Source organism: Symphalangus syndactylus, chromosome 21 (assembly GCF_028878055.3).
Source record: "Symphalangus syndactylus isolate Jambi chromosome 21, NHGRI_mSymSyn1-v2.1_pri, whole genome shotgun sequence".
Classification (NCBI taxonomy): domain Eukaryota; kingdom Metazoa; phylum Chordata; class Mammalia; order Primates; family Hylobatidae; genus Symphalangus; species Symphalangus syndactylus.
This window is the reverse complement of record NC_072443.2, coordinates 34,918,114-35,206,471: the sequence shown is the minus strand read 5'-3', so window position 1 is coordinate 35,206,471 and position 288,358 is coordinate 34,918,114. Positions and strand designations below refer to the sequence as shown.

General features: G+C 37.2%; 1 protein-coding gene across 13 annotated transcripts; it reads right to left on the bottom strand.

Annotated features, from left to right (window-relative positions):
* Positions 1-88,163: 88,163 nt before the first annotated feature.
* Positions 88,164-217,969, bottom strand: NECTIN3 (nectin cell adhesion molecule 3). Of its 13 annotated transcripts, XR_008653480.2 has the most exons (12): positions 217,718-217,969; positions 175,161-175,522; positions 168,617-168,913; positions 165,351-165,468; positions 161,226-161,377; positions 142,542-142,680; positions 139,820-139,901; positions 98,656-98,718; positions 97,396-97,569; positions 96,386-96,561; positions 96,264-96,282; positions 89,347-94,262 (listed from the first exon to the last, which is right to left on the bottom strand). XR_008653480.2 is itself a non-coding variant. In XM_063630649.1 (10 exons), exons 1-10 carry the CDS (start codon positions 217,909-217,911, stop codon positions 88,285-88,287), a joined length of 1,629 nt encoding a protein of 542 aa, XP_063486719.1. In that variant the 5' UTR covers positions 217,912-217,969; the 3' UTR covers positions 88,164-88,284. The 13 variants fall into 13 exon arrangements, 9 of the variants coding, with proteins under 9 accessions (XP_063486719.1, XP_055115294.1, XP_055115299.1 ...); XR_010118631.1 differs by having other exon boundaries at positions 89,347-93,641; positions 94,195-96,561; XR_008653479.2 differs by having other exon boundaries at positions 89,347-93,217; positions 94,195-96,561.
* Positions 217,970-288,358: the final 70,389 nt, after the last annotated feature.

Here is a 288,358-nt window from a genome sequence, read left to right as displayed (position 1 = left end):
TTCTTGAGGATATTTCAAGATGAGGGGACAACTATAACATAAAATAACATGTTTAGCAAACACAATGAAACTGGCTTATACAAATTTTTTTTCACCCCTAAGTACTCATTCAGTAAAAATATACATAATATATCCTAATACACAGCCATCTCATAAAATATTTTCAAACATCTTTTTTGGAAATTGCTATAAAAAGCCTATGAAACATTCTTTTGAATGTCATCAAAAGATTTCATAGATTTTCCTTAAAGATTGATTTGGTTATTAGAAATAGGCAAAAGTCACTCAGCTAATTGGAAAAGACAAGCTAAGCAAAATTTTATTTTGGTTTAAAAAGTTGTACACAGAAAATGACACCAATTTTCTGAGTTATTTTGAAGACATTTACAAAAACATCATTTCAAAAATAATCTAAGGAATGACAGTGTCATTGGAATAAGAATACAATCTCTGCAGGTGATTAAATCAGAGTCAACTTCCATTTATTCAAGTAAGTTTTGGTATTGTGATTCAAAGACCAGCCATAAGTATGACACGTTTCCACAATGAAATACATGCTGTCATTTATGCAAATGTTTGAAAAGATTTTAATTGCTTAGAAAATATTGTTTTTATAATGTTAAATTTTAAAAAGCAAGATATGAGGAGGAAGAGGTGGAGCAAAATGACCAAATAGAAGCCTAAAGCAACTGGCTCCACCAGAGAAACATCAAACTGAACAACTATTCACACAAAAATCACCTTTATACAAGCCAACAATTAAGTGAGTGATCACAGCACCTGGTTGTAACACCATATTAAAGAAAGAAGCACTAAAGAGGTAGGAAATACAGACTTGAATCACCTTCACCACCCTTCCCCCATCCTTTGGTAGCAGCCATGTGATGCTTAGATAGAATTTGTGCACTTAGGGGAAGGAGAGCACAGTGTGGGACTTTGCATTGAAACTCGGTGATGCCCTGTCAGAGCAGAAAGCAACATAGGGCTGAAATGTACCAGTGCCCACTGAGGGAGCATTTAGTGCAGCCCTAGCCAGAGAAAAATCATCCATCCTAGAGGCTGGAACCTAAGCCCCTGAAGCCTCACCACAGTGGGCTAAAGTATTCTGGGGTCCTATATAAATGTTAATGGCAGTCTAAGCCACAAGGACTGCAATTCCTGGGGAGATACTCCTTCTGCTTGAGGAAAAGAGAGGGAAGAATAAAGAAGACTTTGTCTTGCAGCTTGGGTACCAGCTTTGCCACAGTGGGCTAGAGCACCAAGCAGGCTCCTGGGGTCCCCAGTTTCAGGCCTTGGCTCCCAGATGGCAATTCTGGACCCACCCTGGGCCAGAAGAGAGCGAGGCCTGGCAGCACTCATCATAAACTGAATGAAGAAACTTTGGGTCTTGAGTGAACATGGGTGATAACCAGGCAGTACCCACTGTGGGCCTGGGTCAGTGGTAGCCACATAGAGGGATTCCTCTGCTTGAGAGAAGAGGAGGAAAGAATGGGAAGGGCTTTTTGTCTTGCAGCTTGGATACCAGTTCAGCCTCAGTAGAATAGAGTACCAGGTAGATTACAAAGTTTCCTGAGTTTCTAAGCCCTGGCTTCTGAATGGCATCTCTGGACCCAGCTGGGGCTAGGAGGGACTTGCCACCCTGAAGGGAAGGACAAAAGCCTGGCTGGATTCAGCACCTGCAGATTATAGATTCTGTGGGCCTTAACTAACCATGGGCAGCAACCACATGGTAGGCAACATGGGACTTGAGTGATGCCCAGTGCTATACTAGCTTCAGGTCTGAACCAGTGCAATTCCTGTGGTGACCACAGAGGTGCTTGCATCATCCCTCCCTCAGCTCCAGATGGCTCAGTACAGAGAGAAAGAGATTCTACTTGTTTGAGGGAAAGTAAGGGAAGAGAAAAAGAAAATTCTCCTGAATCTTATCCAAGACCACCTAGGTGATACTTCTGTGAGTCTGCAAGAGCTACAGTGTTAATGGGCTTAGCCTGCCTCCTAATGGATGTACAGCTGCAGTGACAAAGACTTAGATCACAACACCCACGTTCTTACAAATACTTGGAAAGCCTTCCCAAGAAGGACAGGTACAAATCAGCCCAGACTGCAAAGACTACAATAAATACCTAACTCTTCAATGCCTAGACACTGATGAACATCCACAGCATCAAGGCCATCTGGGAATACATGATCTCACAAAACAAACTAAATAAGTCACCAGGGACCAATCCTGGAGAGACAGAGATATGTGAACTTTCAGAGAGAGAATTCAAAATAGTTGTTTTGAGGAAGCTCTGTGAAATTCAAGATAACACAGACAAGGAATTCAAAATCCTATCAGATAAATTTAACAAACAGATTGAAATAAATAAAAATAATCCAGCAGAAATTCTAGAGCTAAAAAAATGCAATTGTCATATGCAAGAATACATCAGAGTCTCTTAACAGTGGAATTAATAAAGCAGAATAAAGTGCTAGTGAGCTTGAAGAAAGACTCCTCGAAAATACACAGTCACAGGAGACAAAAGAAAAAAATAAAAAAGAATGAAGCATACCTACAAGATCTAGAAATTAGCCCCAGAAGGGCAAATTTAAGAGTTATTGACCTTAAAGAGGAGGTAGAGAGAGAGAGATCAGGCTAGAAAGTTTATCCAAAGTATAACAACAGAGAACTTCCCAAACCCAGAGAAAGATAGCAATATTAAAGTACAAAAAGATTGTAGAACACCAAGCAGAGTTAACCCAAATTGGATGGCCAAAGGTCAAGGACAAATAAATTGTCCTAAAAGCAGCAAGAGAAAAGAAACAAATAACATACAAAGAGGTGCTCCACTTTGTCTGGCAGCAGACTTCTCAGTGGAAACCTTATGGGCCAGAAGAGAGTGGCATAATGTATTTAAAGTGCTGAAGAAAAAAAAACTTTCATCCTAGAATAATATATCCAGTGTAAAAATCCTTCAAATATGGAAGATAAATAAAGACTTTCCCAGACAAATAAAAGCAGAGAAATTTCATCAACACCAGATCTGTTCTATAAGGAATGCTAAAAGGAGTTCTTCAACCTGAAAAAAAAAAAAGACATTAATGAGGAATAAGAAGTCATCTGAAAATGCAAAACTCACTAGTAATAGTGAGTACATAGAAAAACATATAATATGTAACACTGTAATTGTGGTATGTCAACTATTCATATCTGGATTGGAAAGACTGAAAGATGAGCCTCTCAAAAATAACTACAGTTTTTCAAGACATAAACAACATAATAAGATGTAAAGAGAAACAAGAAAAAGTTAAAAATGATGGAATAAAGTTAAACTATACAGTTTTGATTAGTTTCCTCTTTGCTTGTTTGTTGGATTGTTTCTTTATGCAATCACTACTAATTTGTCATGCATTTAAATTAATGGGGTATAAGATATTATTTGCATTCTTATGGTCACCTCAAACCAAAATCATACAACAGACACACAGAAAATCAAAAGCAAAAAATGAAAACGTGCTATCAGAGAAAATCACCTTCACTGAAAAGAAGACAAAAAGGAAGGAAAGAAGAAAGAGAAGACCACAAAACAGCCAAAAAACAAATAACAAAATGGCCGGAGTAAGTACCTATTTATCAGCACTAACACTGAATGTTAATAGACTAAATTCTCCAATCAAAAGAAACAGAGTGTCTGAATGGATTAAAAAACAAGACCCAATGATCCATTGACTACAAGAAACACACTTCACCTATAAAAACACACATAGACTGAAGATAAAGAGATAGAAAAAGATATCCCATGTGAATGGAAACCAAAAAATAGCAGGAGCAGCTTTACTTACATCAGACAAAATAGATTTCAAGACAAAAACTATAAAAAGAGACAAATAAGTTTATTATGTAATGATGAAGAGGCCAATACCACAAGAAGTTGTAATAATTGTAAATATATATGTGCACTGGAGCACTCCAATATGTATCACACAGATTGTTAGAGCTAAAGAGAGAGATAGACTCCAATACAATAATACCTGGTGACTTCAATACCTCACTTTCATCATTGGACATATCTTCCAGACCAAAAATCAACAGAGAAACATCAGATTTTAGTCTGCACTATACATCAAATGGACCTAATAGATGTTACAGAGTATTCCATCCAATGGCTACAGAATACACACCCTTCTTCTCAGCACATGGATTATTCTCAAAGATAAACCATATGTTAGGCCATAAAACAAATCTTTAAAAATTCAGAGAAATTGAAATTATATCAAGTATCTTCTTTGATCATAATGGGACAAAACCAGAAGTCAATAACAAGAAGAATTTTGGAAACTTTAGAAATACATGAAAATTAAACAATATGGTCCTGAATGACCATTGGGTCAATAAAGAACTTAAAAAGAAAATTTTAAAATGTCTTAAAACAAACAACAATGGAAACACAACATGCCAAAATCTATGGGATACAGTAAAAGCAATACTAAGAAGAGAGTTTATAGCAATGAGTACCTACATCAAAAAAGTAGAAATACTTCAAATAAATAACCTAACAAATGTTCTAATACCTAAAGTATTAGAAAAAACTGAACTCAAAATTAGTAGAAAAAATTCATAAAGATAGAGCAAAAAGAAATGAAATTGAAACTAAAAAAGACAAAAGATCAACAGAATGAAAAATTGTTTTTTTGATAAGATTAGCAAAATCCGCAAACCTTTAGCCAGATTAAATAAGAAAAAGGAGAGAAGATAAAAATAAGTAAAACCAGCAATGAAGTAGGGGACATTACAACCAATATTGCAGAAATTGAAATTATCATTAGAGACTACTATGAGCAACTATATGACAATAAATTGGAAAACTTAGAAGAAATGGATAAATTTCTAGACACATACAATCTACCAAGATTAAGCCAGGAAGAAATCCAAAACCTAAACACACCAATAAGTAGTGAATTTGAAGTTATAATAAAAAATTTCCCAGCAAAGAAAAGCTATGGCTTCACTGCTGAATTTGACTAAACATTTAAAGAAGAACAAATATCAATCCTACTCAAACTATTCCAAAAAATAGAGGAGGAGGAATTACTTCCAAACCCATTCTATGAGGCCAGTATTACTGTGATGCCAAAACCAGACAAAGACACATCAAAAAAGAAAAGCTATAGGCCAATATTCCTGATAAACATTGATGCAAAAATCCTCAACAAAATTGTAGCAAATTAAATTCAACAACACATTAAAAAGATCATTCATCATGACCAAGTGGTTTTTATCCCTGGGATGCAAATCAATCATTGTAATACATCAAATCAATAGAACTAAGGATAAAAACCATATGATCATTTCCATTGATGCTGTAAAAGCATTTGATAAAATTCAACATCCCTTCCTGATACAACCCCTCAGAAAACTGGGTATAGAAGGAACATTACTCAACATAATAAAAGCCACATATGATAGACCTACAGCTAGCATCATATTAAATGAGGGAAAACTGAAAGCATTTTCTCTAGGATCTGGAACACAACAAGGATGCCCACTTACTCCATTGTTATTCAACAATGCCTGAAGTCCTAGCTAGAGCAATCATAAACGAGAAAGAAATAAAGGGCATCCAAATTGGAAAGGAAGAAGTCAATTTATCCTTGTTTGCAGATGATATCATCTTCTATTTTGAAAAACCCAAAGACTCCACAAAAAAAACTATTAGACAAATTTAGTAAAGTTGCAAAATATCAAACCAACATACAAAAATCAGTAGCATTTCTGTATGCCAACAGCTAACAATCTGAAAATGAAATCAAGAAAATAATCTCATTTACAATAGCTACAAAATAATAATAATTAATAATAATAATAAGATACCTAGGAATAAACCTAACCAAAAAAGTGAAAGATCTCTACAATGAAACTATAAAACATTGATGCAAGAAATTGAAGAGGACACACACAAAAAATGGAAAGATATTCCATGTTCATGGATTGAAAGAATCAATATCGTTAAATTGTCCATACTGCCCAAAGCAATTGGAGATTCAATGCAAAATACCAATGACATTTTTCACAGAAACATAAAAAATCCTAAAACTTATATGGAAGTACAAAAGACTCAGAATAACCAAAGCTACCCTTTGAGCAAGGAGAACAAAACTGGAGAAATCACATTACCTGATTTCAAATTATACTAAAAAGCTATAGCAACTAAAACAGCATTGTACTGGCATAAAAACAGACACATTAGCCAATGGAAGAGAATAGATAACCCAAAAATAAATTCATACATTTGCAGTAAATTCATTTTCACTAAAGGAGCCAAGAACGTACATTTGGGAAAGGACATTCACTTCAATAAATGATGCTGGGAAAACTGGATATCTGTATGTAGAGAAATAAAACTAGATCCCTATCTCTCACCATATACAAAAATCAAGTAAAATGGATTAAAGACTTCAGTATAAGACTTCAAACTAGATAGAATTAATACTCAGGATATATAAAGAGCTCATACAACTCAATAAAAAAATCTCATAATTTGATTAAAAATGGGCAAAAGATCTGAATAGACATTTCTCAAAAGAGGACATACAAATGGCAAACAGGTATGTGAAAAGGTGCTCAACATCACTGATCATCAGATAAATGCAAATCAAAACTATAGAGATATCATCTCACCCCAGTTAAACTGGCTCTTATCCAAAAGACACACAATAACTAATGCAGGCGAGGATGTGCAGAAAAGGGAACCTTCGTACAATGTTGGTGGGAATGTAAATCAGTACAACTACTATGCAGTACAGTTTGGAGGTTCCTCAAAGAACCAAAAATGAAACTACTATATGATCCAACTACCTTACTACTGGGCAAAAACATCACTAGGGTATACCAAGTGAAAGCAAATCAGCATATTGAAGAGATATCTGCCTTTCCATGTTTTTTGCAGCACAAGGCACAATAGCCAAGATTTGGAAGCAACCTAAGTGTCCATCAGCAGATGAATGGATAAAGAAAATGTGATACGTATGCACAATGGCGTACAATTCAGCCATAAAAAAAGAATGAAGTCGTGTTATTTGCAACAATACAGATGGAACTGAAGGACATTCTGTCAAGTAAATAAGCTAGGCACAGAAAAACAAACTTCTCATGTTCTCACTTATTTGTGGGAGCTAAAAATTAAAACAATTGAACTCATGGAAATAGAGAATAGTGTGATGGTTACCCAAGGCTGAGAAGGGTGATAGTGGGGAGGGGGATGTGGGGATGGTGAATGGACACAAAAATATAGTTATATAGAATGAATAAGATCTAGTGTTTCTTAACACAATGGGGTAACTACAGACAATAATAATTTACTGTATACCTCAAAACAACTAAAAGAGAATAATTGGATTGTTTGTAACGCAAAGAAAAGATAAATATTTGTGTGATGGATACCCCATTTACTCTCACATGGTTATTATGCATTGTATGGTTACATTGAAATATCTCATGTTCATCATAAATATATACAACTAATATGTACCCACAAAATTTTTTAAAAAGCAATATAGAAAATTGTATATGAAAGGTTATCACAATTACATAAAAATAGGCATAAATAATATTGGAGGAATAGAGGCCGAAATGCTGAAAGTGATAGTATTTGGATAGTGAAACAGCAGGTTATTACATTTCTACTTTTTGGTGTTTTCTAAATTTTTTCTAATGAACAGATATAATCTATAAAATGAGAAAATCATTTGTTTCTTTTAAAAAATTATTATATATGTGCATTTCCTCATAACCAGTAAGAGAATTGCTTATATTGGCTTCAAACCGTGATCACTTCCCTGCACCATACTTCATCTGTAACATAAAGTGGTTGGGTAATTATCGTCACTCTAAAGACTTTGAAAAAGGCCAACATGCAGCAACCAAAGATCCTAAGATTAAAAACCTAGAAAAGTCACAGCACAATAAAATGGTATGATTTGCTTCTATTAAAGTTGTATTTTGTTAACATGAATAACTTATACCACAATTAGACTAAATTTTTAACCATATATTCATTTTAGAACAATGTAGCCATATATATATATTAAAAAGCTTAATCACAGGGGGAGAAAAAGGGTGGATAGCAGGCGGGACTAACTTGCAGCTCCCACTCAGACAGACAGAGCAGCATGTGGAGACTCACATCGTGAACTTTTGCTCCAAGAACCAAGCAACATACCAGGGAAGCTGAGAGAATCCACAGACCCTTTGAAGGAAGCAGATTTCTGTTGCTGGCTCCAGGAGGCAGCCAAAAAAATGTGAGTGCGCAAAGTGTGAAAGTATGAAAGGGGGATCATCTGCCCCTGAGCATACATCCTTACTGGAGAACCTGAGGGTCCAGATCATGGAAGAAGAACTTGACCTTACCTGGAGCTGAAACAAATTTAGAGAGCCAAGTGAAATACAGGGGTAGAGGAAGCAGCAGGAAGAGCCCTGCATCCACTCTCAGTCCTCAGGGAAGCCATTTCTGTCTTTGTCTCGCAGGTGTCCTTAGGGAGGGCTGCCGGTGGAGTTGGGGAAAGATCACAGGGAGAAGGAAAACTCCTGCTGAACTCCGTAACAATTTCAATTTTATGCGAAGTTTCCTGGACAGAATCTAGGGGAGAGGGTGAACCAGGGGTGTAGACACAGCACAGAAGTTGCAGCAGATGGGGAGTCACAAAACCTGAAAGCCCTGCTTGCTTTCCCAGCAGGCACGCCTGCAGCCTGGGACAAGTACTCAACCCTGTTCACCTGCTGCCTGGAAATAAATTTGGTGCTGTTGGGGGGCATGGTGAAAGTGAGACTGGCCTTTCAGGTTGCATGGAAGCTGGCTGAGGCCTGTAACTGCCAGCTTTCCCCCACTTCCCTGGTTACTTCCATGAGGCAGAAGAGGCAGCCATAATCCCCCTGGGAGCATAACTCCACTGGCCTAAAAACCACACCTCCATCCCACACAGCAGCTGCAGCAAGCTCTGCCCAAGGAGAGTCTGAACTCAGACATACCTAACCCTGCCTCCACATGATGGTCTTTCTGTATCTGCCCTGGTAGCTGAAGACAAAGGACATAATCTCTTGGGAGCCCTATGGCTCCACCCTGCCTGAGAAACTCATAACAGGAGACCCTAGGGCAAGCTTGTATCCTCCATATACTACTGCAGCTGATACTCTCTTGAAAGCACCACCTCCTGGCTGGAGGCCAACCAATACAAAACTAGTGCAATAAACAAAAACACAACCAAGGACCCTCACAGAGTCCACTTGACTCCTCTGCCTCCTCCACTGGAGCAGGTGCTGGTATCCAGGGCTGAGAGACCTAAGATGGATCATGTCACAAACAATCCCATCAAAAAGTGGGCTAAGGACATGAATAGACAATTCTCAAAAGAAAATATACAAGTGGGCAACAAACATGAAAAAATTCTTAACATCACTAATGGTCAGGAAATGCAAATCAAAACCACAATGCCATACCACCTTACTCCTGCAAGAATGGCCATAATCAAAAAAAAAAAAAAGATGTTGGCATAGATGTGGTGAAAAGGGAACACTTTTACACTGCTGGTGGGAATGTAAACTAATACAATCACTATGAAAAACAGTGTAGAGATTCCTAAAAGAGCTAAAATTAGATCTACCATTTTATCCAGCAATCCCACTTCTAGGTATCCACCCAGAGGAAAATAAGACATTATATGAAAAAGATACTTGCACACAGATGTTTGAAGCAGCACAATTTGCAATTGCAAAAATATAGAACCAGCCCAAATGCCCATCAATCAATTAGTAGATGAAAAAAGTATATATATATATATATATATATATATATAAAAAGTATACACACACACACATATATATACATACACACACACACACACACACACACACCATGGAATACTACTCAGACATAAAAAGGAACTAAATAATGGCATTCATAGCAACCTGGATGGAATTGGAGAACATTATTCTAGGTAAAGTAGAATAATGTAACTCAGGAATAGAAAACCAAACATCGTATGTTCTCACTCATAAGTGGGAGCTGAATTTTGAGGATGCAAAGGCATGACAATGATACAATGGAATTTGGGGACTCAGGGGAAAGGGTGGAAGGTGGGTGAGGCATAAAATACTATACACTGGGTACAGTGTACACTGCTCAGGTGATGAGTGCACCAAAATCTAGAAATGATCACTGAAGAACTTATTCATGTACCCAAACACCACCTGTTCCCCCAAAAACTACTGAAATTAAAATAAAATGTGTATTCAGTGCCAAAAAAAAAAAAGACAGAACATGGGATTGAAAAAGGAAAAGCTTAATCATAAGCACACAGAAACAGAGCTATACATTACCTGAAGACATGGTGGTCTTTAACCAAATAATCAGTTGGCGTACTGTTTATTAATTCCTTCAGTAGTCATTTATCAAGTACCAGAAATTAACCAGCACTCCATATGCAGCTGAATGAGCAACTGTATCTGACATATTTATGGCAGTTTCCATGTTCACAAAATATGCTGACTTATGTTACTTCATTTGATTTCTACAAAATTCTATATTTACATTACAGCTATTATTAGTGTTAATCATAATGACTTAAGAATAGTTTTATTAGGGACAGTTTTAAGGCCAGGTTGTTAACTCCTTGAGAGTAGGGAACTTGCTTTATTTATCTTAACTATCAATAGGTTTGCCAAGTTGAATTCCCATTGTACAGATTGAGAAACTGAGGCTTTAGGACTTGTTCATGGTCATAAAGTCAATGGGTGGCTCAAGACAACCAACTTCTATGCCTTTTCTTTTATAATACCTGTACTTTGACATGTCTAGGATCCTTTAGCTGTGGCTAACAAGAAAATTATTTCAATATTTGAGTATATAAATTCCCAGAAGAGATAAAATTGATAATTAAGAGATTGATTCTTTATTTAAAAAGCCCTATAGTTATCATATAAACAATTAAGAATGACTAAATATATTTATAGCTAGGCAATTACAAACAAAAAGTGCTATCAGAATATAAATAATAATGAACCAAGCAAACTGAGTTTATTCTTACTGGGAAAGGTAAGACCTTGAACTGTGACCTAATAGAAGTTCTTAAAATTCTAAACAAAATCAATAGAGTTTGAGAGAGATAAATCATCCACATGGGTGATGCACTAACAAAATTGCCTAGAGACCACGATCTGAGAATAAGAAATGAGAACACAAAGGATTTGGGACAGCAAATCCTTTTTTCTCACAAAGAGCAATAAACAGAGGCTCCCTGGTTTCAATCAGGCATCAGCTCAAATACTACCCCTTTCTTCCTTAATCTACCTAAAACAGAGCCCCCTTCCCAGTGTTGTGCTGGTACACGTTCACAACTGGGTATCTGGAGGAAAAATATTGCATGTGTATACGTACTTAGGTCTATTATAAATTTTACTGATATAAAAGTTGTATATCACACAATTTACAAATAATAACATGTATCATTTATTTTAGTAAATTTTACACAGTCAGCGAATTCTCACAGAATGCTTTTGTTAATTTTTACCATACTTTTGTATCCACAGCCCACATATGGTTGCAATTGAACAGCTATAGACTCATCCATGTCATTGAATGCAGACTTGGAAAGAGATGTACAGTATTTCTATAATACTATTCAGATATAATAGATGTAAATAACCACAACAGCCTATATAACAGCAACATGTAGTAAAATGAGAAAGTGTTGTTTTGAGTAGGCATTACCTTTTTTCCTAATGTGATTTATTTGTTTTTAAACATATACAATTTAATTTTTCAATATTTGCTCTGTTTAGCAACTGGGTTGCAAAATTCCTGTGGATTTAATAATTGATCTTTATGAGCCAGCCTGAGACAGCTACAGCACACCACCACCCTACCCTACCCCTATCATTCTCTAATTTCTTACCCTGGTTTATTTTTCTAATGGGCTTTTATCACCACTCAACATGTATTTATATGTTTATTTCTTGTCTCTCTTACTAGAATATAAACTCAATGAGGGCAAGCATTTTGTCTGTCCGGATCATTACTGCCATGGTGTCTGACACACGGTAGACAGGAGTACGAGGAGCCCAGGCTCGTCTGAGTGGGCATGGAGAGCTGAGGTCAACTAATCCGTGCTATGTCATCATGTGCTCAGTAAGCAGACACTGACTTGGAGATTCGAGTGAAGGAGTTCATTAGGAAGTGATCTTATTATCAACACCAGTGGAGGAAGGGGAAGGAAGACAAGCTGGTAGAGGAAGAAGCTGAGCTGTGACAAAGTCCTAACCAAGAGGTCAACTTATTTCACAGGGCCTCTGGAGCTGGCACAGCCCATCAGAGTTTCCTTGAGTTGGGCAAAGGGTGAGCCTTTATACCCTCACATTGGTCGTTGGCTATAGGCTAACCCTAAAGGGAAAGTGACCTTGAATGAGACAGTTCTCTTCAGCTGAGGCAATCCCTGAAGGAGTTTGATAACTAAGGATTGTCTGTCAGAAGCACTCCAGCAGCTGGGGCAACATACTCTACACAGGGTTAGATTCAGGGCAGGGTGCCAGTGCCAGCAGGAAATTGGAGTGCAATTAGCAAACGAAGAGAGGAACCAGTCATAGGAATCATAGGCAGGGAGCACATCTGTTGGGGATTGGGAGAAAGACTGCAGCTTGGAAGGCATTCAGTTCCTAGGGCTTGCCCCAGGATTATTGGTTTCTGGTGTCAGGAAGCAACAGTAGAATAAGCAGGAGAATGCACTGCCTGCCTTCTAAATTACCTAGGCACATACACTCCATAAACCCTCATACAGACCCCAGCTCGTTAGGATCTACCCAGGATCTTTACAAAACACAGGTCACTCAAAAACATTTATTGAATATCTATGAAGTGTCAGTCCCTGTGCTACACTTTAGAAACACAAGAGTGAATAAAATAGACGTAGTCCATGGCCTAAATAAGCTTACATCTAGTGTCGTGGCTCTTAACCCTGACTGTGCACTAAAATCACCTGAAGAACTACTTTTAAATGCTGGAGCTTCTGATGGAATTGCCATGAAAGACAGCCTTTGCATTCATATTTTCTAACGGATTTTTATATGTGGTCAGGGCTGAGAACCACTGCTTTAAGCCACTGATGAAAAGATAGTAAACAGGTGCACACATCCAGTGTTCTGAAATTCAAACTAACAAAATGTACATGCTGAACACAAAGAAACAAAATTCTAAACAATGGCTGATATGATTTCACCTTAGCCTCTGAACCCTAGTCTGAATCAACATTCATGACCAGATTAACTCATTGATACCATATCTCTGGAATGAATGCTAAATCTTTTTGCCGATCTCTGGGGATTGCCAGCTGTATCCCCTGTGTTGTGTTTGATGGCACAACCAGAAGTTCTTTGCATACATCAATAGACATCAAGGCAACCCAAAGATGATGTAAATTGCTCCTGCTGTAAACTGGCAGCACCTTGGGCTTTTGGCTCCTAATACGGTTGACATTAAGTCAGCCTTTCTCTCTGAATTCCTGACTGTGGTGCCCAGACACAGCATTTAATTAGTGTTTCAATTATCATTTAAATGTTTGCACATCAAGTTCAATGAGATCAAGGAGATGAATTTTGGGACAAGTGGTTGTATCATCAATGATTTCCCCAGAGATAGATTATTTGAAGGTTAACAATTCAAGCAGAGGGCCTTAAAAAGTGGTTAATTGCTGTAAATACTTTTTCAGCTGCAGAACTCAGCACTGTGAACAAGAGACTAGCTCCTTTGATCTTAATGAAGTAAGATGTTTTTCACGCATCACAGCAGCTTGCTGGGTCCTAAGCTGCAGTTACCAAGAGCACAGAGGTCATCTCCTTCTGAACAATCTTTTGTATTGGCTAAATTGTAATTACCCTGTATATAATTAGCCCTTGACTCACTAGAACAGCTTTATGGCCTAGAATGTTTCTTTAAAAAATCATGCAAATAATAACATTTGCATGGGCTATGTTTTAGAGTGGAGAAGCCAGCCATTATATCACTATCAAAAATGAAAGAGAAGTGGAGGACACCTGTGATCCGATTGGCTATTAATATTACCTTACCTATTTTTGTGCTTAAAGGATAATAACATTGCCTGTGATCAAAAAAAAATGTAGAAGAGAAAAGGGAAAGGGAGGAGAATGAAAAATTAAATGAGATACCTGTTCACAGCACATCATCAGGACTGAAACAACTTTAAATGCTATGAAGATTAAGCATATGTCTCTACCTCTGCCCATATTTTTAGGGAATACAGCTAGATTTTCATTTAATTTCAAGTTTTTCCTACCTACAGCCCTTAATAGTTTTTTGGTTTGTTTTCAACTCAGGTTCAGTATGAAGAAGGGAATGTTTAATAACCCACTTCAAAATGAGGTGAAAGGACTCCAGGAAGTGGAATATTCTAGAACTAAGGCAGATTACCTGGAAATCTCTCAAAATGGAATTTGTTGTATTTTTGCACGGTTTTGGGCTTTGTTTTCTGAGCATCCATTTTTATCTTTATTTTTATTCTTTTTTAAGCAACAGGGTCTCACTATGTTGCCCTGGCTGGCCTTGAACTCCTGGCCTCAAGTGATCCTTTCTCCACAGCCTCCTGAGTAGGTAGGATTACAGGCATGAGCCGCTGTGCCTGGCTAGCATCCAGTGACTAAGGAAAGAAGCCACATAACGTGTTTTAATCCCCAAAGTCATTTCCCCCAAATTAAGATTTACCCGTCTGTTTTCTAGATGTACCAACAGCCAATATTTTATAAATCTTTCCAGGATTCTTCTAAGACTTGAATACTCAGTTGTTGTTGCTGGATTTCCCTCCTCTTCTCAAAGAAATTTGCCTGCTCTCTAAGGCTGCCTTTTCCAAGGACAGGGACCTTATATCCTTAGTCTTTTGGATTGTGTCACCTCTTTATACTCCAACCTTCAGAAGACAATGTTGGACAGGATCTTGAAGTTGGAAGCGACCTTATGAATCAAGGCCATTTTCTTCATTTTGTACACTGAGGCTCAAAGCGGTTGATTGACTCTCTGAAGGCCCAGTACTCTGGGCAAGCAGTGATTAAGAGCTCCACCTCCAGAGTCCGACCCCCTGGCTTAGACACCAGCACCAACACCTGTAAGTTGTGGGATCTTGGGCAAGCTCCTTTACCTCTCTGAGCCTCTGTTTCTGCGTTTGTTAAAAGACTAATAAGAATAGTACCCTTCTCTTGGAAAAGTGATAAGGATCAATGAAATAATGCATGAAAAGCACTTTGTCAAATGTCTGACACAATGAGAACTTGACGAACAGTGAGTGTTATAGTTAGGGACAGAATCCAGACTAGAACAAAAGACTGGCTTTCAGCCCAAACTTTATTCCTTTTTGTCATATTAATCATCTTTTTCAGTTGTTAGAGCTCTACCATCAAAAATCAGTGTGTACTGCTGGGGTGATGGGTGCACCAAAATCTCACAAATCACAACTAATGTACTTACTCATGTAATCAAATACCACCTGTTCCCCAAAAACCTATGAAAATTAAAAATTAAACAACAACAACAACAACAAAAACTCTAGGCTTTCTTGCTCTAGAAAGAAATATGTTTCTTCCTTCTGTATTTGAAGATGGATGCCAAACTCCCTTGAAGAAGTGAGTTAAGACATGATTGTATCTTTAAGTTGGTTCTTCCAAAATGTCCCAGCAAAGGCAAAGAGTGAAGTGTGGTGCCACGTTGGTATAACGTTCCTTCTCTAATTTCTTATCTATTTTCTTCTTAACTATACAGTTAGCCACAGTTTGTACCTCTGCTCCCTAGGTGCCAGTTAGGGGACATACATTATTATGCTGCCTGAAAAGGCAACTGGCACCTAGGGTGCAGAAAGCTACAACAACATAAAGTGGGAAGGCCATTCTGCCTCTGAAAAATGACATTGCTATTCCAAAAGTTTACTTTGGGGATCATTCATTTGGAAAATGTGACAACATCTTTATAATAAAGAAAGCAAAACAAAACACTAAGCCTACCACTAACCTTGATTATGTTGTCAGAAAGAACAGCTCCTGAAGTGTGTCAAACATGAAAAGCAGTTAAGGTGGGACATTTTCAATTTTCAGCCCTGGTTCATACAAATTGAGTTTTCCTCATCTGATCTGCATTACTGTGAGTAACAGGGGCTGTGCTGCCACTTCTGACTGACTGATCAGTGTGATGGGCCTTGGGAAGGCAGTTCACAGAACATCAGCGGGTTCAGCTGTCACATTTTCAGGGAAACTCCATGGTTGCGTTACTATGGAAAACGTCGGGGGAGCCTGCTCACACCACTGTCAATGATCAGATAAAAAGACAGGCAGGTCCTGAGAAAACCCCATTCCCAACTCTGTCAATTTGGAAGGAAAAAGACATAACATAAAACTCAAACTGAACCTTTGAGACCCTTGTATCTTGGAATCTCCCTGATTCCCCACTGAATGAGCTTTAAAATTACACCTTTAGGGGTTGAATCAGAACTAAAAGAAACTTTAGAAGCCACGTAATAATCTATGTGTTCTCTTTCACCTTGGACTTCTCTCACTTCTGCTCCGTCTTTTAATTGTTTATCACATTTTGCTGACCTTCCTCTTCCACATTTCTCAGATCTGTGAAACCTGTTCCTCTCACATCCACCTCTGCTGTCATAGGCAAAATTCGTCAACATTCACACGTCAATTATTGTAATAGTCTCTTAGTTGGTCTTCTTCGCAATCAATTACTTTATGACTCAAACCACCTTGCATTGTTCTGTGGGATTAATCTTCCCTAAGTGGTAATTTTCATTATATCACCTGCCTGTTTGCAAACTCACAATGGTTCCTATATCATGTCAGTATTCATGTCCTTCCATCTTTGGGTGCACATAGCTGCACTTCCATTGCACATGCAGCTTGCCATGTCTTGCATTTGCCTCCTTCTTTCTTTCAGACATTTGTAAAATTTCTGACACAAAATTACCTCTCCTCTTCTTTTTACCCAAACATGACGGTTCTTTACTTTTGGAGGCTGCTTCAGTGGGAAAGTAACTTCAGCCACTTTAGTATTCATCACTTTATCTTTTCCCTCAGCTACTTCTCTGGAATTTTTTCTTCTCTACAAGTTTCTCACATTTTTTTTCATTTTAACCCTTGGTAACTCCATCCCTGCTTCTCCTCTAGGATGCATAAGATCTCTAGACGTTTTCTTTCTTTCCCCATTGCTTTGTTCCTAAGCACAACCAACCTGCTAACATAGCATGAACATAAACCTGAGTGGAATACTGGGAAAAGCACATGACAAACAGTCCAAAGAGCTTTCTGTTTTTAGCAATATTTTTAGGTATCTAGAACATCAAAGTTCAGGGTAGTACATAAAAACCATTTTTTTTTTTAATGCATGGCTGAGTTGGCTGGAAAGTAAGAGATACCCTCAGAGGTTAGAATAAAAGAGAACCCTCAAATCCATAAATGGGATATTAGAATTTGTCATCCAGAAGTAATAAATTAGCATTTGTTCTCTACCAATCCTAATGGCCTAGAACTTCGCTTTAGCAGACCAAGAGGAGACCACCTGATCCTAGGAGTTCAGATCAGGAACATCTGCCTCAAGCCAGGCCCCTGGAAGTATCTGTGGGTAAAGTAGGAAAAATCCTGCCTCACAGAGTGAGGTAGTAGGGATATTTATCTGTCTTGTCTCTGGCATAAGAAAAAAAATAATTCTCCTGAAATCTTAAACGCAGTTTTATTCTGACACATATTTGGGGCTAGAATTCTCTCTGATTGTAATACCTCCAAAATACCACACACTAAAAATTTTGTTTAAAACAGGAGTTGACAAATTATGGCCAACAGGCCAAATCCAGTTTGCCATCTGCTTTTGTACAGTCCATGAGCTAAAACGGTTTTCACATGTTGAAATGGTTGAAATAAAATAAAAAGAAGAAAATATTTTGTGACATATGAAAATGATATGAAATTCAAATTTCAGTGTCAAAAATTAAGTTCCATTGGAACATAGCCATGCTTATTTCTTTACATATTGTCTGTGGATCCTTTTGCACTATAACGACAGGGTTGAGCAGTTTTATCAGGTACAGTATGGCTCACAAAACCTAAAATATTCACTTTCTGGTCCTTTATAGAGAAAGGTTTCTGACCCATGGTAATGTGGTTCTGATTAGCAGAAGTAAACACAAAAGCTCTCTGGTAAGCAAACTTTATACACAAATTTTACAAAGCTTCACAAAGTTTTAAGGAATCTCATTTAACAATAAATTTAAAATTTTAAATTTTAAAACTTTGAAAATTTAAAATCAGTGCACTAAACACTCAAAAATAAGAGAGCATGGGTAACAACAGAAATAACTAAGTTGAGAATCAGATCTAAAAGAAGGCTGATGCTCACATTATCAGACATAGGATATAAAATAAGTATGTTTTATTACATTTACCTAAGTGCTTCTGGGGGTCTCTATCCAGGCATAGTATGTACGTATTTGTTTGTTCACTCATCCATTTATTTTTATTTGCTCTGTGCTTTCTTCATAAAGGGTAACTGGTGGTGGGTTTTTTCCCCAACAGGCATCATAAATGCCACTCTTTTATAGAGCATAATTTTAAGGTTTAATTTTAAACTTTGTTTAAAATAAACTCTGGGGGCACTTTAGCCCCTAGGTATAGTTTCAACACACACACTTCATCTGCTCAGAATTCAACTACCCATAATAGAATTGGAAGATTCTGGTCTACTGGGCTACTTAGCACTAAGAAACATTAGAATCCACAGTGATCCCTAACCAGAACAAGTTCAAACTTGTGCTCAATAAGTACTCATTAAATTTAGAATGTAGCGTAAGTAGAAATCTTATATGTACTTGGCCCTTAAATAGGTCTGCCACCTTCAGACACCAAGCTATGCTAGCCGATGTTGCAGCTCATACTCTTCGCTAGAACTCCATGTTTCATTCAGGAATCAACTGAAACGCCATCTCTTAAGAGAGGCTTTCCTGAGAACTCTTTAAAGAATACATATAGTGCCCTTCACAGTACCTTATTTAATTGTCTTCAGGGAGTTCACATTACATTTCATTTATTTTCACCACAGGAAACCCAGTAGAAAGAGTTTTATAAATTTTCAGGTTCAATTGCTCTTTAAGAGCAAACTCAATCCTTTCAATATGTACTCTCCAGTTGGGTGTTCAGAAAAACAACAAATAAGTGGCCATTCCCAGGACCATGAAACAGCTGCAACTAAATTTACAAATGGTGATGAACAAGTAACACAGCCTCTCCCATGGCCAAGTGGTGAGCTCCTTCTCTCAGTGAGGTCAGCATTCACCAGCATGCATCCCCAGAGATTCTATCCTTATTGGAGTTAAACTGTCCTGACTCTTAGTACTTATTTCTCTGGCTGGCAGAATAGAGATAGGATATAATTGTTATCTGATTATCACACAGGTGAGTTTATTCCAGTAATTATTGCTGTGTAACAATCTATTCAAAAGGAATGATTTCAAACACAACCATTTTATCATATGCATGGATTAATAAGTACAATAGCAGCTGGCACAGCAAGGATGGCTTGTCTCTGTTTCCTGATGTCTGGCACATCATCTAAGAAGACGTAAAGATGGTGGTGATGATGGCTGGTAGTAGAGCCTTCTGGAGGCTCCTTCACGCATGTCTGGCCTTCCTAGTCTGGGTCTGTCCATGTGATCTTCCTTACACTATGGGGGCCTCACTTCTCACATGGTGGTACAAGGCTCCAAATTTAAGTGTTTCAGTGAACAAGGCAGAGATTCCTCACTTTTTTAAGCCCACCTCAGTAGTCTCACAGCATCATCACCACCACATTCTAATGGTCAAAGGGTCAAAAGTCCTTCTACACTCATGGGAGGGTACATAGACCTTACCTCAGCTCTCAACGGGAGTAGTGTCAAAGAGTTTGTAGCCAATTTTTAAAACTTCTACATTCTCTTTTCCTCTAAAATTCACTCCTCTTTCAATGTAGCCTAGTGTATCTAGTGTTCAGGTTAAAAAATTAAACCGAACCTCTATAATTTACTACCTAGGTAAGTTTGAATATCTCATCTTGTGTTACTTTATCTACAAAATAAAGGGCCTAAACTTGGTGATTTCTGTTCCTTAATTCCAGCCTTTATATCCTATGATTCTACTATTATAGAATGTTCAATAGTGTTACCCCAAAATTGATTTCAACTCAGAACCTAAGAATGTGATCTTATTTGGAAATAGGATCTTTGTAGATGTAGTTAGTTAAGAAGCCCAAGATTAAATCACCCTACATTCAGAATAGGCCCTAAATACAGTCACCAAAGTGAAAAAGCTCACTCCTCACCTGCTTCACAGCAATGAGTTACTTTATGAGCACAGCAACTAGAAATTAAAATAAAAGAAGAGAGACACTGGGGGAATATGCTCATAATCCAAACCTTCGTGCACCCACATAACTTTTTAAATGCTTTGCTGTGGTGGTGGTTGTTTTTATTTACCTTGAGTATTAGCAAAAAGTGAGGCTAATGAAGTTCTGGTGTGTGGAAGAACCACGGATGTGCTCTAAATCAGGCTCTAAAGGATGGATGAAGGGAGGCTGTTTACTATAAACATCTACCCCTTGAGAGGAGAAACTCAGCATGACAACTGCTACGTCAAAGTGCAACTATTCGTACTCTCAAGACATAGAAAACAGAAAAGGTAGACTAAGCAGGAAGATAAAGCCAAATAAATTTAAACACTTTTTTAAAATTGCCTTAGAAGATGGAGAAAGAAAAAATAAAAAGAAATAAGTGTAATCAGCTCATAAATAATCTACAAGTAAGTCCTAAAACTGCAAATGATTCAATAGTTCACATTTTGACTTCTTAAGACTTTGCAAACTACCAAAGACTGTCTGCTTCTTCTTGAAGAATGCTTTTGTTTCTTTATCTTAACTCAGGCAGCTTTCTCCTGGTCCCCATGACTGCTGAGTCCAGAAATGTGAAACATTCTCACAGGAGAGCTCCCCCTCCTGTCTTTCGTCTTTCACATCTCGTTTAAATTTCTAATTCCTAAGCAAAAAGAGAAATGCCTTAAGACAAGCTGAACTGGGAAAGTCAAAGTGAATCGTAATAAGGGTTTCAATTACAGCCCATGCATTCTCCTTATCTAGGTGACAAACACACTCACATAATTTGAATTCCTACTCTCGTTTTACTTTGAAAGCGATTAGAAAGCCTTAATATATTTTGAAAGAAAGCAACTTCTCTACTGTATTCTACATAAATTGCATGCTAAGCTAGCCTGAAAGGAGAAATTTTATTTCAAAAGAAGATTAGAAAGTGCCTTTTTTAAAGCTATCAAAGCTGATACCAAGATGCAAGAGGTACAACTAATCAGATACTTAGGATATAGAGCCTTGCACCATTAAAAGGGTACTTTTTTGTGCAAATCATTTTTTGGTAGATTGTGAGGAAAAGGAATGTATGTAATAAGGACATTAATTTTCACTTTACAAGGCAGAAGATCACAAGGGGAACAGCAAATGAGCTGAGCTGATTATCTTGGGGTTTCAACTGAAGAAGAGCAAAATGAGCTAGCTAGCATAGCAGACACATCTATGTCTACTGAGGCAATGCTCAGAGCACTTTGGAAGCTGCAGAAATTAAGCCTTTTTGTTCTTGTGTTGTGGCCTGGTTGACTTTGCACCAGGTCGAAGCAATGATCTATATAATTGCAAACCCTCCCCTATTACCAGAGCTTGTCACTTCAGAAAGTGATGTCTGGGCTCCAAGCCAGATTTTGGTTTCACCTTAGTTTCCAAGATACTCCATATTGATTAAAGGAAATATATTATGGTCTATAAAGGACAGAGGAAGCAGACTGTGAGAGGGAGAGAGAGGGAGGGAGTGAAGGCAGGAGAAAGAGAGTAGAAGAGAGGAAGAGATAGGGAGAAAAACAGAATGAAAACTGGGAGGAAGATTGAGCAAGAAGGTGAAATCACCTTAAAGACTAGCACACCTGTATTTGTTTGTTTGGGGAAAAGCAGTAAGAGGAGGTGATAAGAAGGAAAAGCAGATTTTCTTCGAACCAAAGTTTCACTTCCCTATGTTTTCCACCAAAACTTCTGCTCAGCTCTCCCAAATTGGAAGGAGTCTCTCACTCAGTACAAGTAAATCTCCTTGAGAAACCATGGAATACTGGTTCTGGTGTGGACCCTGGTGAATATCCAGCAGATTAGAGGAAAAACTTTGCAGGGGAGTCCAGTCACCTGCTTGAAATAGGCTCTTCAGAAATCCATGAATGAAAGAAAAAGGTTCCTGCATGGAGCAGAGCTGGGCATATGGTAGCGTTTAACAAATATTTGTTGAATACACTGAGTTTAGACAAAATATATGCTCTGTGCAGCAAGAATACATAATTTAAATTTAAAAGTATTAAAATAAGGCATAATCTTGAAATTAACTTTTATTCAATAGTTTGGGATTTTTTTTTAATCCCAGAAATACATCTTAAAGCTGAATCCCTTCATTTATTTTTCTCTTGTGTCCACATAGAACAACTCTCCTGGATTATCATGGCTCTTTTAAGGTTTCATGACTTTAGGTGGTCCTTGAGGGTTACAAATTAAAGAATGAAGTTGTGATTCAGAAAAAAATATATAAAATACAAAAAATCAGCAAGAAGAAAAATAGCAAGAAAAGAACACTGCTCTCTTGGTATGCTCTGCTATGCTTGTTCTTGCGAATAATGATCACCACTATTCTTGAGATTTGTATTCAAAGAATAATTGTCATCTTAAATCATGCATCATTTATTATTTAAGTTGCAAAGTGCATGGAAAACATTGTAGCATGGGAAGGTGCAATTTAGCCTTGGTGGAGGAAGGGGATATAAAATTACAATGTGGTGGGATGTGATCACAACTTCACTGTCATTCTGTGGAACTAATTTCTTCTGAGAAGTATTTATAAGCTATAAAAGTCTCTGAAAAATAGAAAAAATAGCACATCATTTTTAGAAGCTCAGATCTTCTTATAGGTTGCTGCCATCTTTTTCCTTTGAGAACTATTGATCCATCTTCCTCTTAACGTGTTTTTGTCCCAGGGTTATAGTAAGTCCACAATGGATGACAGTAAAAATCAGGTGATCAATACTGGATAGTTGGTAGTAATGGAGAATTTTCTCACAGACACAGGAATGGGGAAGAAATAATAATGCAATTGCCCTTCTCACTGGCGAGTGAACAACTCAGACAGTGGCACACCAAACTCCATCATATTCTGCCTTTTTACCCAAGAAGAGAGCAACACTGCACCCTCACAACCTTTCAACACTTGAGTGGATAAGGTCTCCACTCTGTATTCTCCTTTGAATCTCCAAGGTACATGCTTCGCACCCCTTTAATACCTTCTTTTTCATTCCCAAAGCACTTTCACTTATGTTAGCCCATTTGGTCTTCTATCCATTTTGCTCTCTCTAGGTGAAGAAAGTCACAGAGATAATTAGTGGCTTGCTCAAAATTTTATGTCTAGTAAGGAGGTGGTCTGGACCAGGAATCCAGGTTTCTTCACATTATACCGCTGGTTGAACTAGACCCACCAAGCTGCTCTGAATACAGCATTTTGAGCTGGACAATAGGTAATATTAATAAATGTTCATCTAGAAAAAACAATTAGGAAATGTAGTTGTGAGCCTGTCTCCTGGCCATGGGTAATAAACCCAAACAAAGAACGATGAGATTGTGGATTATTACCAGCAGAATAATTCTCTGCTTATTCAAAAAGACTTGGTACCCATGTGTTTAAATTGATTGAGGAAATAACAGAAGTTATGACAAATCACCTTGTCTCACAAATGAAGTTAACTAGTGCATACTTTAGTGGCTGAAATTTCCTTAAAGCTGTGGAAAACATGCTCGTGTTTTCTAAGTCATGCCTACCATAATTAAAACATGATTGTGCAGTTATGCCTGATAAATGGGGAAGAAAGCAGTTGTAACATTTTATGTTGCATTCCTATGGTATATTAAAATTAGATAATTAATAGCTTTCTGCAAGAGCCTACTCCTAGCTGGAACTTTTTCCTGCTCATCTAAGCAAACCTCTTCACCATTACTTTTCTTTTTCTGTATCCATTCAAAATCACTGCTTCATCTTATTTTGCTTCTGTTGCAAACTGAAATCTGCCTTTTCATCAGTACTTCAGTCAACATACTTAGCACAATATTAATTGTGAGTATATCATGTCCCAGGATGTATGTCAGGCAACAAGGGTACAATAGTGGTCAAGGCATCAGCCAGGCATGGTGGCTCATGCCTGTAATCCCAGCACTTTAGGAGGCCGAGGTGGGTGGATCACCTGAGGTCAGGAGTTTGAGACCAGCTTGGCCAATATGGTGAAACCCCATCTCTACTAAAAATACAAAAATTAACCAGGCATGGTGGCAGGCACCTGTAATCCCAGCTACTTGGGAGGCTGAGGCAGGATAATCGCTTGAACCCTGGAAGCGGAGGTTGCAGTGAGCTGAGATTGTGCCACTGCACTCCAGCCTGGGTGACAGAGCGAGACTCTGTCTCAAAAAAAAAAGGAAAAAAAAAAAGACAATGATCAAGGCATCAATAGTAATCATTTCCTAATAAGTAGGAAGGAAAACGTACATATTCTTTATAAAGTCACTACTATTATTGAACATTGTATAGTTTTTTGGAGGCTGGATTTTGTTTTCTTTTATCCATCTGAAAATGGTTATCCTCTAGGGTCAATATAAGAGGATATGGTGACTCTGTCTAAATTCTCCACCCCTCAATCCCCAGATAGAGGGGTCAATGCTTAAAGTATAAAACCTGGCAAGACTAAACCTGTGATAATCTTAATCATAAATACATAATAGAGTATGTGGAATACAAATCTCAAACTATAATAAAGTAGGTATTTACTCTGGTTGGCAACTTTAGCCTTCTTCGCAATGCACCACAGATTGCATTTTAAAGTTAGTTTTCACTGTTGTCAATAGATATTTTTTATCAATGATTAATAAATATGCTAGTCTGTTAGGGAAGGTGGGGTTAGGTCAGACTCATAGAAGCACCCACAATTCAAATATCAAGGTCTCTCTGAAATGTTTTATAATATTAATTGATTTGATAGTGTATTTGGTTCGGAAGCTGTCTTCTTCATTCCTCTAATTTTTTAATCTATATTGTATCTGCTTCTAAAATAAATATTGTATGATTTAAATTCATATATCGAAAGTCAAGGTAAAAAAATTAGAGAAGAGTCTCTACTAAAAATACAAAAAATAGCCAGGCATGGTGGCAGGCGCCTGTAGTCCCAGCTATTCAGGAGGATGAGGCAGGAGAATGGTGTGAACTGGGGAGGTGGAGCTTGCTGTGAGCCGAGATAGTGCCACTGCACTCCAGCCTGGGCAACAGAGCGAGACCCCATCTCAAAAAAAAAATTACAGAAGAAAGAATAATCCACATCCAGATATCCACATCCAGAAGGAGACCGTTACTACAATTAAATACTTATTTTAGCTCACAACTTCCAAGTGACCAAGGCAAAAGTTAAACACAGCATTGAATAATGACGTTAAAAAGATACCCAGTTTTGCCTGAGGAGACATTTTCTTGGTACCAAATTCCTGAACAATAGTTTTCCATTTTCCATTATATAGGAAACAGTAAGCAGTAGAGTAGGCACAATGAAAAATAACAGCTTTTGTAGATGTCACTGCCATTTTTTTCAAATAGTGCTTTCTATATCAAAATTTAAGAAAAATCCACAGCATGAAGTTAAAGTTTGACATGAAGGCAGTTTTCTGGGAAGTTAAGATAGCAGTCCCTGTCCATACTATACTGATCATCTTATTTTATACAAGAATAAGGTTTAAAGAACCTGGATAAATGAATAAATACCTCTTAGCCTGTCTTTTTTTTTTTTTTTACCATCATTTGTCAGCTATACTTTGCATAGATACTTTATAGGGACCACTTTAAGACTGAGCTCTTTCAAACTTGTCTAAGATGCTATGTTTGGGTTGATGATAGTCCTGAGTTTTGATGTGGACATGAAATAGGTTTTTATTAAGCAAAATATAGGTGAGATTCTCTAATGTTTATTACAGGATGCTAACCTTGACATCATCTGCCCATCTGGTATCACAATCGGAATGAGCTGTCCTGTTCAAGAGAGTGATGTAGCTTACCTACTACATTGGACCCTATCAAGAAAAAAAAACGCACAATTGTAGCTTTAGCTGTGTATGTGTGATGCATTAAGTATTTGTCAATAGTTCATTCGTTTTGGTACACCAGTTAGCTCCAGTGTATAGTCAGAGAAATGGAATATTAAAATTGGGAGATATTCTTTTAATACTGAAATGATTAAACATCTCCAGTGACTGACAACTTACTACTAAATGAGATAGCCTCTCAAACTTTTAAAGCACTCTAAGTGGAAGAATGTTCTATTTAATGTTTTCTGTCAATTACTTCTGCCTAACTTCTAACTAAAAATCCCTCTTTTTGCCCTCTGTCACAACAGAATATGCATAATAGATAGAAAACATCAATTTCAAACTGGTACTACACTGAAATTTTAATTATGCCACGGGCCAAAAGTTTGGTTTTGCTCCCAGTGATGTATAGCATCACTGTGTCATTTCAACACAGAAAACTCGTAACACTGGAGTGGGCCCTTCATATTCATGGGTTCTGCATGTCTAGACTCAACCAAACACAAATTGAGACTATCTTAAAAATTTAAAATAATACAAATTTTAATATGCAATATAACAACTATTTATATAGCATTTACATTGTATTTGTTATTAAAGGTAATCTAGAAATGACTTAAAATATAGAGGAGGAAGTGCATAGGTTAGATGCAAATACTATTTCATTTTATATAAAGGACTTGAGGATCTGCAGACGACGGTATCCACTGAGGGTCCTGGAACCAATCCACGTGGACACCAAGGGATGATTGTACTGCTTTTTGTGATGTCGATAGTATGATTACAGTATTTTTCTCCATTACTTAACCCATCTTCGCTTCCCACTGAGGTGGAAAGTTGGTTCATATATTTTATGGGCTGCCCCCAACACCCACAGCTTCTAAATGGTTAGATTAGGGAATATCTTAGCAATTTAGTGGGGGGCACTTGGAAGCTGGTGAGTAAAATAAATGAATATTTAAAGAAAGGAGAATAGAGAGTACATGCACAGGAGATCTGAGCTGGTAGATCACCAGGCCCCAAAGAATGGAGAAAGCAGCTTTCATTTCTGGTGACTTCAATAACATCTAGTTACTGTCATTCAAGTCCTTATATATCCCATGTGTTCTGTATCCTACAATATCCTCCCACGTTTATTTGATCTTCTGATTTGATTGGGTCTCTGTTTCTTAAAAATTGGATAGCCCTGCCTGAAGAGGAATGAAGTACATACCTCCTAAGTTTATAGATAGAGAATCTAAGCTAAAGAATTATATTTGAAGTAACTTAAGAACACTGTTGGCCAGGTGCGGTAGCTCACACCTGTAATCCCAGCATTTTGAGAGGCCAAGGGGGGGGTGGATCACCTGAGGTCGGGAGTTCAAGACCACCCTGACCAACATGGAGAAACCCCGTTTCTACTAAAAATACAAAATTAGCTGGGTATGGTGGTGTATGCCTGTAATCCCAGCTACTCGGGAGGCTGAGGCAGGAGAATCACTTGAACCCTGGAGGCGGAGGTTGGGGTGAGCCAAGATTGTGCCACTGCACTCCAGCCTGGGCAAGAAGAGTGAAACTCCATCTAAAAAACAAAAAACAAACAAAACAAACAAACAAAAAAACGCACAAACAAAAACGCTGTTAGCACATTAGCAACTAAAATCCTCCCAGCTAAGTTCAATATTATATGTGCTAAATTCAATGACACACACTGTTTTATATACCTTTACATACAAAAAATAATGGCAGATATCTGATTAGAAGAAATTAACCATGACTCCAGTCAGCTTTTATGGCTCATAGTGTAGGTATATGCATATAAATAATTAAGTGCACCTACTGCCATAGATAATCACCTGGAATTTGGTTCTGTTTCATGGTACAATGCTGGTCCAACATGCTAACTTCTCCCAGTTTCATACTCCTGAAAACCAGGGGCTCACACTGACCTGAGACCCCACTTCAGAGAAGATCACAGATTTCTTTTTGAAATATATTTGGGGACTCTTCTTCACACACCTTGTATCTTTGAATGTGTTATAATTCTAGGAAGATAGATTGCATCTGGTCGAGGGACAGTGAGGGCAAATGAGGGACAGAGGAGGTCATGATGGCTGTAAGGGGAAGATACGGATAACATTTGAGAATGGCTAGTCTGAAACATGATTCATAGTACTTTCCAGAAGAGAGTTAGTACCTCATAGTGCACAATTTTACACCGTGCTGCTGCATTCATTTTCAAGCTTCTTCTCCATTCTATTAGAGACTTTCATGAGCCATCTTGACACATGTTGTATTGTTCTGGACACCAATTATTTTGAAGATTGTATGGAATAAAATGCTCTCTCATCACTTCATACTCCTGGAGCTATTGGTAATTTCATTTGGTTTGTAATATTTCTTTTTGGAGGGCTTGTAAACTAAAGCCTCAAGGTAATCATGAATGAAATAAAAACAGTAAAGAGCAAAAATTTACCCCACAAAATTTCCATTTTCTTTATGCTAAAGGGAGGTTTTCTACTGAGAATTAGAGTGGGAAGTAAAAAAAGGGGGGAAAGACAAGGACCTCACAGTTAAAGTAATTTTTAGTAGGCATGGAGGGGAAAAAGACATAAATTACATTCAATAAAACCAAAGCAAAAAGGCAGAGTGAAATGAATCAGAGAAATAATGTCTGTTCAGAATCTGGAAATTAAAATAACTGTTCTGAATAGACAAGATATGATTCCCAATTGAACAATGAGCTGAAATTCAGGAAGCTTTCAAAAATAAATAAAAGGTAATTACAGTGAAGAATAAAGATGAGTGTACCTTCTCATTTACATAAGCGGACAGTAGTTCTGCAGCTCCTTGCTTATTAAAATGGATTGTTAACCAGACTGCAAGAAGCAAAATGGAATGGATCATAAAGTTGTTCATTTTAATATTACGTTCTCTCAATGAAAATGTATTTTTAAATTAATATATAATATGCAAGATGAAATCTCAACAACATTTGAATGATCATAGAGCTGGGAGAGATTTTGAATTGGCCAACAATTTATTGTTCGGTTCAATGTAAGTTTTTCTCTCAGTGACCCATCATTATAATTCAAGGGCTTGTTAGGAGGCCCCTGTATATCCCTCCCTCATAGACAATCCCTGACTTTCTGTTAAGTGGTCTCATCTTTGCCAGGTAACCGTAGCTCTGCCTTCATTTCTGCAGAGTAACTGAAATAGCCAGGAGGTTATTCATCTAAACATATGGGACATAAGCCTTGTTCTCAGTGAGTTTTCATACCTGTGAGACAGTTATTTGTTGGTGCTTAAAAAACTATTCTGAAACTTAGTGACTTAAAATAAAAATTTGTTGGCTCATAATTCTCCAGTTTTGGCTGGACTGATCAGTTCTACAGCTCATCTTACCTAAGATCACTCATGGCAGCATGACTAGGTGGATGGTCCAAGATGGCTTACATAACTAGATCTGCCAACTGGGGCACATTGGTTCTCTTCCGCATGGCTTTTCCACATTTCTTACATTGAGGCAGCTGCTTTTGAAGAGGACACACTTCAATATGTAAGTGCTTATTAAGTCTCTGCTTACATCATATTTGGTGATTTTATTGGGCCATTCTTGTGTTGCTATAAAGAAATATCTGAGACTGGGTAATTTATAAGAAAAGAGGTTTAATTGGCTCAAGGTTCTACAAGCAGTACAGGAGGTATAATGGTGGCATCTGCTCCTGGTGTGGCCTCAGAAAGCTTACAATCATGGCATAAGGCGAAGGGGGATGCAGGCATTTCACATGGTGGCAGCGGAAGCAAGCAAGACGGGGAAAGTGCCACACACTTTTAAACAACCAGATCTCATGAGAACTCATTCACTATCATGAGGGCAATACCAAGGGGATGGTACTAAAACTCTCATGAGAAATCTGCCTCCATGATCAAATCACGTTCTACCAGACCACATTTCCAACATTGGGAATTACATCTCAGCATGAGATTTGGGCAGGGACACATTCCAAACTATATCACTGATGTTCCATTGGCCAAAGTCACACAACACAACAGGTCACATGGCCAAACCCAGAGTCAATGTGGAAAAGAAACCACACAAGTATATGGTATACCAGAAGTCATGATTCATTCAGGTTAGTAATGTAACAATCTACTGAAACTTTCACTTAAGGTTGACCATAAATTACAGATGTTTAAGCCTGGCATTCCTAACTCTATATTCTGCTTCCAAGTCCCCTTTCCTTTTGATGTCCCACTGAGTCCCACAGAAATGTTACAGTAGCAAAAACAGCCACATGATTCAACTTGAAGATATATTTGCATGCTATGACCAAAATTCTGTCCTTTTTCGCGGGGAGGGGTGGGGTCTTGTTCCTGAACTGCACTCTTATGACTAGCTCCTTCCACTTACCCAGAACTCTGATCATCCTTCAGGGCCTGGGTCCTAAGTTAACTCTTCTATGAACTCTTCTATTATTGTCCAATAAATGGGCATTTTCCCATTCTCTGAACTTAATATGAAGCTGACACAGTGTAGTAGAAACCAGGCTTTGGAATGAGATAGAGTTAGTTTCAAAACTGAATCCTTCCTACTCTTAGCTATATAATGATGGCCACACTACTTCAACTTCCTTAGCTATAAAATAGGTGAAATAATACCTATCTTTTAGGGTTGTTAGGGGGAAGGATTAGGAGAGATAACATGGCAAAGCATCAAGTAGCATATGATAGTGTGTGGGTCTACCTAGTACTATGAGACAGAGCCCTTACATTTATGACCTTGAGGTTTTGCTTTTTATCCTTTTATTTTGTGAATTATTGTCCATCATAAAATGTGAATCTTTAAAGATGATAGAAATAAGTGTTTTACCCCATTTTATTGCCCAGGGGTTTCTCTCTACCACTCCAGTATCTAGTGCTTGATCAGTGTTAGTTGAAGTAGAAAAAAGGAAAAAGGAAAGAGGCAAGAAGTATAGTTCCTCTATTTATGAAGGGGAAATTAATAATTACTGCTTGGTAATTAGGAGGTTGTTGTAACTGCTAAGCTGCTAAGACATACTAAGTATCATTATAGGAAAACATATTTTAAGCCGTAGTATGTTTCTATTTGATTAATAATAATATCATGGATTTATATGCTGAGAAATTGTTTAGCCAACCTTCTCTCTTCATACAGAATTGCATCCAGTTCATCATGACAAAACGGAAACTGCCTTAGCACTAGAGAAAGAGAGATTCTTTTTTCTGAGAGAAAGCATGGCAAGCCCAAAACCTGGATGGATTCTCATTGCTGAGGTGCTATTAGGAAGATATTGATGGTGGACATGTGACCTCTATCAGCCATTGTTAAAACCACTCATATTTTCCCTCCAATCACAGGGATTTCTCTACCAGCCTGATTTGCAGCAGTGCCAAGGGGCAATTGGGGAGATAGTGGGAGGCAATTAAGCTAACAGACAGGGAAACTTAAGACAATATGATTTGAGTTGGGAAAAGGGGAGCTTGGGTAAATGGGTTTAAAAGTTGTCAATAGAAGGAAGCTGTCAAAAGAAAATTTTCATTTCTGTATAGACTTCTAAGTGTCTTTGTTTTGCACAGAACCATATAAAAATTTCTAAACCTATAATTTTACATAATAATGAAAACTACATTCCTTCCCCAAATTAGAACAAGGCAAGGATACTTAATCTCACAAATATTATTCAACATTACTGGAAATTGTAGCCACTGCAGTAAGACAATAAAAATGCACACGGGTTGGAAAGTAAGGATTAAAACTATCCCCACTTACATATTTCATTCTTATCTGTATATAAATAAATAAAAATTAATTAATTAATTAACAAACCATCAAACCCTAGAACTAATAAGTGAGTTCAGTAAGATCAGAGGATACAAGACCAATACATAAACAATGAATTGTATTTCTATATGCACACAATGAATTTGTGGAAACTGAAATTAAAACTATGCTATTATTCACAATTGCTCCAAGGAAAACAAAATAGATAAAACATGTACAGAACTTTTATGCAAAAATTACAACATAATAAGGGAAATAAAAAAACTAAATAAATGGAGAGACATGCCATGCGTATGGATTCAAAGGCTCAACATAATAAAGATGTCATTCTTTCCTAATTGATCTATAAGTTTAATAAAATTACTATTAAAATCTCAGCAAGAATTTTTGTCAACATAGATAAGCTTACTCTAAAATTTACATGAAAAGGCACTGGCCCCAAATAGCTAAAACAATAATAATAAAAAATAAGTGAAAAGAGTCTCTCTACCCTATAAGAGGGAGGCTTACTCTATAGCTATAGAACTTAAGACAATATGAGATTGGTAGAGAGAGACACACATTAAGATAAGGAACAGAATAGAAAAACCATAAATAAAGTCACACAAATATGTCAGCTGATTTTTTTTACCATTGTAACCATTTTTAAGTGTATGATCCAGTAATGTTGACTATATTCACATTGTCACAAAACAGATCTCTAGAAAATTTTTATCATGCAAAACTAAAACTATACGTATTGAATAATTCCCCATTTCTCCATCCCAACAGCCCATGACAACAATGTTCTACTTTCTGTTTCTATGAGTTTGATTACTTTAGATACCTAATATAAGCAGAATTATACAGTGTCCTTTTTGTGACTGACTTTTTTTACTTAGCAAAATGCCTTCAAGATTCATCCATATGGTAGCAAGTGACAGGATTTCTTTCTTTCATAAGGCTGAACAATATTCCTTTGTATGTATACACCTCATTTTCTTTGTCCATATAGCCATCAGTGTACATTTGGGTTGCTTCTATTTCTTGGCTATTGTGAAGCTAATCCATTTTGAGTTAGTTTTCATATATGATGGCACGCAATGGTCCCACTTCATTCTTTTCCATGTGAATATCCAGTTTTCTCAACACCATTTGTTGAAGAGGCTGTTCATTCCCTAATGTGTAATCTTGAAATATTTGCCCAAGATTATCTAACTACATGTGTGAAGGTTTACTTCTAACCTTTCTATTCTGCTCCATTGATCTATATGTATATCTTTATGCCACTATTACACTACTTTAATTACCGTAGCTTTATAATAGATTTTAAAATCGGGAAGTATGATGCTTACAACTTTTTTTTTCTTTTTCAAGATTATTTTGGCTATTTGGTATTCGTTGAAATTCTATTTGAATTGTAGCATAATTTTTTCTATTTCTTCAAAAAATGCTACTGGGATTTTTATAGGAAATACATTGAATCTGCAGTATTCACTTTGGGTAGTATGGACATTTTAGCTGTATTGAGTCTTCTAATCTTTAAGCACAGAATGCCTTTCCATTTATTTGTGTCTCCTTTAATTTTGTTCAGCAATGTTTTGTAGTTTTCAGTGTACAAGTTTTTCAACTTCTTAAGTTTATTTCTAAGTATTTTTGGATATTATTGTAAATAGGGTTGTTATTTTAATTTTCTTTTCAGATTGTTCATTGTTAATGTATTAAAATGCAACTGATTTTTGTATGTTAATTTTGTGTCCTTTGCTGAATTTATTAATTCTAATATGATTTTTCCCAGAATCTTTAGGATTTTCTGCATATAAAATCATGTCATCTACAGGCAGAGATCATTTTAATACTTTTGCAGTTTAGATATTCTTTATTTCTTTTTATCATCAAATTGCTTTGGCTAGAACTTTGAATACTACATTGATTAGTAGTGGTAAGAGTGGGCATCCTTACTTAGATCCTTATGTTAGAGAAAAAGCTTTCAGTTTTTTGTCATTGAATATGATGCTAGCTACAGGGTTTCATACATGGCTTTTGCAATGTTGAGGTGGTTTTCTTATATTCCTAGTTTGCTGCGTGTTTTTTTTTTTATCATACAATGATGTTGAATTTTGTCAAATGCTTTTTCTGCATCAGTTGAGATGATCATATGGTTTTTGGTCCTTCATTCTGTTAATGTTGTCTCTTATGTTGATTGATTTTTATATGTTGAACCACCCTTGCATTCTAAGAGTAAATCCTATTTGGTCGTTGTACATAATTCTTTTAATGTGCTATTGAATTTTGGTAGGGTATTTGCATCATTATTCATCAGAGATATTGGTCTGCAGTTTTATTTTCTTGTAGTATCTTTGTCAGGCTTTGGTACCAGGATCAGGGTAGTACTGGTCTCATAAAATGAAATTGGAAGTGTTCCCTCCTTTCAAATTTTTGGAAGAGTTTGAGGAGAATTAGTGTTAATCCTTCTTTAAATGTTTGGTAGAATTCTCTAGTGAAGCTGTCTGATTCTGGGCTTTTTGTTGTTCAGAGGTTTTTGATTATGGTTCAGTTACCTTGCTAGGTCTGTTTATATTTTTATTTCTTCATGAGTCAGTCTTGGTAAGTTATACATTTCTAGAAATTTATTCATTTCTTCAAAGCTATCCAATTTGTTGGCATATCATTGTTCATTGCACTCTCTTAGGATCCTTTTAATATTTGTGTCATCAGTTTTAATGTCTCCTTTTTCACTTCTTACTTTAGGTATTTAAGTACTGTTTCTTTCTTATTGCGGCTAAAAAATTGTCAATTTTGTTTATCTTTCAGAAAAAAAGAAAACTCTTACTGCTGTTGATTTTTTTCTGTCGTTTTTCTATATTTTATTTTGTTCACTTCCGATCTAATTTTTGATATTCTCTTCCTTCTGCTAACTTTGGGTTTATTTAGTTCTTTTTCCAGGTCATTGAGATGTAAAGTTAGGCAGTTGATTTTAAATCTTTCTGTTTTCTTAATATAAGCATTTGCCACTATAAACTTAACATTTGGTATGGCTTTCATTGCATCCCATGAGTTTTGTTTTGTATGTTGTGACTTCATTTTCATTTGTCTCAAGATATTTTCAAATATTCCTTGCAATTTCTTCTTTACTGATAGGTTCCTTATGAATATGTTTTTTTAATTTTCATATATTTGTAAATTTTCAATTTCCCTTCTGCTATTGATTTTTAGATTCATTGTTGTTAGAAAATATACTTGGTGTTATTTCAATCTTCTTGAATTTGTGAAGACTTTTTTGTGTCCTAATGTGTGTTCTATCTTATAGAATATTTCATGTGCACATGAAAAGAATCTGTATTTTGCTTTGTTGAGTAGAGTGATCTGCGTATATCTATCAGTTCTAGAGAGTGAGGTATTGAAGCCTCCTACCACTGTGTTACCATCTATTCTGTTAGTGTTCACTTCATGTATTTAGGAGCTCTAATGTTAGGTGCATATTTATTTATAATTGTTATATCTTCCTAATAAATTGACCTTTTATCATTATGTAAGGTCCTTCTTTGTCTTTTGTGATAGTTTTTACTTAAAATCTATTTTGTCTCATGTAAGTGTAGCCACCCCTGTTCTCTTTTGATTAACATTTGCATGCAATACTTTTATCCATTTTTTCACTTTCAGCCTATGTTTGTCCTTAAATCTAAAGTGGGCTTCTTAAAGACACGCTATAGATGGATCTTATTGTTGTTGGTTTTTAAGCCATTCACCCTATCTATGTCTTTTGATTGGAGAATTTAATTCATTTACACTTAAAGTAATTGCTAATCAGGAAAGATTTACTATTGACAGAGTATTTTTAGTTGCATTTCTTACAGCTATTTTTCTTTCTTTTCCTCTCTTGTGGCCTTTCTTTGTGTTGCATTGATTTTTTTTATTGTTTTTTTTGTTACATGATTCTATTCCTTTCTCAATTTCCTTTGTGTATCTTCTATAGGTATTTTTTCTGGGCTTATCATGGGGGTGATATAAAACATCTTAAAGTTATGACTATTTATTTTAAACTGAGAATAACTCAATTTTAATTGAATCAACAAACTCTGCTCTTTTGCTTGGTACCCCTTATACTTTACATTATTGTTGCAAGTTGCATTTATTTATATTGTATATTTATTAACACAGATCTACAGTTATTTTTCATGTCTGTCTTTTAAATTCTATGTCAGAATTTAAACTAATTTATGATCAACATTACAATAATACAGGATTCTAGATTTGTCGAAAAATTTACCTTTACCAGAGAGCTTTGTATTTTTATGTTTATGTGCTTTCATATTTTTGTCTAAAATTCTTCCATTTCAACTTGAAGAACTTTTTTTCGTATTTTTTATAAGGCAAGTCAGGTGGTAATGAGTTCTCTTAGCTTTTGTTTATCTAGGAAAGTTTTCATTTTTCCATAATTTTTAAAGTACAGTTTTGTTAGATTCAACATTCTTAATTGGCAGGTTTTTTCTTTCAGAACTTTGGATCTATTATCCTATTCCTTGTGGCCCACAAGGTTTCTACTGATAAATTTGTGATACTATTATGGAAACTCCCTTGTACATGATGAGTCACTTTTCTCTGACTTCTTTCAAGATTCTCTCTTCTAATCATCAAGGAAATGCAAATTAAAACCACAATGAGATATTATCTCACTCATGTTAGGAAGACTATTATCGAAAAGACAAAAGATAAAACATTTTGGTGAAGTGAAGATGTGGGGAAAAGGGAACGCTTGTACACTGTTGGAAGGAATGTAAATTAATACAGCAATTATAGAAAACAGTATAGAAAGTTCCTCAAAAAATTAAAATTAGAACTATCATATAATCCAGAAATCCCACTATAGGGGATATGTATTTAAAAGATATGGAATCAGTATATTGAAGAGATATCTGTACTCCCATGTTCATTGCAGCATTATTTACAATAGCCAAGATATGGAATCAACCTGTCTTTTTCAATGGATGAGCAAATAAAGAAAATGTGGTATATATTCACTACGGAATGCTGTTAAGTTTTCAAAATAAAGAAATTCTGTCATTTTCAACTGAGTAAACCTAGGGAACATTATGTTGAGTGAAATAAGCTAGGTGCAGACAAACAAATACTTTATTGTCTCACTTATATGGGGAATCATAGAAACAGAGTGAAGTGATGGTTACCAGAAACTGTGAATTGGAGAGATGTTGGTCAAATCACATAAAGTTTCAGTTAGACAGAAAGAATATGTTCAAGAGATCTACTGTACATCACAGGACTTAAAGCCCATAACAATATATCATACACTGAAAAATTGCTAAGAGAGTAGATTTTAAGTGTTCTCACCACACACACACACAAAAGTATGTGATGTAACGCATATGTCAACTAACTTGATTAGCCATTCCACAAGGCATATATATGAAAACATCATGTTGTACATCATAAATATACACAATTTTCACTTGTCAGTTACATAAACAAATAAGTAAGATTCTTTCTGTCTGACTTTTGACAATTTTGTTATATCTTGCTGTTGGCATATTTGAGTTTATTTTATTTGAAATTTGTTGAGATACTTAAATTTTATGCCCATTTTCTTCCTCAAATTTGAAACTTTTGGGCTATTACTTTTTCAAATAGGCTTTCTGCTGATTTTTCTCTCTCTTCTTCTGAGATTGCCATAATGTATATGTTGGTCCACTTGATGGTGTCTCATAAGTTCCTCAGGCTCTTTTCACCTTTCTTCATTCTTTTTTTCTTCTTTATTATCTGCCTCAATAATTTTAAATGATCTATCTTCAAGTTCACTGATTTTTTTCTTCTGATTTATTAAATCTTCTATTGAACATCTTTAGTGAATTTATCAATTCATTTATCCTATTCTTCACTCCAGAATTTCAGCTTGGTTCTCTTTTACACTTTTTATCTCTTTGTTAATATTCCCATTTTGTTCATGCATCATTTTTTCTGATTTGGGTAATTGTTTCTATGTGTTATCTTTTACTTCATTAAATATCCTTAAGACAGTTATTTTGAATTATTTGTCAAGTAATACTAGATGTCCATTTCTTCATGGCCAGTTTCTGAAGATCTAATTTGCTCCTTTAGTTGGGGTCTCATTTCTTGCTTCTTTGTATGCTTTGTGACCTTTTTTTAAATTATGGGTATTTTTTAAAAAAAGACCACCTTTCCCAGACATTACTGACTCACTTCATTCAGGGAAGGCTTTCAACAGTCAGGGCAGATGGAGATTCTGGGGACTTCTCAAACCTTTTCTGGAGGTATGTCCTATCTGGGCCTATGAATGTAACTTCCCAGTTAAAAAGGTTTTTCTCCATTTTTTTCCAGGAGTTCAACATCTGTTGCTCCCTGTGATGTCTTTGCATAGTAACATTGTCTCTCCAATGCTTCAAAAAGCTGATTCACTCACCTTTGTGAACTTAGCAGCCCTAAGTCATCCAAACTCTGCCAGCTCTAATCAGGACTTTTTATCAGCTGAGACAGAAAGCAGCCCCTCAGATAGCCCCCCAAAAGTCAGAACATTGAATGCACAATTTTATTCTTCCTTTTCATTTCTAAGGGAGAAGCCACAAGTTGAGAGTTTTCTTCCAGCCAGGGAGAGGGAATATAACAAGTAAATGTAACAAACTTTGTTACCTGCTTGGATGTAGTTTTTATTGGCTTTGTACCCACCTGGGGTCTGCAATCTATTGAATGGTTTCTGGAGTTCTCAAAAAAGCAATTGGGTTCACATATTATTGTTTAGTCAGTGTCTCGAGGTAGGAAAGAGAGACTAGAGCTTTCTACCATCACTCTAGTCAACTTGGTCAAAATTTTAGCTCACTTCGGCTTAGGCTTTATCTCACTGATTGTTGTCTCTAAACTTCCGCCCAAATAACTTTTGACAGAGGTTAAAGAGCAACTTAATGGAGTTTTCAACAAATATTCCTACAACAATTAAACATCTTTAGGGGAAAAAGAAGCCTTGCCCTAAACTTTACACTTGATTTAAAAATTAACAAGAATGAATCATGGAGCTAAATGTAAAACTCCACAAAACTTTTAGAAAAAGAAAAAAAAAAAACAAAATCTTCAGGATCTGGGCCTAGGCAAAGAGCTCTTAGACTTGATATCAAAAGCACAAATAATTGATAAATTAGACCGCCTCAAAATTGTGCTCTGCAAAAGATCCCATAAAAGGGAAAAAAAGAAGCTACAGGTTGGAAGTATTTGCAAACTACATATCCTACATAACTAATATATAGAATACGTAAATAACTCTCAATACTCAACAGTTAAAAACAAAAGACATAAAGATACATTTAACTGAAGAGAATATACAGATGGTAAAAAGGCACATGAAAAGATGTTCAACATCATTAACCATTAGAGAAATGCAAATTAAAACCTGAATGAGGTATCACTACATAACTATTAGAATGGCTAAAATAAAAAGTAGTGAAAACAACAAATACTGGTAAGGATGCAGAGAAACTAGACCACTCATACATTCCTGATGGGAGTAGAAAATGGTATAGCTACTCTGCAAAGTAATTTGGAAGTTTCTTATAAAATTCACATGCAGTTAACATACAACCCAGCAATTGCATGCTTGGTCATTTATTCCAAAGATATGAAAACTTGTTCACACAAAAACCTATACACAAATGTTTATGGCAGCTTATTTTTAACAGATAAAAACTAGAAACACCTAAATGTCTTTCAATGAATATATGGTTAAACAGTGTTACATTGTTATCCTGGAACACTACGCAGCAACAAAAAACAAACTATTGATATACACAATGGTCTGGGTGAATCTCGAGAGAATTATGCTGAGTTTAAAAATCCAGTCTCCAAAGGTTACATACTATATGATTACATTTATAAAACATTTTTGAAATGACAAAATAACAAATGTATTACAGATTAGTGGTTGCCAGGAGTTAGGAGGTTAGGAGTGAGTGTCATTATAAGAGGACAGAAAAAAAGATTCTTGCAATGGAACTGTTTTGTACTAATAACTGTATCAATGTTAATATTCTGGTTGTGATTTTGTACTCTAATTTGCAAGATATTATTATTGAATAAACTGTGCAAAATTTACGTAGGATCTTTCTGTATTATTTCTTACACTATATGTGGCTGTACCATTATTTCAAAATAAAAAGGTTAACTTTAAAAAATCACTAGGGAAGCAAGTATAGTAGTTGAGGGTTTCTATACACTGAATGCTTATGTCATCCCCAAATTCATTTATTGAAACCTAACTCCTAATGTAATTGTATTCAGAGATAGAGTCTTTGAAAGGTGATTTGGTCATGAATGCAGAGCCCTCATAAATCGAATTGGGCCATTATAAAAAAGACCCCAAAGAGTGCCCTGGTTTTTTCACCACACAAAGACACAGTCAGAGGATGGCCATCTATGAATCAGGAAGCGGGTCTTTATGAGATATGGAATATGCCAGTGTCTTGATCTTGGATTTCCCAGCCTCTAGAACAATTTGAATTAAACTTTTGTTTTTTATACACCACCAGTATTTTGTTTATAGCAGCCTGAATGAACTAAGACAAGCGTAGAGAGTTTGTTGTCAGACTAGACAAATTTGCAGTCTCAGTTGCATCATTAATAGCTGTTTCACTTTGGGCAATGTCTTAACTTCCCTGAAACTCTAATCCCTTTTCTATCAAATGGGGTTAATAACAGCATCTATCCCACAAGTGTATGGCAAGCACTCAATGAATTAAGGCATAGGAAGCCTTATCTCAGAGCTGGTCACATGGTAAGTACTCCATAGAACACCAGTCCTAATTGTTATCACACAGCTCCTGTCTGTCAATATGGTTCACAGTCAGCCAACATCATTTTAAGTTCACAGGAGAAATAACAAAAGACAAAAATTGGAAGACTGAGCTTTACATTGAAGCTGTGTAAAGATTTAGTGTAGAATATCTCAGATGCGTAAATTATAATGAGACACAAATGCATTTATAATTAAACTAAGCAACTTTATAAACTAGAAACAAAACCACTGCCCAGGTTTATGTATCTTTTTTTAATATGAAACAAAGTTCCAATCAAACAGCCTGAGTGAAAGCTTGAATGAGCATTAAACAGAAACATAAAAGTGACATGCAGCAGTTCATGTTTGTCAGTTCCAGTCTTTCTCAGAAGAAAAATGTCCTTACTAGTTTTCTCAATTGTTAATGATACTAAGCAAAATTAATTAAAGTACTTTTAAGATGGCCTTTTCTCTTGCTTGGAAAAAATTTTTGAGATATTCACACTTCTGTGAGAATTGAATTTTCCAGGTTTGTGTGTTGCTTTCATTTCGGGAGAAATCTTTTCAAAATCAAGAGAGGACGTAATGGCATGTAGACCATCTTTTCCAGAATAGTAGTGGAAAGAGATAAGGCAGGCAACTGAAGATTCTTTAAAAAATGTAAATCTGTTCTAGCAATTATTTTTATCTTCTTTCCTACCAAGCAGCTAACCATCAACCAAATAGACTGATCAGCAGTTTGCATGTTTATTCTGCCCTGATTTATTTAATCAATATATCACCTATTGATAAAAGGAAGAGAAGAAACACTCTTAGTAAGGGTAAATTTAAAACTGTCTATAGTATCCAGATTATCTTGATAACATTTGTATTTTGAAGCATAATGAATTCAAGAATTTATGAAACGCAAATTAAACTATGAATTACAGAATAAAGAGCACCGCATAACATGGAGAATATTATTTGAATATAAGATTCTGCTATTAGTGTAGGTGAAGTTATTACCCTAGTGCAATGGAAAGAACATGGACATTAAAATTGACAAAATGTAGTCAAAACTCAAGCTGTCCCACTTACTAGCTGTGTGACTTAAGGTATTACCAACCTCTCTAACTTGCCTTTTTTTTTTTTCATTTGTGAAATTAGGGTTAAAGTGACTATCTTGCTGGTATGTGAATCAAGCGAGATCATGTGGATTATGTGACTACCTCAGTGCCTAGCTTATAGTAGCAGCTAAGGATAGTGGTAGATCCTTTCCTTCTTCACCCTTGTATCTTTTGATTCTCTTGTGTTGTGGCTCATTGTTATGCTCAAGTTATCCTCAGCTTTTGATAATGAAATTTCTTCTCAAAGACTGAACCCTGACATTTCATAGTAATACTTAAGGAACATGTGATGCCTATCAAGGATAGATACTCCATTTCCAGGTTATTGTTGACAAATAAATCCTTCTGAATTAAATGCAACTCACACATACCAAAGCTCACATAATGTTCATTCTTTGGAATATTAATAAATAGAGACGGATAGGTAAAGAAAATGGAGATTGGAAAAGTGCTTATAACCACTGACAAGAGGTACTTCATAGATCTGTGGGTTCATTCTCATAATCTTGTAAAGTAAATTATCTCCCCAATAACCTTAAGCAAAATTCCCTGCCTAATGAAGTGAAGCTCAAAAGTCTACTTTTAACCTAGTTTCAGCCACCAAAAAATTCAGAATAAAGGGAGCAGTAAAGTGGTTGTCTCCTTGAAAGAGAGAAGGGAAGTAGTAGCTATAGATAAAGAAGCAAAAATCTGGGTTTAAGCCAAGGTTGGAGGCTCTGCTGATTCCTTATCCATTTTGCCCTCACTTTTGTATTATTTTTATGATTGGATAGAAGCAAAATATCATTTTAGGATGTATTCTGATAGATGACCAAACACTAATAATGTGCATGACACAGTACAGAGTCAGAAAACTCTAATCCATTTTTAAGTTTCTGGTTGTTTGTTCATCACGGTGCATATGGTCGATTTGTTACAATAATGACTTCCAATGAATGACACCTCTCTATGTCCCCACCTCTTTGCAATGTGACTTGCCATTCCTCCCATCAAGAGTTAGTCTTTCCCCATTATTTGAAACCGAGCTGGCCTTGTGACTTGCTTTGACCAATAGAAAGTGGTGAAATTATTGTTTGTGACTTCCAGGGCCAAGCTTAAAGATGCTTTCCAGCTTCTGCTTTGACTTTCTTGGAACACTTTTGCTATCATATAAAGATGTTGTTTCATACGGAAAATGAAATATGCACATTGACTATGATTCTCAGCATTATGTTTGACAAAACTGAAAACATTTGGAAATCTCTTAAGGGGTCTTAATATCAAGAGATTTCCTACCTGACTGAAATTTTGCATATTAGACTCCACTCAAAGTATTTTGCATCTTCACTGAGTAAAGCAAAAAGTGGGAGAATACTATTCTTATTGCAAACTCAAAGATACCAGATGAATATAAAATTCAAGTATTAAATACTCACATATAACTTGCTGCTTAAATACCTTTTTGTGATCCTCACTTAAGTATTCAAGGATGCTTCTGCCAGTTCCAAATATGAATTTACATGTAGCTCTGGGCTTCAAAGAATGAAATAAAACAATAATTTCAATTTTATAAGTCCTTGGAGTGAAAACAACTGAGATGTAGCTTTTCTTTGGCTGTTGTGTGTTCCAACCCCTGCAGGCCAATTAAGCTCTTTCAAAGCCCCAGCAAGGGCTTGAAGGTTAATTAAAATGTGTGATTTTTTAAAAAGAAGAAAAACCAAACTGAGAATAATATATAGTGCACATATTCCACAAGCTGCCTTGGAATCAACATTTAATTAACCAGCAGTGAGCCGCAGCACCTGTTTTTTTCTCCATTTCTGTACAAACACTGCGGGTGCAACCACCAAAGTCTCTGTGGCCGATGTTTGCAAAGACTCCTCTTAGTCTATTTCCTCCCCTTAGACAGGACCCTGCTTTTTGGTGACTTTATCATTGCACCATCCTAATACTCTCTCCCATAAATAGATTCTTCCCCGCTGTCCCTCCTCCAAAACTCCAAAGAAAATTTTTTCTTTTACCTCCTATCAACCCTCCACACACAACTTACCCATATATGCTCTGCTTTTCATGGTTGCAGCTACTTGGTTAATTACCGAATGGCCTGTGATATGCTAACCCTCTCTGGAAACACTGCATTTTAACTGAAGGTCCCATAGGATTGTAAAGTCCACCAATGGCAAATGTGGTAGCCAGCCTTAAAGATGACCCCATTGACTTCTGCTTTCTGACATTCACACCTTCGTAAAATCCCTTCCTGCATTTTTTGAGGGTTTATCTGGGTGACCGATAACATGACAGAAATAATGGTGTATCCCTTCCAAGATTAGGTTATTATTTTAAATTCCATTTGATCCCCCTTCCCCTACCCCCGACACCCCCTTGTTGCTTGATACTTGCTCTAGGGAAAACCATACTCCTGGTAGGTCTATGGAGAAGACTGCATAGCAAGGAACTAAAATACAAGGGCATGATCTTGGAAGTAGTTCCTTCAGTTCATTAAGGCTTCAGAGACTGCAGACTTGATCAGTTCCTTGGCTGCAGCTTCATGAGAGATCCTAATCCAGAACTACCCAGCTAACTCCCTCCCAGATTCCTAACCTACAGAAACTGTGAAATAAACATTTTGTTGTTTTAAGCCACTAAATTTTGAGGTAACTTGTTATACAGCAATAGATAACTAATATAGAAAGTTTGGGTCTTTCCCACATGATGGAGCCATTTAGCAGCACACTGAGGTGACCTGATGCAGTAGAGCAAGCTGTGCCCTCTTTTCTGGGTGATTCTAGTAAGAAAAGAGAAGGAAAGGAGGCATTTAAGGAAATGTACCACGTGGTGTGTGGGGACCAACAGGAAAGTGTTGCTGGGCAGACTCAGCTAGGACTGGAGAAGGGAGAGGAACGTTGAATGTTCAGGGGTCCAGGGATTTTCCCTTGTCAGGTTTGACTTTGAAGCCTCCTCTTTTCCACCCTTTCTCTCTTTCTTCCTCAAGCCTCAGCCACTCTCAGGCTATAGATAGACCAAGTGTTGCTGTCAATCTGTTTAAGATGGCCAGTCTCATATAATCTCTGTTAAGGCGTGCGTCTCTTTTCTTTCTCTGAAAGTATTCTTAAAGGGCCAACAAGATAACAAATAAACCCTGTGGTGCTCTTGGACTTGGTCAAGCCCACAGTAGACGCCCTAGTGTTTGTATTTGAGAAACAATTTGCTACAGTTTGAAAAGCATGCTTTGGCACCAGATGCCTCTGAGTCCAAATGTAGCCTCTGCAACTTAATAGCGGTGTTAGGTGGGTTCCTCTGAGACTTAGTTTACTCATCTATAAAATGGGAATAATATCTAGCTCATTAGCTTGTTAAGTTCATTAAGTGATATAATATACATATATCTCCAAAGACCATTTCTGGATTCCAGAAGAAGCTCACCAAATACCAGTATACTTTCCTTCTATTCTCCCATCTGAATTATTCAAAGCAATGCTAATGATTCACAGAGATTTAGATCAAGGTTGGCTGGGTGCGGTGGCTCACGCTTGTAATCCCAGCACTTTGGGAGGCCGAGACGGGTGGATCACCTGAGGTCAGAAGTTTGAGACCAGCCTGACCAACATGGAGAAACCCCATCTCTACTAAAAATACAAAATTAGCCAGGTGTGGTGGCGCATGCCTGTAATCCCAGCCACTCGGGGGGTTGAGGCAGGAGAATCACTTGAACCTGGGAGGCAGAGGTTGCGGTGAGCCGATATCGTGCCATTGTACTCCAGCCTGGGCAACAAGAGCAAAACTCCATCTCAAAAAAAAAAAAAACTTCAACGTTTACTGTGTGATTCAAGAGGGAGTAAGGGTATGTTACGACCCATTTGGATGTGCAGTAACTTGCAAAGAAAGAGGAAATCAATTTTATGCCCTAACTTGTATGTTACTTGTGCTCTACCACCAGATAGTACTTAAAATATGCATGATTCGAATAAGTCTTTACAAGGTATGTAAATCACAGATGAAGCACGGATGAATTTTTAACTGTTACTTTTGTAATAAGAATAATCTCTATTAAAAAGAGTTGGAGGTGAAAGGCAACTCAAAATCTTGACCACCTTTTAGAGACAGATGGTAAAGAAATGCCTAGATTCAAATCCCTGCTCTGCCCCTAATTAGCTATCTGACCTTGGGCAACAAACTCTCTGAGCCTCAGTCCCTTTACCTCTAAAATGGGAATAATGCTCATACCTGACTTCAAGAGTTGTTGTGAGAATTAGATAGATAGATAGATAGATAGATAGATAGATAGATATAGATGGATAGATGGATAGATAGATAGACAGATATGTAAAATGCTTATACCAATGCCTGAGAATGACTAAATGTAAGGAGTCACTTTTAAGTGTCCCTTAGAGCTCTAGGTTGAAATTTTAGAGACAGGGAATTCAAGGCCCTAAAAGACAGACCTTTCATTGTTGGACAGTGCCAGTATCTGCCCTGTGGGTCAAAATAAAGCAAGGCTACTCTTTATTCAGCAAGGCAGATCTCCTGATCATCAGGGGCAGCTAGATCCTTTCTGTCTTGTGCCTCTTATGGTGAAGGGTTTCTAGATCCTCCATTCTCTGGCTGCTGTCCTCTAATTGCTCCCAGTTTGTCAATGATCTTTCTGGTGTGTTGCATGCAGAATTAATGCAGTACCCCAGATGTGACAGGGTAAAATGGGACTAGGGTTTCCACTAACAAAGAATAACTTGTACTTTAGTAACAGCATCTCAATGTGTTCATTTTTTTGTTGTTGTCTTGTTTGTTTATATATAATGTTATAAGATTAAGCTTATTTTGTACTGAATTTAGGTGTTTCTCTCTTGAGTTTTACCTTATTGGTTTGATTTCAGCCTTCTGCCCATTCTATCTTACTAACAGCCATTTGAATTCTATTTTTCCCAATTTTGTGTCAGCCACAAATCTACAAATGAGACAAGAAGTTTTCAGTGAAGTCATGGGGAAAATAATATTTTCTTAAATTGCTGATAGTGGCCGGGAGTGCGGGGGAGGCAGGAATTGCTCTATCTCAGTAGATTGAAGAGAATGAGGGTATTGGGCATTTTTGAACCCAACTATCCATGTATGATGTGGCCCATACTGGCATAATCTCTATAAGCCAAGAAAAACCCTTGATCAATAGCAAAATGAATGAATGAATGAATAAATTGTTAGGAAGTCACTTGGAGGAAGAAATACTCAGGCTAAAATTTACACAGAGCTAGGAATTACCAACATCAGATTCTCCTTGAGAAACGTTTTAAGGGAAGAAGGTGACTTGATTCCTTCACAGGGCAGGGGAGAAAAATCATACAAAACAAGATAACTGGAAACATTCAATAGAAACTTTAGTTATTTCACAATTCACTGGGCTCTACTAATATAAGCAAGACTTTTCTAGAAACCTTGGAAGCTTTTTATTATTATTATTATTATTATTTTATTTTTTATTTTTTATATTTTTTCTTGAGACAGAGTCTTGCTCTATCGCCCAGGCTGGAGTGCAGTGGCATGATCTCAGCTCACTGCAAGCTCTGCCTCCCAGGTTCATGCCACTCTCCTGCCTCAGCCTCCTCAGTAGCTGGGTCTATAGGCGCCCGCCACCACACCTGGCTAATTTTTTTGCATTTTTATAGGAGACGGGGTTTCACCATGTTAGCCAGGATGGTCTCAATCTTCTGACCTCATGATCCGCCCGCCTCACCCTCCCAAAGTGCTGGGATTACAGGCGTGGACCACCACGCCCGGCCAGGCTTTTAAAAAAATTTCGTAATAGATATAGACTTTAGGTCACATAATTTAGGTCTTCTGTATATGCAGATAACTATGTTGATATAAAATGCATAGATTTTTTCCTTGAGGAATTTGCTTTAGAATTAAAGAGAGGGAATGAATACATGTAAGTAGAAGACAGGAATATTAAACACAAGAAGAAGCTATAGGAGACAAAAAGAAAGAAAAATGGAAAGAAAACCAAAATATTATTGAGAGTGTATTGTGTACTGAGTACTTTCAATACATGATACATTTCATTCTTCTGCAAGATTTTTCAGTGTAAATAACCCATTTTTTATAGAGGCAAAAACTGATGCTCAGTGACTTTAAATAATTTTCTCAAGGCACACAGGTAATAAGAAGCTGAATATGACTCAAACCAAGTTTGTTTGTCTCCAAATCCTACACTCCCTTAATGCAACACATTGTCTCTTTGGTTTATAGTCTATTTGGGGAGAATAGATATATATGTAAATTGAACAAAACAAATTATACCAGAGAAAATTGAATTGACAAATTGATGATTGATAATATTGATAATCTCATAATATAGATTGGAAATAGTTTTAGAGTTCAAAAGCAAAGAAAACCGAAGAAGTCTAGAGATGTCAGAGAAGGTAGCTTTGCAGAAAAATTGACCATGTTTTGTTAAGCCTTGAAGGATGGGGATGGAATTTGACTGGGGGTCAGGGGCTAAGAAAGTATAGGCCATTTTAGGAAGAAAAGAATAGTAATTTCTTAAGAAAATTTGTTAAGACCTAATATGAAGCATGATACGGAATGTAAAGGATAAAGAAGTATAATGGTGTAACCACTGGAAAGGGTCAAAGGAAATAAGAGAGAAAGATGCTTTTAGGTGAAAGACAATAAATTATTATTTTTTTAATTATTGAATCTAGGGTAAAAGTGAATTGTACAAACTAAAGTATTAGTAAAATAAACAAAATAAAATTGATGAGAAAATAGGGCTTGGGGTAGTGACCTGAGAGGTACTTCAACATTGAGATACTAATTGAATTTAAGCATCTTATTGATAAAGATAGGAGCATAGGACAAGAGACAGAGTATTGCTGAAAATCCAGTTTCATAATTAGAGGATCTAATGAAAGGTCACCAGAAACCTAGGAAGAGACTCAGAAGGACGCAGAGACACAAAAGCCAAAGTAGGAGAGTGTGTCAGACATGACAGACTGAAGGAATGGCTTCAACTCTCCACCACTACCTACATCTACACTTTTACCTTGGCAATGGTTGTAGTGCTCTGACCTTAAACTTTGGGTTTATCCATGTGACTTGTTTTGGCCAATGTCGTGTGTAAAGAAGTGATTGTGCTAGCTCCATGCCTAGCCTTGTAAGGCTTTACATGTTTCCACTCAGCTTTTGTATCTCTACCATTTCCACGAGAAGAACATGCCCCAGCTTGCTTGTTGGTCATAAAAAGAGGATGTGCAGAAGAGCCTCCCCGGATGGCATTAACATAAAGCAAAGCCACCCCAGCAGCCATGAGCTGAAGCAAGAGCCACCACAGAAATTTATCCTATATCAACCAAATCCCAAGCAACCTACAAAAAGAGTGAGCAGTAATATGTGGTTGCTGTTTCATGTCACTGAGTTGAAGGTTGGTATGATATACAGTTACACTAAGCCTCAGGATAGTCGACTTTGGCAAATATGTCAGAAATGATATACAGAAAAGCCTATTAAGTTTGTAAACAGGATAGTCACTATAGAGCTTAGAGAATGAATGATGATGTTTTCGGAAAGTAGCGAGTGCAAAAACTAGATTTCAAGGAATTAAGCATAGCAGAAGTGTCCAAGAAATAAAGTCATAAAAAGAGATCACATAGTTGAGGAATCTTGAGGTTAAAATAAACAAGAACATTTATATGTTAGTATCACATACTATTGGAAGTGTCCTAATGTAGAGGGAAGGAGTCTTTGTGAGGGGGTGAACGGCTTAGGGAGGCTAATGATGGTTTAGCAAAGAAGGGTTCTCAGAAATCAAATAGGAAGAGAATACAACACAGAGAATAAAATCAGTGACTTCTGCAATCATCAAGGCGATATAATAAAGGAACTGAAGTCAGGCAGGGTCAATAGGCCTCATTTCATGAAGGAGGTATTTTTTTTCAGGAAAAGTATCCAACTCTGTTGATTGTCAATTACAAAGTGTAAAAGAGTATCATATGCTTGTCTCTGAAATTTCTGTTGTCCTTACATTAAATAGGACCCTGAAAAATCAAATTTGTAATCAAGACATGCATTCAAAGAGTCATAATAAAGTTTTTGTGATGAGATAAGGAAATTGACATGCTCTATAAAATTCAACTCCATTGCTTTGATTTTAGGATATTTCTAAGTGAGTAATCATAATTTCAAATGGGAAAGTGAAAGATCAAGTTGGTCACTATGTGAGGAAAGACACATGTTGTGCTGGTATGTTGGGAGGAAGTATGGCGCACAGAGGTTGTTTCCTGTTGCTGGGCCTCCAGGCTAACTAGAGTGCTGCAAACTTAATGTTTCTATTACCTGGAAGTTCAAGAGATTTTCTTTTGTTGAACTGACGCACAATCTCCAGTCAAATATATGGGCAGTATCTGTCTGGAAGCCCTTTAACATGACATAGTAGGACTATGGAAAATGCCTATAAGCAATTTATAGATGAGGCTGGTTCTATTTTTGAACACTGGTTTCCAATGATGTGCCTCAAATATATTACAGCCGTCTGTGCAAAATGGAATGGGAGCCGCCTTCCTAAGATGTATTCTCAGCAGGGCCCCTGCTGACTCACCAGGAGAGAGAGTGAGCCCCACATCAACCATGCCATCATTGGCAAGTTCTTCTGCCTCATTTCCTCTCTAATAGCAAGTCAGGATAATATTTACTTTGTCTGCTCTGGTCCCAGTGGGGTGCTATGAAACCTGCCCCATGGTGCAGCACCCCTTCCTGCCTACATACCTCAGGCTGTTTCTAGATCATCGGTGAAAATTGGAGACTCAGATGTATGGTGCCACTGGCCCACTGGCTTCAGCCACACCTGTAAGCAACTGAAACCTGGGTTAATGTATCCCCAGAGCATGGTCAGGTGGGAAAAGCATCCTTGTTAGGGAACGGGAGAGAGTGTGGGAGAATGAAGGAATCATCTCTCAGGAGTTCCAGTAAAGAAAATACAAATACATTCTGCAATTGAAACAGATGAGAATTCAGCAATCTTGCATACTTCTAGACGGTCATTTCTCGAGGCATATTTGGAAGTATTACTTGGGGCAGGAGAGAGGAGTGCAGGATGGATCTTATGATGTTAGGTAGAATAACCCTAGGTCCCCCAGGATGAGATTTAAAATTTTTCCTTTGCAGATGTCAGATAGCTGATGACTGGCATGAATAAACTATATAAATCATAAAATGAGAGTAGTTTCCTAATCAATGAAAAAAATATCTGTGCTGGATATTGTCTATTAAAAATCAGAACCACTCCATCCTTCTAAGCTCTGCTCTATAGTGCAGAGTTGAGAAGCTCAAAAACTACAATTCCCATACTCCTTTGGGAATCTAACTGTAGAGCCCAGTGAGATTTGGCCAATGAGAAGCACCTGTTTGAGATTTTGGGGATCGAAAATAAGAGCTTTGTTCCCTAAGCTGTAGATCAGTGTGTAGATATCAGCAGATGGCAGGTGTGGCAGGGATTTTACCTGAGGCCTTTAGGCATTCTCCTGAGGACCACCCAATTCTCCATACAGGAGTCAGCTGAGACCACTGATGACAGCTTCCTAAAGCCTGTTCTTCCAGGTTTGCTGGAAGCAACCTTTCTTACCTTTCCTTCCCCAGCCTCTCAACGTAAATCTCCAATAGTGCTGGACTTTGATTTCCTTGATTAAACTTCTTCTTACTTTAAATACCTAGAGTAACTTCTGTTTTACTGACCAAGCTCCGACTGATAATCTACATGCTTCTGATTTTAAAATGTTTATAAATGTTAGAATATCCTGGTTCTTCACCCAAACTAAGTACAAGCAAGCCACATACTCATCTGGGTTGAAAAAGCACAGTTCATGCTCATGAATTCATGAGTACTATGCCTTCATTCATGCAAATAATATTTATTGTATGCCTCCTAGTACCAGTGCTGTTTTAGCAGTAGAAGGAGCTTACATTCTAGTGAGAGAAGAAAGATCATAAACAAGTAAAAATACGATGCATCAGATGGTGATGTGTGCTATGGTTCAAAAGGGGAAGCAAAGGGGACATGGTGCTGTGGGGAGGGGGTTATTTAATATGTGGCAGTTGAGAAAGGCCTCATTGATAAGGTGATATGTGAGCAGAGATCTGAAAGAAATGAGATAGTCATGGAACTGTCCGGAAGAGGAGTTTTCTTTCAGTGTAAAGTCTTTGAGGCACGAACATGCATAGCCTAAGTGAGGAAACAATATAACTGGAGAAGAGTGAGCAATAGGGAGAAGAGAAAGAGATTGGGTCAGAAAGGTGATAAAGTCTTATAGACCATGAGAAGGATTCTGGCTTTTACACCAAGTTAGATGGGAAACTGCTTCACTGCATGGTTTCAAGTATGTATTGCTTTTATATGAAGAAGACAACAAACTAAAAGACACTTTTATTTTAGAAAAATAGAGGTTGAGAAAACACAGATACTCCATTCTACCCTCAAAACTACACTGCACCATGGTACCCACTGGTCAACAACTCCTGAAACATAATCCCATCAGCTTCTTGGTTTTTATTTGAAATTCCCAGTTTTTTCCATCCTAACAATCTGGCTTTTTAAAGTGATTATAAAGGAATTCCCCATCTAACCTTTTCCATAATTTTCTGCAAACTGCAAAATAAAGGCTGAGTTCCTTGGAGGGATACAAGATAATGTTGGATTTAAGGAGAGACAGGAGGCTGAAAAATAATAATAACTTAAAGCTAATAGAGAAACACATGTAATTTAGCTGAGACGACTTCCCTGGGAAGAGTGCCCACTTGATATTACAGTGTCTCACTGGAGGGAGCTGCAGCACAAGTAGCACCATGAAAGTTTTTCATAGCTGCACTCCACATTCCACTGTGCTGAAGAAGACATCAAGAGGCACTCCTCCCTTGGAAGAGTTCATTTCAGTTCTTAAGGGCTAACCACAAATACTGCACTAAGACTTGTCCAAGCTCAGGGACTCCAAGAAAACCTGAAACAAGCAGCTGAAAGCCAAATGGGTATTGGAAGAAAATGATGGAGGCATCTGGGGAGGAAGAAGAGGGGAGGGGAGGAGAAGAAGAGAAGAAAAAGAAACAGAATGTTTCCTGTCCGAGGCAATACTCAGCATCTATTGTGAGGGGATGAAGCGAATCCCTCAGCAAAACACTGGGAGACAAAGAGGGAAAAATAGCTCAGTTTAATTAACTGAGCTTAGCTAGTAACACAAAGAGGAATTCTAGTTTGGCTTTAGAAACATTTTTAACTCAAAGAATGGAAGAGGTTATTAGAGCTCCTATTTGCTGTTTGGTTCAGTCAAGCCCTTTCCCTCATAAACTCCTCATCTAAAGCCTCATTTGGGAAAATAACATATATCCAATAAAAAATAAAAACATCCAGCTCTATGTAGACATGAGAATATCTTAAAATATCAATTGTACAGCCAGAATTCAGAAGGTTGTTAACATACAAATAACCATATTTTTAATAAAGGCACTCCTGTCTCTAATAGCTCACCACAAGACCCTCCTCCCAATCCCCAGCCTTTCTCCTCCCACCCTACACACACACACACACAATGCACACCACACTTTTTCACTCCACTATCCACTTTGGGATATTTACACATCCATACACACAAGGTTGTCTCTCTCTCATCTACTTCAGTACTGGACACATGTCAAATGGGGATGCTCAACCTCAGGGCCATTATTCTGCTTCAGTTAGTTAATTCTGTTCCTGACATGTGTATTAGCCAGGTTCTCCAGAGAGACAGAACCAATAGGATAGACAGCTATACAGATGAATGGATAGGTGATAGATAGATAGATAGATAGATAGATAGATAGATAGATGATAATAATAATGATGGTGGTGTTGAAGATAGATGATAGATAGATGATAGATAGATAGATGATAGATAGATAGATAGATGATAGATAGATAGATAGATAGATAGATAGATAGATAGATAGATGGGATTTATCATGAGAACTGACTCACGAGATTATATAGAGGTTGAGAAGTCCCTTGATAGGCTGTCTGCAAGCTGGAGACCTTGGGATGCCAGTAATGTGGCTGAGATCAAGTCCAAAAGCCTCAAAACTGGGAAAGCTAAAGGCCTGAGAACTCGGGGGTCCAAGTCCCAGAGTCCAAACACATGAGGACCTGGATTTTCAATGTCCAAGTGATGGCAGTAGCTGCTTCAGATGGCCTGTTGCTGCCATCAGGCCAACTGCAGCAGAGAGATGCAGTGAGGCTGCATGCTCCCTGCAGCTGGCAGGAGCCAGGGACAAGTGGGAGCCCTGCCCCTTCCAAGTTGGGGTGGGAGCTCCCCAGGTGCCACTGCAACCACCCAAATCATGGCTGCAGACCTGGGTCTCCCACTCCTCGGAGCCCAGGAAAGAGAGGCTGCAGCTGCCCAAGTTGTGGCTGCAGAAATGAGCCTCCCTGTGCTCTTGGGGGGCCAGGAACAGGCAGGGGCTGCCCCCACCACCCACAGCTGCAGCCACTCAAACCATGGCATCCCTGCACTCTTGGGGGGCCTTGGAAGGCCCCCCTGCCCTCACAGGTTTTGAAGCACCTGCCCCCACTGCCTGACTTCCCCCTGCTGTCAGTGCCTGCTCCCATCTCCAGGTGAGGGGCACCATGAACAGCAGCAGGAGGTAGACAGATTCCTGGGTGGAAGGGGATGGGTCCCTGGTGAGACCCCACCTTCAGGCATAGGAGGGCATGAAGGCCGAGGGCCAGGCTGCCTGTCCAAGGGACCAGAGTGGGAACTTGTGGTGCCTTTTCCAGGCCCACCCATGGCCACCAATGGACCAATTGGCATGTTCCTCCTCCCCTCTGAGGCCCATAAAAGCCCCAGGATCAGCCAGAGAAGAGCAGATGATGGGCAGACCTGCTGCAGAGAGGAGCTACCCTGTCTGCTGATAGCAGGAGACATTAGGATGACCAACAGCAGAGAGGAGCTACAAGTCCAGGGCCTCTTCTCTGCTAGGAGCTGGGGAGACGATGAGATGGATGGGATGGCTTGCCTGCAAAGAGGAGAAAACCACCCCAGGACCTCCTCTCTGCTGAGAGCTTCAGAGACCACAGGACAACCTGCCTGCAGAGAGGAACTTCCCACTCCAGGATCTCCTCTGTGGAATCAGTATGCACAGAGGTGAGTTCTTGACCACATCCTCACTGTACAACTTTGGGCAAGTCTTGTTTCACTTTTCAGCCTATTTCCTTATCTGTGAAAAGGAAAACAATACCTCTTCTATGTATACCACAAAACTGCTGTGGAGATAAATGAATATAATATCGAGCAAGTAAATGATTATATATTATAAAATGCTGGGTATTGTCATTCTTGTATTCATTAAACCTAGGATACCCTCACATAATTATTGCTTAAGTACCAAGAACATAGATAATTATAAAAACTTCAAAATTTTATTTTTTTAATTTTTAAAAATATTTTAACTTTTATTTTAGGTTCAGGGGTACATGTGCATGTTTGTTATATACGTAAATTCATGACTCGGGGGTTTAGTATACAGATTATTTTGTCACTAAGTATAGTACCTAATAGTTTTTTTTTTCCCTGAACCTCTCCCTCCTCCACCCTCAAGTTGGCTCTAGTGTCATTGTTCCCCTCTTTCTGTCCACGTGTTCTCACTGTTTAGCTCCCACTTATAAATAAGAACATGGGTATTTTGTTTTCTGTTCCTGTGTTAGTTTGCTAAGGATAATGGCCTCTAGTTCCATCCATGTTCCTGAAAAAGACATGATCTAATTCTTTTTTGTGGCTGCATAGTATTCTATGGTGTATATATACCACATTTTCTTTATCCAGTCTACCATTGATGGGCATTTAGGTTGATTCTATGTCTTTGTTACTGTGAATAGTGCTGCAATAAACATACATGTGTATGTGTCTTTGTGGCAGAATGATTTATATTCCTTTAGGAATATACCACAAAAAACAAACAACCTCATTAAAAAGTGGGCAAAGGCCGTGAACATACGCTTTTCCAAAGAAGACATACATGTGGTCAACAAGCATATAAAAAATGCTCCATATCGCTAATCATTAGAGAAATGCAAATTAAAACCACAATGAGATACCATCTCACACCAGTCACAATGGCTATTATTCAAAAAGCCACAAACTAACAGATGCTGGCAAGGTTGTGGAGAAAAGGGAATGCTCATACACTGCTGGTGGGAGTGTAAATTATTTCAACCATTGTGGAAAGCAGTGTGGTGATTCCTCAAAATTTTAAATATGTTTCCTATTCATTATCTTCTCTAACCCAGAATCACTTCCAAGGTTTGGTGTGCTGGGCTGTGCTCTCAGATGTGATACCCACAAATGTCCTCTTTGCTGAAGAATGCATTGCTTTTGCAGGGAGTATGGGGAGAGTGACCCAAGCAAATTCAGGTTAGAATGATGTTAAGAACATGGGTTTGAGTCAGAAATAACCAGTTGTGGATGTTTGTCCTGTTATTTGCTCTCTGAGTTATTTTCCTTTTTGAACCCCAGTTCCCCATCTGTGAATAAAGCTACTGCCTGGCATTGTTATGAGGCTTACAGGAGAAAATCTAGTAAACACCTAGCACTGTACTTGGCCCATAGCGCACCCTCATTAATCTGTAACTGTTTCTATCATCATCTTGGCATACCAGATGCCTGACACATCATGTTGGGAGAGTGAGAAAGCTTTTGGTTCCAGAGTGGCCTGACCATTTACCTAATTTGTTTTTTTGTGTGTGTGCAGAGGCTGTTGGAAAATTTGTTTAGTGGGGACAGTCTCTCACTTGGCACTCAGCTTTATAACTTCTAGCCATTTAGTCACGTCCTGCTGGACGCTGGACACTCATTATTTCTGAAGAGCTAGAGAAGCAGCTCACAAGACTGACAGCTCCTTCCAGTCTGGTGCATTCTATGGGGTCTCTCTCACAGCATTTGGATTCTCAGGGAGAAACTTTCTCTTTGATAAGTTTGGGCAGATTGAGCCCTGCCTCACATGTTCTCATGTTTGCTATATGCACTCTGTGAGTTTATTTTAGCAATGATCATGATTCTGGGTGGATAGTTGTATGAAGTGCTTTAATCCCATCAGATCTCAAATGACTTTCCATAGCTCACCTATTGTGAGGGGCCTCTTCTAGGAATGATATTGTTCCAGAGGCAGACAGTGGGAGAACTGGAGGGAATGGCACAGGGCCAGAGCAATGACGTCTAGCAGATGTTTATCATTATGACCAACTGTGCCTTCAATGATAGAAGGTTGATCGATCTACCATCCCAGTTTGCCTGGCACTCAGGGGGTTGCTTGGGATGCAGGACTCTCATCAGAATATTGAGAAGCCCATCCTCAGGGTCAGTAGGGTACAGAGGTGCTTTCCAAACTTTAATGTGCATAAGAATCACCCGAGGACCTTGATAAAATGCAGATTCTGATGCAGAAGGTCTGAGGTGAGCCCTAAGATTATTCATGTCTAACAAGCTCCCAAAGTGAGCCATGCTTTGGACAGTGCTGGTTTAGTGGACCTACACGAGGCTTTGGAAAAACCTGGGTTGGCATCCTAGCTGCAGTTCTTCCCAGATATTATTATCACTTTCCTTATTTGCTCCATCCTCCTGCCCATGAGGATCCAATCACTTCTCACCAGGGCTCACTTCCAACATTGGGGATTATAATTTGACGAGATTTGGGTAGGGACACAGATTCCGACTATATCAGAAAGCCAAGAGTTTGGCCAAGCAAACATTTGCTAAGATTAGTATCGATAGAAGAAAGGCAGATGCTGTAATTCATCAGGACAATGGAAAAAAAGACACAGAAGGCATTTCTGAGAACTTTGTGGCTGCCACACCTATCACAGGCCCAGTGATCCAAGGTCTTGAGGACAGAATGGTTTCAAGGAGGAGCCCACATTGCTCCTGGGGCCTTGAGGCTCACTGCCCAGGGTCACCTGAAGTTTCTTCTCCACACATTTGGGAGGAGTTCCTTGGCCACCCCAACTATGGCTCATGTAGGCCAGGTTTAGCTCAGGCTGATCCTTTGAAGGCTCAAGCACTAAACTTTAGTGACATCTACACAGTGCCAGTTCTGCAGCTGTGCAGACTGCAAGAGCTGGGCAGGAATGGCCACCTCCACCTAGATTTCAAATTGATATCTCAGGGAGCCTAAGGGCATAGGCAGAGAACTGCTACAGGAGCAGGGCTGCCACAGAGAGCCCCCAGTAGAGAAATTCTTAATGGTGCCATGGGGGCAGGGCTGCTCTCAAGATCCCAGACCTGTAGACACAGCAGTGTGTAACTCCAGCCTGGGAGAGCCACAGGCACCAGACTCCAAAACCTGAGACCCGTGGCATAAGCTGTGTCCAGAAAAGCTGGCTGTCTAGGGTCTTGGGGGCCCAACTCTCACACCAGGGTGTCTAGAAGACAAGATATGGAGTCAAAGAAGATTATTCTCAAGACTTGAGGTTGCCCTTTTGGGTTTTGAATTTGGTCAGGATCCATCAATCCTTTCTTCTTTCCTATTTCTCCTTCCTGAAATGGAAATGTCTCTCCTAAGCCTGTCCAACTATTGTATTTTAGAAGCCTGTAACTTGTTTGATTTCACAGACTCACAGTTGAAGAGAAATTTGCCACTGTTCATATTTCTATCAACCTTTTGGTCAAAATACTTAAAAACTCTCTAAGAAGTTCCAAACTCTCTCTCATCTTCCTGTCTTCCTCTGAACCCTCCAAACTCATTCAACCTCTGCACCTTGCCCAGTTCCAAAGTTGCTTTCACATTTTCAGGTATCTTTATACCAATGCCCAACTTCTTGGTACCAGTTTTCTGTGTCAGTCTATTTGTGTTACAATAAAGGAAAACATAAGACTTGATTATTTGTAAAGAAAAGACGTTTATTTTGGCTCATGGTTCTTCAGGCTGTACAATCATGGCACCAACATTTGCTCATCTTCTGGTGAGGCCTCAGAAGCTTACAATCATAACAGAAGGCGAAGGAGGAGCAGGCATATCACATGGTGAGACAATAAGAGAGAGAGGGATGTGTCAGGTTCCTTTTCAAACAAGATCTCACATGACCTCACAGAGCAAGAGCTCACTCATTACCATGGGGAGAGCAGCAAGCCATTCGTGAAGGATCTGCCCCCATAACCCAAATACCTTCCACCAGGCTCTATCTCCAACATTGAAAATCACATTTCAACATAAGATTTGGAGGTGACAAATATTCAAACCATATTAATGACACATGTGAGAAGTTTTGTTACATATACATAATGCATAGTGATCAAGGCAGGTTATTTAGGGTGTCCGTCTCCTGAGTACAATACATTTTTGTTAAGTATAGTCACTCTGCTCTTCTATAAATCATTGAATTTATTTATTCTATCTTACTGTATGTTTGTACCCTTTAAGCCACTTCTTTTCATTCACACTTTCCTCCCACTCACTCTTCCCAGTCTCTATCTATCATTCTACTCTCTATCTACATGTAATCAAATATTTTAGCTCCCACATATAAATGAGAATAACATTTCTCTTTTTTTGTGCCTGGATTATTTCTGTTAAGATAATAACCCCCAGTTCCATACATGTTGCTGCAAATGAGATGATTTCTTTTTTATGGGTACATAGTATTCCATTGTGTGTATGTGTGTGTGTGTGTGTATATTTTCTTCATACATTCACCCATTGATGAACACTAAAGTTGATTCCATATTTTTGCTATTGTGAATAGTACTGCCGTAAACCAGTGAGTGCAGGTATGCATTTGATATACTGAGTTCTTTTACTTTGGGTGTATACCCAGTAGTGGGATTGCTGGATACTATAGTAGTTCTATTTTTGTTTTTTTGAGAACTCTTCATACTCTTTTCCATAGTGCTTGTACTACTTTACATTCTCATCCACAGTGTATAAGAGTTCCTTTTTCTCTACATTCTCACCAACAAGTATTATTTTTTGTCTTTTCAATAATAGCCATTCTGACTGGAGACTGGGGTAAGGTGATATCTCATTGTGGTTTTGATTTGCACTTTTCTGATGATTAGTGAGGTTGAGCATTTTTTCTAATACTTGTTGGCCATTTGTATGTCCTCTTGTGAGAAACGTCTGCTCATGTCCTTTGCACACATTTTACTGGGAATTTTTTTTTCCTGTTGAGTCATTTGAGTTCTTTGTGGTTTTGGTCCATTTGCGTCACCATAAGGAAAACAGTGCGATGCTGAAGCCATTTAGATCTCAGAAAGGGTGTGGGCCACAGCACAAGCTCCTTCCTTGGAGCAGTTCCATCCCATTCCAGAGTATCCCAGAATTGGGACTGCAAATCTGTTCTGTTTCCCAGAAGCTCCCTATGTTAGTAACAGGGGTAGGGAGAGTAAAGTGATTCTCTTGTGGCCCAGATCACATAACATCATAATGGGGATGTGAGCTGCTGGAAGTCTCTCATTCACCCTTTCTGCATGTTGGAAAGCCACCCCCAGCTCCCAGCCAATACTGGCCAAGCAGGCTACCTCTCTTCCTTCCCCTTTCCCACTTTTGATGTTCTTGTCACTTCTGTGTTAAATTCCAGTATTCTCTTGGATAATGTATTCAAAGTGTAACTGTCCATATACTATTTTGTTTCTTCCAAATGGAGGAAGTGGGCATGAAATACTTCTAGTCAGCCGTCTTGAAGCCCATCCCACAAAATACATTTTTAGGATAATATTTTAACCTCAACCTTTGACCCAGGTGAACCAGAATGTGAACAAGATAATCAGGCTTGCTTTCTTTCTCTTTCTTTCTGTTTCTTTTCTTTTCTTTTCTTTTGAACTTTTTCTCTCCCAATTCTGAGATTTCGGTCTTGGATTTTCTTTATGGGATGAGAAAACAAGAGGTCACTAAAGAATATTGTGGCATCACTGTCTTGCATATTATCAGGTGGGTACAATGGGCAACAATATGCATCTAGTTCTCATAAAGCTTCAATTTACTTAGATGCATTTGTTATTGAAAAATAGGCTCCTTTCCTCAAAATGGCCTCCACTTCTTTACATTTGCTAAAACCATTAACTAGATATGTTTATTTAAAAGATGTGTTCCAGACATAGTTGTACAGGCTGGAGGAAAATCTATCATGAGCTTTCACCTTTTTTAAAAAAGCCTTACACTCAGAAATTGCTTAATATGCATCCATTAGATACATAACCCATAGAAGGCAGAATAACTACTTGACAAAGGTGTCCAGATCCTAATCCCTAGAACCTGTGAAAATGTAACCTTACATGGCAAAAGGGACTTTGAAAATGAGATAGTTTCGGATATTGCAGGAGGGATATTATCCTGTATTTTGTGGAGGAATTCAATGTAATTTCAAGGGTTCTTATAAGCGAAAAATGGATTCAAGGTTAGAGTAAGAGAAGGTTTGAAGATGCTACCCTGCTAGCTTTGAAGATGAAGGAAGGGCCATGAGCCAAGTTGTGCAGTTTTTAGAGGCTGGAAGAACAAGGAAATAAATTTTCCCTTCAAGGCCCTGGAACAAATGCAGCTCGGCTGATGCCTTAATTTTGGCCCAGTAAGACCCATTTCAGACTTCTACAGAGCTGTAAGATTCTAAATTTGTGTTGTTTTAGGCCACTAAATTTGTGGTAATTTGTTACAGCAGCAATTGGAAACTACTACATGCTCCAATTGAAAAGAAATATTTGAGAATCACTTTTTAATATTCCTCACTCTTTTCTTTAAAGAGATGATTAAAAGATGGGAAAAGCAATCCCAGAGATTTCTGATATGGACTCTTCCACTAGACTCTTCCAAAAAAGCCATGCCCCTATGACCCACAAGAATGAGCACAAAGAACCACGTCCACCTTCACTTTGGCCAGTGTGCATTTCACCAAGCTATATGCAATCACAGCAATCAATTCTAAATTATAGAGTATTTTGCTCTGAAAATCAGCTCTCTGGCCTCCTTTTTAACTCCAGATTATAGCAAATTCAAATACCTCTGTAGCACATGAAACAAAGACATTGCCTAATGTGTAATTTGGGAGGGAATTTAATGATACATCTGTCTGTTTTGACAAAGCACAGCCTTGAAGTATCTATTTAAAATAAAATCAGCAGATTGGCAACAATTAAAAATGAAAGCCTATAAAAAGTTTAGGGAAAAAAGCATTAAAGTCTAATAGCTCTTGGTTTATGTGCCAGCACTATAGTAAATATTTCCAGCACCAAATTTCTCTACTGAAATCTTGGCATTAGCTACTGCAAAAAATACCACCATTAAACACACACACAAAATCCATGTTTTATAAAGAATAGGCAGTGAGTCCATCTGGGATCCAGTAAGACTGAGAATCCCTAATATTTCCAGATATTTTATTGGGTGTTGCTAAGCATTATCTTTCAAATCAGTAAGGTAGTAGAAACACGCTATTACTTTGTATAAAGTTCCTTGAAGCCTTTCTGATACTACACTAATGTTATTTTACCTGAGCAATTTACTAAGAAACTTTGGAAGTTTGTGAGTTTAGGATATTTTAAATGATCTTGGAAATATGCTATATAGCCATAAAATGTATCTATATCTTTTCTCAAAAGCTTTAGAATAATTACACCTTGAAACTATGCAATGACAAGAGACAGATACTGCAAAATGAACTTTTAAATAAAGTTGGTTATAAAATTGCAGAAATTGTCAGTGACTGAATGATACCTGTGAGAACTCTGGGGGCAAAAGTTACTGCCTATGCAACAGCAACAGCCCCAGCCCCAACACCTACTCTGCCGGCCTCTGAGACATGAATTATACCCCAATGGCAGACCTCTGTTCCCTCCTGACATTAATTCTTCTCTGCTCTCTGGCTCTGATCATACTCTGTGTCTCCTTAGGTCTTCTGCTTCCTTTTCTCAAATTAACTTACTAAATTAATTTACTAAAATTAACTTACTAAAATATATCTTATCTGGTGTCTACCCAGTGACGTAAATTCTCTTGGCTGGGCATGGCGGCTCATGCCTGTAATCCCACAGCACTTTAGGAGGCCGAAGCGGGCGGATCATGAGCTCAGGAGATGGAGACCATCCTGGCCATTATGGTGAAACCCCGTCTCTACTAAAATTACAAAAACTGGCTAGGCGTGGTGGCGTTCACTTGTAATCCCAGCTACTTGAGAGGCTGAGGCAGGAGAATTGCTTGAACCCGGGAGGTGGAGATTGCAGTGAAAGGAGATTGCGCCACTGCACTCCAGCCTGGTAACAGAGCGAGACACTGTCTCAAAAAAAAAAAAAAAAATTATCTGGCACAAGTTGCTTATGCTATGGTGAAGGCTTACATTCAGTGACTCTCCCAAGGATTACAAATGGGGAATTCCTAAGAATTCTGTAGTTTTATGGAGCTAATGAAGTGTGTAAGTGGCTAGAGATGATTTGTGGCATGGCATGGGACTGCAAATGTGGACATTTATTATCTCTATTATCATACCTACTTCCTAAAAATATAATTGTCCAGGCCTCTCCAAGAAGAAAGTAGAGGTAGAAGAGAAACTGATAAAGGAAATCATGTGTATTCATTTTTTCAGTCAATATTTATTGTATACCTACTAGGTTCCATGGCTTGTGCTGAGTATTGGAAATACAATGGAGGATAAGATGGACACAGTTGTGGCCCTTTTCTTCATGGTTAAAATAAATGATAGAGATCCAGCCATTATATATACATTCCAAGATGTAGAGAGGGATAAAAAAAAGTGCATGTCTCTTCCCTTTAAGGGAAGAGTTGTCTACACTTTCACTTAAATTCCATTGACCAAAATGGAATTTTCTTAGCTTTCTTGCAGGACAGTGTGAATATTATCACATATTTTAGCTGTTGGTCTATGTCCAGCTCAAAATTGGTAATTTTGTTTCTGTGAAAGAAGAAATAGATTCTGGAAGTTTACTAGCATACTCTGACACTCCATCTTTATTTCTTTTGTATTCAATAGCATGTAACCTAACTATAAGCACAGAAAATATTTTGTTTGTATAATACTCAAATGTGACAATGAAATATATTTTGTAATCTATAAAGTGTCATATAAGTGTAGAGTATTATTACTGAAGATAAAAATCTATTAGCTGTTAATTCAGAAAATTGGTACTTTCAACACCCATTGTCTGAAAGGTGTACAGTACAGAAGGACAAAGATCAATTACATTATAATTGACCTCTTCTCTGCTAAACTAGCAATTATTTCAATTTCAGATGTATTTGGTTGCTAATTTGTGTTATTTTTATTAACAAATTGTTTTTAAAATATTTAGTTAGTGTTTTCATGCAGAACATCTGTTCTCAGGAACTTCTGTCTAGAATGCACCACATATATTTCTTATTTGTTAAAATGATTCAGATATAAATTCGTTCATTCACTCATTCAACATATGTCTACTGAATGCCTATTTTGTGGCAGGTACTGTTTTAGATCCCAGATGATAGAGCATTCAATATTTTAAAAATGCAATGATGGTTAATTTTAGGTGCCAATTTGAATGGATTAAGAAATACCTAGAGAAGTGGTAAAGCATTAATTCTAGGTGTTTCCTGGAGGGTATTTCCAGGGTAGACTGGCATGTGAGTCAGTAGACTGAGTGAAGAAGATCTGCCTTCAGTGTGGGCAGGCAACATCCAACTGGCTGGGGGCCAGGATGAAACAAAGGCAGAGGAAAGGTTGTCCTCTCGCTCCTTGAGCTGAGACACACTCTTCTACTCCTGCTCTTGGACATCAGGACCCACAGCTCTTCAGCCTTGGGACTCCAGGACTTAACATCAGCAGTCCCAACTCCACCTAAGAAGGTTTTCAGGCCTTCAGCCTCAGACTGAGAGTTACACCTTGGTTTCCCTGGTTCTGAAGGTTTGGGACCTGGACTGAGCCACTTTACCAGCATCCCAGGGTCTCCAGTTTGCAGTTTGCAGAAGGCCTGTGGTGAGACTTGTCAGTCTCCATAATTGCATGAGCCAATTCCCCTAATAAATGCCTTCTTTTATCTATATCTATATCTATATCTATACCTATATCTACATCTATATCTATATATCTTACTGGTTCTGTCTTTCTAAAGAACCCTGACTAATACACATGCTTTTATATTTTAGTGGGGGAAGAGGGGGAAAAATTAGAAAAGATAATCTTTCTTTCTCTTGCTTTTCAATTTGTGTGGGTGATACGAAAACAAAGACACAAGCAAGACCACTTAATGCCTCTTCTATAATGACAAAACAAGGATAACAATGGTAAAATTAAAGGGGATACCCAGAGACAGGCAAATTTGGAGGATTGAATGAGCCAGTTGAACAAGTCACTACTTTATGGTAAGAACAGGAAAAACAATAGAACAAGAGAAAAAAGTTGATAAATGTTAATTAAAGAAATAAGCACGGTGAAACCCTGTCTCTACTAAAAATACAGAAAATTAGCCGGGCATGGTGGTGGGCACCTGTAGTCCCAGCTACTCGGAGAGGCTGAGGCAGGAGAATGGCGTGAACCCGGCAGGCGGAGCTTGCAGTGAGCTGAGATTGCGCCACTGCACTCCAGCCTGGGCGACAGAGCGAGACTCCGTCTCAAAAAAAAAAAAAAAGAAAGAAATAAGCCCCCCCCCCCACCCCAGCATCCCATTCCCAACAAATGGTAATAGTGCAGAATGTTTTGCTCATGTGGGCATGACTGTGGATGAGAACAGCTGGAAGAGCAATAGCTTGCTTTTATTGTCCTTTGATGTCCTACCCAATTAAAAAGCTTATGGGCTAAGTGAGCAGAGGCAGTACCACCCAATACAGGAAAGAGATGGCATCACCAAGTTGGATATGAATGGGAATTTATTTATCCATCTAGTCATTGTGCTACTAGGGCTAGAGATAAATAAAATAGACATAGTCCCTGTTCTCATGTAGTTTCTAGTCTAGAAAGATTATATACATTAAATAAGAACAAGTGTATACATATATACAATGTGTATATATATACACACATATATATACATATATACACACGTATATATATACACTTGTTCTTATATATAATATATATTCAGAGAATTATATAGTTATAGGTATATAGAATATATATCATAAATTATATACAGTTCTCTGAAAGAAAAGGCAGTGATAAGGAATTATAACGTGGTTCTGACTTTAATTGGGGATGGAGAGTGGTCAGTGGAAACTTTTCTAAGAAAGAGATATCTGAGCACAGATACAGATGAATAGATGTTAATGGGAGAAGAGTGGGCCACTTCTGGGAAAGCAATAAGCATTAGAGGTTATTGCTGAAAAAAATAGATTTTTGAGACCAAAGTCACTCAAAAACTCACAGTGTGTCCATATTACAGATGATTCATTTGAATTATATATTGTAGAGCATTTTCCATTAGTTCAGTTTAATATGTCCCTAGCACTGGCATGCTGGAGCCAGCTCGTACAGACTCACCAGAACCTATTCTAAGTGTTTTTTCCAAAACCTGCATTCAGTGGCATCAAAATGGTAACATGAAATTGGCCATAGCAGGAGTATTTACATTATGGAAATAATTGTAAAATTGGCAAAAGCTACAAATCAGGGCTTTTCTTTCGCCCTCCAGAAAGCTAGCAGTAAAACATTTATTCCAGAATGGCCAAGTGAGAATACCTGCAGAAAGGCAATAAAAAGCAGTAATTAAATTAAATAATTCTAATTAATAAGTTGATACAATATTTTTATATTTCCATACTGGTTTAACATCTTTATAGAGAAAGCATCAAGGTGATTTTTGGGAAGAAAATAGAATAGTCAGACATTCAATTTGCTGTATCTATTGTAAACTGATCAATAAAAATGATTCTAGAGTATACCAAGTCTGATAATATCACTTCTAAAGAGAAAGTTGGTAATTTTTTGAAAATGACAGTGTGTTTTATTGATTCACGTTGCCTTTTATCTATTCAACTCTAATCATTCAAAAACCATTTTCTAATTACTAATTAGTGTGCCAGGTTCTGTGAGGAAAATACCAAAGGAAAATAATCCTAGGGTGCACAGTTTTCAATTTAGTTGGAATGAGACTGTAAAATAAAAAATAATATTTAAATATTAGAAGGCCACAAATGTGAATGAATGGCTCAAATATTATGAAATATAAGATAGAACTGAGGACAGATAAAAGTAATGAGGGAAGGACAACCTCCCTGAGAACTTAAATTAAGCTGGGTTATCAAAGATCTGTGGAATTTCATTTTATTATTATAAAAACAATATAACAGATTGCTGGTAGAAATGTAAAATGGTGTAGCTATTCTGGAAAAGAGTATGGAAGCTTCTTACAAAACTAAATATGTGCTTATCATAAAACCTAGCAATTGTATCTTTGGGCATTTGTTACTGAGAAATGAAAATTGATGTTTACCCAAATATCTGTACACAATTGTTTATAGCAGCTTTATCCACAATAGTCCAAAGCTAGAAATAGCCATAGTTTGTTTAATCATTTACTCTTCAATGGAGTGAATGATTAAGCAAACTGTAATAGATCTATACCAAGGAATACAAGTTGGTTAGATCTCAAGGGAATTATGCTGAGTTTAAAAGCCTATCTCAAAAGATTACATATTATATGATTCCATTTATATAGCATTCAAAAAATGGCAAAACTATAGAGATGGAGAACAGATTAGTGGTTGTCAGGGGTTAGAGACTGGGGAGAAGGAGGGAAGTGGCTGCAGCTCTAGAAGGGTAGCCTGAGGAATCCATCTGAAGAATTGTATTTGACTGTGGTAGTGATCACAGGAATCTATGCATGTGATAAAACTGTATCAAACTAAATACATAAACACACAAGTGAATACAAGTAAAACTAGTGAAATCTGAATCAGGTCCATGAATTGTATGAATGTCAATTTTTTGTTTGTGATATTGTACTACAGTTTTTCAAGATGTTATCACTGGGGGAAAGGGGATAAAGGGTATATCTTCTATATTGTTTCCTCCAACTGCTTGTGAATCTATAGTTATTTCAAAATAAAATGTTTATTAGAATGCCATAACATAATAGTAAATAGAAAAGAGAAAATAGTTTCCATAATGCTATTCCATCACAGTATTATAAAAAATATGGCCATTCCTTTTATTCATATGGATAGTAGTCAGATAAACACAAAGAATGGTAGGGGGATTATTAGAATATGCAAATAATAATGTGTGATTCTAATAAGACAAAAAATTTCAGTCTTATTATGTACAAATATAGACTATGAAGAGAAAATAGTACAGAACTGCATTACTGACTCTGCTTTACTTCTTATTTGTCCTATCCCGCCTTTGATCAGTATGCCATACTACCTGCATCATCCTTGGCTCTCCTGAGGGATACAATTTCAAGATTCATAGCTAGAACATCTGATTACTATTTAGAGCAGAATGCTATACAAACTGTTAGCTTCCTTCCCTGCCTCCTCTTAATTTTTAAAGATTCAGTGACAATCAATACCCCTATAGTGAGTGAATCCCAAAGTCTTGGCCTGCTGTTGTGTTGGAATGTAAAATTTCAGGCTCAAAATGGCAGTGAACTATATTTTTTGTCAGATAACATACAAACCTATGCATTAATCTGTCCATTTAGTTGTAAATCAGAATCATGGGGATTGGATTTTTATATACAATACTCCCCTCCATGCTCTCCCAGCCACACATTCAAAACATGCATGTTTTATGTTCTTCTTCTAAATGAATATAGAAAATTATATAAAACTCACTGATAAAAACCAAGCCATAAATTTGACATTTGAATGCTTTCTCCTGTGTAGCCCCAGGTAACATCCAAAAGTCACAATTTAATTTTAGACCCAGAGTGAAAGATTTATGACTATGTTATTCAAACAAACACATGTTGCTGTGAAATACCACCCTGGCCGGGCCATCTGTTTATCTGGGCAATTTCATTTAGTACACAGATCTGACAGATAAATCAGCTGCTTTTTGGACTACCAGGAGACTATAGAGAAGCCCAAAGTCTGTAATTCAGCTTTGGCTCATCATTGGCCAAGTAAGAAGTTGTAACCAGAATCAGTGGCAAGTGGCTGATTTGAAACAGCAGGCATTATTTTTCTATTTCTGAAATCTCTATAGAAGATCCTTCAAGTTCAAGTTGACATAATAGTCATATGTGTGTCATATGTGTGATCCAACCAGGTATTATGTTGAGAATATTAATTATATTGTATGTCCCTTCAGTTATTTTTTATGTGATTGTTTTCAAAGCAAATATGTGTACGGTCTTAGGTTAGAAGAAAGTAGTTAGGGTTAACTGACTATTATTTTGTTGTTTAATGAAGATCTCACGGGTAAATTTAATAAATATATCCAGAAACTAGAAATATGGAAAGCAAAATAAATTCAGATATTATTCATTTGCATTTCTTAGTGTAGAATAGTGAAAGGAATATACATTTGAGCTCAGATAGACACATATTCAAATATCCACTCTCTTTCTTAACTAGCCATGTAGCCTTGGGCAAGTTACTTTACCTCTCTGAACATCACCTCTCTGAATCTGTTTCCTCACTTGTAAAACAGCAGTAAGGAAAACTACCCCTCAAAGTTTCATGAGAAGTGACTCAAATGAGTGTTCAATGAATGCTCACTGAAGTGTTTTCATTGAGATTTACTTGAGTAACATAAGTTTTTGGATTGTTGTAAGAATTGGCCTAATTAACTGGCACACCATAGGTGCTCAATAAATGCTTGAGATGATTTGAGATTTTTTGGAGTAACAGAGTGGAACCATTGAACAGGAACTACCATTCAATCCATGGTGTGTATGTATAGTGGTTAAGAGTGCAGATCCTGAAGCAAGACTGCTAAGCTGTAAATACCAGCTCTGCAACCTCTTATTTATAGGCTTGAATAAGTTATTTCATCTCTCTATTCATCAGTGCCCTCATCTGTAAAGTCTGGATAATAATATCCTACCTACCTCATAAGAATTAAGTGACTTAATATAAACACAAATGTAAAACACTCAGGACAATACTGGGTTTGTAGCAAACACTGGGTATTGATTCTCAGTATTATTATTACTGTATATTGTTTAAAATGTATATTTCATAGCTTATATCTATCACTAGTCAACTATTTTCAAAGACCTTATTTTGTTTCATTTCCTATCGATCATTTAATAAAACTACTTTTTTTCCTACTGATTTATATATATATATATTTTTTTATTATACTTTAGGTTTTAGGGTACATGTGCACAATGTGCAGGTTTGTTACATATGTATCCATGTGCCATGTTGATTTCCTGCACCCATTAACTCATCATTTAGCATTAGGTATATCTCCTAATGCTGTCACTCCCCCCTCCCCCCACCCCACAACAGTCCCCAGAGTGTGATGTTCCCCTTCCTGTGTCCATGAGTTCTCATTGTTCAATTCCCACCTATGAGTGAGGACATGCGGTGTTTGGTTTTTTGTCCTTGCGATAGTTTACTGAGAATGATGTTTTCCAGTTTCATCCATGTCCCTACAAGGGACACGAACTCATCATTTTTTATGGCTGCATAGTATTCCATGGTGTATACAGAATGGGAGAAAATGTTTGCAACCTACTCATCTGACAAAGGGCTAATATCCAGAATCTACAATGAACTCAAACAAATTTACAAGAAAAAAACAAACAACCCCATCAAAAAGTGGGCAAAGGACATGAACGGACACTTCTCAAAAGAAGACATTTATGCAGCCAAGAAACACATGAAGAAATGCTCATCATCACTGGCCATCAGAGAAATGCAAATCAAAACCACAGTGAGATACCATCTCACACCAGTTAGAATGGCCATCATTAAAAAAGCAGGAAACAACAGGTGCTGGAGAGGATGTGGAGAAATAGGAACACTTTTACACTGTTGGTGGGACTGTAAACTAGTTCAACCATTGTGGAAGTCAGTGTGGCGATTCCTCAGGGATCTAGAACTAGAAATACCATTTGACCCAGCCATCCCATTACTGGGTATATACCCAAAGGACTATAAATCATGCTGCTATAAAGACACATGCACACGTATGTTTATTGCGGCACTATTCACAATAGCAAAGACTTGGAACCAACCCAAATGTCCAACAACAATAGATTGGATTAAGAAAATGTGGCACTGATTTATATTTTTAAATGCTTGGGTAATTCTAGCCCTCTCCCTTCCTTTCCTGCTTCATCAAGTCTTCCTGGGTGATTACATTTCAAACGAGGGAATCAATGACCTTTATGAATCTCTCAGGAAGTAGAGCAGGCTCTAAGATTCTATTGAATGTCTGATTTTTTTTTTTTCCTGGTAAGCCTTAAGGCTTGACATCCTCTAGGGTTCCTTCCTGCATTAAAATTCTGTGGGGGAAATTCCTTTCCACTCTTGGAGATGATTAGGGAGAAGGAAACAAGTTTATCTAAATCTCCACGGGAAATAAATGATTAAAATGGAACTAAGACATTGTTTCTCCCTCCTCTTCTTTAATGGTGACTCTATTAATATACTTCAAGGCCATTCTGTCACAATGGATTTAAAAAGGAAAACCTTTTATTTGGCTTTCCATTTTATAAAACAGAATATTCAATGGTTTTAAATAAGAACTTCTAAAACCTAGCATCACAGCAACGTGCTCCTTTGCAGCAAAAAAGGTGCCACTGCTGTTCTCCAGCAGCAGGACAAGCATTTTGAGTGAAGTTACCTTGGGAGTTGGATTTGCACTTTTCCTGAACACTCTTGCGTTCTGTCTCTCTACGTTCTGTCTCTCTTTGGTTGCCTCAGGCTAGGAACGTGGGCTTTCTCCATAGCCAGGGCACAAGGCACAGCTGCCAGCCTACACCATCATCAAGCCCCTGAGTTGGTTGCGACAGTTCTGTACTTTATCGACCAGCTCAAAAACAGTATAAGCCAAAGGGAATGGGGCGACAGCTCATCTCAGTACTTTTGGCTGAGAGCATCTTCATCTTCTAAAGTAAGGGGACCAAGATAAGAAACTATCTTTAAAAGAACATCTTGAGACTTTTCTCTTTCTTCCCTAAGAAAAATTCCTGAATTCTCATTGTCTTTCAGATCCTGCGTCACATCACATCCATGAGATATTTGAATCTTCCTGGAATTCAAGAAAGAACAGTTCATATTTCGAAGATCAAGATCTTAGAGATAAAGGAGACGTTATAAAGAAGAGGGGGTACTTACCCACCCAGTGTGGTTCAAAAGGCTCTGGGAAGCCCCCTGAAGTTTCTCCCTCTCTGCCTACTCCATAGTTAGAATTGATTATTTAGATATTTTCTGCAAGTAATTTGTAATTTGAGATAAACTGTCTTTAGTTGACCTTTGAAAAAAATGAAACTACCACTGATAAATAGGAGAAGACAGATATAATTTTTAAAAATGGTCATCAAATATATAGAGTGTTTTAAAAGCTTAGAAGTGAAAACACTGAAGCTCCTTTAGGAGTAAGGTTAGAGATGGTTGAAAGCAGCCAGCCTGCTAGTCCATAGGTGGTAAAGTAATTATGTACAAAGTTATCCAGGAGCAAGGGCATCAGAGGAAAGACTGCTGCCAAATTTAGGTTGGAGTAATTCAGCTTGAGTTGAGAGGGAATTCTGGGCAAGACTTCATGGATTCTCCAGGGCTTTCTCAGGACAGTCAGCCGTAAGTACAGTGCTATAAGAAACAGATGTGCTGGGACAGCTTGATTTCATGCATTTTTTTTTTTTTTTTTACTCAGAAGAAGCATTTTACTAAATATAACTAAATATGATCTAATTTGTATATTTTAAAGACTTTTCCAAGACAAATTGAGGAAAAGTATACTTATTCCACATGTTCTGGTTTGAGGTTAGGAAAATATAGCCTTTATAGTAAAGAATGCATAATTCAGAGCTGAGCAACTCAGTGCCAAGGGAAAAGGACTGATGTTGGGCTACAAGCTGAGGTGAGTGTGGGAGTCCTGGGGGTAGAGGATGCCGCACCCAACTAGAATGTGGGAGAGAGGCAAGGAGCTCAAAGCTTGCCTGCAAGGTGTTCCAAATGGAGCAAGTCAGCTGCAACAGGGAGGAAGGGAGGATCCTGGAGCAGTGTTTTACACTATAGTTGCACTGTGGCTCAAAACACCAGACCACATGTGGGCCCAACCCTGAAGGCATCTGATGTTTGCCTCCTTTCTTACTTGAGGACCTGACTCCTCCATCCAAATATCCACTCTCTTACTCTTCACACAAAAGACTCCAGGGCAGTTTTTCTAGGATTTTACTTTAAAAAAGTTTGTTTCAGGGAAAATGAAATAACTTTAAAATAGTCAGAAGACACTTTTTGTTCTTAAGTTCAAAATTACTTTCCGTCTTCCTGTGTATGTCTTGAGTCCATCTGCACTTCCTTTAGTGAGAAGCTCCACAGTTTATGCCAACATTTTCATATCCAGAGAGGGAGGACCTGATATAGTGAGCCTACTCTGTACACTTTTCTCTGGAACTCTAGCAAGAATCATGAGGACACGATGGTCAAAGCTGGCTGTTCAGTTTAAATTCTAGCACTCCTATTGCATGGGTGTGTTAGTCTGTTCTCACACTACTGTAAAGACATACCTGAGACTAGGTAATTTACAAAGGAAAGAGGTTTAATTGACTCACATTTCTGCATGGCTAAGGAGGCCTCAGGAAACTTACAATCATGGCAGAAGGGAAAGCAAACACGTCCTTCTTCACATCATGGCAGAAGGAGAAGTGCTGAGCAAAAAGAGGAAAAGCCCCTTACAAAACCATCAGATCTCATGAGAACTCACTATCACAAGAACAGCAGCATGGGGGTTACAACCCCTGTGATTCAATTACTCCCACTGGATCCCTCTTATGACATGTGGGGATTATGAGATCTATAATTCAAGATGAGATTTGTGTGGGGACACAGCCAAACCATATCAATGGGTTCATCTCAACAAAGGCAATTTTATACACCATGATTGTCATACTGAATCCTTGATAGTTTCCCTTTAACATGAAAAAATAAGAGTTACATACATAAGCTAAGAAGTTGAAAGGTCGTAATAACCTCAAGCAATGTAATGAGAAAATTCACTGGGAGATGGACATTACTAATTTACTTGACTATTTCCCCTATCGACTGTTGGAGGATCCCTGACTCAACAGCTCCAGTAGCTAAAAATGCTTACACTGAATTCAAAGTCTAACTATCTATGTGTTTTTTATTCTATTTTTGAGGTTATAAATGTAATACATGTTTATTATAGAAAATCTGAGAAAACATAGAAACATAAAAATAAAATAAAAATCTATTCTGACCCCATAAAGGAGTGCTGTTAACATTTTAATGTAGTGACTTCAGCCTTATTTATAGAATATACACATACACAAACACATGAACACACTGTACCACTGTGACATAACCAACATCACGGAATATAGCATTTTGAATTTTACTGTTTTCACTTAATATTATTAACATTTCCCATGCTTTAAAATATTATTTGAAAACATTTCAATGGCTGCATAATGTTCCACAGTATAAATGTATCATTATATATTAACTTTTCCCTATTAATGAGTTTTTGTATTGTTTCTCGATATTTGCTATTTTAAATAATAATTTAATAAACATCTTGATACATGAATCTTTGACTGTTTTGCTATATCCTTAGGGTAGGTTGCTAAGTGGGAAATTATTGGGTCAGAGAGTATGGGCTTTTCAGAAAAATGTGTTAGTTTATATTCCTAGAAGCAGTGTATGAGAGTTTTTATTATCCCATTTTCAATACTGAATATTATAATTTAAAAATTCTTTATTACTACAAGGAGTGAAAAATGGACAATTCATTATTGTTTAAAGCTTCTTAGTTTTAAAGAGATTTCCTTTTCATAGAGGAAAGAGTATAATTGAGTGTATAGCATATTTTCTTCAAACCATGTATAGTAGGCCTACCCACAGGGCTTCCCTTAAATATCATAAATGGAACCATTTGGTAGTAACTATGATACTCTCAGTGCAAAGCACACCCTCAGAGTTTCAAGAGAAACTTACCAGACTCTGAGAGTGTGCTTTGCAGAATCAACACATCAGAACGTCAACTGCAAAAAAGAAGAAGATGGGGCAGTTCTCAAGCCCAGGGCATCACCATGGAAAGGCCAGACTGTAGTCAGAACTCCTGCTCTAGCAGGAGGACTTTGGGCACCGAGAAAGAAGATGCTGGAATATAGAAAGTAGTCTTAGAAGATGTGGAAGGAATTGAAACAAACACTGTTTAGTAGCTCCTTTTGCTGAAGATGTTCCTATTGAGAAGAAAGCTTACGAAGTTTGCTGAAGTAGGCGGAAATCATCAAACACTCATATAGCAGTGGATATCAGACTGAGATGCTTGCTGGTAATGAAACAGGTCAGACCTACTCATCTGGTGAGCCAGCCTCCTGTCAAGCAGCAGATGGTAGAAAGATGTCCATCGAGGAAGACACAGCATGCCATCTGAAGGATAAGGTGGCAGCTCTTACTCCAGCAGACAGCACTTAGCGGGGAGGAGTATCTTGAGTGATCCCTGATGGGTGTATATGACCCTAATAGGGCACGGAGAGCTAAATACACTGTCTGCCCAAATGTGAGTCTAGGTCCGGGTGTTTCAACATGCAAAAGCAGACCCTGAGCCCTTGTCTGTGGCTCAAGAGAAGGACCAGCAAGGGTAAGGGGGACACTGGATAACCTGAAGATCTAGACAAGTTTTCAGGTCAGGCCCTTGGGTCCAGGACATCCAAACAGTAGGCCAGTTACTAGCGTCCATGTCAAGCTACAGGCTGGCAGAGGATATCCTCAATACCTATGACATTGATTCAACACATTCTACTGCCAAGGCCTGAGATTGGGCCCAGAGCCTGCAAACGGGTGAGGGATGAGAGATCTCAGCTACGGTATCTGAGAAGACTGAGGTGGCAAGACTTAGGGCTGAGAAGACTGAATTGGCAGGGAGCCAGGAATGTCTTCAGAGAAAACAAGGAAGCTGCTATCAAGGACACCCCAGATGAAACTCAAAATATTGCACTTCATTGTCACCATTCGAGCTCCTGAAGAACTGCATACTTCAAATGATAAAATAAATTTATGTGTGAGGAAAAAAAATAGGCATATTAGAAGAGGTCCAGGAGAGATTGAACAAAAACTGCAACTGTTTAGTAGATGAAGAGGAATGAAATGACCAGCCAAAATGAAGTGTGCATTAATACCAGCAACGGGGGATTAAAAGCAGGAGATGGATTTGTAGGGACACATTATTTTAAAGCCTGCTAGTAAATCAAGAACATGAGATTAATGATGACTTTAAAATGGCTAAGGTATTGAACTGATTTCCTTAATCTGTCTTTAATAAGAGAAGTGGAACCAAACAGCCATTTCAGTTAGGTGGTAATGTAGAGTTTGCAAAAATGTCCACAGCTGGTAAGGAAACCTGGAGCCTGTATAAATATGCAGCTCAGCAGGTGTTGATGAGATTCATCCTTGAAAGTGATGCCTGCAAATAACCCACACAAGGCAGAAAAGGGGTAGCCAGAGTGGGAGAGAGCAGGAAGAATGGGGAAGGAATGAGAAAGGCAGCCAGCTATTTGGCACCTAGAGGAGTGCCATACAGGGTGCTGGCGGAGATAGGTATTATGTATGTGAAATCTATAAGATATCTTCATTACAGTCCTAGAAGGCAGGCATTAAAGTGTGTTACAATCCCAGGAAATACTCATTTGGAGAAGTAGTTCAGAACACAGGTAAGGAATTGTAGGTGGCAGTTAGCATCACCATGTTTTTCCATGTGTCTTTAATATATTCAATGGGTTGCCAGGTCACCATGACAAAGCTAAGTTTTGAACACTATATGTTAGATTTTGTGCTTTCTAGCAAACACTTGCCAAACACATATTACATGTCTCATCTGTGTGGAGTGGATAAAGAATGCAAAAGTATATATCCAGTCCCAGCCTTTGTGAGCTTATGAACTCATGGAAGCACTAAATAATAAATCAGCAAATAGTGCAAAATGATGTAAGCCAAACTGTGAGCATGTGAGGTGCAGGTTCACAGGGCCAAGCCAAAGAACGAAGGTGCTCACACTGGCTTTCAACATTAGAGAAGATATAGAGCAGGTGGCATTTGAAATAGGCTTTCAGGATGGAAAGATCTAGGCAAAAAAGAGAGGGTGAGCTTTTCTTGCAGAGGTTAGATTAGCAGGTAGTATGTGTCGGGGAGGGAGGAATAAAATAAATGGACTGGAATAGAGAGCTCATGCTGGGAAGTGGGAGGGGACCAAGTAGAGAGGAAGACTGCCAAGCTGCAAAAAGAGTACTAGAAAAAACAACAGAACATGATTTTGTCAGAAAGGAGTTATTTGGTGTCCTGGAGTAGGAAAGCAACATGAGCAAAGTGGATTTTTAGGAAGACTGAATCAGCCCTTGGGAGGCAGAAAGGATTAGAGCGTGGATTGTTAGGAGGGTATGCCTTCAAAGTAAACTCTTCCCTTTTCCTGCTGCCATTGTGATCTAAATTACCACAGTCTCAGCTAAATGCTTGAACTGGTCTCTTAACTGGACTCCCTGACGCTGTCAGTTACACCTTTGGTCAATTTCAACAGGGCAGCCTGAGTGATTCTGTTAAAGTATAAGTAGATTACATCACTCCTCTGTTAAGAACCCTCCAATAGCTCCTCTCGCACTCAAGGAGAAGCCCAAGTCCATACAATGCCCCTCAAAGGAGTACCTAATCCAGCTCCCATCTCCCATTCCTTCCCAGACCTCATCTTCTGTTATTTGTCCCCTCAGTCCTTGCCATTCTTCAAATATGGTGGGCGTAGCCCTGCTGCAGGACTTTTGCACTTGCTGCTCTGCTTAGATAATTCATAATTCTTCCCTCGGATGCATGACTCCTCCCCCTCTATCAGGTCTTCATTTAAAGATCAACTCATCAGTGAGGCCTGTCCTGACCGCCCACCCCTGGCCCCCATCTAAAACTGTTTCCCCTTCCCTTGTTTTTTGCACTTATTACTCACTAGCACCCTCCCATGAGTTTAAAAACTCCATAATCCATGGAATGACATATGCATGTGGTTACTCATATATATATGTTTTTTTATTAAAACTGTTTACTGTCTCTGTTAGGTAACAAGAGCACCCTAATGGCGCTGGTTCCGGGTTCTTCTTCCTCCCCAACACAGGCCCGCCAAAAGGAGCCAATCAGAGGTCATGCCTTCCCGCCTCAGCCTAGACCCAGCCCCTCAGCCAACCAGCGACCCCCCCGTAACGTCCCTAGGCATAAAAGACGGAGGCTGCAGAGCCCTCGCTCTCTTTCTTCTTCTTCTGCTTCGGCTCTCCCTCGGACTCCTCCAATAAAGATCTCTTGACTGCAACTGGTGTGGCGTGGTCTGAGTCTGAGCCTACAGAGTCATCCTTTCATTGGTGCCGTGACTCGGATTGGGACTCCCCATCTTTGGTGGAACCCCAATCCCTCTCAGGCTCAGACCAGGCCCCGGTCAGTCTTCGCCCATTTTCCTGTTCGTCACGCTCTTCGCCCACCACTGGCCTCATCTCGGTAAGTTTTCCCCTCCTGGGCCTACCTCTCAGGCAAATCGCCAGACCTTAGCCACTCCCGTGACAAATACATTTCATCCGATGCCCCTAGGGCAGTGGTAGGCCCCTATCATTCGCTTCCCCTCCTCGACCGGCAGGGAACGGAGTTTTCTCCCTCTCCTCCTCGCCCCTCCGGCCTGAGCCTCCGCCCCATGCCATACTGTTGGCTACATACAAAATCCTGGTACCAGGTGGCTCACGGTCCCTCAGCCATCCTGTTGGCCCTTCAGTCCCTTCGCCTTGGTGACGACCAACCGAAAGCTCTGAACCTGGCTACAGTGTTCGGCTAATTAGGGGACGCCCTCTTAGCCATCACTGCCCCTTCTCCCACTATGGGAGGCTCCGCATCCCTGCTGGCCGACTCTCCCCTAAAATGCCTTCTAGACAATCTGGCTACCCTAGGCCTTGCCGCCGACCTCAAACCTAAACGCTTAATCAAATTCACAACCCCTTAAACAACCAAAATAAATGACCCATTTATGGGCCTCTAAATATTGTAAACGAACAGGAGAACGGGAAGAGATCCCCTATGCCCACAGCCCCGTATAACCCTCAACATCGTATCGCTGCCCTCACCTTCCCCCAATCTTAACTCCATATCACCACCCTCAGCCCCACCCTCCGGCCGCCGCCCGGCCAGCGGCAGCCCCGCCCTTTACCACTTCCCCCAACCTCTCTCTCCTTTCCCCTTCCTCCACAACCCCTCCAGCTCCCTCCCCTCTGCCGCTCAGCCCTCCCACCTCTCGTTCCACATCACACCTTTCCATCCTCGCCCCTCTTACAGAAGTTACACGAACAAAATATATTGTTCCTGTCCATGTTCCCTTCTCTGTGACTGTCTTGTCAACGCTTAGGCTCATACACTTCTAACTCCACCTCTTACATCAGAATTTCTGTAACCCCCTCCTTCTCAGGAAGCACAGACCGGTCTAGGAGCAGGCCCGTACTTATGCAGATCAGGTTCACCAAACAACCCCAGCCTTACCCATCGGGGCACAAGCAGTCCCCGAACACGACCCTGGCTGGGACTATAACTCCCAGAACGGTGTCTTGGCCCGAGACCACTTCGCCACCTGTTTAATAACAGGTCTCCGCAAGGCAGCCCAAAAGGCAGTCAATTTTGGAAAACTTCACAAAATCATTCAGGAAAAACATGAAAACCCATCTGCCTTCCTCGCCCGCCTTACACAGGCACTCCAACAATACACCAACATAGACCCCGAAGCCCCCAACGGCAGGCAACTTCTCATGTCCCATTTCTTCACACAAAGCTTCCCATTCGGGCCAAACTAAAAAAGCTAGACAGAGGTCCCTTTACCCCACAGACCGAGATCCTCGCCACCGCATTCAAAGTCTACCACAACCGTGACGAGCAGGCAAGGAGGCAAAAGTGCCAGATGTTGGCTCAGGCCTTCAAGGCCTCAACCCAGCCTATCAGACGCCATGCCTCTATGTCCACCACTCACCGCCAACCCCCTGGACCCTGCTTTAAATGTGGGAACGAAGGTCATTGGGCTCCTGAGTGTCCTAATCCCAGGCCACCCAAAAGACCGTGCCCCAAGTGCCAACAATCCGGCCACTGGGCGACCGACTGCCCCAGCTTCCTCGGGGGAGCTGGGCCAGACCCCCATCCTGAAGCCGATCTCATTGGGGTTAGTGGCCTATGACTGACGGGGCCCTGGGACCTCTTCCCCGACACACATCATCACCACGCAGGAGCCCAGGGTGCCTCTTACAGTGGATGGGCGTCTCGTCATTTTCCTCCTGAACACCGGAGCTACTTTCTTGGTTCTGCAGGAGTATTGGGGCGCTGTCTCCACCTCTGGCCCTCCCATAGTCGGGGATCATCAGCTCAGGAATCCCAAGACACCTGTGAACAATTAGCGGACTTGCACTTCCTATTTCAGAAAGAAACATCTCAGACTAAAAGGCTCCTACCACTAATCCTGAGGAACGACTGCTTCCTCCAAAAAACACAGGTGAAAGAACTCATACTAGATAAAATGATCTCGTTTTCCAGAGCACCCTCTTTACCTTCCTATTTGCTTTTTGCCTATATATCCCTCCTACTTCCTTGGATACCTCATACAACCACCCCTCCCCTTCCACTAGCTCCTAATTACCTCTACAAGACTCTCAACTTAACTCACACTCTGTTAAACCAGTCCAATCCTTCCCTGGCAAATGACTGTTGGCTGTGTATCTCTCTATCAACCTCTGGCTATGTTGCCACTCCCATTCCCGCAAAAAACTAGCTCTTCACCAACTTGACCTACCACCCTCGTTATGAAGGAAAAGACCCTTTCCAACTTCTAAACATGCAGTCATTAGCCGACTTCCCCATCTCTGATATGACCAAAAATACCATTGCAGGACGTGCAACCCAACTTTTGCTTTCTTACATTTCCAACATCACCTGTTACACAAACAATAAAAAGCCCATACACGGCCCTGTAACCACAAATACTATTTTAACTTTCCAAGCCCCTTTATGCATACAACGCAACCTGTCATCTGGCCTGCCTCTAGGGCACCTACCACCACATCAGTGTAATTACACCTTACAACTTCAAGCCCCAATGCGATCATGCTAGCTTTCAAGTCACCCAAACAGCTCCATTCAACCAGCCTGTCCGCTTCTCTGGGCCCCCCAAAATCATCACCTCCTCCCTACTCAACAAACAGTCTGGGTTCTGTAATGGCAGACATACTCCCTGCATGACCATTCACCCCTGGACTCCCTGCAGCAGCGCCCCCACCACTAGTGAGTGCCTTCTCATCCCCTTTCAATTGCTTTCTCGAATGGCTCCTAGTAGATACAAAACGTTTTTTCCTCCAATGGGAAAATAAAACACAGGGAGCCACTCAGTTTACTCCCAACACCCCTTTCCAGCCGCTCACTACAGCCACCTTTGCAAGTACTCTAGGAGTATGGGAGAATGAAAACAACAAACTCACACACCTTTTTAACATACATAACGAGTTCTGTCTACCCAGCCAAGGCATATTCTTATGTGGAATGTCAACCTATATCTGCCTCCCCACTAACTGGACAGGCACCTGCACCTTAGTCTTTCTAAGCCCCCACATTGACATTGCCCCAGGGAATCAGACCTTATCAGTACCCCTCAAAGCTCAAGTCCGTCAGCGAAGAGCTGTGCAACTAATACCCCTACTTATAGGATTAGAAATAGCCACTGCCACAGGGACTGGAATAGCCGGCTTGTCCATGTCATTAGCCTACTACTACACCCTCTCAAAAGATTTCTCAGACAGTTTACAGGAAATAACAAAATCTATTCTTACTTTACAATCTCAAATAGACTCTTTAGCAGCAGTGACTCTCCAAAACCGCCGAGGCCTAGACCTCCTCACTGCTGAGAAAGGAGGACTCTGCATCTTCTTAGGGGAAGAGTGTTGTTTTTACACTAATCAGTCAGGGATAGTGCGAGATGCTGCCCAGCGTATACAGGACAAGGCTTCTGAGATCAGACAACGCAGCTCAGATTCTCGTTCCTTCTCCTGGGACACTCTAAAAACGCCTCTTTTAGCTTAGGTCCTGCCGTTTCTCGGCCCCCTCTTAGGCATAGCGGCCTTGTGTATTCTCCTCCCTTGCCTAATAAAGTTCATGCAACAACGAATCTCCTTCTTATCTAACCAGACTTTTAACCAGCTTCTCATTAGACACTACCAACTCCTAGCAACCGAAGACTACCAGGACTCCCGTACCCATGGCCTCCACCTCCAGAACCTGTAATTTCTTAGATTTCCTCCAGGCCCTCCAAGAAGATACGTGGCTCATAGCAGATCCTTCCCTGCCATACGGATGGCTCGCGTCCATAGATGACCTCTACTTACAAGGGACATTTTAGACTTCACACCCCGGGAAGTGTTCACCTTCAGCGCCGTCTTCTTTGGCCTCCTGCTGTTGCTCTGCCCCTACAGTCCTCCAATATCCCTTCCCCACGATGCCCCCGTTCAGCAGGAAGTAGCCAGACGAACAGGACGCCCACTTCCCCACTTCTTAAAAAACAAAAAAGGGAGGAATGTTAGGTAACAAGAGCACCCTAATGGTGCTGGTTCCGGGTTCTTCTTCCTCCCCAACACAGGCCCACCAAAAGGAGCCAATCAGAGGTCACGCCTTCCCGCCTCAGCCTAGACCCAGCCCCTCAGCCAACCAGCGACCCCCACGTAACGTCCCTAGGCATAAAAGACGGAGGCTGTAGAGCCCTCGCTCTCTTTCTTCTTCTTCTGCTTCGGCTCTCCCTCGGACTCCTCCAATAAAGATCTCTTGACTGCAACCAGTGTGGCGTAGTCTGAGCCTACAGAGTCACCCTTCCAGTCTCTTCCCTCCACCTTCCCCCTGAGGCAGAGATTTTTGTTTGTTCTTTGCTATATTCTCAGTACCTAGACAGGAACTTTGCAGGCACTTAATCACATTTATTGAATTGATGGATGAATGAATGCAGGAAAATCACAGTAAGGTGAGAATGGTTGCAGATATAAAGTGGATGAGAGCTGAAGAATGGAGGCAAGGGAGATAACTACAGGGGCTCTTTAGCTTTCAGTGCTAAAACTGAGGCAGTACTGGGCAAACTGGGGCTGTTGTTCACTCTACAATGCCTCTGAATTCTGTGAGCCTAGAGAAGTGGCCTATCCTCCCTACTTAAAGCTAGCATTTCCTTCTTGCTTAAAAACAATGCTGTCTCTTTCCTCCAAGACAGCACATACCCTGCTCTCAATATCCGCCCCCCGCCCCCACCTCTCCTCCTGCCTCCTAGGTGTATAAGTAGGATTAATTCATAATCAGCCCAGGACACGCTGAGCCTGATAAGGGAAGAAAGGCACTCTATTCCAAAGAAACTGCAAGTCCTAGCCAATATATACTGGCAGATGCCAGGGCAGTACCAGTGGGACTAGATTTTGAGGCTGCTTGACCAAGAGGAGCTGGAACATAAGATTGGAGAAGGGAAAGTTTATTGATTTGGGAACACTCTCCAGAGACACAGGATTTACACCTTGGCAAGGCCCCCAGGAAATGGTGTCACCTTGCTACTAGGATGGCTCCTAGCAGCATGGAAAAGGCAATGGTCCATACTAAGCAAAGATGGAGTGCCAGAATTTCCCTGGCAGATGGAAGAATGGCTTAAATGGCTCAGGGAAGTGGATATATTAGACTGGAAGTATTATATATTTATGTGAGGCCCAAATACCCTCCAAAGGACTATGTTTCACAGAAAGGCACAGAGGAAACACCATTTACTAAGGCCATGAGGAATACACAGGTGAGGGGGTTCAGCCTCACTAAAATGTTAAGCAGTGAGGAAAGGACCTCAAATGGATAACAGCAGTGATGATAGGACCCCAATATAAGAGGCCAGGTAATGATGTGTAACTGCCTGAAGCAAGGCAGGTGGATACAATTATCCTAATGAGTGGTAAGGTTGGAGTGGCAGCAAAAGGGGCCTCACGTGCAGTTATGATGATTACAGTGGTTCCAGGACCAGCAGCATCACCACCACCTGGGAACTACTTAGAAATGCAAATTCTCAGGATCCTCCCCAGGCCTATGGAATCAGAAACTCTGGGGCTAGGACCCAGCAATCTGTGGTTTAACAAGCTCTTCAGGTTATTCCAATGCAAGCTAGTTTGAGAACCACTGAATTAACAGAACATGGCCTCTCAAGGATTACAAAGGTAGACAGGTAACAGAATTTGTCATTTTGTATCATCAGAAGAAATTGAGGGATATTAAATAAGGAAGCTGGAAGCTGATAAATAAAAAGTCAAAAGGTTTTGCCATTTCTGAACTTGAGACAGTTTTCAGACCTATAATTTACTGAATGACCACAGGTCTCCACGAGGAAGGACCTTGCAGAACCACAGCAAGTATTCATGACAAGAATTTCCCGTTCTTGTCCAAAGAAACATATGGCTATTTATTTAGGCAGCTGTACACTGCGGACGCCAAACATTTCAAGGACTCTTGGGCCCAAGCTGACATTGATAGTTGGAGTCCCTAAGTGTCATTACACCCTCCCTTCATTAGAATGAGCACATACAGGAAGCTGGTAATCAATGCAGCCCTGAAGACCCACTTGATGGTCACTTCCCCAGTCAAAGGTATAGACACACCTGATAGTTGGCACAATATCCACATAGGTCCTTGGCCTGTGATTAAGAGTTAACATAATGAGGAAGTCAAAATGGAAGTCCCTAAAACTGCCTCCCTGCTGAGTCAAATAGTAGATATATAATAATATTGCCTCCCAGGAGAGATGGCAGAAATTGTGCTACACCTAAGGCTTTGAAGGATGATGGTTTTTATTATATTTCCGTCAAATTCACCAGTCCAGTCCTTGAAGAAACTAGATGGACCCTGGAGGATGACAGTAGACTCCCACGAACTCAAAGTAATATGCCCAATTATAGCCATTGTGCTAAATATGGTACCTTTACTAGAGCAGATTAATAAGGCGTATGTGGCATATGTGGCCGTGGATACAGCAAGTGTTATTTTCTATTCTGATCAAAAAAGAGGATCAAAAAGAGTTCACATCTATGTGGAATGGGTGACAATATACCTTCACAATTTTGACTCAGGACTGTATCAACTCTACTGCCTGTTTCATAATGTAGTCAAGAGAAACCTGGTATCATTGAACATCCCAGGGAATACTTCATTGATCCACCATATCGATAGTGGGATGGGCTTAGAATTGGCATGACACATGTACTCTGGGGGTGGGAGACAAATATTCCAGAGCCTGAAATGTCAGTAAAATATTCAGAAATCCAGTGACCAGAGATAGCTAGAATATTTCCTCTAAAGTGAAAAATAAATCATTGCCTCTTGCACCTTCCAGCATAAAAAAGCAAGTTCCAGGTGTGGGAGGCCTCTTCAGGTCCTGAAGGCAGCATATTTCACACCTGGGAATACTGCATCCAGCAGCTATAGGGAGTGGAATCCTCTGTGGCCAGAAGAATGGGAGGGCGGTGGATGTTTCTGTAAACCAACTGCAGGAGAAAATAAGATTGCCTGAAAACACACCAATGCCACAGGCCATGCCTTCATATTACACTAAATCAAAAATAGTGATTCTTTGGGTTAGGGTGTAGGGCACAGACCTTGGGTGTTGAACTCAGCATGGTGACAATCACTCTGACATGCTCCAGTATTTAGAGGGATAACAAGGCTGACTTTGGAAAGCAGGACTATGCCAGGAAATCCAGGACATCTGGCTGATTCACAGCAGGGCACATCTGTGCTAGAATGTCCTTTGCATTTTAGAAAAGACTGCTTTTTCTTTAGCCAAGAGAAGAACAGGATAGTTTGCAGATAAAGTCACAAATTGTTCAAGTCCCTTTGCCCTGCATATTCCTACTTGGGAATTTACAAATTTGGGAAATCAGTAATTGAGTTCTGATTAAATGATCAGCATATCTCTTGACAATAAATAGTTCTACCTCTTCTACACTGAACAAGATAAGGTAATACTGCTGCCCAGCAAAGCTGCTTCTATCTTTGCTTTAATTTGAATGGACAAATATAGGTGAAAGCATCAATCCTTCACTGAACTTTTGGCTTTAACACCAGTAGGAAGGGAAGTATTTAGAAAAGGTTGTGGGAGCCCCAAGAGATTGTGGATAAAAAGGACTGGTTATCCTTAAATACAGAACATGAATCTCCATTTAGAAACATATTAGACCAGAATTTCAAAGGGCTATTTAATTTTAATTTTTTAGAGACAGAGTCTCACTCTGTCACCCAGGCTGGGAGGCAGTGGAGAAATCACAGCTCACTGCAGCCTTGACCTCCTGGGCTCAAGTGATCCTTCCGAGTAGCTGGGACTACAGGTACATGCCCCCATACCTGGCTAATTTTTCTTTTTTTTTTTTTTAAAGGTGGGGTCTCACTATATTGCCCAGGCACACCTTGAACTTCTGGGCTCAAGTGATCCTCCTGTCTTGGCCTCCTAAATTGCTGGGATTACAGGTGTGAGCCACCTTGCCTGACTTCAAAGAGTTATTTAAAATATGAGATAAAAACTGTTTATTTTTTGGATAATTCACCCTCTAATCTCAAGAGTTTTCTTACAGCAATTTCAGAAGGTGTAGAACAATTTTTTCCATGCATATTGATGTTTTGGTAGAAACAGAAGTCTAAAGTTGAGGCTTTTCCTGGAACCTCTGGAAAAAAGAAACTCACAGGCAAAATGTCTGACTGCATATTGCATATCTAACTGCTCAGACAAATCTCCAACTTTTGACCCTTACTGTTGAACTCTTGCACAAACCATCCATATGTATGGAATGTCTGTTCTCTTGTTTGCATGGCCATTTCCCATCTATTCAACACCCAACTGCAGGGTAAATGCACATGAAAGCAATAACTTAGTGTACCCTGAGAATGACCCTGTATGGCATATGTAACTGAATGCGTTTTCCAAGCTAGAGAATCTAAGAGTGCAAGCTGGAGATTCGTTCCTTGTCTATGAGGAACATCTGAGCCCCTAACCCATCCTGTGGAACACCAGCCATAGAGGGGATTGAGGCCCTAAGTTTGGGTTGAATGAAGTTGACAGATGAAGGTCGTTAGGTAAAGGGGACTAAGTGAGAATGTTATATAAACACTTTTTGCAAGTGGTTGCAGTTCTTCTGCCCAGCCTGCCACTCTCTCCCCGGTAGGTAAGCCCCAGTGAAACCCCTTGTCTTGTTTGCTGGCTCCAAGCCTCTTCTTCAGCCTCTTGAATGTGGTGCCATCTCCATTACAGTCAACAGGGGTTTGGCACAACACCAAAATACATGTTCCAGGAAGTTTTCTGGATGGATCAGAACATGTTAACTTCTGTTGCTTTGCCTTTATTCCAGTGTGGTTTTTTGTTTTTTAAACACTTTTGGGAGGATGCACGTTTATATACTTATTTTACCTTGTGGAAATGTAGTTATGATTCCAGAGTAATGAAGGCTGAGAAAAAGCAAAAGGCTATCTGGGAGTTTCATAATACAATGAGAAGAGGTAAATATTCTCCCTCCCACTGGATGCTTGTAGGAATGGAGAAGACCAATGACAGCTTTGAAGATGTTAGCTATATTTAGTGATTACTATATGTCATGCAGTCAGAAGTGGTTACACCAATAATGTGCTAGAGTCAGCTGGGACCAGCTTGCAAGTGCTGATAGTGCACATCCCTTCTCAGCTTCAGGTTCAGTGGTGTCATGCTGGTAGCTTAAAATTGGCCCTGGTGATATCAGGTACACCATGGAAATCAGCAAATGACGCAACTCAAGGTTTTTGTTTGTTTTTTTGTTTTTGTTTTTAAACCCAGCAAGTCGATTTATCAGCACTCTACCTTGTACATTATTTTTAATCTTCCATATCTATCTTTAACAGGTTCATGCTTTCTTCTACATTTTTTAACATATAGAGTGTATTTATGACACCTATTTTAGTGTGTTTGTCTACTAATTCTATCCTGTAGGTCAGAGGTTGGTTAGCCATGGGCCAAATCCAGCCTACAGCCTGTTTTCATACAGTTTATATTTATAAGCTAAGAATGGCTTTATCTTCTTAACGGGTTGTAGAAAACAAACATCACTAGCCATCAGGAAAATTCAAATAAAAAACACAATGCAATACCACTTTCCACTTATTAGAATGGCTATAATAATAATAAAAGAGATAATAACACATGGTGAGAATGTGAAGAAAGTAGAGCCCCCATTCACAGTTGGTGGAAATATAAAATGGTGCAGCAGCTTTGGAAAACAGTTTGGCAGTTCCTCAAAAAGTTAAACCACAGAGTTGCCATATGATCCAGCAATTAGATACCTAGGTATAGATGCAAGAGAAATAAAATATGTGTTCACCCCAAAACTGGTACACAAATGTTCATAGTAGCATTATTCATAATTCATAATTATTTCCAAAAAGTGAATGACCCAAAAGTCCAAGTGATGAGTAGATAAAATGTGATATATATCCATACAATGGAATATTCTTCAGCAATATAAAGAAATGATACATACTACAACATGGATGAACTTTAGAAATATTATGTTAAGTAAAAGATGCCAGTCACAAAGAACTATATAGTATCTGATCCCATTTATATAACATGTCAAGAATAGGCAAATCCACAGAGATGGAAAGGAGATTGGTGGTTGCCAGGGACTTAAAGGAGAGGTGGATGACTGCTAATGTGCATGGGTTTCCTTCTGGAGTGATGAAAATATTTTAAAATTGATTGTGGTGATGGTTGTACAACTCTGTGAATATACCAAAACCACTGAATTTAACACTTTAAAAAGATGAATTCTATAGTATCTAAAAAGTTATTTTTAAAAAAGCAGTCCCTAGACTCTGGGATTTCTAAGACCAGTAAAGCATCCCCAAATCAAAGTTCAGGAATTTATTATTGATGCCAACTTTTCTTTTTTGGGGGTTGGAGTGGGGGAGGGGGACCAGTAAATGAGAACATTTAATGATCATTAAGCACTAATATAATTTTATAAAAGAAAAGACATTTTAACTCCTAAGGATTAATCAGGAATAAGCAATAATTATTTAAGTGGAATAAATGTAGCTTCACTAAAAAGGTATTAAGCAATTGTAAGTAATTACAATAATAAGTAACATCATATTAAAAAAAATTTCCAATACCCCTTGAAGCATAAAAGCATTTCTACTATTATTTTTTAAATCTTTTTAAAAAGGACTAAAGTATAGAAACTTAGTTGCCATAAAAGATGTTCTTTAAATCTTAAATTTAAATTTTATAGTCATGTAATTAGGTTAATTTTTACATGTATTTTAATTTATTGATAATAATGTAAATGAAAAATCTTAGTTGATAAAAACTTTATTTAAAACATGTAAAGAATCATATAGTTCAAAACTGCAAAAATAAAAGACAATTTCTTGTAACTTAAAAATAAAGTATATATCTAGAAACCACCACATTAACATCTACTATTTATAGTACAATCTCCAATTCAAAGCTAATCTTTGTTTCTGTATTTTGCAACTTTTGAGCTAGAATCTTCCTCCCTATGCAACTACACTGTTATGTAACCCCACTGTTTTAACATTTAACAATACAACTTGGGTATTATCTGACAAGCAAGAATATATACTATTGATCACTTCTATACACCAAAATAAAAACAGTTCAAATGACTAGAAACTAATTTTAAAAAGAAAAAAAAAAGTTAGTAAAACATTTCTTTTGAAAACAATGGGTGAATTAGTACTCTGAATTGAGCTAGAGCGCATTTTTGCGTGAAGACTCCATATTAGGCACTATGCATTTATATAGTACAGAACATTTGCAAAATGCTCTTCACCATTTATTAGGACTCACAACACCTGGGCGCTGGGGACTAGCCGGATTACCTCATTTTACACAGGGAGAACCAAGGCACACTGTGAGATCTTGCCAGGGCCAGAGTGAGACCTCATTAGCTTCTGACTTCTTGTAGGAAAAGCCAGATGTTTCTTTGTGGAGGACATTAATTTGTTTAATGATAGGAGTGAAAGTATGTGGGATTTGTTGTGGGAAAATTAGTTTGGGCTCCATAAATAAAAAGTTCAGAGGATGGATAAGGTAGAGAAACAAAAGGGTGAAAGGGTCAACGAGGAGAAGTTAAAACCAGATATAAGGCTCTTTTCAGACAGATCACTTTTCAGAAATAAAAATAGCAAAATGAGAATAGGAAAAAAAAACAGCTATAGAGTTTCTCATTTCTAACCCAAGGGGCTTTGATAAAATCACTTTAAAAGAAGGATCTCTCTCTTCAAACAACCCTTAAACATCTTATTTTTTCCCCTTCATAAAACCCCTGTGAGGTAGAGAGCACTTACTTACAGGGATGAAGCTAAGAAGTAAAGAAGTTAAGAGTTTAAAACCACATGGATAGTGAACAGGCTGGAGCAGATGTTATGTTTTAAACCATTGGCTTAGAAATAGAAACAGAAGGTAGAGAATAAACAGGAACTTTTAGGGATGGACAAGTGGAATAATCCAGGGATCTAGTAGCAACACTAGCTACTTAACATTTCTTTTAAAAAGGACTTGGAATTTCAAGTATGCAATGAGGCCTAAAATGACAAACACTTGTCTGGGTATTGAAATGCTCAGCTGAAGGGAATATATGTAATACGTTCTCATAAGACCATGTGGGAAAAAGCAGAGGCATAAAAGAGCTACAACCTGGACAAGTGCAAACTAATGCATTTAGGACAAACTGCTGTTACCTCTAGTTAAAATATAATGGGCACTGAGCCATAAATAAGGCTTGAGAGAGGAACTTAATTTAGCCTGATCAACATGCTAGGGTAGGTTTTTAAAAAATACCAGTCATTACTGGAAAGGGTATTTAAAACCAAAACAATGGCACCCATTCACTTGGAAAATCATGTACAACTCTGGTATTCATAGATCCACTGTGAGTTATTAGGGAAAATTAACTTCTGGAAGAGACATATAAAACATCTCTTCATGGCTGACAGACACATCTGTAGTAGGATAGGCCACAGTTCTAAGCCAGAATAGCACATCTGATGTTCTGGATCTCCAGGGAGGCTTTCCCTCAAGGTCTCTAATCAACTTTCACAGTCAAATTCCATACCATGATAATAAATACAACCAATTTAGGTCATGGTACCAAGGATCCTGCTGGGTCATAGGGCACCTGATTATAGGAACTTTATAAATTGTATTGCTGAGAAAAACCACAAGAGGACAACTGTTTGGTTTCCCATCTTTCGATGCAGCAAAAGAATGATATAGCTCACCTAGGTTTTGTTTATTAAAGATTGTGTGAGATGGCATTTATAATCTAATCATCTTAAGTCCATGAGTGTATCTCCTTGGGTCCAGCTGATATGCCTCTTCTATAAATCATGTGCTAGTGGCAGCTGTAAACACAGCTACAGAATGGGAGCATTTAGAGGACAGTACCCTGCCCATTTTCAACTCATGAAAATGTTGTTTTCAGTAAATATATATGGCATTAATATTCAAAACATCTATTCCTCTGAAATTATGGAAGTTAATCCTAAACCTCACAGCTTTAAGATACAGAACGTTAACTAGTACTTTTTGATGTAGGGAGGCATCTTGTTTAATATATATCATAACCTCAGCCCCCAAACACTGACTAGAATATTCTGGAGGAAGGATTAATGAGATGGATTTATTCATAACTAATGGAATGGAGAATATTTTGTCAATGGTAGTTCCTATCTCCTTGAGACCCAGAGGGAACTTATATGTCATTGTCCCAATTGAAAACATATGACAAAATTTTTTATGTTCTTCTGAATTGTTTATGTTCCCTTTTATCTTTAGTCTACTCTGCTTCAAACTTCTACAGTCAAATTAAAACTTGAGTAGAGAAGAATAACAAACTCGATAATAGAAAAAAACATAGAAGTAATCTAATGTTTCAAGTATTGAGAGAAGTTTGCAGGGGTGGGATTCTCTTGTACATGTGAACTGCAAAATGTTTTTTTGAGCTGCAAATTTTAAGTAGACATTTCTTTCTCTCTTACACACACACACACACACACACACACACACACAGCCCCTAAGAATGAACAGGCTGTCACTAAGGATAAATGCCAGTTCACCTCTGCGAAGCACGTTGTTGAGTTTAGAGCGGTAAAGAGCTCCACCCCACCCTAGTGTGAGGGTATAATAACCTGTGAAATCTTTAACAAGTTCTGTTATACTTGATATAATTTTTAAAAATTATTTTGGCATATGTTAATCAGTCATAATAGTTACTCTAGGGGTGCCTGCTTAACGTCTGACATATCCTAATTGGGAATACAACTTCAGGGCTGTTAGCATTTGAAAAAAACTCTAGGCACTTCAGACACTACCACAAAAGCTTTATGTGTAGCTTAGCACAAGAGACTTTGTTAATAAGTAAATATTTCCAGTGATTCATATTAATGGTGTTAAAGATATGTGGATTGGCCCAAATATTGTAGGGCACCCTAGACCTTCCACGAGCAGTGTATAAGAATCTGACAAGCCCAGCAGCTTGGGATTTCTAACTTATTCTTTTAGAAGTGAAACTAAGAATTGACTCGGCTGACTGAATCTGCTAGAATATTGCTGGATTCACTTCTAATAACTCTTCTAGGTAGGATAATGCTGGGTTGCACAGAAGGACAGAATTGGGACTTTTTCAAGCTTACAGGACAGGTTGCATGACTGTTCTGGTGCCTGCTTGCTCATAAACACACATGACGCGGCACTTGGTCTAAGACCTGATTTCAGTGTAAAGTACCACCTGGTGAGGTTGGCAGCCCTATAGCCCTCACACATTTCTATCTACTGAAGGCTACCAAAACAACCTAATAATTGTGAGTGCCCAAACTGGCAAAGGCCAGGTTATAATTTTCTCTAGTGGAGGAAACCCAATACTTTTATAGATATAACAATATTAATCCAGTCATAGTCTACAGTTGAAATAAGCTTGCAAATAGCAGCTTCTAGTTTAACGGGGATGAAAGTCCCTGGTCCTGCTATAAGGTCTGCAAATGCCTTCAAAATGAAGGATGGTCCTTGTCAGCCAAACACAGGAAGAAGAGAACCACAGAGCTGAGCCACGGGTGGGGACTGTGACATTTCTATTTGATGCTTTTCTGTCCTTCTGTCTTTTTGGCTTCTTTCCAGTTGTTCAGTATAGGAGTGTTGCCACTCCTGGGAGTTCAATAAAGGTGAAACAAACACAGCAATGAGCATATCGAACAACTAAGTTGAGGGAGAGATGTTAGAGAGAAGTTTGTGCCCACTAAAATTGAGCCAACTGAGATGGAGTGGTTATAATTATTTGGTTGGTTGTTTTTATAGCTATGGGTAATCTAATGAATATGAGAGTCTGAGCATTTGGATTACCCATAGTAAAGTAAAAAAAATGAGCATATGTACTTGCTTTTGTCTTAATAAACATTTCTTATGGTTTTATTCCATATACTCTCTTATATCTCTGCTTTAAAAATAATTTAAAAACTATATTCCCCACTCCCCAAAAGCAGATTTGAAAGAAGTAACAGCCAACTGATGCTCAGCATGCCCTATGATTGTACAGCAGTGGAGTATGAGCCTGTCTGTCCCACAGGAGCTCCTGGGAAGAGGGCAAAACAGGAGTCTGGTTCTATTCCTTGAGATGATTCATGTAAGGTACTTGCCCTAGAACCCAATCCATACTATGTACTCAATGATGTTACTTGTTATTAGTAGTAATTTTTAAAATAGGAGCAAATACTGGTAATAGTAACATGCATTTTCAATTCTAGCTAAAGCCTAAGCAGCTAAGATTCAGACAAAAAGCTTTTCACATGACAATTATTTGTTACAGTAAAAGGAACTTCTCTAACTTGCACTTGACTATACGTGAATAAGATCAAACTGAATTTTTCATTTTGCCACTTGGTAATCCCTAGGGAAACTACAGTACTCTAAATGCTGGCAAGGGCCCTAGATGTTTAGGTTCAATATGCAACAGTAACAGTCATAGGCATTTGTCAGTTTGAAGGAAAATTACAATTCTCCAATTTCCCATCCATTATCATCTTCTTTAACTCTCACCACAATTCTGAGAGGTTGCAAATGATACCCCAGACAGGTTAAGTGACTTGCCTGTTTGAATGGCTAGAAAGAGGTGAAGCTGGGAGTACCTGTTTTGATTCTTGGTAAATGGTCTATCTTCCAAACTCCAGGGAATGAGGCTTAAAGGAAGGCTCTACTGTATATAAAGAATAGCACCGGAAAACCAGCATAGTGCAGGAAAAGAATGAAAAATGGAAAAACAAATAGTGAATTTTAGACTACTGTGAAAGAGGTCTTAGGAAATCATTTGCAATAGCAGGATGAAGAAACTATCTTGCCCCTTTAAGTAAACAAGCCCATAGGAAGGTGATGGGGAAACCAGTTCATTGTAGTTTTCAGCACATTTCTTAAGTATCTATTATGCACATGTTACACAGAAGCCTAGCCCAGGTAAGAATTTTATATTACATGCCCCAAAGAGCATGGATTTCTTGTACCATTGCATGTGGTGTGCAAAGAACACGGTGATCTGCTACTGTAGCAACAATGCATACTCCTGGAGCTTGGGCTGCCTACAAAATAGGCAATAAAGGCTGTGCGTTTAAGGTAAGCATGCACACCCCACCCATAAATGCAGAGCTGCAACCATAAGTAGATTAGCACTCTGGGGATTTATTTCTGTTTCAGAGTGTTTTACTAAACAAGTTATGGAAAGAGTATCTAATATCAGCTATGGATTATTCCCTAAACCTCAATCGCTGACCTTTAAGAACCTAACTTCCAAATTTAAATGGCATCGTCAAGTAGTCTAGGCTCCAAATTTAGAGATCAACAGGCTACTTTTGGATGGCAATTTTTGGTAGAGAGGGCTGGTTGATCAAACCCTTTTAAAGCTGCTTTCTATTTAGCCCAGTTTTTAGAGAGAACAGATGGAAGGCACCAGGATAAGCTATTATAGAGCTTATATGACCTGTGTAAAGGGCCAAGAGCTATAACATCTACCAGTTTGTTAAAGAAGTATCATAGCTGACACAAAGGCAAAGAAGATATTGAACTCACTGGCTGCAGGAGAGGTGAGACTACATCCTGAAATTTCTTTTCCATAACTACACTGAGAATTTTAAAAGGTAGACAGTGGGTTCCTCAAGGTACGGAGGGTGCTGAAGACAGGCCACGGGGCTCCTGAGAACCAGTGTTTCCAGATCCCTTTCTCTGGTGCAAATGAAGACAGCTACTCCCCTGGGTCTATAGTATGCTTTTGTGAACTAATTCAACAATTTACTTCCCAGCAGGACCCTGGAAACCATCCCCAACATGTAAGACACTGACATTTTTAAAACTTTCTAAAGGAGCTGATGTACCCCCTTATTGCCTCCATAACATCCAGTGTTTATGAAACACTCCCCTGTCAAGCAGAGCTCTGATCACAGCCACCCTCCTATTGGAAAACAAATGCCAGGATTCCTACACTTTCAGTTATACTAACTCAGCGTTGGCCTTCCAAATAATAAAGTTGAATATTTTCTTTGCTACAAAGGGCAGTATACTCCTACTCTGAGGTAGCACAGTAGCAATGGGCATCCTTGAAATTCACCCTTTGATCCTTACAGCTACAGACTTTAAAACTGCTAATTATCTAGCTAAAGCATTGAGTTGAAATCTAAGCATCCTGTCTCCCAGAGTTGCTGGTCACTTGCGTAAATGGGGGAGAATATATTACTGCTATAGAACTACCTAAATAATTTGATAAAGCATGGCAACTAGAAAGAAGAAACAAACACACAAAGAAGAACTACAGCCAGCACGACATAAATCATAACGTATCTTTGGCATCTTATTAGAAATCTATGCTAACATTCTCCTCTACCCTTGAAGTCAGGTTGGAAATATACTTTATGTATTTTATTGCTTATGTCACTCTTTCCTAAACACTCTGTAGTATTTTCTATTCCTCTGACACACCTCTAACCTTCCAGAATACCAAGTAAGATGCTTTCCTTAAGATGTGAGGGAAGCGATGGACATTCATGTGAAACTACATTCCCTCCACCTCTGCTCTGTAATTACCTCACTGTAATTACTACTCTCAATCTCAGGGATGGAAAGCTGGCAAAGGGAGATAAGAAAACTCAAGACACATTTACAGACACTAAAGTGTTGCGGGATACCCTAGTAGATAAGTCATTATATTATTTACCTTTTAGCATCTCTTGACTCTTGGTGACCAGGTAAAATAGCGGAGAAGGGATAAAAAACATGTCAGTTTAACATACATGCCATATTGAAGTGCCTTTTCTTTTAAGTTTTCTAAATTTTCACCTGGCTTTTAAGAGCAGAAGTTATTTCATGGTGACTTTCCAGCAGGGTTTTCTGAGGTAGATAAAACATGGATGATAAGTAGTCTGAAGAATGCAGAAGGGGAGGTGAAGACTGTGTGGCTGGGATTAGTTTGAAAGAAATTTCAGAAGTGAAAGCTGAGCCTGTTATGTACAATACTAGAGAAAAGAGGAACAAGGTTAAAGGCTGTACACCATTTAAACAAGGTTTTTAGAATTTAATAGGTGCAAAATAGGCTAATCTAGCTAGTAAAGAATAGGACTGTAGGAACAGTGACAGAGCAAAAGAAGAGCCTTTGTTACATACAGCCAGTCAAAAGTAGGCAGAAAACAGCAAGAGATATGTATCCCTCAGGACTTCAGTGTTCAACAAGGAATATATATCATAATAACACGAAGGTTTAAAAGCAACCAACAGGCTTGAAGGTTTCAACTGCCTTTTGTTGCTGTTTGGATAAAGAGCAAATTTGCCTCTTTCCTCAGGCCTCTGTTTGTACACAGGTATTGTAATTGTATTAAGTATGTCAGGGAAATCCAAATCCCAGCTAAATAATTAGTGAAATAGATTCTGAACTCATTTTTATGCCCGTGTGAATTACAGATGAACAGGCTAGCATGCCTGAGACCCAATGAGGTTAATAGTACCAGCTGGGGCCTTTCTTTCTGGAGAATCACTGCAGTTATCACAGGCAGATGCCACACTGTTAAATGAAAATGCCATTGTAGGCCAAATGTTAGCAGTTGAACACCATCATCACAGAAACACACAAAGCTATAGTCAAGTTCACAAACACAGCTGGTGGTTAAGAAACCCTTAATGAAGAAAAGAAATTTGCTATTGGCTTTACATCATTGATTAAGACTTCCAATACCCTTAGAGTGGGACTGTTCTTATATGAGAGACAGTAAAATAACTATTGGCCTTAGTTTCTTTCCCCAGTCTAAGAATAAACATTTGTTAGAACACCCAATGGAAAAAGAGAAAAATCACACATAATGTTCTCGTGGGTCGATGTAGACTCTCTTAGGGTCGTTATTTTGATGATGTTTGCCAGGGCTCCAGTCTTGGTAGCACATCTGATTGTAAAGGGGGTACATCTGCTGAATGCCATCTTCCCCAACTGGATTCTCATCTTCACAGTCAAAACTCCTGCTATTTAGTCCATTCTAAAAATTCAAACATTGCTTACATTAGCAGAGCAGCTGTTTGCATTTTTCTAGCACTGGTAAAAACAGGCAAAGAATAGAATTCACTAGTTTAGTGTCCCTGATTCATTACGCCAAAAACTATTGAATGGCAAGGTAAAGTTCAACAACTTATATTTTCCAGTCATTTGTTGCTTACAATACCCTGAATAAGAATAGTAGGCCGGGCGCGGTGGCTCACGCTTGTAATCCCAGCACTTTGGGAGGCCGAGGTGGGCGGATCACGAGGTCAGGAGATCAAGACCACGGTGAAACCCTGTCTCTACTAAAAAATACAAAAAAAAAATTAGCCGGGCGTGGTGGCGGACGCCTGTAGTCCCAGCTGCTCGGAGAGGCTGAGGCAGGAGAATGGCGTGAACCCGGGAGGTGGAGCTTGCAGTGAGCCGAGATTGCGCCACTGCACTCCAGCCTGGGCGACAGAGCGAGACTCCGTCTCAAAAAAAAAAAAAAAAAAGAATAGTAGTAGCTCCTAAATACAAAATTGTGACTAATGGGGACTAGGATCAGTTTCACATTTTAAAATTTGGAGTTGCTATCAGTTAAGGTAAACTGGAGAAGAACGGGGTTATAAACCTCAGGAGTCTCTCAAGCAAGGCTCAAGCTTGAAATGAACATATGAGACATACAGAGAATTAAGCCAACCCAACAAAAGAAACCTCGACTTAGTTCTGGGGAACTGGGGAAAGGACACAGCAAAATGAACTGGCATTTGAACATATGCCTGATAAAACTGAAAAGAAATTCTGCCAAAAATATCCTCTTGTCTTGACCTTTCCTTCTGGCTTGACCTTGCCACAGCTAGCACTTACAAAATGAACCCCCAATGATGTTCTGTGGTGTCTCTGGGACAGACTCTTCTGCCCGTTATTGGTTTCATAAAACTTGATTACTTCTAAGAGTAAAATTCAAGGACTACCAGATCTTAGCAGAGACACTCAAATAGGGGAAAGATGAATAAAATGAACTTGTATACAATTAAATGATATTTTAATAAGCATGTTAGCTACCAGCTCCACCTGGGCTGATACCCACAACATAGTTACTTACAGAGTGCTGAAGATTGCCAACTTCTCTTTCTTTGAACTGAGTCTGCAAAGGCAAGTGTTCAGGCTGGAAGAAAACACAAAAAGACGTGCACTGTAAAACACATGGCAAAACATATCAACTACTAAGATTCTTATTTTTAAAAGAGCCAATCATGTCTTGTTATGTCTACAAACTAAGCAAAATGTTCCACATGAGAGTAAGAAAAGCAACCATATTTTTTTAAGAGTTTCACTCACTCTCTCCCGGCTCTTGACTTCTGGAAAGAAGAAAATATAGGGCTGGGCACAGTGGCTCTTGCCTGTAATCCTAGCACTTTGGGAGGCCAAGGCAGGTGGATAACTTGAGGCCAGAAGTTTGAGACCAGCCTGATCAACATGGTGAAACTCCGTCTCTACTAAAAATACAAAAATTAGCCGGGCGTGGTGGTGCACACCTGTAATCCCAGCTTTGGGAAGCTGAGGCAGGAGAATTGTTTGAATTGGGAAGCAGAGGTCACAGTGAGCCATGATCGTACCACTGTACTCCAGCCTGCGCTACAGAGCAACCGAGATTTGGTTTCAAAAAGAAAATAAAATATAGACAACATCTGCTGCAGAAGTTCTCATGCAAACTTGTTTACATCTTACATGAGGGTGAGCTCACGACAGACGGTCTCCTGTCTTTTCTCAGAAGAGTCTGATATTTTGAATCAGGTAAAAGTGGTTTGGGGTGGTAATGAGGCATTATTTCTTGTCTTTATACATAGATTTAAAGGATATATGATCATCCTTTTCTTGCTTGCTACTCTCCCATCCTTATCCCCACCCTCACCCCTACACAGATTATAAAGGGAGTTCATTTTCAAACCTCACCCTAAGAAGAATTTTTTTCAGTTTTCCTCGGCTTACAAACACGACTTACCCTTTAGACTTCAGTTCAAATATCACCTCTTTCATGAAGCCTTGCACAACACCCTCGAGCAAAGATGGCCACCCTTTTCTGTGCCTTCATAGCATTTATTATCACATTTATAAGTCTACTTGCTTTTCTCCTTTTCCAGATTGAGAGTGCTGGTTGAAGTGTTTCACAAACATTATCTCACCTAATCTTTATACGTACAATACTTCAACAAAACTAGTATCTTTATTTTACAGATGACTAAAACTGAGGCTTAGTTACGCAAGTTGTCTCCAGTCACACAACTGGTAAGTGGTAAATAGTGATTCAAATGTAGCTTTGTCTAATTCCAAATTCTGTATTTTCACATCCCTGCTTTCATTTTAGTGTCTGGAAAATAGATGTTCAGTCAATATAATAAAATAATGCCTGAATGTCTCCACATGCAGGCATATCTATCAACAAGCTCTGCATTTCACTATCTTTGCTCATACTGTCCCTTTTGGTTTGGAAGGATGAATCTCTGGGATTAGAAATTCAACTTATCCCACATGGCCTGACTGAAGTCATTCTTTTTTCACAAGGCTTGTCCACATTCCCTGTCAAAGTTAATCTCTTTACTCCTAGTTTTCCTATTGTTCTTGTTTTTATCTCTATTATAGCACACTCATCATGACTGTCTTGTTTTATAGTCCCTAATGTAACTTTCAACTCCAGTAAGTAGTAAGCCTTTCTTAGCCACTTGCTAATGGTCTGAATGTTTGTGTACTCCCAAAATTAATATGTTGAAACCTAATCACAATGTGATAGTACTAAAAGGTGGGGCCTTTGGGAGGTGAATAGGCTATAAGAGTGGAGCTGTCATAAATGGGATTAGTGCCCTTATAAGGGATTGAAGAGGTCAGAGTTCCCTCGCCAGACACTAAATCTGCTGATACATTCATCTTGGACTTCTCAGCCTCCAGAAGTATAGGAAACATATTTCTGTTGTTTGTTAGCTACCTAGTTTACGGTGTTTTGTTACAGAAGCCTGAACAGACTAACATAATCATCCTCCTCCATCCCTCTACCTTAATGTGGGTTTGTGCAATAAGAATAGTTCACTAATGAATTTATTGGAATCTAAACTATCATTAATTCTGGATATCTTATGTCAAGGTTATCTATATTATAAATTATGTGACATGTTCACTCCTCCTGTCAAAGTCAGCATAATTCTACAGTGCTTCCCATATGATCAGGTGATATTAACAGTACACACTGGTAAAAGTCCAAGGCAGGGCCAATCATGGATGTATGGCCAATCACACAGGGCCCCTGGGGTTTAATGCTTTTAATACTTTGCAGTTGCCATCTAAGATTTCTTAATAATTTCACTGATAATTTCTGTTGTAAGTGGTCTAATGAGACAAAAAAGCATGCTTCAGGGACTTGTAGGCTAGGCTCACAGGCATCCCTGCCTCCTGCTATCTGTGTGGTTCTTGGCCACTGCTACCCCATCTTGCTGCCCCAGGTCCTACCTGGCCTCCCCCTCCCTGTCCCCTCTCCAGTGACTGCTGCTGTCCTCGGCCCAGGCAGATGCCTGGGCATTGGTTCAGGAGCACATGCCTACAGTCATGGTGCATATGGCAGGTGCCTGCAGACCATGTCCCAGTGAAAATGAGACTCTCATTCACCCTCTATCTAGGTACCTAATAATGCCATCTTGACAGCCTTAATTTTTGAACATGGGGCCCAGCATTTTCATTTTGCACTGTGCCTCAGGAATTATGTAGCTGGTCCTGGTCAAAGGAAAATAGACTTGGGAAAAAATACCTTATATTAAAATCAGCATTTTCATTTGTTTCTTTGCCATTTATTATTCTCCATCCATTAGTACAGATAATTAAGAAATGATTTCACATCACTCACTGCTGCATCTAACTTGACAAGAGGTGTGTAATCAGAAGCTTCTCTGTAAAGGGGGTGGGTGTGAATTTCCTAAGCCATGAGAAGAGTTAATCCATTTTTTTAAAGTGGTATCTGGATATCTTTAAAAAATCAATTTACAATCTCATTTTCTCCCACTTCAAGTTTCCCTTTATTATAATAATAAAACCTAAATACATTTGTGTTGATTCTTAGGACAAGTCAGTAGAAGCCATCACAACCCACTACCTCTCTTACCAGCATCAAGGAACCTCTGACAGACATGCCACAGTCTGCTCATACCATTTTCTTCAGCAGTCCCTCATGTATAATAGTGTGACTTAATTTCTAAGTCTGACATTTCTAGAAGGAAAAGGCAATTTAGGTGATGTTCTAAGCAACCTTGGCTTCCAAGAAGTAAACAGTAGCTACCAAATGGAGGGCAATCAAAGATTTCTGGTGGTTGTTTCCATTCCTTAACAGTAGTACAATCATGTTGAAAAGTTAAAAAAGAAAAAAAAAAGGAAAAGAAATCTTTTTTTTTTTTTTTGAGAGGGAGTCTTGCTCTGTGGCCCAGGCTGGAGTGCAGTGGCGCAATCTCGGCTCACTGCAAGCTCTGCCTCCCGGGTTCATGCCATTCTCCTGCCTCAGCCTCTCCGAGTAGCTGGGACTACAGGCGCCCGCCACAACGCCCGGCTAATTTTTTGCATTTTTAGTAGAGATGGGGTTTCACTGTGGTCCCGATCTCCTGACCTCGTGATCTGCCCGCCTCGGCCTCCCAAAGTGCTGGGATTACAAGCGTGAGCCACAGCGCCCGGCAATAAATCTTGAACATAGCCTCTGGTAACAACATAGTCCTTGCCTATTCCTTGTGGCAGTGTGGGGGAAAGCAAAGGTACAGTCAACACTGAAAGGGAGCATATTCTAGGAACACAGTGTTTATGGCCTCAAGAGTTCAAGGGAAGATTTGGTTGGAAGATGTGCTGTTCTATGCTTATATTTAAAATTCCAAATGGTAAATCTAACATGACCGGAAAATAAATGATCATTCACACTTTGCTGAACACCCTAGGTTAAGAACTGTATTTGGTCATCACCTATTAAATGTGGTAACAACTTTCAAGTCTCTGGAAGTCAGTAATGCAGTGTCATAATTAACAATATAACAAGAATTAAGTTAATAGTATTTGGGAACTACAGAGATAAATAATCTGTCTATTCTGCTTCAATACAAACAGATTTTAAAGAGCCATAGCTTTATGAGCAATAATAACATTGCTGTCTTTTTCTCATGGTAGAAGACTTTTTTAAATAGCCAGAAGTGGTGCATTTGACAATAAAGGACAAGAAGAGAAAGTTCTCAGACCTGAAGAGGAAAAAATGGTGCCTGGACACTACAAACAATCTTCATGTGCACTGATTGGACAATAAGTGAATGGGTAAGTTTCTTTTCTCTATCCCATATTCTGAATCTTCATCATTAAATCATTGTAACTTTTGTAATATAATATTTAGTAAAATTGTGTATGCAGACAAGGACCCAACACACCCTAGAAAAGGCCCTGCATTACGGGACTGGGCTATGGAAAGCATTATGTATCTGTTTCTGCACTGTGTGGCTATCTAATCTCTGACAAGATTTTGTGACACTGGCTCAATACATAAGGAACTTAAATCTAATGGCAGATGAGTACATGCTCTTTCTGTCAATCCACAGACCACTTGAAATGTTGCATATACTAGCATCTCTTTTTATTTAATCAACTTTATTTTTTAGTGGTTTTAAGTTCACAGAAAAGTTCAGTGGAAAGTACAAATAATTCCCACATATTCCCTGCCCCCTTCCCACATATTCCCTGCCCCCATGCCACAACCTCCACAACTATGAACATACTTGCACCACAGTGGCACATTTGTTACCATTGATGCACCTTCTCATACGTCATCACCTAAAGTTTATAGTTTACATTAGAGTTCACTCTTGGTGTTGTAACAAACAGATTTTAACAAATGGATCATGACACGATCTACTCTTGTAGTATCACACAGAATAATTTAACTGGCCTGAAAATCTCCTGTGTTCCACCATCCTCCCTAGCCACCCAACCTATAGCAATAACTTATCTTTTTCCAGTCTCTATTGTTTTGCCTTTTCCACAGTATCATATAGTGGAAATCATTCAGTATGTAGCTTTTTCATATCTTTCACTCTGTAATATGCATTTAACGTTACCCCATGTCTTTTCATGGCTTGATGGCTTATTCCTTTTTAGCACTAAATAATATTCCATTGTCTGAATATACCAGTTCATTTATTCATTTGCATATTGGTTACTTCCAAGTTTTGGAAATTATGAATTGAGCTGCTATAAACATTCATGTGCAAGTTTTGTATGAATATAAGTTTTCACATCATAGGTTATATGGTAAGAGTATGCTTAATTGTTGTTTTTATGTAAAGATGGAGTCTTGCTCTGTCACCCAGGCTGGAGAGTAGTGGTACAATCATGGTTCACTGCAGTCTCAAACACCTGAGTTCAAGCGATCCTCTTCCCTCAGCCTCCTAAGTAGCTGGGACTACAGGCACACACCACCAGGCCTGGCTAATTTTTTCAATTTATTTTTTGTAGAGACAGGGTATTGCTATATTGCTCAGGCTTGTCTCAAACTCCTGATGTCAAATGATCCTCCCACAGTGTTGGGATTACAGGCATGAGGTATATGCTTAGTTTTTTAAGAAACTGCCAAACTGTCTCCCAAAGCATCTATACCATTTTGTATTCCCACCAGTAATGAATGAGAGTCTCAGCTGCTCCATGTCCTCAACAGGATTTGGTATTTTTTAAAAAAAATAATTAACAAAATATCTATATTTGAAAAGTGTCTTAAATAATACTGTACATATGTTTGGTGACTAATATATATGTACTGAATAAAACTATAATACTTTAACTAATGGATACACAGCATATATTATTCTATTATTCTTGTATCTTTTCCTAGAAAGCCTTGGGCTACTCTAAATCTGTAATACATGTTTCAACTTCTCTACTTACATGTACTATATTATAGCAATTTCTATTGAGTTATAATCCATATTCACTCTCCTGATTTGCTAAAGTCACAGAGGCTTTCATACCTAGTTTCTAAAGTGCTAATACTAGTTTTTACAGGCTTGTTTTTAACTTTTATTTTAAGTTCAGGGGTACATATGCAGGTTTGTTACATAGGTTAATTGTGTATCATGGGGATCTAACGTACAGATTATTTCATCACCCAGGTAACAGGCATAGTATCCAATAGGTAGGAGTTGATTTTTTGTATAACGTGTAAGGAAGGGGTCCGGCTTCGATTTTCTGTATATGGCTAGCCATTTACCCTAGCATCATTTACTGAATACAGAGTCCTTTCCTCATTGCTTGTTTTTTGTTGACTTTGTCAAAGATCAGATGATGTTAGCTGTACAGCTTTATTTTTGGGCTCTCCATTCTGTCGTATTGGTCTATTATCTGTTTCTGTACCAGTACAATGCTGTTTTGGTTACTGTAGCCTTTTAATACAGTTTGAAGTTGGGTTAACATGATGCCTCTAGCTTTGTTCTTTTTGTTTATGATTGCCTTGGCTATTCAAACTTTTTTGGTTCCATATGAATTTTAAAATAGTTTTTCCTAATTCTAATTCCTTCCCAATTCAAGCAGTTTCCCAGCTTCCCTATCACATTGTTGGGTAATTTCCCACTGCCACTCACCGCATACTAGACATAATTAAATATTTTAGTGCGCATTCACTGTTTTTTTATGGAGTACAGAGTATATGAAGAACGTATAAATAATGAATATGTTACTTAATTACTTTGATTCTGGTCTCGTGCCTTAGAAAAAAGGAACAAATTACTATATACTGCTCTCCTATGCCTGTCAAGAAACTCTGAATCCAAGTTATAATACTTCATTTTATAATTACTCTTTCCTTTTTAGTTCACTTCTATTTGTGCTTCTGCTATTCTCCCAATTCCACTGTTGACCAGGGAATTGTGTCTCTTTTCTTTACCTACCCACCAGAATTTGAGATTAATACCTAGGATTCTTGTTGAAATTATTTTTCATTCAACCCTAAACAAAGAGATTTCTGGAATTACTGGATCATAGAAAACCCAGTCATTTTCTCTGCTGAGTCTTTGTTCCATGACCTTCCTACTTCTTCCTTTCGTTTACTCTCTACAAGGTGCTCTGCATCTATCTGTTGGCATTTTCCCTCTCTTCTGCTTATAACTCCACAAGACATTGTAAAAGTTTCATTTGATTGATATATCTTGCCCTAATGCTTCTTCCTTATACTGACAAGTGATACATTTTTACTTCTGCTTCCAGCCATGATGGAGAACTAATACCAGACTAACCTTCCTGTCATAAACTAATAAAAAATTGGACAAAATATACAAAACAACAGTTTTCAGACAACGGACAACTGTGTTGTATACGACTGGGATCCCAGATCATGGAAAAATACATATACACAAAATACCCACACACACTCGCGCACACACATGCACATGTGTTATCTTTTGAAAACTCTTTTTTTTTTTTGGTGGCGTAAGAAGAGAAAAATTCAAGAAGAGCACAGGATCTTGCTGAACTGGGGAGATGGAGTTCGGCATTTAGGAAAGTTGAGGTGACTGAAATCTGTGGAACAGGGTCCTGAAGAAGAGAAAGACACACATAGAAAAAGCTCCAGAAATCTGCATGAGAGTTCCCTGGGCGGCATACTAGGCTGGACATGCACAGAGCAAAGAATAACTGTTGGAGAAAGAAAATTTGCTAGGGAGCTGTTATCTTAACAATTACCAGAACTTGATTAGAGTTGAGTGACACTTATTGATCCAACCAGCTGAAGTAGAAAATCCTCACTGAACATGTAAGACATCCAGCAGAGACCCAGGTTCACACCTTAGAAGGCTAAAGTAGCTCTAGAAGATAGGCTATTCTATAACCATTCTAACAAAACTTAAAAACAAACTTCCAGAAGGTCAGGTTCCAGAAGATCAGGTTGATCTTGAAGTAAATTAACTGACTTCCAGAAAATAACTGAATTCTTCTTAAGAAATAAGAGCAAAATTCAAACAACTGAAAACATAACATTCACAGCGTCCAGCATCCAATTAAAATGTACTGACCATGATAAAACAAAAAAGTGGGAAAAAATAAGTATATAGAAACTAAACCAGAAATAATACGTCTTAGTCTGTTTTGTGTTGCTATAACAGAATACCATGGACTGGGTAATCTGTAAATAATAGAAGTTTATTTGGCTCATGAAGGCTGGGAAGTTCAATATCAAGGTGCTAGCATCTGGCAAAGGCCTTCACGTTACATCATTCTACCGTGGAAAGCAGAAGGCCAGGCAAGCATACAAATGCAGAGAGAAAAGTGGGGCTGGAGTCTCCAGATAACTAACCCACTCCAAAGATAATGGTATTCATCTATTAACGAAGGTAGAAGGTGATTAGATCAACAGTATTATAATGGCAATTAAATTTCAATATGGCTTTTCAAAGCATAACATGACATATGATGAAATTAGCAGAGAAAAACTTTAAAATGGCTATTATAAATATGTTTAAGGCTATAAAGGAAAACATGAACACAACATGAGAGTTGACAACTATAAAAAAGACCAAAAATAACTTTAGAGCTAGAAAAAAAATACAATATCTGAAATGGAAAAAGTCACTGGACGGTCTTAGTAGCAGAGTAGACACTGCAGAAGAAAAAATCACTGTACTTAAAGGCAGAATCTATCAATACAAAAGAACAGAGGGAAAAAAGGCTGAAAAAATTGAATATAGCCTTAGTAATCTGTGAGATAATATCAAAAAATCTACTATTTGTATAACTGGAATCACACAAAGGAGGGGAAAACTATAATATTTGAAGAATTGCCAAAATTTTCCAAATTTTATGAAATATATAAACCTACAGTACTATGAAGCTCAATGAACCCCCAAAATAGTAAACATAAAGTCACTCTAATACCTTTCAAAATCTAATTGCTAAAAACTAACAATAAAGAGAAAATCAAAGATGTAGCTAAAGGGAAAAACAAGACATAGTTTAATCAGAGAAATAAAGCATTATCACTGGCTTCTCACTAGAAAAAAAAGGAGTACAGAAGACAATAAAACTATAATTTTGAAGTGCTAAATGAAAAAAAAAAACTAGAATTCTATATCCCATAAAATATTCAAAAATAGGCTGGGCATTGTGGCTCACGCCTGTAATCCCAGCACTTTGGGAGGCTCAGGCGGGCAGATCACTTCAGGTGAGGAGTTTGAGACCAGCCTGGTCAACATGGTAAAACCCTGACTCTAATAAAAATACACAAAAATTGGCCAGGTGTGGTGGCGGGTGCCTCTAATCCCAGCTACTTGGGAGGCTAAGGCAGGAGAATCACTTGAACCTGGGAGGCAGAGTTTGCAGTGAACTGAGACCGAGCCATTGCACTCCAGCCTGGGCAACAAGAATGAAACTTTGTTTCCAAAAAAAAAAAAAAATAGTGAAATAGAGAAAAAAATTGTTTTATCAGTAGATCTGTACCATAAGAAATGTTATGGAAAAGGTATTCAGGTTGAAGAAAACGGAGTTCAAACATAACTTTATCAGTTTGTAGTTTTAAAAAAGATACATTATGGTTTAAAACAAAAATAGTAATAATGTATTGTCAGGTTTATAATGCAGGGAGAAATAAAATGCACAAGATGATAAGAAAAGAAGGAAAGAAACTGAATGTATATTAAAATTCATCTAATATATATGAAGTAGTATTATGTAATATTAAGGTAGATAGTGATAAGTTAAAAATGTGTATGCTAAACTAGATAAATGACAATAACAGTAACAACAAAGTGGTACAGCTAATAATTCAATAGACTAAATAAATGTATTTAAATTAAAAAATACTAAAAATAGTAAATCACTCAGCTAATTTAAAAAAAGGCAGGAAAAGTGAAAAAAAGGACAAAGATCCAATGGGACAAACAGAAGACAAATAACAAGATGATGGACTTAAGCCCAACCACAGCAATAAATAAGTAAAAGTGGCAATAAACATAAACATAGCAATTTAAGGTAAGGATTTTCAGATTGGTAACAAGGCAATACCCAACTACATGTGACTAATAGGAAAATTATTGTAAATATGTTAAGACAGACTGGTTAAAAGCAAAGGGATGGAAAAACACACACTATACACAAATAATAATAATAAAAAAACGAGTTTGAAAACCAGAGTAGCTATAGTAATATCGGACAAAGTAACTTCAGGACAAAGAAAATTATCAGAAATCAAAAAGGATCTTTCATAAATGATAAAAGGATCAGTTTATCAAGACATAACAATCCTACATGTGTACATATCCAATAAGAGAACTACAAAAATACATGAATAACCGACAGAACTGAAAGGAGAAATGGATATATTCACAAATGTAGTAGAAAATAACACTCCCATCTTAGTTACTATAGAAATGAAAAAGGAAAATTAGTACATATTTATAAGACTTGAACAACACTATCAACCAACTTGACCTAAGTGACATTTATAAACTACCACATCCAACAACAGTGTAACATACATTAGTTTCAGTACACATAAAAACATTCACTAAGACAGACTATACACTGGGTTTTAAAAGAAGTCTCAATATACTTAAAAGATTGAAGTCAAACATATATTTTCTAACCATAAAAAATTAATGAAAAATCAATAAAAAACATTTGAAAATTTCAAAATGTTTGTAAAATACATATACTTCTAAATAACTCATTGAGCAAAGAAATAAAAGATAAACTAGAAAATATTTAACTGAATAACGATATCTTAAAAAACCAAAGTTTGCATAATTTCAAACAAAGAAGTGCTCAAAGGAAACTTTGTATTTTTAAATGCTTGTATTAGAAAAGAAGAAAGTCTCAAATTAATGATCTAAGCTTAAGAAACTGAAAAAAGAAGAACAAATTAAATCCACAGCAAGTAGAAAAAAAGAGTGAAAAATCAATAAACAAGCAAAACAAACACACAAACAATGGAGAGAATTAATAAAACCAAAAGCTGTTTCTTTGAAAATATTAATAAAATGGGAAAACCCCTAGCAAGAAAAAGAGAAAAGACAAATCAATATCAAAATGAAAAAGGTGACATTACTGCCGATCCCATATAAATTAAAAGGATAAAAAAGTGTATTATGAAAAATTTGATGTCAATTAACTTTGACAACCTAGATGAAACCAACAAATATACTGAAAGGCACAATTAAAATCCTTCCACAAAGAAACTCCAGGCCCAGATAATTTCACTAGTAAATTCTACCAAACATTTTAAAGAAGGAATAACACTGCTCTTAAAAATTATTTCAGCAAATGGAGAAAAAGAGAATACTTTGAAACTCCTTTTATGAGATTAACATCATCTGGATACTAAAACCAGAAAAATATGTTACAAAAAAAGGAAAAAGGTTTTTTTCTTCACAACATCCCAAAACTTTAAACCAAAATGGAAAAGTTCTTGCTTGGGGCAATGGTTACATCCATGTACACATTTGGCAAGGCTATCAAAACGTACACTTAAAATATGGCATGGTATTATGTAAACTCCAACTCAATAAAGTGTTTTTTTTAAATTTTATTATTATACTTTAGGTTTTAGGGCACATGTGCACAATGTGCAGGTTTGTTACATATGTATCCATGTGCCATGTTGGTTTGCTGCACCCATTAACTCGTCATTTAGCATTAGGTATATCTCCTCATGCTGTCCCTCCCCCTCCCCCCACCCCACAACAGTCCCTGAAGTGTGATGTTCCCCTTCCTGTGTCCATGAGTTCTCATTGTTCAATTCCCACCTATGAGTGAGAACATGCGGTGTTTGGTTTTTTGTCCTTGCGATAGTTTACTGAGAATGATGTTTTCCAGTTTCATCCATGTCCCTACAAAGGACATGAACTCATCATTTTTTATGGCTGCATAGTATTCCATGGTGTATATGTGCCACATTTTCTTAATCCAGACTATCGTTGTTGGACATTTGGGATGGTTCCAACTCTTTGCTGTTGTGAATAGTGCCACAATAAACATACGTGTGCATGTGTCTTTATAGCAGCATGATTTATAGTCCTTTGGGTATATACCCAGTAATGGGATGGCTGGGTCAAATGGTATTTCTAGTTCTAGATCCCTGAGGAATCGCCACACTGACTTCCACAATGGTTGAACTAGTTTACAGTCCCACCAACAGTGTAAATGTGTTCCTATTTCTCCACATCCTCTCCAGCACCTGTTGTTTCCTGACTTTTTAATGATGGCCATTCTAACTGGTGTGAGATGGTATCTCATTATGGTTTTGATTTGCATTTCTCTGATGGCCAGTGATGACGAGCATTTTTGCATGTGTTTTTTGGCTGCATAAATGTCTTCTTTTGAGAAGTGTCTGTTCATGTCCTTCGCCCACTTTTTGATGGGGTTGTTTGTTTTTTCTTGTAAATTTGTTTGAGTTCATTGTAGATTCTGGATATTAGCCCTTTGTCAGATGAGTAGGTTGCAAAAATTTTCTCCCATTCTGTAGGTTGCCTGTTCACTCTGATGGTAGTTTCTTTTGCTGTGCAGAAGCTCTTTAGTTTAATTAGATCCCATTTGTCAATTTTGGCTTTTGTTGCCATTAATAAAGTTTTTTTAAAAAAAAACCTCTAACTTGTCATTTTATTATAATTACTCCATTTTGGAGAAACATGGGTAGGGAGATTCAGTAAACTGAGAAGTCACTGACTTAGTCTGGAATCTGCTATTATAAAAGTATATATTAAATTCTTAATAAATACTTTACAACAGACTGTCCCTGATGCAGAAGTTTCTCCGTTAAAAAGTATCCAATTGCTTATTTGGATGACTGAGTTCCTAATCTAGAGAGATGATTTCTCCACACTAAAGGAGCAACACATAAAGAACTGGCCACCATATATAATTCACAAAATATGGATTCTTCAAGGCATATAGGATATTACACTCATATCTATTAAGTACCTCTCTAAAAGAATTAATATAATATTATTAAAACTGTGAACCAAAGATTGATTTCCCTTTCACTTTTTTAAATAGTTATGAGAGAGGTTGACTTTGTTTCAGGATCAGCAACTATAAAGATTGTATCCTAATCAGGCAAAATTTACAACAACATTAATTAGGCAGTTGTTTAATGAGATACACAATTGTTACTGTTCTCCAAGATAATTACACATACGGGTATGCTAGTCATACGAATGTCTCTTATTATTTTAGCAGACCCTTAGTATTCACAGATTTAACATTGCTGGTTCCAAGCATTCATGAGTAAGCTTAAAAGGTTTATGACCGTGCCCACTATCGTGCACCCATATAAACCCAAACCCCAGGCTCCAGAAGCTGACCAGCAGGCAAGAAGAGGAGGAGACAAGCAGATGGATGGCGGAACAATGTGGCAGAGAAATAGAGAAGAGGAGCAACATCTGAACACTGAGAGGAGTTTGGCTGGGGGTGGTGGAAGAGGAGTTTGGCCGCTGGATGGCCAGGCTCCAGGGGAAGATCATCTTCCTACTCCATCCCCGCTGCCAGCTCCCCATCCATCCCACTGAGAGCCACCTCCGCCACTCAATGAAATCCTACATTCATCCTTCAAGTCTGCGCTCATCCATTGAGTCTGTGTGTGACCCAATTCTACCGGGACACTGGACAAGAGCTCAGGATACAGAAAGTTGTCACACTGGCCTTCTGCCCTTGCAGAAAAGCAGAGGGTCCACTGAGCTGGTTAACACTCAAGCCGTCTACAGACAGCAGGGCTAAAAGGGCACACTGTAACACATGCACACTTGGGCCCTTGCACCTGTCTATCTGCATGCTCGCCCCACTCCCCATCCCCCAAACCTCAGTAGTTTGAGCAGCAGTGGCGATGGAACAGGCAAGCCACAACCCTGCTATATGTCCTGCAAGGGGGATCAAGGAACCCTCCCGTTTCAGTACCCAGCACACTGTAGACATGTAACTATCTGCTGACCTAATATTATTAAATGGCTAAATCACTACAAGTCCACAATCTCTCATCTGAAACTCTTAGGACCAGATGTGTTTTGGAATTCAGAATTTTTCTGATTTTAAAAAAGTGATAGGTACATATTCCATATATTTATAAAGCACCTCCCGCAGGATATGGTACAGAACCCCACGATCAAGTACATCAATATATCTGCAGTGGAAAATTGAATGTTCATATTGTGAGAAAAATGATTATAAATAACACTGTGAGAATCAGTAGTTCAGCTCAGATTTGAGTGCAAAATGGGTTAGGAAAAACTTGATTTGCTTAGAGATTTTCGAAATTGTAAATAACACACTGAAGACTTATAATACAGACTACAGAAATGACAGGGGTTCAGAGGCTAGGGCAATCAACATAAGCTATGAAGAGATAAAGGTTAACCAGTATTAGTGAGGACTCACACTTTATTGGTTGGATGGGAGAACTCACTTGAACATACTGGGAGTACTGGGTTAGGTATGGTGGAGTCAGATCACAGAGGGCTAGACTGAGAGTCCCAAGCCTCCAGAACCACCTAGATCCTAGGTAAAAGCAACACAGTGAGAGCAGGACTTGAGAAACATTAATCTGGATGATAATGATGATGATGATAATGATGATGATGATAGCTAGGTTCTCAAAGCCCAGAAGAATCCAGGATTTTACTATCAACAATAGGGAGTGAAGAAGGGGAAACAAAACCATGCAAAAAATACCAATGGACTGTAATCAAGTATGCAGAAGCTGCAGGTGTACAAAAAAAAAAAGAGAAGAAATAAGAATAAATGTAGGCTGTACACTTTACTAAACGCTCGTGAGACAAAAGGATATTATTTGTCTATGAAAGGATAGCAGTGTGGATAATAAAAGAGATTATTACCATACACTGAGTCTAAGAGTGAGGAGGATCATATTCTACCCAGGAAATCAGAACACAGATTTTTCAAAACAACAATAGAAGGAGAAAGGAATACCAGCTCAACTGAAGAAAGGAGTGTATTACAGGGGCTGACTACAGGGAGAAGTGATTGTTCTTCAAGAGAGGACAAAGACTGTAAATTCCCTGGGTGGTGAGTGAGCAGCTCATATTACAGACATTGAACCAATTGTGAGGTTCAGGGAGGTAGAGCAGAAGGTATAGGACTGCCACGAACTGAAACAGATGCGTAAGAGTTTATAAGCCCCTGCAGAGGATCTTGACTGAAAAAATCATGTATGATTACAGGTAAGAGATCCAGAAGAGGTGGAAGCTGTTCATGTCTTGATAATGAGATGTAAGAAAATGGGAGGGGCTAAATGTTATCACCTGGAGGGAAAGATCACTGGTCTTGTAAAGATGTGGAGCAGATGCAGGTTCAGAAATAGATCTTCTTTGTTCACAGAGATGAAGCATCTTGTATTAAAGGGGAGTGACATGCTCTTGGAATAGGAGTCATGTTTTCCTAACAGACCCAGAAAGGGTAACACATCAAAGAGAATATGCACCATCTGTGTATTAAAGAAAAAGGCACAATTGTTTACTTTTGATTGTAGCCCTGTTTCTAAATGAATGTGGCATTTGTATGAAAGTTGCTTGGAGGAAAAAATGGAAAGATCATACCGGATGTAAGTGACTTCAAAAGCTGTAAAAAATCTTCTATCACTTTTTTTCCAAAGCAGCTTGGAATGATTTGCTGCATTCTCATGTTTAGCTCAAACCTGAGGAAACTGGATAATATAGGGTAGAACACAAAGGTTCTTAGAACAACGTCTGCAGGATTTCACAAATAAGTCTAGGTGCTATAAAGTGTTAATAGAAAACTGAGGCCTCCAACCAATGTGCATGGTAAATGGCAGATCAAGGAAACAGGCCAATAGGAAAAATATCCACCTGATAACAATTTGTGGGTGGAGAATTATTCTATAATGAGTATTATGTCACCATTAAGAACGAAAGTTTAATTTGTTAGCACGTTCAATAATTCAACTTTAGGACCCACTTTCCTTTTCTTCCCTTCTATTAATAATATCATTTTTGAACACAATACCATCTTACATTTAGTAAGGTTTGAAGAAATATAAGCTTTTAAAAAATGAGCACATAATCTGAGTTAATCCAAAGTTCTGTAAAACAAAATCCAAGACAACTCTAGACACTTTAAATGTGTAAAAGTAGATGGAAACGATATTATTTTTATTTCTATCCTTCCTCATCCAAGATCTAAACATGTTTATGACACCTCATATGTATCTTAACATAGTATCATTAAGCCTTCTGCATCAAAGTGGCAAGTGCCCAGAATAATATATAATGTGTGGGTATGCTTGTGTGCACATGCATGAGTGTATGTGGAGCTGGAAGTAGGGGAGTGATGGTGATGAGAGGCACTAAAATGAGGAAGTTAGAAGGAAGAAAGAGCATCATGAAAGGAAGCAGCTGCTACAAACACAAGGGAAAACAACAAGCACTAAGATTACAGGGCTTAAAAAATCTACTTGTAGAACTCATGGAGAAAAGTCTCAAAATATGGCAAGTGTCCATAAGAAAAAGGAGTTGTGACAGTACAAAGTATCCAATTTCTTTATTTTAAAATATCATTTTAGTTGAATCTGCATAGCGTTCAAAACAAGAAGATGCAGAATATTTAGGTAACTCTTGTCAGTAAAAATGCCTCTGTTTATTTCATAAAATGTTGAAAATAATCTACTTCAAGTACTTGGCTACAAATCTGTTTAGCCGGGCAAGTTGGATAATGAAGTGAATTGTTCTAAGAAAATATGTGAACTTTACATTGTAACTTAACTTTTTTTTTTTAACTTACCAGGAGATGACATGTGTGTCTTTCAACTGTTTTGAAGTTTTTTTTTTTTTTTTTTTTTCCTTATGAGGTCCCACCCACATGTGCAGTAGGGTCATATAATACCTCTATAAATAGGTTTCAAATGTCAATATGCACTGGTGTATGGAGCTCTGTCCTACAAAGATGTAAATGCACCTAATGTGCTGGGAAATGATGGTATACTAAATTGCAGAAGGTGAGCATCTTCTGGGTACAATCCCAGAGGATGTGGAATAACATAACTACTAAAGTCTAAGGTTATCCTCAACAACTGATGAATGAGAAGTAGCACACTTGCTCAACCCCTTTCATTGATGAACCTAAAATGTTAGTGCAAGTAGTCCCTCAGGACTATGGAGAAACAAATGCCCTCCTTTTACATGAGGAAACAGAGCTGAGGTGAAAGTATTTCCCCCAAGGGTTCACTAAAGACGGAGCTGGAACACAAATCCAAATCCATGCTCCTTGACTGGTAGGCCAGTGATCTTTTCAGTACTTGAAACCCATTGTACACTCTTGAGCTAGACTGCATGGGTTCTAATTCTACCTCAAATAGATAGTGGCGCTACTGAAGTGATTAACTTTCTGAGCTTTAGCATGCTCATCTTAAAGGTGAAGATAATAATGGCATGTGCTTCACAACATCGTTATGAGAATTTCATGAGGTAATATGTACAAAGAACTTAGAACAATGCCATACATTTAGAAAATGCTAAATAAATATAAGCTCTAATTAGTATTGACATATGTTCTCTTGGTTGGTAGGCAGCAAGGAATAGAAGTTAAGAACCCAAATTCAGAAGCTGTATACTAAAGATGATCCTGGTAAAATTACTTAATCCTTGACAAAGATTCCTTGCTTGGCCCAACTTTACTCTTCTGAACCTTCTTCAAGGCCCGTCTGTCCACTTCCTCATAAAATCTGTGTTTTAGCAATCCCTGCTAAGTTAGTTTCGCAAGAATCTCCCACCCTCAATATATGATCATCCCAGATAGCTCATCAGGTGCTTCATCCTCCACTACCTCCCAGGTAATGTCTGATCACACTGCCCTGTCTTCAACAGGAATCCCGTTACGTTGGTTTAGCCAGAAGTTAGCCTTACTTCTGATGTTTCCTCTTAGTAATTTTTCATCCACTGACCCCCACTCTGCTCCTTTGCTATAAATGCCCACTTGCATATGCTGTATTCAGAATTAAGCCCAATCTTTCTCCCCTATTGCAAGACTCCCTATACCTATTTCTAAGGTCCTGAATAAAGTCTGCCTTACTATGCTTTAATCAAAGTATCACTGAATGTTTTTTTCGTTAATACCCCTCAAAGCCTCAGTTTCCTCACTGATAGAAGGGAGAAAACAGTAATTCCTACCTGAGGGGTTGACTGTAAGGATTAAATGAGACAGTTCATGTAAAGTGCTTGTAACAATGCCTGCCACGTAAGTAGCACTCAATAAATAATAGCTATTATTCACAATATAGTAATTCAATAAAAGCTTTAACTTTTTATCACCAACCTAATTCCATCCTACCCTCACTTACTGTCCCCCTCTACCTTTCACTTTTCTTCATCTTCATGCCTAATAAAGAAGAACAGAGCCAGAGATTTATGCTTCAACATTAAATATGGGAAGGAAGAATAAAAATTTAAAGAGGATTTCACTTAATATATAAACAGCCAAATTTATCCAATACATCAGTGGATAAGAGCTCACACTTTGGATAGAGACAAAGGGGGGCACACAAGAACATTTTCAACTGGCCAGTATATCACTTAGTAGCACAGTAATGGTTTTGTTAAATGCCAAGCTAGCTAATAACTAAAGAACATACTTTCCTCTCATATGCTATCAGTGGCAGTGTACATTGGTACAAAGTATAAATTCATTAGCAATAACCATCAAAATTAAAATCTATGTATCCATGAGTTTTCACTTCTGAGGGATTCATCTGATTGGTATGCTTCCATATGCATTAGTATTTATATTTGCAGTTTCATTACTGCAGCTGAATATAACACTGTTGCCCTAATTCTTAGTTTGAGATTTTAGGCATCTTTCCAGGAGTTAGGAGATAAATAGAATGTACTTGCTGCTGAGTACATTCAGCGACAGTAGATGTGAGAAAGGACATCTTCACATTAGACCATGGAAGTGAATAGGATAATCATCAACAACTTTAAAATGTGCTCTAGTAACTGTGCTTATAATCTATTAATTTTCTATGACAGTGCATTTTACTTATCCTTGAGCATAATTAAACAGGCAAACATATTTATTGACAATATCCCAATATCATGTTGTATTATGCTTGATGTCAAATTTTGATTTAAAACATCAAGCATCTTGAATATCCAACTGTGCTCTTTTTTTTTTTTTTTTTTAAGTTTGCGTTTGTAATCACAGCACTTTGGGAGGTTAAGACGGGCAGATCACAAGGTCAGGAGATCGAGACCATCCTGGCTAACACGGTGAAACCCCGCCTCTAATAAAAATTACAAAAAACTAGCCAAGCGTGGTAGTGGGCGCCTGTAGTCCCAGCTAATCGGGAGGCTGAGGCAGGAGAACGGTGTGAACCCGGGAGGCGGAGCTTGCAGTGAGCCGAGATTGCGCCACTGCACTCCAGCCTGGGCGACAGAGCGAGACTCCGTCTCAAAAAAAAAAGTTTGAATAGTCCTGATATACTAGTATAAGCTACATTTGTCCTAAGATTTCCTTTCTTTGTGAATAAAGTATATGTTTTCTTTTCCCTAATCATTATTCTAGTAATCTGAAAACTTACAGAGCCCAGTACAAGGTAATATAGGGAGGACTATAGAAATTTAGAGCTAAATGATATAGATTTTTAATAACTGCAGATCTAACCATCTATCCATCAATGTACTAAATGCCTAATGTGTGCCAGACATATGCTAAAAGGCAGCAGTAGAGGATTCAAATAATTAAGGCATGCTCCTATCCTCAATTGTGATTAGCTTTGAAAACCTATATTCTTTTGGTAGTCTCTGAACTTTCCTTTGCCCAGAATCTGCTTCTGCAAATTATCCTTATAGCAGCTTGTGAATTGTCCTTCCAAAGTATAAGATCATGTCACTGCCCTTCTCAAACACCTTTGATTGATTAATCCACTCAATAAATATTTGAGCACCAATCATTTGCCAGATACTTTTGTAGATGCTTAAGACAGGGCAGTGCTGACAAAAAAATCCCTGTCCTACTGTATTCTAATAGGATAGAAAAACATTTATATATATATATATATATGTGTGTGTATATATATATATGTGTGTGTGTATACATATATATATGCGTGCACACACACATATATGTTAGTAACAAGATATAAAAGGGAAAGGGGGGTAGGAAGTCTGTGTATGTATGTGTGTATGAACATATCTAGTTTATTCTTGTCTTCCTGCCTCTGCTCACCTATTTGCTCTTCATGGGAATGTCTTCTGCTTCTTCTCTGCCTACTAAAATTCTTCCTATTTTAAAAACCTACTTCAAATTACTCTCTCTCTTTGCAAAGCCTTCGCAGATTCCTAACTAGAATTAATGACTATCTTCTGCTCTGTATTACGACAGCTCTTTGTATTTCTAGCATGTTATTTTTTCCCCTTATCTGGCTTTCATCCAAGGTTACTACAAGTTAAGTATCACTAATCTGAATATCTGAAATGCTCCAAAATTCTAAACTTTTCGATCACTGATGTGACACTCAAAGAAAATGCTTTTTGGAGTGTTTCAGATTTTCAGATTAGGGATGCTCAACTGGTAAGCACAACACAAATATTCTGAAGTCTGAAATAAAAAATCTGAAATCCAAAACACTTCTAGTCCCAAGTGTTACCTGTATAGAGTGCCTAACACAGAAGCTGGTACATAATATCCCCCCCAAAAAAAAAAGTGAGTTGCCTAAGATTATAATGCTGTCCTAATCTTTTTGTTGTGAAAAGGGGGATTTTTCCCAATGACAAGTTACATACACTGATGTCTGTGGCCTCTCTGCTCACCCTGGAGCAGATGTGTATATAAAGTTTATATACAGGGAGACACAAAAATACCACCAGCAAAGGAGACCACTCACCTCCAAAGGTTCTAATGCCCATTTACCTACCAGCATAGTCTCTCATTATTTCCCATAACTCACAGAATTATTTTCACCATCTTCATCAACCTACTCTAAGTTGTATCTACAACGCACCAGCTTTTATACTCAATATAAAAAATTGAGCTTTTATTGTTTCTTTTTGTGATTATAACAACAAATATAAAGAATAGGTCAGTTTTTAAGAGGAACTCACTTCATCCTTCTATTTATGGCTAGCATAGGCCCTTTTACTCAGGAACAGCTAGTGTCTTACTACAACTCTTAATATTAGAATAAATTGCATGTTGTTTTAGATAGTAATTATGTACTTAAAAGAGGAAAGTCGGTTAGATAATGTGCTTTCTGAGGTCCCTTCCAGCTGAAAATGCTGATTCTAATGCCCTTCTTAAAATAGTACTAACCAACTAGTCTGCTAGTCTTTATTCTTGAACTATTTCCCAGCTGCAGAAATATCTCCAGATGTAGAGTTATCTCCTTAAATATCTTTTGACTCATTGCAAAAATTCACTGCTAATTGACGTTCAATTTTACAAAGTGAATGTGGCTACAAAATGCAAAAATCACTTAGCTCAGATGGGTGAATCACCTACATGTACATCTGGTTCAGTCACTTATGGGTTCAAATCTATCTACCTACCTATCTACCTATCTTTATTAAATATTATAAACATTATTTACTACTTATATATTATTCCTACATTACATGTATTCACATGTACATAGTATATATAATTTTAGTGATAAAAATTCTAAACAGAAAGATTACTAAGGCTTGTGATATAGCCAAAGAGAATAGACCCAAAGCTTTCGATCATTACTGTCAAGCGAATATCATTTCCCTCAAGACTATCAAAGCCAATATTTATACACATCTAAGAATCTATATTCATGCTGCACCCAGGAGTTCTGTCTCTTAAAGGCAGACCTTAATCTAGATTGATCCCAGGTCTCAAATTAGATAAACATCAAGTAGGCACAGAAAACAGGATAATATAAGAAAGTCATTTATCTTGGGCTGATTTCCTAGTCTTAACTATTTCCCTTAACTCACAGTCCTATCTGAGACTTCTGCAGGGTCTACAAAGGAATTAGGTAGATAATTATGAGTTTAGTTTGGGGATTATTCAATTTCCTTGCTGCCCCTTGTTTTCTTCGGTTGTGTATCATGTCACAAGAAAGTGGACAGGGATCAGGAAAGGAGCACGGTGGACATTAACATTGTTCACTGGTATGTTGTTCCCCTTTCTAGGTACTTGGGAGGATTATATAACCCATCCCCCTTGAAGTTATGTGATGTGCTTGAGCCAATAGAATGGGAGAAAGAGAGACAGCACTTGAAGCTTCAAGTATTTAATTGCTGGGGGTCAATTCTCCAGCCTTCCTTTGCCCATTCCAGTGACTGTGGAAGCATGTGTTGACATGAAACTGCAACTCTAAATTGGCAAATGGAAAGAAGCTACCCAGGAGCATCACCAAAACTTGCAGCAGACCTCGGGCATGTAGCAATCAACTTGTTGTTTTAAATCCCTGAAATTTGAGGATTGTTGGTTCTTGCAGCATAACCAAGCCTATCCTGATTGATACAAGAAGCACCTAATTTTGCCACATTTAGCAGCTCAGGAAAACTTTTTTGAAGAATGAGTTTAGGTTACTGGTTTCTGAATTACAGCTGGAATTCAGCTATCTCTCTTTTACTTATTTTATTCATATTTGGCTACAATTCAGACCAGGCAATTTCCCAAATATTGTTCTTGAAGTAGAGTATCTTAATAATTACTAATTCATTATTCTATAACTATAGCCTCCCACTGTGCAACTAATATAAGCTTATGGAATAGTGATGCTCATGCAAAGTAGCCAAGTTACTTATCTGTGATGGCTTTTTAAATTTTACAGGCAGGGTGAGCATCCAAGTTTGCCCTCTGGGAAAATCAGAACTAAAAAGACTTCCTTTGTGCTTTGTCAATGGCTAGTCTGTCAATTCCGTACTGTACTCAGGCAGTATGGGGCAGTTTCAATCTTCTCCTTACATTTCCTTAAAAGATTTTCTCTACTCATACATATTCTGGTTCTTTCAGAAAAGTCATTTTGAAGAAATCCATCTCATTCTCTAAGTAGTAAAGATCTAACATGTCATGTGAACAACTTTTGGCTGAAGAATTTCATCAGTTCAGGTACCACAATGTGGACAGCATAAAGAATGCTTTAAAAAAAAATCTGGCCAGGCACGGTGGCTCATGCCTGTAACATCAGCACTTTGGGAGGCCGAGGCGGGTGGATCACGAGGTCAGGAGATCGAGACCATCCTGGCTAACATAGTGAAACCCCATCTCTACTAAAAATACAAAAAATTAGCTGGGCGTGGTGGCAGGCGCCTATAGTCCCAGCTACTCCGGAGGCTGAGGCAGGAGAATGGTGTGAACCCGGGAGGCGGAGCTTGCAGTGAGCCGAGACCGAGTGGCACTCCAGCCTGGGCAACAGAGCGAGACTCTGTCTCAAAAATAAATAAATAAATAAAAAATAAAAAATAAAAAAATAAAAAAATCTGCATTCTGATTAAAGTTAAGCTTAGCTGTATTCAATAGCAAAATTTTGACAATAAAAGATGAAACAGGCATGAAATGTCTTGTCATTTAAACTTGCCTTTGGCATTAAGTCTAGTGCCTGAGTTACACGGTGGTGTGTGTTGAACTGTGTCCTCAAAAAAGTTATGTCTAAATTCTAATCCTGGGTACCTGTGAATGTGGCTTTATTTAGAAACAGGGAATTTTTGCCAATGTCATCAAGTTAAAATGAGGTCATGCTGATTCGGGTGGACCCTAGTCCAACGATTGGTGTTCTTGTAAGAAAAAGAAAATGTAGTTATAGAGAGGAAGAACACCATGTAAAGATTATAAGCCAGGGAATGCCAAGGATTCCCAGCAACCAACAGAAGCTAGAAGAGAGGCATGGAAAAGATTTCCCCTCAGGACCTCAGACACCTTGCCAACACCTTGATTTGGGATTTCTGCCTCCAGAATTGTGAGACAATAAATTTCCGTTGTGTTAAGTCACCCAGTTTTTGGTACTTTGTTAAGGCAGTGTGGAAATATATAACATGGTAATATATTTCAGTCACCAGTATTTGCTAATGGTAGTAATATGAGGAAAGAAACCCCCTCTGAAGGCTGACTATGCAAAACCAGGGCAGGACATGATAGTCTACAGTTGAGAGAAATAAAGTTGAAAGATTCCACATGGGAGACAGCTTCAACGCAAAGTGTCTAAATATTTAACAAATATAATTATATTTGAGGAAATTAAATATTTAAATTTGATATAAATGATATATCTTGGTAACCAGACTTTTAAAAGATGACAAATGGATACAAAGTAAAGATTTACAAAAACTGGCTCTTAAAACTATGGCATTTTGCTAACTTTCAAATCTTAATTCTAGTTAAAAATTTCACAAACATTTGATTGTCAATATATCAATTATGAAATATAAATACTTCGCACATTTGGTACTTTTCTTTTGTACTTAAGTTTCCTTTTGGTTTCACAAGTAGTAATTCTTGTTTCTTATTTGACTTTTTTTTTTTTCTTCAGATTTACTTTGATAGTATTCCCAGCTGTTATTTGTTTCACCTTGTCACTGGGAAATCTTTTCTTGATTCTGAATTCTGCATTTACTTTATAGATGTGATCTATCCATATATAAAAATTAGGAAATCCTCTTTCTCAAAATATTATTTATCCAAGTAACTGTAGTCATGACAATGCATAAAGAAAAAAAATGATTGTGACATAAAAAGATTAACATATTAACCACCTATAAAATGAATCTTCCCTCTCATAGCCTTCCCTAATTAATTCTTTCCTATTAGCATTAAAATTTTACTTTCAGTCTTTCATTGGTCAGTAGATGTTATGACCATCCAATGATGTATAACAATACAATGCAAATATAAGGTAAATGAATTATAAAGTGACATTACAAACCTCGCAAAGATTTACTGACCTCTACTGATATTTACCCTGCATTTTAGTTTTATATTTTCATGTTTCAAAACGTTCTGGATATATGACAACACACAGAGGACACAGATTGTATTTTCCAAAAACTGCTACAGCATTATTTCTAGTTACACAGACTTTCCAGAATACTGCCACTCCCCCATTAAGAACTGGAGTTTACATAACCTTGCCTTACGAGTGGGCCTTTGTAGTTGTTTCAAATATTAAAGTATGGTGGAAGTGATCTTATGGTAACACAGCTTTCACTTGCCTCTCTCTCTCTGGGAACATGCACCTCAGGGGTCCTGAGCTGCCATGTAAGAAGTCTAGCTACTAGGAAGCTACCATGCTGGAGAGACCATGTAGAAAGACTATAAAGAAAGAGATCCTTGGGCAGTGGGAGTGTAAACTGTTCCAGCCCCCATCTGTTTGTGTTTTGTTATCCCAGGAACCAAACAAGTGAGTGAGCATTCAGATGACTACAGCCCCAGCCACCATCTGACTGCAACTTTGTGAGAAACGCTAAGCTGCCCAGGGCTTCTCACAAAGCACCCTGTCAACTTCGGAATCATAAGAGAGAGTAATAAAATGGCTGCTGTTCATTTAAGCCACTAAATTTAGGTTGCTATACAGCAATAGAAAGCCAAAAGATTTTTACACCTGGAAGCAGAGTGCTGCTATAACAAAACCTAAAACATGTGGCAATAGCTTTAAGACCAGGCTACGGGCAGATGTTGGAAGGGCCTTAAAGAGACAGCTAACAGAAGAAGCTTGATGGCTTTCAAGGAGGCTGTTGGTAAAAGCTTAAAGGAAGATCAGGAAAATATTATTGGAAGCTGAGAGAAAGGGAATCCTTATTATATGGTAGAAGAAAGTTTAACAACACTGTTGGCTGTGGCTTTGTAAACAAAATTACATATATAATGAATTGGTGAATTTATCTGAGATTTCTAGACAGTTTGATTGCATTAGTCCGTTCTCACGCTGCTATAAAGGACTGCCTGAGACTGTGTAATTTATAAAGGAAAGAGGTTTAATTGACTCACAGTTCCACATGGCTGGTGAGGTCTCAAGAAACTTATAATCATGGCAGAAAGGGAAGCAAACACATCCTTCTTCACATTAGCAAAAGGGGGAAAAGCCCCTTATAACACCATCAGGTTTCATGAGAACTTACTACCACAGGAACAGCAGCATGGGGAAACCTGACCCCATGATTCAGTTACCTCCCACCAGGTCCTTCTCATGATGTGGGGATTATGGGAACTACAATTCAAGATGAGATTTGGGTGGGGACACTGCCAAACTATATCAATGATATAAGTGCCAACTATTTCCTTTTAACTATGACTGAGATTTTTTTTTTTTAAAGGCAGTGTTTAATTTTCAAGGTCTATGTAACCCAGAGGTTAAGTCACAAAGAGTGACTCACCCCCAAGAAAACCCTGCAAAGATATTGCCAAATTGGAGACAGAAACCTTAAGAATCTACAAGGAAAGAGATCCTAAGGGGTTGGCATCAGAACGGAAGGATTATAATGTTGACTTAAAATTTGTGTATACAGATCTGCTAAGTTGTGATTCTGATTCAATGTATTAGAGTGGCTGGTAGTGGCTGTAACAGGTTGGTTGGCTGACTGAAATCCAGGCCCAAAGGTGGACTACACTAAATGAAGGTGAAATTCTAGAACTTCCTTGATATACTGTAGAAGAAAGAATCCAAATGCTTAAGGAGATAAAATGTTAAGGTGGATTTCTCTTATGTAAGACCTGTTTAATCACCTGTTAACTTTGTCCCCCAGAACAGTAGTCACCAATCTTTTTGGAACGAGGGACGGCTTTCATGGAAGACGATTTTTTCCATGGATCAGGGTACAGGGGATGGTTTTGGGATGAAACTATTCCACAAGGAGTATGCAACCTAGATCCCTTGCATGCGCAGCTCACAGCAGTTTGCGCTCCTATGAGAATCTAATGCCACTGCTGATCTGACAGGAGGTGGAGCTCAGACGGTAATGCTGACTCCCCTGCTGCTCACCTGCTGCTGTGTGGCCTGGTTCCTAACAGTATTGGTCTGTGGCGTGGGGGTTGGGGACCCCTGCTCCAGAAGGTCTTGAGAACATTCCCTTTACCAGTTCTGTGTGAAATACATTCATGAGGGGAGATCTGGCATCCTTGAGAACTCACTGGTGGCTATTCTCTGTAGGCCCAAGCATGGCAGTAGGCTAAATTAAATAAATGGCACTTTGTGGTGACAAAGGCCAAGTGGCAGCATTCAACCACCAGAAATAAGGTGGATGTGGTGCCAGACTAACTCTGAGAGAGCAATTTCTGTTTGAAACTCTAATTACCTCATTAGTATAATATGCCTTATGTCTCCAGGTTGTGTTTGAAAAGCTTCAGAAGCTCACACATATCCAACATTTCTCCCTACTCTACTTTTACTCCATACCCTCACACTTATTCTTACTTTCAAGATTACTAGAGATATATTCATTCTCTAATTCTGTTCCCAAAACTCGTCTTCCCTAAACTCCATCCTTTTTTTTTTTTTTTTTTTTTTTTTTTTTTTTTTTTTTATTGAGACGGAGTCTCGCTCTGTCGTCCAGACTGGAGTGCAGTGGCGCAATCTCAGCTCACTGCAAGCTCTGCCTCCCGGCTTCATGCCATTCTCCTGCCTCAGCCTCCTGAGTAGCTGGGACTACAGGTGCCCACCACCACACCCGGCTAAGTTTTTGTATTTTTAGTAGAGACAGGGTTTCACCGTGTTAGCCAGGATGGTCTCCTGACCTCGTGATCCGCCTGCCTCAGCCTCCCAAAGTGCTGGGATTACAGGTGTTAGCCACCGCGCCCAGCCCCTAAACTCCATTCTATTTTATTCTCCCATTAGTTCCAATTTTTCCATCAGAAATAATTTTTAAAATTGGAAAATATATGATCATCACTTTCGTTGCAAAAAGAAAAAAAATCTATACAGTGCAAAAAATACATAAAGTTAAAAAATCATGTAAAAAAGAGTTGATGTGAAATATGGGTAAAAATAGCAAGATACTGTCTTATAACTGATTTTGATAATCCAATCCAACTGGGTTTGGCCATTTCCTTTTACTACTGTTTTGAGTCATCACTTTGGTTTCCCATTTTTCACATCAGTTCAGGGTACTAGAAAAATCAAAATTTATGAATCTTGACTGTAAAAAAAAAACTGGCAATAAAGGAACATTAATCTAAAAGAAAGGTTAAATTTAAGGGACAGAAACAATTGTGTTAACAAAATGAATGTATCTGTATGGAAGATGTCTGAATTGACAGGGATTTTAAGATATTAAGAAGGTAGCTAGCTGTGAAATATATATACGTACATGCAGAAATGGAAACAGATAATTTTAACAGAAGTACAGGGATTAGAAAAGAGAAGGTTATAAATTCATTTGGCACTTACCACCATGGAGTATTCTATTTTGTTCCAAACAACATATTTCATAAGGAATATTAGATTTCAATGAAATAGGGGGACCAGTGAGGGGAGATTAACTACATTATATAAGAAATGGTTAAAAACACTGGGAGTACTCAAGCTGGTTTAAAGAAAATAGTAAGAGCAAGTCAGAGAACTTTAAATATTTGAAAGGCTATCAAACAATTCCTGAAGGATTGTTGCAAGCATTTGAGGTATGTATAAAAAGTGGGTTAAAAATTTTATGTTCTTAATAAATGTAGCTTAAAATGCTTAAGAGATTTTTAAAAATTACAGAGATCATAATCAGGGCTAATTAAGTTGAAAGGAAGGTAGATTTCTAATTTGCTAGCAATATGGTCTACCAAAAAGAAATACAATGTCTTGTGAGGTAGTAAAATTGTTAATCGAAGTGTTTTAAGCTGAAAGCTAGATGATGACATTTTAGGAATGATGTTGGAGGAAATTTCACCTTGAGTAGAAGACTGAGCTTTGAGACCTCAAATGGTGTTTTCAACTTCAGGGCAATGACTCACACTTGCCATGTGCTGCCCTGACAACTCTCTCCCTTGTCAAGTTAGGTAACTCATAATATCACATTCCTCACTTAAAAAAAAAAAAAAGTACAGTGGATTGCTTAATTAGTTCCAGTTAATTCATTGTGGAAAATTACCATTAAGGATAGGATGACTCAGTTGTAGAGGACTTTAAAATAAAAACATAAACTTCAGTCACTTTTTGTGAGCCAAATATCATATTCATTATAAATCTCTGTGTACAAGAACTATAATGGGAGTGGAAGTGAAGGAATACTCCCTCAGAACAATATTGGTGTTTGGGCTTATAATTACATACAGTATTTTGGGACATAAGAATAGAAAACAATAAAATATAAACCTACTAGAGCAAAAATAGAAAATAATAAAGTACAAATTGTTATGTAAACTAAGCAAATATAAAAATAGACTTACAAAAGATAAACTGGAAGCTATTAATTATAAAATCAACAATTAATTCAGTCAGTCTTAATGTTAGCAAATCTAATGGATGTGCAGTGGAAATTCATTGTGGTTTAACTTATATTTATCTGTTAACTAGTAATGTTGAGTATCTTTCCATGTGCTTATTGGCCATTAGTACATTTTCTTTGACAAAAAGTCTAAATAAATCTGCTCATTTTAAAAAACTGGGTTGTCTTCCTATTGAGTTGTAAGACTTCTTCATATATTCTGGAAGCAAGTCTTTTGTCTGATACAGTTGTTGCAAATTTTGTTTGCGTCTGTGGTTTGCCTTTGTTTTCTTAATGGTGTCTTTCAAAGACCTAATGTTTTCAATTTTAATGAAGTCTGACTTATCACTTTATGTTTTATGTTTTTATGTTCTGGTACTAATTAATTTGTGTGTGAACAAGCACACATGGTTTAACAATTATACATGCAGTTCATATCTCAATGGGAAATAACCACAGTAAAATTATTCAACTTTGTAACTACCTTTTCTTAAGTATAGTCTGCAATTTCTCAGGTTCTACTTAAAAGTAAAGCTACTATTTTACATCATTTTTCTAAAAAGGTATTTGTGGTTTCCATGGGAACACATACATCAATAATAAGGCATCTGAAACGTTTCAAACAAATACATTTTTACATGCCGTTTCTTTTCATAAACAGGATTGATAGTCTAAAGAACTACTGCCCGCCAAACATCTGAAATTGAGATTATTACCTTCTGTAAAGTGCCAATGAATTTAAACTAGGAATCATCATAAAGCTAAGCATTTCCTTTTAAAGGCCTTTAACGAATCTCATTCTTCTAAAGTTACTTATGTACAAGAAATATTCCACCGATAGCAAGTTTTATATCTCATCTAATATTCATTGTGGTTAAAGCTACTGTAAAGATATCATTCAAAGTGCATTTTAAGCTTCTAATATCTATGTGAGCTGTCAGTCATAATTGTAAAGCAACCATAAGACAACGTTTAATTCACATTTTTAAGAAGGAAATCTTGTTCTTAAAAAAAGCAAAAAAAATTTGAAGTAATTTTTGTTTAGTAAACAAAAATGTTTTTTAAATTCAATGTTATGTGGATTGGCAACAGTTCTTAAAATGAAATTCGAAAACATCTACAGAATAGTGTTGGTTACTTCCACTGTGTGTGCTTTTATAATAACCCACTAGCTAACTAATCAACTGTATAGTTAAATGTTACACTAAGAATCACATGAAGATAGCTATGTAGAACATTGGTGTCAAGTAATACCAATGTTACTTTTCAATTTACTATCTATATTATTTTCCCAGGGGAAAAAAAGGAGTCAAGATGTAGAACTGGAAGGGGCCTTAAAACTTAACTTTATTCTCAATGCAGTAATGCTTCCTATAACCTACAACAACAGACAACAGCTGAGTCCAATACACAATGTCAGTATTACTTTGCAAGGTATCAGTCCCACTATGAGACAAACCTAATTACTGGAAACATCATCTTTATACTGAGTATTCTAGTCTATCTTCTTGTGACCTTCATCTTGTAGTTCAAGTTCTGTTTTTTAAAATTATAAAGAAAAACTACACTCCCCAATCAATGGAACAATAAGAAATCACCATGGAGTTTGGCTCTGTGGAAAAAACAGACAAATTATGTAGTCATAGAAATGTTAAATGAACTCAAGCTGGATCTCTTGAAAAACCAGAAGTAGGCCTAAAAGAACTTAATGTATTTTAAGTTCTAAGTTTTTTGTTTGGTTGTCATGGAAACTCATCATAAAGAATGATCCTGAATATGAATGTGTAACATATGTATTTTGCTATTAATCAAAGGTAAGGAAAGTAAGTTGTGACATGTTAGTAAATATGAAAATGACTTTAACAGGCCTAATGCATTTTGAAAAATATTTGTAAAGCAGTATCAATGACTGAAACTAAAGTACCACTCCAGATAGGTCCCCTCACCTAAAACAGTAGGTCTTACTAACTTTTCAATAGTAAAATGCTGTTTAGTCTGAATTTGAAGATCAACATTTTAATTTACATGCCCAAGAATAAACATATGTCATTGTGGGGCTTATTTCTCAGAATAAGATTCCCAAGTAGCAAGTGATATATATTTAAAAAGATGGAGTTACCAACTGGCTAACTGCTTGCCCTGAACACATTCCCAATTAACATATACCAATAAATCAAATAATGGGATGTTATTATACAAAAACCTAAGTGGATGAACATCTTGGCTTGAAAATGTTCTAAGAAATCAGCAAAATAAATTTGGAATCATGCCACAACCAGATTTAGCCAGTGGTGAAAACATGTCTGTGGGGAAAGAGAGAGGTAACTGTGTCTATTATCATGCCTAGGAACAGGAATTTGAACTATGGTAGCTTGGTAACTATGGAAACTTCTCTGACAGGTTGCCAAGGCAAACTAGGTTAAAGATTCCCATTCTCATAAAAGAAAATGGAATAATTTGGTGGCTGCAGATAAGGTCAACTTAACCAAGAATAAACTGTGGTCATGACTACTTTCCCCAAAACAAATCCTTTTGAATGTTTTTCCATTTATTCAATTATTTTTAAAAATTTCTTAATTTTTGGCATTTTAAATCTTTCTAAACCAAAATGTATGTTGAATTTAATCTAGTATTTCTGACTTATGTGAAAACTGTAGCACTTTAAAGAGTTATGGTCTATTTTTTTTTAACTAATGAACCATTTAAAAACATTTAAATTAATTCATTCTAACATGTCTTCAAACTTAAGATGTTTCTAAAAGAAAATTTTACTTTAACAAAAATTTTAATTCTAATTTCATTTTATTTAAGGCATCTGAATAGATTAAAAAACAAAAGTGTGCTAAGTGTTCAATAAATTTGTTCTAAGAGACTTTCAGAGTACTAGAGAAGTATCTTAGAGAGCTTTAAGCAACAGTGAAGGCTAGTGATTTGAGATAAAAGTCTAAAAGAAAAGTCATGTTTTCAGTGGAAACACTATCACAGGAGTTAATATAAAACCATGATTATTCAGCAACTCAAAGTCAGGCTACATGGACTTAAATACATACTGGCACTAGGACATAAATATGTGAAATCAGGACAATCCTGGACATTCTAGGATATAAGATTACTGTGCTAATATATAAGAAGGGTATCAATAGCCTGAGATAAGTCTCCCCATTGGTATTTTCATGTAAACAGGTAGTAACAGGTATTATTAATCTCTAATCTTGGGAAGTAAGGCAGGGACTGAGGGCTCACTGGCATTGCTCATGTCACAATATGAAGATACCTACCTTGGACAACTATCCATTTAGAGCAGCCTTAATTTAGCCTAATTTTTATTCTCTCAAAAGTCCATATATAGACCAATTTTCTATTTTTAACATATCAAAAGAACTTCAACAAAACCATCTGTCCAGAATAAAATCAACACTAAATGGCCAAATTCAAAGTTAAATTATATTGATACTGGCTATGTAAAATTTAATTCACACATACCATGTCCATTCTCTGACAACAATTTAGTTGCTTTGTTCTGAACATTTATAATAGTTCAGCTCTCTGTCCAGACTTCCTTGTATTTACAAACGAATTGCTCCCAATACATAAACATCGTGCTTTTATAAAGAAAGCTACCAGGTGCTCTGAAATTGGGAGGCAATTTCATTGTACTTGGCTTACCACATTAAACTTCAATGGTTCCTTATTTCTGTTTACTCATGAGTCAATCAAGTTTTGATTAAATAAAATGACAACTAAGAAAAATAGGTCCTCCACACCCCCATTCCAGAGATAAAAGCATGGCACTACATTGTTATCATATAATCTGAACATCATCAAAATTAAGATTTTCTCAAAAGTCACTGTTAGCTGCGCGTGGTGGCTCACGCCTGTAATCCCAGCACTTTGGGAGGCCGAGGCGGGCGGATCAGGAGGTCAAGAGATCAAGACTATCCTGGCCAACATGGTGAAACCCTGTCTCTCCTAAAAATACAAAAATTAGCTGGGCCTGGTGGTGTGCACCTGTAGTTCCAGCTACTTGGGAGGCTGAGGCAGGAGAATCTCTTGAACCTGGGAGTAGGAGGTTGCAGTGAGCCAAGATCACGCCACTGCACTTCAGTCTGGCAACAGAGCAAGACTTGTTTCAAAAAAAAAAAAAAAAGTCACTGTTAAAGAGAATGACAAGCAAAAGAATGGGAGAAAATATCTGCTAATTATATAGCTGACAAAGGACTTGTATCTAAAATATATAAAGAACTCTCAAAACTCATCAATAAGAAAATGATCCAATAAAAAATGAAAAATCTAACAGATATTTCACCAAAGAACATAAACTGATGACAAACCAGCAAATGAAAAAATGTTCTACATATTAGTAACTAGGAAAAATGCAAATTTAAACCTAAATAAAACACAACCACCAACTGTTAGAATATCTAATTTTTTTTTTTTTTTTTTTTCTGAGACAGAGTCTCGCTGTCGTCCAGGCTGGAGTGCAGTGGCGCGATCTTGGCTCACTGCAGGCTCTGCCCCCCGGGGTTCACGCCATTCTCCTGCCTCAGCCTCCCGAGTAGCTGGGACTACAGGCGCCCGCCACCTCGCCCAGCTAATTTTTTGTATTTTTAGTAGAGATGGGGTTTCACTATGTTAGCCAGGATGGTCTCGATCTCCTGACCTCGTGATCTGCCTGCCTCGGCCTCCCAAAGTGCTGGGATTACAGGCGTGAGCCACCGCGCCCGGCCATATCTAAAATTTTTAATGTCTGACCGTAAGTGTTGGTAAGGGTATGAAGCAACTCACATGGCTCATAGGAACATAAATGGTAAAACCATTTAGGATGACAGTTTGGCATTTTCTTAGAAAGTTAAACACAAACTTACCACATGATCCAGTCATTCTACTCCTAGGTGTTTACCCAAGAGAAATGAAAGCATATATTTACACAGAGACTTGTACATAAATATTCATAGCAACTTTGTTTGTAATAGTCCCAAACTGGAAACAAAATGTTCATCAACAGATAAATATATAAACAAAATGCAGTATATTATAGCTACGTAAAGGGAATGAACTACTGATCAACACAACATGAATGAACCTCAAAATCACTATGTAGAGTGAAAGAAGCAAGACCAAAAGAGAGAACATATTGTATAAAATTTGTGTAAAATTTGAGAATATGTAAACTAATACATGACAGAAAGCAGATCAGTGGTTAGTTTCCTAAGGATATGAAAGAGAAGCTGGTAAAGGACTAGAGGGGGGAGATTACAAAGGGACACTAGGACTTTTGGAAACGATGGATATGTACAATATTTTGATTGTGGTGATATTTGCCAGGTATATTTGAGTGTGTGCGCAGTATATGTAAAACATATCAAATTTACATTCTTAATATGTGCAGTTTAGTGTGTGCTAATTAATACTTTAATAAAGCTCTTCTTAAAAAAGGAAGAAAGCTGTCGTCATAGGTACTGTCCATTCACTAAAATGTAAGCTCCATAGACAATTTTTTTTCATCTTTTATTAACTACATATTCTCAGTGCTGGCACATATTAAATACTCAAGAAATATTTATTTGATAAATGAATGACAAAGAAAAAAACTAAACACTACCATGAATTAAAAAGTGTAGACTCCATATATTCTAGTTTCATTTCAAGCACTACTAAGCTTATAATAAAGGTATGGATATTTCTAAAAGAAACATATGCTAAGTTTAAATAAATCAAAGTAGCACCAGCCTTGTTTTTCTACTGAAATAATTTCACTGCTTAGCATCTTTAATATCTTTATCAAGAATTATACAGCTTCTTTTTAAATAACAATAACAGCAAATGCACAGTAATTACTGTGTGTCAGGCACTATTCTAAGGATGTAGGATATATTAGTTGATTAATCCCTATAAAACCTTATAAAACAAGCTTATCTTTTTCTCATTTATAAGACAGATAGCAAAAGCTTTGATATGATGAAGACGTCAATCTTTTATACTTCACATGTTACATCTGTATCTCCTTTAATTTTATGATTCTTGACAAATATTTTTAGATATCTGGATTTTTAATATATCTTTTTGCTTTGAAGGGCCCTCCCCAACTAAAATTAGTTTATAAATCATGATTTTATCCAAGCTTTGTTGATCACAAAATTTTTTTTCCACCTCAGAGCAGAATAAAACCCCACAATTCTTTCACTACTTGTCTCAATAATTGCCACTACTTACTAACGGAAGGCAATATAAAAGACGAAAACATTTTTCTACTCAAGGGGAAAATCATGCTAGAAATAATCCTTATTTGAATAATCCACTCAGTCATATACTTTCCTATAATTTGGAAAAAAATGTTAACTCTTCTATCATATTCCTCTCTCTCTTCCCTAATCCCAAAGATCATAACTACTGGTAGTGTCTGGAAACATGTTAAAATATTCAGATCCTGGGAGAAAATAAGACCATCAATGATTACTAACAAAAGCAGCCTACCTAAAAATTATTATTGGAAGATGGCAATGATGTACTAGAAAAATGACTTTTAAAAAGATATAATGATGGGTTCAAGAAAGGTTTAAATGAAATATGGCCTGATTGTAACTGAATACCTGGAGAGACTTATCTCTTGAACTTATATCCTTAAAACCACAAAGTTTAGCAACATTTGAACTCCAATCATAATTGTTTTGCTTTTCTAAATCTTCTTATAACATAAACCAGTGGAGATATATGATTCATCTTACTAAACTGTTTTTGCCACAGATTTGGATACCATGGAGCAATGCACATGAAATTCATGCTGGAATCAAAACAAAATATTTTCACATCTACTTATAAAACATTTAGAAGTTCATCACAATTTTGTCCAATAAATAAAAAGACAAAAGAATAACAATTTGCAGGAAAAAATGGCTTTTTAAACTTGAAAAGATGCAGAAACCCACTAAAAGATTGCAAAATTACAATTATATGTACCTGCCATTCCTATCAGATTAGCAATAATCAAGTGGAATACATACACATACTATTGGTGAGGTTGTGGAGAAACAGGTATTTTTATATATTATTGGTAGAAGTGCAAAATAGTACAATTCTTATAGAGGATTATTTGGCAATATCTATCAAAACTATAAATACATTTACTGTTTGATGTAGCAAGATCAAATTTAAAAATTTACCCTGCAGATTATACTTGCATACATACAAAAGAGCATATATACCAGGGAATTCATTATAGCATTATTGGTTTATTAAAATCATTTGACATTACAAACTATGTAATATACACACATTACAATACTATGTAGACATAAAAAAGATTGGGAATGCTCTCTGCATCTCAGTAATAAAAGATCTCCAGTATATTTTAGGAGAAAATGGCAAGATATGTAACAAGGTATATGTTTATATTACTTTTATAGAGGGAAGAAATAAATTAAAATGCACCTGAGTGTGTGTGTGTGTGTCTGTGTGTGTGTGTGTGTTTTCTTGTCTATGCTTAAAGAAACAGTGCCAAGACATAAATTAATAAAAGTGGTTATCTGTAGATGGGGGTAGGGTAAATAGGTATAGGAATGAGACCTTAGAAAACACCTCTTTATATTGTTTTGTATGCATTATCTATACACTTAAAAAAATATAAAAACATTCTTTCTCTACTAACACTGTCATGAATATTTACAAACATTTACTAAAGAATGCAATATACTATAGTAAATTATTGGAAAGAAATTCAGTGTTTTCAGATAGTTAACAGTGCTGACACTGCATAACCAGTATGACCAGCTTAACATTCCAGGCCAGTGACTCAGGTGTTCAATAGATCTCTATTTTCTTATGCTAAAAGGCTACTTACAGAGGTGGGGAAGGCACTGCAGAAAAAAACAGAAACTACAGAAAATATAACAAAAATAATATTCACTGAGAAGTCTATTACAAAGATAATTGCTAACATTTAAAAATATTTCTATAGTCTTTTTTTCTCTGTTCTTTTTCATACATTATATATTGATATCTCATACTTGATACAGTGATATTATAGACACTGACATTAAATATACTGAAATATAGTATCTGTGATATGGATATTATAAATGATGCAGAAATTTTCACAGATTATAAACTGAAGAGAATATTAAAAAGGGCTTGATTCCTTTACCTACTCATTCAAAACCTGTTTATTGGAATACGTAAGGTAATGCATAAGTTAATTTGCTTGATTTAGTTATTCTACATATATTAAAACATCACGCTGCATGTTGTATATCACAAAAATATATACAATTTTGATCTGTCAAATTAAAAAAAATTATCAGGTACTTACATGTGCCAAGCGCTGTGTTATACACTAAGAATATGGTACTAAACAACAGTGACATGACCCCTGCCTTCATACTGCTTACAGTTTACAACAGCAGTTCTCAAATTTTTGGCCCCAGGACCCCTTTATGAACTTTTACATTTTGAGGACCCCAAGCACTTTCATTTATAGGAATAATAGCTATCTATATTTACCATGTTATTCATTTAAACTAAGAGTTTTTAAAAATTTAATTCATTTAAAAAGAATAGGAAACCTATTACAGGTAAATATAAACAGTATTTCCTAAATTTTATAAATCTTTTAATATCTGGGTCAAAAGAGGAAAGTTTGATTTTCATATCTGCTACAGCATTCAGTCTACTGTAATATGTTGTTTAGTTGAAGTATATAAAGAAAAAAAGCTTCACGCAAATACATTAGTTGGAAAAGGGAGACTATTTCAATAGTCTTCAGATAATTAGAAAAATACTTCTGCAATACTAAACTAAAATGTTACAAGTGGTAGTTTCTTAAGGTTAGCTGCTATGTGGAATCTAAAAACATACCAATAAGCTTTTTATATTCTGTGTCATTCATACAAGTACTTTATGCATATATTACATTTCATCACATAGAAAATTTACACACACATACACAAATATACATATTTGTGTACATATAAACCAAATGTCTTAAGTCATGAAAACTGATACGTGTTATTATACATGACATACTGTTCATAAAACTGTTTTAGGATTGTTAAAAATTAAAAATTTACCAAAAATCATCTGACAGATAACTACTGTGAAAATAGGTATCAGGAGAGAAAATCTCTCGATAGTCAAGCGATTGAAAACCTTTTATTAACATGATATGTCAGCACTGTAAAAATAACTTCAAAAGCCTCATTCCCCATAATATTGCTGCTAGACTGAAATTCCTATTATCATTCTCAGTAGAGTCAAATAAATATCCATTTCACGGAATCTCCTGGTCATGATTTCTAAGATTGAATACTATTTTAGCTGAAACACAGAATATTCTAAAAGATTTACATTTTCATTCAGATTTTTCCATATCGGAAATCCAACTATATTCAAAATACTAGATATGTTTTCCTGAAAATGTTCCCTAGATCATTCTAGTTGGTTTGGAAAACAGTTTTCACAATGTTTTTAATTCTTCCAAATCAAGGCTAAAAAATAGCATCATTCATAGAATGCAGTGTTTTCAAAAATTTTAATGCAAGGAAATTCTATACTAGTCTTCAATTATTTCATATCAGATTTAAAACTGAATGACATAAGGAAGCCCCCCATATGTATTCCCCTGAAAAATCACAATATGCAAGGGATAAAAAGGAGAACTGTCATTTTCAGCAAATAGATTATATTCCTAAGAAATGTAAAAAAAAAATAAAATGAAAAACCATTAAAATGAATCAAAAATTTGATAAAAGAGGCTGCATTTAAGATTCATATTTTTAAACAGGCATTTCTATATGCTAATAGCCAATTTAAAAAGTTCACGGGAGGAGGGTGGAGAGAAATCCCAGTGACTATCAATAAATACTTAAAATGCCTAAAGTAAACCTAATAGGAATGTGGAAAGCACATACCAGAAAAGAGATTTTATTCCAGCATACATACATACACACACACACACACACACATACACACACACTACCTACCAGAATAGAGGCTTATCTGGTTTCTAGATGGGAAGAAATGACATTATTGTAAAGTTGTCAATTCTTACTAAATTAATTCAGGAGTTCAATAGAATTTTTATGGAATCTGGGAAGGTAATTCTGAAGTAGACACAGAAAAGAGAAGTCAAGAAAAATTTTGAAAGAAGAACAGAGATAAGGGAATTTACTGAATATCAAATCATATTATAAAACAATAGTAATTGAAATAGCAGTACCTTGGTTTAGGAAGAGAAAGACATAGCAATACAACAGAATTAAGAGTTCAGAAACAGACCTAATATGTATGATAATTTATTTTAGGATAAAAGTGCTCTCAAACCATGCAAAAGTATAGGTAATTCAAAAGTATTTGGACAACTGGTTATCCCATTGGGAAAAATGGGTCTCTACCTCTTTATCAAGTTTAATAAAGTTTCAGATTAAAATGAAACATAAACCATAAAACTATTAGTTTTCTAAGACTTTTTTCTATACTGTAGTTCAAGGAGAAGGAAATGTAAGGAAGCCATTTCAGACAATACAGAACTTCCAACAAATAGAAGGAAAGAGACAAACAGATTTTTACTATACAAAAATGTAAAATTTTCTATATGACACTATAAGGTTAAAAAATAAGAGGTGAATATAATACAAAAGATTACCATCCACATCAAAGAGTTCCTAAAAAACTAAGAAGCAAAGTTCAAAAAGTAACCAAAAATCTGAAAAATGATACAAAAAGATAATTTACAGAACTATTAATACCTATAGCCAATCGATTATGAAAAGCAGATCAACTTCATCTAGGATCGACAAAACGTTTTAATGAGCTACTTTTTCAGTTATCTAACTGGCAAAAAAACAAATCCAGACTAAAACCAAAACGAAAACAAAACAAAACAAAATACAACAACAGCTCCAGCTAAGAATTTTAAGACATTTCACACCACCTGTCAATTTCATTTATTTGCCAAGAGATGAGACTACACTCTTTATGTGAGAACAAAAGGTCTGAAAACATGGCACATCTTCACAATCAGGACACCTAACTGTGTAAGATGACAAAGCTAGTGCCCACTGACAGTGGGCTCACATGCCAGGGAATGCTCCTTCCTGCCCCATTCTTGGACAGCAGACTGACTATACGGTCAGCTGAGGAACAAAAGCTGAGAATATCTTGGCAGAAACATTCCTTTAGAATTTTTCCACCAAATTAAATCAATGAATTGATGGGCTAGTGATTTGCCTTATTCAGGCTGAAGATACAGGACATATTTTAGGAGGAAAGTATTATAGACTATGCCGCCAGAGGTTATACAACCCCAGTACAGCTTAGAGATCCGACATGTTGTATGGGTGATAGAGAAAAAGACAAAGCAAACATACAAATACAACCACTAAAGTTGAGAATCAAAGAATTCAAATATTCTGATAGTTTACAACTTTCCCAAATACCAAATACAGCACATTAATCCAGGTGTAGAATATAAGACAGAAGCACTGAATCAATACTTTCACATGAATTAATGTGAACTGATTCCAAAATAGAATAAAATATAGTACACTCCAAGGAAAAGACGCCCTTCATGCTACTCAGCAGATAATCATTTTCTACTCTATTTTACAGTAAATCTGTATGTCAATAAAACTGTATTAACAGTAAGTCTTCAACAAGTATTTAGTAAAAAGCCTAATATAATGTTGATTTGTCTTATCTATACTGGCCATAACTTCTTGTTTGTTGACAAAATTTGATCTCTTAAATGTTTCAGAGAAATGACTGAGCATGTTAAAACTTAGGTATTGCTATGTAACCTTTAATGCATAATGACTAAACAACATATTGAAAGAAATAATACAAATGGCTTAGTTTTTTTTTATTGTATCTTACATTATCTTAAGTGTACTCATGAACACATACCTGATATAGGTCTTTCTGAGGCAAAGGTGGGGATCGTTCTTCATACACAGGAGGTGGTTTATGTGTGGGTGGAAGGTCAATCCTGCATTGCAAAGGTTAAAACATGTGATTGTCACATTTAGAAAAAAAAAAGCAAAAGAAAATCAAGGTTCTCAGTTTTGAGAGTATTTTCCTCATATTATATAGATAATATTTACTCTAGCCTACCTGTTTAATTCAGTTCTTACATTGCCATTAATCTATCAAAGATCAAAAATAAAAGTAAACATTGGTGTTAAAGGTTGCCATATGGAGAACCAATCATGTTTAAAGAAGGAATTAAAATAGAAGAATCGAAATTAAGTAATCCAGTATATGACTTGACTTCAGTGCATGTTTTAATATTTGACTATGTCTACCAACATTTTAGAGTCTCACTACACTTTCCTCCAAAGTGTCATGAGAAATGTTTACACTGTATTTTAGAAATACTTCCAAAACTGATTTTCAAAAGCTCTAGTCACTCTTACAATATTCACCAATTAATATTTTCAACCTACAGACCATTATAAATCTTGCCATCTGAAATAAACAAAATAACCATTACATTTTTAGGGAACACATTTATTTTTTCCAAAGTTACATGAGCTATCAGAAAATCAACATTTTCATATATTTTAAATATTGTTTACTCATAACAAAGATAGGTTTTAATATACCTTATAGCTCTCTGCATTTTACAAAATTTTATAAATATAGTCTCATGCTTTTGAAGATCACAGATAACATTTTCAGTACTTGTGCTTAGAAAATCAAAAAGTTATCTATATTAAAGGATAAAGGGAATGAAAGCTACAGATCCTGAAGTAATAAATTCTCTGTGGTCTAATAATGTCTCAATGAGCATAAATTAGTATTTTAAATGATTAAAACTTAAATGATAAATAAAATGGTTACATTAATTTGTTAACCTACCAGTAAATTATGTTTTTGAAATTATAGAAAAGCCAAGATAATCTGGGAATTAAGTTAACCACATGCTAGTCACTCTTGAAAGACTGAAGCACTCCAGTCCCACAAGTATTATACTGAAAGAGCATTTTATCATCCTTTATTTAAAATAATTGTTTTTTCTTATCTAACAAAAATCACAGCAAATTTCTAGCTCCAAGGTGCCACAGGCCATTTAGGTGAGAAAAATGAGGCTCATTGAGATAAAGTACTTGTTCATGCTCATTGTACTAATTTGATCATGACAGAGCTGTAACTGACACACAAGTGTCTTTGATACAAAGACTAGTGCTATAATTGTGCCAAATTAGAGAAGCAAAGACATATACGAAGCATTTATGAAGACAGAAGAACTATATTCTTTGAAACCTGCACATTGTGCACATGTACCCTAAAACCTAAAGTGTAATTAAAAAAAAAAAATTTGCAAAAAAGAAAAAAAGAAAATGTGGCACATATACAACATGGAATACTATGCAGCCATAAAAAATGATGAGTTCATCTCCTTTGTAGGGACGTGGATGAAGCTGGAAACCAACATTTTCAAAAAGTATCGCAAGGACAAAAAGACAAGCACCGCGTGTTCTCACTCAGAGATGGGAATCGAACAATGAGAACACATGGACACAGGAAGGGGAACATCACACACCCCACCGGGGACTGTTGTGGGGTGGGGGAAGGGGGGAGGGATAGCATTAGGAGATATGCCTAATGCTAAATGACGAGTTAATGGGTGCAGCACAAAACATGGCACATGTATACGTATGTAACAAACCTGCATGTTGTGCACAAAAACTTAAAGTATAATAATAAAATAAAATAATAAATACATAATAATAAATAAATAACTTTATAATAAATAAATAAATAAAATCCAGAATTTCTGGGGTTTTCTCATTAAAAAAAAAGAAAGAAAAGAAATCTATCCAGTAAAAAAAAAAAAAAAAAAAGTCAACCTTATGTCCTAACATAAAAACATTAATAAACCACATAAGAAATAATGCCGTTTGTAAAGAGCTTCACAGTTTATAAAATATTATCTTATTCTACTATCATCTCAACCATGTGAGGTAAGTAGGAAGAGCATTATTCATATTTCTCAGATGAAGCAACAAAGCTGTTGATAGAATGAAGAGAACTGAGACACTGGTCATCTGATTCTACAGCAAGGTGCAATTTCTGCCTTACAACACTATCTCAATGACTAGGTCAAAAATATTGCTTATTCTTTAAATAAGAAGATGTATATTTTATAAGTCACCAAAAAAAAGCATTTTTCTTAAGAAAAAATTTTTAAAACTCAATGTATTTAATAACTTGATAGTTCAGTTATATCTATACATAAGACATGCATATACAATAAGAAGAAGCCATTAAAACTTCAAAGATATTTTTATATGTCTTTCGGTTACCACTTCATGAAAGGCCTACACGAAAGGCCTATTCAGAAGGCAGGACGATATAAAGTATTACTATGTTACTCTTTAGAAAGGTGTCTAATACGCTCTAGGTGAAACATGTAAAGCTGTTCTATACCTCTAGAAGCCCCTTGACAATGTTCATTTACCAAGATATAGTTTGAGATATTCTGATGAAACCAGGGTCATCTAACAAAGGCCTAACATTATCCTTACTTCTATCCTTTAAGTTCTTTATGAGGAGCTGTAAAGGTAAACACAAAGATTGACACATACTGATAATCACAGTTGAACAAAGGAAAAAAGTTACCTACACTTTGTCAAGATAGGATGGTCTCTTTTTTCGAGGAGTCAGCAGCACAGTCACAAAGATAGCAATGATGAAAAGGGCAAGAACAGCTCCAATTACTGCTCCAGCTACAGCTATGGAAGAGGTCTGCTTAAACGGAACATCTGTAAAGTAACAAAAATTAGGCTTTTCAAATAATCTTAAAAATAATTCTTGAAATTGCATACCTTTTCTACAATGTGCAAACTATTTGACTGAAGTATGTTATCCAAGAGCCAGGTTAGAGGACCCCAAATTTCATTCATTAGGTTTAGTGGCATTATGCTAAAACCCTTCGTTCTTTCTTATATTACTTTAATACCTCAGCTTAACTTTTAAAAAATTATGTAAATATCCCCAAACATCACCAAGAGAATATATTCTCGATATGTAAAGAGTATCTGGAGAAGAAGAGAGAGAAAAAGGTGAAAGTAATTTTAAGTTTGTACTCTAAAAGGTAATTTTAAAAATCAGTATTCTCTAATATAAATGACCAGTAATACAGACATTTAGCACTTTTATTCTATTAAAATAAAAAAATCTATTAACAAAATTGAAAAACTTCAGGCGAAAAACAGAAAATATCCCAGATCAAAAAAACATTGACATTGGACACTGTAAAATTTGAAAAATATTTTTAAATATTAATATTAAAACAAGACTTGCACAAAATTTCCCTTAATTCATGCACATTTAATACAAAGTGCACTAAAAATAGCTTCTCTACTACAACATTTAAATAGAAATTCTTCCTATCTCCTGGCCATAGACATATGTCATTTCTGAATACCAACTTCTCTTTCCAACACTGCACCACAATTTTTTAAGAAAGGATTTAAAAAACATATTTGGCTGTTAGCATTTCACATTTTTCCAAAAAATTCAATCACAATTTTATGAACTCCCAAATAAGGGAATGTACTAAAACTATTACAAGTACTACATATTTTCAAATGTTAAGTATTAAGGAATGTAACAAAACAATCTTTACGTGTATTACTTTGACAATTTCAGCTATATTAAATCCAGTAACTAAATTTTGTGGAATTTGTGAATTACAAAGTTCCTTCACACATCTGATTTTGTTTTTGTCTTTCTTACCAATAAAAAAAGATACTGAGATAACATTCTATAGATAAAGATATTGCAGTTCTGAAGTTAAATAATCTGCCAAGACCATTCAATCAATGAATAGTAGAGAACACAGAGAGAAATAAAGTTAGGTTGGAGCAGGGTAGAAGCCTCCACTATTACCCCTTGTTGGAAGAGAATGTTTTTGTTAACATATGTAATGCAGACTAATGAAGAGGTCTCAGTTTTACTTAAATTGACATAATCTTCACATATACTCTTAAATAACTGCAATAATTGTTGGGACCCAGACACGGCAAAGTTACAGAATTAGCACTATTGGTTTTGAAATATGTTTCACCTACTTACCATGATAGTATTCCCATATAAATACATATTTATAAGTATTTTGCAATTCTGTTTTTATTTAAATGTGGGTAACATGGTAGTTTAGATTGCCAAAAAGAATGTTTTACTTTCTTTCAAATTATAAAAATGTCTTTAGAATACTAACAATCCTGAGTTTATTAATAGCTCATTTTGTTTAGCTCATTTTGAAATAAAAATCTTACAACCAGTAAGTGCAAGTCACTCATTTCAATAACGTTTCCAATGAAGATTCCGAAACATTATAGCTCAGTCATTCATGGTGACCTTCATTTGCTAATACCAGCCTGGTTTATCTATTGTTGCTCAATTTTCTAATCTATCTCCATTTGAATATATACTAGATGAAAAAAAAAATTTGAAACTCAGTACAGCCAAATATCATTCTGCACTTGTAAATGTGAGATAGATTTGGGATGACTTATGGATAATCTGTATTATCATTTTCCCCACCATACAGATTATAGCTTTGACCACTGAACACAGCCATAAAGTAGATGGTCCTACTCAATCCTTAATAATAGGCCAGTTGAAACTATTAAGTTTATGCAATTTGACCAAGGTCATGCATCTCTAGTCAGTGGCACAAATAAAAAATACTAATTGTCAAGTATGTTATTTACTCCACACCAATTATTCTAAAGGTCTTCCTCTCTTGGAAATTTTTATTTTGCTGAAGATGACCTTTCATGTTTGCCCCACTGTACAGAATTTAAATTTTTCTTCTTATTTTGATGACAATGTTAATACTGTAAGGATTTTTTTTCAAAATTACTTTTGAAAGTTCATGTTACTCTTTGAGTGGGGCTAAATTAAGATTCTCAATCTAGAGATCATTATAAATTTTTTAACAAACTATACATCTCCTCTAAGAAAGCCTTTAACTTCAACAATAATCTGAGGTTTGGTAGTGCTCTGTAATAAAACCACATAATGTAGACTTTTAATCTCTTAATTTCCAACTTTAAATAGATACTATTTTGGTATCTGGAAGTAATGCTTGTCTAAATATATATTATTTCTTAAACATTTTAATTACAATCTATCCAATTTTGTCACACTAGTCTTATAATTTCTAGCTCTAGGATTCTATGAGAGTTGACTATATGTATATCACAACACTTCCTTCTATCTTAATTTGGACATCTTCATTTCACCTGGTTCCATTCATTCTTTATCATACGTATCCTCTTTCTCCCATACCTCTTTGTAGTATTAGAATAGGCTGGTAGCTGCTGAAATGAGCAAATGGAGGAAAAACTAGGTATGAATCTATTTCCCCACTAGATGACCTACTTTATGTAGGTCAATTGATTATGCTAAATATGCATGTGGGATATATTTCATGTTTTCTTTTCTGATTCTAATTGAGAAAAAAAGAGGTAAGTACTTAAGGGGTTAACAATTTAAGGGTATTAACAGTTGATGAAAACCAGTATGAAAGCAAAGGATGAGCTCGAATCTTTTGCATTCAAGTCAAGCATTTTGATGAAAATTGGTAATTTAGCCCCAACACCGTTTCGCACATATCCCAGCCCAAATAAACAAGTATTCTGACGAAAATTGAGAATTTAGCCTCAACCTGTTTCCCCTTTCCCAACCCAAATAAACACATACATACTACATAGACTCTATATCCCAATAAAGCCACTACAGAGGAAAAAAATTAAGTGACCAAATGTATAAACATGGCATTTTTAAACACTAAGGTAGTTTACTGAATGAATGACATGAAACATTACCATCGACCTAAGGAGATGTTCTACTAAGAGCAATATATGCTTACAAGAGGCAGAAAACAAGACAAAACTTATAAAATATTTACCACTAAAAGACTGGTGCATGCATTTCTAAAAAAAGACCAGCTTGCTGTTATCACAGTAGTAATGGTAACGCATATTCACTGGAAACTTACCTCCAAAAATAGAAAAAGAGCATTCTCCAACACAACAAGAGTATACTGCCACACCTAATTAAAAGATACCATGCACATGTCTTCTGGGGAAGAATGTCTAAAAATCTACTAATTACCAACCAATAAAAAAAAAAATATGGATATAAGAAATGACTTTCATTACTTTTTGGAAAAAAAGTGCAAAAATATTATAAATAATAAATTGAAGTATTTTTATCATTCAAAAACAAATAATTTTTAAAGTAAAGCTATTGAAACATATGTGTACACCTAATTCACATCTAAAACTGAGACATGCCCTATTTTTTCTCTTCAGGACCTTTGACAAAACTTAGTGATGACATCACAGGTTTTATGTGTTGGCCCCCTACAAAGTTATCTTCCCACCTTTGATTTGCTCCCATACTATGTATTATTGTATTACCAATTTTTCCCCATAAATAATCCCATTCTTCATTTGTAATAGCCCCTTTAATGTTTATTTTCTCAATATGACTTATTAGCTTTTATATCCATCTGAACATTTATGTCTCACTACTTTTTTATTAAAGTGCTCCATTTGGATCAGGTCAGTCTCCTCAGCCTCTCATTCAAAGAATTACCCCAGGCACCTAGTATGTGTCAGGCCTTGTGCTAAGTGCCAGGAATGCAGGGATAAATTTTACGTGGTAATAAAGAGCAAAATCCCCAAAGTAGAGTCAAAGAATCCATGAAATATATGTCATCCAGGAAGTATAGAAATATTACCACTTATCTTTAAAAAAGACATTTCATGGAAATAACTGTTTACTAGTATATAATACATGGATTGGCACTGGTTGCTCCCCTTGTCCAAGTATCAGGTGTTTTCCTGCCACACAGAGCACCCACTGTATCTATGGGGAGAGTGAAATGGGATAGTTCCAGAAGAAAATTAAGTAGAGAGCCCTTCACTTGGTTGTTCCTTCACATCTTGTGACACGATTTATGAGAGCTCAGCTGAGTGAACTAATAACTTATCTAGATTTAACCAGTAGTCAAAAATGTAAAGGAAGAATTGTATGAGTGTCGCATGTGACAGGTAAATAGCTAAGACACATGGACTCTGTGGAGATATCAGTGCTAATCCACATGTTATATACTAGTAAGCGTTTATTCGTAGTATCATTCCTGCAAATAATTGGCAAAAAAACCCACATAACACTAATAATACCAGTACTAATAACTGGCAATACAAATATCTTACTCTTAATACACAAATTTTATCAGCTACAGTATGAAGTAAAATTTGCATGGCAATCTAACCAGATATAACAAGTCAACCAAAAAAAAAGATCAAATGCATCAGCAGACCAGTTAAAATATATTTACATTTACTCATTAACAATAAACCTCACACTAAACCTGTAATGTGCTGAAACAGTAGCTAATGTGAAGGAGAAGTTATTGATTAGCAAGACATTGAACAACCAAATATCTAGAATATAAACTCTAAAAATAGTGGTTGGGATGAAAACTGTTAACATCCAAACAATCTACTTCTTCCATTTGAATTTTTGTTTTTGAGAGGTGGCATTTTAGTTATCACATCTAAAAACCAAGTATCAACATGCACTGACCATGATATCAGACCTTTCAATCACTGAATCAAAAAGTATAAAATTGAAAATAAAAAATGCATGAAGAACATTCAATCATGTAGTTTTACCAAAAATGTTTTAGTAATAAAAAAGTTAACTTTTAAAATGAAATGCAATCATATTGTTTCCCCAAGTCTTAGTTTTAGTGAGAAAAAATTAACATGTTAAATATACTATCAGATAGCTAAAATTTCCATTTTTGAATATTTTATAATGCATGTAGCCAACTGCTGTAGTAGCACATGTATAATGGGAGTACAGACTTAATTTTGAACTGGGAGGTACACCTAAAGGAGTTTTCACTGATCTGGAGAAAAGAAAAACCAGAAGAAGATGTGAGGTTATTGATAGATAAAGTTGATAGGAAGCAGCATGACAATTATTCAGACATCTAGGTATATGATGATATGGTAAAAGAACAGGGCTAATAGATCTAGGCATCGAGCACCAAATGGCAGCTAATATCACACACAAAAAAGTAGGCATTATATGCTTTCTGATGGAAACACATAGCACCACTTACATATGATGTAATCTTGCCCTCAAATTAAACCTCAATCTAACCAAGGCTCTAGATCTCACTACCAATTTACAGAAAATACAGAGGGATGTATGTGGGATGCAAATGGCAGAATTTAAACTGGAAAAATTTAGAACAAATGAAGCAGTTTCTTTAAGAAATAAATTACAAAGGAAAATGGGGTGGGGGGCAAACAGAGTAAAAGCTATTTCTAGCAATCACATGAATGGATCATATTTGGAAAACCTGATTAAAACTGCAAAATACATATGATTAGAAATTTGAATGCTCACTTGACAGAATGTTAGGGAATTATTATTAATTTTGGTGTAATAATGATACTGTGGTTACTTTTTAAAATGGTCTTTATTTTTCAGAGCTATATACTGATTTATTTACAGATGAAGTAATATCAAGAGGGATTATGTAGGTAGGGGTCTAAATGGAGTAAGACTGACCAGGAATTGATGATAACTGAAGCTAGTACATGGAGGTCCATTTCATTATTCTGTCCTATTTTTGTATAATTTTCCATAATAAGAAGTTTGTTGTTGTTGTTGTTGTTGTTTTAAGAAAGGCCAAGTCACCTAGATCCTACCTTTGGCTTTTAGATAGAACTGTCACTTTACAATCAGGTTTTCCCTGGGATATTTCTCATAATTGAGACTGTACAACTTGCATATCATGTCTATGTAGCAATATTATGCACATAAGGAAATGAGGCTCTAAAACTATTCTCATGTTTTGAAGATTACATTTTAAAGTTATTGCTCTAAAAGGTCATTACTCTAAAAGGTCACTTTCAATCAGCTTCATTAGCAACCAGCCAGAAAAAACAGCAGCTATTAAAAGGCAAATGAAACAAGATATATCCCAAAACTGAATCACATTTTATCCTTCTAAATTGAAATAAACATAACTGTCACGAAGGTTCAAGAAAATAAATGATACCTAAGGGAATACAAGGCAAAACTTTTGTAAACAATTTTGGTTTCAAGCTCTTGATAAAAACCTAACACTACTCAAGTCAAAGTGTCAAGTCAAAGTATATATGTACTTTACAAAAAAGCAGATGACTGGACTATAACAGAAAAAAAACCCAGAAATATATAAACAGAAAGCATTTTAAAAAACAGATGAAAGTTGGTTTACTGTGCAAACCCCTCAAAGACTGTTTCATGCATGAATTTTTATTATTGGGATACCAAGAAGGGAACAAAACAACCCAGTCTAACTGTGTATTATCAAAGAAAAACCCTGGTCAAAAATAGTTTAAAAAATACAATTTAAAAAGCCAGAAATGAGAAACAAAGTGATGCATCACAAGGTGATTATAAACAATTCAAAGCAATGGCATTTCTAATCAAAGTAGCTCACAAAAAGTAGTAAGTAAAAAACACTAAATGTCAACTTAAGAAATACCTTATGAAATGTGTTAATTCCAAATTGAAAGCCAATATATAAAATTTGGCTGATGCCAAAGTAATAGCAAAAACATCTAAAATGGGTTTTAACAGCTAGGGCTACAGAGATAAGATAATTTATAACTATGGAGAATGTTAATTCATGATTGGGAATTAAATGGTTAATTAAAAATCAAACATTATAGTTAATGCATGCTGGGCTTAATACCTAGGTGATAGGTTTGTGTAGTAAACCACCATGGCACATTACCTGTGTAACAAACCTGTACATGCACCCCTGAACTTAAAAGTGGAAGAAAAAAACCCCACCACGAAAAAAAAAAGGAAAAAATTTTATAGTAGCCAACATGCCAGCTATCCTCAATCTGATATTACAGTCTTGTTTTAGGAAGAGAAAACAGGTTTCTGATTCCCACAAATCATTAATTACATTTTGATAATTAAAATAAACTAGGATACACACACACTTTAGTAAATATGAAGACAAAGAAGGCAACACAGAGCAATGAACTTATTACAGAAATATGCCTCTGAAGAACTTTTTAAACTTTTATTTAAAGATTTCATGCATGGCTATTGGGGCTAACACCTAATACACAGGTTGGTTAAAAAAGAAAAAAAACAAAACAAAAAAAACACCAAACACAACAAAACTAAAACTTAGCGCTGGTACAAACTAAAACCCAAACCCAAACCCAATATACGAAAAATTTGAGAAAGGAGCTGTTTATGAAGGATGCATTTTCTAATTAACAAGTAAACAGGAAGGACAATTCAATCTACAACCTACTCCCCTATTAGAATTAAAAATTCAAAATGGGTACCATTTATTCCTTTCTTATATTTTACATTGATTACTTTCATACATAAACTTCTTACTTGTTCATATACTGTGTTTTAGCAGTATTTATCAAAAACAAACAAATCAGATGTTTTCACATATAAAATGACTATATTTCTCTCAATTTCTGTGCTTATACACTGTACTCCTACAGCTCCTTAATGCAAAATATTTAGCCGTGGGTTATCTTATAAGACTTTCCTGCATATGGCTATTAGAAGCAACACTTCCTACTGAAAAACCTTAATAGTTTCCTCAATATTAGAGTTAGCAAATAGAACCCTACTAGGCACATGGTAAAATACTAAATCTTTCAACTCTAAAGCACTTCTCAAATATCACTTTTAAAATTAACCCCTAGCCGACTTTAGTTTCAATGTATTTTAATAAAAAATGGCAGAAAAATAAGAGTTGCATTCATCTTCATTATATTATTGAAATATTTTAACCAGTATGAAAGAAAACTCTCAAGTGAATTTACAAAAATGCTAAAACAGTTCAAACCATATGAAAGAAATAAATATAAATATGGCCAAAAATAGTACAAATACTTTGTTTTTTTTATGATAGTAGAATTTTCATATATACCTGTCAAATAGCTATGAATATCACTGGTATTCAAAAACTAATTTAACAATATGTTTATTTAATTCATGTTTTCAAGTAAGTCTCTATGTACAGTAAATATACATAAAGTTCTAATAAACAACAGTGCAATGCTTCCCAAAGTCTTAAGCACTAGTATCAGATTCTTACAACACAGAAACCTTTTAGTTTTCCAAGTGATTGGATTAAGGATACAGAATATGTCAAATACTCACTTGTGGCTTTCCAGGTCACCCTCTCCCACCAAACAAACACAAAAGAAACAAACAAAAAAAAAACCCAACTGCTCACATAACCACAATATAAAAGGAAGTTCATAATCAGTATTTATATTTTTGAAATATATTTCTTAAAATACATTGCTAATTTCCTTCAGATTATACTCAGTTGAGATTTCTATAGAATCCTAAATGTGATTATTCTGTTCAGATCCATACAGTATTTCAAACCATTATTTTAAAGGATGAAATTTTGATTTAAAAAAAAGCCATAGTTTTACATCTTTCATGGGGAGAAATTTTAGACCCATCTTTCTTCTGGCCACCTCATCATTTAAATTAAAAATGAAGTCACATCAATCACAGTGTTTTATCAAAAAGTTTTCTTCCAAAAACTTGCACTAAAAAGTTGTAGTATTTGTATATAAGTGATTAATCATATTAAAACCCAGACATTTGTAAGAAGATACAAGTGAACTTTATTTAACTGTATCCTTAACCTGATACTACAGTCTTATAATAAGTATTAATTTTGGGAAGAGAAATAAAAGAGGTTTCTAATTTCCACAAAATAGTGCTAGTTAAAATGAAGAAAACTAGCTTATAATCCTTCAGAATAAAGCTTTCACTATTTGCAAGATACCATGAACATGTTAGAATTTTGCCCCCTAAATGTTTTAGATTTGATGAATATTGAGAAAGGGCTGGTTGGGAGGGTTTAAAAGGTACCTACTACTTTGCCTTTTTATTAACAAAGTAATACATTTAATTTATAATTCTCCTACTAACTTCCACTTCATTTCACTGGCAAAATAGTCACTTTTTCAAATGACTTAGCAATAGAAAAACTATCCTTTCGGCTTCAAAATAGTTGTCATAATAATTTTGTAAGCCTCCACTGTAGAAGCAATTTAATTACCTCACAAACGAAAAGCACATTTGAAGTTTAGGTAACATTTGTTTCTCAAAAGATAAATGATTCAGAAGGAATATATGTAATTATGTAAAAAACAAAAACAAAAAACCTCATGTTTCCAGTTTTAATTGTAAAAACAGAAATCTTAAAATACATACATACACTTAGGAGGAAAAAGGAGATGAATGCCAATATCCATTAGCAAGTGTTACAGACTAATTCTATAATCTAGATTTTTCTAGTTATATCCAATGTTTCCAAGTTTACTCTAAAATTTTCTTTCTGTACATTTTTACCCGTTTGAACAACATCAACATTAAATAACTAAAACAAGATGGTCCAGAAAATTCTTTCTATATTGTTGGCTGAAATGTCTCATTTCTAAAACTGGTACTTCAGTATTCTGAAATGCGCTCTCTGTGTCTTTTCATTTCTATTAGTATGTTTAGGACATAAAGCATTAAAATAAGGCTACTGCTAATGTACCAAAATCCATGTTCCAGAAAGGAAAAAAAAACTAATAATTATCATGTTTGAAAGGTATGTATTTTATTACTCTTGTAGGTATTTTGGACAAAAATATTGACCAGCTAATTATGCTCTTCCACACATGTTCACTGAGTTTACTACCACAGTTTTAGTGCAACAAAATATCTTTGAAAAGCCACTCTACAGTAATTATGGCAAGGCTCATTAATATGCAGAGGTAAAGATTTCATTTGTATAGAAACTTAGAAAATAATGTTTGAAAAGGAAAGCCATTCCATCAGGCTAAATATTTTTTGTATATTAAAAAATATATATAAATATTTCTTGAATTATTTTTATAGTCAATTTTGATGCAGTGTCATTGAGTGGTGATAAATTTTGAGAGGTATATGTTAAACAAACATCATACTTGAGATTATAGTCTTAGGTAAACATTTAATACACAATGTCAAGGTAGTTCCCTTTTTTAAAATTTTTGTACCAAATAAGTCATACATTTAATGTTGACATTTCTTCTTACCTGTGTGCCTCACACCAATAAAGTACTCTGCATTAAAATTTAAATCTTGAGACAGTAGTACAGCATTGAAAAAAAATTGTAAAGCAGCTTAGATACACTGAACTCAGATTTTACATTTTCATTTGTCAGATTAGAATATAAAAAGTAAGCTTGAAAATCAACTTGAAAAAGCTTATTCTTCCTCAAGAAAAAGTATGAACAATCTGAAAATGATCAACTAGTGTGAATGAACATTGTACATAGTTAAGTCACATTCAGTGGTTGCTAAACATACCACTCCCTCCTGGAAATTACGGAACCATCTACATGTGAAACTAAGTCATCTTCGTTTTCATCATAATGTTCATCACTGACGAACTTCATTCCCATTTTTAGATCTTCATAATAATCCATTGGTCTTTCAAACCTATTGAGATTTTCTACATTGTTCCACTGAGTTTTTTCAGGCTCTTCTAAATAGTCTTTACGTATTAGATTGTTCACTGGATTTTTGTTTTCTTTTTTTACACTGTCTGGATAAGAATCAAGCTCATCTTGTTGAAGAACATCTATTTGTGATTCTTTTTGCATATCTGATGGTGGAATGTAGTTCTTGGCAAAGTAGTCTCCACGAAACGTCCGTCTTCTCCTATAGCAGAATATTCCAGCCAAAACACTTACAAGTACTATGAAGAGAGCCCCACCCACTACACTAGCAATGATCGTGGCAATTGTGTCATCCTTAATTGTTGCCAAAGTTGACAATGGGAAGGGCAATTTTTTAGGTTCTGTTGCTAGATCCTCGATGTCAGCAGTTGAGGGATGCCACTGAATTGTAGGCTGAAGGGTGGTAGTAGTAGGAGGATCTAATGGAAACAGTAAAGATAGAGAAGACACAGAAAGGCAAAGAATGTCAATGCAGGCTGATTCAGCAGCAAGTTGACAAGACAGCACAGTTAATGAATATATATTCATAGTAACAATAGTTTTTCATTCTTAATTTGATTAAGATTAGAATGTAGTGGTACTTATCTATTTAAAAAGAAAACAACACTGACATTTAGTCAGTTACCAATAAAGAGAAAGGAATAAAACCTATGGTGTAAACCTATGTTGTAATTCTTCCATTCCAAGTTTATGAGTGATATTGTACTCCAGAAAAGAGGTCTTTATTTTTTTAATGAAGTGTATTACTTAAGTGTCCTATTACATAGCAAGCTTAATAATTACTATAACAAAAAAGTAAATCAAGTAATTCAAATGTACATTTTTAGCCAGTAGCTCAAGAAAATAAAAAGAATAAAAAAATTAAAGTTTTCCTTAATATCCATTTTACCCATTAATAATATGGTTTATTTTTATAAGAGCGAGCATATCTTTAAAAGAATGAAAAACTATAGACTCTTGTTAAGTGGGCATAGTATAAGCTGTTGGTTTAATAATTCTCTCAAAAATATTTTCTTTAAATAAAAAAGCTCAAAATTTTTGGGAGGAGATATATAGTAAATGCTATTATTTAGTAATTTAAAAAAATAAAAAAGCATATGTTTAAACTTATGTTAGCCTGATAGGCTATTACCAAAGGAAACTAATAGACGAAGTAAAAATATAAAGTAATAAAAATGTCATCACCATGTCTAACACCCTATGGGCAAGTTACCTAAACATTCAGAAATTTAAAAACTTCAACTATATCTGAAAAATTTAATGTCACTACTTTAGAATGGAGTCTCAAAAAGAACAGCTAATATTTTAGAGAGAACATTCTAATAATACTTAAATATTAGATGCAAATGAACCTCTGTATTGACATTAGATAACAGAGTAAATAGCCAGTAATATTAAAAAGCAACTAAACATAAATAGCAAACATTAAAGACTGGTTAATTATCAATTAAGTAGTATTTATAGGTCATGTAACACAAAACTGTAGAGTTTGAAGAAAGGATAAGTTTAAAAATATTGTTGCCTTCACAGTGAAAGAAATAAATGACCCAAATGGTAATCTCCTATAATTAATTTTTAAATGAGTGGTACTTATAGAGCTTTAAAAAATGATTGTTAGAAAAATACTAAATCTACATGGGGTAAGTTATTCTAATATTACAAGCTAAAGAAAAATACTTACTGAACAGGTTTCATCACGGAATGCCGTATGTATAGAATGTGGTAAAAATTTAGCAAGTACAGTATAAAATTTAGTAAGTACAATGTAACTAATTTTCTATGAGTTTAAATTTATAACAGGTAACCCTGTCAAGTACTTTGAGAAGAATATTAGTTATCAGAGTATATTTAAGTGAATCAAAGAAGTTTTAATTTATGAGAACATTCACTAATGGAACTAATTCAACCCCAAGAAAACAAGTGTAGAATTGAAGGATCATGTCTAGTATAAAAGTAGTAAAGTCTCACATAATTCAACTTCACAGCATTAGAACATTAAAAATATAGATTAAAAATTAAATAAGACAATTCATGTATTTTCTGAGGAAGCAGAAGTACCGGGAAAGTCAACTTTAATGTATTGAATGTCATCCTTATAGTGATTCGCAAAGAAAAAAATATTATAATAAACTGGCATCAGCATATTTAAAGTAAAAATCATCTAATTATTTATAATTTAAATACTTTTGTGCCAGTAGAGTTTTAAAGTTTTTCATCGTTCTTTATATGCTAGTTTTTTTCAGAACAGTGACTATATTTGAGCTCTCACCAAATAAGACACATTTTTACCAAGTATCCTAAATAATGAAACCCTGACATTTACTACTTCTACTTGCAAATTTCCTTATATGAACACAAATGGTCATCTATTGTCCATTTCACTCAGATTTAACAAAATATGGCTTTGAGAAAAATCTAACCAAAAGGATTACATTAAAATCTTATTTTTGTTGATGGTTCTAGAAATGTTTCAACCCACCATCCCACTCCTTAATCAGTGTTAAAAATAACTGAGCCTCACTAGTAATATCATTCCATGAAAGAGAGGCCATTTAATACTTCATTATTTTGCATTTTAAGCAATGGAAATATGACAATGCATGCAAAATATTTTTTCTCTTTTCTAATTTACGGTGACAGTCACAATTATTATAAGGCAGGACTATTTTTAATCACCATATCATGATTTTAAATCCTTCCCAAAAGTATTCCTCATTTTTCAGTTAGATATTATTTTTCATACTCTTTGCTGACTGTGTGATAAATGAGTATATAATGGATATAATGACTTTTACAGTTCTTCTCACTCAAATGAAGAACTTTAAGTTTCCTTTAATGAGTTCTGCCAAACCGTAAAACAGTCATGTAATGCCCCGTAAAAGGCATATTTTAGTCTTCTAGGGTATATTTTTAGTGTCATAAAAATTAATTGGCTTATTTTTCTTTTAGACTTCACATGGGTTGTTTAAATATATGAAATAATGCATTTTAATGTTTAAGGATTGCTAAGTAACCAAATTCTTGTTTGATACTACACTTGGATCCTAAAATCAATATGACCTGAAATTCAAGTTTTACACAGCAATAAGAGTTTTAGACATAGGGGAACTTATTCAACATATCAAAATTTGCTTTTCTAAATTTAAAGATAAGAAACAGGTATTAGTTAAGGGAAAAGTATACATCAAAAGCAAACCAGAAAAAAACAATTTCCAGTAGTCAGTAAGTACTAGTCAAAGAGCTACTATACCTCTTGAGAGTATTACTATTATATAATAGAGTACAATTTAATAACTGAGGTTGAATATTGCAGTCCTAAATCAAAAACCTGTTATCCAAAATCTTACATTTATCAATGTGGGAAAATGTGTAACAAAATTAAGAACAATTTCCCTCAGAGTTGCTTATTCTGTTCTAAGCAGAACTTTTCATCTCTAGTTCTAAGATGCATTTATTTTTCATATATTAAAAATAATTTCTCGAATTTTTAAATATCTATTTTAATACTGAGGTAACATTTTTTTCTAGAGGAAAATGGGTACATGTAACAATGAAAAAGATTAACTGGTCATTTATTTTGTGAATTATGGCTTCTCACTCTTGTAAAAGCCTACTAGGTTTTACTAGTCATTCTGGAAAGGCAGCATTATACCTAGGATACCTGACATACTCCAAGCAGTTGTTAAATGAGTTAACTAATCTCAGGATAGTATGCTGTATTACAGACTCTGGATAGAAAAGTAAAGTCTAACTACTGATTACCAAAAAAAAAAAAAAACATTTTCGGCCAGGTGCGGTGGCTCATGCCTGTAATCCCAGCACTTTGGGAGGCCGAGGCGGGTGGATCATGAGGTCAGGAGATCGAGACCATCCTGGCTAATATGGTGAAACCACATCTCTACTAAAAATGCAAAAAATTAGCCGGGCATGGTGGCAGCCGCCTATAGCCCCAGCTACTTGGGAGGCTGAGGCAGGAGAGTGGCGTGAACCCAGGAGGCGGAGCCTGCAGTGAGCCGAGATCGCTCCACTGCACTCAAGCCTGGGTGACACAGCAAGACTCTGTCTCAAAAAAAAAAAAAAAAAAAAAAAAAATTCTCTGCTGGGCATGGTGGCTCACACCTGTAATCCTAGCACACTGGGAGCCTGAGGCTGGTGGATTGTCTGAGCTCAGGAGTTCAATACCAGCCTGGGCAACAAGTGAAACCCTGTCTCTTCTAAAATACAAAAAATTAGCCGAGCATGGCAGCGTGTGCCTGTAGTCTCAGCTACTTGGGAGGCTGAGGCAGGAGAACTGCTTGAATCTGGGAGGCAGAGGTTGCAGTGAGCCAAGATAGCGCCACTGTACTCCAGCCTGGGCGACAGAGCAAGGCTCTGTCTCCAAAAAAAAAAAAAAAAAACCTTATCTCATATAACGCCACTTCTTTGAAACTGTGATTTTGTTCATATTTACTCAAAATTTGATTTCCCTTTTTAAAGAGTTAAGTTGCATAAAAGCAGATTCTGGATTTGTAAATTGATTCCTGATTGTTTTATTCTCAAATTCATTCATTCATGCAACAAAACTGTACTGAACGCCTATCATATGCTAAACATCATTGTAGATAATGGAAATATAGCAATAATTAAAGCAGGCTTTATGTTTAGACTTATGTTCTGAGGGTAAAAACAGACAAGCATATAAAAACAATAAAATATGTAAATATTTTACATATTTACATGGCAATACATGGGGTTACATGGCAATATGTGCTAAAGAGAAAAAGAAGGGGACCAATAGTAGCAAAGGGGTGAGAAGGGAGGGTATTTTATTTCAAATATAATCATGAAGGAAGACCTCACTGAAAAAGGTGAAGGTGAAGGCCTTAAGAAGTGAGGTAAAGAACTCTGATGATACCTGGTAAAAGCATTCCAGGCAGTGAAAACAGCAAATGCAAAAGACTCTGAGGTAGGAATGTGCCTGCTATGTTTGAAGAACAGCAAGGAGTCCACTAGTGACTCAGCCAACGAGCAAAACATGTAAGAAATGAAATTAGAGAGATCATCTGGAAGGAGGGCATGTACAGAGCCTTGTAAGTCATTGTAAGGATTTAGTTTTCATTGTGGGTAAAATGGGAAGCCCATGGAAGGTTTTGAGGAGAAGAGTGACATGAGCTGACATGTCCTTTAAAAGAACTACCCTAGCTGCTCATTTGCTGACCAACTGAGGGGGGTCACAGGAAAAGTAGGGAGATTAAATGGTTATTGTAATAGTGAAATAAGAGTGGCTTATGGCTTAGACTAGTGTAGTAGTAGTAGTAGAAGAGTTGAAGAACTGGTAAGATTCTATATTTAACATAATGGAAGAGCTGGCACTGATTTGTTAATGAATTAACTGGGGTGTGAGAGAAAAAGCAAAATCAAGAATAACTACCAAGGGTTGTATCCTGAACAAATGTAAGGAAAGAAGTACCAGTAACTGAAAGAAGGAAGATGAGTACAGAAATATGTTTGGTATCAAGGAGCAACAGAAAGATCAGGACCTCGGTTTTGAATACGTTAAGTTGTAAATACCTATTAGACTACTACATAGAGTTAATGATCATTAATAGGCAATTGGACACACAAGTCAAGAGTACTGAACACTGGACTCAGAATGACAAAAGAGTATAAATTTAGGATATTATCAATTAAATCAGTACATACAAGAGTGTCCAAAATGAGCCTTGATATTTATTTATTTTTAATTAATTTTTTTTTTGAGACAGTTTCACTCTGTCGTCCATGGCACGATCTGGGCTCACTGCAATCTCTGCCTCCCGGATTCAAGCGATTCTCCTGCCTTAGACTCCTGAGTAGCAGGGATCACAGGCGCATACCACCATGCCGGCTAATTTTTGTATTTTTAGTAGAGACAGGTTTTCACCATAGTGGCCAGGCTGATCTCAAGCTCCTGACCTCAGGTGATCCACCTACCTTGGCCTCCCAAAGTGCTGGGATTACAGGTGTGAGCCACCACGCCCAGCCAAGCCTTGATATTTAAATGATTACATAGATATATTGAGTCTAAGGTTTACAAATAATATCCCACACCAAATTGTACAACAGAAACAAAGTAAACAGTCCTTAAGTATATTTTAACTATGCATTTCCCTGGCTTATTCTCTAACTAAAGAGAGAGTAATATACTAACATGTAACCTCATTCAGATTTCCAGCCAGGCACAGTAGCTCACGCTTGTAATCCCAGCACCTTAGGAGATCGAGGTGGGCAGACCACTTGAGCTCAGAAGTTCAAGACCAACCTGGACAACAGAGAGAGACCACCCCCGTCTCTACAAAAAATACAAAAATTAGCTGGGCGTGGTGGTGCGTACCTGTAGTTTCAGCTACTGAAGGCTGAGGTGGGAGGATTGCTTGAGCCTGGGAGGCAGAGGTTGCAGTGAGCTGAAATCACACCACTGCACTCACTCCAGCCTGGGTGACACAGCGAGACCATGTCTCAAAAGAAAAAAAAAAATACAGATTTCCACCAAAGCACTGATACTGGCAGAAAGGGCTAGGGATGTATACAGCTCTAAGCTTCTTTCTAGAGTCACGCAAAAAAAAAAAAAGTTTGCACCTCTATCATGTGCCAGGCACAATGCTTACTGCTGAGTATACAGTCGTGAATAAAGCAAGCACAAATTGCTGAATTGTGAAGATAAATAATAAGCAAAGAAATGAGCATACAACTAAAAACTGTGGTGAGTGCTGTAAGACAATATAAAAAGTGGTACTTTTCTTTGATCACACAAGGACTGAGAATATAACACTTCAGCAAGCACAAAATTTCGCCAAAACCTCTAATTTATCTAGTTTTAGATCTGAACAAAGATAAAACCCTTAACTGTTTATTCCATAATTACCATACAAACCTGAGTTTCTTAGGTTCTCTTCCTTTTCCCTCTTAATTTTCCACTTGTTAGACAGGGAGATTGCTACATTCTTGTAATCAGTAAGGAGATACTCAAAATATTTTATTGAATTTTTATAAATAAGCATTCTATTGATAATTTATTACTTGCAGCCACAACCAGGAAAAGATGTATTTTTAGCTCTCTATTTTACGAATGCCAAAATTTATACTCAGCCAAATTAACAAAAATATTCAGTGAAACAAATAGAATGTCAAAAATCTAAGCTATTAGTAGTTTAAGGACAATAAAAAACATCATAAATTTTATTTCATTAACACATTTTCAGTAGCATTCCTATTTCACCTCTCGATAACACAATACGGTATAGTCCCATATTAAGTGGGAAACAATGCTATTTAAGAAGCCAAGTCATCAAATTTAATATTCCATTTTATTTACCAGACAACTGTGTACAAAGTGGTCATCAAAGCAAAAGAAAAAAATCACTATTTGTTCTTAGTGTAAAGATAAAAGAATCTAGAAAGTCATACTATGTATTAAAGAAATAGTACTGTTGAACTGAAAAATTAACTATATGTAAAGGCATCAAAACATAAATAAACTTATTGCACAGACACTCTGACATTTCAATAAAGGATGCCACATTACATACCTATCTCAGGATAGGATTATTTTATCATATTCCTTTCAGATTATTTGGAAAAACTTCACACTGAAGAATCTGTATCTTTACAAGTATAAATTATTGCTTAGGATCATATTGTTATTATGATTATTCAGAAATGTTTTAAATAACTCATTTTGCAAGCAGATAGTAACTTACCTGAAATGTAGATGACTTTTTGGTCACTTCTTTGACCAAGGGAATTGGTCACTTTACAGATATAAACACCAGAATAATTGAAAGTCAATGGATGGACAAAATGAAGAGTATTGTCTGAAGCCAATAAACCATCAGGCCATTGTCCATCCAACCTAGATTTTAAAATGCATAAAATTATTATAAATATCTTCAGACTATATTTATTGACAGCTAGTTAAAATGAGACATTATATGTTTGAGATGTTATGCAAACTAAAAAAGCATCTCTTAGACAAAATTCACTATGAAAGTATAAAAAAGTTAACAAATTTTCATTTTAATAAAGATGAACGAATAAAGGCCATTAAGAACACCCATTCTTCCAAAATAGCAGTCCATGTAAGAGTGGCTCTGCCAACATAATAAAATGGGAGAAAAGAAGAGAAAAAATATAATTAAAAAAATTTTATTCAGAAAACTGGAAGTTAGAAAAATATATTTGAAGACATACATACAGTATCAAATAAACTAAAATTCTCATTGAATCAGGGATCTATTCATGACATATCTACAATTTTCTTCATGCAAAGTCATCTCACTTAAATATGTAATGTTTTAGCACCCTCTATAACATATTTATAGAGCATCATTTAATGCTAATGCAAATAGACACTGTGCTCCATCCAAAGATAATTTCTAAAACAGCAAAATGGGTCTTCTTATAAAATAATTTCATTTGTAAGGTGGGCATCTGTGACAATAAAAGCCAAGATACTATTTGGTATCAATAATAACTATTTAAAACAGTATTTACGCTAATTTGGCTAAGAGGTCCTATACCTAGTATACATATTACTATAAACCATGTAGAGTCCGGCTATGAGAACTCTAAAGCCATTCACTGTAATGGAACTAAGCATACTGCTAAAAATCACTTTTCTAACCTGAGGGTAACAAAAAAAAAAAAAAACAATAAATAAGTATTTTTAAAGCTTACAGGTTTTTTTGGTTTGTTTTTGGTTTTTTTAAAGAGGATAAGGCTGGGCACAGTGGCTCACACCTGTAATCCCAGCACTTTGGGAGGCCAAGGCGGGCACACCACTTGAGGTCAGGAGTTAGAGACCAGCCTGGCCACCATGGAGAAACTCTGTCTCTACTTAAAAATACAAAAATTAGTTGGGCATGCTGGCAGGTGCCTGTAATCCCAGCTACTTGGGATGCTGAGGCAGGAGAATCACTTGAACCCAGGAAGGGGAGGTTGCAGTGAGATGAGATGGCACCACTGCACCCTAGCCTGGATGACAGGGTGAGACTCTGTCTCAAAAAAAAAAAAAAAAGAAAGAAAGAAAAGAAGATTAAAAAGTCAAGTAAACCTAGGTGCTCAACTACTACAGTTTAGGCTAAGTAGATTTTCAAAAAGTTTATTCACTTATTCCTTCATTCAATTACTAGGATCCCACTATTTGCCATACTCTGCTTTGCTGGTGGTGCTGAGATACAGAAGTAAATAAAATGTAGTCTCTATTTTCAATTATGTAAGTACATAGAAGATTGACAAATGCTTACACAGGGAATAAGAACAAACAATAATAAAAAGGTGGAAAGAATCAAATCAACACTGAAGAATAGATAGACTAATTTTGTTTTGCAATCTCAAGTATAGTGAGTGGTAAAATAACCTGTAAAATCTTTTGGAGTTGGTAGTACTTTAATTCAGCACTGAAGGGTAAAGATAACATGCTTACATGGTTTAAAAAACAAAAACAAAAGCACTCAACCTTTTTCTTTAGAAGGCTTTGGAAAGAAAATTTTTGCAAGTATCGGCTTTCAAAAGGTAAACTCTTTCTACAAGGATAACAATGAAAATAAACTATATATGTCTTAACAATTACCTTTGTACTTTGGGCTCAAGGTTTTAATCCCTTTAATTCTCTGAGAAATCGTAAAATGACTTAGAGTTAGAAATATCTAAATGTCACATTAAACCTACAACAAAAGCATCTTCTATGCCCTTGTGTCTATGTTACATGACTTATATTTATTGTCTGTACCTCACAAAAACTCTATGAAGTACTGTTACTGGCAAGGAAATTTAGGATTAGAGGGGTTAAATGACTTACTCAAAAAAGACATATAGAAGTTTAGACACTGGGATCAGAATCCAGAGTTGTATGGCTTTTAGAAACACTCTGTCAAATAAAAATCTTAACTAATGACTGCTTCCCATTTAAAAAAAAATGTAAATGAAAAAGGTTTTCTCTACCTTTAAAATAGTATCCATGCTTAAAGACAACTGATTGACCAGATATAGTGCTTCCTAACTCCCATAAAATCCCACCAGAAAGAGTACAGAAATTAAAAAGTTATTAAAAACCCTAGAGGAGAAAACAGGAGGCAGAATTCAACAGACAAGATGTTTCAACAAACTTTTAGAAGACAGAAAATAGATTTAAAAAACAATATATGCCTTAGGTCAGTGTTTCTCAACCCAGGGATGCTTCAAAACACCCTACAATTCACAGGACTGCCCACTACAAAAAATAATTATCGGCCTAAAATATCAATAGTGCCAAAGTTTAAAAGTTGTACTTCAGGGTGAAGGGTTGCTTATGAAAAAACACATGGATGAGAAAGCAGCAAATCTGGTCCAAAGAATCCAAAAAAAAATTTGGAGTTCAACTCACTGTACCTCAGAAAACTGGAAGGAGGCCAAGAGCAAGTTAAAAGATACACAACAAAACAACAGATTCCTCCTGTCTCTGTACAAATACCAGACATTTATCTCTCGGGCAAAAAAAATGCAGGTTAATTCTAGAAATAAACTGAATGGCCATGAAATAAAGACTTCCACTCTTCTATCAGTGATATCTGAAGCCTCCCCAGGAAAATAATCACATCTCTACCTGATTACTCTAAGTGGAATCTAATGAGCAATCCCCACTGCAGAGAGAGCATCCACTAAGCATTTTATTTTAATACTTCACCGTGAAACACTAAACAACCAACAAGATTAATAAATATCTACATAATGAAAGACCAAACCAAAAAATAAAAGAACTTGGAGGGAAAAGAGACAGTATGTAGAAAGCAGAAAAAAACTATCTGGGGAAGAAATAATTCTAGTATCCCTGGGAAGAAACAAGAAAGATACTACTACTCATAAAATAAGAAAAGGGTGCTATGAAAATAACATATTTTTATTGTTGGCCTATTTTCAGTTTATAAGAGCATCTTCTCATTCTCTAATGAATATTCAATGAGAAGATGCTCCATCTCATGAGAAGATGCTCTTAAAAACTGAAAATAGGCCCCCAAAATTTTTTATATCATTAAGTCAATGGAAAATTTAAAAAAAAAATCAAGAAAATCTTCTAGGAAGAATAAGACCATCTGAAAATATAGAAGAAATGATATTTATTATACAATAAACAGAAGTTCCAAAAAGAGTGAACAGGAATAAAAAAAGAGGGAAATGACCAAAAAATAAGAAAATTATTCAAGTTGATAGATACATCTGGAGATCAAAATAGGCCCTAAATACTGACAAAATATGAATAAAAACCTTGGTATAACAGTTTGAAATTTCAGAGAAAGAAAATTATGCACATGGTAACTACACAAGCAAAAAGAGGCAAATATTAGCCATTAGGAAAACAAATGGCTATAGGCAAGAGAAAACAGAAGTCTGGTATACTACTACTTAGCTCTTAGTAACATTTACCTGTCCTAGAGAAGCAAACAGTGATTACTGAGTTTAACTAAAAATAGCTAAAATTTCATTTGGACCATGAAAGGTAGGAATGTGTGAATATGGGTGTGTCTGTAAATGAAGGAGTAGACATAAAATTATAATTATTTATCTAAGAAGTCAATAGACAATGTTAAAAACTATTAAGTAGTAGCAGCTTAAGACCTCTGACTGTAACTAATCATAAGAAACTGCCAAAATTGCTAAAGTAGCCTCTAAAGATCAGAACTGAGGGGGTAGGAAGGTGGGGACAGGTGGGGCAGGATAAGACAGAAAATTTAATTAAAATTTTCTGCTATTACTATACTCATGTATTATATAGATAAAAACAATTTAGAATGGGGATTTAAGAAGGTTTCACTTTCAGATAATTTCTCTTTTGAAGTATATAACATTACCTGCTCCACACAGATTTGAAGGGTGGTGGATTTGCATCAGCATTGCATTTGAGATTAACACCTTTTCTTCCTACAAACCAATTTCCATCATACCCTGTTACCGAAACTTCAGGAGCATCTATAAAATAAATGCATGATAGGACAGGTTATCTTTTGTTAATGATAAATGCAATATATATGATAAAATATTAAGATGATAGATAAAGCCTTAGAAGAACAGGAATCATTTTTCCTTAGTCTCAACATGTATAATCAATATGGAAGACATTACTTCATAAGTATTGGCTGACTGAAAGAATAAAATGGAGAATGAGTACCCCCCCAAACAGGCAATTATATTACATACAGTTTAAGTAATTAGAAATGCTGAATGTTAAGGAATATTCATAAACCTATAATCACCAAAAGCAAAATGTAAGAATCCTATTATGTGAGATGTAGAGATACAGGAACAAAGCAAATACATTACAGTATTTAATTAAATAAGACATGGCATTTAAGTACCATGTAGTACCAAGTCACCATATAAAACAGTCTTTAAAGAGATATTTAACCTAAAAGGAAATATCTTCTAAGAGATATCAGGTCAATTACAGTGATTAGATTCCCTATGTTACAATTAATTAATATATTGGGGGCATGTAGAGATGTGACACAGGCTTTCCATGACTACGTACTTACAACTGAAGTAAATTAGCTAGGGCCTCGAATGTATCAAAACATAAACTTTCGTCCATTCCATGTACCCAAAAGTCTTTTAGCATATGAGCAACATAACTAGTTCAATGAGCAATTATCCATATCTACCAGCAATATAAATATATACTTCCAAACTACTAAGTCCAATACCTATCATTCATTCAACCATCATTCTGTTTAGCTCCTAATAAGTGCCAGGCATGGCACTTAGAAATAATACACTGTTTTGGCCTGGCGCAGTGGCTCATGCCTGTAATCCCAGCACTTTGGGAGGCCGAGGCCAGAGGATCATGAGGTCAGGAGATTGAGACCATCATGGCTAACAAGGTGAAACCCCATCTCTACTAAAAAATATATGAAAAAAAAATAGCCAGGCGTGATGGCGGGTGCCTGTAGTCCCAGCTACTCGGGAGGCTGAGGCAGGAGAATGGCATGAACCCAGGAGGCGGAGCTTGCAGTGAGCCTAGTTCGCGCCACTGCACTCCAGCCTGGGCGACAGAGCGAGACTCCGTCTCAAAAAAAAAAAAAAAAAAAAGAAATAATACACTGTTTTAGGTGTTTGGTATACACACAGACTTTATATACATAAAATTTACATTCTAATAGTAATCGGGAAAATGACATTTAAAAATACTTAACTAAAACTCCTTATGAGGGCCAAGAAGAAAAAGAGTAGGATGCTAAGAGAGAATATAAAAAGAAAGGCCTAATTTAAGTTGGGGATGGGGCTGCAGGTGATAAAAGGCTTCCCCAAGGAAGTGCTAGTTATGTATGATGCAGAGACTCTCTAGCTTTCTGTGAGCTACATAGAAAACTAAGTTAGCAGCACATGATCTGATGAGAAGCCAGAGAGAGAGAGACCAGATCGGTCTTTACCTCTGCCAGGGAAGACTGTCCTACCGGAAAGCAAAATTTACAAAAGAGTGGTAAAAATTTGAACTTTTAATAAGGTACAATTTTCTTATAAATTAAAAAAAAAAACAAAACCAAAGATTAACAAACATTTTTGTAACTTAAAAGTGGTACTAAAAAATGTTGCTGAAAGAACAGTCCAGATATCTGTGAGTTTAGGCATTAAAGTATCCCAAGAGGATATCTCTAAATATTGAGGTATAAATTTGTGCTATAAGACAATAAGTTTGTTTACATGTCTTATAGGTCTCCAATTTACAAAAGGAAAAATGTCATGACTATTCTAAGAACATTTTAGGAGTCAGCCAATAAATCAAAACCATATTATAAACACTTACATTAGAAGAAATATATCTAAGATTTCATTCAAGCAAACAAAAAAAATGAAAATATCAGTCATTATTAGACACTGGAAAGGTAAACATATGGATATGCAAAATACATTAACTTCCAACTGGGATCTGAATTTTATGAGAAAAAGAAAGAAGTTAACACTCTGTAAAAGCAAGGTAGGAAAAGGAAAAAGAAAAATTTTAACAGGATTCTCCAGAGAATTGAGAAAAGATGGTATTAGCATTTAAGAATGCAATGGTAGTAACATTTTTTAAACTATAGCTTTTCAAGTTAACCCTATAAAGATTGAAAAATATCCTGGGAATTAGCTTTAAAAACCATCACACCAAGTGTAATGAATATGTGTAATTTAAAACTCCATGCATGTCATATCAAAAAGCAAATAAGTAGCAACAATAAAGAATAGAACTCCCTCAAAAACACCTAGATTTATAATTTGCACATGGATAGAAGTAAAAGCAGAACCTAAATACTTTTTCTAATGTTCCTAATTTTCATTATCTTTGCTATAAGCTATCTGCAGCCATCACCTTTTCTACTACTTGAAATTTTTAAATGGTATACAAATCACAAAGAATGTATTAAACACTAAGAAACTTTTCAAACTAATTAATATGCATATAGGAAAGTCAAAGAAAATAAGGACACATGCAGTGGCTCATGCCTGTAATCCCAGCACTTTGGGAGACCAAGGCTGGGGGATCACAAGATCAGGAGATGGAGACCCTCCTGGCCAACATGGTGAAACCCCATCTGTACTAAAAATACAAAAATTAGCAGGGCGTGGTGGTGCATGCTTGTAATCCCAGCTACTTGGGAGGCTGAGGCAGGAGAATCACTTGAACCCTGGAGGCGGAAGTTGTAGTGAGCAGAGATCGTGCCACTACACTCCAGCCTGGCGGCAGAGCAAGATTCCATCTCAAAAACAACAACAAGGAAACAAGATGGGGAGCATTGGTGAAACTGAATAACAGCTCAATTAATTAGAATGTAGAAGTTGTTTGTCCTTCAGCATTGTATATTTTGAGGGACACGTTGCCATAACTCCCTAAGTCCAGCTTACTTTTAAGATCTTAAAAGGAAATGGTTATATAATTTTAAGTTGGAGAGCAACTTTAAAGTCATCTGTTCATCTTTACAAAAGTGATTAAAAATGTTTTGGTTAAATGAAATTTCTATGAAAACACAAAATTAAAAGAAAAACAAAAATAAACAAGGAAAAGCTATTAAACATTCAAACTAAAAAAGTTTGATAAACATGCTGACAAATATTTAAAAAGCAAATGCTACCATTTACTTACACTGTATGTCTAATAGGAAAGAGTATCGGATGTCCTTTTCCAAGGCTGGATGTTTTACAACACAAGTAATTCGCCTTCCTCTAGCAAATCTGGTTGGAAATAGCTTGTACTGGCTGACAATCGTAGCCGTTTCATTTGGAAAAGAAGTTGTAGTGGATTCCATTTCACCAAGATCACCTTCCCAGTCAATATGTGCAACAGGTTTCCCAGTGGCTGCGATGCAAATGGCGGCTACTGTTTCATTTCCTCCATCAATTAAAGAATCTGGCCCTTTTATCAGGCTCACAGTGGGTTCAACTGTTTAAATATTTTTTTAATAATTAGTTACATTCAAACAAGAATATGTTTATATCTTTCCAAGTCACATCTAAACATATTTCGCAGGCTTAAGGACAACTGCATATAAAATCTACACACACTTTTTAGGTAATGTCATCGTCAATTACATTCTTGGAAAAACAAAAGATCATAAGCTAGGACAAATGAGACCAAGAATTCATACCACCACTACAAAGATGGCTCTACCTGATAAAGATATACATTCCTTTAGAGAACGATGAATTCCTTCCAACTTAATATATACAAAAAATTTCTGTGAACGAGATCACAATTCCCTTTATGAGATTAAAGGTATTACTTCTCAGGAAGATAAGTTTTATATATATATATATATATATATATATATATATATATATATACATATATCTTCATTTTGCAGCAAAAAAATTTTAAAGCAAATACTTTAAAAAATAATTTATGATTATGACTTACTGTTAAAATGTTAAGAAATAAAAAAAGTTCCTCTGAACATACCCATTGGAGATGAAATGTTTTTCTTGGCCCGGTAAGTGACTCAATAATTTCATTTAAAACACTGCCTTTTGAACTTTCAACCTTTAACTACTCATATATCCAAAAGAACCAATTAGGGCTGCTGAATGTATTCAATTACTTTTATTTACAAAATATACTTTAAGCTCATCCTAACATGTACCATCACTAATAATTAAGTTTATTGGAATGTACATACCACCTATTTTCTTCCAATATAAGGAAGTTCCTCAGCAGGGTAAAGTAACAATGTTAGAACCTCTCAATCTACTCTGCCCCCAATATCACTTAGTTATCTTTTCACATTTTCCAGCAATTGTTATGTGCTTCTGTGTAAATTCCTCAGTACTGACTTCATAAATTTTGTGTCCAGTCTTTAGTTTACTGTGTGCATTGAGTTTTTATTTCAATGATCTTTTTTTCATTTCCAGGATTTCAAGTTGGTTCTTTCAATACCATCTGTTCTTGATGGTATTGAAAGAACTAATTTTTATTTCACATTTTACTTTGCAACCTATTTTTATTTCATATTTTACTCTCATGGATATGATTATTTTCCTTATGTAGTTCCTTTCATAAGATGCATTACTGTAAAATAACAAATGAAAAAGTACATGCAACACATGCAATGAACAATTTTATAGCAAACATCCATATAACCACCACACATCTTAACAAACATTATTACTGAAACCTCACAAGTCCCTCATATTCCTCTACAACATCTTAAAAACCTGCCTGCCTCAATGTGAAACTATTATATTGACTTTGGAGATCAATTGTTTATTTTTCATTATAGTTCTACAACCAACACATGCAAATCTAAACAACACAGTTTAGCCTGTTTCTGAACTTTTTAAGAATGGAATTGGACCACATGTATTTTTGTACTTTTTCTTTGACTCAACTTTGTGTTCTGGAGATCCATTCATGTTGGAACATTTAGCTTTAGCTTATTGTTTTTCGAATTCATTTTTTTACTCTTTTATTTTTAGATCATTTGGATTTACATACAATTGTAATATTATTAGTTTTAATTGCTTTATAGTTTATTATTGGACAATGGAGTTCCTGTTTCATCTGAACAATTTCACATGAAACATTTCCATTCATGTATCTTAGCATATTTGTGCAAAAGTATATCCCTAGAATTGCTACTAATTTTCAACTTTATCAGATAATTTCAAAAACCTTTCCACAGTACCAATTTACTCCCAATCTTAGAGCTCCTGCTGGTCCATATACTCACCAGCTGATATTGTCATCCAACTGATATTATCACAGACTTCTCAATGTTTGCAACCTGATAGGTATGTAATGGTATACCACTGAGATTTTATTTTTAATATCTCAGATTATGAATGAGGTTGAAGATCTTTTCATATGTTTATGAGTCATTTGGAATCTTTTCTTCTGCAAAATGCCTATTACAGCCAGGTGTCTATTTTTTTCTTACTGGTGAGTAAAAGTTCTACATAGATTTGGGAAAACAGTCATTTGTGATTATACGTGGTGTGAATACTACATTCCTTAAATTTGGTTCTGCTACTATCACTCCATTGAAACTCTAATGTCATCAAAGACCCCTCATCTAAAACTCAACACTTTCATGTCTAGTCTCTTTAACTTTATAGAATTTGATACTTCAGCACAGCTCTTCCCAATCAGTTGAAAAGAATTAAATCCTAATGTGTTAAAGTATTTGTTGCAAGTAATGAATTAATTCCTAGGCTATGGATTTAGAATGATACTAGCTAAGTACTGTCCTGAGGAGAAACTAAAAAATAGTCAAAACATTTTCTGTAGGGCTTACTTCTTACTGTGGAAATGGCTGCTACAGTAACATTTTCTTAAAAACTTTCACATCTTTTCTTGATATATTACTCTGCCTGAGTTCTTCTCTTAACTCTCTCTGAGAGCTCTTCCTATTTTTTCTAACCCCTTCCTTTAAATAAATAATCAGTCCTGAGCCTGCAATTACTTTTGTATCTCACTTAAAAACTTTTATCTGATAAACACTACTACCCAGATGATTCTGAACTTTCCCCAATTTTAATACAAGGCTTGATGCTTCAGCTTCTAACTACCTACACCTGGTTATTTCCACCTATAGCTCTCAAACTCAATAAACCTAACACCAAAATTATTTTATCCTCCCAATCACCAACACCTGTTTTTCATTCAGAGGTGCCCGTTTAACTAGCAATAACATAATTTAATCACAACTTTCAAAAGCTATTACTGTTCAAACTTTCCTTACTTCTTATATCCAGTTAGAAAATTCTGCTAATTATTCCTCTGTAATAGTTCTTGTCCTCATTCATGTGGCAGAAATTACAAAATTAATTGCAAGTGTTCATGGCCTCATGGCTGAGACATTATGATTTAAGAACCTCTTCATTTCAATTGATCAAAAACACCAGACCCATCTTCCTAATCACAATTGTCATCACATTACTCTCTAAATCAGGTCAGCCGTGAGTTAGGCATTCCTCTATGTGATGTGATCAAAGCAGTGTTTCTCAAACTTCACTGTGTATATAAGTCACTGGGGAATTTTGCTAAAATGCAGACTATCATTCAATAAGCCTAAGAGGGATCTGAAATTCTGTATTTCTAACAAGTTCCCAAGTGATGCCAATGCTGCTGGTCCACGAACTACATTTTAAACAGCAAGGGGCTGAGAATAGAAGACAGGTGAGAGGCAGCACAACTACTGAATACAAACATGAATTTCCAGTAATACAGAGCTCAAATTCCCTATCCTAGCATTTAAGTTACTTTAACGTGGTCCTACTCTATAATTCTAAACTTTAATTCTTCTACTTCATATAAATCCTTTGAACAATCAATAAATTACTTATTCAGTGTTCCACTAATGCAGGGCTCTCAACAGGGGGTGATTCCCCACTAACTCTTGCTCCCCTCTTGAGGACACTTGGCAGTGTCTGGAGACATTATGAGTTTAACAACTGAGGAATGCTATTGGCATTTACTGGCATAGTGTTTAGAGGCCACGGATGCTGTGTACAACGAATAGTACAGCTCACTATAACAAAGAATTCTGGCCCCAAATTTCAACAATACTGGGGTTAAGAAAACTTTCCCTTAATGTATAGTGGTCCCTTAGTATTCTGCGGTGGGGTGAGGGTTGGTTCCAGCATCCCTGAGTATACCCAAATCCGTGCATACTTAAGTCCTGCAGTTAGCCCTATGGAACCTGTGTACAGGAAAAGTCAGCCCTTCATATATGCAGGTTTCACATCCCACAAATACTTTATTCTCTATTTGCAGTTAGTTGAAAAAAAAATCCATGTATAAAGGGACCCACACAGCTCTAACTCATGATGTTCAAGGGTGAACTGCATATCATTTTCTGTTTTCCCTGCCTTGGTTGACATACTATCACAATCCTAGAATACCATTTTCATATTCTTTCATTTTTGCCTACCCAAAACCTACTCACACCACTGAAGACTGACTCAACTATTTCTCCTATGAAATATTTCTTGACTACCAAATTCACTAATCCATTCCTATATCCTACTCAAATAACACTGTAGGACTGCTATATACTGGAAACTCTTATTGGCTTTAGGGACAAATGCACAGTTACTCTCCATACATGGTTATAGTGGAGAAAACATTTATAATAGTGTGGTAACTGCTACAATAAAGATATGTTCAACATAACAATGACAGCCAAAAAAGCATCAGATTTGGGGAAAGGGGTCAAGAATGGCTACTAAAAGGATATGATTTGATGAGTAATAGTTACATGGAAGAAAGGCCAGAAAAAAAGGCAATCCAGGCAGAAAGAGAAACACCCATAAAAGCATAGGTTAAAAGAACTGCAAATAGTTTATGATGATGATACGACTTGGGTTTTTGAAAAAAGAGAAGCAAGGAGAATAGATGAAGCGAGAGAAGTCAGTGTGGACAAAATAACGGCTAATCTTGTAACAAACAGCCTGGATTTTAAGCCAGTAAGTATTGTATTAATTTAGAGGGAACTACTAAAATTTAAAGCAAAATAAAAAGTGATTTTATCCCCATGAGCTTGCTCTTTCACATGCAAAGTACTTGTTATTTATTTATTTATTTATTTTGAGACACAGTCTCATTCTGTTGCCTAGGGTGGAGTGCAGTGGTATAATCTCGGCTCACTGCAACTTCCGCCTCCCAGTTACAGGTGATTCTCAAGTCCCAGCCACCCGAGTAGCTGGGATTACAGGCATGCACTACCATGCCTGGCTAATTTTTGTATTTTTAGTAGAGATGGGGTTCTGCCATGTTGGCCAGGCTGGTCTTGTACTCCTGACCTCAAGTGATCCACCTGCCTCAGCCTCCCAAAGTGCTGGGATTACAGGAGTGAGCCATACAGTACTTTGTGTTACCTTTTTTACTGATGTCCTCCATGTGAGTTTTCAGATATTCACGCCTTCCTTCTAATCAGAAAATTTCTCAAAAACATCAATCTCTTAAATGTAAGTTATATTTCCCCATAGCTCTTAAGGCAGTGTCTTAAATATACTAAGCCTCGAATATCTAATTAAAAGAATATCTCTCAACATGAAAAATATATAATAAATTTGGACAAAACTGCTGTCCTATACTTCGGAGACTCTAATATTACGTCCTTAAACATTAGGAGCTTTTAACTTGTTTGGTTCTCTAGGAAGCAGACACTGTGATGTGAGAAGTATAAAAGGTTTACCAGGGAGTGACAACTGGGAGAAAAGGGAGAGGGAAGAATGAATTGAGTAAGGGGAGCTATCAGTACCCTGACAGTCTCCATTCAGGCCAATGGGCATATTCCATTAAAGAAGTCCACTTTGGGTAAAAATCTGCACACCACTATCTTGTTCAATCACTGGCCCCAAGAAGAGCTTACCCTTGGCTACCACTGCCTCATTTAGTCACTGGCCTGAGGTCACTCACAAAAGGAATAGCCCTGAAAATGGAAGTAATCTTAAAGGGCCTAACAGCTGGAAGCTGTCGGCTACCCACACTACCAGTAGCTGTTTGAGTAAGAACCTAAGCAGTAGATCTTCATGCGAGCAGCCACCAGTTACTATTGCTCCTCAATCTTCATTTCTATCATTTCAAAAGTACTTATCAGCATTTCCAAATTGGTTTACATTTCACTGCAAGTAGCTTAAAGTTAACGAGCTTTTTCAACATTTTACCATAAACTTTAACAGGTATCATAGGAAATAGTGGAATATCACTATTATGAGCAAAAGCACAATATTCAGATAGCTATGCAAATCTAAAATAGCAGGAATAAAATGTGATATGAAAAATTAAAACAGGAGGTGTCAGTGGCTCCTAGATGCAAAACTCAATTTTTTAAAAATGAAAAAACTTAAGATGATAATTAAAGGCTGAAAATTTGAGGGGAGGTAATGGAAAATAAAGATGTCACAGAAACTCAGAACTCAGTATATAATTAAAACTCATCACTATCTTTCATAAAGAAACTAGCTAAAACTATGTAGCGTTACATAGATAAGTAGGTATATATAGACAAGATTTTATTTAAAGGGAATCTAGGATCATAAATTTTAAGAAGGATCTTGAAAAATCATATTTGAATTATTTTACTTTAAACCTAAAGTTAAATCAAATTTCAACCATTTTAATTTCTTAAAAATATTTTTATTATAATCTTCACCACTATCACCAAAATACGTAATTCAAGCATACCTACCTAACACAGTTACAGTTGTAGAGGACTGGGCATTTCCAAGCGGGAATGTAACAGCTTTGCAGATGTATTTTCCAGAATCAGAGAATCCTATGTTATGCAGAGTAATTGTTGCATCATTAAGTGAGTAATTTTTAAACAAGACTCTTCCCTGATATTCTCCTTGAACAGAGAATCCATATTGGGGATGGTGAACTGCAACAGTCTGTGAACTTTTGCCATGGATCTTCTCCCATGAAATCTGCGTTATGGTTTCATTTACTTCAATTAAACACTTTAATGAAACATTCTTTCCCCATACTGCTGTGACATGTGGCTCCACAATAATTGGTCCAGCTAAGGCACCTATGGAGGAAAAAAAAGTACTACAATTTTTAAAATAGAAAAAAGTGGTCAATGCTCTCCTCCCTTCCTGACTCCCTGTGTCATTATCTCTAGCTACACACACACACACACACACATGCACTCACACGCAGCACACACAAAACGTACAATTGAGTAACAAAAAGAAATGAACTAGGTGTTTTCTGGGCTTGATATGAGATCCAAATGTGACTGTCAAATAAATTAACAATATGCCAATATGTGTTGCAGTGAAAAAAGCACTAGATTACGACCAAGTTGACTTGGAAGTACGATCCTTCCTCAATCAAGCCTTCACATGAGTTCCCAGCTCTGGCTGACACTTTGCAGCCTTGTGAGAAAGACTGAGGTAGAAGATTCAGTTACGTCATGCCTGGATTCCTGGCACACAGAAACTGAGAGATAATAAATGGATATTGTTTTAAAGCCATTATGTTTTGGGGTAAATTTTTTACATGGCAATAGATAACTTATGCATGTAGGATCTCCCAAACCAAATACAATACTATCTTCTTTTGGAGGGTCCCTATGTCAAGTATCTCTACTGTAAAGTCATTAAAGACAGATCAGTTGCCAGAAAATATTAATGAAGAAATGCTTATATAAATGTAAAATAATTTTGTTTTTCCATTTCAGGGTTAAGAAAAAAAATTTCACAAGCAAAAGTTAAAATGACATCAAACTTCTTCCATATAATACGTATTTCCTTCCTAAAAGCAGTTGAGCAAAACTTACAATGTTTTGAGGGATATAAAACTAACATTCATGACTACTATAGTCAAGCAAGATGCTGCTCATTGACAAGTATATCAGAATATGTATAACAAGTCCTTGGAGGTCTACAACTCACATATGTTCTCTAACAAAATAAATGAACAAATATACAAACCAAGAAGTAAACCAAAATAAGCACTCAAAATTGGAAATCTTATAAACAATACCTTTAAAAGTTACATCTAATTAATATTTTTAAATGAATACAGAAATGCAGAAGGGTGTCACCAGATAATCAAGAAAAATGCATTTAAACATGTTCAAACACATCCAAATATGTTGAAAAAAACTTTATGCAATATTATTTCCCTGAATCTTTTTTAGAGGAAAAAACAAAAACAAAAAAGTAAATTAGAAGGCAAATTTTATCATCTAAGAGATGACTGAGGATATTACAAAAAGGGACTGACAATTCACACTGACTACACTTAACAGCTACGAATTTAAGTTTCAGTTTTTTAACCATTGCTTCAAAAAAGTATCAGGCCCTGAAAATTTACTATCATGTTCTATAATGCTAGAGTACAGATAATTACTAAGCTTTTAAAATTACTCCAAGATATACGAAATGTGAAAGTATTCTAACGTATTTTAGCAACCTATCACAAGCTTGGTACTTTATAAACAAATTAAAAAGTCTCATGAATATTAATAAAAAATTTCATTTATTATGAAATAATAGCTCTGTATTTAAGAAAACTACACAGCACTATTCTAAGAACAAAAGGATATTTTTAGACTACTCATCACATTAAAAGCTCACACGACTTTCTTATTTGATGTTAAAAAGGTATTTAATAAAACTTAACATTTACTATCTGATTTAAAAAGAAAATCTAACTAAGAAAAGGATTCTTAATAAAGTAGATTCTTCTCAAATCAGTGGCCATTATCAACCCTAAACAGAAAGAGGCATGGCTATTAAAAAAAGATCAAGACAAGATGGTGCACTATCATTGTTCAACTGAGACTGGAAATTCAATCCAGTGTAATAAGAAAAAGGAAAGGATAAATATTAGGAAGGAACAGAAAGAATTATTATTTGAAAAATCTATTAGCTGAAAAACCAAGAAGATGAAATGAAGGGCTATTAGAACCAATAATATAGTTGCTTATAAACATATGCAAAATGTATATGAACTATATAATCAGTATGTTACAAAGGGTGATATCTTTACACATTTATTGCAAAAAAGGGTTTAATTTGTAAACACTAATATTTAAAACACTCATGAATAGAACTGTAAAAAACTTATAAACCCGACTTGAAAAAACAGAAGCTATGCCATATTCCTAAGTAGGAAAACTTATTTACATGTCAATTCTCTCCATATTAATACACAAATGCAATGCAATTATAGTGAAAACCCTGATAAAAATTTTTTAAAAACAGGGTAGAAATAACTGCCAAAAATATTTCAAAACACTAACAGACTACTGAAGAGAGAAAATATTAAAGTAAAAATAATAAAAATTTGGTATTAGTAACAAAATAATTGAAAGTACACAAACAGACCTATATATAATAGGATGTGGTATATAATAAAGCTACTATTTTGTTTGAGTGGGAAAATAATATATTAGTCAAGAAATGCTGAAAGAGCATGAGCAAAATACTTGGAAAAACACAGATCCCTCTTTTATACTAAACACCGAAAGAAAAAAAAAAAAACCCTAGATGGACTGAAGACCTACCAGTAAAAAATTATTGCCTCTACATATGTATATAGACAAAACTTTCTGTATATTTTGTCAAAAACACTAATTACCCTAGAAAGGTAAATTTAACATTACTGAGGACCAAAGAAAGAATTTCTAGTTTTTATTTTACCCCCTTCAAATGGAGGTAAAACAACAACAACAAATGGAGTAAGAGAAGTTTTACGGAGTGAATGTTTGTGTACTCCCTAAAATTCATTCTGAAGCTCTGACCTCAATGGTAGTATCTGGTAGGCCTCTGCATGATAATTAGGTTTAAATAAAGTCATATGGGTGGGCTCCCCATGATGGGACTGGTGTCCTTAAAACAAAGAAAGGAGAGCTCACTCCCTCACTTTTTCTATGCCATGTGAGGAAACAGTGAGAAAGTGATTGTCTACAATCCAGGAAGAAGATCCTCATCAAGAACTGGATCTGCTGGCACATGAATCTTGGACTTCCCAACCTCCTCAAATGTGAGAAATAAATGTCTGCTGTTTAAGCTGCCCAGTTTACGGTATTTTGTTATAGCAGCCTGCAATGGTTTGGATGTTTTGTCCCCTACAAATTTCATGTTGAAATGTGACCTCCCATATTGGAGGTGGACCTAATGAGAGGTACTTGGGTCATGGGAGTGGAGCCCTCATTAATAGCTTGGTGCTGTCCCTGTGGTAATGAGTGAGTTTCCACTCTCTGAGTTCACAGGAGAGGAGATCTGGCTGTTTAAAAGAGGCTGGCACTTCCCCGCTTTCTTTTGCTTTATGTAACATGTTGGCTCCCCTTCATCTTCTCCCATGATTCTAAGCTTCCTGAGGCCCTCACCAGAAACAGATGACAGCACCATGTTTCCTGTGCAGCCTGAAGAATGGTGAGCCAAAATAAGCCTGATTCCTTTAAAATTACCAAGTATCAGGTATTTCTTTATAGCAACACAAATGGACTATAATACACACCCCAAGTTGACTAAGACAGGTAGTACTGGAATAACCTAATTATGTCTCCTTACAATCCAGAAAAACCACAGCCTAGTGGGCCATCATTACCAAAAGGAGTATTGGGAGATACTGTTGGGGGGTGGAGGGAACTAACCCATTGGTTCAAAACTGTATTTTAAAAATTCTACATTTAGGTTGGGAAAGCCTCTCTCTCAGCATGACAGCAGAGACAGAAAAATCACCCAATAAAAAAAGCTGAGAGACTTAACCAGAAGGACTTACCCCTAATGAACAAAGTTGATATTTACAAAAAAAAAAAAAAAAATTTAGAAGTGGCTATATTTTAAGGTGTTTGGCTTTACTAGTAAACAAATACTAATGTAACTGTCAAGTTTCATTTTTCATCTTTTATTTTAATTTCTAGGAACTGAGTGATTTTTACTTTCTAATTTTTCTGTATTCTGAGTTTTACTGCTTGTTACAAAAGTAAGTTTTGCTGTATTTTTTGTTTGATTCAACCCTTAAACCTTTCACCAAAGCTTTGTACTACTCTTCTAGTATTAATAAATTTGGCCCTCCCTTAGATTCCATAAGCCTCTAATTACATATCTCCTTTTTTATGTTTTAATTAGCTAGAGTTCTGTTGTTGCAAATAAAAGAATCTAGTACATTTCTATTCCTGGACGAAGTCCAAATGTTAAAAACCATTTCTGAGTAAGATTTTCCCCCACGGAATCTTAAAACTGTGCAGAAACAGATTTTCTGTTGTGGTTCTTAAACCAAACTCCAAATTACAATGCCTCACTACTCAGAGACTACCAATCCTTAAGCCTACTACTACTTCCTCCCTCTACTTTCCCACATGACGCTTAGTTTAACTGGAGAGCAGAAAGGTCCTGGAGAAACATAAACGTTTATTATTAAAGAGCTAAATTATTTAAAGTTTAAGTTCATCACTACTGGTAATGTACGTCTAGAATATAAAGAGGCCAAGGAATAGCAAATAATTGAATCTTCCATATCTAGCAAGACTCTAACCTTGTCATAAGGTGGTCCTGGCTACTGCATACTCTAGACATGTAGGAAAACCATAATAAAACAGGATACTCTGTTTCTACTCTGTCTTCCTGATTTAAAAGTTTAGTTTTGTATCATTAGCTAATTAATTAAATTGAACTTATTATTCTTTCACAGAAAGAGACAGACAGCATTTATTCCCCTATATGTAGCTCCACAAAAACACTACAACCATGAAAACACAACTCTTTGGAGTCTTCATGTCTTTGAATAGTCAGTATTTACAGAGTGCCTGGGAAATACAAAACATTTGGAAACACACACATTCAAGAAGATGCTTGTCACAGAAAAGAAAATGTAATGACGAACATAACTACTATGGGTTATTTAAAAAAAAAAATGAAGTGAGATCCATATTACAGATCACACTAAAAGTGTTTGAAATGAAAATATGAATAAAATTGCAACAAATCCCTTTCTTTCCTCCCTGACTCTCAGAAATGAACCAAGAAGTAACAGAAACCATCACAAACTTTTGATACTACACTTTTTAAAACTCTGATCCTATCTTTTACCACATTTCATTTCTCAACCTACAGTAATGGCATGCATATTGGACATTTCAGTTCCCAGGATCTTTCAATTGTTAAGATCTACACAATGGGTATATGCAAATATGCTATAAATGAAACATTTATTTTAGTCTGTGTCCAACTAAACACCACCTTTGAAAATCTCTAAGATATGAATCCTTTCATACTCCTCAAAACTTAGAATAATTTAGAGGCAACTAATAAAATATACATTAACAAACTAGCAAGGTAATAGCATATAGTTGTCCTCAAAAATTTCATCATACTTCAGCAAAACACATTTTGGAAGAATCAAATTTATCACCAGCACATTCAGTAATTAACCTGATTTGTTTTAAACTGATAGGTAAGTCATGTCAACTCTGAAAATATAACAAAAACGTTTTTCAATAAAATCTCCAAACAATACTCAAACAGAAATAACCATGTAAGAATAAAGCCAGGTGAATTAAATAACATAGTTAATACTAAAAACTGCAAACAAATATTATCAGAGTATGAAAGAATCTCTAACTTCATCTCATGTCATAACTAGAAATGATAATTCTGGAATCAAAGGTTTCTATATTCTAAGGAGAAACCTGGGTCACATGCCAAAAACTGGTTGAGAAAACCAACCATTTCTTCATTCATTCATCAGAATGTGTTAGGTGAACAATTTGTGCCAGGCACTGCTCTAGGTGCTGAGCCATTAGACAGTTTGCATTTTAATGAGGAAACAGACAATTAGCAAGCAACTAAAAATACAGAAAACAGAGGTATAAATGTCAAGGATCCATAGCGCATTCTAACATTTAAATTGAGTAGCTGATAAAGCTGGCCAGGGAAGCAGGAAGGGAACCAAGAGGGTATCCTATACATTAAGTGAAGAAAGTACCTAGAGAGTGGTCAATTATTCCAAATGCTGCCAAGAAGTGGAGGAAAAAAAAAAAAAAAAAAAGCACTGGTAAGTAACCACTGAATTTAGCAACTGTTTTGGTGGAGTGGTGAAAATAAAAGCTTGATTTGAAATAGAATAGAGACTACTCCTTTCAGACATAAAGGAGTAACAAGATTTATCCTTTTGCCTGAAACAACCATTTCAAGTTAATAGGGTCAACAGGCAACAAAGTTCTGATCCCTCAGAGGCAGTAGACGAAGTGAAGCACAAGGACAGAGAAACTAAACAGAGCTAGGCAGTCTCTGAGTTATATCCAAAATTGTACTGAAGGTTCTAGCCAGTACAATCAAGCAAGAAAAAGAAATAAATTCCAAATCAGAAGAGAACAAATGAAATGTCTTTATTCACAGAAAACACAGTTGTCTTTAGAGAAAATATGATGGAATCTACAATAAAGCTACTATGACAAGGGTGTTTAGTAGTAGCCCTTATGTAGGACCTAAGACCAATATATACATGTCGATTGTATTTCTATGCATTAGTAGCAGAAAATTAGAAAATAAAAAATGTAAAACATTGCTACCTAGAATAGCATCAAAAGTAGAAAATAGGACTGGGTGCAGTGGCTCACATCTGTAATCTAAACACTTTGGGAGGCCGAGGCAGGTAAATTGCTTGAGGTCGGGAATTTGAGACCAGCCTGCGCAACATGGCCAAACCCCGTCTCTACAAAAAATAGTAAGTTAGCCAGGCATGGTGGCTCGCCCCAGCTATTCAGGAGGCTGAGGTGGGAGGATTGCTTGAGCCTGGGAGGCAGAGGTTGCAATGAGCCAAGATTGTGCCACTGCACTACAGCCTGGGTGACAGAGCAAGACTCTGTCTCAAAAAAAAAAAAAAAAAAAAGAAAAAAAGAAAAAAAAGAAAAGAAAAAAAGATGAAATACAGATAAATCTGACCAAAGGTGTGAAAAAATTGTACAGTTAAAACTGTAAAATTTGCTGACAGAAATTAAAGAATTATCTAAAGAAATGGGGAGACATACTTTATTCATGGATCAGAAGACACAACATTATTAACACATTAATTCTCTCTAAATTGATCTACAGATTTAACACAAATTCCCATCTTTATTCGAAACTGACAAGTTGTTCTAAAATTTATCTAGAAATGCAAATATTTGTGACCTTAAGTTAGGCAAGTATTTCTTACATATGTCACTAAAAGCACAATGAGTGGTCTTCATCAAAATAAAAAAAAATTCTGCTCTTCGACAATTAAACCACTAATTAGGAGAAAATCCTTGCAAAACATGCATCTGGTAAAGGATTTATATCCGATAAGAACCAAAATACATAAAGAACTCCCAAAACTCCACAATAAAAAGACAAGCCAAGAGGCCAGATGCAGTGGCTGATGACTGTAACCCCAGCAACTTTGGGAAGCTGTAGCAGGAGGACCGTTTGAGCTCAGGAGTTTGAGACCACCCTGGCCAACGTAGTGAGAACCCATCTCTACAAAAAATAAAAAATTAGCCAGACATGGTGGTGCACGCCTGTAGTCCCAGCTATTCAGGAGTCTGAGATGGAAGAATCGCTTGAGCTTAGAAGGTCAAGGCTGCAGTAAGCTGCAGTCATGCCACCGCACTCCAGCCTTGTAGACAGAGCAAGACCCTCTCCCTCAAAAAAAAAAAATTTAAAAATTAAAAAATAAAAAAGATCTGAACAGACATCACCAAAGAAGATACATTAACAAGCACATAAAAAGATGATCAACATTATTAAGGAAATGTAAATTAAAACTAAAATAAGGTACTACTACATAGCCATAAGAGTGGACAAAATTAAATGGGCTGAAAATAACAAGTTTTGAAGAAAATACGGATGAATTAGAACTCTTCTACATTGCTGGTTAAACTGTAAAATGGTAAAACCACACTGGAATACACTTAGCAGTCTCTTAAAGTTAAACATACCATATGATCCAGCCATATCATTCCTGTGTCTTTACTCATCAGAAAAGAAAGCATGTGTCCATACAAAGACTTGTACACTTGTATACCAATGTTCATAGTGGCTTTATTTGTACACCCAAGAAGTAGAAACAATCCAAATGTCCATCAAGAGATGAATGAACATACAAATTGTGGTAAACCCATACAATGAAATAGTCAGCAATACAAAGGGACATCCAACTAGCAATAGCAGCAACTTCCCCAGCTTGATAAAGAACATCTACAAAACAAAACATCCACAGCCAACATCATACTTAATGTCAAGAAACTAGAATCTTTCCAGTTAAGATCAGAAATAGGCAAGGATTTCCCCTCTCACTACTCCTTTTTCAACAGCATACCAGAAGTCCTTACTAAAGTAATAAGAGAAGAAAAGGCAATAAATGTATACTGATTAGAAAGGAAGAAATAAAACTGTCATTGTTTGTGGGTGATGAAAAAACTCCTGGAGCTAGATCGAGACCACGGTGAAACCCCGTCTCTACTAAAAATACAAAAAATTAGCCGGGCACGGTGGCGGGCGCCTGTAGTCCCAGCTACTCGGAGAGGCTGAGGCAGGAGAATGGCGTGAACCCGGGAGGCGGAGCTTGCAGTGAGCCGAGATTGCGCCATTGCACTCTAGCCTGGGCGACAGAGCAAGACTCCGTCTCAAAAAAAAAAAAAAAAAAAAAAAAAAAAAAAAAAATAAATAAATAAATAAAAACTCCTGGAGCTAATAATCAATTACAGCAAGGTTACAGAATACAGAGTTAATTAAAAAAAAAAAAAAGTCAATCACTTTCTTATGTACCAGTAATGATCAAGTAGAATTTGAAGTTAAAAACACAGTACTATTTACATAGCACCCACAACAATAAAATGCTTAGGTATAAATCTAACAAAATATGTACAAGATCTATATGCAGAAAACTACACAATTCTGAGAAAATCAAATAACTAAGTAAATGGGGAGGTATTTCATGTTCTTGAATAGGAAGACTCAATATTGTCAAGATGCTAGTTCTTCCCAACTTGATCTATAGATTCAACAACATTCCAATCAAAATCTCATCAAGTTATTTTGTGGCTAGCAACAAACTGATTCTCAAATGTATATGGAGAGACAAAAGGCCCAGAAGGGTCAACACAATGTTGAAGAAGAACAAAGTCAGAGGACTTACATTATCTGACTTTGAGACTTACCATAAAGTTACTGTGATCAAGACCATGTGGTATTGGCTAAAGAAAAGACAGGTCAGTGGAACAGAATAGAGCCCAAAAACAGACTCATATAGTCTTTAACTATATGTTAACTTTGATCTTTAACAAAAGAGCAAAGGCAATGTAACAAAGAAAAGATCTTTTCAACAAATGATGCTGGAAGAACCAGACATCCATATACAAATAAATAATTCTAGACACAGATTTTATATCCTTCACAAAAATTAACTTGAAATAGATGATAAACCTAAGTATAAAATGCAAAACTATAAAAACCCTAGAAGACAACATAGCAAAAAAAATCTAGATGACCTCAGATACAACAATAATGTTTTAGATGAAACACCAAAGGCATGTTCCATAAAAGAAACTCTTGATAAGCTACGCTACATTTAAATTAAAAATTCCTGCTCTGAAAAACACACTATAAAGAGAATAAAAAGACAAGCCATGCTTAAAGTTACTGATCTTGAATTAGAGCAGCATCGACCAGCTTTCAGCTGCCTGAGTGGAGGCGTGAAGAAGGCACAGAACAAGATTTAACCTGGGTTGGACATTTTACCAGGCATGCACAATTTAAAAGAGAAACAGGCAAAGGAGTTGATGTGGTTTTAATGATGGATTATGAACTTTAAGTTGGTCAAGAAGTGGGGGAGGAGGAAGTAGGATGAAAGGATTATAGAAACCAATATAGCTAAAGAATTATTGCAACTGAGGTACTAAGTGGGATGAGGTGGAAAATGGGAGATGATGGGTGGATAGTGGGAAAGTTAATTTCTCTGGGACTCAGTCTTCATGTTTATAAAATGTCTCATCACCTTAAAATTGTAAATTCTTGAAAACTGCCAAAAAGCTTTTATATACACCATTTCTATTGATCTCCACATCCCAACCCTTGCCCCTAAAAAATCACCCTGTTAGGCGCAGGTAATTTATTTTCCACATGACAGATCAAGAATGAAAAAGGTCAAGACTTACCCTGGGCCATATAAATTATAAGGGACAGTATCATTTGCCATAGTCCAAAGGATCAAGGAAGACTTTGCTAGATGTGACATTTAAGCTATACCTTGAAGGCTCATATTTTCATAGGCTGAGAAGACCATTCCATGCTAAGCAAAGATTCAGTATGAGGCCAAAACACATAAGTACAAATAAGGCTGGAACCGAAGGCTGAATACAAAATGGGAAAGGACAGTAACCTGAAATGGCACAAAGAACTAGAACTAAAGTCTTGTAATTATTCTCTGGCACATTGCTTAGCATTTTCTAAAACAGGACTGTCTCAGTCACTAGCCACACGTGGCTATTTAAATTTAAATTAAATTAGGTTTTCAGTTACAAGCCATATTTCAAGTACTCAATTTCCACAATTAGCTAGTGACAATCATACTGAACAGTATAGCTACATTACATTTGCATCACTGCAGAAAGTTCTCGATAACACAATTCTAGAATAGAAGTTCAATAAAAGTCAACTTCCTTTCTAAATAAAGGTTTACAGGTTTCTATGAAGCTAAAAAATTCAGCTTCAAATAATTTTTAAAAGTTTACATTTCTATAATAACTTACACATAACCAATATAGTGAATAACAGGCACAGAAAATAGCAAATTTCTACAAAAATATTTTCTACACATTAACACTAACCATAAAGTTAATCCTACTGTATCATGATATTTTTAATAATCTTTAAGTAGCAATTTCAGGCTTTTATAAAATGTTCTTTCTAAAATGGGGTTTTCATCATCTATTCTCAAACAATTGCTATGTTTTAATTTCAAATAAGGACAGTATCTTGATTTAACCAACCAACGTTAAGTAAGGTTCTCTTTAGTTGAATTTACCATATGGGTGAAAGCACAATTTCTTCATATTTTCAGAAGAGAAGCACAAAACTTTAGAACAGGAAGAGACCTTAGAGGGTATCTGATATAACCTCATTTTATAGAGATAGTGATCTGCTGTTATTACATGACTAGTTAATGGCAAAACATAGATAAGAAGCAGCCTCCCGGCTTTCAACGGTTATCTTCCCAACTCTCTCATGTTGAGCACAAAATGAGTAAAATTGAATGTTTTGTAGAAACAAAATCTATAAGAGCTACTAGTCAGGACGTTCAAAATCTCAATGATTTTCAAATTACAAAGGTAGAGAGGTACTGCAGTTCTTAAACCAAGCACTATGCAAGCAAAATGCAGAGACAGAGTTTTCATAACAATTATTCAGATTCTACTCTTTCTATTCCCAGTTCAACCTGTGAAACTGTTGCAATTTTAAAATACTAATGCATTATTTTTAAAATAATTTTAAAATTATTTAAAAAATTTTTTAAATGTCTTAAAGTTAGTTTAAATTACTATTTAAATATTTAAATGAGTTTTAATCCTAATAAAATGTATTCCCAAAAATATCACAAAAATTATATTATAGGTTGAGTATCCCTTATCTGAAATGCTTAGGACAAGACATGTTTCAAATTTTGGCTTTTTTTTTTTTGAATTTTGAAATATTTGCATATACATGATGAGATATCTTGGGAATAGGACTAAAGCCTAAACACAAAATTCATTTATGTTTCATACACACCTTGTACATATAGCTTGAAAGTAATTTTACACAGTATTTTTTAAAATTTTGTGCATGAAAGTACGTTTGTGGCACGGAACCATCAGAGAACAAAGTTGTCAGCTATGGAAAGTTTCAAATTTTGGAGCATTTCAAATTTTGTGAACTTGTAAATATCTTCTTAGAAGTTGACAATGTAAGGAACTAGCGCTTTAAAGACAAAAATCTACCAATTCTCATAAACGATAGCCTTCTATAATGGTCCAGGTAAAAATTTGTATACCCACATGTCAACATTCATTAATAATCCAAAAATCTCAAACTTGCTGTTTCAAAGGAAGCACCTCTAAACAATTACATAGGGCTTATGGTTCAGTAACACACATACTTCAAGGCCTAAGAATGAGACTTAAAACTGCAGACAAGTAACAGAATGGAATAAAAAAAGCAAGAACTTTGGAGTTGGACTAACCTAGATTCAAGAACAGTGTGACTCTGGGTCCTTGAGCTGTTTTATCACCTACAAAACAAGACTATTATCACCTAATTAACAAGGTCTCAGTAAAATTTAAAAGGAAGCACTCAAACATGGAAATAGGTACTAACTAAGCACCAAAGGAAGAAGCACTAGAATTGTTTGAGGTCCAGTTAAAACTAAAGCCTGATTCTGTAGTGGCACTAATGTACAAGGCAATATGATTTCTGCCCCATTCCCCTAACCCCAGCATCACTAGCAGCTAAGAGGTAAGCACAGAGAATGTATAGAGCCAGACTGATCAATAGTTAGATTTTGCAAGGCTGGTGTGACTGCAAATTTTTGTTTGAGACACGTAGACACTCTAAGACAACTGAAGGTTAAGAAAAAAGGGTGCTAATATTAGCAAAATACAGGATGCATAACACATATTAAGTGTTCAAATATTTATTGAGTTTCACTTATGGAATATAAAGTATTAATACTATGTTCTACAACACAGAAGGTTGTATAGCTACAACTTTCAAGAACTGATAATCGAGAAAAGAAAATAAGACATACAAGGCAATGAATGTTATGGCTACAGTGACCACGTAATTTGTTAAACAAGCCAAAATATTGTTTAGAGAAATATTATTAATAATTTTACCACAATAGTTGTAAACCTAGATATTCCAAGACAAACGGGGACATATTATCCTTATGAGAACCTCCTAGGTAAGAGTATAAACTTAAAAAGATACTTAGGAAAACGAATGAGAGAAGTGTGTAGAGTAAGAAAAACTACATCTAGAAAGTAACATTTTCTTTCAGCTACAACTAAACTAGTGACTCTAATTTTGTCTGTAAGCTGTAGGAGATCAGTAGCATTTATGCTGGATGTTAGGTGAGGTGGGATTTTCCAGGCAGGGTAAAGGCACTAAAGGAAAAACAAAAGCAAAGAGACTCACAGAAACAGAAAACACAAGGAAAGTTTATGAAACTCAGAAAAATCCAAGTATTGGTAACAAAATGACAGGAGATAAGGCCAGAAAGGCAAGTTCTTAATTAAGTTTGTTTGCTCATCGTTGTTTTTTTTTTTTTTAAACTAAGATTTATTTAACAACCTACCTGTATGGGCCAGGCATTTATGCTGAGGAAAGACAAAGGAGATGAAGCATGCTCCTTACCTTGGGAAACTTAAAGTGTAGTCAGGAGGAGAAACAGAATATTGCAGGTTGAAAATAGAGGAAGTCAAAAAATTAGCAAGAGTAAATAGGAAAACTGGTCTAACAGTTCACATATTGTACTGGAAAAAAGAGAGCACAGATGCAGAAAGAGTAATTAGGTGAAATGAACCTGTTATCTTATTTGGAAAAAGGAGTCTCTGAAGATGTAGTTAAGTTAAAGGTCTCAGGATGAGATGACACTGGATTATCCAGGTAGATCCCAAATCCAATGACAAGTGTCCTTACAGAAAATACACAGAGTGAGGTCAGAGAGATGAGAAGGCCATGTAAAGACACAGGAAAAGACTGGAGTTATGCAGCCACAAACCAAGGAATGCCTGTAGCCACCAAAGCTGAAAGAAGCACAGAACAAAATCTCCCTTAGAGCCTCTGGAGGGAACACGGCTTGATTTTGAAATAGGATGCATAGTACAAATTACGAACTTCTGCGCTCCAGAACTGTGTGAGAATATATTTAAGTCACTAGTTTATGATAATGTGTTATAGAAGCCCTAGGAAACTAATATAAGAGTACTGCACTAAATTTGGCATAATACCCAGAACAACAGTAGTGATAACATGAACAAAAACAGGGAAGATGTTCAGACTTGCACACTGTTCAAAGGTCCCAGAATCAGTGTTAGGTTAGATGTATTTTTTTCTTCTCTGTTCTAAATCCAGATAACTTTACAGATTAAAACCAAAGAAAAGGACAATTATAAACAATAGGTTTCAGTTTCCTCATCTAGAAAAGGAAGAATCTAGACTAGAAAGTGGTTTTCAAATTGATCTCCATGTTCAATTCTAGTAATGTAACTCAAGGAAGAGGTGGCGTAAAGTACTAAACAAGAGAATTTCAAAGCACAAGGCTTACAGCTTCTGTCAGAGCAGCTTCACTTTTATACATGTACAATTTTTATATATGTGTATTAGTCCATTTTCATGCTGCTGATAAAGACACACCCAAGACTGGACAATTTACAAAGGGAAGAGGTTTACTGGAGAACTCACAGTTCCACAGGGCTGGAGAAGCCTCACAATCAGGGAGGAAGGCAAGGAGAAAAGTCACATCTTACATGGATGGCAGCAGGCATAGAGAGCTTGTGCAAGGAATCTCCCCTTTTTAAAACCATCAGATCTTGTGAGACTTATTCACTATCACGAGAACAGCACAGGAAAGATCTGCCCCCATGATTCAATTACCTCCCACCAGGTCCCTCCCACAACATGTGGGAATTCAAGATGAGATTTGGGTGGGGACACAGCCAAACCATATCATTCCATGTTTGGCCCCTCCCAAATCTCATGTCCTCACATTTCAAAAACAATCATGCCTTCCCAACAGTCCACAAAAGCCTTAACTCATTTCAGCATTAACTCAAAAGTCCATAGTCCAAAGTCTCACTGGAGACAAGGCAAGTCCCTTCTGCCTATGAGCCTGTAAGTCAAAAGCAAGTTAGTTACTTCCTAGATACAATGGCGGTACAGGTATTGGATAAATACAGCCATTCCAAATGAAAGACACTGGCCAAAACAAAGGGGCTGAAATCCAGTGGGGCAGGCAAAACTTAAAGCTCCAAAATGATCTCCTTTGACTACACGTCTCACATCCAGGTCACACTGATGCAAGAGATGGGTTCCCATGGTCTTGGGAAGCTCTGCCCCTGTGGCTTTGCAGGGTACAGCCTCCCTCCTGGCTTTCAAGGGCTGGCATTGAGTGTCTGCAGCTTTTCCAGGTGAACAGTGCAAGCTGTCGGTGGATCTACAATTGTGGGGTCTGGAGGACAGCGGCCCTCTTCTCACAGCTCCACTAGGTGGTATCCCAGTAGGGACTCTGTGGGGGAGATCCAACCCCACATTTCCCTTCTGCACTGCCTTAACAGAGATTCTCCATGAGGGCCCCAACCCTGCAACAAACATTTGCCTGGGCATCCAGGCCTTTCCATACATCTTCTGAAATCTAGGTGGAGGTTCCTAAACCCGAATTCTTGACTTCTGTGCACCAGCAGGCTCAACAACACGTGGAAACTGCCAAGGCTTGGGGCTTCCACCCTCTGAAGCAACAGTCTGAGCTGTACCTTGGCCACTTTTAGTCATGGCTGGAGTGGCTGGGATGCAGGATACTAAGTCCTAGACTGCATACAGCAGAGGGACCCTGGGCCCAGCCCAAGAAACCATTTTTCCTCCTGAACCTCCAGGCCTATGATGGGAGGGAGGGGCTGCTGCAGAGGTCCCTGACATGGCCTGGAGACATTTTCCCCATTGTCTTGATGATTAATATTTGGCTCCTCATTACTTATGCAAATGTCTGCAGCCAGCTTGAATTTCTCCTCAGAAAATGGGATTTTCTTTTCTATCACACTGTCAAGCTGCAAATTTTCCAAACTTGCATGGTCTGTTTTCCTTTTAAAACTGAATGCCTTTAATAGCACCCAAGTCACCTCTTGAATGCTTTGCTGCCTAGAAATTTCTCCCACCAGATACTCTAAATCAACTCTCTCAACTTCAAAGTTCTACATATCTCTAGGGTAGGGGCAAAATGCCGCCAGACTCTTTGCAGAAACATGACAAGAGTCACCTTTGCTCCAGTTTCCAACAGGTTCCTCATCTCCATCTGAGACCACCTCAGCCTGGATTTTACTGTCCATATCATTATCAGCATTTTGGGCAAAGCCATTCAGTAAGTCTCTAGGAAGTTTCAAACTTTCCCACATTTTCCTGTCTTCTTCTGAGCCCTCCAAACTGTTCCAACCTCTGCCTGTTACCCAGTTCCAAAGTCACTTCCACATGTTCAGGTATCTTTTCAGTAATGCCCCACTCTACTGACATCAATTTACTATATTAGTCTATTTTCATGGTGCTGATAAAGACATACCTGAGACTAAGCAATTTACAAAGGAAAGAGGCTTAATGAAGAACTCACAGTTCCAGGTGGCTGGAGAAGCCTCACAATCACAGTGGAAGGCAACAAGGAGCAAGTCACATCTTACGTGGATGGCTACAGGTATAGAGGGCTTGTGCAGGGAAACTCCCTTTGGAAAACCATCAGATCTCATGAGACTTATGATCACAAGGAGAGCACAGGGAAGACCTGCCCCCATGATTCAATTACCTCCCATAGGGTCCCTCCCATAACACATGGGAATTCAAGATGAGATTTGGGTGAGGACACCACCAAACCATATTAATATGTAAAGCTGTTGAAAAAAGTAAGGGGTAAGGGAACAGGAAGGAGGCTGAATATAACCAGATTAGATGCCTGGAGTCTTTTTCTGCACTAGCAACTTGTTCTTTCTTCTGCCTTCTGAACAGAAGCTGATCAAAGGTAGACCCCAGAAATGTATACTATAATACTATAATCGAACCACACTCTTTTCTTCCACCATAATTTCCATTAAGTACCTCAACAGCAAATATTCATTAGCCTTTGAATCTCTTTTTCTTGAATGTAAAACTCAATATAACATGGAATCTTTTTTGAAAAGCAAATTTAGGTTCCGTTTTTTCATTGACTCCAAGATGAAGATTTTTCCCCCACGTCTCTAAAATAGAAATATAGGTGGTCTGTGTATACGCAAACTTGGTTATTATTCCTAGTGGCATGACGGACTGTATGCAACACTATGACCTATGACTTTTAAGTCAATGAGAACCCTATGTTTCACTAATTTCTTCTGGTATGATGAGAATAGCACCAGAAAGAAAACTTACAGAATGGCTCTTAGAGCCTTGTAAGAAAAATCTCAGTGACTATTATCTTTTGTGTACTAATAAGTTAACATAGCAAGCATAACTGCTATCCTTAAAAACAAGACTTTCTGAAAAATTAGCCCTTAACTGGCATTGGCGAACTTAGATTTGGTGAGGGGTTTTACCATTAACTGATGATAGTTCACTCTTTGTGCAAATATGGTTTACGCTGAATAACTACTTTCCTTCTAGGAGTCTGGAATTTGGGTATACGCTAGGCAGGGAGTACCTTCATGATCAGCCCCAAATGAAAATTCTGTGCACTGGGTCACTAGTCTCTAATGAGCTTCTGTGGTTGGTAACATTTCATAAACATCACGACTTGTTCCTGAGGGAACTGAATCCATCTTGTGAGACTCTGGAAAAGGACTGTGGAATCTTGTTCCTGGTTTTTCCAAGACTTTGCCTCAGGCCACACTGCTGATTGTGCTTGGTATCCTTTATATGTCATAAATCATAGCCTTGAGTATGACTCTTCTGAGTCCTGTAAGGCCCCAGAGAATTACTGAATCTGAGGGTAGTCTTGGTGATCTTTAAACGTATCTTTTATGAAAGACAGCATCAAATAACTCCTCATAGCACTGAGGAAAAGGCACAGAAAGGCAAAAAGCAATATAAAAAAGTAAGACTGAATATTAAAAATAGGAGTACCTTAAACATTATCCACTTATATTTCCATTTTCATGTATGCACACAAATGATGATTATTTTTAAAATTATGCCTATGGGTGAAATATTGAGAAGTATAAGAGTATAGTAAATATAAAATAAGTCAATAGATATAAAATAAAAATTACAAGTGATATAAAAGTATTGTCATAGTTTTGTTTTGTCTTTTCCTTCCTTGTATGAAATAAAAGTAAATATAAAATAAGTCAATATATTCAAAATAAAAATTATAAGTGATACAAAAGTATTGTCACAGTTTGTTTTGTTGTCTTTTCCTTTCCTTAATAAAACCATAATATCTTTTAATCAGTGATAATTTATAGCCAATGAAATAAAATAATTGTCACATTTTGATATCCTAAAGCAGTAGATCAGCATCTACAGAATAAGTGTTTCACATAAGTGACAAGGCAATGCAAGTTATGACACACTAAAAGCAGACTAATAGAGGTTTTAAAACAATTGTTTATATTGTTTTTACATTCCATCCACTATCTAAATATTTAAATGTTTTAGTTATACTAATTAATATGTATAACTTAAGTTTCTAGAAAGACAATAGTATAAACATTTTTTCATTTCATTTGGTTTAAGAGATACATAAGGCCAGACACGGTGGCTCATGCCTGTAATCCCAGCACTTTGGGAGGCTGAGGCAGGCGGATCACCTGAGGTTAGGAGTTCGAGGCCAGCCTGGCTAACACGGTGAAACCCCCTTTCTACTAAAAATACAAAAAATGATCCAGGCGTGGTGGCACATGCCTGTAATCCTAGTTACTCAGGAGGCTGGGGTAGGACAATCGCTTTAACCCGGGAACCGGAGGTTGCAGTGAGCCGAGATCATGCCATTGCACTCCAGCTTGGGCAACACTGGGCAACCAGAGCGAAACTCTGTCTCAAAAAAAAAAAAAAAAAAAAAAAAACAAGAAACAAAAACAAAATCAAAAAACCACACACATAATACTTAGCTTCTAATCTTGTGCATGAACACCTTTAAAATACGTTCACACTATGTAAATGTGTACATTATCAATGTATTGCCTCTCAGCCCCAAATGCATCCTTCTATATGCTCTGTGATAAAATGGAATTCCTTTAAGTATTTCTCCTTTAATGTGAACAGTGTTGCATTGTCTTGGGAGAGGGGACTGAAAAGATATTGCAGGAGAAAGAGGCTATTAGAACTAATAAAACAGTTCATCAGGGTTGAAGGATACAAGATAAATACACAAAATTAAACTGCATTTATATAGACTAGGAATAAACAATCCAAAAATGAAATTAAGAAAGCAGTGCCACTGACAATACCAACAAAAGTAAATACGAAAAAATTTAACAATGAACTGTAAAGCTTACGCTGAAAATTACAAAACAATGTTAAAAGAAATTAAAGATGCAGTGAGCCGAGATTGCGCCACTGCACTCCAGCCTGGGTGACAGAGCAAGACTCCGTCTCAAAAAAAAAAAAAAAAAAAAAAAGAAAAGAAATTAAAGAAAGCCTAAATAAATGTAAACTTATCCCATGTTCATGTATCAACAGACTTAATACTGTTAAAATGGCAACAATCTCCCAACTAATCCAGAGATTCAACCTGCTCTCTTACCCAAATCCTACCTGGCACAATTGCTGAAATTGACAAATTAAACCTGAAATTTATATGGAAACTAAAAGGTCTAGTAATAACCAAACTTGAAAAATAAAATAATATTGGGGGACTAACACTGCCCAATTTCAAGACTCTCTTCAAAACTACAGTGATTAAAACTGTGTGACTGAAACTAATCAAAACTGTGTGACACTAGAATAAGAAGACATAAGAATCAACAGAACAGTACTGAGTCCAGAAATAAACCATCACATTTATCAATTTATTTTCAACAAAAGTACCAAGTCAATTCAATGGAGAAAGAATAATCTTTTCAACAAATGGTCCTGCAACAACTGGATATCTATATTAAAAAATGATGTTAGACTCTTTCCTTGCACCATACACAAAAATTATATCAAAATGGATCACAGAGCTGAATGTGAGAGGTAAAACTAAAAAACTCCTAGAAGAAAATACTGTAGTACATCTTCATGAACTTGTGTTAGGCAAAGCCTTCTAGATATGGCAAAAGCATAAGCAATTAAAGGATAAAAAAGAGATACACTGTATTTTATCAAAATGAAAAGCTTTTCTGTTAAAATGGACATCAATAGGGTGAAAGAAAACACAACCTACAGACTAAAAAAAACCATTTGCAGAACACATACCTAAAATACTTGTCTCTAGAATATATCTTGGGGTGGGGGGAACCTCTTACAGGTCAATTATAAAAATATAAATAACCCAATTAAAACATGGGCAAAGGGTCTGAACTGACATGCCTTCAGAGAACATATATAAATGGCCAATAAGCAAATGAAAATTTGCTCAACATCATCGGCCATCACGGTAATGCAAATCAAAACAACGATACACCACCTCATACCCACTTGTGATGGTTACAATTAAAAAGGCAGACAACAAGTTTTTGTAAGAATGTGGGAAGACTTTTCCAATGCTGGTGGGAACATAAAATGGTATAGCCCCTTTGGAAAACAGTTTGGTGGTTCTTCAAAAGGTAAAATATAATTAGCAAAACCTCCAGCAATTTCACCTGCAGGTAAATACCGAGGTGAAATAAAAATATATGTCCACACAAAAACCTGTACATGAATATTTACAGCAGCATTATTCATAACCCCAAAGCACAAATAACCCAAATGTCTACCAACTATGACTAGATAAATGTGGTATCTACATAATAGAGTATTAGTTACAATAAAAAAGAATGAAATACTGACATACACAACAACATTGATGAACTCTGAAAACATTACGCTAAAGGAAATAATACAGATACAAAAGACTACACGTTGGCCAGGCACGGTGGCTCACGCCTGTTGTAATCCCAACATTCTGGGAGGTCGAGGCGGGTGGATCACGAGGTCAGGAGATTGAGACCATCCAGGCTAACACAGTGAAACCCCGTCTCTACTAAAAAATACAAAAAATTAGCCAGGCATAGTGGGCACCTGTAGTCCCTGCTACTCGGGAGGCTGAGGCAGGGGATGGCGTGAATCTGGGAGGCGGAGCTTGCAGTGAGCTGAGATCGCACCACTGCACTCCAGCCTGGGCAACAAAGCAAGACTCCGTCTCAAAAATAAATAATTAAATAAATGAAATAAAATAAAAAGACTACACATTTTACGGTAACATTTAATGAAATATATAGAATAGTACATGTTTAAAGACAAAGAAGTAAATTAGTGTTGCATAGTGTTAGGAGCGGTGAGGTAAAATGGGAACTGACTTATTTTTGTGGAGGAAACAGTAAGATTGACTATAGTGATAGCTGCATAACTCTATAAATATACTAACAACCAATTATCTATACATACTTTAAATCAGTAAACTGTAAAGTATGTGAATTATATCAATAAAGCTTCTGTGTTTACTGCATAAAACAATAAAAATGCTTATGAGATATACACACACACACAGACACACACACTAGCACTAATGGCAGAATGAGGATAAAGTTAAACAAATGGTTTTAAATAGGCTGGTGCAAAAGTGATTGTGATTTTAATGACAAAAACCACAATTACTTTTGCACCAACCTATTTAAAAAGGTAAAATAAAGAAGTTTAAGGCAAAAAGAGAATTTTGATCAGCAGACTTACACTAAAGAAAATACGAAGGATGATCTTCAGAGTAAGAAAAAGAATTCCAGATGGAAACTTTAAGATGCCATGAAAAAACGAACTACAGAAAGGGTAAACACATATGAAAAAGAAATATTTACTGTATAAAAAAATAAAAATGCCTTATAACACACACACACACACACACACACACACACACACACTAGCATTAATGGCAGAATGAGGATAAGATAGTTAAATATTTGATGGTTCCTGTATTGCCTGGGAAGTAATAATATATGTACTGATTAATATGACTTTAATAAGTCAAGGATGCATCTTGTAATCTCTAGGGTAGTTAACAGTAGGGCAGTTCATGAAGTTAATATTAAAGAATATAACACCAGCAATCTAACAATAGGAAAATGGAATTACGAAGAATTATACAAAGGAAAGCAATAAACGAATAAATGAATAAAACAAAGGACATATGGACAAGTAGAAGGCAAAATGTAAGATAGTAGAGCTAAACTCAAACACATAAAGAAACTCTAATAACTAAATAGGCCAACAAAAGACAAAGCCTGGTAGATTGACTTTCTAAAAAATATCTGCTGCTTACAAAAGATATGTCTTAAATTTAAGGACACAGAAAGACTGAGAGTAAAGGTTGCAAAAAAGATAAAATGCAAACACTAATCGAAATAAACATATGTAGCTATATGAAAACTAGACAAAGTAAATGTTAAGGCAAGAAGTAATGCTAGAGATACAGGGCCACTTAATAATGATAAAAGAGCCACGTCTCAGGAAAATACCGTTCGAAATTTGATTGCACCTCATAACCTAATATGCACAGAGCAAAAATTCACAGAATCAAAAGAAAAAATAGACAAATCTACATCATGGCATACAATTTTAATAAACTGCTCAGTAATTAACAGACGCAAAAAAAAACCAGAAAGGGTTAAGAAAATTTGAACAATGAAACCAACTTGATCTAACTCATATACACATATACACATACATACAGAGACAACACTTCACCCAACAAAGGCAATTTTTTCAAGTGTACACAAAATTGCCAAAACTGACTGCATATTGGGCCCAAAGACTGAAATCCTACAGAGAAAATTCCTTGACAATGTTAAAACAAAAATCTGTAAGAAAGACAACTTTAAAATCCCATTTACTTAAGCAAAAATCTCAAAATAATCCATGAGTCAAAAAGATGACATGGAAATTTCAAAATGTTCTAAACTGAATACACAAGGGATGCAGTTAAAGTCATGTCTAAAGGAAAAAAAATTACATACATATGTGTGTGTATGTATATATACAAAAACATATATATACATACACACACACACACACACACACACACGAGAAAGGCTGAAAATGAGTAATCTAACTATCCATCTGAAGAATGAGAAAGAGAATAAGAAATAAGCCCCTCTCCAAATAAAAATAAGTAGAAGAAAATAAGATAGAAAAGAAAATAATGAAATAGAAACAAACATAAAATAGAATCAACAATGAACCAAAAGTGGGTTCTTTGAAAAGTATAATAAAATTGAAGATCTCTTGGAAAGACTGATCCAGAAAATGAGAAAAGGCACAAAATACTAACATAAGAAATGAAAACATAGGGCATCACTACCTATCCTCCAAGCATTAAAAAGACAATAAGAAAATATTATGAACAATTTTTTTGTCAGAAGATTTGAAAGCGTGTTGACAAATTCCTACAAAAATGCTAAGTGCCAAAATGACACAATCAATCTGACTAGTACTATAATTATTAAAATGTTAAATCTGTAATTAAAAATCCTTCCCTTAAAAAGAAAACTACATGCCCAGATGAATTCTGCAAAACAAAGAAAAAATTATCAATCTTAAACTCTTACACAAGACCAAAAACAAGATGAACACTTTCCAGCTTTTTAATGAGTCCAGCACAGCCTTGACACCAAAACGTTGCAAAAGCATTTTAAGAAAGAAAAAATTTGGGCCAATGCAATTCATACACATATGTGGAAAGAAAATAAAATAGCAAATAGAATCCAGTGATATAATAAAGGATATATTCATCAAAACCAAACTGAGATTACTCCAGAAACACAATAATGGTTTAATGTTTTTATAAATGTAATTCACCATCAGTAGAGTTGTATAGCAGAAGCATGTTGGGCCCATAGAAATGTAATTTACCACATTATTAAAAAAATGGGGGAAAAATCATATCCTCAACTTTAAGATAAAACATTTGATAAAATTAAGTACCCAGTCACGATAAAAATTCTTAGAAAAAATGGGAACAGAAAGAAACTTCCTGTTTTAGTCCATTTTGTGTTGCAATGAAGGAATACCTGAGACTGGGTAATTTATAAAGAAAAAAGGTTTATTTAACTCACAATTCTGATACCTGAAAAATTTTAGGTCTGGGTATCTGAAGAGAGTCTTAGGACACTTTTGGCACGGCAGAAGGCAAAGGACAGCTGGGTTGTACAGAGATCACATGGCAATGGGAAGCAACAAAGCTAGAGAGGAGGTGCCAGACTCTTTTTAACAAACAGCTCTGCAGGAATTAATATGAGTGAGAACTCACTCTTCTCCCTCTACCACCCCAGGGAGGGCATTACTCTATTCATGAGGGGATCTGCCCTGCAACACAAACACCTTCCAACAGACCCCACCTCCAACCCTGAGGATCAAATTTCAACATGAGGCTTGGCAGAATCATCCAAACTATATTACCTCCCTAACCTGAGGAAAAGGCTTCTTCTGCCAGGCACAGTGGCTCACATCTATAATCCCAACACTTTGGGAGGCTGAGGAGGGTAGATTGCTTGAGGTCAGGAGTTCAAGACAAGCCTGCCCAACATGGTGAAACGCCATCTCTACTAAAAATACAAAAATTTGCCAAGCATGGTGGTGGGCGCCTGTAATCCTAGCTACTCAGGAGACTGAGGCAGGAGAATCACTTGAACCTGGAGGCGGAAGGTGCAGTGAGCTGGGACCATGCCATTGCACTCCAGCCTGGGCAACAGAACAAGACTCTGTCTCAAAATAAAAATTAAAAAAAAATTAAAATTAAAATAAATTTTTAAAAGGCTGTTTTCTTTCTTTTTTTTTTGAGACAGAGTCTCGCTCTGTTGCTCAGGCTGGAGTGCAGTGGCACAATCTCTGCTCACTGCAACCTCCACCTCCTGGGTTCAAAGTGATTATCCTGCCTCAGCCTCCCAAGTAGCTGGGATTACAGGTGTGCACCACCACACCAGGCTATTTTTGTATTTTTAGTAGAGACAGGATTTCGTCATGTTGGCCAGGCTGGTCATGAACTCCTGACCTCCAGTGATACGCCAGCCTTGGTCTCCCAAAGTGCTGGGATTACAGGCGTGAAGCACAGCACCCGGCCTGGCGTCTTCTATTTTTTTAAAACGCTACAAAAAAATTATACTTAATTTTGAAATGCTGAACACTTTTACCTCTGAGATTACACATGTAACAATACTTATAGTCACCGCTTTAATATCACACTGGATGTCCTAGCCAGTGCAATAAGGCAAAGGAAAGGAAAAACAATACAATCATTGAAAAGAAACAGGCCTTCTTCATCATAGATGGCAAATCTAAAAGATTCCACAAAGTATTAGAAATAAGTGAAATTAAGCAAGGTCTCTTTACATAAGGTCACAGTACCAAAATGGATTGCATTTTACATGCCACAATGAGAAAACATTTTATAAATATTATTTATAATAACATCAAAAAGCCAAATAACTTGAAATAAATCTATAATTAAAATTAGATTAAATTTAATCTAAAATTTATAGTTATATAAGACGTCTACACACAGAACAAACCAGAAGATTTTATTTAAGGAAAACCTCAATAAATAGATAAACCAGGTTCATGGATTGGAAGACTCAGCATTAGAAAGATGCCAAATCTAGCCCCACATTAATCCATATAAATTTAATGAACTGCCACTAAAATTCCTGCAGGCTTTTTATGAAAATTAATAAACTGCCACTAAAATTTATGTGGAAAGGAAAAAGGAACAAGACTAAGTACAATAAACCTGAATAGGTGAGCTTACTCCAACCAATATGAGGATCTATTAAAAAGCTATAATGAGACATTATGATACTTGTACAGAGATAGAAAAATGGACCACTGGAACAGAGTCCAAAAAACTCCAGGCATATATGCTTACTTGATTTATGATAAAGCCAGCAGTGCACAGCAGAGAGTCTTTTCCATAAATGGTGATGGCTGACTAAATAGTAAATGGGGGAAAAAATATGAACCCTATCTTATATAATCACAAAAATAAATTTTAGATGTAAAGGCAAATAGTAAAGGCAATTAGTAAAGACAATTAGTAAAGGCAAATAATATTCCAGGGGAAAAAAATTTCATGATGGTGTACTAGAGAAAGATTTCCTAAACAAAAACACAACAAATTAATTGGAAAGAAAAAGACTGGTTTTGACTACACAGATAGATATTCAGGAACCGCTTTTTATCAACAGAAACCATTCATAGAGTGAAATGGCCAGAGTAGAAGATATGTGCAATACATATAATTAATAAAGGGTTCATGTTTAGCAAATATAAACAATTCCTAGGAACCCATAAAAAGATGAAAGACAACCTAACTGAATAAAAAGGAAAAAGAATGAACAGGCACTTCACAAACGAGGATATTCAAATGGCCCATAATCTTAATCTCAATCATTAAGGAATTACAAATTAAAATCACAATCACCATTACATGCTGACCAGAATGGTTAAAAGAAAAATACTGATATTACAAAGGACTGGTGAGAATGTAGAGCAATTGAAACTCTCAAACATTATTGGTGGGAGTATGAATTGTTATAAGCACTTTGGAAAATTATTCCAACAAAAATATGCATAATATGAACCAGCAATACCACCACCAGAAACAGGCACAATGATGTTCACAGCAGTACCATTCATAAAAGCCTCAAAGTGAAAATAACCCAAATGTCTATCCAACATTAAAACTGATAAATTATGGAACAGTCATGGAACAAAATACTGTACAGTGGTAAAAAAAAAAAATACTGCTACATGCAACAACATGGATGAATCTCACAGTGTAAGCAAAGAAGTATTACAAAGTTCAAAAACAGGAAAAACTAATGTGTGGTGCTAGAAGTCAGAATTGTGGTTGAGAGAAAAGGATTTGTGACTGAGGAGTATGAGAAGGACTTCTGGAGTCTGGTAATGTTTTATTTTTTGACCAGGAACATGGTTTCAGGAATATCCTCACATTTTAACAGTTCATCCAACTCCACATTTATGTATGTATTTTTCTGATGTATATGTCAATTTAAAAGTTTTAGTATTTAATGAGTCTCTCTCAAGTTTCATTCAAACCACCTCATACCTCACATCCTCAAATGCTGCATTTAACTGGCACTTTGACTTTAATCAAGCCTAAAATCTCACAGCTTACACAGTCAAAACAAAAATCATCATCCCTGTATTACAAGCTGAATTGTGTGTTGAAGCCCTCACCTCTAATGTCTGTTAATGTGAACTTATTTGGAAATAGAGTGTCCACAGATGTATTTAAGATGTAAATTAAGATGTGGTCATACTTGAGTGGGGTAGCCCTTAATCCGATATGACTTTTGTCCTAGTGAGACATACAGGGAAAATGTCATGTGACAACAGATCAGAGATTGTAGTAATGCAGCAGTAGGCCAAGAAACACTAAAGAGAGACAGCCACAACCAGAAACTAGGCAGAAGAAGAAAGGAAGGATTCTATCCAGAGTTTCAAAGGAAACATGGCCTTGCTTACACCTTGATTTCAGACTTCCAGGCTCCAGAACTGTGAGAGAATAAATTTATGCTGTTTTAAGCCACCCAGTTTGTGGTATTTTGTTATGGCAGCCCACACTTCCATGTATGCAACATCTAATTCCTACATCAATCTTCCATTCAATAACCTTTACAATATTTTCCCATCTGTCTGAAAACTCCACTGATTTTCCTCCATTTCTTATATCCTAGAATTATTAAGAGGTATTATTTTACCTTTTAATTATCTCGTTTCTAAAACTTTCCCTTCCATTTCTACCATTACAACCCTACTTTAGGCCTCAATAATATCTGTATTTCTTAAATCCTACCTTCCTTATATCACCCCTGTTCTCAAACTTTCAGACACCCTATCACATCACATTCAAAAAGCACTCAGTCTGACTCTATTCTACTTCTTTCCACACATAAACACAAGTGGTTCCCAGAACACATTTTGTTCCTTATCGGCTAGTCTTTCACAGTACCTAGAATAGTCTCTGGTAGACCTAGTGCTCAATTAAATATTAACATCCACAGAACATAAACTTACTACTGCCTCCACACCAATTTTCACGTTTCACAAGTTCATGTTATGCTAATTCATGCCTTCAATACTGACTCTTTTCATTCATTCTTAGTTGATGTCTTATTCCATTTTTCACTACAGGTTCTATCCTAAGTCCCAATATCACTCCACACTCATTCTAAAAGTTTATCACTTAAATCGCTAAAGAACAAAACCTTTTTGTAACTTCCCTCTCTCACACCTAGAAGTGTCTCAACATCTTCGCCTATCATTTTCTCTTCCCTACCTAGTAGAAAGAAGTGTCTTCCATTTCTAATACTAGCGTCTCTCATCTGTGTTTTTAATGTTTCCACTTATCGCTTTTCCTGGACCTTGCCGTATCAATGAGCTTCTCCTGCTTCTCTCCCAAAGACACAGAAGTCTCATCATATAAATTAAATTTTTTAAAAAAAGTTTTTCAACTTTCTTTAGTGGACACTGTGGACAATATATTTTCTTGGGCTATGGCAACAACAACATCCAGTTTCTATGAGCAGCAATGCCAGTGTCAGAGGCAAGGCTATAATATCCAGCGTCCAGGAGAGAGCAGGTAATGACCTTGACAAACTGCCCACAATATACTATCTTAGCTATGGTTCTGGATATAGTTCTAGATGCCTACCTTCTTTCAGTTCTTGATTTCCATGCCTGAAGCATCCAATATCTTTCAAAAAACTGTCTTTTAACCATGGGGTCAAGTTTCTGATGTTTGTGAATAAAACCTTGACTGATGTCTTGGCTTGGGCTGCTGTAACAAAATACCATAGACTAGCTGGCTTACAGTCTTTGTTACAGCTCTGGAGCATGGAAGTCTGAGACAAGGGTGCCAGCATTATCAGGTTCCTGGTGATAGCCCTCTTCGGGGCATGCAGATGCCTGCTTTTCTGCTACATCCTTGCATGATGGACAGAAACAGCTCTAGTGTCTTCCTCTTCTTATAAGGACACTAATCACATCATGAGGCTCTACCCTCCTGACTTCATCTAAACCTAATTACTTCCCAAAGGCCCTATGCCCCCAATACCATCATATTGAAGGTTGGGAGCTCAACATATGGATTGGGGGGGGAGGGGAACACAAACTTTCAGTCCATAACAACTGACATAGTCTTCTTCCCTCACAAATTACTCTTTTTTCTCTTTTCTTTCTTTCCCAAAAGTTGTCCCTACTCTCCTTCTTCACTATCCCGTCATTTCTTAATCCTTTAAGACAGGGGTCTCCAACCCCCGTACGAGTCTGGCCTGTCAGGAACTGGACTGCACAGCAGAAAGTGAGTGGTGGGCAAGCAAGTGAAGCTTCATCTGTATTTACCAGCCACTCCCCATCTCTCATCTGTATTTACAACTGCTCCCCATCGCTTGTATTACCACCTGAGCTCTGCCTCCTATCAGATCAGCAGCAGTATTAGATTCTCATAGGAGTACGAACCCTACTGAGAACTGCACATGTGAGGGATCTATGTTGTGCACTCCTTAAGAGAATCTAACGCCTGATGATCTGTCACTATCTCCCATCACCCCCAGACGGGACTGTCTAGTTGCAGGAAAACAAGCTCTGGGCTCCCCCTGATTCTACCTTATGGTGAATTGTATAATTATTTCATTATATATTACAATCGAATAATAATAGAAATAAACTACACAATAAATGTAATGCACTTCAATCATCCCAAAACCATCCACTGCCCCTAACCCCAGTCCATGGGAAAACTGTCTTCCACAAAACCGGTCCTTGGTGCCAAAAAAGTTGGAGACCTCTGCTTTAAGATGTGACATTTTTCTCCTAACCACTTTTACTAAAATTACTGAGTCACGAATGCCCTTACCTCTACTAAATGTATTCATTTATCAACTAAGATTTTTCCTTTACCATTATTTTTCTCCTCTCTCCCTCCCTCTGATAGCTTATCCAATCAAAATACCTCAATCAAAAAAAAATTTCTGGCCCCATCCACTATTCCCTTCCCTCTCTCCACTTTTCTGTTTCTTCTCTCCCTCTCTCTCTTCTGCCTGTGTTCCCTTCTCTCTCTGAAACAGCTCATCCAATGCAAATACCTCAATCCTGATAATTCCCAGTTTCACAACCTACCTCCTACCCCTCGTACCTCACCCTCCTATCCCCACCTCTCACAAATTTCCAGCTACAGCTCAAAAGTGCACCACAAATGCATGTGAAACCTTACTGGATTGATTAATCAATCCTCTCATCATCCTTTCCTAGTTATTCCAAGTTGGTTCGTATCTAACTCCTCCTTCCTCACCCACAATGATATCCAAACACCATATCATCTACTTCTCAGATCCAAGCCTCCCTTCAAATCCCTTTGCAAAATTGCCATTTATCTCTGTAATCCTCTCTTTCCATGGAACATCACAATGGTTGTCACCTTCACTTGTCTGTCATAGCTCCAATATATTTTTTACATTTCTGCCAGAGCTATACAATCTATCAAGTCATGGATGGACTCAACAGTTACCTGCCTTCAAAAGCTCCTCAGTGGCTACCACAGTCTAATCTCCTCAGCAAAGTATTTAAAAATCCATGACTTCCCTCCATAAAGTTCATGCTTGAGTCACATGGGAACACTAATTCCTTCTAGAGTCCTCATCTCAGTAGTCTTTTTAAGTTGGAATGCCCTCTTTTTCATTGACCTTCCCTCACAAACGGAAATCTAAGCTATTCCTTCAAGATTCAGCTAGAAAATTAGCTCCTCTAAGTCTTCTTCCATCTCTAAATTGGTCCTCTTTCTATAATCCGACAATACTTTGTTTAAATTTCTAACATAAGACAAGTCATTTTTGTTCACTGTATTGTTTGTTGTATTTACATAGCACTTTATTGCAATTTAATTTCACAGCAATTCTGTGAAGAAAGTATTTAGCCAATTTAACAGGGGAAGGAAACAGGCAGAGAAGTAACTGGGTTAATACACACACACACACACACACACACAGAGAGAGAAAGACATCTTTCATTCCAATCTCCTGACAATTAAGTTTTACATTTCTTAAGGGCAAAGACTCCAAGGAGCCTAGCAGAGTCCTTTCTACATAACAGATGCTTTGTAGGGTTGTGGTTTTTTTTGTTGTTTTGTTTTGTTTTTTGTTTTTATGGTGAGACAGTCTTGCCCTGTTGTCCAGGATGGAATGCTGAGGCAAAATCTTAGCTCACTACAGCCTCAACCTTCCGGGCTCAAGCAATTCTCCCACCTTAGCCTCCTGAGTAGTTGCTACTACAGGTGGACTCCACCATGCCTGGCTTATTTATTTATTTATTTATTTATTTTTTGGTAGAGACGAGGTCTCACTATGTTGCCCAGGCTGGTCTCAAAGAAATGGGCTCAAACAATCCTCCTGCCTCAGCCTCTCAGGGATTACAGGCGTGAGCCACCGCACCCAGCCTGCTTTGTTTTAAATATGTTTAAAACCACCGTTTTATCTGTCTGAACTCTTGAAGACATAGCTCAAAAGTCTCATTTTTAATTCTTCCAGCCCTTAATAATATTTTTGTAAACTATATTATATCACTTGGCATGTTGTTACAAATGTCATTTTATATATAAGCATGCCATTAATCGTACTAATGAGTTCATAAGCTTTAGAGCGCCAACATGCCTCATTCCACCGTAGTATCCTTTATACTCCCTATCACATGGTTGTTGCTCAATAGTCCCCAATTTATCCCTTGCTCAAATCTCTTAAGTCCTTTTTTTTTTTTTTTTTTGCATGACAGATATAGATCAACTGTGACTAAACTTTACTTCTGTAACAGTAAATATTACTTAACCCATTCCTGAAATATAAAGCTCATACACAGGTCACGGAAAAAGTATTCTAAGTACATGAAGGGAGAAAAATCTAGAGTGACTATTTTAATTGACTGTAGAGGGCAGCAAAGCAACAGTAGTATCCTCAAAGAAAACCATGTATTTTTCTTGGGGAACTTCAAATGTGTTTTATATTTCAAGAGATGCTGTCAGGATTAAAGCTTCTGAAGGAAAAAGGGCTTTGGGGGATGCCAAATACAAATTTCACCAGCTACTTATATATTTAAACATTTTTACTATTAACTATAAATATAATGAAAATATACCAATGCCCAGATCGTTTTACATGAAAAACAAGCTTGATAAACAATGTAGTTTCAAAATAGCCACCATAATTGCTGAGTACTTTAAGAATCCAGAAGTTGAAAATCTTTTCTCATTGAAAACTGCAAACATAATTTCTTAATTTTATTTTCTTAAGTACAGAAAAGAATGTCAATAATCTAGATAGTCTTATTTCCTGCTAATTAGTATTACTAATTCTAAACTTGATATGCCTTTTTGTTATTCAAAATCAGTCAACTGTAGGGTCTATACCAGTTTAAAAGAAAAAAAACTATAAATCCTTTGGCACTGTACTAGTATACAACAATAAACAATGCAACACCTTGAAAAAGAACAGAAATTCCCTTACTATTATTTCAATATTGAAGTTCACTGTGCTTTTAATATGCACTAGGCAGAAAAACTGCATCAAGATAATCATATAACCTCAGAAGTGTTTATAGGAATGGGGAAACTACTATAAAAGTTGACATTAAATACAACTGTATTATTTGCATGTTTCTCAAAGATCGTGTTGGCAGTAATTTTTTACTTCCTTTAAATTTAACAAGCAGAAATGCAGAGTTTTAGAGTGACTGCAGTAGCCATTAACATAAGCAGGCTTATGATTTAGTGAGAAATGCTGCTATCATGTTTTAGCCCTGTGCCTTAAAGAAGTATAGAGCTGTTAGCTATATGCCTTCTTCCACTTGATTCTCCTCCAAAAAATTAAAGCAATAGAGAAGGACTTTTTTATTTCGCATTTAAAATAAAGTAGGTAGGGTATCTCTAAGCAGGTTTTAAAAACTAGGCAGTTTATTGTCAGGCTTAGTATTAAATTAAATGTATAGCCATGAATGATTATCTCTAAATCAAATTAGTAGGGAATCTGACTCTATAATGAAAGGACATTTAAACATTTTTACTATTAACTACAAATAAAATATATCAATGCCCAGATCCTTTTACATGAAAAACAAGCTTGATAAGCAAAGCACAGTTTCAAAATAGCCACCATAATTGCTGAGTACTTTAAGAATCTAGCTACAACTAAATTAGAAATCTTATTAATAATCTTCAAAAACTAGGGCCTAAGATTTTCAGTAATAGCAATGTCTATCATGAATAATTCACACAGTTACTATATTAAACTGATTTTACTACAGTTTACCAATACTAGCATTTCATTAATATTTTTTTCTTCTGAATTGAAGCAACAGAAGAGTCAAGCACACGCTTGACATTATAATGTTCTCAGACACTTAGTTGAAGTCCTAGCCCTGCATAGTTTCATATTAGCATACTTCCATTACAAAATAGACTATTTTAAATTTACCCACTTCATTCATAAAACTGAGTTCCAGAGTCAGATGTGTCATATATAAAGTACGATACATCTCATAGAAGCTGCTTAGGCTAAACAGGTAAATAATATACAGCTGATTTTGAAATAACAAAGCAGAAGACTACTATTCTCGTAGAAAGTCAATTCTGCAAACATCTCAAATTCAAAATGGGTGAGGCAATGGGAAATAGAACTGAAGAGAGAAAAAAGAATTTTTTAAAAAGGAAAAATCAGTGGAGAACTATCTCAAGTAACATCTTTAAGTCTATCAACCTTTTCTAATCATCAAGAGTACAAATCTCTTTAAGAATATATTCCTATAGTGTGTTCTGCATAACATAGCTTCTGCAACATAATATATATTACACCCAAGAATTTTTTTAGTTTGTTAAACGGGATATTTTACTGAAGAATTTCTTAGACCATTAACAAATTAATTCACATTGTAACTTTCCATGAGGGGGTATATCATTAGCTTTTCCTATTCCCAAATGTATTAAACCATGGTACTTTTTCTTCCAAAAACCTACCTTCTGAGACTAGTGTTTCACAGAAACACTTTAACAAAGACTGTTCTAAACCTGAAAGCATGAAAAAAATGAAAGCAGAATTGCATGCTCACTGTATGCAAGAAGTGGTGAGGGAAGCCTTCCTGGAGAAAGTCAATCTTAAACCAAGCCCTTCAGAATTTGATTAGGTAGGAAGAGCAATGTCATTCTAGGCCTTATGGGTAAAGACCACAAAAGGGCATAATCCACTTTAGAGACAATTAAAGATTTGGACCTGAACTATCCAAACTGGTGGCCACCAGGAACATCACAGTTGACTACGAAGTGCATTAAATGTGGCTAGTCCAAACTGAAATGATCTATAAGTATAATATATCTACTGGATTTCAAAAAATTATTATGAAAGAAAATGTAAAATATCTCAATTTTTAATAACAATTGCATGCTGAAATGATATTTTGGTTACATTGTGTTAAATAAAATAAGATTAATTTCACCTATTTCTTCTTTGCTTTTTAAATGTGGCTTCAAGAAAACTTGAGATTACATGGCTTGCATTAAATTTCTATTAAAACGTGCTGGTTTGGACTAACCTTGATTTCGCCATCAAACTCTTGAAATAAATATGAGTGCCTACTACATGCCAAGCACATGGGAATACAAACAGTGAACAAAACAGTGAAGCACATTTCTTTCAGAAGATTGATAATATTTGGTCAAATCGTAAATGAAAATGCTATAATAAATAGCACTTGTCAAGAGAAGAAAGAATTATCTGATGTTGTCTTTCAAAATACAAATGTCCCAATCCCTGGACTCCACACCTCACCTGTCTTACAAAAATTGTTGATCTAGTAAGTCCATAGTGGGGCCTGGCCACATTGCGTCAAAAAAGATTCCCTAGTAACTATGATTTTAACTCACACATCCTCTCTTTGCAGGCTCTGGCTATTTGAGAATAGCTATTTACAGCCCCACTCCCTTTTTCTGTTATTTTATTTCTTATGATAAAACCTGGGCTGAGAGCCTAAAGGGCCTCTACTGGGTCCAACAGCCAACCTATTTAAAGTAAGAACAAGTTTGATCTTTTTTTTTTTTTTTTTTTACCCATTAAAGTTGAAACCAAAGTTTTTTACACATGACTCACATTTCAGTTTATGAGTATCTACTCACAATGCAACAGGTCTTCCCTACTCATCTTATTTAGCAGAATGAATGGTGGGCAGTCAGTAGTCTTGCAAGAAAAACAATCTGCTGGATGCTATACTAAAGAAAACAAGTAAAATTCAAAATACAAGTATATAATATCCTTTCTAAAATAACTATAGTACCTGTAATATGGCTATATCTAGACTCATAGGAGGCAGGCCTCATTAAAAATTTGTAATTGATAAGTTACATTATAATTAGTAACTCTTTTAAGAAAAAACCTTGAAGCTACCCTTAATAAAGTTTCAGATTTTTTTTTTTTTTTTTTTTGAGATGAGAGTCTCGCTCTGTCACCCAGGCTGGAGTACAATGGTGCAGTCACAGTTCACTGCAGCCTCCTCCCCCTGGGGTTCAAGCAATTAGCCTGCCTCAGCCTCCCGAGTAGCTGGGATTACAGGCTTCTGCCACCATGCCCAGCTAATTTTTGTATTTTTGGTAAAGATGGGGTTTCGCCATGTTGGCCAGGCTGGTCTCAAACTCCTGACCCAAAGTGATCCACCCTGAAGTGATCAGCCTCCGAAAGTGCTGGGATTACAGGCATGAGCCACTGTGCCTGGCCTCACATCAGATTTTAAATAAATGATTAAACTATATCAGAGTTTATTCTAATAAATAAAAAGCATAAATTTTATAAAATTCAGTAAAGAATATAGATTCAACAATTTAAAGACCATTTTAGACAAAAGTACATGAAGTAATCAAGCCTATGACAGATTAATGGTGCTCAGATTTTTGGATCTGTGTGCACGGTACACAAAATTGTCTTTAAAGTTTCATTATTGACTTAACGGTTATTTGATTTTTAACCTACATTTACATATTAATAGTAATTATTAACTGTCTCATCTACTGCAAACCATGTAGTGCTTGTCAATTTTTATGAAGATTTTCATAGATTACATAATATGTTATAGCAATGTATTATTTACTCACTAATTTTTAAGGGTTAAGTTACAGAATGTCAAAATGCTCTCTTTTAACAAGGATTTTCATAACCAGCTTCCCTTCAATAATTTTCAAGTAATTAACAATAACCCACAAGTTTTATCCCTTAACTATACACATACAGAACATACATCAGAATTGCCAAATTACTAAATTGTAAATAGATGTTAAGTATGAGACATAAACAAGGTAAATACATATAATACACACAATTGCCCAGCTTTTCCAATTCTTATTTCTGATGTTGTAGATAACTGCAAGAAAGGAAGATTTGATCTTTCTGCTTGCTTCTAAATTTGGGTTACTTTCCAAAAATATCTGTTTAGGATGCAGAAAGACTCATGCAGGCAATATGTACTATAGACCCCAACTGATACCATCAGTAACTTAAAGCAGAAGCAAACTGTGAGTCCCTTTTCCAATTCCTATCTTCAGCATAATCACTAACATTCTAAGTGACCTTATGGAACTGCCAAATCTTAAAATGTAGTGGACATCATTAAGGGAATAGTCAACTAGTTTCCATACAATTATACAACTGAATTATTTTGACTATATTCTAATATTCTGAACACTCATCATCTGTATATTTATATAAAGTAAATTAAACAAATATTTGAAGATCACTGGGCTAAGACTCACTATATAGATGTAAAGTACAAATACAGCAAGTCAATTTGAAAACTCAATTATTCAGCACATCGGTGTAGAATTTAAGAATCACCAATACCAGCCTGGTTAGTTTATGTTGTGCAATATAATAAAATGCTAACGTTTGAGTTCTACTATATTTCATGCACTCTCCTAAGTGTTTTATTCTATTCTGTCATTTAATTCTCACAAGATCTTTATCAGCAAGGTAGTAATGTTATCTCTTTTTAAAACAAGAGAAACTTCAAGTTTCCAAAGTTAAATAACCTGCCAATGATTTACAGCTAGAGAGAGAAAGAGAAAGGGAGGAAGGGAGGGAAGGGCAGGGAAGGAAGGAAGAAGACATCTCAATATGATCTAACCCAAATGATTTTTTAAAAGTGACTGTTTTTTTCACTGCACATTCATAAGTCTTTACCTAGTGGGGGTACGTGTCCCATTTCTGGGCAAATCAAAATACCTCACAAACACCAAACTGTTCTACAATCATGTTTCCTTTAGGTCGAATCCGAAGTTATAAGCATCTTGAAGCCAGGACTCTGTCTTATGCGTGTGTTATGTTCCCAAGTGCCTATCGAGTAGTCAAAGTGCTTTTAGAAGTTCCATATCATATCAGATCTTCTTTTCTGTGCTCTTTTAAACATCCATCTTAAGATGAAGCCTTGCTGAAAATGGAAAGAGGCATAGAATCCCAGAGCCAAATGGGACCTTACAAAGGTCAGTCTATCTTGTTATTCATCATTACCATACCCATGATAATATTCTCTATGTCCCAAAAAAAAACTGTGGGAAGTAAAAGTGAGATAAATCTAACCATCTATGAATTGATTATTGCCATCATAAACTTAGAATTTCATAATTAAATGACGTTTATCAAGTCAGATGATGATGTAAGCCCAGTCCCCTTGACACTTATACCTAGGAATTTCTAAGGCTTAAAAACAAAAAAAAATCTGGCAATTTGACTACCTGTAAAACTCTCATTTTAAAAGTTCAGTTCTCCAAATAAGATAATGCACACCCCCAAAACAGACAGCCAGCAAGTCTTATATAAACATTTTTATAGCCTTCAGAATATCAGGTCCACCAGTTTTGATGGATATTTTTAACAGTTAAATTAACACGATAAAGTTAAGGCCACGCTATATATCAAACATATCAAAATATCAAAAATAGCAGCAAAAGGAAAAATCTATATGTCATAAAAATAAGTAAAGCATTCTCATCAACAGATCATCAGCTACAGTCATCTTTTTAAAGCTTAAAAATCTTTTCAACTCTAAAACTGGCTCCACGCAAATATTAACTACATGCCAAACCTTGTAAGCAGTACTATGAATGTCATTACAACTCTATTAACTAAAACAGTAGTTAAATCAACAACTTGTTAGACTAACAGCTTACTTGAAGAAAATTTTGCTTCCATACCACTAAGCTTCCATAAGTCACAACAACTGCGCCCTATTCAAAGACTTAATTCCAAAATAAAGGTTGATGGAAAAAACTCGTCATAACGGTTCACAAATTGGGGTGTTATAACACTATAAGCCAAAAAAGGAAGCTATTTAAATGAGTAGCACACAGGAACACAAAACTAGTGTCTACCTCTATAACAAGAAGAGTTGACTCTAAACACTACACCTGCTCTAAAACACAGTCCATTTGCCTACACTGCTTAAGTTTTTAAGCTCGGAATTAAAAATCAAGTCCTTCCAATGCTACGTTGAGATTTTTAAAAACTGTTTTCTTCTTCCATGTGAAACCCAATGTGTTCCTTCAAAAAGTAATCAACAATTCATTTTCACAACCACTAAAAAATTATCATGTAGTGGCTCACGCTTGTAATCCCAGCACTTTGGGAGGCCGAGGCGGGCGGATCACGAGGTCAGTAGATCGAGACCACGGTGAAACCCCGTCTCTACTAAAAATACAAAAAAAAAAATTAGCCGGGCGTGGTGGCGGGCGCCTGTAGTCCCAGCTACTCGGAGAGGCTGAGACAGGAGAATGGCGTGAACTCGGGAGGTGGAGCTTGCAGTGAGCCGAGATTGCGCCACTGCACTCCAGCCTGGGTGACAGAGCGAGACTCCATCTCAAAAAAAAAAAAAAAAAAAATTATCATGTAAATAATTCCTGCATCAGCTATGCATATTACCTGGCTTCAGTCTTCCACAGAGCTTTGCCTAACTAGATCTGCCTCTGTGGAGGTATATTCTCAGTCCTCAACATAAACAAAGTCAGGATAGTAAACTGGTAAGGTCCCCTCCAACTGTCCTCTCACTCAACTGTAAGCAACATCCCCAATTCTCCTTCATGGAATAGAACAGCACACAAATTCAATCTAGACCGGAATCAATTTAAAAAGGTATAGCATTAAGAACTTTGCCTTGGAACCAAGTATCTGGGGAGTCGGCATACACAAACAGCGTACAATTACTAACATTCCATTTATCATACTATACTCTGTGTAAATCAGATTTCATTACAGTGCTGGAAACGTGGTGGTAAACTGTTAGTGGAAATTCTCAGCCCAGAAGAGACACTCAATCCCATCATGCAAACTTTGCTTCCCTCATAACCAACTACCTGACTCACCTACCGTGTAACAGGATTCTCCTCCTCCTAAATCACACTATCCAAGAAATTTGCACACATCTCTCCTTTTAACAAATACTAGTAAAACTTCAGTTTACGGTTTTATGAAATACTGAAAACCAATCTTTGAGCAAGCTTAAGTTCTGCCCCTCTACTTTTCTTACCAAGAGCCCTCAAATACATAAGGTCTCGCAGTGTTCTGATACTCCTCCTCCCACCAAAGACTGGTGTCCTTATTTTCCCAAATCACTGCCTCCCATTCTCTTGCATGAGGCAGACTTTTTTTTTTTTTTTTTTTTTTTTTAGCACGATCCTTAATAAGCAGGCTTCTAGTCTGGCATACCTGGGAACAAAACTCAGAGACTAACTCCCAAATATGACAGGAAAACAGTAACATAACACGAGGGAAGAGATGGGAAACAGGCGCGTGACTGTTTTGGTTAGAACAGCCGGGGCACACAGTCCATGAAATCAGGTATTTAACGCGTAAATCTTGTTTCTGGGGGTTGGTAAAATAAGCACGGGCAGTGTGAGAGACGTCCCACAAGCTGGAAGGCAGGGACGAGGGTCAATCTAGAGAGATCCAGAAGCTGCCAGGGCAGAGCCGGGGGAGGGGGCACAAGACAGAAGAAAACTAGCTGTAGGGGATTCTGCGGCTGGGTGGGCTAAAATGGTGCCTTCTCCAGGGTGGAAGGCCATGAGAAGTGGACCCGGAGGCTTCATTCCATCGGGCTCCGGTCCCCAGGGTTTCTGCGCTCACAGCTCAAGTTTCACCGGGAAAAAAAGAAAGCGGCAAACGTACATCCCGGCACCTTAACCCACGAGGGTTCCCAGGGAATGAGCGAGGAAGTAACGGTCCCCGGAGCAAACCCGGAGTTCGGCGCACGAAGCACCATCGCCAACCCTCGGCCATCCGCACAGCGACCCGCGCGGCCGCGGGGGAGGGGAGCGGGCCGCCGGCGCAGCATTCGCTGGCCCGGCCCTTCCAGGGCCTCGCCCCGAGCGCGGCGAAAAGTTTCCAGCCAAAGTCCTCGGCACTCGCTCGCACAGCCAACCGCCTCGCTGCCCTGGAGAACGGCTGACGGAGCCGGCCGCGGCGCCCGCACCCTCAGTGGCGGCTCCCTCAGCCCACGCCGGCCGCCGAGGTTCACCTACCACAGAGCCTGGAGAAGAGCAGCAGCGGGAAGAGCAGCAGCAGCAGAGGTGGCGTCGGGGGCTGCAGCAGGATCCCGGCTCCGAGGAGAGAAGCGGAGGAAAGTTGTGCTTTGCCGCCTCCAGGACACAGCGGGGACCGCCGCGGGGTCCGCGCCATCCCCCACCCTCCCCCCCGGCCCGCTCGCCCGCCCGCCCCCCGGCTTCCCCGGCCCCGGCGCCTCAGGCTCTGGGCGGAGGCTGTGGAAGGTCCGGCGCGCGTGTCCCCAGCTCCCAGCTCTAGCGCCGTCGCTGCCGGCTGACACTCGGGCGAGCGGTGGCGGCTGCCTCGACACCGCCGTCGCCGACGCCACTGCCGAGGCTGAGGCGGGAGCCGCCCGCCGCCGCCGCCGCCACTCCCCTCCCCCCGGCACCCGCCCGCCTCGAACTCCTGGGAACTCGGAACGCACCACCCCGCCCCACGCGAGAGGGGGAAAAGAAACCGACCCTCAGAGCTGGCGCCCGACTCGCCCGCCCTCCCCGCGCAACTCCAGCTCCCGTCTGATCCCCGGGCGCAAGCCCTGTCTCCTCCCACCCCGCCCTCCTACACATGCTCCTCCCCTTTCAAAAAAAAAAAAAATACTCTTTTCATCCACTTTGATAACGGGGTTTCTCCCAAAGCAGAGATTTAAAAAGGACAGGAAAATCTGGAATAGGTTAGTCGGCCCCGCCCCTCGTTCCTGCCTGGTTTCCCCCCCCTTCCCTGCCTTTCCAATGGTCTCGCCCACTCCACCCCTCGCGGGTCCACTGAGGCCCCGGCGCCGACTGAGGCGAGGGCTGCTGGACCAACACGCTCGGCCCTCGCCTCTCACGGGCGGCGCTCTCCCTGTGGCGGGGACCTGGGACGAGGAGGTTGGGGAGGAGAAGCCAGGAGGGGGCTGCCCTTCCGTTGCCCATGCTAAAGGTTCCTGTGTAGGAAGCTGGACGCAGCCTGCTGGACTAGTAATCTTCCTCCTCGCTGGGGCGCGGGGGACTGAAGGGAGAGACTTTCTCCTCCTTCCTGTTCCTCGGGACAGCTGTGCTCTCCGAATCCCTCCCTTCTTCCCAGCCCACTTATCCCCCGCTCGCCAAGGCACGTTTGCACAGGCGTTTTTCCTGCTCTTTGGGAGGGCGGCTTTGTAGAACGGTCGGCGGAGCTGGGCGAGGAGAGGGGTCTCAGAAGGTTTGCTTTCTTGCTCTTGCTTCTCACTGGCCGCTGGGCTGTCCACTTTCCGCGCCGGGCGACTGGCAACAGGAGGCCATGGATTTCCCCCAACGAGTGCGTTGGTGTTTGTCTTTGGTTTTGTTTCATTTGCATGTTCGTATGTGTAGTTTTATTTTCTTGCCTGTTTTCCTTTGATCGCAGAGAAGCGACCTCGGGAAGTATTAAACATTTGCCCGTATAAGAAGAGCGTCTGTGGTCCACCACGACCCTCGCTTACCCCAGGTGGCTGCCCGCCCTGCCCTCTCCATCCTCCCGCCTCTCACAGTACCGGCGGCTTGACCTTGAAGCCACTGCCACATCGGTTCCGCGGGGGGAGTAGGAGGGTGGACAATTTGGACTGTCCGGCGTAGGGGGCGAATTGAAGGCGGAGGACACCAGTCCTCAGGCCTGACACTATTAATTTTATGTAGGTCCTGTGATCTCCACGAGGTAGCCATAAATGTGTTCCAGTAACAGGAAAGCTGAACAAGGATCAGCCGCCCAGAAATTAGCCTGTCGCAGCTAAACTAATGCATGCTTGCGGCCAAGACCACGCTGTCCTCGGCTTTCAGTCAATAGGGTCTTCCCACCTTCCGCCCGCTGGATTACAAGGCTTTACTCACCTCCAAGGCTGCAAGCCATTCGTCACCCTGCCCACCTCTTTTTTCTTTCTTAACTTCTGCCTCCCTTCCAGTCTCCCAGCGCTCGGTCTAGTGCCTTTTTCCCTCCAGCCCTTTCCTCTTCCCTCCCTCCCTGTGCCTGTCTGCCTCTGTGGTCCCCTGTAAGCTTGTCTCCTGCAGCCAAGGCTTTCTATCATCTATCCTCAAGATGCACTTATGAATAAACCTTGTCCTGCATCGCTCTGGGAGCTCCCCTGATGATGATCATAATTGACAAAATGTAGCTATTGTGACATTCCTCAGCTGTGCTGACACCACCATTTCCCTTGAGAAAATTTCTTTTCCTATATTCGCATTCCCTAAACCTAATTTAACTGCTAAATTTAGACAGCCCACTGCGCAGCCACTAGCTAATTATCTGTTTAGATAGCACTTTAACACGTTGTTGAGACTCAGTTAAATGTTAAACAACCAAAATTTTAATATCACTAGCCAATTTCATTCCCCCAGGTTTTCCCTGATGGCTCCACATCTCCAAGAAAAGTAATTTAGCCAACATTTCAAAAAATACCAAAGGCTTAACTTGGGTGGGGGCCATCAGGCAATTGCTACAGAGACCATAAGGAATTAGCAGGTTTAGTTCGTCTCAAAAAGATGACATGGAGCTTTAACAAATATATTTCCTCCATACTTATAGAAATTGAATAGTGGTCTGCTATGATCTTCTCTGACCTAAAGTGAAGAGAGAGCATTGATGAGCATTATTTATAGATGTTATACAGGCATTAAAAGAGCACCATGCTGGTGTTTTATGTGCATATATGTATTATATTCTAATAATAATAATTTGTGTTTATACAGCATCTTCACCTAAAGATGTCAAAGCACAAGCTCACTTCCCACAGAAGGTAGCAATTACTATTATCTGCTTGACAGCTACAAGAACCTAGGCACAGAGGTTAAGTGCTCTGCAAATACTACCAGCCAGTGATGGTTTTCCTGCCAGAACCAAGTTCTTGCCTTCCAGTGGACACCATTGACCTGTCAAGATTATTCTTTAAGTTAAAAAGTAAGATAAGTCAAATTTCTACTTTCTATAATAAAAGTGTCCAATCTTAAATTACATTCTCCTCAGATGAATGAATTTTAGAAATACTCACCCCAAGCTTTCCTGTTGGAAATTTTTACTGGCCACAGAAAAAGATTTTACATTACATATACAACTCATGTTTTTCAAGGGCAGAAATACTATTAATTTTTTAAAAACCTTTAGCATGAGAGTATTAGTGCGTTCTATGCCATTTTTAGTCTTCTAACTTTATAGATAAGTTCACATTTATTGTTTGAGTAACAAACTGTTTAAGGAATACTTAATTATAGCTAACATTAATATTTCTGACACTATTGAATAACAAAGTATACATGCATTTTTTTCAGAAAAAAATCATCTGAACAGAAAGCAACATAATCCTAATGCCAACAATAGTTTCATTGTTTTGGGTTAAGAGTACTGATGGTGTCCATCCTACTTTCGGCTCAAAGATTGTTTGCCAATTATCAAGGTTCATTAACTCTTAACTAAAAAACAAAGGTTGACATCTTAACAAAGAAGTAATTATGTACAGTGCTGGGCATTTTACATTTACTCAAATAATCCAAGTGAAAGGTTTGAGACTGTTATTAGAATTTCATAGCTGACTCTGAAACAAAGAAGGTATTTTATAGGAGAGGTAAGACATTATATACTTCAGCTAATTCTTCTTAACATCAGCAAATTTTTTATAACCTGCTGTGTGAGGAAGCATAGCTTTTCCTTTAGTAGAAGAGGTGAACGGTATTTTGTAGAATATTTGAACTTTGTACTATATTTGATAATAAGCTTATGTTACCCAGTTAGGATCACAGTTTTTGTAAAGAGAATTATGCAAATAATAAAAAACAAACTGCAAAACCACAGAAAAGTCCATCCACTTGCAAAACGTTCACCAACCTTACTCTTATTAAATGCAAGTCTTTCTTACTGAAGAGATCTTCCCTGTATGCTCATATGACTTTCTCCCTCCTATTTCCTTTGAATCTTTGATAAAATTTAACTTTATCATTGAGGGTCTCCAGGACCACATGATATGAAAGAGCTGCCCCCACCCTAATCCCTATGCCCTCAACTTGCTTTATTTTCTCCATTGCCCTTACCATCTGACGTATCTCTAATTTACTGTCTGTTCCCTTTCACTAGAATGAACATTCCACAAGGGCAAGCAAGTATCTATATTTTCACTGTTAAAACTCAAGTAGGCCAGGCACAGTGCCTCCTGCCTGAAATCCCACCACTTTGGGAGGCCAAGGCTGGCAGATTGCTTGGGTCCAGGACTTCAAGACAAGCCTGGCAACATGGCTGTGTTAGTCTGTTCTCATGCTGCTGATAAAGACATACTTGAGATTGTGTAATTTATAAAGGAAAGAGGTTTAATTGACTCACAGTTCCACATGGCTTGGGAGGCCTTAATCATGGAGGAAGGCAAGGAGGAGCAAAGTCACATCTTACGTGGTGGCAGGCAAGAGAGCATGTCCAGGAAAACTCCCCTTTATAAAACCATCAGATCTCATGAGACTTATTCACTATCAGGAGAACAGCACAGGAAAGATCTGCCCCCATGATTTGATTGCCTTCCACTGGGTCCCTTCTGCAACATGTGGGAATTGTGGGAGCTACAATTAAAGATGAGATTTGGGTGGGGACACAGCCAAACTATATCAATAGCAAAACCTCTTCTCTACTATAAATACAAAAAAGAAATTAGCCGGGTGTGGTGACATGCTCCTGTAGTCCCAGCTACTTTGGAGGCTGAGGTGGGAGAATCACCTGAGCCCAGGAGGTCGAGGCTGCAGTGAGCCAAGATCGCATCCCTGTACTCTAGCCTAGGCAGCTGGAGAAAGACCCTGTCCCCCCAAAAAAACCAAAACCAGAACAAAACAAAACAAAAACCCCAAGTACCTAGAATAATGTCTGCCATATAGATTCCAAACTGGATGATTAAATGATTATTATGACATAGCATATTCAAGTGCATGTCTCATTCAGTAGAGGTTTCTACTTCTTTAACGACATGAACATAGGATTGATCATGTATAGTTTTTTTAAGCTGGAAGGTGGTTACTCTGACCATTGCTTAACACTCTTGATATAATTGTTATTAGTGCTGTTCATTAAACTATTATCTCTCCAGTCTGTATTCATAGTTCTGCCCTGGTTTTGTAAGGCTGGTGCTAGGACTCTGCAAACTGTGTATCTCTTTTACCAACTGGCTTCCTGACAGGTTCTATCAACAGAGGTCACTGGAGGAAATGTGGACTCCTGGAGTAAGAGAAAAGGGACTTGTTCCTTTCCATTTGCTTCTTGCTATCAGCATCACCTCAGCATTAAAAACCTGTCATCCTGTCTTTAGCAGCTGATTCCAGCCTCCCACTTCTTTTACACTCTAAGTCCCAGAGTCCTCATGACTCCTCAAAAGTACCAGCCCCAGCTAGGCTGTTTCTACTTCTCAGAGGTCCAAGCCCCAGCTAAGGAGGAGGATGGCTCCTCTAAACTTCTGAGTTCTAATAACACAACCCTTCCCCCTAGTCCTCCTAGCTCTAAGGGTAGTAACAGCTTCCCACAGCTTATATCTCTAGGTCACCACAGTGCTTCCCTTTTTGATCTGGAGAACCATCCCCCCATCCCTGTATAACATTTTCATAATATTCCCTTGGTTACATAGTATAGTTTCTGTGTTACTGACTGGACCTCAACTTATTTTTCAGTGACTATTTCCCAAAATCTTCCCTTGTAACAGTTACTTTTTTCTAAGTTGAACTGCTTAAAATCACAGAGCCAACATAACTCCATCAATTAATGTAAATAAAAACAAGGCAAATGAACAAAATTTATTCTTTCATTGGCAGTAATCCAGGTTAGCAGAGATGGGTTGGAAATAAGTAAATTTGGAGGTAATTATGTTGTCATTTCAGCAATATATACATATGCTATGTATTTTTGTTGTTGCTCCTCATCCAGGTCATGGTAAAACAAACATAAATTTCTCATTTTTAGATGATTTAGGTGATTTTTTTTTACGAACTTAGCACTTGAGAATTATTATGAAATTAAAAACAAAAGGAATATACAATTTGATAGAAGAAAGAAGACCTTGTGTTTGATAGGTCACTAGGGTGGCTATAGTTTACTATAATCTATTATATATTTCAAAATAGCTAGAAGAGAATAGTTCAACTGTTTCTAGCAGAAAGAAAAAAACAAATATTTAAGGTGATGGATATCCCAATTATACTGATTTTATCTTTACAAATTACATGAATGTGTTGTCACATGTACCCCCCCCCAAAATACGTACATCTATTATGTATCAATACAAACAAATGAAATTTTAAAAATTATTTGAGAAAAGATTATTTGGACTTTTCTCTTAAACTTACAATGAAAACAAACTTACATTTTACATAACTATCTAAAGCTTAACTCTATTCGTAGTATGCAACTCCTGTAGAGGTGCTGGTGTTCCAAAAAATACAGTTTGAGAAACTGATATGCAGGCAGAAAGAAGAGCTATACTGTATCATTATGGTAGGTAGGTTAAATAATAGGGTAGGTAGCTTTAATAAAGATGATTAAACTACTATGTATTGGAGTCTGTGTTAGGTACTGGACATAGAAAACCCCAAGTCCTGACTCCAAATAGTAATAACAATATTCTTGCAAACATTGGTGGGATGTATAGTATGCTAGAGAGCAGAGGAGGACTCTCAGGTCTGCCTAAAAGAGACTGGGAATCCTTCACCGCACAGATAATGTTTGAACAGTCCTAAAGAATATCTAGAAATTTTACATATGGATGGAGGAAAAGCAGCAGAGGGAATAGGAGAATGATAGATGGAAAGCTACAGAGGCATGACCAAGTATGATGTGTTCTGTAACCCACAAGCATGCCTGTGCTGCTAGAGAGTACCACACAAAGGGGAATTGGGAGATAAGGTAAAAATGAAGTTAGATGGGTAGGTAGGGATTGTTTGTACCCTGTAAGGGACTTTGGATTTTATCTGGTCGAACATAAGAACAAATGAATTTTGAGTAGGGGAATGACAAGATTAGATTTGCTGGAAAAGTCAGAGAAAAATGTGAAGACAGATATATTGCCGGGGGATTTGGGAGAATTATAAGTAGGAGTTTAGTAAAAAAAACTTGTTATAAGGAGCAGAGTGAATGAAGGTCTGAACTTTCATTCATGGATGAAATAAAGTGATAAAGCAGATGGAAAGGAGAAAATGAATTCAGGGGAATTTTAGTATTTTAAAATAGTTTATTTCCAGAGTGGGTTGAATATATGGTGTGGCTAGCTAGGAGGTAATAATCTAGACAACTGAGAGAAGCAAAAAACAAAAGGCATGAGAGCAAAGTGATGGAAAAAAACACTCAAAGAAGGTAATGAAAATATGGATAGAGGCAGAGAGATACTAGAAGACAGAACATAGAGAAGAAAATAGGGGTGGAAAAGCCAAATGACAAAGGTTTACAATAATGCAATTGGTGATTTTACAAATTATTGAGCAAAATTTTAGGGCAGATTTTATCATTTACTTCCACTAAACATTGTTCCTTGAAGTCTCATGTCTGAGTTAACTTGCTTTATGTAATGTCCAGTACAGTTTATTTTAACATTGTCAATAACCAAAAAATATTTGTTGAAGAGAGGAAGAGAGGGAAAAGAAAAGAGTAGATGGTTTTGCTGTTGTATTTAGATTGAACTGAACTAAAGAAGTCTGGTGTCTGTGTAGGTTCAGTACAGTAAAAAGCCACTTCTTCCCACATGGGTATTTCAAAAGATCCTGCCCTAATTAATTACCTAAAGCATTGTTTCTAACTTGTACCCTTTGATATCTAACCCAAAGCAGATATTCATCAGACACGCCATGGCCGCCAACCCAGAGAGACATACAGATGGAGTCTGTATAATGTAATGGTAAAACCCCTGGAGCCACATTGCCTGGGTTTCAGTTCAAATCCTCACCTTGTAAGCCTGGGCAAGTTACTATCTTACTTTCCTCATGTGAAAATAGGGAAAATGATTATTTCTTCCTCACGATATTTCAGGAGAAAGTTAGTTCATGTAATTAGTTTAACAGGGGCCTAATACATAAAGCCCAAGAAATGTTAGGTGTGGTAGTAGTTGTATTATCAGTAATATTAATATTAGTATTTTATTATACTTCTGAGACAGGGTCTTGCTCTGTCACCCAGGCTGGAGTGCAGTGACACCATCACAGCTCACTGCAGCCTCGACTTGCCCAACTCAAATGATCCTCCCACTTCAGCTTCCCAAGTAGCTGGGACTAGCAGCATGTACACCATAGCTGCCGATTTTTAATTTTTGTAGAGATGGCGGTGGGGGGGGGGGTCTCACTATGTTACCCAAGCTGTATTAGTATTTTAAACATACGTTTAGAAATTGCATATCAATCATAGCAGCCGGGAGTGGAATTTTGATTAGGCTCATGTTGCCAACAATCCAATTGAAATCTCAAAACCAATTCTGATAAACTCTGACTTACATTAACCAGATTGTGTTAATTCAGCATCATTCTTCTTTGTTTACAAACTTCTGCAGTTTATCTCCTGAATAACACTCCCCAAGAGGTCAAAATTTTAATCTCCCAAACCTATGAACAATATATGGGAAAAGGGGATTAAGTTTGCAGATAGAATTAAGATTGCTAATCAGCTGACCTTAAAAATAGGGAGATTATCCTGGATTATCCAGTTGGGCACAATGTAATCACAAGGGGCCTTAAAAGTCAGAGGAAGGTAGAAGACAAGAGTAAGAGAGATGTGACCACAGAAGAATGGTCAGTAAGACACAGGTTACTGGCTTTGAAGATAGAGGAAGGGAACAGTGAAGCAAGTAATACGGCAATATCTAGAAGACTGAAAAGGCAGGCTGGGCGCAGTGCCTCATGTCGGTAATCTTAGCATGTTGGGAGGTCAGGGTGGGAGTCCAGGAGTTTGAGACCAGCCTGGGCAACATAACAAGACCCTGTCTCTACAAAAAATTTTAAAAAGTAGGTGAACATGGTGGTGCACACCTGTGGTCCCAACTACTCTGGAGGCTGAGGTAGAAAGATCACTTGAGCCTAGGAGTTTGAGGTTGCAGTGAGCTGAGATCTCACCACTGCACCTCAGCCTGGACAACAGATGAAGACCCCATCTCAAAAAAAAAAAAAAAAGTAAAGACACATATTCCCCTTAGAGCCTCCAAAAAGGAATACAACCCTGCCCATACCTTGATTTCAGCCAGTGATATCTGTGTTAGACTCCTAACCAACAGAACTGTAAGATAATAAATTTGTGTTGTAAGCCATTGAATCTGTGGTAATGTTGTAGCAGCAGTAGAAAACTAATCCATCTCCCAATCCCCTTACCTTAACTCCTTTGACCAACACTCAAGAACCTTAACATAAAACTCAGTTTATTTATTTATTTTTATTATTATACTTCAAGTTTAATACATGTACAGAATGTGCACGTTGGTTATGTAGGTATACATGTGCCATGGCGGTTTGCTGCACCCATCAACCTGTCATCTACATTAGGTATTTCTCCTAATGCTGTCCTTCCCCTGGCGCCTCATAACATGACAAGCCCCAGTGTGTGATGTTCCCCTGCCTGTGCGCATATGTTCTCATTGTTCAACTCCCACTTATGAGTGAGAACATGCAGAGTTCGGTTTTCTGTTTGTATGTTAGTTTGCTGAGAATGATGGTTTCTAGCTTCATCCATGTCCCTGTAGAGGACATGAACTCATTCTTTTTTATGGATGCATAGTATTTTATGGTGTATATGTGCTACGTTTTCTTTATCCAGTCTATCATTGATGGGCTTTTGGGTTGGTTCCAAGTCTTTGCTATTGTGAATAGTGCTGCAATAAACATACATGTGCATGTGTCTTTGTAGTAGAATGATTTATAATTTTGGAGGTATATACCCAGTAAGGATTGCTGAGTCAAATGGTATTTCTAGTTCTAGATCCTTGAGGAATCACCACACTGTTTTCCACAACAGTTGAACAAATTTACACTCCCACCAAGAGTGTAAAAGCATTCTTAGTTCTCCACATCCTCTCCAGCATCTGTTGTTTCCTGACGTTTTAATGATCGCTATTCTAACAGGCATGAGATGGTATCTCATTATGGTTTTGATGTTCATTTCTCTAATGACCAGTGATGATGAGCTTGTTTTCATATGTTTATTGGCTGCATAAATGTCTTCTTTTGAAAAGTGTTTGTTCATATCCTTCACCCACTTTTTGATGGGCTTCTTTGTTTTTTTTCTTTTCAATTTGTTTAAGTTCCTAGTAGATTCTTGATATTAGCCCTTTGTCAGATGAATATATTGCAAAATTTTTCTCCCATTCTGTAGGTTGCCTGTTCAATCTGATGATAGTTTCTGTTACTATGCAGAAGCTGTTTAGTTTAATTAGATCCCATTTGTCAATTTTGTCTTTTGTTGCCATTGCTTTTGATGTTTTAGTCATGAAGTCTTTGCCCATGCCTATGTCCTGAATGGTATTGCCTAGGTTTTCTTTGAGAGTTTTTATGGTTTTAGGTCTTACGTTTAAATCTTTAATGCTTCGTGAGTTAAATTTTGTATATGGTGTAAGGAAGGAGTCCAGTTTCAGTTTTCTGCATATGGCTAGCCAGTTTTCCCAACACCATTTATTAAATAGGGAATCCTTTCCCCATTGCTTGTTTTTGTCACGTTTGTCAAAGATCAGATGGTTGTAGATGTGTGGTGTTATTTCTGAGGCCTCTGTTCTGTTCAATTGGTCTATATATCTGTTTTGGTACCAGTACCATGCTGTTTTGGTTACTGTAGCCTTGTAGTACAGTTTGAAGCCAGGTAGCATGATGACTCCAGCTTTGTTCTTTTTGCTTAGGATTGTCTTGGCTATATGGGCTCTTTTTGCATTTCATATGAAATTTAAAGTAGTTTTTTTCTAATTCTGTGAAGAAAGTCAGTGGTAGCTTGATGGGAATAGCCTTGAATCTGTAAATTACTTTGGGCAATATGGCCATTTTCATGATATTGATTCTTCCTATCCATGAGCATGGAATGTTTTCCCATTTGTTTGTGCCCTCTCTTATTTCCTTGAGCAATCGTTTGTAGTTCTCCTAGAAGAGGTCCCTCATATCCCTTGTAAGTTTTATTCCTAGGTATTTTATTCTCTTTGTAGCAGTTGTTAATGGGAGTTCACTCATGATTTGGCTCTCTGTCTATTATTGCTGTATATGAATGCTTGTGATTTTTGCACGTTGATTTTGTGTCCTGAGAGTTTGCTGAAGTTGCTTATTAGCTTAAAGAGTTTTTGGGCTGAGATGATGAGGTTTTCTAAATACACAATCATGTCTTCTGCAAACAGAGATAAGTTGACTACCTCTCTTCCTATTTGAATACTCTTTATTTCTTTCTTTTTTTTCATTTCTATAATTTTTTTTTATTTTTTAAGTGTTATATAAATACAAGTGTCACATAATGTATGTGACACTTTTAAAATAGCTTTCTTTTTTTTTTCACTCGGCATAATTCCTTTCTCTTGCCTGATTACCCTGGCCAGAACTTTAAATACTGTGTTGAATACGAGTGGTGAGAGAGGGCATCCTTGTCTTCTGTCGGTTTTCAAAGGGAATGCTTCCAGCTTTTGCCTATTCAGTATGATATTGGCTGTGGGTTTGTCATAAATAGCTCTTATTATTCTGAGATACGGTCCATCATTACCTAGTTTGTTGAGTGTTTTTATCATGAAGGGTGTTGAATTTTATTCAAGGCCTTTTCTGCATCTATTGAGATAATCATGTGGTTTTTGTCATTAGTTCTGGCTATGTGATGGATTATGTTTATTAACTTGCATATATTGAACCAGCCTTCCATCTCAGGGATGAAGCTGACTTGATCATGGTGGATAAGCTTTATAATGTCCTGGTGGATTCGGTTTGCCAGAATTTTATTGAGGATTATCACATTGATGTTCATCAGGGATATTGGCCTGAAATTTTCTTTTTTGGTTGTGTCTCTGCCAGGTTTTGGTATCAGGATGATGCTGGCCTTATAAAATGAATTAGGGAGGAGTCCCTTTTTTTCTTTTGTCTGGAATAGTTTCAGAAGGAAGTGTATCAGCTCTTCTTTGTACCTCTGGTAAAATTTGGCTATGAATCCTGGTCCTGGGCTTTTTTAGGTTGGAAGGCTATTAAGTACTGCCTCAATTTCAGAACTTGTTATTGGTCTACTCGTGGATTCGAATTCTTCCTGGTTTAGTCTTGGGAGGGTGTATTTGTCCAGACATTTATCAATTTCTTCTAGGTTTTCTAGTTTATTAGCATAGAGGTGTTTATAGTATTCTCTGATAGTAGTTTGTATTTCTGTGGGATCCATGGTGATATCCCCTTGATCATTTTTTATTGTGTCTATTTGATTCTTCTCTCTTTCCTTCTTTATTATTCTGGCTAGTGTTCTATCTATTTTGTTAATCTTTTCGAAAAACCGACTTCTAGATTCATTGATTTTTTTTGAAGGGTTTTTCGTGTCTCTATCTCCTTCAGTTCGGCTCTAATCTTAGTTATTTCTTGTCTTCTGCTAGCTTTTGAATTTGTTTGCTCTTGCTTCTCTAGTTCTTATAATTGTGATGTTAGGGTGTCAGTTTTAGATCTTTCCTGCTTTCTGATGTGGGCATTTAGTGCTATAAATTTCCCTCTAAACACTGCTTTAGCTGTGTCCCAGAGATTCTGGTACATTGTGTCATTGTTCTCATTGGTTTCAAAGAACTTATTTATTTCTGCCTTAATTTCATTATTTACCCAGTAGTCATTCATGAGCAGGTTGTTCAGTTTCCATGTAGTTGTGTGGTTTTGAGTGGGATTCTTAATCCTGAGTTATAATTTGATTGCACTGTGGTCTGAGAGACTGTTAATGGTTTTCATTCTTTTGCATTTGCTAAGGAGTGTTTTACTTCTAATTATGTGGTCGATTTTAGAACAATTGCTGTGTGGTGCTGAGAAGAATGTACATTCTGTTGATTTGGGTGGAGAGTTCTGTGGATGTCTATTAGGTCTGCTTGGTCCAGAGCTGTGTTCAAGTCCTGAAAATCCTGATTAATTTTCTGTCTTATTAATCTGTCTAATATTGACAGTGGGGTGTTAAATTTCCCACTATTATTGCATGTGAGTCTAAGTCTCTTTGTAGGTCTCTAAGAACTTGCTTTATGAATCTGGGTTCTCCTGTATTAGGTGCATATATATTTAGGATAGTTAGCTCTTTTTGTTGCTTTGATCCCTTTACCATTATGTAATGCCTTTCTTTGTCTTCTTTGATCTTTGTTGGTTTAAAGTCTGTTTTATCAGAGACTAGGATTGCAACCCCTGCTTTTTTTTTCTTATTTCCATTTTCTTGGTAAATTTTCTTTCATCCGTTTATTTTAACGCTATATGTGTCTCTGCATGTGAGATGAGTCTCCTGAATACAGCACACCAATGGGTCTTGACTCTTTATCCAATTTGCCAGTCTATGCCTTTTAATTGGGGCATTTATCCCATCTACATTTAAGGTTAATATTGTTATGTGTGAATTTGATCCTGTCATTATGATGCTAGTTGGTTATTTTACTCATTAGTTGATGCAGTTTCCTCATAGTGTCAATGGTCTTTACATTTTGGTTTGTTTTTGCATTGGCTGATACCGGTTTTTCCTTTCCATATTTAGTACTTCCTTTAGGAGCTCTTGTAAGGCAGGCCTGGTGGTGACAAAATTCCTCAGCATTTGCTTGTCTGTAAAGGATTTTATTTCTCCTTCACTTATGAAGCTTAGTTTGGCTGGATACGAAATTCTGGGTTGAAAATTCTTTTCTTTAAGAATGTTGAATATCGGCCTTCACTCTCTTCTGGCTTGTAGTGTTTCTGCAGAGAGATCTGCTGTTAGTCTGATAGGCTTCCCTTTGTGGGTAACCCAACCTTTCTCTCTGGCTGCCCTTAACATTTTTTCCTTCATTTCAACCTTGGCGAATGTGACGATTACGTGTCTTGGGGTTGCTCTTCTTGAGGAGTATCTTTGTGGTGTTCTCTGTATTTCCTGTATTTGAATGTTGGCCTGTCTTGCTAGGTTGGGAAAGTTGTCCTGGATAATATCCTGAAGTGTGTTTTCCAACCTGGTTCCATTCTCCCCATCACTTTCAGGTACACCAATCAAACGTACGTTTGGTCTTTTTCACATAATCACATATTTCTTGGAGGCTTTATTCATTCCTTTTCATTCTTTTTTCTCTAATCTTGTCTTCACGCTTTATTTCATTAAGTTGATCAACAGTCTCTGACAGCCTTTCTTCCACTTGATTGATTCAACTATTGATACTTGTGTATATTTCATGAAGTTCTCATGCTGTGTTTTTCAGGCCTATCAGGTCATTTATGTTCTTCTGTAAACTGGTTATTCTAATTATCAATTTCTCTAACCTTTTATCAAGGTTATTAGCTTCCTTGCTTTGGTTAGAAAACATGCTCCTTTAGCTTAGGAGAGTTTGTTATTACCCACTTTCTGAAGCCTACTTCTGTCAATTCGTCAAACTCATTCTCCATCAAGATTTTTTCCCTTGCTGGTGATGATTTGTGATCCTTTGGAAGAGAAGAGGCATTCTGGTTTTTGGAATTTCTAGCCTTTTTGCACTGGTTTTTCCTCATCTTTGTGGATTTATTTACCTTTGATATTTGCTGTTGGTGATCTTCAGATGGAGTTTTTGTGTGGCCATTTTTGTTGATGCTGATGCTGTTGCTTTCTGTTTGTTAGCTTTCCTTCTAACAGTCAGGCCCCTCTGCTGCACTTTTGCTGGAGTTTGCTGGGGGTTCACTCCAGACTCTGTTTGCCTGGGTATCACCAGCAGAGGCTGCAGAACAGCAAAGATTGATGCCTGTTCCTTCCTCTGGAATCTTCATCTCAGACAGGCACCCACCAGATGCCAGCCAGAGCTCTCCTGTATGAGGTGTCTGTCGGCCTCTGTTGGGAGGTGTCCCCCCGTCAGAAGGCACAGGTGTCAGGGACCCACTTAAGGAGGCAGACTGTCCCTTAGCAGAGCTCGAGCACTGTGCTGGGAGATCCACTGCTCTCTTCCATGTCAGCAGGCAGGAACGTTTAAGTCTACTGAAACTGCACCCACAGCCATCCCTTCCCCCAGGTGCTCTTTCCCAGGGAGATGGGAGTTTTATCTATAAGTCCCTGACTGGGGCTGCTGCCTTTTTTTCAGGGATGCCCTGCCCAGAGAGGAGGAATCTAGAGAGGCAGTCTGGGTACATAGGCTTTGCGGGGCTATGGTGGGCCCCGCCCAGTCTCAACTTCCTGGGGGCTTTGTTTACACTGTAAGGGGAAAACTGCCTACTCAAGCCTCAGTAATGGCAGATGCTGCTGCGCCCACCAAACCTGAGCATCCCAGGTCAACTTCAGACTGCTGTGCTGACAGCAAGAATTTCAAGCCAGTGGATCTTAGCTTGCTGGGCTCCGTGGGAGTGGGAGCTGCTGAGCTAGATCGCTTGGCTCCCTGGCTTCAGCCCCCTTTTTAGGGGAGTGAACGGTTCTGTCTCACAGGCATTCCAGGCACCACTAGGGTATGAAAAAACAACTCCTGCAGCTAACTTGATGTCTGCCCAAACAGCCACCCAGTTTTGGGCTTGAAACCCAGGGCCATGGTGCTGTAGGCACCCGAGGGAATCTCCTGGTCTGTAGGTTGTGAAGACCGTGGGAAAAACATAGTATCTGGGCTGGATATCACCATCCCTCTTGGCACGGTCTCTCATGGCTACCCTTGGCTAGGGAAGGGAGTTCCCCAACCCTTGCACTTCCCGGGTGAGCCAACGCCCCACCCGGCTTCAGCTTGCCCTCTGTGGGCTGCACCCATTGTCTAACCTGTCCCAGTGAGATGAACCGGATACCTCAGTTGGATATGCAGAAATCATCCACCTTCTGTGTTGATCTCACTGGGAGCTGTTGACTGAAGGTGTTCCTATTCGGCCATCTTGCCTGGGAAATCAAAACTCAGTTTATTTCTAACTACCTTATCTAGCTTGCCTCCCTAGGCCCTAGGCCCACTCCATTCCTGAGTAGTCTGTTTGTTTTCCTCATAAGGCCCTTTAGGACCCTGTTCCACCATAAACAAACATATCACTCTACCTTCTCAAACTAAATGAAACATGAATTTTTATCTTAAAATTTAAGCTCTTTGGCAGCCTTTTCTAAAAGAAAGCTTCTGTTTATTCCACTTTCTTCAACCCATATTGCTTGGAACAGGACTGGGTAATCTACTTCTAGACCATTGTTTGTAGCCCTTCTTCAACAACTCCCCTCCCCTGCTTTGCACTTCTGTGTCTATTTTTTAAATTCTGCTTCTACTTGAAGTCTTTGACAAAATCAGTTGTTTTCAATCTCCTGAGAACCTCTGGTCTCAGTAGGAATTTCTCATTTAAGAGTTTTTTCTATCCTAGCCTCCTATTTTCCTACCAATTTATCATCACTGTTAAATTTATTCTTTGTCTTCCAATTTTTGTCTTATAATACTTCTCTCCAAGTCCATTACTCACATTTAGCTTTTCCGCCTTTATATTCAGACTGGACTTCATGGTAAACTTTTCAATAACGTGCTCATCAGCCCTTGTGTGCTTTGCTAACCCTCACTAATGGCATTCAGTACTCCTGCCATACCTATCAGGAGTAGCTTCATAAAATCTCAAAGGTGCCAATTATAATTCCTGATATTTCATGGTATCAAACTTCTCTTCAGGTTCTCAAAGCTATGCAAGAATCTATAGTCATCTTTTTGAAGCCTTTGCAGTGACTGCTTCAAAGTTTTCCCTTTCTCCTCAAGCCTCCATCCATTTCCTTGGCGCATACACTCTCATTGGATAACACTGCTTCTTATTTCTCTGAGAAAAAAGCATTCCTAGATGAACTACATCAATTACCTTCTAATGTGTTGGGGTGATCAGACCCAAAACCAGGCCTTGGGGGCTACAAAGTCTGGCGGAGTCAAAGGAATGAGAAAAGACAAGTTAAGAGTGCATAAGGTGGATCCAGGGGGCCAATGCTGGTATGGAGGCTGCGAAGGTCCTGAGCTCTGGGAGCCCACACTATTTATTGGTGATCAAAGAAGCAGGTGGTGAGGATGTGTGGATGTGGGGATAAACAGGTGAGGACGGCCGGGCGCGGTGGCTCACGCTTGTAATCCCAGCACTTTGGGAGGCCGAGGCGGGCGGATCACGAGGTCAGGAGATCGAGACCACGGTGAAACCCCGTCTCTACTAAAAATACAAAAAAAAAATTAGCCGGGCGTGGTGGCGGGCGCCTGTAGTCCCAGCTACTCGGAGAGGCTGAGGCAGGAGAATGGCATGAACCCAGGAGGCGGAGCTTGCAGTGAGCCAAGATTGTGCCACTGCACTCCAGCCTGGGCAACAGAGTGAGACTCCGTCTCAAAAAAAAAAAAAAAAAAAAAAAAAACAGGTGAGGACGTGAGGACGTGGTGGTAGAAAGGTAGCGGTGCATCAAGCGTAGCTGTGACAGTTTAGCATTTTCTTTGACGCATTTGTAATATGCTCTGCTACCTGAGATAATGGAAAACATGTTTATGAGCCTGGGAGAGCAACCAACAAGTCTGTGCACATTTCAGAGACCATGAGGGGTTTTATGCCCTGAGCCCTGGATTCCATCCAAGCCATGAGGGGTGTTATGCCCTGGGCTTAGATTTGTGATGTGGCAGGACAGCCTTCCACCCTTTGGCACAGAGCTTGGTGTTTAAAAGGCCACGAGACTCCCGACATCTTCCAAGATTCTTTTATATTATGACAGACAAGCCAGTCCAGCCTCAGCTCTTCTACTAACACTAATGTAACTTCTCTTGTCACCCTTTCCTCTCTCTCAGCAATAATTTCAAAGTTCGTTGACTGTAACATTATCTCCACCCTCCCCCACAAATCAGAACCTATAAATGGTTATATTATAAGCAGCTGAAGATGGAAGAGCATAGATACAACTCACCTCTTAAAAATAGATCCAACACTGAAAATTAGAATTCCTAAAATCTAATTTCAGAGTCAGGAACCCAGCTTCAAAGATAACAGTCTGCTGATAGCTCAGCTGCCCTCTTGTACCCTAGAGTCTTTTTGTTATGGCAATAAAGAGCCAAAGGAGTTGACCTAATAAATAGAATTAAATTGGAGCACTATCAGCCAGCTTGTCAAGGGAATCATTTCTGTTTCTTTCATAATCAAATACTTTAATGCTCAGCTGTTGCCATTCACTATTTGAAAATATCATTATGGCATAACATGTATTTGAATATTTGGGTAAACATATTTTGTTGATTTCATATTCCCAGTAGCTGGGACCAAGGTGTGCCCCACCGTGTCCAACTAATTTTTAAAATTTTTTTTGTAGAGACAGGGTTTTGCTATGTTGCCAGGCTGGTCTCAAACTCCTGGACTTGCACCTTGACCTCCCAATGTGCTAACATTACAGATTTCATTGTTTTTATATTTTGTTGTCTTCAAATCTGTGAAAATCTGTTTTCACAGATTTTGTTGTGTTTCTGTAACTAGATGTGCTAGAACCTCAAGATTAGAGGGAATCTTTGCTCTCTAATTTTTCTCTTTTTTTTGGACTCCTTTCCTATCTATTTTCATAACTATCTTCATGGTTACTTAAATTAATGTGAAATATATTTGATTATTGAAAAATATCTAGGCATTCATGCTTCCAATACAATTATATTAGTCAGGGTTTTCCGGAGAGATAGAACCAATAGGATACATAGGTAGGTAAGTAGGTAGGTAAATAGATAGGTAGATATATGATTGATTTATAGATAGATAAATAGGTACATAATAGATAGATAGATAGATAGATAGATAGATAGATAGATGATAGGATTTATTAGAGGAATTGGCTCATGTGATTATGGAAGTTGAGAAGTCCCACCACAGGCTATCTGCAAGCTGAAGATTTTGGAATGCCAGTGTCATGGCTCAGTATAAGTTTAAAAGCCTTGGAACCAGGGAAGTGGATGGTGTAATTCTCAGTTTGAGATCAAAGGCCTGAGAATCCAAGCTGGGGTTGCCATTGGTGTAAGTCCTGGAGTCCTAAGGCTGGAGAGCCTGGAGTTCTGATGTCCCAGGACAGAGAGAGGAGAGCATCCAACCTCCAGGAGAGAGAGAGAGGGGAAATCTTTTTCTGTCCTTTTTCATTCTGTTGGGCCTCCAGGCAATTGGATGGTGCCTGCCCACATGGAGGCAGATTTTCTCCACTCTGTCCACTAACTTACAGGCCAATCTCCTTTGGAAGCACCCTCACAGACACACCCAGAAGTATTGCTTTACAAGTTCTGTGGGTATGCCTTAGTCCAGTCAAGTTGACACCTAAAATTAATCATCACAACGAATATGTCACTTTTTTGTAAATTTCTGTATAACATAAGAGAAATCCCTGAGAAAGGAACTCTTTTGCCTATGGTAAAATAACCATTCCAAACAATTTTTTTCCCTGAAGGGATTATTAACAATAAATGAAGGAACTGCCCTTTTGAATACTCTAATAGAAGATACACTGCATTTATTCAGCAAATATTTATTCCACATCTTCCACGCTCCATCCAGTGGAGTTGTAGTAATGAATAAGGCATATATGTCTTTCATTTCTGTGACTTTTCAGTTTGGCATGAATGGCAGATATTAAATGAATATCATGCATTTAATTATTTAGTCTCAATTTTATTAATGTTATGAGGAAAGGCACAGGGTGCCAGAAGATACATACTGAGGGAACAAAATTAATATGCTGGGGATGAAAATAGCTTTGTTGATGAACTGTTGTTTAGGCTAAGACCCAAAGGATAAATTAATATTAACCCTATGGAAAGTGCTTGTGTGTGTGTGTGTGTGTGTGTGTGTGGCTGTATCTTGATAGAGTGGTTTAGAAGCCAAGTTTGGTTAATTTGAAAAATTAGAGTAGGAACATGTGCCTTTTATTTGTGTTGTCCTCTCAATCACAGGAGCTGAAAGCCTGCAAACTATATTTTGTTAAGTCTTTGGTAAACACATTTCATATTAATTTCTGTTACAGGGCAGCAGAAATAGGCACAGTGCCTCCAACATATCAAAGGAAAGTAAAGGCTAGTGGAAGGGGATAACAGCTTCCTGACCTCCAGGTAATATTTCATTCATTAAAATGGTTCTTGGATTCTGTTTTTCCAGCTGTACACTGACTAATACAGGATAGAATAATGGTGTAAGAGCCTAATGAGGTCAAAAGGGACCAGGTAAAGGATATTCTTATGGGTTGTATGAAGTATATGGGATTTCATTGTAACAGCAATGGGAACCCATCAAAGGATTCGCAATAGAGAAGATATATCAATTTTCCATTTTTAAAAAGAGCAATTCAACTGCCACAAAGAGAATGTATTTGGTGAAAATAAGAGTGAATTCAAGAGTGGATATAAGAATTCAAATAAGAAATGATGATAGTTAGATCCAAAGTGATAAAAGTGGAGAAGCTGACAGAGCTGAAAAGAAATTGATAGGACTTTGGGCTTTGCTGGATTTAGAGGGTAAGATGGAAAAAGTAAAGGATGATTCTAAGATTTCTGACATGAGCACTGGGTAGATGATGATGTAATTCACTGAGCTAAGACAATTTTAGGGGCATATATCATAACTTTGAGTTCGAATTGCATATGAGATATACAAGCAGATATGCTGAGTATAGTTTTATATGTAGATGTGGAACTCATAACATCAGTCTATGCTGCGAAGTAAGTTTAGAAGTCACCAGCAAATTGATTATATTTCCAGCCATGTAAATATATGAGATCTGTTAGGACATGAGCATATTGTGAGAAGAATAAGGTCTAATCCTAAGAAATGGGAATGTTTAAATGACATGCTGAAGAAAAGGTAGTGCCAGAAAAAGAAAATGAGAAGTGGCCAGAGAGTAAAAAGGGAAATTAAAATGTGGCATCGTAGAAACTGAAAGACAAGAATATTTCTAGAAAGAGGAAGTAATTAATTATGTTGAATACTGTGATTGAATGAATACATTGGTAATCTCAGCAAGAGCAAGTAACAGAAACCAAGCAGTTGCTAATATAAACAGACACTGAATTTGTTTAAAGGATGTTAGGTAATTTATTAAATCTCTGAGAGATGTGGTAAACCACATTAGAGTCCAGCAGCGAGAAACAATGCCCAAGCATGTTGCAGAAGTAATCAAGAGAAGATACTATTGATGCAGCCAGTGGACACTAGCTGCCATGTTTGGCAGCAGGGAGAAGACTTGAACTTTGCATTAGACACCACTTTTTACACTGTTGCCATGATCACTTCTGAAACTCAGTTTCCCTGCAACTGTCACCACCACAAAAGACTTTCTTGAGGGCCACATTATTCACAGGTCAGTGCACCTGACCTACCTAGTAATGGAAACAGAAGCTAGGTTGAAACTAATGGTGGAATAAACAGAAGACGAGAATTTGAGAAGAAAAAGAATACAACTGACATTCGAATGATGCAGGAGTTAGGGGTGCTGACTCCCTGCACAGTCAAAATTCCATATGTAATTTTTGACTTCCCGAAACTTAACTACTCATAGCCTACTGCTGGCATTACTGATAACATAAACAATTGATTTACAGGTATTTTGTATATGTATGATATACTTTATTCTTACAAGAAAGTAAGCCAGATAAAAGAAAATGTTATTAAGAAAATCACAAGGAAGATAAAGTATACTTACTATTTGTTAACTGGAAGTGGATCATCATAAAGGTCTCCATCCTCATCATTTTCACATTAAGTAGGCTGAGGAGGAGGAAGAAGAGGAGGGGTTGGTCTTGCTGTCTCTAAGTTAGCAGAGGCAGAAAAGAATCCACATGTAAGTGAAGCCATGGAGTCCAAACCCATGTTGTTCAAGGGTCAACTATAGATAAATTTTCCAAGACATTTAAAAGAAAGGTGAGAGAGCAGTGGCTGCAAGTCAGCATGACATCCACAGAGAGTTTTTCAAGATTAGAAAGATCTAGCAAGTAGGGAGAAGCTAATAATATTAGGAAGTTAGAAGGTGTTTTAAGATATAAGATTACCTGAGTAACAAGACAAGAATGCTTACTATTACAATATTGTCTAACATTATTCTGAGAATACCAAACATCGAAAATGAAAAAAGAATTTTGAGGTTTAAATATGAGAAAGGAAGAGGTTAGATTATTACAATTTGCAGGTAATATAATTATATTTGTGAAAATCTTAAGACAATTAACTAAGAACCTTTTAAGATCAGAATTCAGTAAGGTGACTGACTAAAAAATTTGTATACAGAAATTAGCAGCCCTCATATATTGAAACAACAGTGAGTTAGGAGATCTAATAAAATACAAAATCCACTTACAATACCAATAAAAATGATAAAATACCTTGAAATGATCTTAACAAGAAATACATAAAATTTATATGAAGAAAACTTCAAAATATAAATTACAAAAGTAATAGAAGAAACCATAAGGTTTTTTTGTAATCATGGATTAGAAAAGGATTTTCCAAGTATATAACAAAAGCCAGAAGCCATCAAAGTAAAACTTGAATAAATCTGATTATAAAAAATTTCCTGCATGGCAAAAAAAAAATACAACACACATTACAAAAGCCATCTTTACATATAAATAATGTCTACAATTCAATTTTCTAAAAGTATAACATGAGAAAATAGGAAAAGGATATGAACAGAGAAAATCACAAATGGATTTTAAATATTTGAAGAGGCTCAATCTTATAATAGGCAAAATGTTAATTAAAATTATGAAATCAGCAAAACCTTTGTGATGGCCTTGTGTTAGGTGAGTTTTACTGCTTTTTGGGGCTTAGAAAACAATACCCCAAAATGAAGGCTTCAGGGGTAGCCTCAGAAGCAAAGGTGTTTCTTTGACCTTCTCCTGCTCTCCTTTCTCTGGCCTTTCATTTTTCCTTGAGGCTAGCCACAACTAGAATCCATCTTTCCCAAGGCAGATCACAGAAACCAGAACCCCTTTCCCCTAAAACCAGCCATAAAACTTAAAAATATTACTCCAGTTTGCCCCCATGCCCCCATTTTCTGTGTAAAAATTGGCCATAAAGAAATTATCTGACTTGTCTTGTTTGATTGTAGGTCATAAGACTTCCATTCCAGAGAGGGTCCTGCCCCATATCCAGAAGGAAGAAATGCATGCTCGAGAGGTCAAGAATCTAGGCAGACAGGCCTTACTGGGTTTCCCCACTCAGTCTGTTAGCATTAGATCATATCCTTTGTGTTCAGTCATATTTCTACATGGCTGTACATACTTCATTTAACCTGAGCATAAAAATAGACAGTTTTCCCTGTTTCTTTGGGTATTCATTCTGAAAGCTCCCATATACATAAAAGTATAATCAAATAATTTTATATGCCTTTTCTCCTTTTAGCCTGCCTCTTAGTGATTTTCAGCAAACCTTCAGAGGGCAAAGGGGATGTTTTCCCATGGCCCCTACACTCTCATACATTTTTGGTGGGACTGTCATTTGATTTGATCTCTATGGAGGATAATTTGGCAATATTTATCATAATTACAATGGCATTTACCCTTTAGCCAAGTAATCCCACTAATAGGAATTTAACTCATAGACATATTTTCAGATATGTGAAATAATGTACACAAATATTCATTGCAATGTTGCTTATAATAGTAAAAGTTTGGAGACAATGTAAATGTCCATCAGTAGGGTCAGATTAAATAAATTATGCAACATCCATAATTTATACTATGCAATTTAAAAAGAATGAATCAATAGAATGAATCAATACTTTGTGAATTAATATTGTGTCTAAGATATATTTTAAGTGAAAAAAGCGAGATATGCCACATTGTATAAAGTGTGTTGCTTTTTTTTTAAGCTTGAGAAAATATTTGTATGGATTTACTTAGGTGTGCACAGAATATCTCTGGCAGGACACCTGCCCCTAAGAGAAGATAGATGACTGGGGCTAGAAATAAAAAAGAAATTTTCTGTCATAATCCCTTTGTAATTTTTGAATTTTAGACATTTAAATATGTTGCTTACTGTAAACAGTTAAAACTTGAGCAAAAAGCATGAGATTCCTGGAAATATATAAAGGAATAGATGCCAGAATAGTGGAGAGATTGGCCTTGCATATAAGAGGAAACCCTTCCTCCATTTTTACAGATCAGAAAGAATATAGGGGAGTTGTAGCATTGATTTGGTGCAGGAAGTTGAAGGGTTGAAGAAATTTTTTGAATGACGCTTTTTTTTTTTAAGGAGGGTGCAAAGTCATGAGAGTATAAGAGATGAGTAGAAGTTTGAAATAATTATTGTGAATATAGGAGAGTGAGTTGACTACAGGAGTGTAAAATTGCAAGGCAGTATTAAGGGGCAAGTAAAGGTTAGGCATTAGAGATCGAAACTGATTTCTGTTTGCTCAGTTGTCTGATATTTCACCATCAACTCTTAGCTGACTGGGGTGAGACAAAAAGGTTAATGAAAATGAGATGTTCACTTTTCTTGCTAAGAGGAAGACTGAAGGCAAAATGATCTCTATGAGTAGAAGAACACCCTAAAAATGGGTGATTAAGCTGCCAGGAAATGCCACCCTGGTAGGGAAAAGTACCATTTGACTGTTTGCCATCATCTGTCACAAAGAGACCAGAACAAATTTACAAAGATTTGCTTACACAGAAGCAACACAAATCCTATTTGGTTTTCCTAAGTTCTCAGAAGTTTGGCAAGATCCTGACTAGTTTAAGCTCTATCTGTAAAAACTATAAACAAGTTGACAGCTTGCAAACTTCTTTTAACTCATAATTGTTACTCATGTTAAATTCAGTATAATAAGAATCTATTTTGAGAGGTTTGTTAAAGGAACTTTAAAAAGAATAATACGCTAAACTGGATTTAAAAAATATTCTACCATTTAAGCCAAACTTAGAAGTAGAACTGTTATATCCTGAATCATGCTGATTTATAATTATTACAATGTTGAGTAGAAAGAATGTGTGTATCTGCTGTTCTTGACATATTAACAGTTAAAAATTGAAGGACATAAAACTAATAATGAATTATTATTTTTAAGCTTTTCACCTTGAATATAGCACTCTGTTTCTGTTCACTAGAAAGCCTTTTAAAATACTAATTTTTAAGATTAAAAATAAATGTCATTTCTCAGTAATTTAATCTTCAGATGTATTAAGTCCCTTTTGTTATTTAAAACTCTTGAAATTATAATATATGTGAGAAGATCCAGTAGCTTATTTTTATTATGATAACATGGCCTCCTATTGAAAATGAAGGTAATATTCATTCCCAGAAAGTCTGTTTTTGCAAATCCTCTTAGAAAGTGCTTTAAAAAGCTCTTACTTTATTCATATGCTTATGGGGGTAGTTCCCAGTCAGTGCCCAAGCATTGCCTCCCACAGTGATATTGAAATAGCAAAAATGAAAAGGCTGCTTCTTCAGAGTTCTCATTGAAAAAGAATTTTCTTTATGTTGGGTGCTGACTGAGGACTTGACTGATAGTCCTTTAGATATTCTTCAGTGATAGGCCAGTAGTTCTGTATGTATTTGTATGGGAGTATAAATTGTACATTCTTACAATGCAAAAAATTATTTGGCTTTCCATGTAGGTCCAATGGAAAAGTCGCATTACATTGACTAGGACTCACACTTGTGAAGAATTATGAAAACACAGAGCATTTTGCAACAAATTATATAATCATGCAAATAGTAAACTAATAATAAACAGTAAACTGATAGCAAAATATATTTAAAATTTGTACTGTTACGTATCTTCATGGCACACAAAGATAATGCTATTTTAAAAAATAAAATCAGAAGCTTGAAATGTGTACAGTACTTCTTTTATTGCTTATGAATATGATTAGGCCAATGTACTTTTTGAATCAGAGAATTTTTTGACTTAAATGGGTTTAATCCTCTTCTTTACACTTTATACATAAGGAAACAGGCTTGTAGAGAAGAAAAGATTTCTTTTCTCACCCATTGCTAGTTTTATGGCTGAGGCCCCTATTAAAAAAAAAGAGGTTAACAAGAGAAAAATCGCAAATATTTATTTACTGTAAAGTTTATGTGACATGGGAGACTTCATAAAGAAATGAAGATCTAAAGAACAGGTAAACCTGTGAGTATTGTATGCTAGGTTTAATGGAGAAGTGGATAGTCATGGGGAGGTATGATTGGACTAAGTGGGTTAGCAAGGCAGGTTTGTACAGATTCTTCTCTGTGTCACTGGGTCTTCACAGACAAGGATGTTTGTTATTTCCAGGAATGGGAATGGTACTTCTAAGATGTGGGTCTTATGACCTTGCTTCAGGGAAGGAGGGTGGGAGAAGGTCAGAGAGTAGCTTTCCTGCTTCTGCTATTTTCTCAAATGCCAAGGTGACATATTTTGGGGTAATATGTCCTTGGGTCTTCACGGACAAGGATGTTTGTTATCTACAGGAACAGGAATGGTACTTCTAAGATGTGGGTCTTTTGACCTTGCTTCAGGGAAAGAGGGTGGGAGAAGGTCAGAGAGTAACTTTCCTGCTTCTGCTATTTTTCTCAAATGCCAAGGTGACATATTTTGGGGTAATATGTCCTGAACCCCATCGCTTGCAAGTTTTTGCCTTATTCAGGGACTTCTGTCCTCTTTCTTTTGCATTCTTTTTTATGAAATATACTCATGGCAGAAATGCATCTGTGAAACTGTGGGTTTCACCTTAGTCAAGTTTGTCTCCACAGGCACGAAGGGCCTCAAAACCACATTAAAATTTAAGATTGATATGCTCTTCTGCTTCTGAATGTGAGAACCTATACTGGATCTCTGAAGAAAACAAAGATGAGATGAGGTTCTGATCCCTTCGACTTTATGAAGTTACGTGACAGAAAGTATGATTGTCTAGCCGATACTTGACTGTGTGAAACCTTCATCTTCTACTCCTGAATCCTGAGGGACAGACTCAGGGGCCCTCTGACTCATGATTAGGGTTGTCAGGGTGATACAACAGCAAGACCATAGCCTTTGGTGTCGGAATACCAAGTTTTGAAGCTCAGTTTCCCCACTCACTAATTTTCAATGAGCACATACATAATTTGAAATCTGAAAATGGACAATAATGCCTACCTACTTCAAAAATTTGGTTTGAGAATCAAGTGAAATATTAATATATATGTAAGCATTTTATGAACAAGGAAGCAAGTTATAAATGCATTATCTTGTTAATTTAGTCGTTTCACTAGGGGTGGGTCCAATGTGGGCCTCCTTTGAGGTAGACTGTATTTCATGATTTTATAACAAAATTCTAAAGTTTAACAAGGACAATATCTGGAAAAATTACTTTTTCATGTTTTTATGTTTTGTGTCCACTCTGTTGCAGTAACAACACAGATATAAAAGGATTTGAGTCTGTTTATAGTATTAATCAGATTCCCACTCTCATTCATAGTGAGATTTTAAAACCTTTTCTTATACATCTAAAGGAAAGTGTATCTGACCCAGTGGTTTTTTCTTTACCCTGTCACTTTATTTAGTATGCCTCATTAGCACCAAATAATAAGGTATTTTATTTGGGGTCTTCTCTCATAGTACTAGAAAATGCAATTTTGCTAGATGAAATTGGTTTCAATCCTAAAAAACTTAATATTTCTTTTCCTACAAATAAATGTTTATACTTTTTTATAACATTCATTTTCCAGATAATGTAGACTTGCTCAGAGATAATATTGTATCAGAAGATTTAGGAGAGTAATTTGTCAAGGATATATAGAATCATCCTCAAATATTTTTTAATTTTTTAATTTTTTTTTTGCTTTTCGCCTCCTTTTATTTATACATAATAATTTACATATTTATGGGGTACATTTGAGTGTTAAACTCACAGCATGTATAATGATCAAGTCAGGGTATTTGGAGTATTCACCACCTTGAGTGTTTATCATTTTTACATGTTAGTGTCATTTAAAGTCCTCTCCTCTAGTTACTTTGAAATATACATAATATTGTTGCTTAGTCACCCTAGTCTGTTATCAAACATTAGAACTTATTTATCTCATCTAACTGTGTATTTGTACCCATAATCAACATCTCTTCATTTCCCCCAGCCTCCCTCCCAGTTTCTGTTATTGTTCTATTCTGTATGTCCACAAGATCAAATATTTTAGCTCCCACCTATGAGTAAGAGCATGAGGTATTTGTCTTTCTGTGCCTGGCTTATTTCACTTAACATAATGACCTTCAGTTCAATACATGTTGCTGCAAATGACATGATCTTATTTTTTTTCTATGGATGAATAACATTTCACTGTATACATATGCGACATTTTCTTTATCCATTTGTCCATTGATGAGCACTTAGGCTAATTCCGATCTTTGCTATTGTGAATACTGCTATGATAACACGCGAGTGCAGATACCCTTTCGAAATATTGATTTCTTTCCCTTTGTGTAGATACCTAGTAGTGGGATTACTGGATAGTATATTAGTTCTATTTTTAGTTTTTTTGAAAAAATCTCTGTATTCTTTTCCATAGTGGTTGTACTAATTTACATTTTCACCAACAGTGTGTAAGAATTCTCTTTCCGGCCGGGTGCGGTGGCTCATGCTTGTAATCCCAGCACTTTGGGAGGCCGAGGCGGGCGGATCACGAGGTCAGGAGATCGAGACCACGGTGAAACCCTGTCTCTACTAAAAATACAAAAAATTAGCTGGGCATGGTGGCGGGCGCCTGTAGTCCCAGCTACTCTGAGAGGCAGAGGCAGGAGAATGGCGTGAACCCGGGAGGCGGAGCTTGCAGTGAGCCGAGATCACGCCACTGCACTCCAGCCTGGGCGACAGAGGGAGACTCTGCCTCAAAAAAAAAAAAAAAAAAAAAAGAATTCTCTTTCCTCCACATCTGTGCCAGCACCTGATATATTTCCTCCTTTTAGTAATCACCATTCTAAATGGGGTGAGATGATATCTCATTGCGGTTTTGATTTGCATTTCCCTGATGATTAGTGATATTGAACATTTTTTCATATACCTGTTGGCCATCCAGATGTTTTCTTTTGAGAAATGTCTATTCATGTTCTTTGCCCATTTTTTAATGGGATTATTATTATTATTTTAACTGTTAATATATTTGAGTTCCTTGTATATCCTGGATATCAGTCTCTTGTCAGATGAGTAATTTTCAAATATTTTCTCCCATTCAAGAGGTTAGGGCCAGGCACAATGGCTCATGCATGTAATCCCAGTGCATTGGGAGGCCAAGGTGAGAGGTTCGCTTGAAGCCAGAGTTTGAGACCAGCCTGGGCAATATAGCAAGACCCTGTCTCTACAAAAGTAAATAAATAAACTAGTTGGATGTGGTGACACACACTGTACTCTCAGCTATTTGGGAGGCTGAGACATGAGAATCACTTGAGCCCAGGAATTTGAGGCTGCAGTGAGCTATGATTGTGCCACTGCACTCCAGCCTGGGTGACAGAGCAAGACCCCGTCTCTAAAACCAAACAAAAAAAAGGTGTTGTCTCTTTGCTCTGTTATTTCTTTTGCAGTGCAGAGGCTTTTTAGTTTAATGTAGTCCTGTTATTTTTGTTTTTGTTGCCTGTGCTTTTGAGGTCTGAGCCATAAAATCTTTGCCTAGACCAATGTTCTGAAGAGCTTTTCCTATGTTTTCTCCTAGCAGTTTTATACTTTTGGGTCTTACATTTAAGTCTTCAATCCATCTTGATTGATTTTATATAAGGAGAGAGGCAAAGGCCCAGTTTCATTCTTCCACATATGCTTATCCAGTTATCACAGCACCATTTATTGAAGAGGGTACCCTTTCCCCAATGTATGTTCTTGGCAGCTTTGTCAAAGATCAGTTGGCTGTAGATATGTGGCTTTATACCTGGGTTCTGTATTCTGTTCCATTGGTCTATGTGTCTATTTTTATACCAATACCGTGCTGTTTTGGTTACTTGTAATATGTTTTGAAGTCAGGTAATGTGATGCTTCCAGCTTTGTTCTTTTGGCTTAGGAATCGTTTTGGCTATTCAGGCTGTTTTTGGGTTCCATACTAATTTTAAAGTTGTTTTTTCCATATCTTTGAAGAATTATGTTGGCATTTTGATAGAGATTGCATTGAATCTATAGATTGCTTTGAGTAATATGGACATTTTAACCAACAGTCCTCGAACTTTTTGGCACCAGGGACCAGTTTTGTGGAAGACAATTTTTCCACAGACTAGGGTCAGGGAAGGGGGGATGGTTTCAAGATGAAACTGTTCCACCTCAGATCATCAGGCATTAGATTCTCATAAGGAGTGCACAACATAGATCCCTTGCATGTGCAGTTCACGGTAAGGTTCATGCTCCTGTGAGAATCTAATGCTGCTGCTGATCTGACAGAAGATGGAGCTCAGGCGGTAATGCTCGCTCGCCTGTGGCTTACCTCCTGCTGTGTGGCCTGGTTCCTAATAGCCCACGGACCAGTACTAGGGGTTGAGGACCCCTGATGTTAACAATAGTAATTCTTCAAACCATGAGAATGAGATGTCTTTCCATTTGTTCATGTCTTTCCAGTTTCTTTCCTCATTGTTTTGTAGTTTTCCTTGTAGAGATCTTTTAGCTCTGGTTAAATTTATTTCTAGGTATTTCTTTTTCTTTCTTTTTTTTTGTAGCTATTGTGAATGAGATTGTCTTGATTTCTTTTTCGGCTATATTACTATTGGTATGTAGAAATGCTACTGACTTTTGTATGTTGATTTAGCATCCTGCAACCTTAGTAAACCTGTTTATAAGTTCTGAGAGTTTTTTGAGTCATCTTTTGTTTTTTCTAGCTATAAGATTATGTCATCTGCAGAGAACAATTTGACTTTTTCTTTTCCAATTTTTGTGCTTTCTATTTCTCTTTCTTGTCTGGTTACTTTAGCTAGGACTTCCAGCACTGTGTTGGATAGGAGTGGTGAAAATGGGCATCCTAGTTTTCTAATTCTAGAGAAAAGGCCTTCAACTTTTTTGATTCGGTATGATGTTAGCTGTGGGGTTGTCGCATATGATCTTTTTAATTTTGAGGTATGGTCCTTTCATGTCCAATTTATTGAGAGTTTTTTCGTTTTTATCATAAAGGGTGCTGACTGTTGTCAAATGATTTTTCTGCATCTATTGAGATGATCATATGGTTTTTGTTCTTCATTCTACTGTTATGTCACATTTGATTTGCATATGTGGAACCATCCTTGCATCTCTGAAATCACACTTGATAATGGTATATTATCTTTTTGATGAGCTGTTGGATTTGGTTTGCTTGCGTTGGTGAAGATTTTTGCATCTGTGTTCATCAGGGATATTAGGCTGTAGCTTTCTTCTTTCATTGTTGTGTCCATGTTTGATTTTGGTGTCAGCATAATGCTGGCGTCATAGATGAATTAATGAGAATTCCCTCCTCTTCAGTTTTTTAAAATAGCTTGAGGAGGATTGCTATTAGTTCTTCTTTATACATTTGATAGAATTCCACAGTAAATCAGTCCAGTCCTGGGCTTTTATTTGCTGGGAGAGTTTTTATTACTGATTCAATATTGCTATTCATTATTGGTGGGTTCAGGTTTTCTATTTCATTCTGATTCAATCTTGGTAGGTTGTATGTTTCCAGAAGTTTATCCATTTCATCTAGGTTTTCAAGTTTCCTAACATATAGTTGTTCATAATAGTCTGATCTTATGTCTTCTTGCAGCATCAGCTGTAATGTCTCTTTTTTCATTTCTGATTTTGTTTATTTGGGTCTTTTCTTGGTTAGTCTAGTTAGTGGTTCATATGGTGTATTAACCTGTTTTCACACTGCTGATAAGGACATACATGAGACTGGGCAATTTATGAGAAAAAAGTTTCATGGACTCACAGGGGTTCCATGTGGCTGGGGAGCCTTCACAATCATGGTCAAAGGTGAAAGGAACATCTTATATGGCAGCAGGAAAGAGAAAAATAACAGCCAAGTGAAAGAGGAAACCCCTTGTAAAATGACCAGATCTTGTGAGACCTATTCACTATCACAAGAACAGTATGGGGGAAACTGCCCCCATGATTCAATTATCTCCCACCAGGTCCCTCCCACAACACATGGGAATTAAGGGAGCTAAAATTCAAGATGAGATTTGCAATGGGGACAGAGCCAAACCATGTTATTCTTCCCCTGAGCCCACCTAAATCTCATGTCCTCACATTTCAAAAATAATCATGCCTTCCCAACTGTCCAGCAAAGTCTTATCACATTTCAGCATTAACTCAAAAGTCCACAGTCCAAAGTCTCATCTGAGACAAGGCAAATCCCTTCCACCTATGAGCCTGTAAAATAAAACACAAGTTAGTTACTTCCTAGATACAATAGGGGTACAGGCATTGGATAAATGGGAGAAACTGGCCAAAACAAAGGGGCTATAGGCCCCATGTGAGTCCAAAATCCAGTGGGCAATCAAATCTTAAAGCTCCAAAATGATCTTCTTTGACTCCATATCTCACATTCAGGTCATGCTGATCCAAGAGGTGGGCTCCCACAGACTTGGGCATCTCCACCCCTATGGCTTTGCAGGGTATAACCCCCCTCCTGGCTGCTTTCACGAGCTGGTGTTGAGTGCCTGTGGCTTTTCCAGGTGCCTGGTGCAGGCTGTCAGTGGATCTACCACTCTGGGGTCTGGAGGATGGTGACCCTCTTCTCACAGCTCCACTAGGCAGTGCCCCAGTGGGGACTCTGTGTGGAGGCTTGTATCCCACATTTCCTTTTTGCACTGTGCAGAGGTTCTCCATGAGGGCTCCACCTCTGCAGCACACCTCTGCCTGGACATCCAGGTGTTTCCATACATCCTCTGAAATCTAGGTGGAGGTTCCCATGCCTCAATTCTTGACTTCTGTGCACCCGTGTGCTCAACACCATGTGGAAGCTGCCAAGGCTTGGGGCTTGCACCCTCTGGACCCATGGCCTGAACTTTACCTTGGCCCTTTTTAGCCACAGCTGGAGCAGTTGGGATGCAGGGCACCAAGTCCCTAGGCTGCACACAGCAGGAGGGCCCTGGGCCTGGCCAACAAAACCATTTTTCCTCCTAGGCTCCTAGGCCTGTGATGGGAGGTGCTGCTGGAAAGGTCTCTGACATGCCCTGGAGACATTTTCCCCATTGTCTTGGTGATTAACATTGGGCTCCTTGTTACTTACACAAATTTCTGTAGCAGGCTTGTATTTCTCCCATTCTCTTCTGTTGCATTGTCAGGCTGCAAATTTTCCAAACTTTTATGCTCTTCTTCCTCTTAAACACTTGGCCACTTAGAAATTTCTTCCGCCAGATACCCTAAGTCATCTCCCTCAAGTTCAAAGTTCCACAGATCTCAATTTGGGCAGAGGCAAAATGCTGCCATTCATTTTGCTAAAACATAGAAAGAGTCACCTTTACTCCAGTTCCATCAAGTTTCTCATCTCCATCTAAGACCACTTCAGCCTGGGTTTCATTGTCCATAGTGTTATCAGCATTTTGGTCAAAGCCATTCAACGAATCTCTAGGAAGTTCCAAACTTTCCCACATTTTCCTGTCTTTTTCTGAGCCTTCCAAACTATTCCAACCTTTGCCTATTACCCATTTCCAAAGTCACTTCCACATTTTTGGGTACTTTTATAGCAGTGCCCCACTATTTGGTACCAATTTACTGTATTAGTCCATTTTCATGCTGCTGATAAAGACATGCCCAAGACTGGGTAATTTATAAAGAAAAGAGGTTTATAAAGAAAAGAAGTAATTTATAAGGAAAAGAGGCTGGGGCAACCTCACACTCAAGGAGGAAGACAAAAGACACCTCTTACATGGTGGCAGGCAAGAGAAAAATGAGAGCCAAGTGAAAAGAGAAACCCCTTATAAAACCAGCAGAACTTGTGAGACTTATTCACTAACATGAGAAAAGTATGAGGAAAACTGCCCCCATGATTAAGCTATCTCCCACTGGGTCCTTCCCACAACACATGGGGATTATGGGAACTACAATTCAAGATGATAGTTGGGTGGGGACACACTCATCTTGAATTGCAGCTCCCATAATCCCCAAATGTCATGGGAGGGACCCAGTGGGAGGTAATTGAACCATGGGGGTGGTTACCCCTATGCTGGTGTTCTCATGATAGTGAGTGGGTTCTCACGAGATCTGATGGTTTCATAAGAGGGTTTTCCCCCTTTTGCTTACACTTCTTTCTGCCACCAGGTGAAGAAGGTTGTGTTTGCTTCCTCTTTTGCCATGACTGAAAGTTTCCTAAGACCTCCTCAGCCATGCTGAACTGTGAGTCAATTAAACCTCTTTACTTTATAAATTACCCAGTCTCAGGTATGTCTTTATTAGCAGTGTAAGAACAGACTAATACAGTGGTTTATCCATTTTATCTTTTTGAAGAAGCAACTTTTCATTTATTGATCCTTTATATTATTTTTTAGTCTTCATTTGATTCTGCTCTTTTTTGTTTCTTTTCTTTTGCTAATTTTGGGTTTGGTTTGTTCTTAATTTTCTAGTTCCTTGAAGTGTATCATTAGATTATTTCAAAACTGTTTTTTTAAACTTAGGGGCTTATTTTTATCAACTTCTTTCTTAGTACTGCTTTTGCTGTGTCCCACATGTTTTGATATGTTATGTTTCCATTTTCATTTGTTGCAAGATTCTTTTTTTGATTTCCATGTTATTTGTTGACTCAATAGGTGTCAGGAGCAAGTTGTTTAATTTCCATATATTTATATACTTTCCAAAGTTCCTCTTGGTGTTGATTTCTAGTTTTATTTGATTGTAGTCTGAGAAGATACTTGATATGATTTTTACATTTGTTGACTTGTTTTGTAGCCTAACATATGATCAGTCTTAGAGAATGTTCCATGGGCTGATGTGAAGAATGTGTATTCTGCCATTGTTGGGTAGAATATTCTGTAAATGTCTGTTAAACCCATTTGATCTAAAGTCCAGCTTATGTCCAATGTTTCTTTGTTCAATTTTCTGTCTAGATGATTTGTCTAAAGCTGAGAGTGGGGCGTTGAAGTTTCCCATTATTTCTGTATTGCAGTCTATCTCTCTTTTTAGATTTAATAATGTTTGCTTTATGAATTTGTGTGTTCTGGTGTTGGGTGCATATATATTTAGAATGGTTATATCTTCTTGCTGGACTAGTCTCTTTATCATATAATGACCTTCATTTTCATGGTTTTGTTGTTTGTTTTTGTTTTTTACTGTTTTTGACGGAAAACCTGTTTCATCTGATATAAGTATAGCTACTCCTGCTCACTTTTGGTTTCTGTTTGCGTGAAATATCTCTTCATAGACTTTACGTGTCTATGTGTTTTTACAGGTAATGTGCATTTCTTGTAGGCAGTATATAACTGGATGTTTGTTTTTTGAAAATTCATTCATCCAGTCTATGTCATTTAAGTACAGAATTTAATTCATTTACATTCAGAGTTATTATTGATATGCATGGGTTGTTTTCTGTTATATTTCTGTCATATTGTTGTTTTCTGGTTGTTTTTATGTTCTTCATTTCTTTTTTTTTCTCTTATCAATATTCATTGTGTTTTGCTGATTTTCTGCAATGGTACCATTTGAGCCTACTGTCTTCCTTAGTTGTTTGTTTCCTTTACCAGTGAGTTTTATATTTTTGTGTGCTTTTTTATGGAAACCGTCATCCTTTTGCATCAAGGTTTGTAGCTCCTATGAGCATTTCTTGTAAGGTCATTCTAGTGGTGATGAATTCCCTCAGCATTTGCTTATCTGGAATAGACCACATCTCTCCTTCATTGACAAAGAAGATTTTTGCTGGATATAGTATACTTGGGTGGCCATTTTTATCTTTCAGCACTTTGAATATATCCTTCCATTCTCTCCTGGCCTATAAAGTGTCTGCTACAAACTCTGTGCTTAATCTGATAGGGGCTTCTTTGTATAATGAGACGCTTTTCTCTTGGTGCTTTTAGAATGTTCCTTTGTCATTGATTTTAGACAGTTTTATTATAATGTGCCATGGAGAAGAACCTTTTCCTTTTATCTGTTTGTGGATCACTGGGCCTCCTGTATATAGGTGTCTAAATCTCTTGCTAGACTTGGGAATTTTTCATCTGTTATTTTGTTAAATCGGTTTTCCAACCCTTTCATTCTCTCTTTGCCTGGAGATACTGGTGATTTGTATATTTGGTTGCTTTATGATGTTCTGTATATCATGATGATTGTTATCATTCTTTTTTATTCTTTTTTCTTTTTTTTGTCTGACTGGGTTATTTCAAAAGACCCATCTTCAAGTTCGATATACTTTCTTCTGCTTGATCTAGTCTATTGTTGAATCTTTTGAGTATATTTTTTATTTTATTGAAGAAGTTCTTCAGTCCCAGAATTTCTGTTTGGTTCTTTTTTATAGTATCTACCTCTTTGGTAAATTTCTCATTTATATTCTTAATTGCTTTTTCTGATTTATTTGCATTGTTTTTCAGAATTCTCTTGTATCTCACTGAACCTTAGTACCATAATTTTGAATTCTTTTTCTAGGATTTCAAGAATTTCTTTTTGATTGGGATCTATTACTGGGGAATTATTATATTCTTTTGAAGTTGTCATATATTCTTACTTTTTCATGTTTCTTCTTTCCTTACTTTGATATCTGCACATCTGGTATAATAGATACTTCTTTCAATTTTTTGGATTGACTCCATAGGGGAGGACTTTTTCCTGAAGATGTGTCAGTATTATTGATTGGGTAAGGTGATCTGGCTTTGATTTTGGGTATATGTAGTAGAGTAGTCTCTGTATGGTTTCTTTGTCTATTATCAGTATCAGCGGTATCTGTGATTCCTCAGTAATTTCAGTTGGGGTTATTAACGGAGGCTGTAGTGAAGTTTTGCCAGGGACAGGGGTGCCAGGTGGGCCAGTCTTTGGGCCCCAGTTGTGACAGTGATTGGCTGAGTATGCCTGACATTAGGCACCATGGTACTTATACTGGCACTGGGGATATTTGGATCAGGCAGGCAAATTCTTGGACCTACAGGTGGCTTGCACAGATGCTGGTAGTGGCAGCAGTGGACCAAATGGGTGAGTAGGTTCTTGGATCCCTGAGTAGCTGGCGTGGATTGGGTGATGGCAGTAGAGTGGCATAATGACCCTCTGGGTCCTGAGCTTTACATGCTGATGTTGGTGGTTGCCATGGTGCAGGATCACCATCCACAGCCTCAGACACACAGCTCTCAGGTTCACTGCTCTTGACAACAGAAGTGCTGCAGCACCATGCAGAGGGGAAGTACCCAGTCCTTCATGTGCAAGCCCAGGCATGAAGGCCACACCACCAGTGGGGATACAGTCACCACCCATAGGCTCAAACAGACAGTACGCTAATTCACCCATCTCAGCCTTCCGTGGCAGCCATAGTGGCTGTGCCTACCAATCAATAATATTGTGGTGTACAAAGGAAGAGAAAGGGTTCTGCTCTGTATGGGTGAGCCTGAGCACAGAGGCCACTCCTCCGGTGGGAGGAGATCTCACTCGCCATGGCTGAGCACAGAGTTTGTGCCACAGCTAGGGGTGAGGTCATTTCTCACAGCCACAGAGAGGGAGCTCTCATGCTCTGAAAAGTATGTATTTTGTTTTCCTTTGTCCCAGGGGCTGCCTTTTTTGTTCAGCATTGTCATTTCCCTGTGGGATAAGGTAGTAGGGAGCCTGCAGCACCTTTGGGTCCAGCCAGCACTATGGCACTGTAGCCCTCCAGGTAGATACTGGGATATGTCATTTGGAGCTCCCAATATGTAGATATATGAGATCTGTGGTTCCCAGGGAAGGATGTAGCCCCATCACTGCTGTGCTCTCACAATGACAGCCTGCTGCAGCTGCTTAGGTCTCAGGGAGGTGAGTGACCCAGCATGAGTTCCCTGTGGTGCAATGACCTCATGTGGAGTCTCCAAGTCGCCACTCATGCTAGTGGCAGTGTTAGTGTGAATAGAGAAGCTCTCCCATAGTTCAGATCATAGCAGTACATGGTGGGGATGTGGACAAGTAATCTTCTCTCAATTAATTTTTCTTTGCAATACCAGACCCACCTGGGCTCCCAGCCAGTTTGGCTAAGCTAGCCTTTTGCTTCCTTTTCCTTCTGTGCTTTAGGTATTTCTCGTGACTTATCTGTTGGACTCCAATGTTCTCTCCTAGCTGTTCTGTTTGTGGTATGATTATCTATTTGTAATTTTGTTTTTGCTTTCTGGAGAGGGGAGATGTTTGAAGTCGCTAGTCAGCCTTCTTTAAATAGGATCCCTTTTCAGATGTTCATATGTGTCATTACCTCAGAAAATTTTTTTTTTTTTTTCTTTTTTTTTTTTTTATTATACTTTAGGGTTTTAGGGTACATGTGCACAATGTGCAGTTTTGTTACATATGTATCCATGTGCCATGTTGATTTCCTGCACCCATTAACTCGTCATTTAGCATTAGGTGTATCTCCTAATGCTGTCCCTCTCCCCTCCCCCCACCCCACAACAGTCCCCGGAGTGTGATGTTCCCCTTCCTGTGTCCATGAGTTCTCATTGTTCAATTCCCACCTATGAGTGAGAACATGCGGTGTTTGGTTTTTTGTCCTTGCGATAGTTTACTGAGAATGATGTTTTCCAGTTTCATCCATGTCCCTACAAAGGACACGAACTCATCATTTTTTATGGCTGCATAGTATTCCATGGTGTATATGTGCCACATTTTCTTAATCCAGTCTATCGTTGTTGGACATTTGGGTTGGTTCCAACTCTTTGCTATTGTGAATAGTGCCGCAATAAACATACGTGTGCATGTGTCTTTATAGCAGCATGATTTATAGTCCTTTGGGTATATACCCAGTAATGGGATGGCTGGGTCAAATGGTATTTCTAGTTCGAGATCCCTACCTCAGAAAATTTTTCGTTGACCTTACAGTCTAAATTAATTACACCTGATTATTTATTCACATAGCAAATGTTTATTTAATTTAATGTGTAACTCACAAGAGTATAAGCTTCATTATGACCTTGTCTATTTTGTTGACTACCATATACATACTCAGCATTTAGCTAATATTATACATTGATGAATTCAATAAATATTTGTTAAATGAACAAATAATAAAAGCAAATAACTGGTAGTGCTCTTAATGAAACATTCCATATTTATTTACATATTTCCCTCTTCCATAAAGCATGGTAGAAAAAAAAACATATAGAGAGAAGAAAAAAGAGTAATTTAAGAGGCATTCTTGTACTGAGATTTTCCTCTCTTTAGAAGTCCTAAACCTGAAAATTTGGTCCAGAGGAAGTGGTATCAAGCAGTTCTACAAAATCCAGTTTAATTGTTCAGTGTTTGTGGCTAGATTAGAAGTACTTTTTTTTTGCTTATCTATACAAACAGTAAAGTTTAGAGGGAAAACACAAGGCAAAACAGTAAGAGGCATCTGGGGATGGGAAGCAGGTGAAGGAGTGAGTGCTAGACAGTTTTCCCCTAGCCTTCCCTTCCGTGGAGAAAAGGCAGGCATTGCTGCCATCCTGTCTATTCAGTTCTCTTTGTCAGCTTTGCTCAGGACAAGGGCACATTCTACCTCAAAAAAAAAAAAAGTTTTCCAAAGAAAGGTGATGCTGCTAACCATGAAACTGATTGATGCTTTCGAAGCTTTCTCATACCCTGTCCTGCTAGTTGTGGTTATTATCTTGAAGCAAAAAAAGTAAATGTATTTGAAGCAACCTTTTCATGATTTTTTTTTCTCTTGGAGTGCATGTGTGTGTAACATTGTGGAGTAAGTGAAATTAGTAATATTTTAGTAAATTCAATTTCTAATTATATAAACTGTAACTTTGAGTTACTCTCTTAGTTTTATTACATACACAATCTCAGATATGTGAATCATTAAGGGGATCCTGTTTAAAAAATGGTTTCTAGGTATTCAAGGAAATTGTACCTCCAATTTCATTTTTTTCCCCAAGATACTGGATTTCCTGTTACATTATACAAACATTTAATACAGTCATGTATCACTTAACCATAGGAATATGTTCTGAGAAATACATTGTCAGGTGGTTTTGTCACTGTGCAAACAAAGAATGTACTTACACAAACCTAGCCGGTATAGCCTACTACACACTTAGACTATATGGCATAACCTATTGCTCCTAGACTACAAACCTGTAAAGCAAGTTACTGTACTGTAGGTAATTGTAACACAATGGTTAGTATTTGTGTGTCTAAACATACATAAACATAGAAAAGGTACAGTGAAAATACAGTAAAAAGATAAAAAATGGTACACCTGTATAGGGCTCTTACCATGAATGGAGCTTGTAAGAGTGGACATTTCTCTGGGGGAGTGAGAGACTGGTAAGTGAGTAGTAAGTGAATGGTAAAGGCCTAGGACATTGCTGTACACTACTGTAGACTTTAGAAACACTGTAGACTTAGCCTACACTACATTTATAAAAAAATTTTCTTTATTCAATAATAAATTAACCTGAGCTTACTGTAACCTTTTAATTTTATACACTTTAAAGATTCTTTTCACTTTTGTCTCTTGTAATAATGCTTAGCTTAAAACACAAACATATTACACAACTGTACAAAAGTATTTTCTTTCTTTAATCCTTATCTTATGAACTATTTGCTATTATTACTTTTTTATTTTTTTTACTTTTAAAATTGTTTTGTTAAAAATAACACAGCCATACACATTAGCGTAGGCCTACACAGCATCATGATCATCAATATCACTATCTTCCATCTCCACCTCTTGTCTTACTGGAAGGTCTTCAGGGGCAATAACGCAAATGAAGCTGTTATCTCTTATGATAACAATGCCTTCTGCTGGAATATCTCCTGAAGAACCTGCCTGAGGCTATTTTGTAGTTAACATTAAAAAAAATAAGTATAAGGAGTACACTCCAAATGAACAATAAAAAGTATAGATAGTAAATTCATAAACTAGTGGTAGTAATTTATTATCATTATCAAGTATTTTGTGCTATATATAATTATATGTGTTATACTTTTATACTACTGGCAGCATAGCAGCTTTGTTTATACCAGCATCCCCATAAATATGTGAGCAATGTATTTACCTATGACATTGTAATAGCTATGATGACTCCAGTGATAGAAATTTTTCAACAGTACTATAATCTTGTGGGGCCATCATCATATATGTGTTCCTTTATTGATAGAAACTTTGTTATGCTGCACATGACTGTACTTGATGTTTGAGATGTACCTTTGTTTCTAAGAATTCCTGCCATATTCTTTGGCTCAGGGAATGACCAGAAATGTACACGTATCCAAAGGCCTTTTCTCAAGGCAAGACAGCCCACAGTGACCTACTATGCCACTAATCTTCACAATTCAGAAGTACACAGAGAAACTAGAGTCAGAAGCCAGGAACTGCCTGTTGGCCACAGGGCAGCAATTTGATTCCTGGAAGTTTGTTGTTCTTCTCAAAATTGGAAGTACATTGAAAAGGATTCTCCCTTGTAGTATGCAGGATATAAGCTATAGAGTTGAGGCAGGCACAAGATAGAGTAATTTATCAGGCTTCCCACAGTTTCTCCCAGACCTGAAAAGCCTGAAAGGAACATGATATCTTATCACCCTAATTGAGAGGGTAAGACAGCCATAAAGAAGCTATTTAATTTGTACAAAGAGAATTATCTAAAATTATATTCATGTGAAATAGAAATTGTGGCTCTAACAGCTATTTACTGTCTGAGTCCTCTGGAAATAAGCAGAACTTTAAGACTGAGCATTCTTGTCAGTGTGTGTATTTTGCTAATTGAAAACTTTGGGGGAATAGCTGAGTGGAAGGTGAAAAGTTGTAGTCTAGTCTACCTTTAAAACATGAGATCTCATGAGAGCCTCACAGTGCCTGCAGTGATGTATAGGATGACTCTAGGAGTCACTTTTTGGACTAGCTACAGTCTAATTTCCATAGGTATGCTGGATCAAATGTGTTCAATTTCCTTGTTTGCTGTATAGTGAAGGGAAAGAGGAAAAAAACAATTGAAGCCACATATTGCCACCTCTTCCCCCTGCATTTATTTCCTTATACCCACACACAGTTTACTGAAGGAATCTTAGAATTTATAAGGGACTATAGCGATCAGCACATTTTAATGTGTTTGCTTTTTGCTGATACAGCACAAGTGTATGCAGAACTGAATCAATTGACCTAAGGTAACATGATGTGAAAAGGAGGATGCTGTATAGAGCAAGATAAATGGATTCTAGTCCAAGATCTGTCACTACAGAGCTTGACCAAATTAGCCAATCTCTTTGGGCCTTGGCTTCCTCATCTTAAAATAAAGAGTTTGGATTATAGCAATGGCTTTCAAAGAGTTGGGGATGGGTGGAGCTTCCCAGTTGAGACCCACTGAAATTAAATAATTGAGTCAATCCTAGAAGTTCTAACACTCCAGTATTCTAAACCTGTGGGATAACGAAGTCAGGGTCTAAATATGTTTTCATTCACTTCCCTGTGGTTATGCAGCAACTGATTTAAAAAACATAATAAAGAAGAAGGAGGAGGAGGAGAAGGAGAAAAATAACTACTTTTGAAGTGTCAGTGGAGAGCAAACATGAAAGACAAGTCAATCTCCCTGTTTTAATATCATGAAAATGTGATTACATTATTATGTGAAGGTCATTCAACCCTGGGTTGATTTAATTACTCTGACTGTAATGACCCAAGTGGACTACCATATAATCAGTTTAGCTTTAGAAATAAATATTTAATTCCTAGGCATTTAAACATTTGGATTGGTGACAATATGATGAATGTCAGCAGGCTCGTACATATATTTTCCAGCGATTCATCATAGAATCAGTGAATATATGTTGTGTATGTTGCAATCTATGTTGTAGTACAAAACCTCTCTCAGGTACAAAGACCAGTCTCCCTAATAATGCTGATAACCAACAGGTGAAAATGCTAAATAACCTGTATCAGTTTCAAGGTAATTCGCTTTTTAAAATTTAAGGTTTTAAAAAATTTCTCACGGATTTCTAAAAATTGATTTTTAAAGCATTCTCACTTTTTTTTCCAGAAGCAAAATTTAATATTCACTCTAAATCTGGGTTGGCACTTAGTCGTTTGTGCCTTTTAAAGAAGATGTTTCCAGTGGAGCTTCACTGAGGGAGCAAACTGGTAATATGATATTGTAGCCTCACAATAGGTTACTGGTGGATTTTTCCACCAGTATAATTTAAAACTAATTAATAGACTTTATTTTTTTGAACAGTTTTATGATTCAGAAAAACTGAGCAGAAAGTTCAGAGTTCCTATTTTCCCTACCTCCCCAGTTTTTCCCTAGTATAAACATCTTGCAGGTGTGATACATTTGTTAGAATTGATGAGCCAATATTGATACAGTATTATTATTAACTAAAGTCCATACTTTACGGTTTGCTCTTTGTGTTATTCCATCTATGGTTGTAACAAATGTATAATGACTATTCTCTTTTGTTATAACAGATGTATATATTCAGTAGTAGACTGAATAGATTAAATAGACATTAGTTTATAGCAGTAATAAACTGAGGGATACCTTATGTAATTGCCTACTTGCAAAGATTTTCAGCTGCCTACTAGACATTGCCAAATACATGTTTCACTTTACCCACCATGTTTAAAACTCAAATTTATTGTATCCTCCTCTAGGAGAAATTATCCTTCCAACTCTCTAGTTCTGTCAGTGACACTACTTTGCTTCCAGGCAGAGAAGCACCCGCTTTACATGTTGGGGGCACCATGATACAATTAGTCCTTATGTGGTTATGAGTGTTAAATTCTTTAACTAGTTTTGTCTTCGCCTGCCTATTGCAATCTCAAAACAATAAAATTTAGTGGTAATTAGATTAGATTAAGACCCAGAAAATTTAGATGATAATCTTAACCTTGATATTAACCAGATGTGAAACTGCAAATACACTCCTTTACCACTTTGAGCTTCAGTTTCTTGTAAAATGGGGACATGAGATTAAATGATCTCTCAGATTTTTTCCAGCTCTAATGTAGCAATTTCCCCCTCCTGGTGACTTTTCTTTCACTTTCTCTCCATCTTGCAGCCATCAGCCACCTGGTCAGTTTATCCTATGCCTATGTTAACCTAAACAAATATGTATTAGACTCTTTGGAATCAGGCTCTTCCACACTCCAAATTATCATGCATAAACTGGCAGGTTAATTTCCCTGAAACGCTACTTTTATCAATGCACACTCATTCTCAAAATATTGAATAGTTTCCTATTACCTGTCACATTAAGCATCAAATATTAATTAGTTTGTTTCTCCTGGGCAGAAGTTGCAAACTTAAATGCTTACACATGCCAAGCAAAGTAAAGTGAAGCCAACTGAGCAGGACTTGTAGCCAATCAGAGAATATGTCTTCCTGAAAAGGAGGTTGCTAAAACTTGGCTTCCTCAGGTGACTGCCACATGGGAAAGTGGACTCAGAAATACCAGCCAGATCTTTCAGTAGTTCAAGAGAAAGAAAATTCAGATTTCTTTGAAATATCCCGATTTTTAAATGTTGACAACTAAGTCAATTTTTTCTTTGTGATTTCATTTTTTGTTAATTATGTCAAAACTGTATCCCAAAGTCAAAATGATATTACCAGTTACATTCACAAGTCTTCCTTCCATTTCCTTTTACTGTGATCTGTTTCATCCCTCTTATATGTAATTAATTAGTTTTTGTTTTATCCTCCATCCTATATTTTTGAAAATAAAAACATTGCGTATATTTACACTCATATTTCCTTCAATTTTTAAACAATAGCATAGTATAAACACTGTCTGCCCCTTGTTTTTTTCACTTACTACATTCTGGATCCATGTTAGTATATGAATATCTTCCTCATTTTTTTGGGCAACTATACACGGTCCCATTATGGGGATGTACCATTGTTTATATCTATTTTTTATGAACTTCAAGCTAAGAATCAGTTTTATGTTTCTAAATGACTGAAAACAAAATTAAAATAATAATAATATTTTTAAAAAATGAAAATTATTTAAAAGGCAAATTTTGGTATTCACAAATAAAGTTATATTAAAACACAACCATGCTCATTTGTATATTGTCTATTGCTGCTTTTGTGCTGCAATGAGAAAGATGAGTAGTTGCAGCAGAGACCATATAGACCACAGAGCCTAAAATATTTAGTATCTGGCCTTTTACAGAAAAATTTTGCCAAATCTGGTTTATTGAGCTGGTCTACTATTAATAGATGTTTTGGTTGTTCCAGTTTACTAGAAATAATAAATAAATAAAGCTTTAAAGTATAGCCTTCAACATAAGTAATTTTGTATTTTTGCCAGTATGTCTTCACAACAGATGCCAAGAATTGGAATTGCTGTGCCAAAGGGCAATGCATAGGTAATTACAGTAGAATTTGGCAAATTCCTCTCTGTAAGAATTGTATGATTTTTGCTTCCCCACCAACAATGTGTGAGAGTACCTGTTTACCCAAGCCTAGCCAACATAACATATTGCCAACTAATTTGTTAATTCAAGTGGTTTTAATGCAGTAGGAGATGTCAACAAAATATGTCCAAACACAAGCTGCAGTTAGGGATCCACTCATTTGCAGATCTGCAGTGTATGATTGGTTAGGTTGTGCTGTGCAAGAGTGTTCAGTTTTGGGGATGCAAATGGAGACTGAAAGCCATTCTTCTTTACTTTATTGTGTGCCCTAATATGGGTCTGCTTACATTGCTGGAGGAAAGTGTGCCTTCCCTCACAGGTCCAGCCAGACAGAGTTGCCAATTTTTATTCTACTCAGTGGGTGTGGCTTTTTGCAGTTTATTGCTACAGGAAGTGGGAGATTGGGGAAGTGAGGCAGCTTCACAATTTATGACACTTATTGTAGGTAGGTCATTCAAATATAGAACTCATTTCACCTACCTATTTATTTTTTCTGCTTTCCCCTAATATCTGTTCTGCAAATCTACACTATCTTCAGCTAGCTTAGTTCTAATCTTCCCAGTGGAGTCTTTTTAAAAATTATTTCCATTCCACCTATCTACCTTTTATTTTTGAATTTCCATCATCTTGTCTGTAACTCACAGCCTATCACTAAACTGTTTCATTTTCTTGATTGTTTTATCTCACGACCTTTTTTTGTTACTTTCTTCTTCCCCAAACCACCCTTCTCTCTACCTCCTATACCCCCTCCCTCTTACATACTAATTACAAGAGTCTTAGGTATATAGCAGATGTTTAATATACATAGTGGATGAGTGAAATGCACCAAATTTTCCAAAAGTGCATCCAGAACACACTTGGAAATTCCCATTGGATTAACTTGCTGGAGTGGGGTTTCATATCTGAATGGGATCCAATGGTCTCTTCCATCTGATTAGCAGGAGCTGATGTATTATTAGAAGTAAATGTGAGTTGCGGTCAAGAAGTGAGGTCAGAGCCATCAGGGCAAATGCAGATATCAGGAGATGGATGAGGAATCAGGAGTTGGGGAGTCAGGATTGTTTAATGGTGGGATGTGAAGTGCTACAGGAGATCTGTTTCCAGACAGAGAGGCAACAATGTGAGTGTGCTAGAATGGTCTCACTGGATTGTGGCGATGTAGCAAGAAGTCAGGAGTGGTCTAGTGGGAGTGGGGGTTCAGTAAACTTTTTCTGTTAAGATCTGGATACTAAACGTTTTAGCTTTGCAGGCCATAAGGTCTGTGTTATATAACAGTTTAAGTATTGTTGTATCTCAACAGCAGCCATAGACAATGTATAAATAAGTGAGTATGGCTGAGTTATGATGAAACAATTTATGGACACTAAAATTTAAATTTCCTGAAATTTTCTCACAAAAATTTTTTTCAGTCATTTAAAAGTGTAAAAACTCTTTTTATGTCAAAAGCTGTATAAAAGCAGGCAGTGGGCCATAGTTTCAATCCCTGGTCTAAAAGCACAGTGCTGATCTATTAAGAAGCTGAGTACTAATTTCTGTCCATGAAACTATATATTAGAATGTTTGAATTGGGTCCTTTTGAAATAATTTTCTTGTATAAAAATTGAGAAGGAAATAAAGGGTATTCAATTAGGAAAAGAGGAAGTCAAATTGTCCCTGTTTGCAGATGACATGATTGTATATCTAGAAAACCCCATTGTCTCAGCCCAAAATCTCCTTAAGCTGATTAGCAACTTCAGCAAAGTCTCAGGATACAAAATCAATGTACAAAAATCACAAGCATTCTTATACACCAATCACAGACAAACAGAGAGCCAAATCATGAGTGAACTCCCATTCACAATTGCTTCAAAGAGAATAAAATACCTAGGAATCCAACTTACAAGGGATGTGAAGGACCTCTTCCAGGAGAACTACAAACCACTGCTCAATGAAATAAAAGAGGATACAAACAAATGGAAGAACATTCCATGCTCATGGGTTGGAAGAATCAATATCATGAAAATGGCCATACTACCCAAGGTAATTTATAGAGTCAATGCCATCCCCATCAAGCTACCAATGACTTTCTTCACAGAATTGGAAAAAACTACTTTAAAGTTCATATGGAACCAAAAAAGAGCCCGCATTGCCAAGTCAATCTTAAGCCAAAAGAAAAAAGCTGGAGGCATCACACTACCTGACTTCAAACTAAACTACAAGGCTACAGTAACCAAAACAGCATGGTACTGGTACCACAACAGAGACATAGATCAATGGAACAGAACAGAGCCCTCAGAAATAATGCTGCATATCTACAACTATCTGATCTTTGACAAACCTGACAAAAACAAGCAATGGAGAAAGGATTCCCTATTTAATAAATGATGCTGGGAAAACTGGCTAGCCATATGTAGAAAGCTGAAACTGGATCTCTTCCTTACACCTTATACCAAAATTAATTTAAGATGGATTAAAGACCTACATGTTAGACCTAAAACCATAAAAACCCTAGAAGAAAGCCTAGGCAATACCATTCAAGACATAGGCGTGGGCAAGGACTTCATGTCTAAAACACCAAAAGCAATGGCAACAAAAGCTAAAATTGACAAATGGGATCTAATTAAACTAAAAAGCTTCTGCACAGCAAAAGAAACTACCATCAGAGTGAACAGGCAACCTACAGAATGGGAGAAAATTTTTGCAACCTACTCATCTGACAAAGGGCTAATATCCAGAATCTACAATGAACTCAAATTTACAAGAAAAAAACAAACAACCCCATCAAAAAGTGGGCAAAGGACATGGACAGACACTTCTCAAAAGAAGACATTTATGCAGCCAAAAAACACATGAAAAAATGCTCATCATCACTGGCCATCAGAGAAATGCAAATCAAAACCACAGTAAGATACCATCTCACACCAGTTAGAATGGCAATCATTAAAAAGTCAGGAAACAACAGGTGCTGGAGAGGATGTGGAGAAATAGGAACACTTTTACGCTGTTGGTGGGACTGTAAACTAGTTCAACCATTGTGGAAGTCAGTGTAGCAATTCCTCAGGGATCTAGAACTAGAAATACCATTTCACCCAGCCATCCCATTACTGGGTATATACCCAAAGGACTATAAATCATGCTGCTATAAAGACACAGGCACATGTATGTTTGTTGCGGCACTATTCACAATAGCAAAGAGTTGGAACCAACCCAAATGTCCAACAACGATAGACTGGATTAAGAAAATGTGGCACATATACACCATGGAATACTATGCAGCCATAAAAAATGATGAGTTCATGTCCTTTGTAGGGACATAGATGAAACTGGAAACCATCATTCTCAGTAAACTATCGCAAGGACAAAAAACCAAACACCGCATGTTCTCACTCATAGGTGGGAATTGAACAATGAGAACTCATGGACACAGGAAGGGGAACATCACACTCCGGGGACTGTTGTGGGTTGGGGGGAGGGGGGAGGGACAGCATGAGGAGATATACCTAATGCTAAATGACGAGTTAATGGGTGCAGCAAACCAACATGGCACATGGATACATATGTAACAAACCTGCACATTGTGCACATGTACCCTAAAACCTAAAGTATAATAATAAAAAATAAAATTTAAAAAAAAAAAAAAAGAGTGGTGAAGGCAAGGAAGAGGAGGGGAAGGAAAATGGTATAAGCAGTTAACTCAGCAAGCCTGAGTTGCTCAAATGATGCACATTCTCAGACGAGCCGGATTCTGAAACTGGCCCTTGGTCAGCGCCTAGAAACTGAGGTGTTGTACTAGCCCTATCCCCTAAATGATAAGGGTGTTTTGTATGGTTACAGTACTGAACCACACTGTACCAGCTTGTCTAGAGATTTTGTGCAAACTGTATGATTTATGGTAAACACCTGCTTTCCTTCTGGAGTTGCTGTAATAGTAGTCAGTTGCAAAGGTACTATATGCCTATGTGATATGGTCTGAATCTGTGTACCCACCCAAATGTCATGTTGAATTGTAATCCCCAATGTTGGAAGTGGGGCCTGTGAAAGGTGATCTGATCATGGGGCAGTTACTCATGAATGGTTTTGCACCATCCCCTGTGGTTCTGTGCTTGTGAGATCTGGTTATTTAAAAGTGTGTAGCACCTTCTGTCTTGCTCCTGCTCCCACCAGGGAACACGCTTTGCTCCCCCTTTCCTTTCCACTGTGACTGGAAGCTTCCTGAGGCCTCCCAAGAAGCAGAAACTGCGATGCTTCCTGTACAACCTGTAGAACTGTGAACCAATTAAACCTCCTTTCTTTATGAATTAAAAAAAAATTGATATGCTTGGTTATTTTAAAAATAAAATTACTATTCCTATTGTTCTAATAAAATAAGAACAATAGTGGCAACTGTTTGCTGAGTACCTATTATGTGTCTGAAATTACACATACATTACTTAGTCCTCACAAGAACCCTATGAAATTTGAAAGATTTTATAATTTATTTGATGTCACACAGCTAGTTAGTAACTAATCCAGGATTCAAACACTGAAACAGAGCATCTGTACAAACTTACGAATGAATATAGCTTGAAATTGGGTAAAGGCCTATCATTTTAATAGCATCACCAGGTGAAACACAGGGCACAAGGTAGATTGAGAATCCAAAATCCAAAAATCCAAAATCTGAAGTGCTTTAAAATCTGAAGCTTTTGAAGCACTCAACGTGACACTCAAAAGACATGCTCATTGGAGCATTTTGGATTTTGGATTTTCAGATTTGGGATGCTCAGTTGAATAATGCAAATATTTCAGAATCTGAAAAAAGTCTGAAATCCAAATGCTTCTTGTCTGAAGCATTTTGGATAAGGGATACTCGACCTGTTTAGTAAATCACACTGTGTTATCATTCATATTTCACAACTTAAGGCAGATTTAAGTGCTGACTAAAATGCCATTGGTAAGGTGAAATTAGCATAATTTCACCTTTTTTTCCATAAAAAGTTTATTAATTTTGGGTTTCAGATTATGATGTGATTTCAATAATGTGTTACAGCTTCAGTTCTACAAAACTGGTGTTGGGATAGCTCTAAAATATATATTTGAAGTATTTGAAGCTGTGAAATGTCTGTACAGTAGTTATCCATCTGTAAAAGAGGGTACAATGAAGCACACATCAACCTCTTTCTATCAGTGATACAGGAAAGTATTCCACCTATAATAACTTTTTTTACACTCTTATGATTTACATACTGCTCATACATATATTATTTTATCATATTATATATAAGCCAACACAATCCATGGTTGGAAGGGAAGATACCATTATCTTCCCTTGCTTTAGAATTGTAACTATAGAATTAGAACTATAGAATTGGAACTTCCTGCTTTGGAATTGGAACTATAAGGCTCAGTGAAATGAAGTGAGGGACTGAAGATTAAAGAGATGGTCTATGGATCCACATCTTAAACCAAGGCCAGCTTCACAGGCATGTGACCTGTGCAGTTGAATAGGGCCTTGAACTTAAAAGGCCCTTGTGGGCTGGGCATGGTGGCTCACGCCTGTAATCCCAGCACTTTGAGAGGCGGAGGCAGGCGAATCACGAGGTCAGGAGTTTGAGACTAGCCTAATCAACATGGTGAAACCCCGTCTCTACTAAAAATACAAAAAATTAGCTGGGTGTGGTGGTGGGTGCCTGTAATTCCAACTACTCGGGAGGCTAAGGCAGGAGAATCGCTTGAACCTGGAAGGCTCAGGTTGCAGTGAGCCAGGATCATGCCACTGCACACTCCAGCCCAGGTGACAGTGTGAGACTCCATCTATCTCCAAAAAAAAAAAAAAAAAAAGCCTTGTGTTTGGTCTAATACTCTACTGTCAATATTTTGAAATTCCTCATAACTTATTAACAAGGGGCTCCACATCATCATTTTGCATTGGGCTCTGAAGATTATGTAGCCAATCCTACTTTAAACCAAAATCTTGTTACCATGGATCTATACCTTTTTTTTTTATTCTCCAGGAGTTATTGTTATTTTTTTTTTCTTTCCATTAAGCTTGTAGCATATCAAAACATTCTCTAAGAATTCTTTACAATGTTTACATATGGGGGTGCCAAACTAGACCATGGCATGTTTAATCCATTACCTTTTAGTGTATTCATTGTTAGTAATCTGTTGTTTTATATATATATATATATGTAATTTTTTTTATTATACTTTAAGTTCTAGGGTACATGTGCACAATGTGCAGGTTTGTTACATATGTATACATGTCCCATGTTGGTGTGCTGCACCCATTAACTCGTCATTTACATTAGATATATCTCCTAATGCTATCCCTCCCCCTCCCCCCACCCCACAACAGGCGCCAGTGTGTGATGTTCCCTTTCTTGTGTCCAAGTGTTCTCATTGTTCAACTCCCACCTATGAGTGAGAACATGAGGTGTTTGGTTTTTTGTCCTTGCGATAGTTTGCTGAGAATGATGGTTTCCAGCTCCATCCATGTGCCTACAAAGGATACGAACTCATCATTTTTTATGGCTGCATAGTATTCCATGGTATATATGTGCTACATTTTCTTAATCCAGTCTATCATTGTTGGACATTTGGGTTGGTTCCAAGTCTTTGCTATTGTGAGTAGTGCTGCAATAAACATACGTGTGCATGTGTCTTTATAGCAGCATAATTTATAATCCTTTGGGTATATACCCAGTAATGGGATAGCTGGGTCAAATGGTATTTCTAGTTCTAAATCACTGAGGAATCGCCACACTGACTTCCACAATGGTTGAACTAGTTTACAGTCCCACCAACAGTGTTAAAAGTGTTCCTATTTCTCCACGTCCTCTCCAGTACTTGTTGTTTCCTGACTTTTTAATGATGGCCATTCTAACTGGTGTGAAATGATATCTCATTGTGGTTTTGATTTGCATTTCTCTGATGGCCAGTGATGATGAGCATTTTTTCATGTGTCTGTTGGCTGCATAAATGTCTTCTTTTGAGAAGTGTCTGTTCATATCCTTCACCTACTTTTTGATGGGGTTGTTTTTTTCTTGTAAATTTGTTTGAGTTCATTGTAGATTCTGGATATTAGCCCTTTGTCAGATGAGTAGATTGCAAAAATTTTCTCCCATTCTGTAGGTTGCCTGTTCACTCTGATGGTGGTTTCTTTTGCTGTGCAGAAGCTTTTTAGTTTAATTAGATCCCATTTATCAATTTTAGCTTTTTTTGCCATTGCTTTTGGTGTTTTAGACATGAAGTCCTTGCCCATGCCTATGTCCTGAATGGTATTGCTTGGGTTTTCTTCTAGGGTTTTTATGGTTTTAGGTCTAATATTTAAGTCTTTAATCCATCTTGAATTAATTTTTGTATAAGGTGTAAGGAAGAGATCCAGTTTCAGCTTTCTACATATGGCTAGCCAGTTTTCCCAGCACCATTTGTTAAATAGTAATCTATTGCTTTTAAAATTTGGATGGGAAAATGATTTTCTACCTAGGATTCTATACTTCTACAAAGTATCAAGTTGAGGGTGGAGAGAAGAAAAACATTTTCAGTCAGCAAAGACTCAGAACATTTGCCTCCAGCAATACAGGTAGTAAATCAGGAAATAGGAAGATATGAAATCTAGGAAATTGTTGCTGCAAGCCAGAAGAGTAGTCAAGGGTAGTCGCAGGATACCTATGCAGCAGGTCTGGAAAGCAGCAGCCCCAAATGAAGCAGAAAGTTGAGATAGAAACTTTCTGTGATTAGGGGTGGGGAGAGACGGGATTCATTTTATAAATACCTGATATGATGAGACTTCAGAAAAAAAAGTAAGAATGACTTTAAGAAATAATGTATAAGAATAAAGTGAAATAATTAGGAATTCCAGAAACAAACCGAAAAAGCTGTGTAAGAAATAACTATAGTAAAACTACTTGGATGAGGGTCCAACTACTTGACTGCAGTGATATTTATGTATCTTCAAAATGTAAACACTGTTAGGTTACTTAACTAAAAATTATATAACTATATTGGAAGGAATTGGGGAGAGGTTGTGGTTGTATTGTAAGAGCTAAATCCTCACATATTAGAGAAAGACATAAATAGTGTCTAACATTGGTAAATCAAGAATAGCAATATAGGCTGCATGTGACGGCTCACCCCTGTAACCCCAGCACTTGGGAGGATGTGGTGGGAGGAAGGTTTGAGCCTAGGCTTTGGAGATCAGCCTAGACAACACAGTAGGACTTGATCTCTGCAAAAAATAAAAAAATTAGTCAGGCTTGGTGGCATGGCTGTGTTCTCAGTTACTTGGGAGGCTGAGGTGTGAGAATCGCTTGAGCCTGGGAGGTTGAGGCTGTAGGTAGCTGTGATGGTGTCACTGCATTCCAACCTGAATAACAGAGCAAGGCACTGTCACTAAAAAAAAAAAAAAAAAAAAAATAGCAATACAAACATATTATTTATAAATGCAGCAGCTTGTGTTAAAAAGAGATTATCTCTAGGGAATAGAATCTGGTGTTGGAGAGATGGAGAAAAAATGGTTGATATATTCATTATAACTTTTTCAGTACTATTTGATTTTTGTAAGCATATATATTGCATCACTTTTATATAAACATGATTTAAAAAATTCTTTTCAACTGATTCTCAGAGTTCAAAAGTTTTCAAACCTCTTTTCAGTTATCAAAATGATGAGAATATACAGACTGGCTATGCTGTAATCTGTTCAGTTTACTTTGATTGATATAGTATAAGCCCCTATTTCTTAAACTAGCCTATGTGGTTTTAGTCTAGGTGTGCTAATTCTTGCTTTACTGATGAAGGTGTCTTAAAACTTAATTAGCTAATGCCTATAAAGGGATTTCAGGTACTTGGATAAATGGCTTAGTCAATATTGAAGCTATTTTTTCTAATGAGAAATTTTAAGTTACATTTAGCTATGACTTTTATTTGGCATCAAATGACAAGAAAATATAGAAAACAACATTAGAACAACCACTGTGACATTCTGCTACAGTCTGTTGTAGTTTTGAAAACTTTAGATATTTTTTAAATCAAAGGAAATATATTTTATACTTCTTAGAGGTCACCAAAATGAAGGAGGAATAAAATATAGAGGGTAAAGTTAAATCAAATTTTAAAAGTAACAAAAAAGCATCCTCATATCATTACCTGGTATCAGATGATATTAAAGAGAAAAAGGTTGTGATATAAAAATTTAAATCATATTTATTGAGCAACTACTGTAAGTCAGACCTTGTTGATAGCGTATTTCAAATAGAGCTGACTTTTGAACAATATGGGTTTGAGCTGTGCAGATGTGCTTATATGTGTTCTTTTTCTCCAACCAAATGCAGACTGAAAATACAGTATTCTCAGATGCAACCCAAATATATGGAGGACTGACTTTTCATATACACGGGTTGTAGGGAGTCGACTGTGGGACTTAAGTATGCATGGATTTGGTTATATAGGGATTACTCTGTAACTAACGATCCTCCACGTGGATAACTATACATAATATCTTCTAATCCATGTCATTTTCATTGTGCAGATAAGGAAATAAACTTCAGAAATCTTAAGTGACTTGTTCAAAATTGCCCAGGTAATGTAAATTTATAGCTTAGGCCTGTACAATCTAACTCAAAGTTGTATCCAATTCAACATGCTGTGAGGTTTTCTGATAAAGCATGTGAAGCAAAAATGAAGATAATGAGGGAGATAATACTAACAGGGTACAGTGGCAGTTGTATATCGCTACCAAATTTGAAAGGCTTTGAGTTCACAAATTGGGTCTCAAACTTTCCGACAAACTTGGGTTTGGTTTGGAAAAGTAGAGAATGAGGATAAAAAATAATTTGGGGAGATTTAGATATAGGCTGTTGTTGAGTAACAGGGAAAAGAACTTAAACTTCTAGATTGGTTGTTTTCAAAGTGGGGTCCCTGGACTAGCAGCATCGACATTTCCTGAAAGCTTATTAGAAATGCAAATTCTTGGGCCCCAATCTAGATCCAGACATGTTTCTCAGACCTTAGTTACACAGGAATTCCATGGGCATCTAGTTACAAAAATTCCTGGGTCCCACCTTCAGAGATTCTGATTCAGTTGGTGTGAGGTGGGGACTAGAAATGTGTACCTCTAACAAACTTTTGGGTGATGTTAGTGCTGCCATTCTGCAGACCACGTTTTTACTTGAATTGTAGATCACCATATCCCATAATAGGTTGTCAACTAATTATTGTTCAAAGGGTGAATATATGAATGTGTGAATTTTTGCATCAGGACAAGGAATTTGTCCAGTGTAGTGGGATAGGTAGAAAGGAGGGTAAGAATGGAAGAAACAAGTAGATAGGCAGAACAGACAGATCAGTCAAAAGGCCTAGTAGTTAGATTTGTACCTAGAGTGGTTGATGTTTACATCAAGTACTTATGTTAGGAGATGATCTAGAATATTTCTTAGCAGCCCTAGTTTGGTTTTATTAATCCTCCATTTATTAGGTCTGAAACATGGCAAGAAAGGGGCTCTTCTTATTAGTGATTGCAATTACTTTTAACCAAAAGACCATGAATCATTGGAGGGAAGAAGCAGCAAGTAGCAATTAATATTTTAAGTTTTAGCATCATATTATTATTTTTTCTTCCAAGGCAACTCCCCAAGTGGGATGTCTAACCAAGACCCTGTCAACATCCTCTAATCTTTCCCTTTCACATCAGGAGTAAGAAGCAGTGCTTGAGGATATATAATTTTTTTAAAATCAAGTTCCTTAGTATTAAAAATTATAAAATAAAGATTTAAAACTTAAAAAAATTAAGTATAAAACATATTTTTATCTCAAAAAAAATCCCACACCCCCTATACCTTTATATCATTTCTGACTTCTTACCCAAATCTGGAAAGAAATGTTGAAGTCACACTTACAGATTCAATGGAACATGCTGTATTTGTTTTCAAGAGCAAAGGTTCAGAAATACATTGTGTAGGTTGTTTGTAATTTGAGGGTCATATTTAACAAAAACAAACACCTCCATACAGAATTCAGAAATCCATAGAAAATTATTGTGTTTTGTGGTAATAGGTATAGGGAAACTTTTTCATTTCTTGTAGAGAGAGACCAGAATATTCATTGAATTATAGAGTGGGGAGGAACCTTGGGAGACTCAAACCCTGTTCATTCAGACCAGAGGGTAAAATAAAGGGAAAAAATGAAGTTTGATTTTATGTTCTAGATACTAAAAGGTAAACAAAAATACAAACTCTAAGCTTTTGAATTAGAAGACTGAGGAGGAAAGGACCCTCTATACTGGAGAAATTTATTTTTCAAGTAGTCAAGGGTATTAGAAATGTCTCTCTCAAATTTTGGCTTATGAATCTATATTATATTGAGTTTCTCCAGAAACAGACCCTGAGATAAGGATTCAAGTCCAAGTGGTTTACTTGAGAGCTGATTTCAGGAAAAACCAGTAGAGAAGTGAGGAAGAGAGATAGAGAAGGGAAGGCAGCCAATAGAGTGCATCGTCATGCAAGTTACCACTGAGGATAGAAGGAGCTTCATCCTGCCGGAGAGCACTGGAGCCAATGTAGAACATGTGCCTCAAAAATTCTCCCACTAAGTCCAACAACCAGTCATTAGTTAAGGGTAGGGTCAAGAGGGTGGGAATTGATTCTCTGGCACTGCTGGTCTGCCATGTGTATGGGCAGAGAGAGTTCCACTCAGGGTCAACTACAGGATTTTTGTGGCTCAGAGCAAAATCAAAATGAGAATGTGAGATCCCTTATGGAAAAAGGCTTTTGCTATTTCTCTGTCTCTCTCTCTCTCTCTGTCTCTCTCTCTCCTCTGTCTCACACACACACACACACACACAAACACACACACACTCACACAGTGTGTTTACTCTTTAATGTCGTGCTCCCTCTGGCATGTAGATACATGCAGGGAAAGTGCAGATCCTCATAGTTGGCTGGTCCCTACCCCATTTTGTCCCCAAATTGGGCACATAGGGTATGCTGCACACATGTGTCTAACCCTGACTCTTATCACAACTTGTGCCCAGGCGCCCTCTATGGTAGGAGGGTAGCAGAAGTCACTGGGTCCGGGTAGGGAATAGGCAGGGAAGCAGCAGGAGCAGGGAGTGTGCAGAAATGGTGGCTCCAAGCCCCCTGTGCAGTTCTATTGTCCCATTGAACTTCTCTTACAGAACGAAGATTCAAAGATAAACAGTAAGAATTTCAATACAGCAAATGCAGAGAATTAAACCTCAAGCCTGTGGTACCCACTTTTGAGTACAGGGCCCCGGGTGGCTGCACTGGTCATACACCCATGAAGTTAGCTCTGGTTCTGCCAGCTAGATGAGCCCTTTAGCAAAGAGATGAAGATGTTGATAGTTGGAGACTAGCGTGGACTACAATGGTTATAGTGCAAGGGAGTATGGATGGGACACAAACAGTGCATGCTAGAGAGTCAAAGATTTAAACTGTAAACACTCATTCCTGTAATTAATTTTTCTTTTCAAATGAGATCACAGGAAGTTCTTTAATTGGCCCTGAATAAAGTTACTCCAACACTTCTGGATGATCTTTCCTTTTGGCTCATTCCCATACATCAGGGATTCAAGTCATGTATCTTGCATTAGCAGCTGTAGAAACAAGCATGGTTTTCCCAAATAGGCTCAATCATGTATTCAATATATTTGTTGAGCTCCTAATATGTACCAGACACTGTGCTATGTACTATAGATATAGTGATGAACAAGACCAAAAGGCTGCCTACTATAGTGGTAATCATATTCCAAGTTTCTCTCAAGGAGTCTGCTACTTGTATCTCACTGAAATTCTCCCCACATCTAGAAAGTAGTGCTAGTACTTGGAAAGAAAGAGAAAAAAAATTGTTATTTCATGTCAATTGCAGCCTTTAAGAGTTATTCATGAAAATGCAATAGCTATATTCTTGCCTACCTTTTAAATCCATTTAGAATCCTTGCTAAGCTACAAAGTCCCTTGGGTTAATCATAGATTTTGTAAAAAATAGTTCTTTCTATTCCTTTTCACAATGACAAGCTCACCAGCATATCATCCAGGATAAACATATAAGCAGTCGTGTTTAGTATACTGTGGTTCCTAATTGTCCTAAGGTTGCTCTAAAGAGCAATGCTTTGTAATAAGTCATCTGTACTCCTGTCCTAACTCATGGGGTTCAGTTTCTCTTATCAAAGTGAATGAAAGTGGAAACAGTCTTTCCTTTGGTACTTCACCAGTTATGATCTTAAAACTGCTCCTGAATATTTGGGTCTTAACTTCTCTTCAGTGCTCCTTTACAATATGAAAGTAGCACTATATTGATGGCTTCCCCCCTTTTCTCTCTTTTTTACTTCATCTTTGGTGTGAAGAAGATTTTAAGAAATAACCACATCAACAAGGCTTTCAGAACTGTGAAAGAAAAATCACATCATGAAACAAAATAATTCTCACTTTGTTCTTGAAAGAAAATGACCATTGTTTCTTATCTCTGAGGTAGTTCTTGGAATGATGGCTGAAATGGGAAGAATAATTGAGAAAAATACCTATGTGCATCACAAAAGCCAAAATGCATCTTTTCTATTATACAAATAATCATCAGCTCTTACTGACAGTTGATATGTTCTATTCAGAGAAGAAGCATTTATCATATCTAGGAATCTAGATATGATATGAAAAGCCTCTTATCTCTCCTTCACCATATTTATAGTGATTTAAAATACCATTTGCAGCATGCTCTATGCATACTGTACACATAGGGATGAAAAGTATCTTAGAACATACTTATTTCAAATAATGCTGTTGGTAGACTACTTTATACATCTGATTCTAAAAGATCACAATTAGCTTGCATAAGAAATATTAAAATAAGGGAAATCACATAGAAGTCAGTTTGGTTTTCAGCAGTGTTGAAATATATATTGATGGTGTATGTATATTTTACTGATAAAACCATTTGGAAAGAAAGGTTTTAGACATTTTAAATGCCATTTTGTGTCACTTTAGAACTTGCATTTTCTATATCATAATATAGAAAAATAATTCCAAAACATTCCACTAGCAAAAAAATGGCAATATGGGAGGCAAGTTTCAATTTTTCATTTATAAGATCTCTAACACCACAGAAACATATAAGAAATTCTAGATGAGCCACACCCTATTTCAGTGAAATAAATATTAAATTGACTTTAACATCTGTTTATATGGCTGTTTTCCATACTTAGTGCAAAACCTCCAGCTCCAGCCTCCTGCAAACTTGGCCACAGTTATTTCTAAAGGTTCCCCTGGGGAGGTTTTATTACTATTCAAAGTTTTATCAGCAATTATTATATGATGCTTTCCATTTTCTTTATCTGCAATTTCCTTAACTCTAACTCTGACCTGTAGCTGAGGGTGTCTGATGCTGACGGATTTGTTGTCTGTGAGGCTACACGAAGGTGCCCCAAAACAGCTGTCTCTGTTTCCCACAAATGTTCTGTTGGTATCTTGCTCTGATAAGCTGCTATGATAGAAAGGACTCTTATTCTTTCGTGCATTGTTCTCTCCTGCCAGTTATTTCCTTCTCCTACTAAGTTCTTAATCAAGTGACTTGATAGAGTCCTCTAAGAAGTCAAAATTTCCGCTACTAATTAAAAACTTTTCTTGCTCTTGTCATAAGTATATTCTCTGTTAACCTTTCATACTTCCAGTGCTTAAGTTTCAAATCCTGAATCATCTTTGATTCCTTCATTTCCTTCGCCGCCTACATCTAATCCATAAGTAAGCCCACTTGAATCTACCTTTAAATCTATCCACAATCTGAACAGTTTTCACCCCATCTACCTTTATCACCTGAATCCAAGTCTCCATCACCACTTCTTGCTTGGGCTATTATAATAGTTTCCTAACTGATGTCCTTGTTTCCAACTTTGCAACTAATACAGCAGCCAGAATGATCATTTAAAAACCTAGTTATAATTCTGCTGTAACCACTTCAATAGTTTCTGTCTTAAAATGAAATACAAAAGATTTATCTTGTTTTGCACAGCCCTTAGTAATCTAGCTCCTGGCTTCCTAACACCTCTTCTTTACCTCTCCCTCACTCTTATCTCTCCTTCACCATATTTGTAGTGATTTAAAATACCATTTGCAGCATGCACTACGCATACTGTACACATAGGGATGAAATGTACCTTAGAACATACTTATTTCAAATGATGCTGTGGTAGACTACTTTATACATCTGATAAAGTAGATGTAACTCACCCTAAACCCCCAACCCCTGTGTTCATAAAGCCCTCTTACTTTATTTTCTGCTCTATGCAAGTATCACCTTCTCAGAGAGGGCTTTCCTAAACTAACTACCTTACATCAAGAAAACTACCTTTCCCTGGCCGGGTGCGGTGGCTCATGCCTGTAATCCTAGCACTTTGGGAGGCCGAGGCGAGTGGATTGCCTGAGCACAGGAGTTCGAGAACAGCCTGGGCAACAAGGTGAAACCCCGTCTCTACTAAAATACAAAAAAATAAAATAAAGTAAAAAAAAATTAGCTGGGCGTGGCAGCATGTGCCTGTAGTCACAGCTACTCAGGAGGCTGAGGCAAGAGAATTGCTTGAAACCAGGAGGCGGAGGTTGCAGTAAGCGGAGATCGTGCCACTGCACTCCGGCCTGGGTGACAGAGTAAGATTCCGTCTCTAAAAAAGAGAAAACCACCTTTCCCTGTCCACTATATCCCACTTACTTTCTAGCCCCTTAATTGACTTTTTTCATCACAGTACTTTTTGCCATCTGATACATTAAATGTTTCTTTGATATATTTGTTTATGATCTGTCAGTCCAATTAGGATGTCTATTCTGTGAAAGTAGCAATGTGATTTGTTTTGCTCATTACTGTAACCCTAGAACTTGGCAAATAGTAGGTGCTTAATATATTTGTTGACTGAAGGAATGGGTGTTTCACCCCTCCTATGTGAAGGGTGGCTATTGGGACAAAATTTGGTATTTCTGGATCTTTGGTTAAATATTATAATAATAGCATTTTATCCTAATTTCTTAGTTCATTTTATGTTGCTGTAAAGAATTACCAGAGACTGGGTAATTTATTTTTTTAAAAAAAAGGTTTATTTAATTCATGATTCTGATAGCTGAAAAGTTAATGATTGGGCATCTGTATCTGGTGAGGGCCTCAGGCTGCTTCTACTAATGGCAGAAGGTAAAGGAAGGCTGGCTTGTGCAGAAACCACATGGCAAGAGTGGAGGAAAAAGAAAGCGGGGAGGTGCCAAGCTCTTTTGAACAACCAGCACTCATGGGAAATAATGGAGTGAGAATTCACTCTCCCTCAGTGGAGCAAGGGCTGGCCCTCATGACCCAAACACCTCCCATTAGACCCCACCTCCAACACTGGGAATCAAATTTCTACATGAGGTTCAGAGGGGACAAACATCCAAACCATAGCACCCACTATTCCTGCAAGCTATTATAGCCAACAATGATGTTGATTGAGAAATATGAACGAGAAATGTGATTGAAACATATATTATATATATACCATATATGGTGTATATATATATATCTATATATAATATCTAAGGTTTTTCTCAAAAGTTGCATTTTATATATTTTTTTCTTTCAAAGTTAAAGAAAAATAACTAGCTGGGCACGGTGGCTCATGCCTGTAATTCCAGCACTTTGGGAGGCCAAGGCGGGCTGATCACAAGGTCAGGAGATCAAGACCATACTGGCCAACATGGTGAAACCCCATCTTTACTAAAAATACAAAAATTAGCCAGGATGGCAGCATGCGCCTGTAGTCCCAGCTACTTGGGAGGCTGAGGCAGGAAAATGGCTTGAACCCGGGAGGCAGAGGCTGCAGTGAGCCAAGATCGCACTACTGCACTCCAACCTGGGTGACAGAGTGAGACTCCATCTAAAAAAAAAACAAAGAAAAAGAAAAATAACTAAGAATATATACTAAAGAGGAAGAGGTCTTAAAAAAGAAAATTTCTTAGTCTATTTATAAGCTTAAAAAGGAAAACATTTTGTAAATGAATAGTGAACAGAGAAAATGCGCTGAGATCTCTGCTGTGTTTTTTCTTCTCCTATACTCTATTACAATACTTAATACTTTGCTCTGGTTACCAAATGTATGGGGGTTTCTTCTACACCAATCAATGCTCTGACACTAACTCTGTGTCTTACAATTCAATTCAATTCTGACACTGACCAGTTAGCCCAGACCCCACTGGTTAAGGACTGAGTCCCATAAGGCTGCCCCGCACTTAAGATGCCTTTCACAAATAACTAGGTTCACAGGTTACCCACAACTTCTGTCTGACTTGGCCACAAATGAGCGGTTCTCACAACCCCATTTTCTGATTCAATCATTTATTCAAATGGCTGACAGAGCTCGGGAAAACACTTTACTTATTTTTACCTGTTTATTATTAAAGGATACAACTCTGGAACAGCCAGATGGAAGAGATGTATAGGACAAGGTATGGTAAAAGGAGTGGGGATCTCAGTACTTCCAAGTATTCACCAACCCAGAAGCTCTCCAAACCCTGTCCTTTTGGGTTTTAGGGGCTTTGTTATGTAGTCACGATTGATTGAATCATTAATTATTGCTGATCCATTCAACCTTCAGCTCTTTTCCTCTACCGAGAGGTGGGGTGCCATAATCTGTGGTTGAAAGGTCCAGCCCTCTAATGATTGGTTCCCCTTGCAACCACCCTCCATCTGGAGGCTATTCAGGACCCTACAGCTATCAGTCATCTCATTATTTCAAGACTCCAAGGAGTTTAACAGCTGTGTGCCAGAAAACAGGGACAGACACCAAATATATATATTTCTTGTTAAATCAAAATATCACAGACAAGAAGTTTTCTTTGTACATAGCTCATATGGATTTATGTAAGAGGGAATGCGTTTTCCTGCCTTCGTCTTCAAATGTCTTTCTCCTTTCTAATCAAAGTTATAATTTATTTTCTTTATAAATTGACAGTGCATTTAAAATCCTTCTTCAGAACAGTGTAATTTAAAATGAGCCTATTTGAAAATGGGCCATTTGTGTGCAAGAAGTTTGATTAGGCCTAAACAACTGTCCAAACACATATTTTGAAAGTTATATAAAAGTGTTGTTAATATCCTCAGTAAGTCTAATCAGTTTTCTAATCTATAATTAGCTTCATTAATCTCTGGACAATATTACTAGCCTCTGAGAGCTCTGTAGACCAACAAGGAGGATCTGAGAAGCATGGAGAAACATGTAGGAAAAAGAAACAAAGAAATTCAGCTATAAAATAGATAGTAAGCATTATGTTATGTTAAATTATGTTAAATAGCATTTGTAACATTTTTGAAGTCCTCAGAGGTTTCATGCCTGGGAAAACTAGGAAAGTGAGAAAAATGAAATATGAGTATATAATGATCTTGAAACAGAATAACCGTATAAAACAATACTTAATACTTTGCTCTGGTTACCAAATGTGTGGGGGTTTCTCCTACACCAATCAATGCTCTGACACTAACTCTGTGTCTTACAATTCAATTCAATTCTGACACTGACCAGTTAGCCCAGACCCCACTGGTTAAGGGCTGAGTCCCATAAGGCTGCCCCGCACTTAAGATGCCTTTCACAGATAACTAGGCGGTGGGGAGCTTTCTCTGAAATTTCAGTTCAAGTTCTTGAATTAAACAACCTCATTAAACAAGCATTCTCTGTCATTGCCACAGTATCATTTCTGTAGTGCTATGATTATGGAGAATGCCATAATTAGAATCTTCAATAGCAAAAGAAAAATTACTGTAATACTATTGCAATACTTTTCACCTGAAAAATAGAAACTTGCCCGCTTTTATCTGAAATAATGTAATGCTTAAAGGCTGCTCAATTGCAATTATTTTGGTTAATCTTTATTCTAGGCTGAATGATTAATCCATCAAGAATATGTTTTCTGGTGTTTTGATAAAGAATTCATTTTTATCAGTGGCCCAGATTTTCCCCTTTTTCCAATAAAAGTCGTTAGATTAGAATGGTTTAAAGCTGTGGTTCTTAAACTATAATGCATCTGAGTCACCTGGAAGCCTTGTTAAAATTGCTGGGCCCTGCTCTCAGAATTTTTGATTCGGTAGGTTTGGCATGGAGACTAAAAATTTGTATTGCCAATATGTTTCTAAGTGGTCCTTGTGCTGCTGGTCTGGGAATTGTGTTTTGAGCACAATAAACCACTAGTTTAAATTAGGCAAGTAGTTACCCCACAGATAAATTTTTTTTTGAATTTATGTTCTGTTCCTTTATTGAAATATATTATTGATCACCTAAGGAAAAATGTTTAAAATACCTTGTTCAGACATGGTTTTTAAAAATGCACTGAGCTCTCTGCTGTGTGTTTCCAAATATTACTTGGGGCTAGCCTACAACGCGTGTTCTCAAGATTGGAGGCCTATGCAAAGTGTAAAGTTGTAGCCATAGAAGAGCATTTATGTATTTAAAGTTATTGGCCCATGACTTCTTTCTCTTAATAACAATCAAACTAATTAAGAGAAGTATAGATAATGTTAAACTATAATAAAAATCTTCTAGTTTTGATTATATTCATTGACTGTCAGGTTCACAGTTTATTGACACTGAACCAATTTCTGGAACTCTTTAATAGTGCTCTGAACCTTCCTTACTTTGAAAGAGTCCTGGCCCGGCACTGTGGCTCACGCCTGTAATCCCAGCGCTTTGGGAGGCTGAGGCGGGTGGATCACCTGAGGTCAGGAGTTCTAGACTAGCCTGGCCAACATGGTAAAACCCCATCTCTACTAAAAATACAAAAATTAGCCCTGCGTGGTGGCAGGCGCCTGTAATCCCAGCTACTTGGGGGGCTGAGGCAGGAGAATTGCTTGAACCTGGGAGGCAGAGGTTGCAGTGAGCTGAGATCGTGCCATCGCACTCCAGCCTGGGAGACAAGAGGGAGACTTCGTCTCAAAAAAAAAAAAGAAAGAGTCCTTCATCTAGTCTGTACTTTTTCATATCTCCCTTTCCTGAAAAAAAGTTTTGTATGATTAGATGGGCGCTGCCAAGCTATTAAGATATGATTCACAATAGATAGATTCCTATTTGTAAATAAATTCGTCATACCTCAACTATCTTTTGGTTTAATTAAATATTCAGGTTGAAGGTTATGGAAGCTACAATTGAAATAAAGATGAGAAACAAAAGAGTAAAAAATTCACTTCCAGGTCATGACAATAAAAAAGAAATTATTCTCTCAACAGGTTTTTTCTTTTATTTGGGCTAATTGCATTTGTCTCTCTGTACATTGTTATTTTCAGTTTTATGTTAGAAATTGGTTTCTATTGCTATTTTTTCACATGTTATCTTCACGAATATACCTAATACATTGACTTCTTCTCTCAGCCTGTCTCTTTCCAGCAAAACACCAGAATTTCTCTTGTCTAGAGAAGACTGGCAGCATCTCCTTGGTTATATTGCCAGCAAGGTTATATGGAATCCATAACGTGTCATCTTCCTCTACAGCCCCAGAGTGACTTTTGTTACTTTCACCTTTCCTCATGGCATAGCTATTTTATGTTAAGTAGCCTTCTCGGGCTTCTGAGTTTGCAGAGATGTTTCTGATTTATAAAGCAATGCATACCCTTTTAAGTGTATCTTTTCTAAATAATATAAATACAAATTTCCATGGATAAAATAGTCTGGTGAAAATTCAAATGTAATATTACTAAAAATATCATATATAAATATTATAAATAAACTTGACATTGAACTTTGGAACATATGGAGTGGACAGCATATTCCCAAAAGTCAAACTTTTGCACACTATTAGAGCAACATAGCACCCTTTTAGAAGAGATGCTATTCTTTCTTTCCTGCCCCACCTTCCATATCTTAGAGAACTTGTCCATTTCACGTTCTCAGAGATCACTCTCCATCAATGTCTGTGAACTGGAAAAAAATGGACATGTGAATCTAACACTCTGGTAAAGCTGACTGACATTAGGGGACAATCTGTGATTTAAAATGGGATTGAGAAATTTTATTTTAGTAAAATAAGGATTCATGTTTAATGGCTTCTCCCACTATATAATGTTTACAAAGTAAAACTGCTAGTTAAGATATGAAGTTGTAAATTTCTTATTTGGAATTAAAGTAAGAAAAAAAATGTGGCACTAAACAGTCACTCCTTCAATAAATACAAATTAAAAGCGTGATGAATGGCCCTTATATAAGGTACTGCACTGAAAATTACAAACAAAAGATATTTTAGGAAATGTGTTACCTCATTATTTGAATGAGATATTGTTGGGAAAATTCTAAATAGCTTTTTGGATAAATTATCATTCCTTTCCATAAGTACATTTGAGTAGAAACATAAACTATTTTTGATAATATTTATTTTTACAACATGTACTCGTTTGTATATTTTGTATTAAAAAAACTTCATAAAGCTCATATATCTCATTCAATACAAGCCTAAAGTCTTTGAAGTGAAGGTTGACACACTCACAGAAAAAGCTACAAATCAGTCTTACCACTGTAAAGTAATGAAATGGTTATAGATTTCTGCTCACACAACTTAAGGAATTGTCCAGTGAAACACTCTGTAATTTGTGAAAAAAAGAAAGCTAGTTTTAGAAAATAATGTAGATTCAGAAATGAAGGACACCATCTCTTACGCACAGAAAAATGAGGAAAATTGTTTACACATAGAAAAAGAGAAGAGGAAAGCAAATAATCATAGAGGAGAAAAAAGAAGAGAGCATTTGGGATGGAGGGCTCCCGCCAGCTTTCCTTCCAGTTCCTGGCCATTCTTTTTCTTTTTTTTTTTTTTAAGTCTTTTATTTTTTTAATTATACTTTAAGTTCTGAGATACATGTGCAGAACGTGCAGGTTTGTTACATAGGTATGCATGTGTCATGCTGGTTTGCTGCACCCATCAACTCGTCATCTACATTAGGTGTTTCTCCTAATGCTATCCCTCTCCTTGCCCCTCACTCCTGACAACCCTAGTGTGTGATGTTCCCCTCCCAGGGTCCACGTGTTCTCATTGTTCAACTCCCACTTATGGATGAGAACATGTGGTGTTTGGTTTTCTGTTCCTGTGTTAGTTTGCTGAGAATGACGGTTTCCAGCATCATCCATGTCCCTGCCAGGGACATGAACTCATTCTTTTTTATGGCTGCATAGTATTCCATGGTATATATGTGCTGCATTTTCTTTATCCAGTCTATCATTGATGGGCATTTTGGTTGGTTCCAAGTCTTTGCTATTGTGAATAGTGCTGCAGTAAGCATACATGTGTATGTGTCTTTATAGAAAAATAATTTATAATCCTTTGGGAATATACTCAGTAATGGTATTGCTGGGTCAAATGGTATTTTTGGTTCTAGATCCTTGAGGAATCGCCACACTGTCTTCTACAATGGTTGAACTAATTTACACTCCCACCAAGAGTGTAAAAACATTCCTATTTCTCCACATCCTCTCCAGCATCTGTTGTTTCCTGACTTTTTAATGATCACCATTCTAACAGGCATGAGATGGTATGTCATTGTGGTTTTGATTTGCATTTCTCTAATGACCAGTGATAATGAGCTTGTTTTCATATGTTTGTTAGTTGCATAAATGTCTTCTTTTAAGAAGCGTCTGTTCATATCCTTCGCCCACTTTTTGATGGGGTTGTTTTTTTCTTGTAAATTTGCTTAAGCTCCTTATAGATTCTGGATATTAGCCCTTTGTCAGATGGATAGATTGCAAAAATTTTCTCCCATTCTGTAGGTTGCCGGTTCACTCTGGTGATAGTTTCTTTTGCTGTCAGAAGCTCTTTAGTTTAATTAGATCCCATTTTTCAATTTTGGCTTTTGTTTCCATTGCTTTTGGTGTTTCAGTCATGAAGTCATTGCCCATGCCTATTTCCCGAATGGTATTGCCTAGCTTTTCTTTGAGGGTTTTTATGAGTTTAGGTCTTATGGTCTTATGTTTAAATCTTTAATCAATTTTGAGTTTATTTTTGTATAAGGTATAAGGAAGGGGTCCAGTTTCAGTTTTCTGCATATGGCTAGCCAGTTTTCCCAACATCATTTATTAAATAGGGAATCCTTTCACCATTGCTTGTTTTTGTCACGTTTGTCAAAGATCAGATGGTTGTAGATGTGTGGTGTTATTTCTGAGGCCTCTGTTCTGTTCCATTAGTCTATGTATCTGTTTTGGTACTAGTACCATGCTGTTTTGGTTACTGTAGCCTTGTAGTATAGTTTGAAGTCAGGTAAGGTGATGCCTTCAGCTTTGTTCTTTTTGCCTGGGATTGTCTTGGCTATACGGGCTCTTCCTTGGTTCCATATGAAATTCAAAGTAATTTTTTAAATTCTGTGAAGAAAGTCAATGGTAGCCTGATGGGGATAGCATTGAAGCTATAAATTACTTTGGACAGTATGGCCATTTAAACGATTTTGATTCTTCCTATCCATGAGCATGGAATGTTTTTCCATTTGTTTGTGTCCTCTCTTATTTCCTTGAGCAGCAGTTTGTGTTTCTCCTTGAAGAGGTCCTTCACATCCCTTGTAAGTTGTATTCCTAGGTATTTTATTCTCTTTGTAGCAATTGTTAATGGGAGTTCACTCATGATTTGGCTCTCTGTTTGTCTATTGTTGTTGTATAGGAATGCTTGTGATTTTTGCACACTGATTTTGTATCCTGAGACTTTGCTGAAGTTGCTTATCACCTTAAGGAGTTTTTGTGCTGAGACCATGTGGCTTTCTAAAAATGCAATTATGTCACCTGCAAACAGAGACAATATGACTTCCTCTCTTCCTATTTGAATACCCTCTATTTCTTTCCCTTGCCTGATTGCCCTGGCCAGAAATTCCAATACTATGTTGAATAGGAGTGGTGAGAGAGGGCATCCTTGTCTTGTGCTGGTTGTCAAAGGGAGTGCTTCTAGCTTTTGCCAATTCAGTATGATATTGGCTGTGGGTTTGTCATAAACAGCTCTTATTATTTTGAGATACATTCCATCATTACCTAGTTTACTGAGTGTTTTTAGAATGAAGGGTGTTGAATTTTATCCAAGGCCTTTTCTGCATGTATTGAGATAATCATGTGGTTTTTGTCATTGGTTTTGTTTATGATAGATTATGTATATTGATTTTCCTATGTTGAACCAGCTTTGCATCCCAGGGATGAAGCTGACTTGATCGTGGTGGATAAGCTTTATAATGTGCTGCTGGATTCAGTTTGCCAGTATTTTATTGAGGATTTTTGCATTGATGTTCATCAGGGATATTGGCATGACATTTTCTTTTTTTGCTGTGTCTCTGCCATGTTTTGGTATCAGGATGATGCTGGCTTCATAAAGTGAGTTAGGGAGGAGTCCCTCTTTTTCTATTGTTTGGAGTAGTTTCAGAAGAAATGGTACTAGCTCCTCTTTGTACTGCTGGTAGAATTCAGGTGTGAATCCATTTGGTCCTGGGCTTTTTTTGTTGGTAGACTATTAATTACTGCCTCAATTTCAGAACTTGTTATTGGTCTGTTTAGGGATTCAAATTCTTCCTACTTTAGTCTTGGGAGGGTGTATGTGTCCAGGAGTTTATCCATTTCTTCTAGATTTTCTAGTTTATTTGTGTTAAGGTGTTTATAGTGTTCTCTGATGGCAGTTTGTATTTGGGATCTGTGGTGATATCCTCTTTATCATTTTTTATTGTGTCTATTTGATTCTTCTCTCTTTTCTTCTTTTTTAATCTGGCTAGTGGTCTATCTATTTTGTTAATCTTTTCAAAAAAACCAGCTTCTGGATTCATTAATTTTTTGAAGGGTTTTTTGTGTTTCTATCTCCTTCAGTTCTGCTCTGATCTCAGTTATTTCTTGTCTTCTGCTAGCTTTTGAATTTGTTTGCTCTTGCTTCCCTAGTTTTTATAATTGTGATGTTAGTGTATCGATTTTAGATCTTTCCCGCTTTCTCCTGTGGGTATTAAGTGCTGTAAATTTACCTCTAAACACTGCTTTAGCTGTGTCCCAGAGATTCCGGTACATTGTGTCTTTGTTCTCATTGGTTTCAAAGAACTTATTTATTTCTGTCTTAATTTTATTATTTACCAGATAGTCATTCAGGAGCAGGTTGTTCAGTTTCCCTGTAGTTTTGTGGTTTAGAGTGAGTTTCTTAATCCTGAGTTCTAATTTGATTGCATTGTGGTTGGAGAGACTGTTTGTTATTATTTCCATTCTTTTGCATTTGCTAAGGTGTGTTTTGCTTCCAATTATGTACTCGATTTTAGAATAAGTGCTATGTGGTGCTGAGAAAATGTATTTTATGTTGATTTGGGGTGGAGAGTTCTGTAGATGTCTAACATGTCCACTTGGTCCAGAGCTGAGTTCAAGTTCTGAATATCCTTGTTAATTTTCTGTCTTGTTAATCTGTCTAATATTGACAGTGGGGTGTTAAAGTCTCCTACTGTTATAGAGTGTGAGTCTATTTTAGGTCTCTAAGAACTTGCTTTATGAATCTGGTTGCTCCTGTATTGGGTGCATATGTATTTAGGATAGTTAGCTCTTTTTGTTGCATTGATCCCTTTACCATTATGTAATGCCCTTTTTTGTCTCTTTTGATCTTTATTGGCTTAATGTCTGTCTTATCAGAGAATAGGATCACAATCCCTGCTTTTTTTTGCTTTCCATTTGCTTGGTAAATCTTCCTCCATCCCATTATTTTGAGCCTGTGTGTCTTTGCATGTGAGGTGGGTCTCCTGAATACAGCACACAGATAGGTCTTGACTCTATCCAATTTGCCAGTCTGTGTCTTTTAATTGGGGGCATTTAGCCTATTTACATTTAAAGTTAGTATTGTTATGTGTGAATTTGAGCCTGTCATATGATGCTAGCTGGTTATTTTGCCCATTATTTGATGCAGTTTCTTCATAGTGTCGATGGTCATTATATTTTGGTATGTTTTTCCAGTGGCTGGTACCAGTTTTTCCTTTACATATTTGGTGCTTCCTTAAGGAGCTCTTGTAAGGCAGGCCTGGTGGTTACAAAATTCCTCAGCATTTGCTTGTCTGTAAAGGGTTTTATTTCTCCTTCACTTATGAAGCTTAGTTAGGCTGGTTATGAAAATCTGGGTTGAAAATTCTTTTCTTTAAGAATGTTGAATATTGGTCCCCACTCTCTTCTGGCTTGTAGGGCTTCTTCAGAGATCCGCTGTTAGTCTGATGGGCTTCCCTTTGTGGGTAACCCGACCTTTCTCTCTTGTTGCCCTTAATATTTTTTCCTTCATTTCAACCTTGGTAAATCTGACGATTATGTGTCTTGGGGTTGCTCTTCTTGAGGAGTATCTTTGTGGTGTTCTCTGTATTTCCTGAATTTGAATGTTGGCCTGTCTTGCTAGGTTGTGGAAGTTCTCCTGGATAATATCCTGAAGTGTGTTTTCCTACGTGGTTCCATTCTCACCATCACTTTCAGGTACATCAATCAAATGTAAGTTTGGTCTTTTCACATAGGCCCATATTTTTTGGATGCTTTGTTTGTTCCTTTTCATTCTTTTTTCTCTAATCTTGTCTTCATGCTTTATTTCATTAAGTTGATCATCAATCTCTGATATCCTTTCTTCCACTTGATTGATTCAGCTATTGATACTTGTGTATGCCTCACGAAGTTCTCGTGCTGTGTTTTTCAGCTCCATCAGGTCATTTATGTTCTTCTTTGAACTGGTTATTCTAGTTAGCAATTCCTCTAACCTTCTATCAATTCTTAGCTTTCTTGCTTTGGGTTAGAACATGCTCCTTTAGCTCAGAGGAGTTTGTTATTACCCATGTTCTGAAGCCTACTTCTGTGAATTCGTCACACTCATTCTCCTTCCAGTTTTGCTCTCTTGCTGGTGAGGATTCGTGATCTTTTGGAGGAGAGGAGTCGTTCTGGTTTTTGGAATTTTCAGCCTTTTTGCGCTGGTTTTTCCTCATCTTTGTGGATTTATCTACCTTTGGTCCTTAATTTTGGTGACATTCGGATGGGGTTTGGGGGTAGGCATTGTTTTTGTTGATGTTGATGTTATTGTTTTCCGTATGTTAGTTTTTCTTTTAACAGGCCCCTCTTCTGCAGCTCTGCTGGAATTTGCTTGGGGTCCACTCCAGACCCTGTTTACCTGTGTATCACCAGCG

Bases quoted from the DNA above. Each gene is read 5' to 3' on its own strand.
- NECTIN3 (XM_055259316.2), bottom strand. From the start codon at position 217,911: ATGATAGAAAGCCTTGGCTGCAGGAGACAAGCTTACAGGGGACCACAG. The intron at 165,469-168,616 runs GTAAGTAAATGG...TTTATTTTATAG, and splicing joins TTTCCTATTAGACATACAGT to ATGCTCCTGAAGTTTCGGTA. The intron at 161,378-165,350 runs GTAATGTTATAT...TTTAAAATCTAG, and splicing joins TTCAAATCTGTGTGGAGCAG to GTTGGATGGACAATGGCCTG.